Genomic DNA, 288,358 nt, shown 5'->3' on the forward strand with positions numbered 1-288,358 from the left:
CTAACCAAGCTGAGCTTCTCCCAGTGCTAGGACTTTTTTTTTTTTTTTTTTTTTTTTTTTTTGTCTCTCTAGAATATGTCTCCTCAACTTCCAAAGTCCTCTGCTTCTTGCAGTTCAAGTCTCAGTACAGATGCCCACAGAGCCGGGCCTTCTGGTCGCCACCCTTACTACTGTCTTTCTGGACATTTCTCTTCAGCTTTGCACTCTCATGTCCCTCCCCTGTCACTGTTAGTTGTGTTTGTTCCCTCCTTCTAGCTTACATATATGTGTACTCCATGACACTTTTTTTTTTTTTTAAAGATTCAGGGCCTTCCTTTTCTGTCTTGGTTGCTGCTATGTCCCTAACACAATGCGCGGTATACACTGTTGTCACAGTAAAAAATGAATGGGTGAGTTACAATGAATGTTAGGGTCAGAATGGCGAGGTGGAGACACCGAGGAAGGTAAAGAAGAGGGCCTGTGTTAGGTACGAGAGAGCCAAGCTGACCAGTAAGAGGAAGGACAGGGCTCGGACAGTCCTGGTCTTGGCATGCTCCGGCTGGTGCCCCTAAGATCTCCCCAAGGAACCTTTCATGACACCTTGCCCTCTTACACATTCTTGCACCTAATGCAGCTAATGGCAAGAGAGGAAATGGTGAGGAAATCTGGCCTCTAAGAAAGTCTGCACCTACCTGTTCCAGGAAGGAGACCACCCTGAGACGGCCCCACAGACAGGGAATTAGATGATGTAACCAAGGTAACTACAGGTGCACCTCGGTATTGAGTCTCCAGATAGTTGGTTCGATAACTCTTTACAGCTAGATACATTTTCCCACACATGACTAATGTAGAACCTGTGTCCTCTAAGACCTGGCATCATTATACTATTCGTTTTGATACCCCTGCCCTTTTGTGGAGCTCATGAAAGGAACTACCCCAGAGGGAAGATCTGATCCACCATGATTTGGGAGAGAAAATAGGCCATTTTACTTCATGAATATGCTACCTGCCTCATAAATATTCATATACTCTTCTTTAAAATCCACAACTAGAACCCAGCATGCTGCTTACCAAGGTGTTGCAATGGCCTACTGCCTTCTCTTGTGGAGTACTCTGCTTAGCTTTACTAACTAAACTTCTGTTTTGCTAAACAAACTTCTGTTTAATCTACCTGTGATTTAAACTGCCTGAATTCATTTCTTCAAGAAGAGGAGAACCAAGAGACCCTACTGCCATCACATCTGCCATAGGAGGCCCAGTCCACACGAGCAGCAGCCATGAACACAGGATTGGCAACAGCTCTAGCACTGGGGATGGAGTGTTCTGGGCATGCTCTGGCCACTTATCAGAACGTAAATCATGAAGCACTAAGTGTGGGCTGTTTGTAGGCATCAAGGTTTCTGTCATGGTGCCTTAAAGAAGACTGACAGTCAAACTACTGTGGAAAGCTGAGGGGTCAAACACAGAGGTTGCTTATCCAAGCCATCCAGAGCTTTAAACATAACAGGTAGTGGGATGTGCTAGCCGACTAATGAATTAGAGCCTCTTTCCCAACTAGCTATTGGGAGTCCTGCCCTGGTGTGGTGATGCTAACCTGTAATCCCAGCTGCAAAATAAAATCTCCTGGGCAAGACAGCTACTGCAGTCATGAACACACAGCAGCTTCAGATGTCTGCGCTGGGTCTGCACAAAGTGGGCCCAGCAATAGCCAGGCATGGATGGACGAGAGGCTCACAGGACCCACCCTTCACCCCTCAACTCCTGCTACTAAGAGATTCAGGGAAAAATTGGAGGGATTACCTTCGGGTGTGAACGGCTATGGGCAGTCCCAAGCCAATGGTCACACTGATGGCTCTGGTTAAATTAAATGGGTCACAGAACAGAACAAAAAGATGTGACTGGTAGGAGAGAGGGGAGGATGAGAAGCGTGGGAGGGAAAAAAAGGAGGGCAAGAAAAAAACTAAAGTAAGTTTTAAAAATTGAAGCACAGAATGAGCCTTCACCAGCTGACAATCTGCTGATCCTCACTCAATCTTGGGCTTCCTTCCCTCTAGACATGCGCAGTGAATTTTTTCATTGTTTATAAATTGCTCAGCCTGCAGTATTTTGTCATAGCAACCCAACTGGATTAAGACAACTGGCTTGTTCTGTGGCCTTGAGTAAGTCCTGAATCCTCCCGAGTTTCTTCTCCAGCAACAAATGTAGGGATATTTTTTTATTCTATATCTACAGGGGAAAGGAGGAAGATGTATGTAAATTTTAAGGGGTGAAGAGGTATCTTTTCTCTGTGGGCAACGTTTTATTATGCAGCATTCTCTCTTTCTCATTGCCCCACGGGCGTGGCTGTCATTCTACCACCCCCTCTAGACCCAGGGCAGTAGCATTGATGGTGTGGATGGTGGAGATAAGGAGCAGCCCCTTTCCAGCGCCCAACTGAAGGTACCACAGGAAGGCACGCTTTTCTAGAATGATGCTTAGGTGGTTTTGTGGAGGCAGCAGGAGGCGGAACCTGTGCACAGATCTTTGTGACATTTACAAATGTTTCCAGTTGATCCACACATACCCCTAAACAAGAAAGGCTTCCCTCCTGGACCCACACCCGACAACTCCCTCAAACAGCCTGAAATTTCCAATTATCTCAAATCCTCTTGAGTAGCGGAACATGTACTGTATGTGCTGTGCTCACGAATCATCCCCAAACGATTACAAAAATCTCAGCTGGGGCCCAGCAGCTGTTGCACAGATGTTCGGCATAGCAGCTGGGGCATTGTTTGGTATCAATAAACACCATCTCCGAGGCAGAAGACGTAAGAGCCAAGCTGGAGCTGGAAGCAGTAATAACAACAGCCACCGAGACCATTGGCACCGAAGTCGAATAGGACCAGAGACTGAGAGTGGACCCTCCCTCCCAGCAGGCACTGCTCTCACAGCCCTGCTATGACCGAGGTGCTGAATGTTATTAGGTCCCAGGCTCAGGTGTTTGTACCATACGACCTATTGGACCTGCTATTGGAGAAGTATGTTCAGAGGTCTATGCTAAACCCTACCTCCCAGTCTGTGGTTCCCAAGCTCTGTGTGCACCCTTTGGCACATCCTTCAGAGGTCTGAAAAGATTGAACTCTGCGTATGTTGATGAGCATGCTCACGAGGTGCTGTGCGCGGCTTCAGATGTGAGCTGGATGCAGCTGGTTTTAAAAGCAATAGATCCGCCTTTCCAGGACATCCTGTTAGTGTTCTTCTGTTTTCATTTCTGCCAGACAATAAAAATTGTTCCGTTAACCAGCCATTGTTTGGAAGATGGTCAAGCAGTTTATGTTCCCACCAGTAGGGGGCGTTGAAGCCAGTGCTATTGTGTTAGCGCTCCATGGGATGTAAGCCTAGGTGGGAATCCAAGACAAACCTAGTTTAGCTCTCATTTTGCTGGTGTGGAGGCAAGGACCTAAATCGTAACATATTGTGTGATGTCACTTGGCCAGGTAATAGTAGCTAAAACGGGACCCTAAGCCTCCTAATGCCAACATCTACTTCCTTAGTCTGTCCATAGTTATGCCCATAATCTAAATGAAAATCATTGTTTGCTGGTTAGAACATGACTAATTAAAGGACACATTTTTAACCAATATCTGGTATTAAGAATGAATCAGCCCAGCAGTGGTGATGCACCCTTTTAATCTCAGCAGAGGCAGGAGGATCTCTATGAGTTTGAGGCCAGCCTGGTCTACAGAGCAAGTTCCAGGACAGCCAGGGCTGTTACACAAAGAAATCCTGTCTTGAAAAAGAAAAGCAAAAATGGTATGTAAGCCCTGAAGCCTTGAGGGATGTAGGAAGATGTGAGATGTGTGACTACAGACCAAGCTCCAAAGTCGTGTGTCTCTAGGAGGGACAAACCGGCTCAAAAGGCTCAGGTTCCAGGTAGCTCTTGGATCTATTCTAGTGTACACCCAGATAAGCTGAGTCCATGTGTGAGTATGGTTATCATGTGTGTCTCTGAACATTGGGGCTGTCTAAGGACCACCTGCTCCAGAGATGATCTGAGTTAGGGATCAGGGATGGACTCGGGTCACCATGACAGTCTTCCTTGAGCCTGTTCTCAAGGAAAATAAGGAGACACACATGATGTCCCACCTTCTAAACTGGCACACAGATTGTCCCCTTACCTCAGGTACCAGTCACAGAAATGACTACAACCTTAAAATGTGCTTGTCCCAGCCTGTCTCATCTCATGTGGAAGCTTCCTTTCCAAAGGCCATAACCGACATTTCACCTTTGTCAAGCTAGAGGACGTTTTAGGCCCGCACTCAAGGGACCAAGATGGCCTCTTGCAGCCTCTGATGTCTTCCTCTGGGTGAACAGGGACAAACAAATCCTGCCTCTCAAGTTTCCACCCACACCAAGGCAGTTGCAGAGGCTTCATTTTGACACAATTCCATACCACTTTGCATGGAGACTCGATACATCTTTTAATGCATCCTGTTTCCCAAAGTGCTGTTTGTGTAAATGAAGCTACCTTCTGAGTATCACCACAGGAGAGGCAGCATGGTGTCACCCACCTGAGCTCTCTGTTTTTCTTTTTCGTCACTATGATGAAAATACCCAACAGGAACAACTTAAGGAGGCATTTGGCTCCCAGTTTCACAGGGCTTTCAGTTCAACATGGTGGGTAGGTGTGGCAGAATAACTTTGCTCATGGCAGTTGGATGTAGTGGCAGAGACTCTACGTGATGGCAGACTAGGAAACAGATGTTAGACTGAAACCAGGGACAGGTATAACTGTCACCCCCATCCCCCCAGTGGCCCACTTCCACTAGCCAGACCCCTCCTTCTAAATGCTCCTCAGCCTTGAAGTAGTGCCACGAACTGAGAACCCAGAGTTTAAAACGTTAGCCTGACACCAACATTTCAGACCCAGACCATAATAAGCTCTCTCCAAGTTTCCAATTCACAATGTTGGAAAAGAAAGAAAGAAAGAAAGAAAGAAAGAAAGAAAGAAAGAAAGAAAGAAAAAGATCATTTTAGACCACAATGCTCTGGGACTCTTAACACGGTTTTCCTGCAATAGGTGGCCAGAGCAGAAGTCAGTACTTGTTAGTGGTCAGCTGCCATAGCACGTCATACGTTAGCCTTGGCTTTGCACTGGAGCATGGGCAATGCTGAAAGGGCCTTGAGAGACTTCTTAGTAGAAGCTGAAATGATCCTCCAAGATACTGTTGGCAGAAGCTTTGGTGGGGCAGGTGGTACAACTGGGCTGCAGCAACATGTCTGCGGCATTTTCACCGTTTAGCAACTATGAAACTAGAAAGGTGTCTGGTGAACACAGGGATTGGGCTGAGGATGCCCAGGCAGGAGGTAAGGGGCACCATGATCTTCTCTAGCTACATGGAGAGGATCTGTGAGGTCAGAGCAGTGAGGAATGAAGGGACCGGGGCTTTCCGGCAGCAGCAATGGATGCTTCTCATGCCCTCCGCCTGCAAAAGCAACCTTAAGAGATGGCTGACAACAAAGGGCAAATGTCTCATGGGTATGGCTGTAAGACTTTCCCCACCTTTTGAGTACCAAAAGCTTTGGACATGTTGGGGCCTTCTAGAGTCTTAACAGGACATCTCATGGATCTGTTCATCCAGATAGTAGGGCTTTTAATAATTTTTCAGCGAGAGGACTCAGTGAGTTAACGTACTCTTCACTAAGCATGACAACCTGAATTTGATCTCTGAGACTCGTGTGGTAGGTGAAGAGAACTGACTCCAGCAGGCTGTCCTCTGACCTGCACACATGTGTCCTGACATGCATGCCCACACTAGTATGTATGAGTACACACAATAAGTAAATAGAAATGTAATTAAAATATAAAAAATAAGCTGAGTGTTTAATCCCAGGACTCTGGAAGCTGAGGCAGGAGGGGTGTTGTGTTTTTGAGGCTAGCCTGAGCTACATAGTGAGTTCTAGTCAAGATTGAGGTACAACATAAAACCCTGTTGAATAAAACAAGAATTTGAGGGCACTGAGTGTAACTCCTTCACCAGTTGTCTAATTAAGAAAGAAATAAGATCCCAGGCTAATGGACTTGACTATCCATCCATCCATTCATGATTTCATGTATAACCTACAGTGTTTTTATTTTACTTATTTATTTTTAGGTTAAAGTTTTTTGTTTTTTCATATCTTTAATTGAAAATAGATTTTTGTCATACAATATATTTTGGGTTCCATTTTTCTTTCCCCAATTCTTCCCAGATCCTCTCCATTTCCCCACCCACCCCAATCCATACCCTTTCTTTCTTTCTCTGATTAGAAAATAAGCAGGTATCTAAACAAAAAAAAAGTAAAATAAGATAAAATTAAAAAACAAAATAAAATAGGACAAAACAAAGGAGTCGTATCAGTTTTGAACTAGAAAGACAAATATAGTGTAAAATTAAAGAAATGGGATTTCTATATAATGGAATTGATTGTGGGTGGGCTCTCTCTCTCTCTCTCTCTCTCTCTCTCTCTCTCTCTCACACACACACACACACACACACTACTATCATCATCATCACCACCACTACCAGCCTCTAGTGGCAGATTCCTAAAGAAACCTGAAAAGAAGCTAGTAAAGTGACCAGCTAGGAAAAGAGATTCCTGTTGTGACTATAGTAGTTGTTCCTAAGGGAAAAGAGAGCATTGTGTGGAATCCACTGTGACCCTTGGGTAAGGAGGACATGCACGAGCAAGGACATACATGGTGATGGGGCTGCACAATGGTAACAGAAAGCCAGAGATCTTGTGGCTTCCCATTTCTTCCCTGGGTGGTTCCATGGCTCCTGGGACAAGCTCTAGAAGTGGCTTAGAAACAGTGGCAATTCCACCTCTAGTGGGCTTGTCTTGGAAGTCACATATCTATAGGAGGAGGAAGTATCATGTGAAGGTGACCTGGGGGTGAGGAGGCCCTGCCATTGGTCCAGTGGACCAGTCCCATCGTTCTGTAGCATTATGTTGCCTTTCTCTTGTAGCTCTCTGATGGTACCTAGCTAATCTGCTCTTTCTCCAAAGGACAGCTCAAAACTGATGGTTAAACTACGACCTTAAGGCTGACCTAGGCACTCTGCACACATGTTACAGATGTGCAGTTTGATCTTCTTGTGGAACTCCTAACAGTGGGATCAGGGGCTGTCTCTGACTTGGTTCTCTGCTACTGGGGCCCTGTTCCTAATACTGGTTTCACTTGTTGGTGTGTATGTGGGGGGGGTATTCTGTGTTCCTGCTCTCACCCTCTGCCAGTGACTTGGTGTCTCTTCTCCAACTCTCCCTTTAAGTAACTGCATTAAAAGAATTACATGACACTATCATAACTGCTTTGAATTAAACATTGAAAAGTTCTGCTCTTGTGCATTTAAGCTACTGCAAAGAAAGTAAAACGTTGAGGGCCTGAAACTGAGGTTCCCTTTTGGGAGCTATCAAATGCCTTTGTCCCTAGTCATGGCTGTGTGTCTCTATTTTTGGAACCACGACAGCAGAAACCTTCAGGGGCAGACAGTAGAAGACGAATGGGGAGTGGTGTCCTCGTGGGGGCCACAGGCACTAGGAGCTGGCCCACAGTCTCTTTTTTTTTTTTCTTTCTCTTCATAACTTTTTGCTAAGTGAGCAAATGTCTTTCTATAGAAATTTCAAGTTTTTTCCAAGTGATGTTCCAGACAGAGCCAAGCCTGCGTTTCTGAGAACACACTTACCCCAGTCTACAGGGGTAGATAACAGCACTGGGGAGTTTCCTGGTGTTAATAAAGGTGCAGGTGCCAATTAGAATTATAGAGAGGATAGGATAGAATCTGCTACAGCCAGGTGACAATGCTGCATTGTTTTCCTAAAGCAACCATCTTAGCTGATGAAGGAAGCTAGGGAAGAAAGGCTAACATCCAAAATCCAGTAGTTTTGCTTAAAATGAGGAGTGAACTCATATAAAGGGAGGGGCATTGATAAACCTGGGTAACTGTTGCTCAGGACATTCTACACACAGAGCACTCACTGTTCTCACAAACTAGGATGGCATCTTGCTTTTAGGGTCAGACAGTGAGTCTAGCAGTGGCTATCTCCCAGCCCTGGAGCAGAGCAAGATTACACCTGGACCCGTGTGGGCTCTGGACCCATGATTTCATCCAAGGGCTGCAGGGTCCCTGTAACAATGCTTCAGGCAGAAAATGTGTCCTACCTGAAGCAAGGGCAAAGGGCGGGCCTCTAGGGAGAAGATGCCTCTCCTTTATCTGTGGAGCAGAAGCAGGGAATCGGCATCACACATTTTGTTTATCAACATAAAGGGCACAGCTGGTCCTCCCCAGATGCATTTCAGAAAAAGGCTAAAAAAGGCATATTCTGTTACCCCAACACTCAGGACGTGGAGGCAACAGGGACAGGGAGTTCACAGTTATCCTCAACTACACAGAGCTTTCAAGCTAGATTGAGCTACGGGAGATCTTGTCCTAAAAAGAAAAAAAATGGTAATTAAAATAACTATCAAGAATATTCATTTTTGGACTGAAGAGATGGCTCAGAGGTTAAGAGCACTGGCTGCTCTTCCAGAGGTCTTAAGTTCAATTCCCAGCAACCACATGGTGGCTCACAACCATCTGTAATGAGATCTGGTGGCCTCTTCTGGCAGGCCTATGTGCAGGTGGAACATGATACATAATAAATAAATGAATTTTTTTAAAAAAATATTCAGTTTCAAATTAAAGTGAGCTTCCTTTTGGCCACTCTCTCGCATGGAGAGTTTTGATGCCTTCATGAGTTCTTGGATGTTTTCTCAGACTTCTCTGCAACTCTGCCCCATCAGCAGCAGTGTTCCTGTCTGTCTCTCTATGGCTCAGTTGAGAAGATGTCTCCAGGAGACTTCAGCTGCAGTGTGCTTTAACCACAGAGCACACCTGCCTGACAGGCTGCCCTGTCTCTACACTATGCAGAACATCACAAAGGGAGGCCCTCTCTGTCCCTTTTTCCCCACCTAGAGGTGCACCAACAGGGACTGTCTAACTGTACTTCTCTCTTCAGAAGCCAGACGAAACTACAGGGGCAGATTCTGTCATGGGAAGCTCCAGTCTTACCCAGTCCCAGGGTGTCCCTCACCCTGTCCAGGATGCTAACGTTGTCTAGCCTTGTCTTTTCAACTTTGCCTCTGGACCTGACTTTTGAATACATCACATATTCAAGACCAGAGTACTTTAGAATCTTTTAAGGTCTCTCTGGTGGCATATTATGTAATAGGTTTTTCCTGAAAGTGATTTTCCAAGAAGGAATATTTGTAGTTGGAATGTTAGGAAATCTTCAGGTTTCATACTGTGGTGGTTTGCAAGGAAATGGTCCCTGAAGGGAGTGGCACTATTGGGAGGTGTGGCCTTGTTGGACGAAGTGTGTCACTGTGGGGGCAGGCTTTGAGGTCTCTTTTGCTCAAGCTTCCCTCAGTGTGACAGTCAGTCAACTTCCTGTTGCCTCTGAGTGAAGATATAGGACTCTCAGCTCCAGCACCATGTCTGCCTGCACGCCGCCATGCTGTCCACCATTATGACAATGGACTGAACCTCTGAAACTGTAAGTGAGCTACCCCAATTAAGTGTTTCCTTTATAAGAGTTGCCATGGTCATGGTGTCTCTTCACAGAATAAAAACCCAAACTAAGACACATACACATATGCTCAGGCACACACATCATGTACTTTTACAATAATAGATTAAGAAATCTTTTAAAAGTTTTAAGTGATTCCCCTGCCTGTGTTGTCCCTGGCTCATGAGCAATGATCATTAAAGGTGATGGTGGGAGTTGAGTGATGACTTCCTAGGTTATCCTGTATCAGGTGGTCCTGAATAGCCTTGGAATAACTTGCCAAAACCCATAGTCATGTAGGTAACACTGAATAGTGAATCTGAAACTGCCCAATAGGATCTATGTATTTAATGCCAAGATCTTATTTGTGAGAGAGTTCATTCACTGTGGAACAGGCATGGGGAATAAGTGGAGGGGAAAGTGTCCACTAGGCTGGTGACCCCAACTTTGTTCTTAGCTGAGCACACCATGGCTCCCAGAAAATTCTTTGGTCACATCACTGTACATTTTGTGTTTGTATGTATGTATGTGTGCATGTGTATGTATATGTGTATGTAATGTGTGAATATGAGGGTATGTGCCTGTGCTTGTGTGTATGTATATAATATGTGCATGTGTCTGTGTGTATGTATGTTTTCGTGTGTATATAATGTGTTTGTGTGTATGTATATAATGTATGCATGTATCTGTGTGTGTACATGTGTGGATATGTTCTGTTATGCATGCATGTGCAAGTGTTTGCATATATAGATATATGTATGTGTGTTTATGTACATGTGTTTGTGTGTGCATATGTGTGTTCGCGCGTGCCTTGTGTGAATGTGTGCACATGTGTATCAGACAACAGGAGAGTCTGCTTTCACTCAAGCTGGTTTATGTTTCTTTTCCTTAGCAACCGTTAAGAAACAAAGTAAAATTTCCTGCAGGCTTTTTGGACTCCTGGAAAAACCCTTTGCTGAGGCTTGCTGAATCTGAGAAAGGTTTGAATAATCTGGAAACCACATTTCCAGTACTCTTTCTTTCCTAGGATGTGTTCAGGTGCTCACGGCTCCCCAAGATGCCTTGATCTAGCAGGATACCACCCCTGGGTAGTCAGCCAAATAAAACAACCCAGACTGGGTTTGTGTTGGCTGGCAGCTCAATGAAACCCACAGATGGCACAGAAAAAGCTGTGTCACCCTGGGAAGAAATTCTCTTCATCTCTAATTACAAAGAAGGAAATGTCACTGGGAGAAAAATAACGAAACGCTTGAAATGTCTTAATGTGAGGGTCACAAAGAGCCCAAAGCCATGGCCTCACTCTGAAGGCATTTCCAGCTGTAGCCCCATCCTGAGGTTTCACAGGCTCTCCTTGTGTACCATGCTCAGTGTCCTGCAGAGATGGGAGGAGCCTGAATCTCACAGGTAAGGTGCTCTGGAAAACAAGGCAAAGAATCTACAGATGTTGATTTGGTCAGGGCAGAAAAATTCCCAGTGTTCCTGGCTCTGGGTCCATTATTCATAGCAACTACAGAAGTCACACAGCCACCCTTTTGGAGCTCAAATTCCAGTGCCTTGGCTGATGCCTGCAGAGCCACAGGGTCAAGTAGGAGTCTTTCCCTCAGCTCTCTGGCTGTTTTTGGCTTCTGGGCAGCATAAGAAGAGCTGTGACAACAGGACTATCATGGCCTCAAACTCTCCAGATGTTAACTCCATACAGTCCCAGGCACAGAGGAGCTGTGCTCCACACAGTCCTCTGTCTATTATAACCTCTACATTAATGAGGTTACATAATCCTTAGAGGGCAACAGGTAGCTGAACCAAAGTACTCCCATGTCAGCTGTATGCATGACAGGAAGACTTTAGAGTCAACGAGAGTCAACTGTCATCAGCATGGCTCCTTAGGCAGAAGACAATCTTAATTTTGTTTTTGAGACAGGCAAGGGTCACTGACCAGAGAGTTCTAGGACTCCTTCTCTGCCTCTCCAGCACTGGCATTACAAGTTCATACCATTATAGCTGATTTCTTTTTTTTGCTTAACATGGATTCTGGGAACTAAACTCAGGTCTGAAGACTTATATGATGAACACTTCACAAGCAGAGCCACCTCCCAGGCTCAGGTGACCCAAGTGGTCCTTTCTGCATCTTATTGTGTCTATGACATCACACCAATCCTCTCCCCAGCACTGTTCCTTCTGCTGTGTCACTTGTTTATTATCCTGGCCACCTGCCAGCATCTGCCAGGGTTACTTATGTGCAAGGCAATTTATTCCTCACAGTTATGGAACCAGAGAAGTACCGACAAAAGTTCTGGCAGATCTAATGTCCAGCAAAGGCCCATTCCCTGAGTTGTAGAGATGGCTGCCATCTTCTCACCTGGTTCCCTCTCTGAATTCTCTCCTCTTACATTTAGGGAATGAATGTCACCCATGTTAGCTTCTGTCACTAAAATGAATACCAGAGGGAATCATCTTAGAAATGGAAAATGTTGACTTTGCCTTGAAGTTTGGAGGCTCCAGTCTGTGGTGTACTGTAAGGAACACACCATGGCTGGAGCATATGATGAGGTGAAACTGCTCACCTCATGGCCAAGAACAGAAAAAAGAAAGGACTGAACACCCCATTTTTGGAGCCCCACCCCATTATCTAAAAGCCTCTTAGTTCTCAAAGCTCCACCAATAGCACCGCCCTGGGGACCATGAGAGTTGTGTTCAGTCCAAACATTCAAAACCGATCTCCCAAATGTCTCATCTTCCAATTAAATCCTGCTGGGAATTAGGATTTCTACATAAGAATTTGCAGCAGGGGAGTCTAACCATTGCACTCTCTGGGGACAATGTCTTGCCCACACCTGTCATTCTGTTCCCAACTACTCAGAGCTGTGCTGTCTCTGCAGTCTGAGAATAAGTGACAAATACACAATGAATTACACAAACCAGCCTCCAGAAAGTGGTCAAGGAGACTCAAGATATAAAAAAACCTAGCCAGATGAGGTAAATTGTTTTCTGACTAAATGAGTTCTAGTGCCTTAAGATCCAATGACCTAAGTGTTGATATGCCAGCAATCCCTTCCTCATAAAAATCTATACAGAAAGAAACAGTCCTGAGAATTTATCCCCCGGTCTAGAAAACCTACAATCTGGCACCTTGTATTTAGTCACATGGAGACTCATAATTTTCTCCAACTTCCTATGTGCATTTCATTTTATACCTATGTGGCATTTTAGTTTTTTCATTTGAAGTATCTGTCTGTTGGAGGCGGGCATCCCTGGCAGAGTTTTCCTTCACCAGAAGGCATGCATGCAGTGCTAAACCAAGCCCACAGAAAATATGTAATATGGCATTAGCCTGCTCCACACCCAGCCCTGGAGATGGAAGTTACCCATAAAGGCTAGTGAGTGGCATGAGGTCCTTGTGTCTCGTTCCCACAATGGGGACCAGTTGTCACATCCTCCCTTTCAAAGGGATTTTGTAAGTGTTTGTAGTTTATAGTGCTTAATGGTATACCCACTTTCTGTACCATGCAGGGATCAGATTTCAAGCTACCTCTGCACCAGGTGAGCACAGGAGGACTTCGGTGGGAAGATGAGAGGTAGTTCACAGTATCTGTAGGAAGCACTGGGAGCCAGACCCTCAAAATGTGTGGATGCAGGTGATTGGGTAACAGAGTGACCCCGTGGGGACAGTTCCAGGCAATGTTGCTGATGTCCCACCAGCAGGTCCTGATCACAGCCATAGCTACTTTCTCAAGAGTTGAGACCTGGGGTTTCTATCCATGCCTCGAGGGGCCAAGTTAGTGATTTCCTGTAAGCTTTCCTGCTGTATTCTGCAGGGCTCCATGGACTTAGACCTGTCTCTAGTGGTGAGGAAATGAAGGAAAGACAACACAGACAGAGAAGAGCTGTGATCGTGTGGACTGCAGTCTCTGATGGGGAAACCTCAACCTCTTGGAAGCTCAGTTATGTGTGTTACATAGAGTTGAAGAGAGAGGCAGGGTTATTGAAGAGCTGAACATGGAGGAGGGGTTGTTACATAAAGATAAACAGGGTGTCAGGGTGTGTGACAGACATCTGGGCCAAGGAGAAGGGCTTACTAACCTCAGTAGAAGTCTCTGTGGGAGAACATCAAGCCAAATAGCCAAGGGAATAATCCACAATGGACATTTTCTGCACACACTGTCAGTACTCACACTTTGCTATCTCAGCCTGAGGCTTTGGGGTTCTTGGCATGACTGTACCCGTGTCAACTACACACATTCACTCAGCGCTCCATTCACTCAGGGCTTCCTCTACTCCCTGCATGTCTCAGTTCTATTGCAAACAGCCTCCTCACCCCAGATTCCTTGAATACTGCCTTCTGTGGTAGGCCCCACCCAGTCCCCTGCCTGTTCTTCATGGATGCCTCAATTCTGATGACCTCAGTGGCCATCCAGCTGGCTATCTCCCTGCTGGGGCTCTGAGTCCTCCCTCAGTCCAGGGCTCCCTGTGTCCTGAAGTTGCTTGTTGGCAATCCACTCTGTGCCTGCCATGGCTTCCCAGCTAGAGTGTGAACTGTGGAAGACCTTGCATTGATGCAGAGCCACTGGCTGGGTTGTTGTTGGGTAAGCAATCTGCTGAGTATGTTGTATATGAATGAATGATTTCAACAGTGCTTGTTTAGTACAAGACTATACTTGGGATACTTTGCTGGCATTCTAAAATTCTCAAGGCCTAGAGAGACATGGCTCAGTGGGTCGAGGGAATTGCTTTGCCAAGACAGACATTCCAGGTTCAATCCCTAGGACCCACATGGTAGAAGAAGAGATCTGAGTTCCACAAGTTGCCCTCTGACCTTCACATGTGAACTGTGTCATGTGCAGATGCAGGCACAGGCTCTTACTGGCCTGGAACTCCCTGACTTGGCCAGGCTGGCCAGCCTGTGAGGCCTACGGAGGGATCTTCCTGTCTCTACCTCCTAAACTCCTCTTACCATGTTTGGTTTACTTTTATGTGACTGCTAGGAATTGAGCTAGTCCCTCATACTTGCAAGGCAAGCACTTTACCTGCTATCCCTAAGAAGAAAGCAAGACCTGGAGGAAGAACAGTGGCTACCCACTTCTTGGATTTGAAGAGTCTTTATGCTAGTTGTGGCCCAGGGTGCTGAGAAGTTAGCCAGAACCTTCTTCAAGTCTTGGGCCCGAGACATGGCTAAGCGCCTTCTTCTCCTGGGTTCTCTCTTTCTGAGGAGATGCCTTCTCTGGCAATGTCTGCCTTCTGTGATGTGTTAATGCTGCCTCACAGGCTCTATAGACTTGCCTGGGACCCCTGGCCTGAAGTCAGATTTCCACATCTGGCCTGGATCCACCTGTTCTCTGTGCATGTTTCCCAAAAGCCTGGGTGTGCAGAGGAGAGGCGTTCTCCCACAGAGGGCAAGGGACAAACCTAGACCTTAGGCAGCACAGCTGGAATCCATCGAGTGAGAGCCTGGGGCAAGTAGGAGTGGAAAGTTGTTCTCTGTCAAACTCCACCATCTGCCCCACACCTTCTTCACAGGAAGCATTCTCCTTGCTCCTTGGGAAAGTAACTTGATACTAGCCCATCCAACCCAAGGTGAGGAGTTGAAACTTTAGCAGAGGCCCATGGGGGAAGCTGGAACAAAAATTAAACAGCTCAAGATGCTATCCTGCTTGCCACTGCAGCCCCTAGCGTGCAAGCCACAGCTGGAATGCGGTGCACACCCTGCCACAGCTGGGATCTATATAGCGACCTCAGGTTAACCCATTGCCTCCACAAGCTGGGATTTCCTGAGCCCAAAGTGCTGTTTTTTTCTTCACCTCTCCTCTCTGTCTATTAAGGAAAGGAGGATTGGTGTAGACAGAAAGGTCCATTTGGTTAGCAGCCTTCCCAGAGCTCAGAAAAGCAAACACAGAACAGCGCATGTGCTTATTGTTCCTGGCAGGTACGCCAAGGCCTCTGTGTTCCAGTCCAGCACAGTGCCTTGGCCTTCAGCCTCTGGAAAGCAAACCCTGAATAGCACTGACCCTCATCATTCCTCTCTGAATGGATGAAATAAACAAGGCAACCTTGGCCTGCAGAGATGAAGTTCTCCATCTCCCAAGAGAGGTGCCGGCTAGTCCTGGAGAGGGAAGCTTCCTCCGCAGCTGGGCCCAACCAGGCCGAAGCAGAGGGGCAAGAGTCTGTGTGTACAGGCTATGGTGGACCTCACGTGGCAGTGGCCTCTGAAGCTGAACACATCAGCCAAACTTTAACCAGTGGTTGTGTGACTCTTGTCCCCTCTTAGGAGCACGGGGCCACTTCCAGAAGCTAGCTGCTGGGGAGACTAGATAAGTCTATGGGAAAGTTTTGCCATTACAGACCAGCAAGTGAAAGAGCTTGATCTTGAACCCACATTGTGGAACCCACAAGTTGTCCTCTGAACTCCAGATGTGGATACATATGCACATATATGTATGTGTAACTATAATAAAAAATATCTTTGTAAGCTGTGAGTCAGATTTTCACCCTAACCAATTAATCCATTTCTCCATTTGCGAAGTAAGTACAGCATGCATAGCTCATGGGGTCAGAGAGGGTTAAGTGCCAACACAGAGGAAAACTCCTAACTCAGGGTTAGACACACGGTAGCTCCCGCTGCCTGCATGGGCTCTTCTGCACCACCAGAGGAAACTCCCCACTGTCAATTACCGGACGGCGTTTGCGTGCATGAACAGCCCAATTGGTGAGTGAGTGTTTCCAGTATTTTCCAATGAGTTACACATGTTCAGAGCTCAGAGGGCCCAGCCCTTCATGACTTGCCCTGGTTTTACTATGTTGCCTTTTTCTACTGCTTCCTGCAGAGCCTTGCTATATATCCCAGGCTGGCCTCAAACACATGATCCTCCTGCCTCAGTCCCCTGTGCCACTAAACCCAGATTTTCTGCCTGTTTCTTCACCTTTCCAACTCTTCTCTTTCGGAGCTTGGGTGTTATTTTCAATAGGTCGGCTAGTGTGTGTGTGTGGGGGGGGTGCCACTAGAATACTAGGCACATTCCTTCCTTTGTCCAAGAGGATGGGGGTGGGAGGCTGCCAGGACTAGAGAGAAGACAGCAGAGGCCATGACCCTCACCTGTCACACAGGAGTTGGGGATAAATTCTTGTGGGGAGGGGGGTGCTGTAGGCATCGGTGTTCTCTGTGCAAACAGGCATCAGTGAGGAGAGAAGGCTGAGCAGAGCATGCTGGACCAGGGTAAAGGAGGAGGACTTCCAGCCAGGAGAAGCAGAGGAAGAAATTCAAGGGAAGATGTGGACGCTCTCCCAGGTCCAGCGCAGGGAGGCCTCAGACACATTCCAAATGTGTGACTAAAGGTCCCAGGAAATGAACATAGACAGATTTGCCGCCCTGAATTCTAACTAAGACATCTTTGTGCTGAAGCAGGTGGTCTTCCTTTCTGGGAAGGGCAGGCTGTTTCAGTCTGAGACCTTATACAGGCCACTTCCCTCCCGAATAGGAACTAGGGTGTTGATGAGTTAAGGAAGGGGCTCGGGGAGCCTATTGCCATATTATACTTCACTTCAAGGCTCAGCAGAGTAACTGGCAAAGGAGCAGAGACTGTGAGACAGAAATGAAGAGAGAGACTGAGAACAGCAGACATTTTCACTCAGTCTAGCCTTCACTTGTGCTAATGGCCTAGATTTATGGAGAGGCCTTGGGTGGCTCACAAAAAGGGTAAGAGGCAGGTGGGGAGAAGGCAGTCTAGGCAGGCTTATAAATGCTATGGAGAATTCTAGGCCAAGGGCAGCATTAGACCCTGGGGAAGTTGAAGAGTGGACTCTGTGGAGCCTGAGATAACAGAAGAGATGCACACAAGCCAAATGCCAGCCACCCCAATGTCCAAGAGATGCACAGAGACCAAATGCCAGTCTCCCCAATGCTCAAGAGATGCAGAGACCAAATGTCAGCCACCCCAATACCCACATGTCTCAGGTTAGACGCCAGGCTTGCATTTCCTGTACCAGGTGCAGTACTAGGCTGCAGGAAGCCTCTGAACAGAGCTCCCTGACTGCTACAAGGGCTTCTCTGACCCTTAGCAGAAAGAGAGAAGGGGAGAATACTGGATTCCAGATCCAGCCTGTTCTGGGTATTCCTCAGCCCAGCTTTTATCTTTCATGGGCCATAGGTCATGTTATAACTGGTAAATAAATGATTATATTTTTATATAATATTGTTTTAGTCAGAAATGATACAGCCTTAGTAAGCCTTGCCTTATGCCATGGTGGGCAGAAGATGGGAGGAGAGCACAGAAGCCATTTTGTGCTCAGCAATAGCTGAGCTGGGCTGACAAAGTCATAGCTAGGGTGATTGTGAGCCTAGGCAGTCAGGGCCTGGTGGGGAATGGCTTGGGTTTGGCCAAGGGGCAAGTGCTACCCTGGGTGAAGAGGGAGAGGCTCGGCCTGTATTTCCCACGCCTACCAAGGAGGTTGCAAACCCAGCTTATTCTATGGGAGAATGTGCCAGACAAGCTTCTCTGTCTTCAGAAGTTACCTGTTTGTCCTAACGAAGGCAGGCCTCACATCCATGGACTGCCTGCAGGCCCAGGGCCACACTGCACTGTGCTAGAGTGACAGGGCTGTTTTTCTGTGTGGTGGAGGGATGGGCAGGTGCCTTCCTACACGGTGACTATCAGAGTATATTTCTGTCCTTATATCCTTGGAAGCTTTGTCACTAGATCTCAGGGCAGGAGAAGCCACAGGCTGCCTGCTGGGGCCAGACAACACAGGCTCCCTGCCACAGTCAGGGTTAATTGTCTCCAGCTGTCACATCCCCAAGCTCTGGAAGACTCTGAGCCAGTGCTTCTCAACCTTCCTAATACTGAGACCCTTTAATACAATTCCTCATGTTGTGGTGACAGCCACCACCATAAAATTATTTTATTACCACTTCATAACTGTAATTTTGCTATTGTTATGAATCGTAATGTAAATATCTGATATGCGACCCTCAAAGGGGTTGTGACCCATAGGGAAGTCTGAGCCCTGCTGAGAAACCTCAGCCTTGCTCCTGCCTACCCCTTTCAGTGTGGCAAGTAGCTCCTGCTCCTGAAGCCCAGCACAGAACTCCCGAAGAGTCCAGGCCAAAGGTTCTTGCCCCTACTTATTCAATATGTGATTTCATTCTGAATTGTCAAGGGGCAGCCTGATAGAAAAGGGTGGGGGCTCCTGAGGCCCCTTATACACTCTGTCAACCTTGGCAGGCTTAAGCTTGGCTTGGATGTACTTGCCAGCCTGTGCTTGGTTCTTCTGGTTGCTCTCTGTGGACATTGCCAGCATGTTCCATCAGCTGTTAACAGGTGGCTCCTGGGGTTGAGCAGGGCTCAAGGCAAGGGCTTTGTGATCACCCTGGTTCAGAGTGCTGAGGCCTGGCTTTCTCAAGCCGGTATGTCTTTTCCAGCTAGTGGCCTAGCTCCTGGCTGGGCCTGAAGCCCCCTCTGCTGGTAGCCTGCCTCCACTGCATCCTAGAGAGGCCCCAATTGTGGTCACTGAGCACCTGCACCCATAGAAGGTTAAGTACTATAACTTCCAGTTTCTTTGCCTTAGTGCTCTAAAATGATGGCGATAGAAAACAAAAGAAAACTGCAAACAAACAAACAAAAACAGAGAACTTATCAGTATAAGTCTTTCTTATACTAACTATTTAAAAAAAAAAACTTTTTAAGATAGATTGTTTCTAAGCCACCCAGGCTAGGCTCCTTCAATCTCCTGAGCTCCCGGTTATAGACATGGCCCACTTATATGAATTTGAATCAATTTAGCCATCTGGGTTTGGGAGGCATGGTGGGGTGGGGTGGGGTTATACAGTTCAGAAGTCCATTAGCAAGGCAGGACCCCCTGCTGTGTTCTGCTTAGCTTTGCTCCCTCTACTGCTGGGTTGCTGGGTTCGCTTTTTTTTTTTTTTTTTCATTTTTCTGTCTGGGATCCAACAGGAGGAGCCTAATAAGCTTAGACCGAAGCCACTGCCCAGTGTTCCCCGGGGGAAAAATGGGATCACCTCGGCAAGCTCTTGTTCACCACCAAATAAAAGATCTATCTGTTGAACTCTTGGAAAGCAGAAAGGGGTACCCTCTCACAGTCCCTGGGGAGAGTCAGCAGCTTCTTTCTGTATCTGTGTAGCCTTGTTCCTCTTGACAGCCCACCTGCTTCCGTGTGACTCTGCTAACAGCCCATCAGAGTTTCCAGAGTCCTGGCACACCCTCCCCCACACAGGTGCCTTTAACATTCTCACAGGTAGGCTGTGGGGCAGGCATGTGACCACATTGTATCAAACAAGAATAACCAGTGACTTGCACATTGCAGTTTTTGGTTGTCTGTGGAGCCAGGCTTCCTGGGGTGTGGGAGTGTGAAAGCTCTGTGCAATTTTCCACTTGGCTGGGTGAGAACAATGGCCTGTGCTGTAATTAGCCATCTTCAGGAGACATTGTTACCACAGCTTCTAAGTGGAGGACTTAGATCCTAGCCTGGGCTCCCTCCATGTGGGGGCCTGCAGCTGTCCCTGTTCTCTTCATTCCAACTGGCTTTGTGTCCCTAGGACCACTCTTTGTGGACAGGCCTGACCTATTGTGACAGCTTTTTTTTTTTTTTTTTTTTTTTTTCAGACCCAGGTGTCAGAAGTGCCTGTGGGGAATCAGGAGGGCCCTCCTTCCTGTAGGAGACCTCACTGTTTCAGTTGAGTACTGTTTAAGGAGGTTCCTTTCCATCTCTGTGGGCATGGCCCAACCCTGACCAGCCTTCTGAGCCTGACTTTAGTGCCAGGTTCAAATCCTCCTGGGGCTCCTGGGGCTGTGCCTTCTCTCCCAGGTCCTATCCAACCAATGTACAGAGTTCCTCCACTAGGCACAGCCTGTGTCCTATCTTCCCTTTATGCCGTCCCCACCTCTCATACAGCTGCCCGGCTGTCCTGCAATTTCCTGAAGCCCACCACAAACACTGCTTTTCTGTTCTCCTTGGTGTTTGTACATCAGGCAAAAGTTGTAGGATTTTTCTGCCTCTGCATGTCTGTGGTACATCCTTTGAGGAGAAGGGAGATGAGGTAGGCTAGGGCACAAGACTCCCGCAGGTGTGGGGGCAGGGCTCTAATGCTCTGGGCCTGGGCTCCCTGCTCTTAATGCTGGAAACAAGTCATCCCATCTTAGTGACTCTTTGCTGGGCACAGGGATGCTGCTGAATGTCCTGCAGTGACAGAGTGGCCCCATAACAAAGGGCCTCCTGACCCTAAAGTCCCTATGAGAACCCTACTTTTTAAGTTTTTAAATTATCTTCTCATTGAATTTTTATGTGTGTGGGTATTTTGTCTGCATGTATGTCTGTGCACCCCCTGCATGCAGGCTAGATGAGGGCATTGGATCCCTTGGGGCTGAAATTGCAGACTAAATGAACTGTGGTACTGGTGCTGGGAATTGAACTCTGGTCCTGCTGGAGAAAAACCAGTGTTCTTGAACAGTAAGCCATCTCTCCAGTCCTTCTGTCCTATTCCTTAAGCTTGTCTTCTGTTAAAGAATGACCATGAAATACTTGCGTGGGTTGAAAGGTGGGGACCGTGGGCAGAAGCTGCAGACACAGCCCTGACCCGAGCTATTTATGCCATCCTGTGCTCTCTCCACTCTGTTCCCAGTTGCCTGCATCTGCCAGCCGAGTGGGTAACAGAGGGCGGAAGGACTGTTTGCACCTTGGATCCTCAGAAAAACTCAGCTGTGGTAGACTCCTTCCTTCCAGAGGCTATGTCTCATCTAGGAGGAGGGAGCAGGCTGGTCACTGCTCAGAGAGAGAGGCATGAGTCTGGGGGGGTCTGGGGGCTCACCTCACATTTGAGTTGCTGGTCTTTACTTTGTTTGAGACAATGTCCGTAACAGGTTTGAGAATGCTGAAGCACTGTCGGAAGAGATGTAGCTCCTGTACTCCATCTCCGTGGCTTCACCTTACAGTGTGGAGCTGGACATTCCTGTGAGACTCAGTAAATTCCTGCACACTAAACTAAACATGAATCATGAAGTGGCGTCGAGAGGGACTGAAAATTCAAGTGAGACTGTGGGAAAAGATGTCCCCAATGGACATCTTTTGCAAAAGGGCTGTGTCCTCTACAGAGGAGGTTGCTGACCTCCAAGGAGAGGTTACTAAGCTCCCTGCTGGGGCCTGGGTCCACAAGGGTTTGGGCTCCTCTGTTCTTTCTCCTGGTCCATATTCACCATCATCTCTCTGTTTCTCTGTACTCAAGACGAAGTTATTGCAGCTTCTCTCTCTTCTTAAAACAATTTCATTGCTCTCTCTCTCTCTCTCTCTCTCTCTCTCTCTGTGTGTGTGTGTGTGTGTGTGTGTGTGTGTGTGTTTGTGTCTGACCACCCCCCCCCAACAATGTACATGTGCCATAGCTTGCATTGGGGGTCAGAGGGCAGCTGGGATGGGGGAGTTGGTTCTTTCCTTCTATCATGTGGATTCCAGGGATTGAACTCAGGCTGTCAGACTTTCATCTTTACCCTCTGGTTCATCTGGCTGGCTCTGCAGCTGACTTCACTTGACTGAGTTTGCATTCATGAACAAAGTCACCCACAGCCCTGCATCATTTCCAGTTGGGTTTTCCCTGTGGGGTAAAGATTAGATTACACCTGAGAGGAGCTTGATTTTTCAAAGTACCCCTCAAAAATCTTCCTGGACCTGGGACAGGGGATTCCTACCCATGGGACTTAGTTAAAGCCTTTGACACCATAAGCTTTGCACCATTTCCTGAGTGAGGAGTGAGGAGCAACAGACTCCTGGCAGCATGAGACAGGTAGGGAAACCAGCATGCAATAAGAAGGAAACACACTGCAGGTTCCCTGTCATACAGCCCTGTCAATTCCCTTTCTGCCTGTGAATGATGACTAGTTCATCAAGTGCACACTGAATAATGGCTTTGCATGGGACAGCGGCTCTGTGGTAAAGTGCTTTAGCTCTAGCTATGTTATTCTAAACAGCATCTAATTTATGGAATAAAGAAGCAGATGCCTTTGTCAGTAATGCATCACATGATTTAGACAGAACCATATTATAGGTGTTCATGTAGCGCCTGGCTGCAAAAGTTAATTACCATCCCTGGAATGCAGTGCTGCTTGCAGGCCCAAGTTTGAAATTAGTTGTTCAATATGGTGATTAGATTCTGGATCTGGTCCTTGCAGTAGCCAAGTGCTATAAATCCCATGGAGCTTTTCAGATGGAAGGAACCACTGGATGTACTGAGGATTTGGGTGAATTCCAAATGAGACACTTCCCTGGCTCCCTAGAGGTCTATGAACCCCAGGGTTTTTCCTGTATCCACAGCTCAGGTCTTACTTATCTCAGCCTTGTTAATGGGGCAGTAGACACTTGGTAGGGTGACTATATCCCCTTGGTACACCACAGATCCATAGTATTGCTCTCCCCTGCAGGTTTTCCACTGGTACCCTTCTGCCTGTCCATCTTGGGAAACCATACAGAGCAGTAACTCTGAAACCTTAGATGAGAACAAGGAGACAAGAAACTGTGGTAAAGTTTGGAGTACTCCTGAAAACATGACACTGTTAGACCCCCGAAAACTCAAGTATTCGGGGTCCCAGGCCACGTTCGCGGTCACCCCAATCACCAGGCAGATTCGAGAGCTTGCTGCAAACTGCACGAGGCTTTATTGTAATTTAACGAGCTAACCCCATGTTAGCTTTCACCCACCCGCCATGGCGGACAGCTAGAAAAGACGGCTCCTAGGGGCTCCCAAAAGATCTTATAGGGCAGCATAAGGGGAGTGTCTAGGGGTACTCACAGGCTCAGGATTGGTGTGCCTCCAGGGTTGGAGGGCTTGCCCTGTGTTGATTGGTCAACTGGTTGTTATGGCCCATAGGCCCTCCCAGGGTGGTTGCTATGCTCTTACGTCATTGCTGTGCGCTTGTCCGTAAAGCACACCCAGGGTCGTAAAGCATAGCACCACCAGCTAACTTCTGATTGGTTCCTTATCACGAGGCAGGCATCTGACTTTCTAGTGACTAACTTCTGATGGGTTCCTTGTCACGAGACAGGCATCTGACCTCTAAGTGACCAAGGCAGGTTTATGGCAAGCACGTGTTCGGCTGTTATGGCTGCCGAAAAGGGAGCAGGTCCCTTCATTACAAGGCTCCAGACTGTCTTTACTCTCACAGTTAGTTCATTGTGAAGGATCCAGGAGAGAAGTGGCCACCACTCATGGTACTAAGTGTCTCAGGAAATTGACATTAATCCATGATGTTTGTGAAGGACACTTTTGATGAAGCTTTGTCCATTTGCAGAGGCTTTAACCGGTTGTATGATTTGTAAGAAGTCCATTTGGGCACAGTTCTGGAGGTTGAGATGTCCAGGAGCTCAGTGCCAACACCTGGTGAGGCCTCAGTGATGTGGACAACATAGCCCAAGGACAAAACAGCATCAGAAACAGGGAGATAAGGCAGGAGTCAGCCTTCCATTAGGAACTCACTCTGCTGATAACCCCCTTCCTTGGTAATCAACGGACTCTGGCAATGTGGTGATAATGGTACAAGGATCTTGCTGGGACATCCAGGAAATGTAATGAGACACAGGCATCAAATAGCACTGTGGGGCATGTTATAGATGTATGGCTCCACGAGAAAGCTGCTTAGAAAGGAAAATGAATCAGCTGACCTAGAAGGAGCCCCACAGTCCTGGCTGTCACAGGTATCTGACTGCAAACATCAAGCAGTTATTGCTCTTGTAAAGCAGTCATGATCTCAGGGCCAAGTTTAAAATTAGTAGCTCAAGACAACAATTACATTTCAGGACACACACATACACATTCTCTCTCTCTCTCTCTCTCTCTCTCTCTCTCTCTCTCTCTCTCTCTCTCCTTTCTCTCTGTCAAGGTCCAAGCCTCATCAAAACAGCAACACTGACAATCTCCATATGGTGATACAGCAAGTTTCCCTTTTTCCCCTTTATGCTTTTCTAAACATTGTGTAACAAGTTTGTGCATATTGGGTTTGTTATCAGAGGGAAAGAAGCAATGTGATTATTTAAGAATTTACCTAGTAAAGTTACCAGAATTCTTTTTTAAAGTAATTAATTAATTAGTTTAATTTGCTGGGAGGGGAGTCATATAAGTGCCACAGTGTGTATGTGAAGGTCAGAGGACAACTTGCAGGAGTTGGTTCTCTCCCTCTAACATATGGGACACAGGTTCGAACTCAAGTCATTAATTAATTAGACTTGGTAGCAGGTGCCTCTACCTGCTTAGCCATCTCACTAGCCCCTAAATTATTTTTTAAAAAGTACAAAAATGCACATAGCATGTTATACTACTATATCATACTCCACAAGTGTATGATTAGGAGGGGTTGGGTAGAGAGTGGTATTTTGGATATTTGTATTTGCTTTGGGGTTGTGGCAGCCTAGTTCCCCTTGAGCCATATGGCAGAGGAAGTGTGGAGGACCGAATATTTCTGTTATGGAATATTTTGGGGCCCAGTCTCTAGCTCCTGTAAACAGAGGCACCATAAAGCTCTGGCCCACTATTGTATTGTTAATGCCAGTAAGGCTACTATTGTTTACCATGGCCTCAGGGTAATATGCCTCTTATTTGCATCTCTATGTACCTAAGCATCTGAATAGGCCCTCACCTGAGAAGGGAGGGCAGAGGTGTGTGTAACTTGTGAGGACAGAAGGTTAGGAGTTAGGGGCAAGAGACCAGAGAGCAGAGAGAACAAAGAAAGATGGTTCCCTCGTGGTGTTGGCAGGATGGTTAAGAAACACCAGAAAGATGGCTAATAAAGAAATGACTCTAGTTCTACAACATGGAACTGAGAGCTCTCTGAAGATGACAAGATGCCTGTGTTTGGTCTTTATCGCCGTTGGGTTGCTAGGCGCTTCCAGGTCCACACACCCCCACTCAGGCCGAACCTCAAGTACTAAGGCTGAAACATGCTGGGTCATGACAAGGAAGTCTTATTTATAGCTGGGTATAAACAGAAATGAGGAGAAGCAGAGTCCCACAATCCCCTTCAAGGGCATGTTCCCAATGATTAGAAGATCTCCCATTAGGCCCCACCCCTTAACTTGTCCACTATCTCCCAATGGTGCTAGCAGCTAAACCCTGAGTATGAAGACCTCTGGGAGATATTGTCATAGTTAGTGTCAGTTGCCAACTTGATACATCTGGGAAGAGAGAACCTCAATTGAGGAATTGCTTCCATTGGGCTGATCTCTAGGTATGTCTGTGAGGAATTTTCTTAGTTGCTAACTGATATAGAAATGCCCAGCCCACTGTGGGTGGTGCCATCCTCTGACAAGTGGCGCTGGGCTATGTAAGAAAGCTAGCTTACAGTGAGCCTGGAAGCAGACCAGTAAGAAGTGATCCTCCATGGTCCTGGCTTCAGTTCCCACCACCAGGTTCTTCCCTTAATTTTCCTCAATGATTGAATGTAATCTGTAAGCCAAGTAAACCCTTTCTTTCCTCTCCAAGTCGCTTTTTATAGGTATTTAGTCACAATGCTTTAATCTCAGCAACCTAGGACTCTCACTCAAACCATAGCATTCCAGCTAATCCTATACCTCAGATGGAAGCTATGGTAGGAGAATTTGTGTCTAAGTGCACCCATGCATTCTAGGCATGACCACATACACATGCATAAACATGATCCATCCATGTGTGAGATGGGTACAAAGTCATGGTCTATCTGTACCAGTCCATGCTAGTCATTGTCTGTGTGTGTGTGTGTGTGTGTGTGTGTGTGTGTGTGTGTATACATCAGTGCATGCCAGTCATGGTATAGCTATGTGTACACACCTGTATATGGTCTCTGTGTGTACACCATTTATATCAGCCATTGTCTATGTGTCAGTCACATCCAGTCTGTGAGTGACTTGCTATATAGCAGGCTAGACATTCCGAATAGGGCAACAGTTTGTACTATTGTTTTGTCTTGCTCCCTGTCTTTTAAACAGCAACTTCCCCTCTTCATGGTACCGATTCCCCAGTTACTTAGGATCCTGGTGATTGTTTCTGGGCTCTGCAATGCATTGTGCCTTCCTCTCACAAATTCTCACTGGAGGTAAAACTAGCATTAGAGCAGAGACAGTTCTTGTTGCACGATGGTAGGCTTGAATCTTATGCATTTTGCATATGTATGCGTTTTGAATGCTCAGTCCTGGGTGTATTTGGGTGCGCTAAAACCTTTTGGATGTGGGCCCTGGGTGGCCGAAGTGGGTCATTAGGAGTGGTCTTTGAAGGTTATAGCTACCCCTGGTTCTATTTTAGTGTGCTCAGCTTCCTGTCTGTCACTGTAATGCCAACAACCCCGTGTGCTTCTCCTATTACTGTGACCTTTGCCACCCCTCTCCTCCATGATGAATGAAATTGCTGAAACTATGAAGCAGAAAGAAACCTTTCCTCCCCTAAGCTGATTTTGTCACAGTGATAAGAGATATAGTTGAAACAGACTTGATCACCTAACACTGAAGTACTTGGTTTCTTTGAGCCTCCAGGTGAAGGTCAGAAAGAACCTTTTGATCCTGTGATAACCAACTGCCTCTCCCATTCTTCCAAACCACTCCTGGAGCATGAAAATGCCCAACACCCAACAGAACGGGATTGACTCTCTTGGCCTTTGTGCTTGCCCCTCTGACAGTCACAGCATTTCCAGGTGTCCTGCCTGACTCCTTCCTTTGCAGGGACACATTTCCTGTGTGCTCTTTTTACCTTCTCACACTCCAGTCCTCTGACAGTTTATCCTCCTCGATATTTCCAACTTGTGATCTTTACCAAGCCTGTGATGTCATAAATATCAAAAGAAGAATCAAGGCCACAGCATATTAACTTACTCATTTATTCATTTACAAAATCAACATTTGTTAAGAAAGTCCTACTAATTGGGCAGTGTGTTGGATGCTACAGTATAATAATGATCAGAGAAATCAATCAAACAATCTCATTTATATAAAGCATCTTGCAAAGCTGGATGCATGGTCCTGGGAAGGAACAAGTTAAACGTGTATCTTGTAAAGGAGCAGTCTAGACTTCGCTATCAGAAAAGGCTTTTAGTGAGATGACTCTAGAGCTAAGATCCAAGCACTGAACATCCTGGCTAGATAAAGGCATTTGTGGCAGCTTTTGATCATCTAGAAGAAGAAACATCGAAGTCCATTTAGGAGCCTCTAGAGTGTGCAGGACTGAAAGGAGCCAGCGTGGCAAAGTACAGAGAACAAGGGCCATCTTGCCAGGGTCCTTGGAGGCTGGTTGGAGAATTGGTATTTATTTCAGGAAATAAGAAGCCCTTGGAGAGCTTTAAATGGCACTATGGGGATCAGTATGCACTTAGGAATGACCGTCATAGAGAGCATATGAGGATCACATTGGAAGAGAATCCAACCCAGTCTAGGAGGTCACTGCTGTAGGCCATCGAGAGGCAAGGGACAACCTAGGCTAAGATAGCAATAGTGGATGGTGAACGGTGGCTGAATTTATGAGCCTTTTAGGAGCTACGGTAGTTAATGCTTTGGAAATGTTGGTTGGGGTGGTGTGACTAAAAGCAGTGGTAGAGATTACTCAGTTTTCCTACTTGAGTGACCTCAAAAGTCAGGTATTGAACTAGAGACCCAGAGGCAGGTTCATAGGGCTGGTAGTGAGGAATGGGAGAAAAAACACACATTAACTTTTGAATATAGTGGCTTTAAGTTTGGAATTGTCTGGTGGGGACAAGGGTGCAGATGGAGGAGACCAGAGAACACATCGAAATATCAAGCTGGCAAGTCTTTGAGAGCATCTGTGCTCTGTCATGTTTTCTTTTTCGTGATGGCTCTACCAGATGCTGGGGTGGTCTCCCAGTACAACAAGCAGCAAGGGAGACAGAGTCACCCTAGCATGAGTAGAGCAAGAAGCAGGAAAAGCCCCTATTTAAATACAGCTTCAAGGCTGGGGATGGAGGTAAGTTGGTAGAGTGCTTGCCTAGAGTGACCAAAACCAAAGCTGAGCTTGGTGACTTGTGCCTTTAACCCCAGCACTCTGGAAATAGAGGCAGGGGATCAGCAGTTCAACGTTACCCTCTGCTACAAAAATAACTTGAGGCTAGCCTTGGACACATGTGAACCCTGTCTCAAAAATAAACGAATTTAAAAATAAAGATATCTTCAAAATATGGTAAGAGTGTAAGAAATCCCAGACAAGCCAGGCAGTGGTGGCACACGCCTTTAATCTCAGCATTCGGGAGGCAGAGGCAGGTGGATCTCTGTGAATTCGAGACCAGCCTGATCTACAAGAGCTAGTTCCAGGACAGCCTCCAGAGCCACAGGGAAACCCTGTCTCGAAAACAACAACAACAACAAAAAAAGAAATCCTAGACAATACATGTGACCCTATAGCATGAGTTAGTCTAGGGTTGTTTAATGAACTGGTAATATTGGTGAAACCCTATAGCATTAGCTAGTCTAGCATTGTTTAATGAACTGGTAATATTGGTGAACTTGGAATTAAATTCTTAAACCAAATACAGTGATACAAACCTATATTCTCAGCTATTTGAGAGACAGAGGCAGGTGTAGGGTCACTTGGCCCCAGAGTTAGCTTGGCAACATAGTGAGATCTCCTCTCAAAAACAAACAGAAAACGTTTAGAAAAAGGATGAGGTACCACCTACCCTGGCTGTGGAGAAATGGCAAGCCTGGAACCACCTAACAGCAGGAAGAAGGGCTGTGTGGTCTTCAGAAAGGTTCTAAAGAAGCTGTCCCTACAGTTTTCTGTGCCTTGCCTGAGGCCTTTTCGGAGTCAGAATGGAATCTTCCTAGAAGATTGAAAAGTTGTTCTAGGTCTTAGAGGCATGATTTTAATTTATTATGACCCCCCTTATGTTCTTACAGTTCTGGGAAGGAGCTTGGAGCCTGGCTTACGCTGGCCAGTACTCTATTATTGAGCATCAACTCTCCCCTCAAGTCCTCCTTGATGCCTCCATGCCGTCCTCAATAGCATTCACCTCAATGTCTTTGAGACTGCTAAGGGAAGAGGACACAAATGGTCTCATTGGATCAAGCCCCCTCCCCCCTTATTCAAATCCACATGTGCTTCCCCCATTTGCTTAGGAACCATGGCCTCTGCAAGCTGCCCTCAGCTCTCCGCCCCACACCATGCTCCCTCCTGGGAGCCACCTTAAGACTTCCTGGTTGCACCTTTTGCTTTTCTAAACACTTACTGCTGAAGCCACTTGTGCCCACCAGCCTCTCAGCTCCTTTCTGCCTGCCCCCCCCACTGCCTTTCTCTTCACAGATATTTACGCATCTTGGGAAATAACGTGCACTTGCCGCTTTATGATCTCTCTTTAAAGCTTGTATTTCGGAGGATCGCTTCCATGTATGGACATGGGCAGCATGCCTGCCTATTCCAACAGCTCTGCAGTGGTCTGGCACGGGAACAGCTCTGGACTTGCTTAGTCATTACAGGACTGCTGTGTTTGGGTAGCGTCCAGCACCTGGCTATCATAAATAGCGCCGCTGCCGTCTCTTGATGGCTTTTACATTCATCAGCACCCGTTTTGCTGGCCCACTGTTTCCTGGGAATAGTCTCTCTCCAAAGGTAGGGATGGGATGCAGTTGGAGATTTTGTTTCCTTCTCACTTCCCACAGGGGTGCTGAGCCCAATAAAGAGCTTTATAATTAAATCAGTCAGACACTGACAGGGAGAGCTCCTCTGTGAGGCAGGCTCAAGGTAAGCACCCTGTCATCTCATGACTGTCCTGAGACCAGCTGTCCAGTGCCAGAGGGACCACAGTGACTCAAGTAGGGAGGCTGAGACTGGCCAGATTCTTCTGGAATGTAGCATGGTCAGAACTCTCCTGGCTGAGCCTGTAGCAGGTTGTGTGCCTAAATGTTGTTCGGCTGCCTTTACTGCTAATGAAGGCCAGCCTTAGGAGCTCACACCTCTCTCCTTAACTCAGTGTGCCGGAGATAGCCATGACCATACATTTCCCTCCAGGTTCCTGGGGTCCCAGATGGAATATTCAAAATAGGAGACAGGGTCTTCCTCTGACTCATACCCGATGAAGGGAAATGGGAGGCAGGAAGGATGTAGGATTCCACTCATGCAGCACTCTACACTTGAAGTATTTTAGTGGAAGGGGGCTGCAGATGTGGCCCCACTAAAGAAGCTTTGAGGGCTAGCATCAAATGTCTCTGTGGTGACAAGAGCTGGCAGGGTGACAGCCCGAAAGAAGAAAGGACAGAGCTGGGGCTGGCTCTTTCCAATGTTCCCACTGAGAGCTGGCTGGGCAGGCCTGCCTGGGCCCCGGGCAGCTGCAGCAGCTGAATTGGTCCTCTGTCATCACCTGCTCAGTCCCAGAGTAGAAAAGCACACAGCCTCTGTGCCTCCCACTGCCTCATCCAGCCGGGTCCTAATCGCCAATTTCCACACTGGCGGGGGAAGGAGACTGGGAGACGCCAGAGCTGAAAAGGCATTTCATGTGGCACCTGGTTTGACCACCTGGCTCCAGACGGGTGCAAACCAGTGTTCCCATTTCCCAGGTGAGGGCTGCTGAGGCCACAGAAGCCACAAAGCAGCTCAGTGGTGAGCAAAAGGCCACACTTCTCATTGAGTTGCCTGTCGGGCATTCCCAGATACATAACCTGAGCGAGCTCTGCAAGACAACCTACCCATTATCAACTGATTTGTGATACAGTGTTATTTTTCTTTCTGGGAAAACAGCACACTCTCATTTTACACAAGAGTAAAAGGACTATAGAAGAATATAAAGGGAGGAAAATAAGAACATCTGTTATCTCCTGGAAAGAACGTAGAATCAACTCTTTGGTTTATAATGTAATCTTTTTTATGCACATACTTTTTACATAATTATGATCATTTACATAACATTTTTTGCAGCCTACTTTTCTCACTAAACACAGCCAACACTTCCTCTACACATGCAGAGAACTTTATAACTGTGTGTTTACATATAATTACATATATTTTGTTTATACCATACCTAACTTAGAAAAAAACTCATCATTGTTCTGAAGAGATAGTCAGCAGACTCCCAATTGCACAAGTGTAAGAACTCTGGATCCCTAGCAGCCACATAAAAGCTGGGCTCAGTCGTACACATCAGCAACCCCAGCAATGGAGAGGACAGAGACCTAAGGATCACTGTACCACATTGGCCAACCAGTCTAGTCAAATCCATAGAAAAAAGCTCAAAAAATAAGGTGCAGAATGATCAATTGTTGACCTCTGGCCAACACACACATGTGAACACATATGCAAGGGCACCCACATGGGGCATGTGCATACATTCACATGAACATACATCCACAGGGCACATAGACACACAGACACAGATACATGCACGCGTGCGCCTGCTCCCTCTCTCTCTCTCTCTCTCTCTCTCTCTCTCTCTCTCTCTCTCTCTCTCACACACACACACACACACAACACGCACACGCACACACACACACACACACAGAGAGAGAGAGAGAGAGAGAGAGAGAGAGAGAGAGAGAGAGAGAGAGACAGACAGTCCCTCCCCCCACTATCCTTAGCTAGCTAATTCTAGTTTCCTGCTGTCTTAAATAATGTTGGGGCTGACATGGGGAACACAGCTTTTTATGTATGTCTTGAGCTTCTATCATGCAGAAGCATTTCTCTATCCCTGAGAAGTGATTGTTGGGGTTAGGTAAACAGTGTAAGCATTTCCAAGTTCATGGTAAATGCTGCCCAACTGCCTTTAAGAAACAGGATCCTTTTATACAGCTACCAATAGTGCCTTCTCTTGGGACTCTCTCTAGTTTGATTGACAGTTGTCAAGATTTTAACATGCTTAATAAAATGATGAATGTCTTCAGTCATTATTTTCCATATGGCTTCCAATTCCATTAGTCATTTATGACTCGGTTTCCTGTTCGTCAGGCTCTGTGCCAAACACCTCCATGCATACCTTATGTGACCTTCTCAGCATTCTTGGACCAGTCTTATGATCACCTCTGCTTTGCAAATGAAAAATCAGAGACACAGAGACACAGGTTAAATGAGTTTCCCAAAGCACACAGGGAGCAAGCGATGAGGATTCAGAACATTAGAGAGGCTGAGCCTATTCCTATTCCTGGGGCACCTCACCTTAATCCTGGATACTCCCAGGACCTGGACCAGTGTGCTCTTGGCTTGGGTGGGAAACCCACTGGGAATTCCTCTTTCAGTAGTTAGAACTCACTGGTACAATGGTGAAGGTGAGGCTGAAGTTGACCAGGAGATCAACAGAACCAGCCAGAGCTTTTCTGCTCTGCTAGCACACCCATCTCCATGTACGACTGCGGTGGAGCAAGCTCATGGCAGAGGTCAGAAGAACAGGTCAGAAGAACTTTCTTCTCTGGACAACTTTCAGAGTATTTGATGGATTAAGTAAATGCATAGTGGCTGCTTTACAAGGTAGACTACAGAGTGAGAATGAAGACTGAGGGCATCCAGCCTGGGGCCAGCTGCTGGAGGGCTGTGAGCAGGAGGCACGCATCAACCCATTAAAGGCTGAGAATTTCATTATTTTATTTTGAGATAGCATCTCACTCTATAGCCCAGGTTGGCCTGGAACTCTGAGCAGTCCTTCTACCTCCACTTCCTTCCTAAGTGCTGGGTTTAATAGGTGTGGTCACTCTGCTCAGCTCAAATTGAGAATTTTAGTCAGCAAAAAATGGCAGCAGATGGCCCCAGTCAGAAATGCAGGGTAGCCCAGAGTGTGAAAGAACTGAAGGTCTGGCAGGATGAACCATGTGTGGTTGACAGGAGCTTGTCTGAGGGGTAAGGTGATTGTGTTAGCTAGCTTTCCATCACCATTGCAGGTTACCAGAGTCCATCAACTTACAAAGAAAAAAGGGGTCCTGGCTCATGGTTCTGGAGGCAACACACCCGGTGGAGCATATAATAGAGGAAAACCACACATGTCATGGTCAGGAAAACACAAGAGGGTCCTACAGCCCTTTTGAGGGCACATTCCCAGTGACCTAAGGACCTACCACTATATCCCACGCCCAGAAGGGCTCTGCCTCCCCACAGCACCAACCTGTGGGACTGCACTTGTAGCACATGGGCTCTTAGCAGAAAACTGATATCCCAACTAAAACAGTGGCACCTTTGATGTAGGCTGCTAGGTCAGAGGTGTGTCTAGGAAGACAATGATCAAATTCCCAGGGGACAACTATAAGTTCCTGAGCAGGTGGTGATAAATGATCATGAGAGTGGAGAGATGTTGCATTTAGGGGAGGCAGAAAAGACTTGGGCTAGGGAGATGAGCTTGAAGCCAGATGGGTGTAGTGTAGAGCTGAAATCTACAGACTGAAGCTATTGCTAATGGCTATCTCTTGCCTCCTTTCATAGGGATCCAGCTGCAGTCCTGTTCTTTCCATCAGTTCCTACCAATTCCAGGGCTACCACTATTGCTGGGACTCCATAATGGATAGCTGATTTGTTAATTTTCACTTTGGAAGGATTTCCCAGCTCCCCTCTCAATGCCCCACACTTCTTTCTCCTGTGATTAGTTAGGAAAAGTGATCCAAATGAAGAAGATTTTGAAAAGAAAAGCTATTAGAAATAAATACTCAGATAAACTGTATAGATCAGGGAAGTCCAGGGGATATGGACATGCTGGCTTCCAGTCGGAGAAGCCCTTTGTAAAGAAGTTACCTCACAAGGCCCCACCCCACCCACCAGAGACTTCTCTTTGCGGTTCCTTTTTTATTCTGGTCTTCTGAAATAGGTTCTGCTTATATAATAGAGGCTGGCCGGGAGTTTGGGATCCTCCTGCCTCTGCCTCCTGATCACTGGGGTGATAGGCGTGAACCTCAAACCAGGCTTGCCTTTGCAGTTGGTTAAAATCCAGCATGCCTTCACTCCTGGCCCTTTTCCCAACCTTCTCTTCCCTTCACATCTCTTTTCCCTATGCTATGGCTGCATAGGGCTTTTTATCAGTTCCAGGAAAGTGTACACAGTATCTACTGCCTACATACCTCCTTGTCCCGACCTGCAGGCATCAACCTGGGGGCAAGAGAGTCAGGGATAGGGAATGGGGAGAAGAGATGCAGAAAGAACGACCAGAAGATAGGATTCTGATCAAGGTGCAAACTTTACTTTCCTCAGGCTAGCCTATATAGTCAGCAGAGCAGGATATGGGAAGGGGTAGAATGGGTTGTTTGTGCACCAAGTGTTAGTGTAGGCAGGATATTAGGAAGCCACAAAGAGGATGTTTGGCAGGGTAAAGAGTTCATGAGTAAGAGGTCCAGGAAGGGGTTGCCTAGGTGACTGAGCCTGTGGGTGGAGGAGTGGGTTAAGTTGTTTCTTTTCTTGAGCTGAGGTTCTAAGGAGCTTCTATGTAAAGGATAATATACAACTATGTGGCAGGCCAAGAATGGCCTAGGATCTCATGCCCACCCCTGAGATTTGGCTCCCAACACCTCCTCCAGAGCCTCATGAGCTGGCTCATCCCCCATTTACCTACCCACTGTTGTGTATACTCCTTGAGAACCTCTATAGCTCATCTCCAGTCTTGAGGGTGCAGGAAATGTCTGGCATGTAGATGCCCAGCACATATTTACTGAATGAATGCGGGAGTTGAGTTTGCTCTGGTGTCAACTGATTTAGTAACTGCAGATGTGTGTGTGTACCCCGGGGTGTGGGGCTTTGACACCTGCTCTTTCTTCATTGGTCTGAAACTGTGCTTTGTCTAACTAACCTATGAGTCTCCCAATGAGCAGCAGGTAGAAGGCCTTAGTGGAGAAACAGTCAGCCAGGGCATGTGACCTATGGCCTACTAGACTGCTCTGTGGTTACCACACCAGTTTGACCTCCTACCTATATTACAACAGACTCATGATCTTCCTGTTTGACCTAAGCTTGGATTCTTCTAGTTCATCTCTCATCCTTCAGCTAGAGAGGCCTTCACTGGTGTGTGTGTGTGTGTGTGTGTGTGTGTGTGTGTGTGTGTGTGTGTGTCTTGCTTTTCCATTGCTGTGATGAACCATCATGGCCAAAGAAACTTATAGAAGAAAGAGTTTGTTTGAGGTTATGATTCCAGAGGGTTAGAATCCATGATGGCAGAACAAAAGCATGGTGGCAGGAGCAGGAACCTGAGGGCTCACATCTCGAACCATAAGCACAAAGCAGAGTAAGTGATGGTGGGAGGCTCTGAAATCTCAAAGCCCAGTGACATATTTCCTCCAGCAAGGTGTGTCTCTTAGACCTCTTCATCAGTGCCATCAACTGGGGAAAAGTGTTCAAACGCCAGAATCTGTGGGAGACATTCATATTCAAACCACTACAACATATATATATATATATATATATTATATATATATATATATATTCTTTTGGCACAGGATCTATGTTGCCCAGACTGGCCTTGAAATCCCAGACTCACAGGGATGGTGAGGTGGCTCAGCAGGCAAATGCATGTGCTACTAAACCTGATGATCAGAGTTAAATCCCCAGGACCCGCTTGGTAGAAAGAACCAATTATTACAAATTGTATTCTAACCACCGCTCTCAGGCTCCCAGTGGGCCCAGGCAGGCCTCCTCAGCTGATTCTCCCTCAGCTCTGGGCCAGACTCTGCCTTCTGCACCCTCTTGCTGCCTCCCGTGGCTTTCTGGGTTGTCCCCAGTAAACACTCCTCTTAACAGATGTCCTGCAGGCCCCATCCCTGGTGCTGCTTCCCAAATGAGAAAAATGGCACATATCTGTCTGTTGAAGAGCTCACTTTTAACTTCTTGAATATCTTTCTTTGCCAGCATATCAAAGATAATAGTCTGTGCCAGTTTGCCATGTATGTCTACCATAGCATCTGTGTCAGCATGCTCCACGAATATTTCAGAACTGATGGATGATGGTGAACAAGCCCACTTTTTTTGTTTGGAGACCCGTGTGCAGCTGTTACATTGTCCTGCTGGTGTGTGGCAGCTGATGTGACATTTAGTGGTCACACTTGATGACTGGGCTCCAGAACAACTGGAAATACATTCCCCCAACTCTGAGCTGATACAGACTTTGGTTGCAAAGTGCGCATATTTCCTACTTTCTCCATGGAAGTTTCCAGATTTGGGGCTCATGAGGGTGGGGAAACTGCGGTAGCTGGCTACTTGGGTAAGAGATTTATTCAAAGTATTATTAATGTCATGGACAGACAGAAGCAGTGTGGGATCCCTTATAACTTTCCCAGGAACGTGTGTGGGAAGGATACTAGAAGTTGTCTTTTAGGGTCTGTGTTCACTTTTGCTAGGAGTCACCAGACACTGCTCAGTTAAGGAATGCTAGGCAGTGGATAAATATCATTCCTGGTCAGCCATTAACGGGGGTTTCTGGGGCAAAAAGGCAAGAATGTAGAGAAACAAGCCCCTGGAGTTCTGGAGACCAAATTATTGTAGTATAACCAGAATGGAGGAGTTGTGCAAAATGGTGGGGCCCTGGCTAATACCCAGTTCTCCCTCACTATCAGAGCAGAAGGAGCAGGAGTGAAAGCCACAGGAAGTGAGGGGAGCAGCCCAAGCCAGAGAGAGGAGGGGTCTGTGGACTGAGAGGAAGCTTAGGCTGGGAAGCCTCTTCCCAAGATCCCACTTCCTGGAAGCGGCTGCTCTTCCAGGTGATCCCCAGGTCAGGCTGGGAGTTTGGGGTGAGCATCAGAGGTCAGAAGCAACAACAGGCTGGGTAGGGAACCTGTTCAGCAGAAATTTGCTGATAGTGTTGGCAGATACAACATGCTGGAAATCGTGCATTTAAAATAGTTTATCTGATGCTGCCATGTGTCTTTGCTTTGTTATTCTGAGTTGAATAGATGGTTTTGAATCATTCTCACGGAAGGCTAATTAAGTACTGGATAAATAGAACTTGGGGATTTCATGCTTGAAGCTTTTCTGACACTAATTGAGACTGGCAAGAGTATCACCTTCATCCTACCGATGCAAACTCACCAAAGGGAAGGCACGAGTGTACATACATGTGTGCATGTGCCTGTGTGTCCACCAGAGCTATGCTGCTATGATTTTGGAGACGTTCCCCAGAGCCCCAGCAAGGAGGAATCCAGGCAGAGGCTGCAAGATTTGTTTAATCTTTGGCAAAATCCTTGATGAGATTCAAGTTCCCCGTGCTAGAAACAAATCAACTAGAAGCACTGATGACAAGGGTCTTAGGAGGAAGACCTTACCCCACCCTATTACATAAGAGCTGGCATTTCCTTTGGAAATGGTGACTCAGATGTGCTCTGCAGGGACGCCTGGGCTTTTGCCGGCCAGCCACAGCGCCACCTGCTGGTCCCGCAGCCCTTAGCGCCGCAGACCCCAGGCTAAAAAGCCAACATTTTCCTTTGGTCTCTTCAATATTTCTTTTTCCCTTGCTGGTCCCAGCTGGGAATTCTCACTTCTCCAGAACCACAGCTGATAGGGTGTGTGTGTGTGTGTGTGTGTGTGTACAAATCTGTCAGAGGGCTATTTCCACAAAAATTTCACCCTATTCTTCCTACCCCCCCCAGATTAAAATTAGGACTAATGAAATATAAGCCTTGACTGATTGGCCCAGGGAGTGGGAGGTCCACACCAGAATAAGCAGAGTCATTTCTGTCTCAAAGGGCCTGGGTAGCTCTCTTCCTTGGGGAGAGAGGGATGTGTCTGGAAACTGCTTGTACAAGCAGGCATTCAAGGCCCTTTCTTAGAGTCAGTGCTTTTGGGGGGTGGTTGAGGGAAGGAAGGGCTGACAGAGATCTCAGGACAGGTACAGCCACCATGCACATTTGTAGCCCCAGGGCTTCAGTGTTTGTCACCATTGTTGTTTCTGTGACAAAATGCCTGAGAAAGAGGTAGGAAAGAGTCACTTTGGCACATGGTTTCAGGGGTCCATAATCACTTGGCTCTATTGCTTGTGTGCCCATGGGTGGTGAGGAGAAATATCATGCTAGAAAAGCATGGCTGAGAAAGCTCCTCGCCCCACAGTAGCCAGGAAGCAGAAAGAGGAGAGAAGCACAGGCAGGAACAAGACATCAAAAGTTTGCTCCCTGTGACACATTTTCTCCAATCAGACCCCACCTCCTAATGGCCCATTTAATGAGAACGCCACGTTTTAACCCTTTGATCTCAGTGTCTTGGTGATCCAATTACTCTCGAGAATGCCACCAGCCGGGGACAGCCTCAATATATGAGCCTCTTTGGGAGACACTTCATATTTAAGCTGTAGCAGGGGCTATGGGTTCGTATCATCCTTGTACTTTCTCCTGATAATGGAGATGGAAGTATGTCAGATGTTCTCTCAAATGGTAGAACTGAATTCCAAACTACATCACTGCTGACAATTTCCAGCTGGGTCCAGGCAACAGGGCTTAGCTTATCATGTTGTCTGTCTGCTCACTGAGAAGTTAAACAAGTGTCACTGGCAACGGATACTCTAAATAGCCCCTGTACACATGGCCACTGGGATTTTAAAAGCAAGAAGGGAAGAAGCCTTCTGCAACTGGATGTCAGCGGAGTACAGCACGCTAAGGGACTAGCTTCCAGGGAGGGTTGATTCTGCAGTCAGTTAGATGTCTGCAGCCCTGTACAAGGGTCCCCTACCTCCCCCCACCTCACACATGACCCGGGCATCCTCTAGACTCTAGGCGGAGTCCAGCTGTGACAGTGTGTCAGTGAAGTGCAGGGAGTGAGTCCCGGTGAGGCCAGTGGCAGACATCGGTGGAGAAACACACACAATAACAGATCACCAGCTGAGTTCCTACCAGCCAACTACTGCTCGTTTCCTGCTGGTGGGGGTCTACATCCAGCCTGAGGTCTTGGAAAACTGGAACATACGGGGATGCTGAACCATCAGTGGGCTGACTCTTCACCTTCTCTTGTAACCCAAGTCACTAAATGGTCCAGTTTAAGTGGGCAAATTTCTAAGATTGTGTCCTCTGTGTATTACTCAACAGCTACTGTGCCAGCTCAGGCAGGGCTTTGCCATATGTGGTCTTACATCCTTACGTAGTGCAGGGACTAGTTTTTATTGACCCTTGTTGTAGAAGTGAGTGAGACAGAGGAGCAAAGATGAATGCTAGGATGAATATTCAGATGACCGAGCTGGATTTACTGATTCCATGAGATATAGTAGCAGGACAGTTTATGATAATTTTCAGATCATACAAGCCAGTCTATCACAGCCCATCAGGGACTTTCAAAAGCCTGTGGTACACAATTTCAAGAACATTTTCCACAACTCTGATGAGACTGTGAGGGAATACCAAGGCTAGGATGTGTTGGACACTGCCTTCCATGATATTGCATCCATTTTGGATCCCCCCAAATCAGGGTCTTACTATGTAGATCATGCTGGCCTTGAACTCATGATGCTCCTGCCTCCACTTCCTATGTGCTGGCATCACAAGTTGCACTACCAAATCTGGCTTTGGAAATTTCTTTTTAATCCTAGCAGTGTGCAGCTCAAGAGAACACCTAGTTGATTATTAGATGTGAGGATGCTAGTCAGTTAGCCCTCCTTCTCAGTCATCACCCAACAATGAGCCTGTGAGACCAGTGGCTCTTCCAAGTCCAACAGGCACAGCACATCCATGATGTGGTTATAGGAATAGAGCATTTCCAATGTTTTCCATCTCATTCTGACCAAATCCTCAGGCATATCTGTGACATGTAGTCTGACTCAGCTGATAGCCAGGCTCTGATGGAGCAAGAATAAGCATGTGTGTGAAGCTGTGTGTTTACTTTCTACAAGTAGGAGGTTGGTATGGGAAGATACCTCAGTCAGTAAGGTGTTCAGATCCTCAGCACCCATGTAAAAAGAAGTGTTTAGAAGCACATGTCTGTGATCCCAGATCTGGGGAGGCAGACAGAAGGAACCCCAGAGTTCACTAGCCTGTTAGCTGGCCTCCTCAGTGAACTCCTAAGTTGAGAGAGAGACCCTGTCTCAAAAATAAGGTGGAGAGTGACTGAGGAAGACACCTGACATCCACTTCTGGCAGGCGCGCGCACATGCGCGCGCGCATACACACACACACACACACATACACACACACTAAAAATATAAGTAAAAGTAGGACTTCTTTGGGCCAAATGGTACAAATGACCCTTAGTATCCACATTTCAGAAGCACAGGTCAAACAGATTCTGAGATTTGGTTGAGCTCAGCGTGTACAAGCCCCTTAGGAGTTGTTATTCCCTAGATGATACAGGGCAACAGCTATTTACGCAGCCCTTTCGTGCTCTCAGGTATTGTAAGTCATCTTGAGTTGAAATAAAGCTAATGGCGGCTATTAGGGGATCTGAAAGGACACAGAGGCTCTCATTCTGGGGGCAGGAAAGAGGCAAACTGAGCTGGTATCCAGAGTCGAGCCCTTTCAGAGGCCAGCATCAGGCTGACGGTTCATGACTGGGGGACAGCATTGAATACAAGTGCAGATTTAGAGTTTAGAGCCCTTTGGAGAAACTTGGCTTTGAGGGATATTCTGATGACAGAGACCTGTCTTATGAGGTAACCAGATAAAGTGACACTAGCCTGGCTGAGCCTAACTTTGGGTGTGTTCATAATGGTGAGACAGAGGAGAAAAGTGCTTCATGAGCCTAAGCCCTGAATGGGGTGGTCTGGAGGGGAAGCAGTTAAAACAAACAGACAAAGGTGAGTTTCTTCTCCCTTTCCAGCAGTAGGAATACTGTTCGTGTGCTCTGTAGACACCATAACACAGACACAGATGTCTGTGCCCTCTGGGTCTCTAGGACTCGCATGTAGTCCCCAGGATCTCAGGCCTTAGCCTTTAGCTGAGAGGGACATGCACTGGTTTTGCAAGTTTCTCAGGCTTGAACAGCTAAGTACTAGTCTCCCAGGGGCTCCAGGTTGCACATAGCCTGTTGAGGAAGCCTCAGTCTGCCTAGTGACATGGGTCTATTCCCCCAGTTTCCATCCATGCATGCATGCATCATCTAGCTACTCTTGACACATGGGTAGTGGATTCTCTCTGGAGAAGCCCAACCGAAACCCTGTGTTTAAGAGCCCAGTTGACTTCCTGAGTTGGCTGCAGATGGTGGCAAATCTGTCCTTTATGACACTCTTTAGGTTGCTGTACTGGCTGCAGGAACAACTCTCCTTTGCTGTTATTTTAGGGAAGCACTTTGAGCCCCCCCTTTCCATCATTTCCGGGTACATGACTCCATCTTTTCACTTTAACTCTTCTGCTTCTCCCATTTCAGCTCCTGTCACAAGGGCACCAACACAGGAAGTTCCACAGCACTGGACAGGTTTCAAAGCCTGTTTCCTCCATCCCTGCCGAAAGCCCCATAATGCGGAGAAGGTCAGCGAGTGTCTCCTTTCTTGAGAAGAAGAAGGCAGGAACATTTGGTGACTGGATATTATCACACAACCACAAAGCTGTGGGTCCTGGTGGAGTGCCACGGTGGGGCAGGGGAGAAAGCTAGGACCTTTAAGACAGACATGTGATCTAGACTAAGCAGTGGGTAAGGGAAAGAGCTGTAATAACTCACAGCCCATCTGCAGAACATGCTCAAAGTCATGGTTTTGTCTTTTTGTTCAGTTTCTGGCAGTGCTGGGCATTGAACTTAGGGCCTCACACGTGCTAGGCAAGCACTCCACCATATTTTACATCTTAATGCCTTACATATCCATTCATATTTTGAGAAAAGGTGCTGAGATCTTAAAGTGAGTTTAGACGCAGCTGTAGAGTTAAGAACATCAGCAATTCTTAGAGAAAATTTATGGGTTAAATGTCTGCTTCGCCTCTTTAATCTTACACCTTAGTCTAAAATCCTTGCCCTTGGTGAAAGCCTGAGTTAGGGCAGTTGGTTCCTAATGCATCAAGTTTTTTTTTTTTTTTTTTTTTTTTTTTTTTTTCCCTACAAAGGAGCAGGTTTGGAATTCAATGTAAACTGATTAATGAATTGTGATTATTCTGAAGTTTTATTTTGGGGTCCTGTATCACAGAATGACATGTGTAATGTTCACAATGGGTATGAGAAATTGAGATGTTTTTATTTCTACTACTTGAGAGTAAAACTGTAGATAATGTTCCAAACCAGCATCAAAAAAAAAAAAAAAAAAAAAAAAAAGCAGAGCAAACTTTTCTGTATATAAACTGTACATAAAACAAGGCACTATACATTTCTGGGGGAGATATTAAGGTAGAAAGGTTGATTCACATAGATTTCTTCAGATTCCACACTGGGAAGTAAGTCTTTGTTCGCTTTAGCACCGGAAGCAGAACTCCGCACAAGCCAGACCTAAGGCTGAAGGAGGCACTCCTGAGCATGGGGGAGAGGGAAATGGTGATTGGGGTGGGGGATGGGATGGATGACACACCAGGCGACAGACTGGTGGCAGGCCGAACTCAACAGAAGCGACTCTGTCTACCTTGTAATAATGTTTTGACACCAAAGGAAAAAAACTTGAAAGTGAATGAATGCATATTGCTTTGTTAAATACATATTTGATTTATATGGTGTTTATATAAATATATATATATATATTTAGAATCCACAAACTATCAAAATAACACTTTATAAAGAGAATTGCTTTAAAAAAGGTAATGCCGAGCTAGAACAGGAGGGCAGGGTTGCAGTGGCCACTGAGGCAGCACTCGGCTGAGTGAACGGAAGAGATGTGTTTCTCAGTTTACCTGAACCACGGAAAAGAACGATCCCAAGAGTTCTCCTACACATTTACAAAATTCTCAACTCCTGGACAAGCCACAGAGTTAATAAGGTCATGTTTGGAAAAACTCTGATTCGAAAATACTTTCTTCTTCGACAGAAAAAATACCAGTCCAAAAAACAAAATATCCATTTTCTGGTCTAGCGACATCGCAAGTGACCTCTTCTTGGTGGCGCCTGTCATTTTGACCTCAGAACAGGCCCTTTGCTTTCTTCAGGTTCACTTGCTTCCAGGTGGGCAGTGCGTTGAATTCATCTCTGGTCATGTCGAGTGCAAACTGCAGGAAATGGAAGAGATGTCCAGTGAGTGGCTGAGTGAAAGGCCCCTCAAGCCAGTGTGTCATCACCATCCCACCCAAGGGGCCACTCACCTCGAAGTCTTCATCTGTGAGATAAATCTCAAGTTTTAGAGGGTCTACTCCCTCTGGGAGTGGCCTGGCAAGCAGATCTGCCAGTGGATAGATGGTTTTACAGAGCTTGGCTAGGACATCTTCAACTAGGGTGATCTGGTTGGAAACTTCAGTATCCTGGAGAGAGTTTGCAGAGAACATGTGAGCAGACCCTTGCTTTCTATGGAGAGCTTGCAGACCTCTACTCTGTCCCATATGTGCACGGCCTGGTGAGGAGCATGGTGTCACTCCACTGTGGAAAGGAGGCTCTGAATGTCCCGGAATTACCTCTTGACTTTCAGAGCTTTTGTCCTCCTGCCAAGCTTCAAATCAACTCTGTGTTTGAGCTGCTTCTGAATGAATGAATGAATGAATGAATGAATGAATGCATGCATGTTTAGGGACCCAGCTTACCTATGAGTGAATAGTGGAGAAAGATTATTGGATCTGAAATCAAAACATTACATGGTTCCACATAATGGAATTTGTCTTTTAAAATAATTAAGCTAAAAAGAAATCATGCCCTCTCTCCTTCCACACAGGTTCCATTTCCTCATCCACATCGAGACACAAGGAAGGTAAGGGTAAAGTTATAGCTCAGTGGTAGAGTACTGCCTAGAATGCACAAGACCCTGGGTTACACACACACACACACACACACACACACACACACACACACACACACACACACACACACGCACGCGCGCACACACATGGGTGTTCTGGGAAAATCATCTTCATCTCTTATACTTGGGTCTGGGAAGCTTTCCCTCCCTTTGGGCAGTTGCATGGTGAATGAATGAGTTCAAGTTACTAACAACTTTGGCAATCTATGGCGCAGAATCTCAGGAGAGGTGGATGCTACGCTGAGCCCACCGTCCTGTACCTATGGGCCACTCCTCACTTGGTGACTCAGAGATTTGAGGCAAGTGTTTTATGTCTCAGCTCCTACACTGGTAAAGTGGGGACGATAGTAAGATGAACTCTAATATAGTGTCCTGGTAATTAAATGAGACATCAAATGTAACACGCTTAGTGCTGGGCCTCACCAGAGCAGCACACAGAGAGTCTTAATTACAAGCTGGCTCAACATCATACAGCACCCCCATCCCCCAAGCCTGATGAGCTACAGTGAATGCAGAAATACGAGGATAACCCCTGCTTGGGCTTAGACTGCACGGGACAGCTGAAATGCCCATCATCCTTGGAACCCTGAGATCTGAGATTCACACATATTGTGAACTCCACATATTGTCGCTCTGCCTAGGGGTCAGGTTGCTATCACCTCCTTCCCTACATAGATCAAATGCATCTGGCAAAGCCAGGTTAGAGTGGCCGAGGCTGCAGCATGTACGAGGCCCTGGGTTCCATTTCTAGCACTGCAGAAAGGTCAGGTGGGTGGGTTGATTTGTACATTACAAAGCTCTTGATTGAGATGCAACAGCAGATTTTTAAAATTTTGTGTGTTTAAAATTACGTCTAAAATATATTCAGGCCTGCCTATTCAGACTTTCATACAATATATTTTGATCATATTCTTTCTTGATGGTAGCCATTTTGGCCTCCCTATGCTTACACTTGTTTACATACTTGCATGTATACATTATAGATTAGGATCAGCATAAGGGAGGTTATGAATTTCTTTTTCTGAGTTTGGGTTGACCTGATTAATAGTATATGACCAAGTCCATCCATTTTCCTGATTCCAGTTTTCCTTACAGCGGAGTATTATCCCATTGTGTATATGTACCAATCTTCATCATCTATTCATCCATTGATGGACATCGAGGCTGGTCCCATTTCCTAGCTATTGTGAATAGAATAGAGCAGCAATGAACATGGATGTGCAGATATCTCTGTGGTGGGAGATGGAGTTTTTTGGGTAGATGCCCAGGAGTGGTATAGATAGGTAATATAGTAGATCTATTTTTATTTTTTTGAGGAACTTCCTACTGATTTCCATCATGTTATATTAATCTTTGCTCCTCTAATAGCAGTAGGGAACCTCTTCTCCTATATCTTTGACAACATTTGTGGTCAGATCCCTTTCTTTCTTTCTTTCTTTCTTTCTTTCTTTCTTTCTTTCTTTCTTTCTTTTTCTTTCTTTCTTTCTTCCTTTCATTCATTTTTGAAACTAAATAAGGGTTTTATTTATTCACTTAATTTAAAAAATGGTTTTAGTTTTTTCAGACTTTCATACAATATATTTTGATCATATTCTTTCTTGATGGTAGCTATTTTGACTGGGGTGGGATGGTATCTCAAAGTAGATTTAGTTTGCATCTCTCTGATGACTAGGGATGTTGAGCACTTTAAAAAAGTTATTGGTCATCTTCTGAGAGCCATCTGTTCATCCAGTAGTCCCATTTGCTGATTGATAGCTTTGTTTCTTTAATATTTAATTTTCAAAGTTCTTTGTGAATTCTATATATCAGGTCTGTTCCTCCTTGTACCCCCACAAAGGCAGCTTTCTCTTATAGAGTAACAAAATTAAAATGGAAAATTCCTACTTCCCACTAAACTTGTAATTTCTATCACTAGCAAAGTTAAGTCTTAAATTAAGACATTCTACACAGCCACACTAAGCCTCCAGGTGGGGAACAAATGTATGTTTGGTAGGCAGAGGGCTGCCTCCTGTAATGCTAAGTGATACTCTGTACTTGCACGAACACAATGAGAGAACACAATGTGCTCTCTCCCTTAGCTACCTGAGCACATTCCTGTATTGCAGTCTGTGTCTCTCCTACATGCACTTACCAAGAGAGGACTTGGCTATGCATTGCGCACACCTTGAGAAGCAGTGGGTTTGGTGCTAATAGAATGAAGTGATGGCAGCTTTTATTTGTAGCCTTTGCTCATATTTAAAATCCTGAAAATCATGTGTAAAAAATGATCAAACTACTTCAATTGATTTCCCATTAGGCTTCTCCTCCTAAGCCAAGTCCATGCAGCATAGGTAGTATGTTGCAGCAGGAAAAAGTGTGTCCCCACTTTATTTGTAGGATCTTAGCATATAGTGCAGGCTAGCCAAGAGCTTGCTATAAAGCCCAGGCTGGCGGTCAAGGGCTAGGAGTGTATGTGTATGTCATCACACCCCACAGTCTGTTCCCACGGTCAGATTGCAATCCAATGCTTCTCCCTCTGGTGGTGCTTCCCAGTGCAGAGGCCTGGGGTGGGAAGTGTGGGTGGGGAACTCACCATTTCTGTGATCTCAGCAATGTCCTCTCTGTGCTCCCAGCTGGGAAACATGTTGGTGAATGTCAAGGGCTCTAACCCAGCATGAATAAGATAAGACTTGGGGGGTGGCCTTTTGAGATTCTTCCCTGTAGGGACACAGAGCACACATGTCAGTGAACCCAAAGAGCCTGCCCTTCCTGCTTTTCCTCCTGTTCATTCCATTTTCCTTCAGAACTCTTGACTTTCAAGTTTCAAATGTGGATTATGAGTCACTCACAACAATGAGTGAAAGGTGATTCTTATGCTTATCTCTTTAACACAGATGCCACATAGGCCTGACTCCCCCCCACCCCCCACACTTCCTGAAGCTGACAGAATGTTTCTGGACCCCTAGGGGAACAGAAGGCTCTCCTGGGAACTCCCACCAGACATGTCTGCTTCCCTTTCATTTGCCTGTGAAGGTTTTCAATAGCAAGCGACAGCCAATGACAGCATCTTCCAGGTGTGGGTGAGCATTTGGTGCTGTTTGGAAGGCTGTTCACAAAGGGCTTTCCATGGAAAGAATCGACCATACACACTCAGGTGTGTTAAGCGAGCCAGTAAACTGTCAACATGCAGACAGGACATTAGTTACTGGCCTCCTTTACATAAAAGGTGACCGATTTCATGCGGATGCTAGCTAAGAAACCAGGGATTTACTATGGATTTTTTACTTTTGCTTTATTTTTATCATTGGATACAATACCAAAAGAAAGGCCGGCATTGGCTTTTAACCGGTTTGAGCACATTTCTGTTCTCTAATGCAGGTGCTACCTGAAGAGAAAGGCGAGCTGTAGAGGCCGCTCAGTTACCCACTTTCACATAGAGAGGGGATGCCAGGGCAGGCAGCTCCACAATGCAGCCTCATCATATGAAAGAGAAATATAGACTCCACTTTGTACTGGTAGCAGAGACTGTATTGATTTTAATATTGACAGGCCTCTAGTGGTAGAAGGGGGACCACTGGAGCCTTCTCAAGGCTGGGGGCATCTCAGAAGGGACATAGCTGGACCCGTGACAGCTCTCCATCCCCTCCCTCTTGCCCTCACCTCGGCAATACTGCAGGACTGTCTCCATGGCGCTCTTTCGGTCTGAGGCCCAGCGAATGCGGGCAGAGCCAGTTATCTTGTTCTCAGTGGGCCACCAGCCTTGCCAGAGGTACACCTCGTGGTGATTGTCAACAAGGAAGAGTGCTGTGAGGTAAGGACAGAACCAGACCATGAGGTATACTCCTTCACAGACCTTCTGGTGCACACTGCCCCAAGAGAAGCCTTGCTGCTCTACCAGCTGTCCCCACACCCCTCTCCCCAAAGTTCAGAGTGATGAGTCCTTGGGGGCTCCTGCACACTCTGTCCTCCAAAGTTAAACTCTGAAGGACCCTAGCAGGACCAGGACGTGACCCAAGAAAGGTCTCTTTGTGTCTTTCCTTTCCCAGCTCAACCAAAGATTGCTGGTAGCCCTTTCAGATTTGCTCTGGTCTCTAATGAGCTCACATCTGGCTTGCCCTCAACTCCCATGATGCTCTGAGCAGTGATGGTTCTTTTACAGGGAAGTGGATTTTAGACAGAATCCTCTTGTCTCTCCCTCCTTGTCTCAAGCCTCTACCTGATTCTAACTCTATGTGGCAAGTGCTCTCCAACTTGACAGCTCAGCAGCACCGAGGTCATTTTGTGATTGCTTTAAAAGCCAGTGGGTGTTGATGATCCACCCAGAGCCCAGGAATGCAAGGGCAGGAAGTCGCTTTCTCTTTTAGATGTTCATGGCTGCTGCCTATAGTGTGACATATGCCCCTGCCAAGCTCTGAGCTGGTGGAAGGGCAACTACTGTAAAATGAGTTACTGGGCTGCAGCTCTAGGCTATGGACAAACTATGAGCTCAGAGGTTTGATTGGCAGGAAGTGGGAGGGTCTATAGAGCCCATTTCCTTTGCATAGGTTTGGGCATTAGGGCATGCGTTGGAATTGGGAGATCCAGTCTGCAGTCTTAATTCTGCTGAGAGCTTTCCCATGTCCTTTTTCTTAGCCACTTGCTTTCCCAGGTTCCTTGGCAGCTAGAGTGGCCTCATGACATCTTCAGGCCAAAGGGATGGAGCAGAAATATTGGAGTTGGAGGGACATGACGAACTGCCCTTTTCCTGTTTACCCAGTTTCAAATACAAACGTGAAAGCTAGAGCAAGGGACCATGAAGCAGAAAGCTGGAGAGGAAGGCTGGAAGAATGTCGGGGACGCCATGTGGTACTGTCAACTGGCTCTTTGGATGTAGGAAGTAACGGAGTTCACGATACAATGCTACATGGCTGACTTTGTTTTCTTTTGGGGGGGTGGATAAAAGGAGATGTAGCAAGTACATTAGCACTGTACTTGGCAGATAGGAACTACTTAAAAAGAAAGGGAAAGAAAGGCTTCCGGGAGGGGGCTTTGCAAGCCACCATGCCCCTGCAGGCCTCACCTGGCTGCGGCGCGCTGTACAGATCCTCTTGCAGGAAAGGCATGGAGCTGACGGCAGAGGGCGCTCGCGCGGGGTACACGAACTCAGTGGCCGAGAAGTCTCCCGAGGAGCTGCTGAGGATGAACAGGCGGGGCGCGAAGTTAAAACTCCCAGGATCTTCCAAAGAAAAGAGAACAAAGCTAAGGACGCCATTTGAACCAACTTCCAGATGGACTGAAGGCATAACATGAAACAACTCAAAGAACTGGTGGAAAATAAGCAGGATTTGGTATGTATCGGCTTTCTGATGGGGAAATCTGTTTTTTTTTGTGCCCCGCCCCCCACGTTGGAAAATACTTCCTTTTGTTAATTTCTGTTAAGAAAGAAAGTTGGCCCAATGTCTTGGAGGACACTGGTTGATATAGGAGTCACCTGTCTAGCAATTTTCCTTAACTATGGCTAAACTTAAATACTTATTTTTAAGGGCATGCCAACTACATTACACTATTGTACAATACAGAAAATATTGGACGTTACTCCATAGATATGGAGGATGGTTAGGTAGAGTGGAATATATTACAATGCCCTAGCATCACTAAGGTCTCAGTGGCAGCAAGGTGGGTACTGAGATAATAAAGGGAGAAGGTGGTTTATAGACAGTCATCCGGATTGTCTTTTTTTTTTTTTTGGTTTTTCCAGACATGGTTTCTCTGTGGCTTTGAAGCTGTCCTGGAACTAGCTCTTGTAGACCAGGCTGGTCTCAAACTCACAGAGATCCATCTGCCTCTGCCTCCTGAGTGCTGGGATTGAAGGCGTGCGCCACCAATGCCCGGCCCGGATTGTCTGTTTATTGAGAAATGTGTAGGAAGTACAGGAACACATGAATTCTGGTTATCCATGACATGTGAGTTGCTGAACCCTGGCTTCTCAGCAGAGATGATTAATAGAAGGAAGCTTGTTTTATGATTTGTATATTATAATAATGTATATTTTAGGGAAAGTCGGGAAGGCATGTTCACTCCCTTAACTTCACCCTGGTGGACAGGGACAGCTATTCTGAAGCCAGTGCATGAAACAAAGGAATTTTGTGTTTAGACTTGGGTCCCATCCCCAAGATATCTCAATCTTACAAAAATTAGAAAATCTTCCAGCTTCTGGGCTGGGTTTTCTCCCACCTAGCACCTGGCACTCACACACCCTGCCAGCCTCTCTGACCTCTAGTGCATTCTGGGTCTCCCTGTATTTGTCGCCTTCTCCCCTCTTGATCTCTGACAGCCCATTGATCTAGTCCTGTGTCTTGTTTGTTCTTTCTTTGCCTACTGCCTTGTAAATGACAAGAAATGCTTATGAGTTAGTCTTAGGCCATGGACATCAAATCCCCAAATCATGCCTACATTGCACACATACTTTACTCTGTCCTTTGCAAGGGTTCTGTCCCCTTTTTCTCACAGGAATCTATGAATCCCGAAAAGGTTAAGAGCTACTGAATGAAGGACGTGGGTCCCACAACTCTTCCTCCTTCTGCCTGCCTCCTTTGGGTAGACTTAAGGCCATGCCATTCATTGATGGCCTCTCTTGTTCATCCTTAAGTTTCAGGTTCCAAGTTGATAAGCTGCTGGTAACCGTCACATTCTCACATCTTATAAACATCTCCCAGTAGGCACTGGGCATCAGCCATTGCCTGCGAAGCCTCCCCTTCCAGCCATGACTGCTGAGAACTCACTGTCTCTATATGGCCTAGGGCTTGCTGGTCAAGACTCTCCTGATCTGGTGGGGACAACTGTCTCAATGGAATTACCACTGCTTCCTTCAGCATGGATACTGACCAAACCCAACAGCTTGTCATGTTACTGCTCATCTAATTCCTCAGCTTTTCCTTCTCTTCTGGTTGGGTCATACCAGCCTCAGAGGCACTGTGCAAACACCATCTTCCCATGGGCTGTGTACCACTTTTCCTGGTGGAAAAAATCCTCATCTTTTCCATGCTCACACCCTTTCATGACACAGAACTTTATTCGAATGAAAATAAGTCATATACAGTGTGTGGCTTAGCTTCCTTTTTTAGAAGATGCCCTCTGGGAGACCTACCCTTGGTTTTATTTACTGAGTGTTGTTCACAGCATATGCTTAGTAAATTTTTTTTATAGATCTGTGTATGTGGTGTACATGTATATGTGAATGCATGCATGTGGGGCCTAAGCACTATCACATGTCATCCCGAGGAAAGCCATCTACTACCTTTGAGACAGGGCCTGTCACTGGCTTAGAGCTCATTAACTAGGCTGGCTATCAAGGGCCAGGGGCCCTTCTGTTCTTTTCAGTCTGCTCTAGGATATTAAGGGTACATCACTGTACTCTATAATTTTACATGTGTTCTGGTGATAAAACTTGGGTCTTCGTGCTTGCCAGGCAAGTGCTTTGCTGGTGGAGTCATCCCTCTAGACCTCAATAAGTCTCTAGTGAAAAAAAATCAGTGAGTGAATTGAGGAAAAGTAGAAGATGGATGCTATGGACTGTGCCATTACCTTGAAGCATGCAGTCATAGGCCTTCCTGTCCCTCCTCCCCAGAGCATCCCAGAATCCCAGAGGTTCGGATCCTTCGTCACACTCATGTATTGTCACGTTGCTGCTGCTGTGCAATCCTGCTTCTAGGGGACACCTGCATGGAAGACATGCCAGGAGGCTTACATAGGTCTGGGAAGTGTCTGTAGCATACAATTATTCAAGACTAAACTCACAAATTTAACTAATTCTCATTGATGAATGAAAAAATATTCTGTAAAAATTCCATCAGTGTTTGTGCTGGAAGAAGTTTGCTCCGGGAAGAATGTACAGATGTACATAATATATCATGAAGACAATGTAAATGTTTATATCTAACACAACATTTTTCTGTTTATTGTCCTCTCCTGCTAGAACACAAACTTCATTAGGAGAAAGGGGAGTTTATTCACTGCCGACTTCCTGGTCCCTTGTTTGGCACCAAGTAAGTGCTCAGTAAGCATTTGCCAAATGAATAAGTGAATGAATTTGTCATCATTTTGCTTCATTTTTAGTGGCCCAAATGAAAAAGACTCTCGGGGCATGAATGCTATTGGATCCCTCATGCAACATCTTTTAAACTCCCCCACTTCCACCAACCATAGAAGGATGTTCTGAGACTCTGGTTTTGCCTGTCTGCTGGAAGGTTGTCTTCCTTCTCTCTGCCCTTTCTTCCTAGCACTGATCTCCAGAAAAGCCTGGAGGAAGGCAGATAGGTCTCATTGTCCATGTCAGTGCCCACAGAATGGGCTTACGGTATGTAGTGGAACACTCCATTTTTAGGGAAGAACCCAGCTGTTCTCAAGGATTGAGACTGCCCAGGTTGTCAGTTAGAGCAGAGATACAGTGGCAGGTCTCTTCTGGCTCTGTTGCTCCTCCTGAGGACCTTAGCCACCAAGAAAGCCCCAGAAGAGAACCCCAGCAGTGCTATGCCCCAGGGCTGCTGGCCTGGGGGTCTGAGAACTCACTGCCAGCTGGTGCCACACACCTGGGGTCCCCTGCTTTCTAAAGAAGGGCCATGTTACAGTCCCCCCAATTCTTCTTTAGCTTTTTCCATTCTGCTATTCCAGTAAGCACATACTCAGAACCCTACAAGGAACCAGCAGAGGTTGCAAACTGAATTTTCCAGAGGGAGTGGCACCTACGGGAAGAAGCCAAAATGTGACTGTGCTTGCTGGGGACATCTACCTTGCTGTTGTTTGTTTGTTTCTGATGATATCTCACTATATAACCCAGGCTGGCCCTAAACTCTTGGGCTAGCTTGCCCCTCCGGCCCCAGCCTTCGAGGAACACAGTATGTGGCCCATGGTTGCCTTTTATGGAAGTGAGCATGTCCTTAGAAAGCTGGAAAAGCCTGCAAACTGGAGGTTTCTGTGGAGATGTGTGCTCCCTGGACTTAGGTCAGAGCCCTGGCTGTAGTTCCAAAGATCCCTTACTGGAGTCACTTTAAGCATATGGGACATCCCTTAGCCTCCCTGCATTTCTCCAGGAATTCCCTTGGTGCAGATTTGGTCAGACGAACAACACTCACTGTTCCTTGATTTTATTTGCAGCAGTCCTTCCAACCTCCTTTGTGTGGCCCTGAGCTTTGCATCCATGCCACAGGTAAATGAGGGCCTTGTTTATGTTCAGAACAACCATGGAAGTCCTGGACCTCAGGCTGCTGCAGTGACAGGCCACCTCCAGCAAATTCCCTTCCATGGGCACCTCTCCTCGCACACAATACAGTCTCCATTCACCTGCAGGGGACAGCAGTGGCACAGAGTTATGAGGAGTCAGGAGCAGGGAAGAGTGGCCCTTCAGGCTCCCTGTGTGCTGTCAAAGGCATACATTGTAGAGATTCCAGGACCTGTGGCTGAAGACATGCCAAGCAAGGACAGCTGCAGGCCTTCCAGAACTACAGACAGGTTGCCAAAAGTTCACAAAGCAGAAAAAAAAAAATAAAAAACCTTTCCAAGATTTACATAAAATGTTAAAACCCTAAAGACAGAAATATTAAGGATTTAGTGGTGGGGTGCTGGCTAATGAAAAGATTATAATAGAAAATCTACTGGTTTTTAATTTCCATTAAAATGGGGATAGTTACTGAGAATTCAGTTCAAGACAACTCTCCTAGCTTCCTGCGCAAAAAGGCGGATGGAAGGAAGGCCCTACGCAGAGTAGCATACCCACAATGCAGTGCTGGACCAGCATTGGGCATTTTTTCAGTGGGAAAGACACAGCTGTATGAGGTCAGACTTACTTTAAGGTTTTAATTTTTTAAAACTTTTTACGTGTATATATGTATGGGGGTGTGTGGATGGACGCACACATGAGTGCAGAGCTTACGAATGCTAGAAGGGGCATGAGATCCCCCTGGAACTGGAGTTATGAGTGATTGTGAACTACCTGATTACTGTGGGTGCTGGGCCCTGAAGCTGGGTCCTCTGCAAGAGCACTGTGCATTCTCAAGCACTGAGCCATCTCTCCAGCCCCTAGACTTCCCTTAAAGCCCTCCTATCAAAATATCTTCAGGGAGAAGAGACAAAAACTGAGTTCTAACACTAAAAGCAACTTACTTTGCACATTTTCCTCTTCCTCTTCCCTTCGTCCAGAGTGCACCACCATACCTCCCTGGAAACACTGAAGAAAACAGGGGGGCTCCTTTCCCTGCAGAACCTGGACCTGCAAATTTAAACATGGGAAAACAGGTCAGAGGAAGGGGCCATCAAGGTTGTGGAAATAATACTTGCCTCTTTCAGGGAGTCTGGGCAACACCTACAGGACACAAGAAGTCAACATCCCCATGGCCATCTGAAGGTAAGCAGTATTAAAAGTGTAATGCATAGACTTTCTTTCAAAGCATTTTCAAGTATAGTTTTTTTTTTCCTGTAATATGAAAACAGGAATTTAATTCCCTGCTGCCTTATGTACCTTCTTTCATCACTCACTGGTTTTCTGTCCTAGACTATTCTTTACAGACATGATCATTGGCATTTTCATGGTACTTTTATGTAGGGCTGATTTAAATGTGTTTAACAAGGTCTACTTCTCAGTAGTGAGGAGGATGAGCTGCTGACTTAGTGAGTCTGGGGGATGCCCCTCCTGTAGCATCGGTCGTAGTTCAGGTCTTAAATGCTCCTCAGGGTCATGTCTTCAAGGTTCGGCTCCCAGGACATACACTGGGAGGCTGTGGTAACCTAAAAGGTGGGTGAGGTCTAGTTCAAAGTCTTTAGGTCACTGGGGGTATGCCCTTGAAGGGGGATTTGGGACCCTGGCTTCTTCCCCTTCATCTCTTTTGCTTTCTGAAAATGAGCCATGTGGTTTCACGCTGACATACGTTTGTGCCATGCCATGCTGCCTCCCCAAAACCAACATGGCCAACCAACTCCAGCAGTGAAACAAAAGAAACATTTCTCTTTTGAAGTTAATCACCCGGGGAGTTTGTCATAATGACAGAAAGCCCACACTGTATCTTAGTGGTCTCTTCTGGGGTGACATGGCTCTCCCTGACTGTTCTGGTTCTATGAGGAGCTAGTGGAACCACTTGCTGTCACTTTGGCAGACTCCACCCCTTACAGAAGAAGCATTCTTTGAGCCCAGGAATCCTGGGCATCCTGTTAGCCAGAAAGGCCGGTGCATTTTGCACCATAAGTTATCTTATCAAGCTCAGGTCTGCTTGACACAGGCAAGGGCCATTTTGTGGCAGTGTTTTATGTGTCTCCGATGATTTCCCATGTGTTGGATTGAAAAGTGAAATGCTCAGGCTCTAGGTGTGCTCTGAACACAGGGTTAAAACATATCCCTTTCTGGCCTTTTGAAAACAGGCAGCTGAAATCACCTGCTGTTTGGAATAAGTTACAATGCCATTGTCGCTAAGGTCTACTTCTGAAATATGATCTATAGTGGAAAATATTCATTCGGCCTTAAAATTATTTTTAGGGAACGTAATTAGTTCTGAGAACTGCAGAAAGCTGAGTGAGCATGGCTCTATTTCTAGAGAAAATTTCTCTGCTCTCATCCTTCTTGCTCTTGCCAATTAATCACTCATCCAGGATGGTAAAAATACTTGCCTATAGTGTCTGCTTTCCCCAAACTTCAGAGTCTGCTCTCAACTAGTGGCACTAATGGATGCGACATAGAGCACAGATCATTCAAACATTAAAAAGGCACATTTGGGGCCAGGCTAGGGGTGCAGCTCAGTAGGTCTAAAACACCTGCCTAACACACAAAGTGCCCTGAGTTTGATCCCTAGTGCCAATGCCAGAAGAGCTCCCCCTCAAACAGTTTCTAAGTCTTAAAGTCCTTGTATTTGGGTAGTAGCACCTGCCAGGCACCATGTAGGCTCTGAGGTCACACGCCTGACAATTGGGTTCTCTTTCTTGGTCATTGGGAAGAATAATAAGAAGAAAGCAAACAAAATGGCAGTGTGATTTTTTTTTTTAAGCTGTAGAAACACAGAAGGCACAGTGAAGTGGCCGAATGAAGAGAGAAGATAATGGGGCTCGCATAACAGAAGGAGACATTTGAGCAGAAACTTGGTTGCTAAGGTTTTCAGGCCCACACTGTTCCCCAGCAAGGCTGCCCCCCACCACCACCAAGGAAAGCCTAGGAATGCTTGTCAGCCTTGGACCTGCTGCCTTTGGAAAGGTGTGTCTTTGCTTTGTGGGAACTCCTGTTTTAGGTCAGGAGGAGGCCTTTCAGAACAACGGCCCTTACACTTGTGCGGGATCCAGCACCTACATGCTCATTTCATTTCGGACAAGGCTGCAGAGGGGTAGGATGAAGTGCAGGGCAGGGTTTGGAGTCTGCAGAAGAAGCAGGGCACAAGTGCTTTGGAGGATTCTGGTATCATCCCAGGCCTTGAGCAACGCCCTCTCCGAGCTTACCTGGGCCCCCCTTTCTTCATCCAGCTCCACCGTCATCAGAGCCGATGTTCCCTTCTCACTCACAGTTGAGTGCCGGCCTTGCCAGAAGAAATAGACACATTTCTCTTTGCCAGCCACTCTCACTGGGTGTTCTCCCTTTTGTCGGCTTCCCACTGCAGACACAATGGCAGAGGGGGAGGTGAGCTGGGACACCAGAGAGGCAGCAAATAAGCCTGGCCCTCTTTCCCAGAGTCTGTGACACACACACACACACACACACACACACACACACACACACACACACACACACACATATATATATATATATATGTTGAGTCAAAACAGGGTGCCATCTTTTTCTCAGATGGCTGAATGGTCTTTTGGGACCCCAAAGAGAACTGTGTATCATCCCAGGCAGAGGCCAATTCCCTCTGACTCCAGTGTGTGACTGGGGAGTCCTGGTGATGGAGAGCAGGACCAGGTTCACACAGACACTTTCCTACCACCCTTGGTGGAGGGTCAGCTGGTGGAGGAATAATGGCAGCCACAGCTGGAGGAGCTTCAAGAGCAAAGGAAACAACCAGCTGCTAGAATGGAATGGTGAAGCCTGACCTCCCTCTTTCATGTCCCAGTTATGAGGCGTGGGGCTTGGTGAGCAGAGTGCACATCTGTGACTGCAAGACTGGCGTGTGCGGGGGAACGTTCGCCGCCCTCATGTGCCCTGTCTGCTGTCACAGGCTCAGAGCAGCACAGCTGGAGGTCATAAGCTAGCAACCCCTAGAATAAACCTTTTCTCTTTACAAAGTGATTATTCTAGGCATTTTATCACAGTAACAGAAAACTGACTTACAAAGAGCCAACAACAAGAGAATGCAGTTGCAGGTAACACAAAGTATTTAGAAATTACTAAAGCTGGGAGTGGAGTGCGCATCTGTGGAGTGCGCGCTGGCGTGTGGGGAACAGGCAGATCCCTGGGTGCTCCTTGGTCAGTCAGTGCAGCTGAATCTATGAGCTCCAGGGTTAGTCAGGGACCTTGTCTCAAAAACAGGGTGGAGAGTGATCAAGAGTGATTGAGTGATTAATATACTCTCACACAGGGGCAAATATGTATGCCCACCAGCACAGACACACACTTACTGGAACATATACACACATTACCTCCAATGTCTAAAATGCATACGTAATAGTTGAAATAAAAATAAATATTGATAACTAGGAGATTTTGAATGAAGTATGATGGTACATGCCTATAGCCTGGGCTTCCAAAGGCTGAGGAAGAATGACTGTGGGTTGGAGACCAGCCTGAGCTACCTAACAAGACCGTATCTCAAAACAACAAAACCCAAAGAGCTGGGGGTAAGGAGTTCCCATAGGGTCTCATTACCTCATTTTTACTTTACTCCAATCCTGTTGATAAAATTACCAATGAGATCTGAAGGTGCGAAGAAAGCCCCTTTAGTCATTAAGAGGTCAGAACATCATTATCTGATTTTGGGCCCTTTGCTTAGCAAAATACTTCCATGTATTTAAACTATTTGCCTAAGCCTGGACTCCAGTGCCGCCTGTTGTGACTCTGAAATGGTCATGTTTGCATAGTTTGGAGTGGGCAAAGTGTAACTGTGAACCATCCATGAATCATTTATACACACCCATAGTTAATTTGGATAGCACCAAAAACCACAGAATAGTTAGTACTCCTAGCTTCAGAGGGGAGAGAGAGAGAGAGAGAGAGAGAGAGAGAGAGAGAGAGAGAGAGAGAGAATATGTATGCCACGAGGTCAGAGGAGAGTCTGTTGTCTTTCTCTGTCATTCTCTACCTTGCTTAGTTCAGGTCTCTCACTGAACCCAGAGCTCACAGACTGGATGCACTGCGTGACCAGTGAGTTCTGGGGATCTGCCTGTTTCTGCCTCCCCGGGGTGAGGATACAGCCAGCATGCCCAGCTTTATTGTGGATGCTAGGGATCTGAACTCAGATTCTCATACTTGTGTGGTGGGAACTTTACCTGCTGAGCTATCTCTGCAGCCCTAAGAGCTAATTTTTACCGAGGTTAAAACCCAATACCTTGAGTATGCTGAGGAAATGTTCTACCTCTGAGCTCCACCCCAGCACCTCTACTTAAAAACAAATCTTTTGTTGTGCATTTACTACCAAGCGGAAGCACCATGTAGTTTCAGTTTAAACCACTCTCGTGTGCTGTACTCAATGACGTCTTCAAACAGCACACAGGCCGCATGCCAAGACCACGTGGAAGCCAATCATGACTTTCCCAGAAACCTTTTTAAGGGCAATGCAAGAGTGAGGGATAGGTGTACGTCAGCATGTGTTTGTTTCTGAAAGCAAACATCAGTGTCCTGGCCACCCAGGCTGCAGGAATCCACTGTCCTTCATGTCTTTACCTGCTCATGGTTAGATTGTCTCAGGGCTCTGGAGCAGCCCAGGGCACCCTGTTCCAGGGGTTGCATTCCAGCCCTTCTGAACAGAGAAAACATGGGTGCTCACTCACCTGCTGTGCTTGCCATGTACTTCCACTTGACCACATAGGCATCCCCCTCATGGAACTGCCCGATGCTCTGCCTGGGGAGCCGGCTGTAATCGAATTCCAGAATATGCCACACATCTACAGAGACAGTGGCAATCTCAATCTGTCTCCTGTCATCTCCTTCCACCAGGCCATAGCCACGGCCAACGTTCACCCCATCTAGGATGGTGCTGGCTGTCATCTGGGGCGTTGCCACCATCCGTGTCACATCATAGGGTTTGATGTCAGCCCTAGAATAATCCTGCAATGGAACAGAGATGTTCAGCTGCCCCTTTGCTGCAGTTATCTTTTGCTGCAACCCCATGCAATTTGGATTGCTTTTCTCTTTTCTCCTTTTGTGGTTCTGGGGGTGGAACCCGGGGCTTGGTTGCCCAACCAGGCAATTGCTCCACAACAGAACTATATCCCCAGCCCCATTTTAGCTGTTAATGGGACAGGGCAGAAATACAGCTTTCGTGGCATCTCAGGGTGTCTGACTGCACATAGGAGAAGGCTATGTTTAGGGGAAAGAATGGGGGTCCTGCATACCCATTGACACAGGAGTGAAGGTGAGACTAGAATCAGAAATCACTTTGCAGTGTCACTAGTGTACCCCGGAAGGAGTTTTGCCATCACAGCCATTTTCACTGGTCTCTACATTGAGTCTGAACTCAGGGCTTGATCACTGTACCTTCTGCTGGACAGCTTCCCCAGAATTCTTCTCAGTAGGTCTCTTCAGTTCTGTCCAGTCGAGGAATTTCTCTTTGAACAGAATAGTCTCGTTGTGCTCCGTAACTCTCCCAAATATGGCCCAGTCGGGTCGTCCTTGCCCTTTCCTGCAGGGTGGGAGCAGATAAGAAAAGGGTCCAGATGCAGCCATACCAGCTGTTGGAACAGCAACCACAGTATTGCAGGTGGCTGTATCCCAGGCTCACGCCCATCACTAAGCTTCAGAGAATAGCTGAGTGTCTGCTGTAAACCTTCCTCTGCGGGCTCGCTAAGACTACTGTAGAAGCAGACTCGGCCTCAGCTGTGAAAATCTCTTACATGTTGTGAGATGGAGTAGGAGACATGGTAGCGTGTGGTGAAGGGCATGGCCCTGGGAGCAGGGCTTTGGCCTCTTTATCTACTTCCCCTTATGATTAGCATGCTGGTCAGGGCCCAGTCATTTCAATTCAGTGGTGTCAGTTGGTTGTGTGTTAAAAGGGGCTGCATGCACAATCTTGGCTGCACCTTAGAGTCCCCAGGGAGATTTTAAGACAGCTGTTCTCAACCTGTGGGTGGCAACTTTTGGGGGTTGAACAACCCTTTCACGGGAGTCTGCTAAGACCATTGGAAAGCAGATATTTATATTCTGATACATAACAGTTGCAAATTTACAGTTATGAAGTAGCAACAAAACTAGTTTTATGGTGGGAGGGGTCACTATAACTTGAGGAACTGCATTAAAGGGTCACAGCATTAGAAAAGTTGAAAACCACTGTTTTAAGACATGCTGATACATAAGCCATCCTGTAGCAGCTGCAATTCCTGAGACTCGACCTGGTTGGCCCATGTTTTCAAAGCCCTTCCAATGATTCTGTGGCACAGATTGTGAAGGCTGTGGGCCAGGTGCTCCTTCACCCATGCATATCACACTTAAGTATAAATTGGCCATGACATAGCGTCTATGTTCCAGCATTATCCTATTATATTAAATGAGTACTCTAGGCTTTGTTTCAGCCCTTCAAAATCCCAGTTCTTAACAGTACTAATGAGTATTTGCTTGAAGATTTAATTTTTTTTAATACATAGATATAATACTTATTTTTTTTTGTTTTCTTGCTTTTTTTTTTCCACACAGGGTCTTTCTCACTCTGTAACTCAGGTTGGCTTATGACTCATTTAGCCCAGGATGGCCTTAATCTCATGAGTGATCCTTGTGCCTCAGTTTCTCGAGTGTTGGGATTACAGGTCTGGTTTTTTTTTAAGTATATTAACAAAACCATTACTGGATTTTAAATGGAGAAACTATGTAGGACACTCAAAATCTGCACCCTGTCCTATGCTGTTTCATGTCATGCCTGTTTTACTACATGACACACATAGTATTAAAGTATTTTGGAGGGTCTGGTAGTTAGTAATGTAGGAATACTTTTTTTTTAATTCACAATCACAGTTTTTTAGAGTTTATACATGCTCTAATGATTTCCCCAAATAGTTTTTAAAAGTCTAGTATACTGGAGTGAATGTTAAAATCACAACCATTCTTTCAATACAGTGTCCTGCTTCTTTCCATCACAGAAGACATAAGACAGCAGCACAAAGTGTCCAGGGCTCAGGGTAGGACGGTGGAAACCCTGGGAAGTTCTTAATTATATAACAGCACCTGAGATGCCGGGGTGGGGTGGGGGGCCCTTCCTGAAACTACAACTTCCATGTTCTGCTGTTAGATGAGAACTAAGGGAAAGTCTGTTCTGTGACCTCCACGGTCCACAGCATATTAGCATTTACTAAGTGCACTGCCTCTGTGTGAGGAGGAATGGCGGGTGCTGTGGGAAGAGCAGTGCTGCACGAGACCCATGTGGGCAGCAACAGCACCTGGGAATGAGCGGGTTGCACTCTCCAGGGTCCAGTGGGTTGATGTCACAATTCTCGTAGTCAAAGGTTCCGTTCCATAGGTGCTTAGCCAGCTGGAATGCTATTTTCCGTTGTGCTAACGTGACTTCCTTCCCATGCCACACATAAACTTCACTTCCAAAGTCAAACACCAGGACCTGGAAACAGCACAGAAAGGAGGTGTGAGCTTCAAGGGCAGATTCCAGGGCTCAGCCCCTGCTGATGTGTTCACACTTCTGACCACTCACACCACCCAAAGCTTTAAATTAAGAGTTAGTCAGTATCCTCCTGTCTTCCTTGCTTCTCCCTCTCCTTCCCTTCCTCTCTCCCTCTACCCCTCCCTCCCTCTCTCTGTCCCTCGTCCATTCATTCATTCATTCATTCATTCATTCATTCATTCATTCACAGATAGCTTATCACACACATGGCAGGTGCTGAAGAGCCAATGATGTTTCTCCTGAATACACTTCTAAGATTCTAAGACCCCCCTAGGTGCAGAGGTCATATCATTCTTAAAATTACATTTATTTTGTGTATGTGTGTGAAATGTAAATGAATAAGTTCTCTAATCAAAGAACAGAGTGGCTGGAAGGGTCAAGAAAAGAAAATATGGGGTTGGATAGGTGGCTCAGTGGTGAAGAGCACACACGGCTCTTCCAGAGGACCCAGGTTCAAATCCCAGTACTACATAACGGCTCACAGTGGTTGGTGGCTACAATGCCAGAAGATCTGATGCCCTCTCCTGGCCTCTGTGGGCACTGCATACATGTGGTACACAGATATGCATGCAAGCAGCACAACCATACAAATGAAAATAAAATTAAAAAAAGAAAATAATGTGACTTTAAAAAAGAACATTGTTATGTATTTGTTTGTTGTGTGTTCATGTGCACATACAAGGAAGTCAGAGGACAACTCAAGGGAATTGGTTCTCTCTGTCCACCATGTTGGACCTAGGAACTAAACAAGTCTTCAGGCTTGGCAGCAAGTGCCTTTATCCACTGAGCCACTGTGCCGACCCTGAATTCTTTCTATAGTATGCTTCTACCTAGTGGAGTTTAAGGGCCTGTGTGTCTTCCTCTTTCTTATTTAATGACACTGGAAATACATGTAGCTAATAAATATTTACTTCGGTACATGAAAAAATACTTGACAAATCTATAAATTATATTAACTATATGTAAATTATATACAATTATATATACTCACACTAATTATTCTTGAAACTTTAGGACTCATTAAAATTTACTTTAATCTTTATACACCTCAAGACATGGGGATAATATTTATATTTTATGTGAAATATAAAAGCCTTCAGCAATCTGTGGCACTTCTGAACTTTGTTAGTATTGTAGATAGTGGTAAGGGTTTGAAATAGCAATTAAGCATCCTTTAGCAAGTGCCGTGTTTGATAGTCAGTATAGAGCCAGCTAGAACTCTCTGACAAGGTCTGCTCTGAGCACAGTGCTGTGTCCTTGGAGCTGGTACCTCTTTGGACTGCAGAAGGGAGCACTTCGGAATCTTCCCCCAGTAGTCATCATCAGGGACCAGTTTGTCATCTGTCAGGCGGTAGACACAGTTTGTTTCTATGATGGCTGTCTCATATAGTTCATCTTCCTTTGGGTCCCCGGCAGCTTTGGGGGTAAGACAGGACATTAGAAAGTGGTTGGCTTAAAGGACCAGTTAAGGGAGGGGTCCAGGAGACAGGATGCTTAAGCCTCCTCACTCTGAAATATTGCAAGCTCTTACACTGGTAACTGGTCTGGCCACCCAGGAGCTTCCAGAAGTCTTTGGCTGCGTGAGTATGAGTGTTAATTCCTTCCTCAATTGTCTGGATATATGTAGCTCTACAACCAAGCTCCCTCTTTGTCTGAATTAATGTTGCAAGCTCAGATGCCTGGAAAAGAGAGGGATACAATGAGTTAGGAAGCAAAACCAGTGTGGTCTGCACAAAGGGATACACCCGTCCATCAGAGGAAAATGAACACATGGCAAAAGATTTGGGCATTGGGTGGTAGATGTTGGTTGTCTAAGTTGAGAAATTGAAACTGTAGAAGATATATCAAGTCTTTGGACCAATGACGCTCAGAGTATGATATTCAACTGATAATTCATGGGCTTTGGATATTATTCCTAGTCTGAGGCTTCCTCCATGGGATATTCATGAAAGAGCCACACTGGCACTTCACAGATGTGCTGGTCACCCAGGAGTCAGCTCAGACCCAGGGCTTTCAAACTTGAGATGCAGGTCACAGACCTTCACTTCAGTACCCCATAAAAGCTTCTTCAGAAATGTTGGCAGAGGAAACACTACGTGTCCCTTCATGCTTGAATGAAACACAAGGCATCTGAGAAGCTTGGTGTGGACCGGCTAGTAGAATACCTCATTGTTGTATAAGGGACATAGTAATAGAAGCATCTTATCTTTTCAATACCCACCTTGGCCTTCTCGATGACATTTGAGAACTCTCCTACCCACAGGAAGCAGTACTGGGGAGAGAGCAGGAGGAAGCAGTCCCCACTGTTGAGTGACGAGGCTCGAGGCTCCACCAGCCTTGTCTGAACGTGTCTTCTACCTGTGGACAAGCCGAGGGATACTTTTTCCACCATGCAGACATCCATGATGGCACATCTCTGCTACAGACCTCTCATTATAAAGACTATCCATCTGAATTCCCAGGGCCAGCAGGACATGGATGTTAAGATGGCCCACATGACAGCAACATGGGTTTATGTGGCTAGCGAGTGCTTCCCCTAAGGTCTCCATGCTTCTTAGGAGTGGCTTCCAAGCCTTGGATTTTAGCGTGTCTGTGGATGTAGTAGGGTCCTCCAATCTTGGATGAGTGGTAGGGACACCCTGATCCCTCTTTTACATTCATGCTGCCTTTTCTCCACACAGCCTACTTCCTATGCTTCGCACCTAGCTGTGCTGCAGGGTAAGGCATGCCTCTTGGAGGATCTTCTCCCACAGGCACCACTCTGTAGCTCCCAGAGCAAATGGAGAGGATCACTTGGGAGGGAAGCCCTGCTTTGTGCCACTTTCAACCCCCTTCTTAGTGATCCAATGAGTCTGAGCACTCTGTGATTGCATACCTAGTGTAATTTCCACATCAGAGCCCCTCACTTGTCTGTATGTGTTGTGTGTGCAAGTATGTGCAGGTACCTGTATCCTTGCACGGATATATAGGGTTCAGAAAGACTCTAGTCATTTTCTTCCCTTGAGGCTGAACCTGAACTTGCCATTTTACCTAGACTGGCTAGCCATTAAGCTCTGGGGATCTGCCTGTCTATGCCCCACAATGTTCGGGTTATAGACACAAATACACCCATGCTTGTTTTTTATGCGAGCATCAGGGATTCAAACATGGTTTCTCCTGCTTATATAAGAATCAGTCTTACCCACTGAGCCATATGCTCACCCTTCAATCATCTTTTAAATACATTACAAGGAAATGGGTTTATAGAAAATACACCAGAATCCTTGGTAGAGGCAGCTACTACTCTTCATCCTTCTCTTGATCGAGCTACAGAGGCCATCTTCAGGAGTGAAGCTGCCCTCCCTCCTTACAGCCCTAGCTTTCTGCTGCTCTTCCAAGTCTCATGTGTTCTAAACAGAAAGGACAGGAGAGTGGAACCTGGGGATGGGTGATACTCATTCGGTCCTGCATTCCCTTGAGTCCTTCCCCAGGGATGTGCTTCCTTACTCTGGCTGGCATGGATAGTGGCTTATCCTAGTAGGGTGAACCAAGAAGACTGCACAGACCCATGCTGGAGACTTCAGACACATCTGTTAAAGTGCATGGCAGGGTTGGAGTCAGGGCTATTGGGCCAGAAGCAGAAGCAAAAGCTGAGGCTCTGGAAAGGCAAACAACTGAGTCCAACTCTGAGTCTCCCACTCAGCAGCTCTGTGTCCACATTCACAAACTCTCAGGCTCCAGTGGGCGGAATAGTCCTGGCCTCATGGAGTCTTGATGCTACAGTGAGGAAGGCAGCACAGCACCTAGCAAGGGAGACTCAGAGTGCCTGCCCTCTCCTCACAGGCAACACTGGTTGCAGCCAGGAGTCCTACTATGACCAGACAGAAACCACAGGCTGCCACAGTTCCTCTGGACCACTAGGAAGAATACCTTTAATCTGCAACAACATGAGCTTCTTGTAGGGCACGGCGCTGTTGTTGGAGTTCTGCTCCATCAGGTTGACACTCCGAAGGCTGACGCTGCTGAAGTTCTCCCTACTGGCTAGGCCTGCCAGAGTCACTTCTGAGAAGTTGGAATTGGATGCCACTGTGAAGAGAGGTGGGGGAGGATGCTCAGTTGAAAGCCAAGGTCCACAACATAGGTGACTCCTAACCAACAGGACTCAAGTCTGAAGAGCTGTACCATTTGATGCTTAATCACGGTGTACAGCATTGAATGCCGTTATGGAGAGCATCAGCTGCTGTTGTCACAGCACTTGCCACCCTGCAGGAGGCTGAGTCAGTGAGCCAGAACCACATACCCAGCTGAAAACCAGAAGCTAGACTCACTCCATCCAATTCTACCATCAGCACTCAGAATTCCTAACCCCTTAGAGATGCTGGACTGATTCCCCCTGGTAAGCATCTCCCACCAAGTTTTCACAGGCATAGAGTGACAGCCTATGGGGATGGTTTAGTTCATTTTTGTGATCAACGTGATCAGTTACATGGAATCTTGAAGCCCTTTGCCCTCAGAACTAAGGCTGTAGTCACAAGATGCTGGGTTTTCAGTGTGGACCCATAACCAGCACAAGCCCGAGACCCACAGAAGTGGAGGTGGTGGGGGCATATGTGAAGATTGTGCCAATACACATTTATGTCTTCCCAACTCATTGTTTTAAAAATGTCACTACTGGGGCACAAGTCAGTCAGTGATTTCAACTAAGATCAGACTTTCAACACTGAGAACAGAATACTGATGCTATTTGGTACTTCAGATGGCCTTTTGGAAAGCATTTCTTAGTCAACCTGTTGGGATTCAAAGAGAACTATTTCACCTAAATTCTCCCTCTTTCTCCTCCTCTACCCTTCCCTTCCCCTTCCCCTTCTCCTCTTTCCTCCCCTCCCTTCCCTTCAGTCTTTCCCCCTTCCATCTTCCTTATTTTTGGAGCTAGGGCCTAATATGTAGTTCAGACTATACTGATACTTGGGGGTTCCATCTGTGTGCTGGGATTGTAAGCATGCACCACCACTAAATGCTCTTAAAAAAACCACTAAAACTTTGGCAAATTGGTTTTTGAATGCTACAGAAAAACAATGATTATAGCAAAAAATATTTAAGTATCAAGATGATGAATGCTATTACTGCCATGAAAATCACTGTTGGACAATAATGGAACCCACCTGGGCCAGATAAAAGCTGAGATGTGTAGCTCAGGGTCATGTACAGTCAGAGACCAACCTCATTCTCCATTCCAGAGCCCATTCCAAGTCCCCGACCCTAGCCCATCTAGCTCAACTCCAAGCATCCCCAGGACCTCTCTGAGAACCAATCTGAAATTGTTTAATATACTGGGTTTAATATGCTGGGGTAAGGAAAATAAGTGAATTTGGACATCCACATTAGATCTCCTAAGACACCCTCGAATAAGATTAAATGGAGAATTGCTGTGGGTGGGTTTTCCAGAGCTGAAAAGTGGAGGGATTCCAAAATCCAGAAACACACATCTCCTTCCATCTCTAGACCCAATTCAGCAAAACAGCATCATTTAAAAACTACTTTAGTGAGAAGCCTTAAACTCCCAGCAGGTGTACATGTGATGTGTGAATTCACTTTTGCTAATGAATGCTCTCTGAACACCCACTGGCCCTGCAAGGCAGATCAAAAGGAAATAACAGGTAAGCAGTGCTCAGAGCCTGAAGCAGGCAGTAGTTCCTGGCACTCACTCTTTTCCACTTTCATCCGTTTGGACTCCATGAAGGCAACGTTTAGCCTCTGCTCTGTGTATTCCTGAAGGAGATCATCTCTTGCTGCCAGCAATTTGAGAGGGTTCTTGGAAGCCTGGACCCGGCGCTTGGGCCTAACTGAGCGCTTATGCTCTGCCACAGAAGATGTCAATCTGTGGGCAAAGCAGATGTGGTTCAGGTTGCTGTCACCTTACCTTGTAGGTCTTGAATCTGGGACAATACACCTGGGACAATTTTTACCTCCTGATTTCATCCCACTACTCCTGCCACGATATAGTGTCACATCTTGGAGGTAAAGGGGGAGTTGAGCCTACTGAGTTGATGATCCCTCTGGTTCTGGAAGCCCAGTCCACTTGTGCTCTGTCTGGAGCATGTCCAGTGTTATATGACAGTTCATTCCACTGCTGGCTAGGCTTTCTGGTTAGGGAGCCCAAGACTATACACACAGCTACTGCCACTGTCACCAGCAAGTTCTGAGAGCCTTGTTAGATGACCACTGCACCTCCTTGAATCCTCTTTGCCCAAACTAAATGTTTTCTTCACACACAGCTTTTCTGTTCCCTCCACAGCTAGTATTAACTCAACCTTTCAGCTCTCTGCGGAGAGTAACAACATTTGTGAAGAATATACTAGAATAAAACAGGCCTCCAGAGTCATCTCTGGTCCCCGAGACTGTCCCAAGTGTGGGTAGACCAGCTTGGGGAGGTAGCGTGTCAGTGATATGCTCTCCCAGAAGACTCCTGGGGTGACATGCAACTGTCAAATGCTTAGGTCTCTGCCAGGAAGCATTCTTTGCATATAACTACTGGGCATGTGAGCACAGATACACATTTGTTTAGATTATTAAGTATCACAACTATGTATAACAACCTCAGCAATGACCGCTGGATGGGGAGAAGGTGAATTGAACAGACTAAAATATCCAAAGCAGTCCATCACATGAGGAGTAGTTTAGGGAAACTTTTACCATGAGTAAACACACACTTGGAAGACACAATTGCTCTGATAATTGCACAGGGAAGAACAGAGCCATGCAGTGGGTGGCTGGGTGTAACTTGCTTAGCACAAGTGACTCTACTTCTGGTCATGCTGTATGGGGCTTCCTCTGGGGGCCCACCTCACCCATTATCTGTCCCCTTGACTACATGAATGGTTTTAGGGATAGACTTAGGACCCAAGCTGGAACAGTGGAAACCAAACCCAGACTTTCAGGATCTACTGGGAAGTGAATCTGACTGTGCTGTGTTGATGGAGTAGCCTGCTCATTTGGTGCTAGAGGTGGATCCCTCTTTCCCTTTCCCTATGATTGCAGTTTGACCAAGAGAGAAGCCAACATATGGAAAGTCAGCCTTGTGAGACTGTGTTGCTCTTCGTACACTCAGGGCACACCTGAGTTTTAATTAAATTCCTCCTGGATGTTTTTTTTTTCTTTTCTTTTTGCTTGTTCTGTTTTGTTTTTCTGATTTCAGTTCAACACTTATATTTTTCAGGCATCTTCCAAGGATGGAATCCTAACGCATGATCAGTTTTTATAATATTCCACTGGACACCTTTGCATGACTCTGAGAAAAGCTAATTTTATACATCACTAGAAGCAAAGGAACTCTGGCTCCTAATTTTCCAATTAGCTGTGCTAACCTGAGCTCATATCATCCAAATATCCAGTTATAAGTAAGTTCAGTGGTGTCCATTGGAACAGTTGTGGGCATCTGCTAAGTGGTGATAGTATAAAATACCACAATGTTTGAGTGATGTGAAAGCCAGCCACACTTTTTCAAGACTGGACAACCATCCAGGGCATGCACAGTAGACCTCTAAGTACAGTGGAACAACCACATGTGCTTTCCCTGCCCTGGGGAAATGTGCATCTGATTCTAGAGCAAATATTCACAGAAGTTGTTTCTGGTGACAGGAACTGGGAGAGCAAGTGAAGGAAGCCATCCTCAAACTCACTTGGGAGCATAAGGGTCGAAAATGACATCAAAGTCCTCTTCCAGCTCCACGGGACTCCTAGGTATGTTGTGATCCATGCTTCGGTAGAATTTGGCAAAGGTCTCATCATCATCCAACTTCATCACCTCCTTGACAGATTTCCCAGTGACCGTGAGAACCGTCTCCTGCATCCCAGCAACTATCAATACCAGAGCAAAGACAACATGAGCTTTAGAGAAACACTATCAACAACAGAGTGAAGACACCATGAGCTTTAGAGAAACACTATCAACAACAGAGTGAAGACACCATGAGCTTTAGCGAGACAACTATCAACAACAGAGCAAAGACACTGTGAGCTTTAGAGAGACAACTGTCAACAACAGAGCAAAGACAACATGAGCTTTAGAGAAACATTTGCTGTGACCTTTCCTTGCACTGCTTTAAAAATCGTCTCCCTCTAAGTTCCCAGAGTGTGGGAAAGTCCTCCCTCTGCCTTCCCCACCCCTACCCTCCAGCTCCAGGTTCATCCTACTTCTCATATGATGATATCCCACCTGCACAGTGATGGTCAGGACAGGAAGCAGGCTAATCTTGCCTACACAAGCATGTGAACATTTCTGAATCTGACCCATTTCTACTAGCCTTGTTCCATATTCTGCAAACTTTTTCTGCAAAGGTCTAGGAAGCATTTGGGACCTTTTAAGGGAGACTACATAGCTTATGATGCCATTTCTCAATCCTATTGTTACGGTGCAAATGTGGTTATAGACAACAGGGCAATCATAAGACATAGCTGTGTTCCAATAAAACTTTATTTCCAAGAACATGTGGAACGCTGGGGAGTTCCATGGCCACTGGCTGCTGACCATGGGATAGATCACTGCTATTCCATTCTGTTGACTAGTTTTATGTCAACTTTATAGAGGCTACAGTTATTTTGGAGAAGACAGTATCAATTGAGAAAATGTTCCCATTAGACTGGCCTATGGGCAACCTGTGGGACATTGTCTTGATTTTTGATTGACATGGGAGACTCCAGCCCATTATGGTGGTCCTGGGTACTATGAGAAAGCAGGCTGAACAAGCCATGAAGAGCATGACAGTAAACAGCACTTCTCCATGACCTTTACAGTGAGGTTCCAGCCCTACTGGAGTTCTTATTCTGACTTTCCTGAATGATGGACTATAAGCTGTAAGTTAAAAGAAAACCCTTTGGTCATGGTATTTTTCGCAGCCACAAAACTCTAACCATGATAATGGAAATAGATTTCATTGTTAATATATCTTACCTAGTCAGATTAGCTATTGTATTACACCTTTAAAGCTCTGGGTTTCAGTGTTTGTGTAACTTCCAGTCTTTAGGGGTCACTGTCAACAGTAGGAACTCACAGTACCTGGTATTGGTGACTATATACGTTTTATATCAAGAGAGAAAAGACTACTTCTGCATGCTGCCTTTTGTGTCACCAACTATTATATTAAAATGTTCATTATCTTTTTACCATAATTTTCTTTTAGAAATTATTTGGCATTATAAGAAAAAAAATGCCTTCTGCCTTAACAGAAATGATACCTATAATTCAAAGTTTGCCCAGGAGGATGCTGATTTTGTATTCGTACAGTAACTGCTTTACAGTATAAAGGCAAAATCATTGAGTTATGCTTGGACTGGATGACATCCCAAGGGTTTGGAGTCAGTAACAAGTGCACTATTGGATATCCCAAATTCAGGATGTTATCGAGTGTTATCAGAGTTTGAATTTAATTAGTACAGACTATAATTTCATTTTTTGAAGGATAACAACAGACTTGAAGTGTGTGTGTGTGTGTGTGTGTGTGTGTGTAAATACCTAAAAGTATACCAGAAAAGAGAAATTTGGCTGAGGAGAGAAAGAAATCAGAAGTTGGATTTGGAGAGCCAGCTATGGTGGTACATGCCTATACATGCTAGCATCTGGGAGGAGGACCAGGAGTTCAAGGTTATCCTTGGCTATGTTGTAAGTTCAAGGCTAGCCTAGTCTACATGAGACCTTGCTTCAAAAAACAAAACAATAGTAATAACAAAAATAACTGTCAAAAAACAAACAGAAAAACAAACAAACAAAACCCCCAAAAGTTAAGAAGACGAAACTTAGGACTTGGAGGATCTGAGAGAGTGGCATGGTGTCAGGACTTTTTTTGTTTTGTTTTGTTTTTAGGTTTTCTTTGTCATTCACGGAAAGTAGAGACCATGGCGTGCTGTACTTATACAAGCTGAAGCTCCCCTCTGCCTTCTGGCATGTACCTTTGTTGTTCAGCCTCCTTAGGAAGGTCTCCAGCCTGTCTAGCTTCAGGTCCGATTCCAGCTGCATGTCTGGTCTGGCTTCAATATCTAAACAAGTAGAAACCGTCAGTGAGTAAGTACCCCCGGTGGTGTCCCTGTGCCGATACTCACATCGCTGTGTGGATAGGGTGACGTACCTTCCAGGGGTTTGGAAACTGGGGTGGTGCCCCTTGATTTACTGCAAAGAGGGGATGAGACTGGAGTTATGGCTGTGGGTGATGCCAGACCTACAAAACACAGAAGAGGACAGATTAGCATTTTAAAGATTAACTGTGGAAATTCACAGAACCCAGTGAATATGTACATGTACCTACAGTGTGAGCATGTACACAAGTATGCACAATTTAGCTGTCATGGCTGTGCAGGCCAAATGCAGCTATACCTATGATTTTCCTATTCCTATGAACTATGCAGCTGCCAAACTGGTATTCCAGAATGGACAGTGAAGACATGGGGAAACATATCTACAGCATGTAAAAAGAGTGAGAATGTCCATGGCTTCCAGGATATACTGGAACAAGTGAAGTTTTGAAGGCCTTTTTTGGGGTGGGGTATCAGGGGCCATAGAGGAAAAAGCAAATTTGTGTCATCTCCCACAGAGGAAGTTAGGGGTAAGCTGACTTGTCCTAGGTGACAAGTGCATTGAGCACCAGGAGTCTGTGGGGAGGCAGTGACAATATGAGCTTGTGAGCACTGGATGGAAAATAGCCCAGAGGTCTGACCTGTTGGAAGAAAGAGAGGCGAACACACATCAGACCCATTTGGGACTGTGGGAGGGCACACTCGCACGGCTGAGGTGTCCTGGAAATGAACGTATGTTCCCCGAGACACAGGGTGGGAAGTGCTTACTCAGTCAAAGGCTGAGGGGCACATGAAAGGTATGAAGGGGAAGTTTAGCACAGACTGGGCACCCAGGTGAAATATGAAAACACAGACAGAGTTTAGAGACTTGGGGAGGGAAATCAGTGTAGTGTTTGGAAAGAACTAAACGAGCTGCTGCTGTTCTCTGCATCCTTGCAGTGTGTGTGTGTGTGTGTGTGTGTGTGTAAGAGGACACAACCCTGTTCTCCTAGGACAGCCAGAGAACACGGAAGTTACTCTCATCTATAAGGAAAGACAAAGGATTTTCTCTGCTCCTTTCTACAAGCTGGAAAGAGGCAAATAGAGCATAAAATGCAGGAAAAAAGGGCAACAGCTGGTAAGTGGCTTAAGACTTAAGTTCTGAGTGACAGTTTAGAAACTTCTCTGTAGGGGAACATGTAGCCACGCCTGCTTAGGGGCTGGCTACAGGTCTGCCTGACAATTGGTAATTTCCCACTTTACTTCTCAATATTCCTTCGCATATCCATTTGCAGATATGCATGCATACATTCTAAACTCGTTTCTTTTGCCAGGCCTACAGAAATCTCAGTGTCCATGAGACAGTAAGTTTTCATGTTAGGAAATCTAGTGTCACAGAAAAGGACAGACAGCAAGTCATTACCTACTAATGGGGTGCTTGAGAGTTATCAGAAGATTCCATTGGCTCTGAAGCTAATGAACTAGACTGACCCCGCAGGCTGATAGTCCCAAAGCAACTAGAAAAATCTCCCTTCTACATGGACACCAGGCAAATCCCGCTGCTGTAGCGCCCCCTCCTGCCAGTCAGGGCGCGATGCACAAAAGGGTTCTTAAAAGTGGAATATTGCCTTCCCAGCTACGGACAGGGATCCCCTATAATGCAACAGGGGATATAGGTGACGTTTCAAAGCATTAAAATAACCAAAGTCTCCCCACAGCTCTTTCTGTGAATTCTAGAAGCAATAAACAAGGACCTCCTCTCTGGGAATAGTTTCACATCTTTTATCCACGGCATGCTCTGAGTTTTTCCTCCACTCTTAGAATACTAGCGAGATCTTCTTACCCAGGGTGTAAGAATATAAAAAAGAGAGAATGTCCAAAGGAAACCAGGAGAGCTCTGAGCTTCCTGGGGAGAAAGAATGAAACCCTGCACCTGGCTGAATGTGCCATTGGACTGTGAGACGAGAATCTTCGTAGCTGTAGGGTTCCACAGCTTGTGCAGGGAAAATAAGAATGGAAGTGTTCACTGTGGGATAGACTACTCCATATCCAAACCAGCAAATGTGTGTCCCCTGATGTCAGTGTGGGCCGGGGCACAAGGGAGAGTTTACAGTGGGAAGAGCCCAGTTAGGACTCTTTAGATGACATGGCAAAATAAAATAACACAAAACAAATTACCTGATGGTAAGCAAATTACCATCAGGATACAAGTTGGAGCCAGCAGGTGAAGACTTGGGCTCTGGTTCGATTTCAGTTCCAGCTGCTTTTCATCAATTTGAGCCCAGACCCCTGCTTCTTGTTAATGGGGGAGGGAGAGGTGTGTGTGTGTGTGTGTGTGTGTGTGTGTGTGTGTGTGTGTGTGTGTGTGTGTGTGTGTATGTGTAGGTGGCTGGGCTCAAGATTACACCTGACTAAACATTTCCATGCTCCCATGAAGAAAAGCCAGGTCCCACCTCATCCTGTGAGAGTAAATGATTTTCTGCTGTCCTTGGATGATTCCAAGGTCAACACATTTGTTTCAAAGGCTTCTTCTAATAAGATTCAAGGAAATTATCCTCCAAGGTTCCCTGTCCCCACAACCCTTCTGCAAACATCTGTTGAATGCATGCTGTGAATGAGTTAGGCTCTATTCAGAAGGGAAGGTTTGAGGAGAAGAAATGCTAAACTTACAAAGTAGATGGCAGAACCCAAAGACTAAGTGTATGTGAATACTTTTACCATTAGCTAGGAAGTTTACTCTTAGATAATAGCTTGAGGAATAAAGGCACATGCAAATGGATGATGAAGGGACCCTGACATTTAACCATGTCCCACAGAACATGAATTAAAGCCCCCCCCAAGCTCCTCTAGAGACTATTAGTGAAAGTGGCATGTGACTCAGCACTCAGTTTCTTGCATCTTTGGGTCCAGCCTCACACAGTTCTAGCACTCCTGGTGCACTAAGGGATCTCAGGGCATCCCTCTTTCCTGGAATTCAGAGCATCTTTTAGACACAGCTTACAAAGCTAGAGCCAAAGGGACATAAGAAGTGACCTGCAGGGGACAAGAGGGACTCCATCACACTAACACGCCTTTATTACCAAAGGCTTACTTGGTGGTAGGATGGTGGGAGGCAGGCCTAGATGTATGTCAGGCTACAAGAAGATGGAAACAATTTAAAAGCAACCGTGGGAAATAATTGATTAAAATTACTTCTCTCTCTCTCTCTCTCTCTCTCTCTCTCTCTCTCTCTCTCTCTCTCTCTCTCTCTCTCTGAGCTGCAATTGCTTCTGAAAACTACAACTGTACTTAATTTCTAAACAGGTAAGTTCTGAAATAGTGACAGATTGAATGAAACTTCCTTTCCTGAAGAGGGCAGTGGCTGCAAAGGCTGCAGCAGAAAGACTCCACACAACCGTCAAAACCCATTTACTTAAGACGAGTGCAGTGTGAGACGTAAGGACCAGGGCTTTCTCCGCTTTCTACTGAGTTGTCAGGTGCCATTCTACCTCCTTGGTTAAGTGTGCCCAATGTGTGCACACATGTGCATGCAATGACACATTCATTCAATGGGCACTGACCTTTCTTCACCATTCTTCCTGCCACGGTGAACTGGGTGGAGTCGTTGGCAGCACCTCTGCCCTTCGTCTTCCACGCTTCCTCTCGTACAGTGATGAGGTGTTTCCTCTCCTCAATCGTCATCTGGCTCTCTCGACTTTCTGTGACCCGCTGTGTACAAAATGCACAGAAAGGAAACTGAGAGGAGAAATGATGGAGGTATGAACTTCAGCCTGGCAGCATTTCTCAAGTGAAAAAACCAGTAAAGAGAGGGAGCTGCCATGTTTTACCCGTCTCTTGAGGCCTGAATGAGTTCATAAGGAAAGTTTACATGTATGTGCTCACAAAGAACATGGTTAGTCTAGAACATCTCATCTAAGTCAGAGTGATGATGCAGAAAGCTGGTTAGAGGGAATGTGAATTATAGGATTCCCCAGGACTGGGCGGGGCGTCTAGTCCAGCAGTGATGTCACCTGGGAGTTAGGTAGCCAGGGGAGCCGAGGAGAAGGCTCTAGATAATAACAGATCTAACCCCCAGGATTTACTTTGTGGTAGACATAACCTACACAGAGAACAACGGTTCTCAGCACAGGTGATTTCAGTGACAAATGCCAGCTTCCCCATCATCTGATCTATGAATCTTCCTTGAATATGATTCTTCGGCACACCTTCATGGCTGGAAATGATTCTGACACTCTTGGTAATTCAGATGAGGTGGAGATTTGTCCCAATGTATGACAGCTAAAAGCAGTACATGATCCTGCTATGGGTGCAGGGGTGGGCTTAGTAAGGATATTATTGGGGGAAATTGACACAATTCAAACACAGACGTGGGTTCGGTAAACACGATGCCAATGTCAAGTCTCTTGTCTTCATCATAGCATCACTATGTCATGGGAGTGGCATTTAGGAAGTACACATATAAGTACTAAATGGAGCAGGTCTCCATATTAGTCAAACTTGTGCATGGTTTGGGAAGGAAAGATAAAATTAGACACATACAGTCAAATACATCCATATACATAGCCACACCACATATACAGATACATGTCTATATACACATTCATACACAGTCACACACACACACACACACACACACACACACACACACACACACACACAAGTCTTCATGGAAGATGAAAGTTTTGAGCCCTGAGATGAAGTAACTCAACTTAAAGCTTCCAGAAGGAATATTTTTTATTTCCTTCTAAATGCAAGTATTAAATATAGAAGTTTTTCTTTTGCTGGAAATTTCTATATAACTTGGCTAGTTGGCATGTTTGGCCTGGGAAACCCTAGTCATACCCCTTGATCTTACAAGGCTCTAGAAGGAGTAATGAATATGCAGTTATGTATTCCCTGAAAACCCCATAAAATCCACCCTAAGGTGTGAAACCTCTCAAAGTATGGACAAAAAAAAAAAAAAACCAAAAAAACAAAAAAACAAAACGAACAAATAAACAAAAAAACCAACTACCTTTGTCCCCTTCTTTTTTTTTTTCTTTCAGTTTGAAATAGCATTCATTATTGTCTTGCTTTTCTCTCTACAGTTTTCTTTTCTTGTTTGATTCTGTTAAATTCTGTATCCTGTTCTGGGGTTAGCAGACAGATGCTTAGGAGCCTGGAATGGTGTGAGAGAGGCAGAACATAGGCAGAAGGACCAGCCTCATCTATAAGTCATTCTTTCAGATGCCATCAATATGGGAGAGAAGCAGAGGGAGTGAGAAAGAGGATGTGGAAAGAGGGTATAGGAGAAAGTGAAGCAGCTGGGCATCCCACAGACACATCAGGACCATTAGTGAAATGTATCCAGGTTACCAGGATGCTGCAGGTCTGCTTGTTTTTCTCCAAGCTGAAATCACAGCATGTCTCCATATTTCACCCACAGGGATGAGATAAGACTCAGAGCATGGTTCAGGTACCATTAGGGCTAGTAGCAAATTAAAAGGTAAAATCCCCGGCTTTTAAGTTTTTACCTTACATTGAGTAAATGTAAGGTAAAAAGAAGAAATGATAGAATAGTATGCTAAGTATCAGAAATAAGGTCAAACCACAGACTTCTGTGCAATGGTAAAGAATTTAGCTTTGCCTACCCCTGAACAAAGATTTCGACCCATGTTCCCATACAGTGTCAAGTGATTTCAAATTGGAGACAATGATGAAGAAGCCCTGAGCCTAGAATTTAAAGTGATTTCAGTCTGGTCCTATGGCCATCTGAGGGCTTCTGGAAGATAGAACAGCACCTCATTGTCCACAGCCTTGGTGTAGGTGAGGGAGCAGGGGATGCATGATGCCTCAAAGTTGAAAAACACTGTTTCCTTCTCTTAGTCTCTCATATCATGAAACGTGAAGACACTGCCACTGCTAGAGCAAAGTAAGGGACTTACCTGATCGCTGAGACCACTGATAAACCATAACCAAGTTAACACATATTTATCTGGGAAAACTGTTAAGAAGTTAAAATACGTTGTTTTACATGTTCTAAAATTTGAGGTCATAAAACATAAATTGCTTTTGATAAATGTTATTTTTCTTTGAACCTAAAATATTCATAGGGAGATATCCCATGTTCTTGGATAGATGTTCAACCCAGTTCTCTCCAGTTTGATGATCTATAAATCCAATGTAGTCCCAATAAAAATTCCAGTGGGATCTTTTAAAAATAGAACAAACTTATCCTGACCTTGAATGTGTATGGAGAAGCAAAAGCCTTAGGTCAGGCCACAGAAATTGAAGAAGAATGAAGGTGGAAAAGTCCACTTTAAGATGCACAAAGCTACCGGGATCAGGAAACTATGACATGACTACATCAACAGAAGAGTGTAGAAAACCCAGAACCAACCCCACATACCTACCCTGACTGAACTGTGAGGAGGAAAAGAATAAAGGCAATACAATGAAGAAAAGAGTATTTTTAAGAAGTCTTATACTGGAATATTTGCATACTTGCTTATATGCAAAAACAAAAACAAACCTAGATTAGATCATATATAATTCCCCAAAACTAACTACAAGTGATTCATAGAAATATACAATTACAAAACTCCTATAAGATAATAGGAGAAAATCTAGACATAAACTTAATCACACACATAACCCTACCCTGCCATGCCTCACCCCACTACTGAGATCAAACCTATATCCTTATGCATGCTATATTTCCCAGACTGAATATAATTATTTCTTAGGTAGAATGCCAAAGGCATGATTCATGAAATAACTAGCCGGAAGACTGGCTTCACTGAGATTAACAAACTGCTCTGTGAAAGACCCTGTCAGAAGAATGAGAAGACAAACCACAGGGTGGGAGGGAATATTTATAAAACATATGTAACATGGGACTGACATCCAAGATACACAAAGGGCTTTTTAAACTGAGTGATTGGGAAACAAATGGGCCAACCATCTATATAGATACACTACCAAAGAAAATACATGGATAGAAAATAAGCATATGACAATATATTCAATGTGAAAGACTGTGAGAAACTTACATACTAAACTGATAACCTATGATATATTTTTTCGGAATGGCCAAAATCTAAGACACTGACATTAAATTCTGGTATAGACATTGAGCAACAGGACTTTTCACTGGATGTTGGAGGAACATGAAATGATACAGCCACTGTGAAATAGCTGGAAGTTTCCTATGAAAGCAAGCATGCTCTTACTGTAGGATTCAGTAATCGAGTCCTTTAATACCTGAATACTAAAACTTGTGTCTTAACAAAAACTGAGCGTAGACTTTTGTTATAGCTGCTTTACTCACAATTGCCAAAACTTGAAAACAACCAAGATGCCAATGAGAAGGCAAATTCCTAAATAAGCTTAGTCCATTTAGACACATGAATATTGCCCAGCGCTGAAGAGAAATGAGCATCAAGGTACAAGAAGGACCAGGGCCAAGTGAAACCGCCTGTTTCCAGCTCTATAGAAACATTAAGATGAGCAACTGATCAAAATAAGGGGGTTAAGAATGATGGTCAGGGAGGCATAAAGGATGTCCAGGGAAGGACACCATCCTGTAGCCAGTGAGTGGCAGACAATGTGGATCAGACCAATTATTTACCAACAGTGGGCTTGGTAAGAAAGCACTGTACAAGCTCAAACCATAGTTACTCTGGTGTTTTCTGGTCATCTGCCTTAGGAGTGAAAGGTTAGAGACAGAAAAAGTGAACCTTTTCCTTATACCAGTTTCATGACGTCAAGGGGATTCACCCTGCAGAATCCACCTAAAATTTTGGAGTGAAGGATGGACTATGGGTTGACCCACTATGAAAAATATGAAAGGGTTAAACACACACATGATCACACAGAGATACACACAATCCCCACTCTCCTGACACACACACACACACACACACACACACACACACACACACACACACACACACACACATGAAATGCCACAGAAGAATTGCTTCTTTCTCAAATGAAGCCTTCTCTACCACTCAGAAATTGCAATGAGGCTTAACATGTATAGGCTTTTCCTCACCTGGTTAACAGATACAAAAGACAGGTATTTATGGGCAGCAGGCATAGCAGGAGAATAAGTAGAAGCAAATACAGGTTCCTATAGGGCAAAGCAAGAGGATTAGAGGTAAAAGTGGAAGACGGACTGGAGTGTGGGAGCAGGGAGTGAGCTGGGGAGAAGAGATGCAAACAACGAATTGTCTCACAGTTAATTTTCTCATTGGAATTTTGTTCTTTCTAAGAACGCCCTTTCTTTGAGTGTCAGTGCCGAATGGCAAACATCCCACACAGCCCAGCCCATGCACCTGAACCAGGGTTGTACAGTAATTGAATAAGTCAATGGCAGATTACTGCAATATAAGTATATATGTATATTTAGTTAGAGATGAGATCTGGGCCTTTGTCAACAGTTTAAATACATTTATGTATTAACTATTAAAACATTTAATACACAAATGATTCCTTTATGGCATTTTCAAAATATGACTTAAAAATCATTTAAGGACACAGGATCAGCTTCCTCACTGGATGAAAGCTGTATGTGGACTAAGAATACAAAAAACAAAACAAAACAAAAAAAAAACCCAAATCCCTAAACAAACAGAGAAGGCACAGGGCACCATGGGGGCTATGACATTAGAAGACACGTTAGCTGCCACAGGGATAGTCACCTATGCTTGGGTGAGCAGAGCGAGCCTCTGCCCCTCTAAGTGATGTGATGCATTGCTCCTTCAAAGCTGTTTTTTTTTTTTTTTTTCATGTTTCAGATAAGGTTTCCAGAGAATTTCACAAGGAGCCAGACAAAATTATAGTCACCGTGACACTGTTCAGATGACCTGCACTTACCTGAGATGCTCCCATGCTATTAAAAATACAATGCTACATAGGACCACTAAGCATGCCCAGGGTGCTCAGGAATGTATCCGCATCCCTCTCCATGTGATGAGGTTTTTTTCCCCTATACTCTCTATATACACAAATACACATATATAAATGTAAATATTTGAGTTTTCCCAATAAAATTTCCCAGGTTTTTCTTTTCTAAGCCTTGGCTCTGAGGGTGCTCTGTAGTGTTCTTGAGGTAGAACCCCTTCTCTTTGCTCTTCTGTCTCCTAGTTGTATATCCACATTTTGCACCCACCTGGGGAACCCCACTGTGTTTGGTTACAGAAGGACACCACCTGCGTTAGAGTCAGGCTTACCCAAAGCAGATTAGAAATGGCATTATCATCTGTAAATCCTCCTTCTTCCTACAGGTTAAAACAAATGGGAGACATTGTAGAGGACTGGAGGAGCAGCCTGCTGGGGTGTCACCATCACCTTGTGCCTGGGTTCAGTCAGTCAAAGGCATGCATGTGCTCACATTCCAGTGCGATGAACAGCAAGCAATCTCATTCCTCAGAGGCGGATAACAACCCATGAGCAGATAGATACCCAACAGCTTGCTTTCCTACTGCTCTTCCCCTTTGGTGTGCTTTCTACTTAGCTACGGCAGACAAATCCAGCACGAGTGTGGCAGGAGGATCCTTCCTTGAATCTTCAGGACCTTTTTTTGGTACTATCTGAGATCTCAACCCTACCTGACCTCATTAGAGCAGCAGCAGAAAGAGCTCCTTCCCCCCACCCCACCCCCACCTGGGACTCACATACAGATAGATACAGACCGGAAAACAGCTAGATCTACAATGGGCTTTTATTTCATGGAGAGAGTCCCAGACACTGACTGCATGACTGCTTGCAAAGGACATGGGAGTCACTTTAATCCCGAAATGTTGACTAGGCCCTAGTAGAGCTGGGATTTAGTTAGTTGGTGAAAATAAAGAACTATAATTTGCTAGAAAGAAAATACCTGGAAGGCTACTCCTTTAAAACCTTGTTTTGCTTTCCTTTCTCTTGATGGACATGGAAACCAATCCTGCTCAAGTGCACATGTCCCTCGAAGTGTGGACCTAGTCCATGCCACCACCTAGTGGCTTTTAGACCCTTATCACTAGGTACACGTACCACATCCAGAGACCCAAGTGTTTGTCTGCTTGCCCTGACCTGCACTAACTCAAGTCCAGGAGGCGGGCATGGAGGAGAAGGAAGGGACCTGAGTGATTTCCATGGGAAGTGAGGCTAGCCAGGAATAATCAGTGCTCTTAAGAGTCAATTCATTAATCCTGATATTTGGGGAATATAGTTAGAAAACGAACAACTGCTCCCTGGGGCTGAAATCTGAGAACAAAAAGGAAAATTCTTACTTTCTTCAAAGCTATTCATGAACCCAAATAAGAACATATTATTATATAGGACTCCAAATGAGACATGGGTGGGAGCACCCCAATTTCCTCTCTTTGGGGGCAACCCCTTTGACAGAGAAAATGGTTATAGATTTTTAAGATATTTATTTATGTTGTTATTGTTGCTTTGAGATGGGAATCATTCTATAGCCTGGGATGGCCTGAAACTTTCTAAATAGCCTAGGCTGGCCTTGAATACACAGAAATCCCCTTGTCTCAGTCTCCTGAGTGCTAGAATTATAAGTATCTGCCACTATGCCTATCTCATCCCCTAGTGTCTTTTGCTTTGAAAATAATTTCAACTTTTTGTGTGTGTGTGTGTGACTGTTTTGGTTGCATGTATGTCTGTGCACTAAGTATATGCCTGGTACCAACAGAGGTCAGAAGAGGGTGTCAGATCCCCTGGAACTAAGGTTTCAGACAGTTGTGAACCATGGGTGCCGGGAATTGAATCTGAATTTTCTGGAAGAGCAGCCAGTGGTCTGTGTACCAAATACCATGACCTAGAAAATGTTTGAAGGATTCAGAAGCTGGGGTGTGAGTGACATCCAGCTGTTTTGTGCCTGGGTGTAAAAATGGATGGTGGTTGTACCTGCTGTCCTGCAGTCACCCATGGGCAAATCTAATCTAGCCTAGGCAACAGGCTTTTGTCTGCTTGTGCATGTCACTAATGTCTTCTTCCCTTTTCCATGGTGGCATTCAGACAGGCCCTTGGAGTAACTTTTCAAGCATATCTAGGTGGGCATCTCAAGAAACACCAGATCTAAGGCACTGTGCCTATCTCATCTGAGTGCAGTAAAATGGTGTAGTTAAGTAGACTGGCAGCCCTTGGGAAGAAATGAACCCGTGTGCTGTCGGAGGCATCTGAAAATCACTTGACCTTCACAGAACTTGAGATTTCCCCACATGAGGGACAAGAGCCTGAAATAGACTGGCTTATTTTAACTTCAAAGAGCGTATTGTCTGGGCCAAAGTGAACTAGGCCACTAAAGGGCCTGGGAACAGGGAGCTCACCATGGCTGCAGAAGTAGAAGCCGAGTGAGCCCAAGGTGGTCCTGCACATGCAGGTGCTGGCTGTGCCTAGAGCCCTGCTCTTTCCAGCACCGGGTTTTCTATCCCAAAAGTGAATGCAGGGGTAGCCTGAGTCTCTCACCTGTAGGAACATTAGTCAAGTGTCTGGGCAGTCCAGACCCATCCTCTAACCACATGTTCTGGAAATAACACAAGCCTTCACTCTCTTAAGTAGACGATGCACTTCTGCATGGTCCCTGGGAATCCATCAACTTTCCAAATGACTGCGTGGGAAGTGACATCATGTACAGTTAATCACGCTGCTACTCAGGTATATGCTGACGTCATTTTGGACCAATCATTTCAAGGCTCTCTTTTTGTGGTGTCTGGGGTGGGACACACCTCCTGGTACATCCCAGGCCAAGCATTTGACCACAGAGCTACATGTCAGCACTAAGATTCTTTTAAATAAAGTTGTCATCCAGGGAATAAATTATTTGAGGGACTTTGTTTTTTTTTTTTACCTTGAAATCTCAATTTTACATATATATTATTTAATATCTAGGTATAGTTACAGCCATTATTAATGGCTGGTAACGAAATATTTTTTTGGATCGTCTTCAACATCATGTATGACTCAGGCTAAATAATTCAAATATATTTTACACCGGAGTTCTAACACACATGGCTAGGAACTAAATGTCCCCAGTCATTACCTTTAACAACACGGATATCTCAAAAAAGAGAACTCAAATTGCCATTCCAGTACTGTGATGTATGTTCTGGGACCCTTACCTCACCTCATGTAGTCACACTCATTTTCATGTATGTCTTTAATATGTAGAGGTCATATACAGAATTTTTGTCTCTGCTATTATTTTTACTATTATTTTGTATTTGTCAGACAGGCTTTTACTATGTTGCTTGGGCTACTCTTCCTTTTCTGGGGCCCAAGGAGTATCAATCACAGCCTCTGAAATCACTAGACAGGCATGAGCCTGTCCTAGCTTCAGATGGCTCTTTTAGAAGCCTCCGTGATCCACTAGGTGGACCTTAGTGTGTGTGTGTGTGTTTTACCTGAACACTTTAGAAGATTCTAGAAGTTGGATAGTTGGATAGTTGGGTGTGGCTCAGGTGTGTCATTCTGCCTCAGCCAGCAATCGCACTAGTGTTCGCAGAGTCAGTGGGCAAGGACATCATGGCTGAAGCAACGAGTACCTGGCCAAGGCTGAAGACCACTACATGTGTGATTCAAAAAGTCATCTATATGCCCACATGAAATGCTTGCACATGCAACTTAATTTAGCTGAAATTCATACATAGGTCCTCAATAAAAGCCATACCTCATCATCATGAAGAGGCTTAAGATTAGGCAGAAAGTTCCCGTGGACCACAGTTAGGCCCTTAGTTTTGATAAATAGGTCTTAAATCTCTGCACAAGAAATTTAAGTCCATGTTTGACATGTAACTTATAAACTGTGGTGAGTTGCTGTCTCATTTGGAAGACTTTAATCACATTCTAACACCAGACTTCATTTAAGACTTAACTGTGGTGGCTCATGCCTTTAATCCCAGTACTCGGGAGGCAGAGGCAGGCGGATCTCTGTGAGTTCGAGACCAGCCTGGTCTACAAGAGCTAGTTCCAGGACAGCCTCCAAAGCCACAGGGAAACCCTGTCTCGAAAAAAAAAAAAAAAAAAAAAAAAGACTTAACTGTGAACACAATTGGAAACTGAGGCACTTGCTTGCTGAGGTAACCGTGTAGTGCTGGTACCAACCCTCGGCCTCAAGCCTTGACATTGCAGTCAGTTTAGCAGTTTTGTGACACACGTGTCTCCTGTGGGCAAGGAAGCGCCAGTGTTCTACAGAGCGGGGGTCATTAAGCCACATACACTTGCTCCCAAGACACACAAGTGTGGCATTAGTGAGGTGGACTCAGTACCTTCCTCAGGGACTGCTCCATCTCCTGGATGTGCAGGCCGCTGGTGGCTTTGCCATACTCCTGCTTCCGCATCAATCTGTTCTTCCAGTCTTCCTCGCCACTCTTCTTCAACAGTGCCAGCCTGGAAGGAAAATACAACAATGGAGAATTCAGCACCACACTCTTTTTTTTTTTTTTTTTTCTTTGAGACAGGGTTTCTCTGTGTAGCTTTGGAGCCTATCCTGGTACTTGCTCTGTAGACCAGGCTGGCCTCGAACTCACAGAGATCCACCTGCCTCTGCCTCTGCCTCCCGAGTGCTGGGATTAAAGGTGTGCGCCACCAGCGCCAGGCTCAGCACCACACTCTTGGACTCACAAGAACCTGTTTTCTAAGACGTCCCAAAGATGTTTTAGTTGCTTGGAAAGAAAAGCTGAAAGTCGATTTGTCAGATAAAAGATGCTCCATCATCCCAGTAAAGGGGATGCAACTCTTGTTTTCCTTTTGCCCTGATGCTGAGAGATAGAGAAGACAAAAACAAAACAAAACAAAACAAAACAAAACAAAAAAAACACAAACAAACTATCCCCAGTGAAATGTCTTCTAGTGACCCCTTCTGGCCACTGGGTGAGAAAAAATACTTAAAGATGAAAGCAGAAAACACTGAGGAAAAAGGGCTTAAAAACATAAATAGGCATGCATAATAGCAGAGGCAATTCCCAACAAAGTAAATTATATTCATGTATGGAAATTTCATAATGAAACCCTACTTGGTACAATAAATATACACTAATAAAAACAGAAAGATATGGCATCTTGCTATCATACCTCAACTAAAGGTAAACTATGATATCATCACTCTCTTCTATTCTCAGCCCTAGTCTCCACCCCCAGATTAACCCTATCTTTACAGTGTGTCCTTACACACAAAAACTACCTTATAAAACCCATTTAAAAAATTAATAGTTCAACTTTCTCCAAGGGAAAAAATATACCAAAATAAGAATCTCATTAATGGAGACTGTTATGAGCACACTTTAGCTCAGACACTGCAGGACTTTATCTGAAGCTGCTTGAACATTTGGTTCTTTCTAAAAAGCCATTTCCCAGAAAAAGGGGATATTTTAGACAGCTATGCTATCACGAAGGAAAACACCTTAGCCATTTAAGTTCAATAGGGTGGGACAGACAAAAGGGCAAGTAGGGCCTATGAGACTCACTGAGGCTGGTGTTCAAACAATTTAAAGATTGGGGGGAAACAATGAAATGAGGTGATGAGGCCCCATTCCCTTTCTGCCAGACAGGCCTTTGACCACAATACATGACCTACAAGAGTGGCTGTGACAGGCATCCAATCAGCTGAAGTCTGGGTGTGGACATTGTTGTGACTTAGACATGAAATGTCCCCACAGGTTCATGCAGCTTGTACTGCTGTTTGGGGGGCTGTGGAAACTTTTGGGTCTGGGGCTTAGCTGGCAGAAGCAGAGCTGTAGGGGTGGGGCTTGAGGCTTATAGCCTGACCCCAATACTGGCTTAAGCTCCTTGCTTTTAAAGTATGAGAAAGATATGCCCCAAACTCTTGCTGCCATGGATGGTGGCTCCTTCTGCTGTGTCTTCCCCACTACGGTGAACTATATCCCCTGCTCAGCCCAGTTGCTTCTTGTCAGGGGTTTGGTCCGACCTATGAGAACAGTGGTTAGCATAGCCACTTCCACTCAGGCATGCCATTCTCCTTGCCTTGTTTGTCATTCATGAACTGGACATGGTGCTCTCCATGTTGGAGCCAGCCAACAAATGGTTGGAAAGCCATTTAAGAGGATGCTTGAATAAACCATGGACTCCAGTCTCCACTTATATAAGTGCCTAAGTCTAAATTTCCTGATTCTACTCAATATCCGTATTGGAGGCAGGACGCCTTACACTCTGTGCTAAAGAAGCTTATTCACTCATTTGCTGGTGGTTCTTGGATGGAATCCAGGGCCTCAAGCATGCTAGGCAAGTGTTCTACTGCTTGTCGGGGCCCAAAAATATCAATTATGGTATTTCGGATACAGGTCTCAAGCTCTATCCCAGGAGCTCGAATCTCACAGTGTCTTTTAGCTGGTGGCTGGTAACCACCCGAGGGCTAGGCCTCAGTGGAGAATGTCTCCAAGTTTGCATAACAACAGACCTAGGCCCAGGGTGGACCCACACCTATTCTGAGGGCTTATATAAGTGCCTAGGGACTGATGAAAGGCTGGTGAGGATGTGCAGTTCTAGGGGTGCCTCTAGAATTAAAGGAAATATTTGATATCGGCTTTATACATGATAATAGATGTCTTTTGATATCACCCCCATGGTTGGAAAGCCATTTAAGAGGATGCTTGAATAAACCATGGACTCCAGTCTCCAGCATGGACTGAGAGCCCTCCTGAGATGACAAGATGCGGCTGTCTTGTCTTTATTGCCTGGGGGTAGCTAGGAGTTTCCCGATCCACAATCTCCCACTCAGGGATGGACCCAGGGCTGTTCGGCTGGCTCCGATTGCAGCCCCAGAGACATCAATCCGGAATAGATGGCTTCCATAGCGTGGGACTGACACAGGCTGGATCACGGCGACTGCTGAACTAAATATGATAAAAGAGTTTTTGCTAAGCAAATAAGGAACTGAATTCTATATTAAACAGGGATCCATTAGCTTTACAAATGCTTGCATAATCATCTTTCATACTTTCTATCCCTCTATCAAATGATGTAAATAAGCTCTCAAGAACTTCCTAAGGGATACAGAACTTTGAGCTTTGGGTCTAGCCCCTCTTTAGTCTCTCCCTTCTTTTCTAATCTTTCTGTGACAGCAGATAAGACCACAAAAGGGCCCATTCTATAAATTCATATGAGCTGTCTTATCGATCTAATGAAGGCTCACACAGCTCATACAAGGTACCATTCCTTAACTTCTATAGTTTTACAATGCTAACATGGATACTTCATGTACTGGAACACTGAATTCTTTCATATGTTTTCCTTTCAGCTCATATAAAATGATGACTATTATTTATCCTGTCCCAATTACTTTCAATGTGTCCATTTTATTGCAATAAGAAAAAGAATTTTAAAAAATCAAATTATTAAAAAGAAATAATCATGCCAATGAGATCTGATAGCATCAGGAAATAAGACTTCCAGCTAGTGAGCATGCCAGGCCCTCGCTCCAGCACAGAGGGGCATGTCTGAGCCATCATCTGGAGGAGGCATCCACACTGTCACTCACCCTGCAAACCATTTCAGAACCAGCTGCTCTCTTGCTTTCTCTTTGACTCAGAGTACACATGCTTGGCCTTCACCTCAATCAGACTTATAGAGGGCAAATCCTCCACCTCAGAAGCAGAGACTGTTAAAGATGATGTAGCCAGCAAGCAGCCTCTCAACAAAAGCATGGTTCTGCTGGGGCTGCCCTGAGGGGCAGGAGACTAATTCAGAAAAAGCAAACTGTGGAATCTAAAATCACCGTCGCCTTTCTTATGCTCCTCTGACACACACAGATGTCTTCTGCATATTTTATTTTCATCATACAGTGTAGGAATCCAGGTGTAAACAGGTCAAGGTTCCTCTGAGTGAGGGCCTCATGCATGTTGGTGGGAGAGGAGGCATGATTCCAAATCCTGCCTCCCGAGTCCCAGTTATTTCCTTCCATGAGAAGTGGTCTAAGCGGAAACACAGTGCCTATCTCTGGCAGGAAGAGCAGAGCCTTCCAATTTTCTTGTGATGTTCTCCCAGTCCTTTGCAGGACGGTTTCCACAGAGCCATTCCATTCTAAAGCCCTGAAAATTTGCTTTGCAATATTCTGGTTCCTTTAACTTTCAAAGACTCCAAAGTAACCAAAGCAGTATGGGAGAAACTGCTTCAGTTGAGCCCGTGTGGTACTTGGCCCAGCCCTCACTTCCACAGTATAAATGATGAATAACTTCATAATAGCACACAGTGAATCTGAGTGCATTATCCCGTCTCTTCTGATTTCCTATTTGGTGTTCAACAAGCTGTGGAGGGTGGCAGATCTTTCTAGTGTTGTTCTCTACTCTGGCAATCTCATAGCCCTTCATCACCATTGCAGAGGGCTAAGGTCTGGGTCAACACATGACATAAATTCCCCCCCTATGTGCAGTGCCAACAATTGTCAGCGCTTTTAACATCTGCCAAGTCTGAGGGCTATTTGTGGGCTGTGATGTGGAGAGCCGGGGCATCTGCTTAGTCTGAGGCTCCATACCCAGTGAGTGGCATAGTATTAGCCTGCTAACACATTGGCCTGGCCCAGGGCCAACAGGACATGTGCTTACCAGGCCTCTGTGGGAGCGTCTGTGGCTATTGCAACAGCACATGCTCTTCAACAGGAATTCTGTCTGCAGAGCCTGCTGGATGAGGACAAGTTTTTCCAGGCTCACAGCAGGGAAGGGTCAAGCAAGGGGCAGGCAGACCACATGCCCCTCATGTCAACTAAGGTATTTGTATTTCCTCTTTAGACATTTCCCTTATTTTCGGAGAAAAAGAGGCAGCCATGCACTTAAGCTGAACTGATCAGCACTGATGAGTAATTGCATTAGATCCTAGCTTTAGCGAATGAGAAACTCGGAAGAGTTAACTATTTATTAGTAATACGCTTCTTGGCTGCATTTGGCTTTTATCTGGTGCTGAAGACTGAATCCAGGGCCTTGTACATCCAAGCAAGAGCTCCACACCAAGCCCTGGCTCCAACCCCTTGCTATGTTTCCTTTTGCTTTTCTTCATTCATTTCTCTTTCATTTCTTCTGATGTTATGTCGTGTGTGCAGGTGAGCCTGGGGTCTGCCTACCTTGTTTTACCCGTGAGCACCAGGTTCAGAGACATGTGCCCTTGCACTCAGCTCCTACACTCATGCCAGGGATTCAAACTCAGGTTCCTTAGATGTGAGCAACAAGCAGTTCACCTGCTGAGCCATCTACCCAACCACTTGCTTTTTAATTATTTGAATTTTTCTGGTGCTGAAGACTGGGCCTGGAACCTTGTAAATGCTAACTGAGCACTCTACAATGAGCCAGACCTCTAGCCCTTTTCATCTATTAGGTGGAAGATAACCATAGTTTGATTACAGTGTGCCTCTTCTGTCATTATGGCGGTATCCTGAACAGACCTTCAGTGGGTGAAGAGATACTGAAAGGGATTAATGCCTTTTTCCTGGGAGTGAGTTTATGTTCTGGACTCTGGATCAATTACGAATGAGCTACCTGCAAAGCACAGCCACCTCTCTGTTTTGCTACTCTCTGCATTGGTGTTTCCCCTCTGTAAGTAGATAGGAAGTGTCCTTCAGAAGGCTCATTAGTGGCTGGAGTCAATCCTTTTGACTTGGTGGGACCACTAGGGGTCAGCCTCCCTAAGTGGATCAAGTACTCCCCTGGTGGACTCAGGATTTAATGGCATTTTTGGGAGGTGGTAGATATTCCTAGAGGTGGGGCCTCAAGGGGGAGAAAGTAGTCACTGGCAGTGTTCCCGAGGCACTGTTTTGTCTCTAGCCCCTTCCTGCTGGCTCTCTGCCTCAAGCTGCACAGGAGCATCAGGGATAGCCAACAAGGAACTGAAGTCTTCGAGACAGTGACATAAACCTCTTCTCCTTCAAACCAGGCTTCCCAGATAGTTGTCACAGAGAGGAAAGGTCTGACAGACTGGGCCTGACCTTCCTCCGTGTTCTAACATGTCACGAGGCCCTCTACCTGGTGTGGCTGCCAGAGTTAGTCTTTGATTTTCCAGAACTGTGAGCCAAAGTATATTGTTTTGCTTTTCAAATTACTCAACCCCAGATATTCCTTGCAGCATCAGACCTGAGAGGCTGAGTCAGGGACAGATAATTAGAGGCGGGACCTCTCTATCTTACAGCAATCTGAGGGCTCACTGATACCTGAAATCTCCCAGCTCAAAGTCAGAACCCGGAGTTTGCTGGGGAGACATGGATATAGGCTGCATGGGGTGCAGAGGAGCGATGGAGGGGCATGCACACATGCGTAGGGCATTTGGTGGCAGTCAGTGCACAGAACTTGACATGGCCCAGTCTTTAGTATACGAAAGACCTAGGCAATGAGCAGAAGCACACAGCTCATTATGACTCATGACAAAGTCTCTGCTCCTCATTGCAGACTCTGGAATCTGAAGGGGAACGTGTAATTTGAAGCAAACCAAGTAAAGAATGTGTGAGCAGAACTGGGCATAATGGCACAATGACTGCAAGTTCCAGGCTCTCAGAAGATGGAGTCACGAGGGTTGCCTGAGCCCAGGGACTGCGACCTTGCCAAGTGTAGTGAACACACAGTGCTGAAGGTGCTGGAACAACGACCTTCCTGTGGTAAATCAAGGCAGTCAGAACAGATGGACTAAGTAAGGTTTGAAAGACTTAGAATTTTATATGTCACCCCAGGAAAGAAAAGCAATGTCAAAATAAATGTGTGAATAACACCCCTATTCTAAATAGGTCAAGCTTCACATTTAACAAAGAGAAGGATCAGAAAACTCACTCTGGAAACCTTATCATGTGAATGGTCAAGACAGACATGTAGGTATATTCAGAGATGTACACACAAGAGTACCATCAAGGCACAGGTGAGCTATTTCCTATTAATGGGTGATGAGATATATCCTATTGATATAGTTTGTGATGGCAAGCATAATTGCATATGTTAACAATGAAATGGGGAAGCTGAATTTTTAGTAAGCATTCCTGACAGGATTCTGAACAGACTGGATTCAGGAACCTCTCTGAGAGGTTTTGGCTTTGGCTAGGCAACAGGTGCATGCTACCTTTACCCCACACGTGGACTCATTCCAGACAGTCCACAGGAGCTGCACAGGCATCTTTTAACCTACAAAGCCTGGTTAAGAAGCTGCGCTCCATAGTTGTTCAGCTTTAAACAGAACAGTTTCCCCTCAGGGTAAAACTCACAGAAAGAGACAGATGAAGCACAACTTACTGAAAACGAGCAGATGAATCAAGAAACCCCACAGCTACACTAATATAAAGTTTCAGGGCTGGAGTTGCAGCTCAGTGGTACCTGCCTAGCAGGTACAAGACTCTGGGTGAGATAACCAGCATGGGAGGGAGGGAAGGGAGGAGGATGGAGGGAAGGGAGGACTTGGAGGAAGGAAGGGGAAGAGGGGAGGGAGGAGAAAAGGAGGGAGGGGAAAGGGGGAGAGGGAAATAAGAGAAGAAGGGAGAGTGAGAAACTTGGAAAGAAGGAAGGAAGGAAGGAAGGAGGGAGGGAAAAAAGGAAGGAAGGAGGGAAAGAAGGAAGAATGGACCGAACGAAATTTCTAAATGTTTGCCCGGTGGAATGGCTCAGCAAGTAAAGGTGCTGGGCGTCAAGACATACAAACCTGAGTTCAACCCCAGGAGGGAAGAAGCGATTTCTGCAAGTTGTCCACTGACCTCCACATACATTCTGTGGCACACATTTAAGTACACACACACACACACACACACACACACACACACACACACACAAATAAATAAATACAATAAAAATTTAGAAAAAAAGTAATTCATCTTATTTCCTGTAAAACACACCAAATATAGATCAAAGACAAAGATCTCCTATGTGAATCTATCTATTTCATCCCTTATTTAACCTAGACAGTCAGAGGATGATTGGTCTTGCAGTTTGAAACACGTGTAGGAGAAAGAGGCAAGATCTTGGCTCCCAGAGAACTGGATATGAAATAAGAAACAGGGACCACAGACAAATGAGGTATCCCTGTTCATTCTTTCCCCAAGTCTGGACTGGGCATCTCTCAACTTTGCTAAATTAGGTGCCGCTCATATTCATATGCCTTGGCTTCCCAGGGTTGCTCTAGCATTCCGCATCCTGGTGCAGCAAGTCTGCATCGCTCCCCAACACTGCCTGTCAATCACCAGAGGGGCTTACCTTTCTTTGATTGACATGGTTTTGCTGGGTGAATCCAGGAAAGTCTCCCCCACGGGCACTTTGACCTCTCCCTCAGCAAACATGGCACAGGGGTTCTTGAAGAGCTTCTCTGCTAGCTGCTCAGAGGAATCCTGCTGCTTCCAGGACACTGGGGTTGCTGTCTGCATAGATGCTTTCCCAGCGGCTGGCTCTGTCTGCTCAGAAGCAGGTTCTTCAAACTCTGCTGCTGGAGAGGAGAGTGGAGTCAGCATCACTGCTCCAGCAAGAATCAGCTTCACTCCCCCAGCAAGCATCTTTCTAGCAGCTCATGCCCCATAGTGCAGGTCAGCATCACTCCCCCTGCAAGCGTCTTTTGAGATGTTCACGGCCCCACAGTGCAGCACTCAAGTCAGCATCACTCTCCCAGCAGCATCTTTCCAGCTGCTCATGCCCCACCCGAGTCAGCATCACTCCCCAGCAAACCGTCTTTCCAGATGTTCATGGCCCCACAGTGCAGCACCCAAGTCAGGCTGTGGGCGCATGACAGGTTAACCAGACCACTGGGGTTTATGTAGACCTGTAGTGCAACTCACTGAGAGAAACAGCTAGCCTGTGTCAGCTGTGTTGCACAATGGAATTGGCCTCTCTTACACAATGCTCCTCATTTCTAATGTGCTGCACTCACAACCCAAGCCCATCTCAGCACACATGCTATCAGGGTGTGTGAATGGAAGCTGCCTGGTCTGTGCAGACAGCGCACCCATCGATCTGTACAGTCAGAGTGCATGCAGAGTCTGGAAAGCATACTGCTTCAAGTCCTTATTCCCTGTGCTGCCTGGGTGCAGGACTTTTGTGCCATCAACTTAATAAAAGGGGCCAACCCAGCTAAAGGAGCTCAGAAGGCTACTGTGTGAGTTAATGTCACTGAAGTTACCCGAAACCCTTATCAAGGGCTGTTAAGAGTTGCAGCCAATCTGACTGTGTCAGATTCAAGGAGAAGAGAGGTCTGGGGAGAGGAGGATGACTCACTGAACTTCGATCCATTCTAGTGATAAACCCTCTCTAGATGTAGTAAACAGGAACCAACAGGACCACACACAGCAAGTCCATCAGACCGCAGAACCCTTAGAAAGCTGGAAGCCGCAGGGCCTTACCTTTGAGTGAGAACTTTCTCATGCCGTTCTCCACATCTACGTCCTCCTCCGAGGTCTGCTTATCCTTCAGGTCCAGATTCTCTTGCAAACCACTTTTAGCAGTGGAAAATTCCTTCACCTCATCACCAAGGTGGGAGACAGAAGGATTACCTAGCTCTAAGCTTCCCCTCCTTAGAATGGCATGTTTAGGCTCCTTCTGGCCATCGCCTTCTCTGGCTCTGCCAAGGATAGGGTAGGAGGGCTCAGCTTCCTCCTCGAAGGCTCTGTATGATTGAACGCCACTGTCTACTTCAGTCAGAGCGCTCTTGCTTTCCGTCTCTCCAGACTCCCCCAGAATTCCTTTGCTCCCACTGGGCTCTGCCAAAGGCCGCCAGGCTTGTGGTTTCAGAATGCTTCTAACTGGAGAGTCTGAATTTTCCACGGGAGAAGGAAACTTATAGTCAGTGGTACTCGTACCATCGTCAACAGATGGCTTCGTCCGAAGGTCCCCTGCGTATGTGGGAGCAACTGCAGAGGTCATGGTAGAAACAGATGTGTTCACAGTGGGGGAGAAAGAGATGAGCTTCCCACTCTGCACCTGGGAGGACACAGTTTAGGGACATCATCATCTAGGAACTGGCACAGGTGGGCATCAAACACCTGAAGCACAGCTTCCTAGCTCATCTTACTGGAAAACCAGCCTGCATGGTTATACACACAGAATACATCACAAACAAACCTTCCAGGGAAACAGCTTGCCTCTGCTATTATATCCTCCAAAATGGACTCATTCCAAGCAAGTTATAACAACAACAAGAAAAGCAAACTTGGCTATGGTTCTTCTTTAGGGATGAGAAGGTAAAGCCACGTACAAGTCTACCTGTTGTCCCTGTCCTATCACGATCACACAAGCAGTACTGTGTTGCTGTATTCAGAGAACACACACACACACACACACACACACACACACACACACACACACACACCCTTGTGGAATTAGATCACACACACTCACCTGCTCCACTTCTCCAAGTGTGACCGGCTGAGTCTGATACCTTGCGTTCATCCTTCTCTGCCGTACATCTATTCTCTTTCTGGTGGAAATGGTTTTGGAGACTGGCTGGGACAATTTGTTAAACAAGGCCAACTTCTCTGCTAAGCTCAGAGTGGAGGAATCAGGTTCGCCTGGTTCAGCAGACTCTCTGCCCTCATTTGCCTGGCCCCTGGCTAAAGCCTTTTGGTGAGCCTGTAACCTAGAGGGAAGGAAGGAAAAGTCAGTCATCGAGACAACAGCAAACAAACGGCCACTACTAATTCATTTATTAACTGTCTTAAAAATGTCACTTATTTTGGAAAGGGTTGATTTTCCCTACATGGATTTGGGAGAGGGGCAGGCAACTGTTTAACTAGTAAACAAGACGGTGATTAGCAGGGTCAGCTTGGAACACCAGCACCATCAGTTCTAGGACAGGCAGACCTTTAGCTCTGAATCATTTCTATAAAGGAAATTTCCTGTTGAAGGAACCTGTGTCAGCCTGAATCTAGCTTCCTACAGAGAAATCCCAGATGGTTCCTATCACAGGGACTAAAGGTAAAGGCAGAAAGTCATTACCCAGGTCAAACATCCTCTACAGATACAACTCAGGAGATGGTACCCTCATTTTGAATAGTTAGGAACAATATGGTCTCCTGACAATGACATTCTGCAAAGCAGGGTTTTGTTTGCCAAATGTGTGGTTTTTAAATATACTTGTCTCCCAGGTTTCTACCAATTTCAGAAGTTACTTACATCTAATTTCAAGTTTTTAAACATCCCCTACACACTGACTGGGACTACACAGGCAGAGCAGTGGTAGTAGAGCTCCTGCTTAGCTTGTGCAAAGCCCTGGGTTCAGTGCTCAGCCCCACAAAACAGCAACAACAACAATAGTAATAACAGTAGCTTCTACTGCTAGGGAGAGGAGGCTTCCAGCCAAGGAGGTCAGTGTGATTCCCAGAAGGTCTCCAAGACAGTATTGCCTTCACCCCAGCAACACTCCCTTCTACTAAGGATACTCAGCCTTTACTCTCATTAATCACTGACCCTAGGCAGTCCTAGGCCAGAGGTCAGTCTTTGTGTCCAGATATATCATGAGGGCAGTGAGTGAGAGGGTGATCAAGTGAGGCCGCCTGAGGACCAGAACCTTCCAGGGGTTCAAGAGTACAAACTGGAAGGGCCAAAAAGTCTTTCCTAAAACAGCCCTCCTTTTGGATCAGGCCTGTTTATTCTAACTCTGTCACTTTACATCTCTGAGTCTTACTTTTAGCACAAGCTAAAGTAAGCACAACTTTTAGCACAGTTAAGACAGAGGAAATATTAACATGGTTTAAAAACTTTTTTTTTTTTTTTTTTTGAGATAAGGTTTTGCTGTATTGCCTTGGAGCCTGTCCTGGAACTCGCTCTGTAGACTAGGCTGGCCTCAAACTCACAGAGATCCTACTACTGGGATTAAAAGTGTGTGCCACCACCGACCAAAGAGCATCATTTTTTAAAACACCGCAGTTTAAAACTGAATCCTACTACGTCTACAACCAGTTCTAAAATCTAATGGCACTGCCTCTCCTCTGTTCAAATTAGGAAACAGGAGTATTTGGTTTTAGTATGGATTTATGCGTATACATGTTTAAAAATAGCTAGATCTTATCAACATTTCAATATCCAAGTTAATGCTGTTTTTAAATTAGTCTTTACCTGTTAGTATTTTAGAAGAAAAATAAAGTTTTTTTATGTAAAAAAAAAAAGATGTATGAGTGAGTTAGTATGATCCTAGCACCAACACAGGAAGCAGGCAGATGGACTATATGTTTCTCACACAGTCATGAAATTAACGGTACCTCGCACTATGACAGGACAAAACATCAAACATTTCAGGGACACTCACTGCACTGACTTGTTTGTCAAACAAATGAAAGGCATTCAAGGCTTCCAGATGCATCTGCTGCCCAGCACCTTGGCGCTGGGTGTTACATGCAGCTATGTGTGTCCGGTACCTGGCAGGCTGCTCAGTGCTTCTAGCTACAGTGGACCTAGGAAGTCTCGCCATTACAGGGTGGGTGACCCCAGAACACGAAGCAGGGATAGGTTCACTTTAAAAGCAATGGCCAAAGGAGGAGCATTCATGAGGAGAGAGAAGAAAAGAGGCATTAAGGAAGGCATAGCTGCAAATCCAGAAATGCAAAAACCAAATATTTTACCAAAAATATTTGCTAAACACTTTGAGGGGAAACAAGTCACAAAAGAACTTGGGAAAGCAATACAGCGGAGGGGAAAAGAGGCAGAGGCTGTCCAGAGTAAATAGGACAAGCAGAGGCGTAAGCTTGAAAAGGAGTCAACTTAGAACAAACAGCCTCATTTTACGAAGTCATCTCAAAAGCTAGTGTCAACCACGGCCAGTCAGGAGATTCCGGCCGCAGTTTAGAATGGTCTTCTCAGTGTAGCTTTTAGAAGCACGAGTGGCCCTGTCAATCAATACGCTCATCAAAGTAGACCCACTGAGCCATGCCAGCCAGATACTTCCCCCTCCTTTATTGCTTTGCCTCCATGGGTGTCTGCTTCACAGTGTTTACCAGCCAATCCAAGAAATGACTTTTTAAACAAACGGATATGCAAGGAGACTAGTGTAAGTAGACAGATATGCTTGTCTATAACCACACTGAGAAAACAAAGAGCCTAGGCTGGGATGTAGCTCAGTGGTAGAGTACTTGTCCAGCATGCACAGGCTGTGTGGACCCCAGGATTGTTACAATCGAACAAAGTGAAGGCTGGCAACCTCACAGCAGGTTCCAATAGCAAGCCTGCAGTCGGAGGTTCTTTGGGATGTCAACACTTAACAGAAATGTTTTTTTCAAAGCAAATAAGTAGTCTCAAGTTGACTGGAGCTGCTAACTTTGAACCAGTCAAGGTAATCTGAGCACACCTGAGCAGACTGCCCAAACGCGGGCCTCCTGTGGTTTGGAAAGTGTCCAACGGCCAATTAATTTTTAGACACTTTGGTGATGGCTTAAAAAACAAAATAAATGCTTATTGCTTAGAGATATGCACTACAATATTTAAGGATAAAATGTCTGGGGTGTGGCCGAAGATAATGCATGTGGAGACGTACTGCTTTGGAGCTGATAGCTGTGAAGCTGGGGCTCACCATATTTCACCTCCTTTCATGTTTTATATTTTCATTGTGAAAGATCAAGCACAAGGACCCAAGTGCTTCAGAGACAACCCCACACCTACATCCCATTACTGTTTAAACAGCAGAAAACAAAACAAAACAAAACAAAACAAGAATAAGTACGAAATATGTCCCTCTCTACGGCTCCTAGCTAAACTGCCTCATTCTTACAGAAAATTTTTGAATCTCCCTTGAAAGACGACAACACAGGCCAGGCTAAGAACTCCCCCAGAGACGCACGTGGCTGCGATGACCACTTCCTCCGTGGTGATGGGCTGGGTGTGAGAGCGGTCCTGTAGGCGACGCAGCCTTTGCTCCACAGCAGCATTTCTTGACCGTCTCTTTGGGACGTTGTGTTCATCAAATGATTTCTCCATTTCCTGCAGTTAGAAAATATTGTAGAATCCTCAAGAATTCAAAGAAAAAAAAAAAAACTGGGGTAACAAACAAGGTGTCTGTCTGCTGCTCTTCTGAAGAATCCATAGGAGGGGACACCAATGAGAGGACCCTGCCATCAGAAGTGAGCACTTCAGGCCCAAGCAGCTGGGTGATCAAACCAGCCAAACCAGATTCTGAAGCTTGGCTCTAGATGGTCTGCATTAAAGGCTTAGTCCCCAGCTTGGTACTGGTGGAAAAGTGAGAAGTAGGATTGACAGCAAGGCCACCCCTTCCTCAAGATTCCAGAATCCTGTCTCTTCCTCTCTTTTTCATTCCTGGCACCAGTGTTAAGCAGCTTCCTCCACCATCTGAGGCTCCTGTCAGAGAGGACCACCTCATCACAGGATTGAAGCAGATGGGCCAGCTGTCTGAAGTACTGTGCTGAGATAAACTTTTCTTTCTAGAAGAGGTGATAGCCTCAGCTATTCTGTTACAGTAAAGGAACACTGACTAACTTGGCACAGGAAGAGAACAACAGGTACAAAGGGTGAGGAGGACACTGAAGCTCCCAGTGTGTGAAGCTTCCTCAGTAGGGATTACGGTCTCTAGGTAAACCGTTTGGCACACCTTACCCTGAAAAGCAGTCTCTTGGCAGCGACACTCAGCTTGGCCCGTTCATCTACCTTTTCTTCATCTGTAAAAAGCCACGAGAGAAAACCTGAACATCATTTGAAAGCACAGGCTTCCTCTCTGAAATGCTTTTCAAGACTGACCTGGCGAGCCCTCGAATCCAAGAGAAGGTGAACTGACTTCACAAATGGGAAGTCTCCCTTCATGAAGAGCTCATGCGTTCTCATCGCAATTCAAACCAAACTGTGTCCAGAAGGGTGATGTTTATTGTAATAGTCTGACTAAGAGGATATAAGGAGGGACCTTAGGAACAGACTGCCTTGCAGTCACCAGTGAAATCTGCTTCTTTAGTCACAGTGGCTGTTTTGTATTGCTCACTGAAGAAGCCTCTTAACTTCTACCAAAAGCTAAGGGAAGGCTTATCTGAAATTTCACCTAGGGTTCATAGCAAGGCAATTTGGAAGAAAGCAAGAACCTGATAGGCTCCAGTTTTATCTCCCCCAAAGCCCCAAATTTTAGGTCTTAAATCTAATTTGGACATGATGTGGAAGAATAAAAAGAAAAGAGATACTTGCCCTCAACCATTGGCACCTCTGAACCCGAAGGGTACCTAGGAAAAACAGAAACAGATAATGGTGATGGTTAGTGGTGGGCACACAAGCTACACATGAAACATGAAACACAATGCAAGTGAACTATCTTAAAGAGTTGTCTCGGACTACAAACAGTTGTTAGCTGACACTGTGGAGCGTGTACACACAACCCCAGCCTGGTGCACACTTGTGGAGAAAAAGTAGTACTGACAAGAAGTTATTACGTGGGACTAAGTGCACATTTCTGGTGAACCTTATGGTTTCTATACATTAACATATGATGGCATCATACAAAAATGTAAATATAAAAAGTAAGCTGTTTATAAGATGAATACAAAATCCCTTATGCCCAATGGCAGATGCTCAGTTCAAACCCTGGTTTAATGAAAGCACAAAAAATGAGAAGCACTGACTGAAGAAAAGTGTTTCTCCTCACCTGATCTGCGGGCAGTTCACACCTATAGGGGATATCAGGTATAAAAAGCAACATTCTTTGGAAATACAATTCCATAAATAAAAGTATCCTTACAGCTGAGATGGAATAATCCTGGAATCCTATGCAAACAGCATCAGGCCCACCAGGGTATTGAGAACCCCGTGTTTGAATTGCTGGAAGTACACACACGTGCCTACCTATCCGACTCCTTTCGCTCTGCTGAAGTTATAGGTTGAGTTCTAAATCGCTCAGAAGTTTTTCTGCTTTCACCAGGAGAAAGATAGCGTCTTGGTTTCCGAGACCCTCTCTCCCGTTCCGTGGGCAAGCCAATTCCTTCAGCTGATCTCTCAACTCGGGATTGGCTTTTAGGACCACAGGGCAGTGAGTGCAAAACAGGGAGAGGGAGAGAGGGAGAGAGAGAGAGAACAGAGGAAAGGCTTATGCATCTCAGTGGAAGACACAGAGCGCTAGGTTCTACATGCTGCTACCATGCGCATCGCATCTGCAGGTGGAACATTCCAGAGACCCACTCCTCTAGATCCCAATTAGTAGGCAGAAGCAGAATGGTAGTGTGTGAGCCATTTCTTGTACATTCTGCCCTGCACACACTTGTGAGCTAAGCTAACAGGACACACCATGGGTGGAGAAGTGAACCGTCTGCCAAAGACGTGCAAGTGACATATCGGAAGGATGCTGGGAACATCACCTACAGTTCAGGTTTCTTGCTGGCTCTGGCTGACTCCAGAAACACATTTCGGAGCTGGGCAACGGAGACTCTGGTGTCCAGCATGCTGGCTTCTGCACCAGGCCCTTCTGCCCTGGAACTCCGCAGCTCCAGCTCCTGGTTTGGGGCTACATCCTTGTGTCTGGGGGCCTGGAGCTGAGGGGGACCTGTGTAATCCGACAGGGAGCGGGCCAGGACCTTGCGCTTCTTTGGAGAGGCCTCTTTTGTGTGACTGGTCAATGTGGCATCTTGGGACACAGGACCACTCTGAACATACAGAACCATTGCACTCCGGTCAGTTCTCTGAGTGGGCTGCTGTTGAATTCGCCGCTCCCTCTCAGGTTCTACGGCGATGGAGTGAATGGTGGACTCATCTAAATCTTCATTACCAGAGGGATCTTCGTGGCCTCTCACCAGGCTGTCATCTTCCGAGGTCAAGAGTGATTTGGGGCTCCTCTCCGGAGTTTCAGGGGCAAGCACATCTTTTGCTTTTGATTCACAGATACGCAGTCCTGGAGCATTCCTCGACCCACCTTCTAGAATCTTCAAGGTAGTAGATTTTATGACATTTGGGGTGGTTGACTCCACCCAGCTGCATTCAGATGTGCTTTCTGGGGTATCCACGGTCACCAGCTTGATGGCATGAACAGGGTCAGCTGGAAGGACACAGCTCCGGCTTGGCCGTAGTGAGCTCACTACCTTGCTGGTGACCCTATTGAAGGCAGAGCTTTCTGACTGGATAGACAGGAAATGCGCAGGTCCTGGCTGTTGCCTCCTCTGAGTTAAGGACTCTGAGGTGAGTTCAGGGCTGCTTGGAGCACTCTCCTCTTTCACCAATTTTTCTCTAACTTTAACTCTTAAGAAAAAAATAGGATTTATGTTGTGGTGTGTAAATCACCGAAGGGGAAGGGAGCATGCACAGAACACGGATGGCCTTGGAGCCAATGCAGAAAGAGCAACATGTGGAAATGCATTTGGGCACTGAACACAGACACCTAGTGCTTGCCAGTTAAATGAAGTGAAATCTCCAAATCTGCATTCATATTCTAGTGTGGCCCCAAAGTCTCCCTGCCCAGTTAAACTGAGAGTCACATTAGAATAAGCCCATTCACTGAATCGGCTTATTCTAATGAAATACTTAGCCGCCCCGGGAGACTTCATTCATACACATCACTGTAAGCATTAGTGTACAGGAGGCAATGCCTAGTTCAGGACCCTGTACAAGTCCAGACCCAGGTGTGGCTGTTGCGGGTGGCTGGCTGTGCCAAGGAAACATATATTCTTCGGGGAGACAGCCACTTCACTGCCCAGTGGATAGGTGGGCATTTGTGATTACTTACGTTTCCAACTGAGCTTCATTGCTTAGTTACCTCTCGAAGCACTACACACATACTCGTCGCAGACTTTGGAGGCTAAGCTGACTATGTCATCTGAACCCAAGACATGGTCAGTTTGGATGTCATTACTCATGACCACACCACCACAGGAATGTTAGGAAGAAGGCATTTGTTAAGAGAATCATGAGGCCTTAGCTCTCTCCCATTGATGCTGCACCTTAATTAAAAACCAACTTAAGGAGGGTTTGTTTTTCGTTGTTTCTGATTTTTAAATATTTGACAGCAAAACTGAAAATGATGTCAAAAGTTACTGACTGTTCCCATCTCTGCAGAAGCCGGCTAACCCTGGGGGACCTTACCTGCCCTTCCCAGAACTCAGTACTCTCTACCTTTAAAATGTAAACAGTAGGGTGGGTGGGAGGGGAGGGTGCTGCCTAGCATGCATGAGGCCCTGTATTTGGTCTCCACCACAGGGGAAGAAAAGACTCATGCCACAAGGTAAGGAGGCTTTTGCAGAGCACATGCCTTCCTACTTAGCAAAGGTAACACATTCAACAACATAAGCACCCCTTATGTTACATTTTGAAATACCACTTGGTGCAGTGCTAGTGGGGAAACCATTGACCTAAGTGGATTGCTGACCAGACCCAACTCTTAGGAAGTACGCACGGCTTTGGGGATAGGAGAAGAGATTCTTTGGGAAAATGTAAAAGTCTCATTTCACTTAGACGAGTGAGCAAAAGTGACTGTTTATCATATACATATCATAGAATGGCCGCATTTAGGCTCTGTCCAACTCATACAACATGCCAATTTGTTTTCAAAGAGCCATCAGCAGACTTCCTTGAGGAAGCACCAAAGACACACATAAAAGTAGTTACTGTGGGTGTTTGGAAAAAGCACTCAGAGCTGTCACTTCTCTGAGACGAGGCAGCAGTGGAGGAGGCTGCTTGGAAGACTGAGCTGCAGTCAAGCTCCCCTGTGGGATGTGTGCTCCTTATCTGAGGCTGTCTCAGGAGAACAAAGTCTCGGTCAGAAACTCAATATATGGGACCTTTGTCTGGCCAGTGACTTGCTCATTCTTAGTTTTCCCGCCTCTCTCCATCATGAAATGATCAGAGTGTTTGCTGTTGGGCCACATGCCCTACATTTAACTATTGAAAACTAGCTACTGGTTTGGAAACAGGCAAACTGAAGCTGGTGCAGAAAAGGGATGTGAGGGCAGGGTAGGATGGCCTGGAGGAGGTGTTCATTACTGCCCCCTGCTGGCCAGTTCTGAAGTGAGTTGGCAAGAAAGTGAGCAAGCAAGGAAGTGTGTTAAGACAGAGACAAGCGAACCAGGACAGAGAATAAGTGTCAGTGTGGACAGGGCAATCTGGGAACACATACGACTAGGAAGCAGCTTATTTTTGAAAACATGGTTTTCAGAGGCGTTGCAAAGAGGGAGAGGAGCACAAGTGTCAGCTAAGTGTGGCAGAGCAAGGAGAGGTGACAGGAGTAGGAAGACATCCACCATGCATTAGCCACACACTTCCAACCTGGGCTGTACCTGGAAGGCCAGTTGATAAGTGAAGGTGTATCCCCTTCGGCATCTTTTTGCAGAAACCACTCATGGGTGGCCTTCCCTGTACTACCATGCACAAGAAACAAAACTTTAGGACATTACTATTAAAATGCTGATGCCCACACTCATAACATTTCACTATAAGCAAAACCCAAAGGTTGCTTTTAGTTAAGATGCTCAAACTGGATTTTGAAAAGACATAATGTACATGGTACCTTTAGAGTTTACATTTACTTCTTGGAATTTCTGGGTCATTTGGCTAGCCACAAAAAGCAAGAAGTGAAAATAAATAAATCTAAGGCCACTAGAAAAAATGAGTTTTAGTCACCGACATGAGTCTGTTATAGTCATACTCTGGTCACACTTATGAGAAGTTGGGATTAAAACGTAAGGCAACTTAACTTCCATAAGTTTCACTGAGGCACACAGGTAGACAGACAAATGTAAAAAGTGTCCATGCAAATGGATACACACCAAACAAAGGAAGTAAATAAAAAGAAACTTGGTGAGAGTGAATCTCTTATCTGCTGTTACACAGTTCCCTTTTATGTTTTTTTTTTTCTTTATCAGTTACAGATGTCATTTTGTAACCTGGTCAACAATCGGGCAAATGTTTATTAAACTCCTATTAGGTATTAAGTACAGCATTAAATACTCTGAGAGGCAACACAGGCAACAGAGTGAAAAGGGACTCATCCTAATCACGAAAATTCTTGTATCCCATTAAGATGGCATTCAACTTACACATTTATCCCCTAACACTTAGTCAGACACAATGCAAGGCAGAATGTATCAGAGTCATTAAGAACAAGCTGAGATACTTTTGATAAAAAGTATAGGCATGGAGAGCCTGTTAATGTAAAGTAGCTACAGGAAGAATAACCCTACCACAGACTGTGTCTTTTTATGATTTGCAAAGAAAACACAGAAAGCCTCCCCTGAATTAGTGCAGCAGCCATGGATGAACTTGAATGGTTGTTACTCCTGCCTCTACCTTCCCAGTCCTAGGATTACAGGCATGAACCAGCACGGCACAGACCGGTTCATAATGTGCTGGGGATTGAACCTGGGCTTCATGTGCATTAGATAAGCACTCTACCAACTAAGCTACATTCTCCAGACTTAAATTTTATTGGGGAGGGGCGTTGAGGGTGAGCCAAGACCCTGCTGTGCAGAGGCTACCTCCACTGGGAGTCACTGGGGGCAGAACAAGGAAGAAGTAACTCCAGATCAATGGCTTGGCCTTTGATTGGCCTTTGGAAGTGATTGATCAGAGGAGAACAGTATCCCCAGGAAGAACACCCCATCTGTAGCCAGCCAGAGTTACCCAGTGAAACCCTGTTTCGAAAGTAAAAGAAAACAAACAAAACCTTTGCAACAGCAAAGATTCACCAGCTTTGATTACAGAAGGGTGGGATTCTGTCACATCATTCAGTTTAGCCAACTGATGAGTCACGTGTGTGGGAGACTGCTGCTTTGTACACAAGTGTGGGTAAGGCAATGGCCACAGTCCTGGACACAGTTTACACTGGAAGTCTCACTTGCAATCATCAACTGCTATATATTACAGGCTGGCATTTTATTCATTGGAACTGCCACTTGCCAGTAAGGACAGAATTAAGTGAAAACCCAAAAGGAATGAGTTAACCTTTATTAGCAGCCAAAGTTGGCAGGGTAAGGTTGAACAGCAGATATTTGGTGTAGCAGGGAAGTGACCATGATTTCCCTTGTAACAGAATGGATCTGTGAGGAGCAGCAGAAGGGTCCTCTTTGGAGAATGGATCTGAGACCAGCTTCCTAGGCTCTGCCCTGATGTCCACAGGACATGGTAGAGAGCTGCTAGCGGGAGCTGGTAGGAGTCAAGGCAGGATGAATGCCAGGTGCTACACTTTGCTGCAGATATCTCAACAGGGTGTGGACAAATGAGCTGCAACCAGAACCATGAGGCCCGGAGGCTCTAGAGATTGTTTCAGGACTCAACACTCTCGTTGAGGGATGAGCAAACAGCAAAGGAAGAACTCCTGTGTCTATCCTGTGCTTCACCTGCCTAGGCAGTAGACATTGTTGTTTCATTACTGAATAAGTCACCCAGTGGGGGCAGATACAAGCTCACACTTAGGCTAATCTGATATATGTCATTGAGCTCTGGTATGTGCAGAATACACAGGTAGATTAACTCTGAGAAGTAACATAGATGATTCAGGCCATCAAACGCTGGCTCTGTAGCAGGTAAGAAGGATGTGTCTGTAGCCCCAGCACTCCAGAGGCAAAGATGGGCAGGTCTCTGCAAGGTCTCAAGGCCAGCCTGGTCTACGTAGGGAATGTTACCTTGTCTCAGGGCAAGGGGTATGATTTACTTGTCCCCAGGTACCCAAGGCCAGCCCTGTTCAGACTATAACCCACCAAAGGGAAACTCTTCTAAGGTCAAGTTTCAGCTCTGTTCTCCATGACATCTCCACTGTTGGGTTCAAGTCACTAAGGACACAATCTGGGAGACAAAGTGCTGGATAGGGACTGGGGTGCAGTGAATAGGGGTAACCAACAAGGCCTTTCCAGAAAGTCAGCTCTGAGAACAGGTTGTCAAGCTGAATTTCCTTCTCCTCCTTTTAGTTACATAACACACATGAGGTGACAGGTGATGCTCAGGCACATGGCCGCTGGAGACCCCAGGTTGTGAGCTTCTACATTTTCCCTCAGAAAATAACAACTGTGTGCTTTTGTCTGTCTGCCTGTTTCTCAATAAGAAAATAAGAGTTGAATAAGGGATTAAACAAGAGTTCGGGATTCAGGACTTTGTTAGGAGCAGGCGTTCATATTTCCTAAGGCTGAGTAATCCACAGGGTTATCTACCACACTGATAATAACATTGTTGGCTAAAAAGTATTGGCACTTTTGTGTCCACACCCACCCTTGCTGAATTCACAAGCAACAGTTCATCTGGAAAGCAGCCTTTTCAGATGATGCAAAACTTGGAGTTCCAAGGGTTTGGAAGCATCCAAAAAGTGGGGCTGGGCCTGACTTATAGCCCTCCCCCCATTTCCTCACATGTATACTCTTCATTTTCTTCACAATAAAATGTGCATCAATTCCCAAGCATGTGATAGGATGAGCTAAGGACCGTACAGCATCCAGCCCTCTACCCAACATTTAATTTAAAAATCTTCTCGATCATTTTATGGAATACTAAAAACTTCCAAAACAAATATAAATGGCCCCCAAACTGTTATTTCACTAGTAATATTTCACATTGTTCCCATACAAGGAAGCAGTTGTCATAAGAAAATCTGACATTAGATTCTTCATTTTCTTGGATGGACCTTTTTTTTTTATTTCTAAGTCAGCATCTGTTGAGTTTCTTTGTGCTACATGCAAATCATATGAAGAGGGCCAATTGGTAAGGCAGCTAGGGAGGTAATGGTATTTGCCACCAAGCTAGATGACCTGAGTTTGATCACCAGGTCCCTCATGGTGGAAGGAGAGAACAGACTCTTGCAAGCTGTCCTTTGATCTTCACAAGCACAATACATCACACTGAGAATGCACACGTTCACATATATGCACACACACAATAAATAAATAAATAAAATGTAATAATAAAAATATGCACATGATTTCCTTTTATATAAAGCCAAACAGAGCACAGCACTTCTATGAAATGTGCACTTCTAGGCAAGACACCCCTCTTTAAAATACGTGGGAATGGGTCTCTCTGTTTCTCAGTGTCAAGTGCTTTAGTCCCAAGGCTGAACAAATGTCTTCAAAAGACCTCCTTATGCAGTCTAGTTATCTCAGAGGCTGGTATCTAAGCGTCTAAGTCTATATGACTGAGTACATGAGGACAGGCTTGGGGCTTATAAAATGTCAGCACCTAAAATGTTAGCCGCAGATGCATCACTGCTATGTAAGACGGAGTAGATGTTTACCACCGTATCCCGGTGAACACAGCAAAAGATGCTCCCAGCATGTACTTCAATACAATACATATGCATTCATTCTTATATGTGTGTTGTATATATATCTATGTGTCACACACAATTGTTCCCCCAGAATAAATTTTCTTGACTCCAGGTTCCCAGCCCTTCTCAACACCCATAAAGCTGTTGCTTGCTTGAATTGAAGAGGGTGGTCAACTTCTAGCTCTGAGTAGAACTTGTTGGGATACTGTAGAAATTACAAAGTATCTCTACAGTGAATGGGGACTGGTGGAGACCTCTGTGATAGCCGAGGCAGAACAAGCGGTCAGGGCTTACCTGGCTCGGGCCTCCGCAGGCACTGGTGAGTCACTGGGGTGGCTTGGGGAGGTGGGCTGCTGCAGTGGTGAGCTGGACATCTGCTTTGGGGACCTTGGCACTTCAGGGAAGGAGGTGCCTCGCTCAGAAAAGAAAGCAGGGGAACCATCTTCTGTAACCGGGGGCTCTTGGACTCGTCGCTGGTTCTCCAAGTTGAGCAGTAGCTCCTGGTCAGACATGTTGCTCCCCAGGGAGGTGCGGTCCTGAGACTCTATTAAGCTGGTCCTGGGGCCTGGCTCTGCTCTGGAGTGCAAGGAACCGATATCCTTGCTCGGTTCTTCCTGCTTGTCACCTTTTCCTCGTCTCTCACCTGTATCTGGGTCCTTCCGAGACTTGGCATATCGAGACAAGTATTCCGAGTCAGCTTCGGGGTCCAGAGTCAGCCCATACTTTTCTGCCAGCTGCCGCCTCCTCTCTGCTTTGTACCTTGCGATCCTTTCCGCTTTGGACTCCAGACTGTGGGTATCCATGGAGCTGGAACTATGGATGCCTGAGGTTTCTGTGCAGTACTTAGATGGAGTTTGTTTTTCTAAGGAAGACCCAGGAGTGTCTTCCTCTTCATTAGATCGCCCTACAAGAAGACCACAGGTTAAAACATAGCAGGCTAAAGCACATTCCGCCATTTAACACACAGAGCCCACCACACTGCCTAGCACTCACAGAGGGCCCAGCCTGAAGGTCCCAGCTCACCTAGGCTGGCTGATGGAAGGAGTCTGGGATTTGCCAGGAAAAGTGGGAAAGCAGAGAGCCACATGGCGTCTGATCCCCACATTCTCCCAGGGTATTTAAGCATTGTATTTAAGTACATGTTGGGAACATCTTTTGCATTTATTCCCCTTTATTTATTTTTATGTTTTGTTTCTGAGTTTAATATTTCATATGAGGCCAAAGGGCAAGTTCAGATTCTTCTAAAAAAAAAAAGGCAGTAGACACCAGAGCATTTGTTGATTTACAAAGAGATGGGCTGTGGTTTCACGTTGATCAGAGTGGTATCTGCACTTACAGATGTGGTTTTTCCCAATTGCCCACACACATGCAAACACATGTACGCTTCAAAATGTTGGATTATTTATGAGAGCATTTGAGACCTTTCAGTCACTTGCTAGGCTGTGAAATCAACTTCTACATGGCTCTAAGTAATGCTGACTCATTCATTATTTGGAGCTTTCTTTATCTGTTTTTTAAGTCCACTTGAATGAAACACATGCCCACATTTTCAAGTTTCCAATGGCTTCTTTTGAATTAGAACAAGATTAACCAGAATTTACTTTGGGGTTGGTATGAAATGGAAAGAGGAATATGTCTTGGCTAGCTTGATTCCTTACATCTTAATAAATAATTCTTTCTTGGTTGTGCATGCCTATAACACCAGGACATGGCCGAAGCAGGGCAACAGTGAGTTTAAGCCAGTGTGAGCTAGATAACTTATGTCTAAAACAAACCTTAATTTCCTCACTATATTTGATGGCTAAATTAAATGTTATATGGATGAAGACATTATATATATGCAAGGGTTTGTTTCTGGGTATGAATTCTGGGTATAGATTCTTGGCTTTTCATGTAGTACTCTATCAGAAGCCACCAATACCAGCAAACAGTGGCATTATGCTATGAGATCAGGAACTCCCTCTGAAGAGGAAATTGGAAAACAATGGCTAGGAAAAGCAGCACTTCAGAGCCTGGAACCAAGCTGGGAAGCTCAGTCCTGATTGTATGGTTCCCTCTGAGTTCAGGTCAGGTAATTAACATCCAAAACAGTGACTAAGCCAAGTCATGCTCAGCATGTTGCAAATCAATATGCAATACATTTACACACATGAAAATAGAAATGAATTCTGAGAGTAGCAACAGGCATTTACTAATAGGCATTGACAGCAGATTCTGGGCTGAGACATGAGAGTATGGGGAAATGGACACCGTGTGTGCCTCTGATGGGCCCCTCTCTAAAGGAGCCCGATAAACTTAAGAAACCACACACTGTTGGCTGTAATGCTTAATATGCATCGTCAACTTGACTAGATTTGGAGTATTTTTCAGAGGTTTAATTGAAAAGTGAACATCTACCCTGATGTGTGTGGCACCACTAAACTGAATAAAAAAAGGTGAAAAATAAAAAAAATGAGGGGAGCAGCAATAGCATCCATCCCCCAACTCCTGACTATGGGTGTCTGTGACCAGTTGTTTCTGGCTCCACGGGCCTAATGCCTTCCCTGTCATGATGGACACATTATTCCTTCAAACTGTGAATCAAAGTTAACGTTTCCTTCCTTTAGCTGCTTTAGTTGGTATTTTTATTCTGGTGTCAGGCACCTCATTCCCCAGTACCACAGGATCAAGCAGGTGAAGGTGTGATATGACAAGCACCCTGTCTAGCATGGTCAAATACTCACCAGTGTGGGGGCTGGCAGGGTCTGTGGCGCGCATGTATCTGGGTGTATCTTCCTCCAGCAGTCGATGAGTCACTAGCCCTGTGCAGCTCTGCAACAGGATGGGCTGGGGGTCATTTTCTATTCCTTCTAAGCGCCTGGCAATTCTTTCTTTTCTGCACAGTAGACCAAAGAAAACCACAGTGAGTGTGGAAAAAAAATGATGCCAAGGGACCAGTTAATCACTGCTGCGATAAATGTCTCTACCCACCAGGAGTGACACAAGTATGTTACCTTTTCATCTCTAAAAAGTCTTTTCTCTTTGGCTCGAAGATTTTTCTTAACTCCGCAACTACAACAGAGCAGAAAAGAACAAAAACAGTGTGGTGTTTGGTGGTTCTACTCTTGTTTCATTCACTCATGCAACACACTAGAGAAGACTCAAATAGCTGTTCTCAGCTCCCATGCTACACTACCAGCTTCCTGCTCCCTTGGAGTTTGTTTTCCGGTAGGAGGGAGACACTAAACAAGTAAGTGTGTGCGCACAGCCCCCTGCACACACGTCACACGTTAGGCTAACAAGTAAACTCATACAGGCTAAGACTGAGTGGTATCTCACTCAGTCACAGGAGGCTTAACCAACAAGGCCTCTTTAGTAAGTTTGTTTTTGTTTGTTTTGCTTATCAGGAATTTCAGTGTCTATCTATCTTAAATTTGGCTATGTTTACTGATGTATCTGAAATTTTTAGTTTGAAAAACTTTGGCAAAGTATATGCTATCAGCTCCCGTAGGGCCATCTGCAAGCTCCTACCATGCATACACAGCCACTCTTACTGCACCCTGTCATTTAATCTGTAAGCATCTGTCAGTACATGACTATGTTTCCTTTAACCACAGTTGAAATCAGGTCCCAAGACTCTGCTAGAGCTTTGCTGGAAGGAAGTGGTAACATTTGCTCCAAACCTATAATCTAGGAGGATGGTGTGATTCTCCCAGAGTCTGGAGAACCAGGAGACATGCTTTGGTGTGGCTGAAGGTTCTAGCAGGACATTGACTACAGGGCAGACTGAGATGATGAGCAATTGCTTCTTTGGAGAGGTGGCCAAAGTTGGCAGAGAATGGCTCTTAATCTGTCTCTATCTTCACTATGTCAATTCTTAAGAGGGCCTAAAGGCAAGAAGTTAGCAGAAAAAGAGGGAAGGGCCAAAAGACCACCGGGATAGAAGGAGGGGCTATCAGGACATAGTGTGGAGCTAGCAGGAAATGCTGACTCATAGGAGAAATGCACTGAAGGGGCAATTAAGACGTGGTATCTAATTAATCAGTAACTATTGTTGCTCTGCTAGGGATTGAACTCAGGGCTTCCTGAATACTAGTCAAGGTCTCTGTCACTGAGCTAAAACCCACTTCAAGTTCTGTTGTTGCTTTTTAAAAGGCCATTTTAACAACGAGTCAAACTGCATATACGTAAATGTGATTTTCATAATGGTCTTTGTGCTCAGTGACTGAAGTAGGGTATTTATTTTTTAATGACCATTTGCCTTAAAATTTTTGCAGATGGGGATAGAGGTATGGCTCGGCAGTTAAGAGACCCAGGTTCTATTCCTAGCACCCACAAGAAGGCTCACAACCATCAGTAACTGCAGTTCCTGGGGTTCTGATGCCCTCTTCTGACCTCTGCAGGCATAAGGTACACACATGGCACACACACATACATTCAGGAAAAACATTCAAGGCACACATGAAAACAACTAGGCACATACATGATGCATATACATATATGCAGGAAAAAACTAACACTAATCCTGGCCCTAACCCTTTAAACTCTTTAAACAATTTTTATGTGATTTCAGATGTAGAAGCTCTCTAAGACACCCCTTGTGACATGCCAACATTTTACTATGTTATTTTATTCCTTTTCCCTTTCTGTGAATACTTTCATTATACTCTCAAGACACTTAAGAGCAAGCTGCAGTATTTCTTTTTATCCTAAGATCCTTCAATGTGAATTCCCTTAAAACGAGCAATAGAAATACTTCCTAAAGTAAGAGTCAACACCCATAATCAATCCAATTGACTGAATGTTGTTCCATAACTGAAACTTCTAAATAGCACAGGTTCCATATACTAGTCAACATATAGTCCAGCTATTAGCAACCATAGATGGTCTAATTTCCCTGGAAGGAAAATTATTTTCTGTTTTCAAATGCATTGATTTTTGATTAAACTAAATTATCCATTTTACAGCTACAGCCATGGGCTCTTTTGAGTAATTCTGAATGGTCCTTCTGCATCCATGAGTCTTTTGCCGTTTCTGGTAAGAGTTCATGGGTCAGTTTTCAATTAAGGCCTTTAAGGGAACTGGAGAGTAGGGTTCTCACATTCATGCACCTATTTGCCAGACATTCTTTGTAAGAAGAGTATGACCACCAGTATTCAGGATTATTTGGTCTTCCAAGGGTTTGTCTTGGGAAATAGAGTTAGTTCTTCACCCTCTGTGAGAGACTAGGGTGTTTTGGTAAAGACAGCACTTAATTTAGTCTGTCTCAAACTCAAGTATAGCAGAAGCTTGGATAGAAAAGTCAGTGGTAGCATGCTGCCAAGACCATGTTCTTCCCCATCCTGGGACAGCCTGAGAGCACAGGTCTGACTGGAGGTGACTTAAACATTGCCGTGACTTCATAGGAGGGTGCCAGTACGAGGCAGGAAGTAAACACCACCGAACTAGAGGACTCACAGGGAAGGGTAATGGCTCAAAGTTATGAGGTTTCTTTTGGAATAGTGAAGACACCCTAATATTGACTATGGTGATGGACATACAATTGTGTGAGTGTGTCAGGAGCCAATGACGCATGCTGTTTACATGGATGAACTGTGTGGTGCATGAACTATATCTTTTTTTAAAAGAAATGAGATTTTGTGTATTTATTTATTGATTGATTATGTATACAGTGTTCTGCCTACACGTATACCTGCAGGTCAGAGAAGGCACCAGATCTCATTACAGATGGCTGCAAACCACCATGTGGTTGCTGGGAATTGAACTTAGGACCTCTGGAAGAGCAGGCAGTGCTCTTATCCTCTGAGCCATCTCTCCAGCCCACTATATCTTAATAATAACATTAGAGACAAGACGCACCTCTATTTCTTAATTCTAAAATGGAAAATCTATTTAATATTATGTTTACATAGGCAAAAATTTATTTTATCTACATATATATTATATTTATTTGTATGTGTTTGTCTGTGTGTGTTTGTAGGTTCGTGTATGCCACGGCTTCTGTGTATAGGCCCAGAGGACAGCTTTTGGGGGTCAGCTTTCTCCTTCTACCCTGTAGGTTCTGGGTCATCAGATTTGGTGGCAGGGGTTAAGGCATCTCAATGGCCCTTTGGTAGTAAAGATTTCTATTCCCCTCATCAACAGGAATGTTAATGATATGATGAGTCCAAGAGAGAAAAGAAACAGCCATCTTAATGTTCCCTTTTACAGAAGCAGAAACCTTTCACTAAGTGAACAAAGCGGTGTCTACAAACTTAAAAACAAGCATAAAACTCTATGTTGTTGAAATAAAATGGTGCTGGGATACAGCTAGTGCAGTGCTTGTCTGAGAGCCCAAGTACAGGCCAGTGATGAACAAACAACACAAATAACACAGCCCGGGTTTGTAATTCATTAGTTTGTCAGCATTATACTGCTAAGAGCCAACAAGCAGAACACTGACAGATTCTGCTGAGGAGACCAGATCTTCCTATCACACCTGCTCCTAATCAAGGACATCAAAACTAAGGCAGGAAGAAGCCTGGGGCCGAGGTGGGGCTTGGGAACATTTTTTGAGGTGCTGTCGAGTGTCGTGGGATATTTTGATTGCACTGTGACACTTCGAGATTGTTAAATAAAGTTTACTTTGAATCAGGGAGGCAGAGCCAGCAACTAGTTGACTGGAATTAACCATAGAGAGGGCAGCAATTTGGATAGAGAAGACACACAGGAAGGAAAGGGCAGGGACTAGAGCTTGAGCTGTCTTTTGGTTCTGGGACAAGGGAAGAGACTCATCTCTTATAGTGCCTCTTGCCGAAAAAACAGGACCAGCTAATTGCTATAGAACCTCTCTAGGCTAGCAGGTTTTCACTCCAGCCTTTGACTCCTGAGTCTTACTGATAAATAAATAGAATGATAGAGGCTTAGTTTAACCTATGTATTGTGGCTACAGCAAAGCCAGGGAGAAGGACTGGAAGCCCTACCAGGCTGAGTGGCTGGTGAGATGCTGACTGCAGGGCCACAGGGCCACAAACAATAATTAAAATCTCAGTAGATTAATGTGCAGCCAGTAAGCTGACAGCACAACATCAGTAGAAGGCTAAAACCTTATGAGTTTAGAAACACAAATCTATTTAGTACATATGGTTAAACACTTCAATTCGGAAAAACTACTTATTTCATAATCAACTGTATGAACTTTGGAATGAAACGGGTCAATAACCTTCTGTGTTTTCAATGTTGAAATGACAGTATGAGTTTTCAGGAACCAACAGCTCTCCCTGTCTCCTAACCAACCACACTGTTGCTCACTGAAGTAGTTATCCAGAGGAACTGGGGCAGAGAAAACAGAAGAGGGAGGCTTTCACTGGCAGGGAATGAGCTTTGTTTGCCATGTGGATCTGTGCCTGATCAGGCAACACTTGACGGCTACAGCGGAACCAAACTGTTCCCTTTCACACTTAGTTTTGGTCATAACCCTAGATGTTTAACACAGCTTTCTCAGTGGAAGTGGGTGCCTTTGTCCTTTACAAAGACTCTGAACAGTTTGAAGGGATATTTCATCTCATGCCAGAGCACACAGCCACCCAGGGGTGAATTCTCTACAGCATAGTCCTGCCATGAACGTATCTAACCATCTGCCTTCCTGAACACTCAAGGTGAGTGTGAGCTCGAGTATGGGCCACCTCCTACCCTGGGAGCGGTGCCAGTGCTGTGACAGCCAGCCCCGCTTTCCACAGTGTCAGGCTCTTGTTCTCAAACTAAGGGCACAGTCTCCAGTCTTTCAAGAGTTAGGCTACACATTCACCTAACTCTCAGTGTGGTACATTTGTCATCTCTTGCTGTGCCCAACCTATAAATTAAATGTGATCACACATATACAATCACAGGAAGGAAAGTGGCACACTGAGTATTAGCACTGTCCCAGTTTCAGATGTATACTGGGAATCTTGGGGACACATTTCCCCCAGATGGGGGCGGTGGTGCTACAATTTTAGCCACTCTTCATATGAAATCTTACTTATATCCTTGTATCTCTCCACATTATTCCTTGGGTGCAGTACACAATAAAGCATACATTTCACCTGGCAGCTGTATAGATATGGAAAAACTGAAGTATGCTTTGTTAAGTTCTGCTCTCCAGCCAAGCCTTGGAACGTTTTCAAGTGCCCATCCTTAGAAGACTCTGTCTGGGCATATCATCTTCGTCTGCTTAGCTCTTTGGGATGCATTCCAGGTCATCCATGCGCCTTTGAAACTGGATTTGATTTCTATTAAAAAAAATGTCTTCTGATCTAATTTCTTTGAAACCTTTTTTCCCTTTCAGAGCAGAGGGGAGGGGAGAAACCCACAAAAACCTGTTCTTTCTTTAACTTGATTTTTCTAAAGGAAGGGCTCCATTGCTCTGTTTGGATACAGACATTTTGGATCCAAGTGATCATTCCTCATGCTATAGTTATTGTTGGAAAGTAATGAACAGGCCATGTTTAAGTCCTGTCAGAGGCAAAAAGCAGAGGGAGCCAGTTTAGAGCAGGTGCAGATAGCTCAACACATGTGCAGCTGTTGCCAATGGAAAGCATAACCCAGAAAAGGTGACTGTTGAGGCTGCTCAGGTGGCTCAGTGGTCAGAGCTCAATCCCTAGGACCCGCATGGTGGAAAGAAAGAACTAAATTCATCTCCACAGGGGTTGTCCCTTGATTTCTAAATCATTCTCTGGAACATATACACCGATACACACTTACACAAATTAGTAAGTGTAATAAGATATTTTAAAAACTTTAAATGATGACTTAATAGTATCCATCAGCTCTGTTGCCTAAAAGAAGGCCAGATCAGTGATGCCTTTAGTCCTAGCACTTGGGAGGCAAAGGCAGGTAGAACGCTATGAGTTCAAGAACAGCCAGGGCTATATAGTGAGACCCTGTTTCAGAAAAATAAATAAATAAATAAGCTGCAAGCTACTGAGCATAAATCCCATACATTGGGAAGAAGCAGGGAGGGAAAGTGAGCAGCAGTGGGGAGGGGAGAAGGGCAGATGGAGAAGGATGGGAGCCTAGGAGACCAGCTGACCAGTTGCCTTTAGAGAAAGCTGGCTTGAATTTTTTTAAAAAAATCATTCAATTTTATATTTTAATAAAAAATTCATACAATACATTTTTATTATTTCCCCCACCCAACTCTTTCCAGATCCTCTCCACTTCCCTACCCACCCAACTTTATGCTCTCTCTCTCTCTCTCTCTCTCTCTCTCTCTCTCTCTAAGCATATGAATACTTTTCCAGCATATATGTATGTGCACCATGTTGATGCCTGGTGCCTACGTAGGTCAGGAACTGGAGCTACAGTTGTGAGCCAACATATGGGTGTTGGGAACCAAACCCAAGTCCTCTGCCCCCAAAAGTGCTCTCAACCCCTGCTGAGCCATTTCTCTGCTCTCTAACAATTTTTTCCCCTCGAGACAGAGTTTTACCTATCCCCCAGGTGCCATCAAGCCTGGGTTATGTGGTGCTGGATATTAAAGCCAGGTTTCCTGACTGCTGGGCAAACACTCTACCAACTGAGTCACACTCCCAGCCCCCTCAGGAAGGCTAAAGGCCAAAGAAAGACTAGTAGGGTCTCTCTTAGTGGCTCCTCTTCATTCAACCTCCAGCATCAACTGGAGGGAAGAATAAACCCCTGAAAGATGGTGGTGCAAAATTCAGGAAAGGCTCCTAAACCAGAGCTACTGCTTGGAGAGGGGAGGAAGGCACATGGAGGAGACCACAGGCTGGAGGCTAGTGAGAATCCTTCAGTGCAAGTGTCATAGAGAGCTGTGCCCAGGCTCAGTTTAGAGAAGATCTTACCTTTAGGGAGTGCAGCTAAACACTTGGCATCAAGGCCTCTCCTGTGGTTGGCAGGCTCTTCTTTATCGTCTAAGCAAAACTCTTTCTGAAAGCTAAAAGTTATTCCATTAATACAGCATTAAGTCAAGATGTTGAATCAATAGCAAAAACACTAAGCATAAAAACAATGCTGCTGGTGGTGGCACACACCTTTAGTCCCAGCACTCGGGAGGCAGAGGCAGAGGCAGGCGGATCTCTGTGAGTTCAAGGCCAGCCTGGTCTACAAGAGCTAGTTCCAGGACAGACTCCAAAAGCCACAGAGAAAACCTGTCTCAAAAAAACCAAAAACCAACCAACCAAACAAACAAACAAAACCATGCTGTCATTCAAACATAAATGTGTGTTTTATACTGATTACCTTTTCATTTATTTACATTTATGTTAATATGATAATTTGTATATATGTGTTCAGCTATGTAATTGCACTGGTATTAGTGGCTTCTTGTGTGTGGTGGAAAAAAAAAAAACACAAAACATAGCCAAACCTGTGAATTGTATCCCTCTATTCAGACTGGTAACACCCTCTTGATCCCAGAACAGCCGAGTATGTTAGGTTTACACACCCAACCTTCCTGGGCTACAACCTCTGCCTCAGAAGGCCAGTAGCTTATGGAGGAAACCTGGATGCTTTTTCCAGTGATAAATTATATTAACATTACATGTGCTTTCAAACCACTAAATAAAATAGCAGCGTGGGCAAAGGGGAGGAAAGGCCGGTGAAAACTTGTAAGTGAAAGGGGAGACTAGTAAAGGAATGGAGCATGTCCTCATACTTCCCTGTACACTGACCCTAACTCCAGCTACCATCCCCAGTAACTCCACAAGACTCCAGCTCAGCACAACTTGGAGGAGTCTAAATGCCTGGTCAATGGCCTGCCTGCTTTGCAATTTCCTGCTGCAGTTTGAATATTTCTACCAGGGATGGCTTCTTGCTAATTACCAAAAGGTAAATTAGAAGACAGGGGAGGTGAAACCCTGTTGCCTCATAATTTAGGCTTTTTTTTTTTTTTGCCAGTGTCTAGCATACTATATTTCTTGTACACATACAGATCCTTCAGCCACTGGCACGTTTTACATTTGGTGTCCTGCCACTTGTAGTCAGTTCACAAGAAATAATAGCAATGGCTTATTAACTCCAGTGTCCCATTGAGTCAAGGTCACCAAAGTGTTTCCCTTCCAATTTATACTTTTTCTATCCTTGAATAAAAAATGCCTCCCTCCTCTCTCCTTGTCCTTATCTTTCTTTTTCTTATTTATTAGATTTATCACAGTTAAGATAATCTGCTAGGGAAAGGTTAGGGAATAAGCCTAAGGTGCCATTAAACCATGCCATTGACATGAACTATGGGTGACTCAAATAATACATTTGTATTTTTGTTAACTGTTATCCTGAGCCATGGTTCTAATTCATTTTATACTTAGATGAGCATGGCATACAGCACGGAGACTTTCCTGTGTAGTGTGTTTATAGGATCCACTCTGCAATTTCAAATGCAGATTCAAAAAACTCATTACTATGATGTGAAAGACCAAGTCCTTTGTAGCAAAGTGTCAGGGCCACAATGGATTAGGGACAAGAGCATGTGAGGGGAAGTGGGGCTGGCACGGGGGTTGGTCCTCCTACCACAATGATGTACCCGTTGTGAGCCAAGCCTGAGTGTATCAGGGATGTCTGCACCTGCACTTACTATTGTCTGACTGTGTGTGGGCCGTGGCCCACAGGGAAGAACCCAATGCAGCCACCTTGTGTGGCACACCCTTTCACTGTTGCATTATCGTACGTCAGCAATGTGCTACAGGGTCTGAGCTCAGTAGGTAAATCAGATGGACACCCATAATGCCCAGAGGACAAGGAAATTGACAACAAGTACTCACAAGGACAGGTGGGTAGATGCATAGAGGGAAGTAAGAAAGGAGCATGGGTGGGAGGAAAAAAATGACAGGAGGAACAAGGTTAAGATTTTTCTTAAAAAATCAAAAGCTCCCTGATGAACAGATCCAAAAGAGGTAGGTGAGAGGAAAAGAGAGCTAACACCTCCTTAAAATGGCAATTAATTACAAGCGACACAAGCACACATTCTATTCCCCAACTGGTTCCCAGGAACAGCATGGTGTATAGAAGAGTCACTATTGCCTGGGAATACTGTTCAGTCAGCTTGCTTTACACAGACAGACAGACAGATGCACACACATACTCACACACACATTTTGGAATTGAACCTGGTACTTTGCACAGGCTAGGTAGAAGCTATACCACTGAGTCACGCCACCAGCTCTTGATATAACTAAATAATATCCTGGGCAAAAACATACAGCCAAACAAACTCATGGGTTAGAAATGTAAGAGCCCCGGGGGTGCTGGGCATGAAGGTCACTGGGAAGCATTTGCCTAGCATGTGTGAAGCCATGGGTTCTTTCTATTCCCGGCTCTTGAGAAGGAAACAAGGAGGGATTTAAGGGATTATCTTAAAAGCGGCCATGTATCTCCAAAACATAAGAGTTCTTGAACGAAGGCCACATTACCTTTCAGATCTTCTTTGATGTGGGAATCCAATGAAGCCTAGGTTTTTCTTGTTGAAATCTAAGGAAAAAGAAATAACACAAAGTGAAAATAGTTACACAGTCACTTAAGAACATTCAGACGGCGAGATACCTTTCAAATTCCCCTTGAACTTGTAATTTAAGTAAAAATGACATTATTAACCAAATAACAAAACTGACATCTTCTGAGGATCAAACTTGACACAGAAATCTCACGCACAAAGCCCTGGTTTGCTTTCTTCCCTTCTGAAGAAGCCTCTGTACAGCTCACGGGTTAAACAAATATTCTGACATCCTTTAAAGCCATGTCAACTTATTACAGAAAAAAAAAAAAACCCAAACTTGAAACAGTTAAATATCAAGTAACAGTTATATACTGAGGAGGGGGAAAAGAGAAATAATTAAGTGAATTGGGTCAAGATAACCAGAGATAATGAGGTACTGTGCCTGGTAGATTAGAGATTGCATTAGAGAGGGTGGAGAGGTGGGAGGGGTGCTGAAGAGCAACGGGTGCCTCTGTTGTGTCTTTTCTGCCTGTGTTCAGATCTAGACAACACTGTGCATGGTGTGTGGGTATGCGTGTGGAGGTTGGAGGACAACCTGCAGGAGTTGGTTCTCTCTTTCTACCATGCTCATCCTTAGAATTGAACTCAAGTCATTGAATTTGGCCACCAGAGCTGCCTGCGGAGCAATCCCACTGGACAGACTCATTTATTTTTGAAGATAGGATATATGATGTAAAGACAGCTGGTAACAATTCCACACAGGAAAATCACACATCCAGGGTGAACGTGTTAATGAAAACCAGGTGGAGACAGGATTTATGATGGTCTCACAGCCAGCAATCTGGTTTACAGCTTCAGACACAGTGACCAAACACAAACAGACCTGGGACAGAAACTCCTTCCCCCAAGGAAGTATCTTTATGGTCTACTATTTAGAATCAGAGCCCAAGGGGTCGGGTAAAGGTACAAGATATAGCAGATGCCAACACTTCTTTATCCATCAAAACACATCTCAAGTCCTAGAAACTGGAAATTAGGGTCAACAGGGAGGCATAGTGAAATGAAGAGTATAAAGCCAATTAGACATCCAGGTTTTATTCCAAGCACACACATGCATCCTGTCATAAATCTGAAGAAAGACAATTCTGATTTTTTTAAAAAAAGCTAACAAATGTCATAAAAGGAAGTTCCTGAATTGTTCTAATCTAGTCCCAACAGAGCACTTGTGCTATGAAATATTCTGGGTAGATAATGGCTGGATTTCAAATTGGCATTTAAATACCCACAGCATCTCACTTTTGTTCAGCACACATATGTAACAACACTACAGCAACCAGACAGGAAGCACTTCTTTCTCTGGGCTGGAAAAGAAGGCACTGGAAAGACAGTAATTTCTCCAAACTGTCTCACATAAAGAGTTAAAAAAGACTCTCTCACCACTGCCTGCTGGAAGGAAGCTTGCATGCAAGATATGTAGTTTCAGAGAATATTTTAGGTACAGTGCAGCATATCTAGAATTTGATACAAAGTTTCGAATTTAATTAGCAATGTTGCTGTATAAATACTTTTGTGGTTTAGCCGTAGAAAGAGAAAAAAGACATTTTCAGCAATTACAAGCGTAGTTAGGGACTCGGATAGTTAAAGCATCCTTCCTGACAGTCAGCTAGATGACTAGCTGGATGCTGGAGAATGCTGGAGTCCACAGCAAAGACGTTAGAAAATAAACACAGAAATGCATTTTCCATATTTCCCATCTTACCTTGTTTCTCAGAAAATCTGAAGGCTCCCAGGCAGCTAGAAAGCGCTGGGTTTCTGAACATGGTTGCACACAGAACACTGGGACACCACCAGCCTGATTTGACAGCTAATTCCTAACCAGCAATGGCCATGGGCCGGTCTAAGCAAAATTGGGTTGCAAATTTCCAGAGTGCAGGGCTAGAGTGAGCAACCAGGCACGTGTGTCTTGGAGCTTACAGTGAACACAGAGCAAAAGGCTGCAACAAATCAAACCCCTTCGTCAGATTACAAGCAGAAATTAGAGCTGTAGATGCTGCTGCAGACAGGGTTCCAGAGAGAGGGCATTTTGGATTATGCCACAGCAAGGCCTTTGGGGATCACAGAGAATGCTCTGCCCAAAAAGACAAGGCTGAGACTAACTATCGTGCCAGTGCTGAAAAGAACTCGCCCACTTTCCCTAGAACCAAATAGCCCCAAAGAAGAAAACCCCAAAGAGAGACTCAGCGTGTTGGGGCTCGGTGAGGTGCCTAAGTGTTCCCAGGCTGCCCCAAGCTTGGCTTTGGCTGAACTAAATAAAATATTTCACTTAACCAGGAGCCAAAGATTCATACTTAAGAGTTAAGATTTATAAGCAACATATGAGCAAAACTGTGGAAAAAGAAAAGGCAGATATTACCAGGAGGGGCAACCATTTTAATTTGAGACAGAAGCCGTAAAGGCTGCTGCCTGCTCGCTTCAACTGCAGCCTGAAACTGGTGGTCTCAAATCCGGATAACAAATTTGGAAGAACAATTGACAATAATTAGAGATGGATTGTTTCCTCCCTACAGAGGGACATTAAAGAAACCCACAGGAAACAGGCTCCATTACAGTTTAAGGAAACAGGGCTAAGGAGGTAACCTGATTCCAGGAGACTACTAGTAGTAGATATGGAGCCATGGGATCAACTGGGAGGTGGTTCAAGATCATTATCTACCCCAACTCTGTGTAGTGGCAGGGACCCCGAGTTTGTCTGCCTGTGTATCTTCAGTCCTGAACATTTATTTGTATCTAACTGGCATATAGTAGGTCTGCAGTAAATATCTGCAGAATGAAATGGTGGAATAGCCTTTTCGGAAAGCTATAAAGATACTTTGGACCTTAGGGCCTACCATCAAACCAGATCAGCTTAAATGAAGAAGCAATGGATGGACGGACGGACGGATGGATGGATGGATGGATGGATGGATGGATGGATGGATGGATGGACAGATGGATGAATGGACGGACAAGTGTGTTACTTTTTGAAACTAAAAGATACCCTACACTCTTAATATAGGAACACTTGCCCGCTAGCTGGTGGAACTGTTTTGGGAGGCTACGGAATATCTGAGGAAGGAAGCATGGCTAGCAGAGGTGGGTCACTGTCCAAGCTCTCCACAACAGATCCCATTGTGCTTTCCTGCCAAGATGAAACATACGCTTTTAAGCCAAGAGCCAATATAAATCCTTCTCCTTGTTGTTTCTGTCAGGTGACTTGCCATATAGTGCCAAGAGGAACTAAGACAGTGTGAGACTGTAGGACACCAGCAGTCAGGGGCATTTTTGGTGTTTCCTCTACATGCTCAGTTACCTCTTTTAGCCCAGGAAGAATACAGTAAATGCGGTTGTTAAAAATTAAACAAACAAACAAACAAACCATGGAGGAACAATAAGTACTGTGGAACAATACAGTTCACTACTGGGGAAACCGCTGAACACTCATCTTCTGAGCAGGGGATGGATGTCATGTGAACTCTGTAGAGTGTGGGAAACCACGCTTGGGAACCAAAGACAGAAGAAGGGGATTGGAAGAATTACCAGAATTGTTGGCCTAGCCTATTAGCCCTGACACAAGACACAAAGCAGACATCATGGAAGAAAGACAAAGTTCTTTATGAAACAATGGGTATAAAATGTTCTATCTGTGGGGAGCCAAGTGAGATCAAAAAAAGCTATATTTCGTGTCAATAGAAAGCAGCCATGAGGGACTGGAGAGATGGTTCATTAGGTAAGGATACTTGCTGTGGTACATGATGAATGGCAGAGGGGACAGCACAACACAGATCAACGCTCAGACTACAGGGGTCCTTGCAATACAAGTGACAGCTGTCCTTGTAGAGGTCCCTCTTGTAAAGGAGACTATGGAAACCACCAGTTACCAAATGGTAGCCCATTTGTAATGATGTGAACACCTGCGTCCTTCATGTCCTCACTTCTGTGCTTAGTGCCTGCTGGCACTGGACCCACATGTCCTCCCCATACCTGCCAGGGAGAGCCTGTTATGACTCCATTGCAGATGAGAAAGCTGAGATGAATATTTCCTGGGCAGATATAAAGTCTATTCAACACAGCTATCGAGGGCACAGTCAGACCAAAGAAATTTCCTCAAAGTTCACCTTGGTGTGTCAGTGTGTTAACTTGCTCCAGTACAGGGAGCTCCAGTACAGGGAGCACGAGTAAAATGTGAGCCAAAGGACATGGGTGACACCCAGGTAGTTGCAGTACCTCAAAGTTCCCTGGACAATTCATTGGGGAATCTACCAGAGAATCTCCCAGTTAACTGTTCATCTATCACATGACCCAGGGAGGGGCCTTGTGAGGGTCTTTATAAGGGAATATTTATCCACATGGTCTCCAAAGAGTCTCCTGTTGGGGAATCACAGCTGCTCTGATTCAAGATGGCAGTGGTCATGTCCAAACCAGAGGAAATAACTGCCTAACAGATAAAGTGTGTGTGTGCACAGATGGGCTACTTAGAAAACGTCTGTGCTTTAAATTTTACCTCCTTCAGTCCCTGCCACCCTGCCTTCCTTCCTCCTCTCTCAGATTGCATCTCAAGTATCTCAGGCCAGCTTCAGACTCACTCTGCAACCCAAGGTTGAACTTGAACTTCCAAGCCTTCCTTCTCCACCTCCAGAGTGCTGAGATTACAGGCAGGCACCACACAAGGATGTCTAGTTTATGTAATGCTGGGGGTTGAACCCAGGGTTTCATGCATGCTAGACAAACATACTGCCAACTAAGATACACCCCTGGTCCTACAAAATGTATTTCTAAAGGCAAAACAGCATTCTCTGGCTAGTGTGAAGAAAGCCAGAGAAGGGAATGACAGTGAGGTCAGAATTAGATGAGAATATATGTGATCTTACTCTCAATTGCAAACACATAACTGATCCCTACATGGTAACTATATATATTGGGGAGAGTTGGTACACATTTGCTTCTGTGACAGCCTTCTGATGCCACATTGTACCACCCAATGAAGACAAAAGCACTCCCAGTCTTCTTGGAAAACTGAGCTGAATGGCATGGAACAACCATCCAAATATATACTACTGTGAGCTAGTGACAATTTCTAATTTTTTTAATTTTTAATTTTTTTGGTTTTTCCAGACAGGGTTTCTCTGTGGCTTTGGAAGCTGTCCTGGAACTAGCTCTTGTAGACCAGGCTGGTCTCAAACTCACAGAGATCCGCCTGTCTCTGCCTCCTGAGTGCTGGGATTAAAGCAGTGTGCCACCACCGCCCTCATGACAATTTCTAAAATCAAAATGTGCCATAGAAACTGTTTTACCCAAAGCTTGAGTACACGTCTAAAGATAGTGGCCAGCCTGAAATTCCAAGGCTGAAGATATGGTTTTATTGCCTCACAAACGAGTCTGTTGTATGTCAGAACAACCATAAATGGTATTCCCAGGTCTTTGGTGGGTTTTATTTATGTCCTTAATCTGAGGGAGAATGGCTTGACTTGTAGTCCTACCAGTGGGAGGCCATTTAGGCTCTCTCATTTCCCTTTTCTCACATGCAAGTTCTTCATGAATTCCACATTCCTCTTCCCCCACTGTGTGCTTCCTGAAGTGCTCTGTGGATCCTGCTTCATGGTAATATTTTGGATAAGTCTGCAAATAAAATTTTACCTTCCATCATGATGTAAGGTAATTTAAAACAGGCTATGTGTGCAGAGATGAAAAGGGCAGAAAAACTTTCAACAATAAGATATATTACAACTCACAGCTGCCTCTTTATCAGATGTGTTGAAAGAAAACCATGCTTTTTTGTATGACAAAATTCCCTTTTTGAGGCAAAGGCTTACTGAAATCTTCTTAAAGAGTCATTAGTGTCTTTGAATAAAGTTTCAAATGAAAAGTGTCAACAATTGTCATGAAAAAAAAATGACCATAAAGACTTCAAGTTGAATTAGGGTCTCTTGTTAATGATTTTTGGACAGAAAAGTTGAGGTTCCCTAGGCAAATGGGCAAAGGATTCCCAGAGTAACAACAGAAGACTAAAGGGAGGCTCATGTTTATAGAGTGCACTGGGGTGAGGGTGTGGCTCACCAATGCATGGCATGTACTTGCCCAGAATGCACAAGGCCCTAGGTAGGCTTAACTGCCACTATCACAACATGAACAGACAAGTAACAAAGTAAAATGAACAATGAAATAGGCATACAATGGAGCATTATCCAGCCTTCAAAAGGAATGGTGTTCTCACACATGCTACACGAGGGAAACCAAAGCTAGTATACTAGCTGAGATGAACCAGCCAAATATTCCATGGCTCCATTTATCTGAGGTCCCTGCAACAGTCAAATACAGAGTCAGGGATGGAAGAGTTCTAGGAAGAGGAAAAGATGTCTCAGGTGTGTCCAGAGTATCTAGGGAATGGCACTAAGAACATGTGTAACCTGTGTGAAGCATCAACCCACCAACGTTCTGGAACAAGATTTGGGCAACATGGGGGCTGGAGAGATGGCTCAGAGGTTAAGAGCACTGACTGCTCTTCCAGAGGTCCTGAGTTCAATTCCCAGCAACCACATGGTGGCTCACAACCATCCGTTATGAGATCTGGTGCCCACTTCTGGTGTGCAGATATACATGGAAGCAGAATGTTGTATACATAATAAATAAATAAAATCTTAAAAAAAGACTTGGCCAACAAAGTCCCACCATTTACTGAGAACAACATGTATGCAGCACCTCTGGAAATACTGTGGGGGTTGCATGTAGCAGCTTCACTGAGAAAGTACGCTCATGCAGCCGGAGAGCCGACACTATCTCAGTCACCAAGCGAGGCAGAGGAAGGCTTCTCCCAACCCCGTCCCTCCATATCACGGCTCGATGGTTTTTACATAGACAGATGCAAGGAAACACCAATTGCTAGGAGGGTTTTCATGAGTCTTCCAGTGCAGGTGGTGACATGATACCTGATGGCTCACGTGTGTTCTAGAACTATAGAAGAAAGACTGGAAGGAGCTTTGACTATCCCTGGGACCCTTGAAAGGCATCTTAAGAACAACAATGGCAATGATCAACATCCTGCCATCCAGAGGCTGCCAATGTTTTCCACTGGTATCATTAATTGGTACCCAATATGCACTTCGAGCTCTCAGAGGAGACTCCCAGGGCATTTGCTAACTAGTGGAGGAACACCAGTAAGATATGAATGCTTCTAATACCTTTACTCAGGTGTCACTTTCGCCAGGGAGGCAGATTGGGTTCCCAAGGGAAGATTGTGCAGGAAAATGGAATACATAGTCCTTGCTGGGTTGGAATGGCTAGATATGTTTATGCGAACAAGTATGTTCAATGCCTCATATATAAGGCAAATGATGTCAGGTCGGAGTGGCCTTCCAAGCCACATAATGGTTAAGCATAAAAGCCTCCCCAACTTCACGGGATTATAACAGGGTTCAAAGTTGAAACATCAGTGTAAACATCACATAAAAAGCCAGGTGATGTCCAACCAGAAGTCATGGGGTTAGATGGGGAACACTTCTTGGAAAAAGTGCTGGTGAGCGAGCTTATCTAGGAGGGAGGTAATAGCTGTAGTGGGATGAGGAAGAAGAGGTGGGTGGATCAGGCACTCAGCTGGGAGGAGAACTTGGGAGCAAAGGTGTAAATGGAACCTGTGAGACCACTGGGACATGGGAAGGGAGGCTGCGGGCAGTCTCTGTAACCCCGGTGCCACCTCTGAAGTTCAGCAGGAAAAAAAAAACAGTGAAGTGCAAATTCTCATCATATGTTGACACTGAGCTAAAATATATCATGCTGTATTTTCAGACAGGGAGAAAATACCTAGGAAAGGAGATGTTGTAACCTAGCATTTTTTTTTTTTTATATGTGGTTTTGAGGTCCATAGACAGTGGGATGGAAAGGCATATAAAAAGATATATTATCTGTCTGTCCAACCATTTACTCATCTATCATCTATCCTCCCTCTTTCTTCTTTAATTTCTTTCTTTCTTCCCTCATCGATCACATGTTCATATTCTCTCTCCGACTCCCCCTCCCCTTCTCTTTCTCACATACTCTATCTCTCTCTTTGTAACCCTCCACAGATATTCATAATCTGGCCTATGTCTTGGTTTCCATCACCTCACATAACCCAATAACCACCATATCACTGGCTGTCTGAGGCTTGTGCAGCAAAGGGTTGCCCAGGATGTACCGAGGATTCAGTGTTGTGAGTTTATGGTGTGAACTGGAACTGGTGTCCCATTATCTGCACAACTTTTCCAGCTCAGTTAGCACCTCATCCCAGTTGGGATGCAGCTCAGTGGGGGAGAGGATGCTTAGCACACATGAGGTCTGGTCCTAATCTCCAGCACTACTTTATTCTTATCCCAATGACCTTTCCTGACTTCTGCAGTGTACACAGTCCGTTCTCCATGTTCTTGGACCAAATATGTAGTTAAGTCTATGATAGCATCTGTGCTGAATACCTACAGATGTTTTTGTCATTACTACTTGTGCTGGCTAATCTTATGTCACCTTGATACAATTAAAGTTATCTCAAGGGAGGGGACCTCAATTGAAAAAAAATGTGTCCATAAGATTCAGCTGTAAGGCATGTTCTTAATTATTGATTGATGGAGAGGACCCAGCCCATTGTAGGTGGTGCTGTCTCTGAGCTGGCGGTACCAGGTTCTATAAGAAAGCAGGCTGAGCAAGCCAGGGGAAACAAGCCAGTAAACAGCACCCCTCCATGGCCCCTGCATCAGCTCCTGACTCCAGGATCCTGCCCAATTTGAGTGCCTGTCCCCAGTTCCTTCAGTGATGAACAATGTGGAAGTGTAAGACAAATAAACCCTTTCCTCTCCAACTTGCTTGTTGGTCATGGTGTTTCATCATAGCAATAGAAACCGTAACTAAGATACTACCTAAACAGTATAGTGTAACAGCTTCTTATATCTAGAGATGATTTAAAGGAGGGTGTGTTTAAATTACATTTGGATACCATGGAATGCTGTTCAGAGTATTTTAGCATCTTGTGCTAGAGTCTCCTCTGGGAGTCCTAGAAATCAATGTCTGAAGGACATGGAACACTCAGTGACCAAGTGAGTCCCTTCCTTTAGTGAATTTCCAGACTATAGAAAAGACATCACCTATCAAGCTAAGGACACATTTTTAAACAAAGTGCCAAGGCCCTCAAAACCCTGGCTACCCACTGATTCCTTTGAAGTATTTCTCTTGCTTCCTCTGGGCCAATCATGTGCATATGCCCACCGTATCCATAAGCAGTTCTCTCTAGGTAGAAAGAGACACAGGTCCTTGGAACCTTATACCACCCAGAGCCACATTCAAAGAGAAGCTGCCTTTGCTCCAGGGTGACCGTGAGAACCCAAATCCTGACAGAGGAGCAGCTAGGAGCAGCATGTCAGAGTCTGTAAGCTGTGCTGTCCTAGACAGATGCATGTTTAATACTGCTATTACTGTTCCAGTGTAGCTTGTCACTTAACAGTAGTCAAGATGGTTAAACACAGCTGGATGATGCAGCATAATCCACGGAGTCAGTGATTGACTTTCTTCCCTTTGAAAAGGCAAAGCATAGGCTTGAGGATGGAGCTCACTGGAGCCCTGAATTCCATCCCCAGCACCCCAAGCAAAAACAAGACAAAAAGCAAAACAAGTAAATATACTCCAAAGAGTGGTTACTCCTTTAACATCAAACCTTTTCTTTTAAAATGCATGTTAATTTCCCTCTCCCATTAAAAAGTTTATTATTATTACTCGTGTGTGTGTGTGTGTGTGTGTGTGTGTGTGTGTGCACATGCGCACACGCGCATGTGTCTGAGCTCAAGCGTGAAGACAAATTGTGCAGAGGTCAGAGGACAACTTTGTGGAGTCAGTTCTCTCCATCCACCTTTATGGGAGTATCAGGGGTAGAGCTCAGAGCCCCAGGCTGGCACTGTAAGTGACTACCCACTGAGCTCCCTCCTCACCTCATCAATCTGTCTTTCATCCTTAAGACTATGTGTAAATTATGTTGACCTGCCTCTGTCACCTGGCAGAATGCACTCAGGCAGTACCCTAGTCAGCCCAGGGTTCCATGACTACTAACTAGTCTGCACTCAGGTGCAAAGGACCTCATTAAAAGACAGACCTCTGCCCACTTATGCTTTCTTTTCCCTCTTTCCCGCTGTTCCCCTGGGGCAGACAGGACTTTTCCCATCTCCCTCTTCTGTCCTCTCTCTGTCTCTGTGTCTCTTTACCTCTTTTCTTACCTCCCCCCTCAATAAGGCTTTCAATTAGTTTCCTCTACAGGGCTCTGTTTCCCCATCCACCAGCTGTCCATCACCCGCCCTAGGACCACAAGGATCATGGTCGAAGTGTGGGACCACGGTCCTGCCACCTGCCATCCCAACTACATACTTGGAGCATTTGCCTAGCATGCTTGAGGTCCTAGGTTTTTTAGCTACCCTACCCCCATACCAAAAGAGAAACAAACATTTCAGATAAAGTCCATACTTTATAGAGTGATTCAGTACATGCTACACAATAGAAAGATCCCCATGAAAACAAGATAAAACATTTTATCCTATGAGAAGTCATTCCTTACTACAGACTCCTTATTTTCTAACCATATCATAAAGCCTGTCTGCCAAAAAGCCCACATATTCGTAGAGGGCTATAATTAACTGAACGGTACTAGGCCATGCCTCCAGGGTGTGCACTCTCCTGCTCCTCACAGAAGAGTCCACTGCAGCAAGCCTTGCCAGTCTGTCCTCAGACACCAGCCTCCAGGGTCTGCCTAATAAGGTCATCTGCAAGTTGACTGGCTGGCTTGTAGGTCACCCACTGTTTACCCTGTAAACTGGGCTGGCAGGCAAAGCAGGAGCCTACCTTTGGCAGACAAAGGGTTACCCATTGCCAAAACCTCTAAAAGGGCTGTGCTGAGACCATTAACATAATAATAGAAACTCCTCCCAGCAGAGAACAGACTCCTTTGACTCTACTTTTACCTGGTAGAAGTAAGTGTCGCTTCCCAATGGCCTGGAGCTATTAAAAGGGAATTTCTTTTTCTGACTTCTTCCAGGCCTTTGAAGGTTCATCAGGGAACTCTCAAAGGCAGTCCTCAGAGGAGGCATGCACATTTCTCTAGGCAGTTCCCTGACTTCAAAATAGCAACCTATGGTGGCAAATACACCCATGTCCTGGAGGTTAATGAGTGATTCCCTGGATCAGGTGCAGCCACAAATCTATAGCATTCCAGAAAATAAGCAAACACCGATAGAAAATACATTTCCGTATTTTTAGAGAAGGAAGCTGGGTGCTGATCACACCATACTTAGATACAAACATTCATTATTGTGATTCTAGTAAGACTCAGCTCAGAGACTGCCAGGCCCCTTGCACTTCTATATAAGGAGAAGCAGCAGGATGCCCTACACACCACCCCTCCCTGTGCACAAGTCTCCTCTAGCTTCTAGCCATCTGTCCCTTTGTCATTCCACTCCAGAAGGCATACATCCCCAAAGTTTTAAACGGCGGCTTCTAAATTCCAACAGGGTCTCATAGGAGATTCAAAACTGGGGCAAATTTGGGAAGGGCAGATCAAGGAGATAGGAACATATTCAGGGGCAGAATTTATGGGAACCTTAATTCAGAGTCCTGAAGGTCAAATGTATGGCCACACCCCTCCCCCCTACCCCCAAAGCTCCATCGTCCTACTCTTCTTTTCATTACTGTTGTGTCCAGTATGAAGAGTTTGGCACTCACATATCATTTCTCTATAATTTCTTAGTGACTCAATAGTTAGCACGCAGCAGACATTCTTTGTTTCTCTGGGGAATAGAGTTTGTGGAGAACTATGAAAAACAGAGGTCTATCACATGCTAATGTGTTAGGGGTGTAAATGTCAGGTCAACCTCTAGTTTTCCTTAATCTAAGTCAAATAGTTCCCAGGGGATTCTTGGTGGTGGAGATTCCTGTCTAGGGACATCAACAGCATGAGCTCCCTTACTGAGCACAGCACAGTGGTGTCCTATCCCAAAGCATAGATGCTAAAAATTAAAGCATCACTCACAGTCAACACTCCTTTCGCTTACAACCTTGATCTTGGAGGAATCTGCTTTGGCTTTTCTAAATCAGACAAACCAGGCAATAACCTCATCTTCCAACAGATGTGCTTCGGTTTTCTTACAGACACTGTCTGGTTAATGAACCCCTTTGCCCTGGTAAGGCTAGGAAAGTAAACATCAGCTTTGACACCTTTTAGGATTTAAATTCCCATATCAAAAGATGGAGACATCTCAGTTTTGTTCAGAGAAAGCTACTTCCTCCTGGTCAAAAGAGTAGAATCTATATTCTACCTGACATTCTAAACTACCTTTTTGCTTCCTCCCCTCAACAGTAAATCCAGCTGGGCCTGCCAATCACCTAGCCAGGGGACTGCCCCCGACTCCCCACCCCATCCCACCCCAGCACCCAGGAAAACCACTTAAAGCTTGTTAAGGAGATGGGAGGAGTAGTTATCCCTTTACTAAGATATTCTTCACACCGAAGCTTGCAGAGCTTCTACCATGGAGCACTGTGTCCTGCCCACTTTTAGTGGAACTTTTCCTTTTCTTTCAGATACCAGCCAAAGCCTGGGTATGCCTTCTCTGACACTGGGCTTTTTTGTTGGTTCTCTAAAGTTCCCGGCCTGCAGCCTACCTTCCATCATGTGACTGTTGGTTCACCACGAAATTGCATTGCTGAGCCTGCCTGCTTTCTCTGCCTTTTTTACTCAAAAGGCATGGCTTACTCTTTCTCAAGCATCTCCTTCCTCTCAGGAACTATTGGAGTTTATAGCTTGATTATCCAGTTTTTTCCCCTCAAACTCTAATAAAATTCTCCTTGGGCTTCCTTTTGAATCTGTTTATAAATTACTTTATCAGCGGGAACCCAAAAAGGAGACTCTAATATCCCTGGTGACAGTCTGGGGGTGGGGTAACACAGGTGGAGTTATTCAATGGTCCACTGTAACACCCAGAAACTATTGGCTGGCTTCTGCGATTGCTTGAGTTCCAGGAGGTTAATTCTTCAAGGAGGAGCTAGCATAGAAGCATTGAGTGTTCCCTCTTTCTCCAGAGGCCACCTCTGTTAGATTCCTAATCAGTATTTCCACTAGGTGCCAGGGAAACAGAGACGGTTTATTCGTTGGCTTCAGATTTTGTGCCCAAGCTCTGTCAGCCAAGATACCTCAGAGACACCTGGGGCTGCAGTATGGCCAGAGTCTACTCAACCATCCATACGTGGTCCATCATCAGAACTCAGCATATCTAAAGATAAGACCACACCAAAGAATACATGGCTGTCTGGAGGTGGTGCAGTCCTTCCATTGCAGCTCCTCAGGAGGCTGAGGCAGGACTGCAAGGACTGCTCACTTATAGATCGAGTTCAAGGCCAGCCTGGGAAACTCATCTCATAATAAAAAGTTTTTTAAAAAGTGTGTGTGTGTGTGTGTGTGTGTGTGTGTGTGTGTGTGTGTGTGTGTGTGTGTGTGATGTAGCTCAGTAGCAGAGCACTTGCCTATTCCCCTCAAGGCTCTGGGCTCAGTCCCCAGCACCAAATAAAAATAAAATTAAAAGAGAGCTAATGAGCTGGATGGCTCCATGGGTAGGAATGTCTGGGTCCCCAGCACCAATGCCAAATGTCATTCACTGGAACCCAGTGCTGTGGGGAACTGTGGCTGGAGGATCGCTGGGGCTTTTGGGCAGCAGCCTAGCCCCCAAATGGTGAGCTCCGGATTCAGTGAGAAAGCCTGTCTCCACAGAGCAAAGTGCAGTGGGACAGAGCAGGACACCAGATGTCTCTGGCCTCCACATGTGTGTACACCTGTGCCGCACAGACAAATGCACATATGCCATGTACACACAGGCATGTGTCACATACACACTACACATACTAAATAAAACCATCAACAATGTGCACAAAATTATTACTGATTTTATTCTAACTTATTATAACACTGTGAAAGAAAAATCCTTTCTTGAAATCCCTGTGCCTCTGTCCTTAACAATGAAGACACTGTCAGGCAGTTATCCTGCAGACATGAGGCACCCAGATAGGCTGCCAGCCAGCCAGCCATTCACACACCTGGCTGGGCTAGGCTGGCCCTGAGGTTGGAATTAGTCACTGTCTGTTGTCTCTGCAGCAGGATGATACCACCCTGCCCCACACTGAAACCACACCAACCATACAGACAGAACAAGGGGCTTTGCCAGGACCTTCTCCTGGACTTAGGGGGTAAAGGGTGCGTCTCCATGTTAACATGTACATTTCATCTTTTGACTTTAGATCAAATATGCTGTTTAATAAGTGGTAGGAAATGTTCTTTAAAATCATTAAAGATTAAATCAGGTCTCAGTGTATACTTGCCTAGCACATACAGAGTTCTGGCCTTGATCCTCAGCACTATAAAAAAAAAAAAAAGAAAGAAAAAAGCCAACTCATTGTTTGTTGTCTATTTATAAGATGTTATTTTTAAACACATTATCAGGCTATTTTCATGGGTGTATTTTTAACTCAGACACATGCTCACCCTGTGCTAAGTTTAAAATATATTGATGCAGTTCTAAGATTTCTCCTGCAGTACTAAGTTTACTCAGCCCTTCTAGCTATGACCAAGAACCAGCTAAAAGTACTAGGTAGGTTTTGGAAAGAATTCCTTAAAAACTCATCCCTTCACTGCACTATATTGACCCCTAGTGGCGAAATAAATTTAGTGCTTTTTTTTTTCTTTGCATTTTTCTAAAGTCAATTTTACAAGTTATAACAAATCTGGAGGAGAAAACATTTTTGTTTAAAACAGCTTGGATATCTCCAAGATATGTATGAAGTGAAAAGTTAGAAAATCTGCTCAGTTATTTATTCAACAAATATTACCAGTGCACTCTCTTACATGTCTTGGGCTGGGGACACAGGGACCCTGGTTCCAGCAATGGGCTCACATATCAAATGTCTAATGATGCCCAGCATGCCTGTGGGCCTTGTGTTCACATGGACGTGCAATGGATTTTATGTATGAGGAATACAAAACACCCAAGCTGCTGTGATTTCATATCACTGGTTTCTTCCTTCAGCACCCCACCCTCATCTAGTACCCTTTGTGCTGAGGGATCCAACTGTAATCCCCACCAAGAGGTTTTCTCATCAGCCAAATAAAAGGCGTTGCCATTTTAACTGTCCATATTATAAACTAAAATATTTACAGTTATAAAAGTGAGGCAGACCCATAAAAAAGTAATAGGTCTTGCCATAAAAACTGATGTGTGGCAATAAATGTTTTGTATGTAAACATTACAACTGTGAACATTGTATTCACAGTCTCCTGTCTGACAGGAGGGAAGCATGATGCCCAGACTACAGGACATTGACTTTGCCTCATTGCTCAGAACCTTAACATTTTGGGTTTTAATGGAAGTATGAGGATGACACCAAGCTGAAATGTGCATCTTCATGGTGTAGATGCATTAGCTGTTACATGGGGCAGCAGAGAGGACTCTCACACCAGCTTGGAGCCCCAGACAAGGTCATGTGAAAGTCTCCAACATGCTCTGGCTACATGTATGAATCCGCAGGCTCCGGTGATTGTTGATGTCCATTCCGAGTGTCAGAGTGGAATGGGAGCAGCTGGCCTTGGCTGTTCCTGGTCTATGTACTGAACCTAGGAGCTACATGTATGTCCATGGCATGTTAAAAGATGTCTCTGAAAGAACTGTCACCAGTTTTCTACATGCCTATGGGTAATATGTGCATTCCATTTGTCAACATATTACCTTTGATATATGACGAGAGGTCAGGGAAATCAGCCTCGTAAAAGCTGAATATGGTCAGGCATAGTGGCATAGGCCTTTAATCCCAGGCTTTGGAAGGCAGAAGCATATGGATCTCTGCAAGTTCGAGGCCACCTGGGTTCTACATAGTCAAAGTGCTAAGCCAGCACCAGTGAGAGCTACAGAGTAAGACCATGCCAAAGACAAAACAAAAAGCTGATATGTTCAAAATACCATCTCACCTTGTTGCTAAGACCCTTCAGCGGACAGTGGAGGCCCTGTAACAGCTATTCAACTGACAAGGGGTCCACAGTAAAGAATCCTCATGGCCATGGAGGAAAGAGTGAGCATTCTATGATCTATGACCCTCAACAAGAACAAGGAGAAATGGCCAGCATGAACAGCCTGTGTTAAAACATGACAAGTGAACTCTGTTAGCTGAAGTCTTCTGGGAGAGAGAGAAAGAGAGAGAGAGAGAGACAGAGAGAGAGAGAGAGAGAGAGAGAGAGAGAGAGAGAGAGCACCACTCAATGGACTTTCAAGGAAAATCTTACGTCTCAACAAAGTTCAAATTATTCATCTAAATATTCCTTCCCACTGAGGCCTAGTTCACATTCCACTGATTCCATGCTACTTAATTTTTCAGGGCTAAAAAAGAGATTGTGGAGACAGGTTCAAATTTAATTCACTTTCTAAATTTTAGGGAAGGGAATTCTCAGGTTCTAATTTACCAATCTGTGTAACAGTTTTACACAGAAATAAGGCTCAGGCCATTCAAGGTCACACATTGAAAGCTATCAAACATGGTGATCTAGTTGTAGGCATTGCCAAGACCACAGATCTGATTTCAGGACTGCACGTAACACTTTTTGATAGCAGCCACGTTGGTATTTAAACAGTTAGAGGGCACTTGTAAAAGACAGCTTCTATAATTACATATGGAATTATAAAGTTTTTGCACATTTAAAGGAGCCTGCTAGGGCTAGAATTGAGACCCACCAGGACACTCTCAAGACCAGCTTGGCTCTGCTGGGGGAGGATCCTGGCAGGGATAGGAAGGTGAGGAGGGGCACTCATCCAGGATGGTTTCTGGATATCTGCTCCAGACTGTAATAGCAGAAATATATTTAACACAATAGAAAGGCATGAACACACAGGCAATCACTGTCAATACCACTCAGTTCACAACCCAGTTTCATGATGGAGAAAGAACAATGACAAATGCAAAATCAAAGCAAAAATACTTGGAGAATCTTTTAAAAATCCTGAAAATACACATTGCACAGGGCATGACTGCTGTTTTCAGCCCACAGAGGGGCATAGAAGATTCCCTCTGGCATCTGACAGCTCTCTGTCATTGTGCTGTATCTTTAGTGACAGTAATTAAGTGACGGCTTGTAGGGGTGCTCTCTGTACTTCACATTCACCATTCAGTTTCTTCCTTTGCCTTTAACTGAGGTGGGTGTTACTGTGCCCTGGGAGCCTCAGACATCCTGTGGCCTCGGCTATGCTGTAAGAGCTCTTCACTCCAGGAAGCACTGTTCCCAGCAGACACGCTCACAAGCCAGGCCCCAGACTCCCCCTTCTGTAGCATTAACCAGATCATTTTTATGACTGCAGTCACACGGTAAAGGCCAACTGTGTGCAGGCCAGCAGGTGTCACAGGTGAGACAACACAGGGCACATGCCCCTCTCTTTCCATGGATGTTAGTCTTAAGCGAGTGCTCCCTCATGCCCAGTGGCCTCTGCAGCAGAGTGCCCATCTACATTCTGACTTTCTAAAGTTCTTTTCTCTGAATACACAGATTCTGGGGAAGCTACATGTTAGAGCAGTTATGGTTCTGGGAAGATGTAGGAGGAAGGGTGATGCCATCCAGGGGTACCACACGCAGCCCCTGGATAGGAGGCCTGAGGGGGATTCCAACCCCTTCCTTAACCATCCTTGTCCCACCTTCTTGTGATGGAAGTCAAAATTCTCAGTGCCTTCTCTGGGCCTTCTATGGAGTTCTTGCCAGGTAGATAGCAATTAAAACACAGCCACATCCACAGATACAGCACACAACGTGCTTGCAATCGTTCACTGCACATTCACGCTATAAAAACGGACACCTGAAAGTATTTCATGATTTACAAAGTGCTTGGTCAACATGGATGGCTTCCTGCAGGCCAGAAGTTCAGTGCTACCATCTTTATTTCACAAATCAAAAATGCGACCTCCAGAGAGGTTTAAACACTGGCCTGTGACAGGCCAAAAGCAGTGTCCTGAGGAGGAACCTGTGTAGCCCTGTTCATGTCGGTATTCAGTCACATAGTACTCAGCATATGGAAGCAACCCACGTGTTCATCAAAGAAGGAGTAAATAAAGTGCATCCATTCACCAAAATTGTATTCATATTTAAAAAGAGGAAGGCTGCAGGCTTGGGGGTGGTGGGGTGCCTGCTGTGAAAGTATGAGGACCTGAGTTCGGAGGCCTAGAACTACGTGAAGTCAGATGTGGCAGTGTTTGTCTATAATCTCAATGCTGGAGACAATATGGGAAGCACAGACAGGAGATTCTCCCAATGCTCATAGGCCAGCTGGCCTTGCATACACACAAGTGGACAAGAGACTCTGCTTCAAACAGGGTGGAGAACAAGACATGACACCTGATTTTGTCTACTGATCTCCATACCCACAAACCCTGTTAGTCCTGGAATTCACTGTGGAGACCAGGCTTGTTGTGGAATATTACTTTAACTATATAAATGTGTATTGCTTTTGTTTATACTGCATTTATTTAATTATGTAAAGATGTGCTGCTGTTTCATCTTGCCTGCCTAAGGTACCAGATTGGTCCAATAAAAAGCCGAATGACCAATAGCTAGGGATAGAGGGATGGCAGGGCTGGCAGGCAGGGCGAATAAGTAAGAGGAGGAACCTAAGCTCAAGAGAAAAGGGAGAGAAGAGAATGAGGGAGAAAGTGAGGGAGACCCCCGCCCCCAGGGCCAATCATCCAGGCAGCCACCAGCCAACCAGAAATGGAGTAGGACACACAGAATGAAAAGAAAGGTAAAAAGCCCTGAGGCAAAGCATAGATGAAGAGAAACAGTTTAAAATAAGTTATAAGAGCTAGTGGGACAAGCATAAGATAAGGCTGAGCATTCATAACTAATAGTAAATCTCCATGTCATGATTTGAGAGCTGGTTGGTGGCCCAAAAGAAAGCCGGGCTTTGGACTCAGAGATCTGCCCTCCTCTGCCTCCTGTGTGCTAGGATTAAAGGTGTGTGTCACTACCACCTGGCACTGTACACACTTTTTTTCCAAAGAGGGCAATTCTAATGTACATCAAAACATAAAAGTTCAAACATTGAATGGTGACTGTCAGCAAAAATGGAGGAGAGGAATTGAGTTGTTATTGTTTAGTGGGTGCAACAAGAGTTTTGGCTTTTCAAGATGAAAAGAGTCCTACAGATGGGTGGTGGCGATGACAGTACATTACAAATGCACTCAATACCACTGACCTATAGACATTTCATATGTTTAGGATAGTCAATCTCTCAGATATATTTTGTTACAGTATGAAAAACTGGGAATAAAACCCCAGAGGACTGTCGAGAGCTGCAGAAAAGACAAAGAGTTAACAAAGGGTTAATGTGGGACTAAGAAAAGGCTGTGCAGTCTCTGCCAGCTCCAGATGATCTTTGGGCCCCTGAGGGCAAATCCATAGACAGAGGGTGCCCAACATGCAAAGGCAAGCATGCCATCAAAACATGTCTCTGCAGTCCTGGTTTCTGTAGGGAAGTGGGAACACAGGACAGCGTGGCCCTCATGCTCTAGAGCAGTGACAATGACGAGTTCTGGGTCCAGGAGAGGGGTCTGGAAATGTAGGTGGGGACAAGCAAAGCAAGAGCCACCATGCTGTGTGAATAGCCTGGTTTCTTTGATTCTGATTCAAACCTTGGCAATGGAGGGCCACCAAGATGCTAGATTTGGATAGGAGAGAAGGCTGGAGAAATGGCTCGGTGGATAGGAGCACTTGCAGAGAACTGGAGTTCAGATCTGAACACCCATATTGGGTAGCAGCTCACAGCTGTCTGTAACTTCAGCTCTGGGGATCTAACGTCCTCTCGTGATCTCTGTGGGTACCCACTGTCATGTCATGCACATATACACAATAAAATATACTCACACACATAAATAAGGGCAAAATAAATCTTAAAGAAGAAAAAAAATGGGTGGGTAAGAGAAAAAGAAAGGAGATTCTTCCTACATTCTTCTGGTGATAAATTTGGAACACAAGCTCATGCACTCAGGAGCCCAGCCAAAGTTTAACAGAAACAGTGTTATGCACAGCTGCCTGGGGCATCTTTCTCAGCACAGAACAGCCTCTCACCACTGCTTCCCAGCAGCAGCTTCGTAGATTTTTAGTGGAGGTGAGGGTTTGGGTAATCCTTGCCAGCCAGCATGTCATTTTGTTTAGCATTAGAAATATTTGATCGTGATGATTTGGCAAAGGAAAAGGGTTATCTGTCTCAGGAGTGCTTCATCTCTGCAGAAACTTGCCTGAGCAAGTCAGACAGAAGATGGAGAGGATGGGTCTCTGCAGACACTCACACAACACACAAGTCCTACCCCTGACCATGACCTCCCCTGAATGCACAGAAAATAGCCTGGAGCACAAGACCAGCTCTAAAGCACAGCTTTTCCTCCGGGGCACTGGGCCTGGAACCCAGGGCCTCAGACACGCTAGGGTAGGGAATCTACTACTGAGCAACATCCCCACCCAAACCAACTATATTGTCCTCTGTGTGCTCTTCCTTGTTGATTCTTCAGTATTATGTTGTTTCCAAACCTGCTGTGCTCCTCTAGGCAGAAGTAAGAAGAAATCCAATTTCCCAGAAGCTAACAGTCCAGATTTGGGTACCCAGCAGGTGAATGCACTGTAGTTCTGGTAAATGTGGGAAAGCATGTCCATTGCATATTATTGCCATGCAGCTCTGCACCGCAAAGCTTAGTCCTATGAAGTTCCTGCTGCTTCTAACAGGGGGTGGTGAGTGCCGCACATCTAGAAATTAGACCCAACACCAAGTACTGACAGGAGCCTCCTGATGTCTGTCTTTCCAATCTTATTTTATTTGTTATGGTGTATGTGTGTTGGTCAAGAGAGAGACCCTCAGGAGTCACGTCTCTTGTTCCATCATGTAGGGCCTGGGGAGGAACTCAGGTGGTCAGCCTGGCAGCAGGCCGGCTCCTCTGCTGAGGCACCTCATGCCAAGGTGTGCTCTTTCTTTACAATCAGTGTTCCCGGCCCCATTCCTCCCCATCACTGATGCATATAGCTCATGTGCTAGCTTGAAAGGCTCGAGTTTTTTGTTGCGGTTTTCATCCTCTATATCTCAGAAACATGTTACAACAATTGTAGGGACTTTGTCTTCCAAGAAAAACAGCTAACAATAGCAGCATAAACATGTTCTCCCACAAAGGCAGGCCAAACACGCTTCCCACCCGTCACAGTTCATTTGTGCACAGCATTTTCCAAATTGCTATGTGCCAGGTTTCATCAGAACCAACGAGCACATCAGGTTTACCAAACCCAAATCTGGAGCTAAAAGCAAAAACACAAAGATGAAAGTATTGCTGCCGACTGCCAGGAGGACACTGCTAAGCTGCTAGGAAGCTCAGTGCACGGGATGGCGTCATTCTGACCCTGGAAACATGTTTAAGCTGAGCCGTCCCTTCTTTTACTCTATCTGCTTGGGCCCTCAATTCTAGGGGAGCCATATGCTTGGGGTGTAGTTATATTAGGTGGTTCTTGCCCATTGCAAGACAGAATCTGTGACATCCACCCTAATGGAAACATCTAGATACCCTGTAGGTGATATTAATGGAGTGGGTTTCCTGATTGGGGTACAGCTCAGGGAACAACATTATTCCCTGCGTTCCATCCTCAGCAATACAGCAGGGAGAAAAGGCAACAATACACACACACACACACACACACACACACACACACACACACACACACACACACCACAGCATGAGAGAAATCATGGAGTCTTAGGACAGATGTGAGTCCAATCTCAGCTTCAGAGCGTTCCAGCTGTGGCTCTCAGGCCAGCTTGAACTGAAAACATTGACATCAGAGTGCTGAGCTTAACTATGGACTTGGGCCCGGGTGGCCTCAGTCACTGACTGCTCTTTCCCCTATCCCTTCCCCTTCCTGCCATAGTGGTGGGCGCACACACACACAGCCTTTCTAAATTATCAGGGTACATACACACCTGAAAATGCCATCGAGTACCGAGAGTTTAGTTCTCAATACCTTAAAAACAAGGAGAACATTTCTGGATGCCTCATTATGTGTCTTCTGCACAGGGAACAGCTTTCAGCATGCCTGGAAGCCGGGCTCCCCTGCATAGCCAGCCACAGCACTGAGCTTGTCCACGAAGCACTGGTGGACAAAGCAGTCATCACCAGGGTGATTTGGGGGAAGACAGGAGATATGTTTCCAGCCATGGGTATAAGAGCTTGAGAGGTCAGCGTTCCCAAGGAAGACTTTAACTGTGTTTAGAAACGTCAGCTGTCAGGCTGCTTTAAAAACAATGCTTAATATGTTAAATATGCAAATGGTCAGATCTGGAATAAGACTAGACAATTTCTAAAGAATGGAGGTGTCAGAACTGGGGAGATGGCATAGTGAAGAAGGTGCCTGCTCACAAGTATGACTTGAGTTCAGATCCCCAACACACACATACACACACACACACACACACACACACACATATACACACACATGCACAAACACACATACACACATACATTCACATACATGTACACACACACACATATACACATACACACACACACATGTGCACACCAATGAAAAAGGCAATCATTAAAAGCATTTCATTTCTATTGAGATTTGTCATGCAGGACTTCTTAGCCTCCAATTAGAATCTTCGAGTAGTACTTAAGTGGGCTGGCCATACATGGCTTTAGAGACTAGATGAAAACAATGTGCATGTATGTATGTATGTAGGTATATATACATTATATATGTTAGCACTGATAAAAAATAAAATAAAGGCAGCACTGAGCCCCCCAAACTCTGCCTTCTTCCTTTTGCCTCTTAGAATATACATCACATGCAAATATAAGTGTCTCCAATGCCTTCTTCCTTACAAAGAGGGGAAAGAGAGTAGGTGGTAAGAGAAGCTCCTAATTTTGTTCCTTAGAAAACTAAAAAACTTGGTGTTTCCAAACAAGAGTTTGGGGTTGGGGACTCATGTGAAGTAAGAAGGGTGGGAGGGTGTGCAAATACACATTTTTTTAAAAACAAAAATGGAAACGCATTCGGCATGCAACTGCCTGAACTTAAGCCTGAGACAGGGAAACAATGCTAGCTCCAGGCTACAAAACTCTCCTAAGAGCCATGATATAATTTATGGGCAGACAGTTCATCTGATTTCTTCCCCAGTTGGTTAAAGCATGCTTGGTGCTCATATTTAATAGAGCAGCTGGCAGGATCGGGAGCAAGGTGATGAAACATCGCAAGAATGAGCCTGGTGCTTTCTCTCCCAGCAGTCACAATATCTGACTTAATCAAAGGGCCCATCCTGGGCTGGCAGGACACACTCTGCACCAAATACATATTGAGGCAAACATTTTATGGGAGCCTACCACATATGTTTTCTAATGACCTAACTGTTATTTTTGGAATTTTACTCAGCTTCATTAAAAGTTGACCACTAATGGATGTCACATAAAGCCAGGGCTCAACCTGCAAAGATACCTTCATGGACCTGAAGGTTCCCAAGGATTTATTCCAGTCCTTGATTGCTTCTCTTGCATGTATGAGTTTTCTATGTGTCTTTGCATAGTTTCATCACACAAATTACTTAAGACACCCACTTTTCATTTCATACAAAATATTGGAGTGCAAAGTATCATCAGCAGTGTGCTTGGGAGACCTTCTCAAACAGGTACACAGGTGCCTTCCCTTCTTCTCTACACTGTATTCCACCGCACACAGTTTGCTAGGTCACTTCCTTAAAGGAGACAAAGGGTTCCAATCTTGTGCAATGTTTAACAGAGCTGCAATGTGCAAGCCTGACTGTAATCGCATCTGAAAGAACCTTGACAGAAACTGCCAAATTGCTCTTCCTCGGCAGTGTGCCACCTTGCATTCCCATCAGCTGAAGTTTCCCCACAGCCTCACCAATCTTAATGTCTGATCTACAGCTAGAGGTTCCATGGTCTGAGGCAGCCCAGGAACTGCCCATTGTCCCTCACAAATGAGACTGTTTCAGCACACTTGAATGTTTTTCCCTTGGGAGCTGACTTCAGATCCTTTGTATACTTCTAAGGTTTTCTAGATGTTTCTATGTTAGTATATTAGCCAATGATCTCTGCAAACAATCTGATTATTTTTCTCTTTGGTGATTTTTTGCATAAATGAAGAAGCACTGTAAAAATCATGCTTTTAGCCATCTTTTATGGGTTCTTGGATTTGAAAGCAATAGGAAAGTTCTGCCAAATCCATAGCTGTGAGGAATTTCCCCTGTGGACTCATGGTACCTAGTTGTTGTTTTAATTTGAACAAAGGAAAGTATATACAAAGTACAGACAATGCTACAATGTACCCCGGAATACCCAACTGCCCAGCTCACCAATTCCCACCGAATCCTTACTGCCCACCTCCCCAGCTTTTAGGACAAATCTAAGATAGCATGTTGTTTTCAGCAGGCTGTCCTTCAACATGACTTTAAAGATTACAGACATTTCCTTCCAAAGCTATTACTATATGCAACAAACTTTAAAATACTATTAGTATTTTAATAGTATTATTGACTGAATTGACATTCAGTTTTCTTCAGTGTCTTAGTTAGGGCTACTATTGTGATAAAAACACCATGACCAAGAGCAAGTTGGGGAAAAAAGGGTTTATTCGGCTTACACTTGCACACCAATGTTCATCATCAAAGCACCAATTGTCCCAGTAAAACAAAGGTTTTACTTTAGTGGTTCTGGGCTCTTGTTAATCACAGTCGATCTCTCAGGTCCAACTGACCAGACACCACAGATTCTGCCCACAAATGGCCTCGTAGCGTCTTTATTTCCCTCTGAAACTTCACAAGCCAGGCCTCACTCCCTCCTCTGCACTTCCCTCAACATCCTCATCTGTCATCCTCCTAACAGAACAGCCCACTGAGCTCTCAACACTGCTTGGCTTTTCTAAAGCAAAGTTCCAAAGTCCTTCTACAATCCTTCCCAAAATAACATGGTCAGGCCTGTCACAGAAATATCCCATTATTCTGGTAGCAATTTGTCTTTGTTAGGGTTTCTAATGCTTTGATGACACACCAAGACCAAAGCAACTTGGGGAGGAAAGTAGTTTTCTTGGGGGGAAGGTGGTGGTTTGGGACAGGGTTTCCTGGAGGCTGTCCTGGAACTAGCTCTTGTAGACCAGGCTGGTCTCGAACTCACAGAGATCTGCCTGCCTCTGCCTCCCGAGTGCTGAGATTAAAGGCGTGCGCCAACACCACCGGTGGAGTAAAGTATTTATTGGGCTTACACTTCCACATTGTTGTTCATCATCAAAGGATGTCAGAAAAGAAACTCAAACAGGGTAGGAACCTCGAGACAGGAGTTGATGCAGAGACACGCAGGGGTGCTACTTACTGGCTTGCACCCCCATGGCTTGCCTACTTCCTTATAAAACTCAGGACCACCAGCTCAGAGAAGGCCCCACCAACAAGGGTCTGAACCCTCCCTTATCAATTACAAATTAAGAAAATGCCCACAGATTTGCCCACAGCCTGATTTTATGGAGGCATTCTCAACTGAGGTTCCCACCCCTCAAATGACTTTAGTTTGTGTCAAGTTGACATAAAACTATCCAGCATATCCAGAAACCTCAAGAATGCCTTTTCCACTTATTCATACAACCATGCATCCACACTTTCCTTTCTTCTAGCATTTAGCCATTTACATATTTGATCTATCAGAAATGAATTCTGGAAATAAAAACCACTACTACATCACACACAGGGTTCCTGTCCCACCCCCTCCCTTGTAGCAAGTGGACTGTCATTTTGGTTAGTTTATCATCCAACAGTCCCATCTATGGCACTATGAGCATTCTTCACAGAAATTCCTCAGCATCTTCTCACGAGCGCCTTCCCTTTCCTGTACAAGCGCTGTGAAGTATGCCTCTCATCTTCATCACTGGATACACTGGGCACTAGTCCTGGCTCTCCAATTTGCCCCACAGCCATTTCTCACTGGCCAGTACCACACTATTTCAATCCAAGAGACTGTGTAACTTGCTAAAAGCCAGCAGCCCATGCTTATCTGACCATGTGAACATTAGGATCTACTTGTCTTGTTAACTTTTAATGACTGATACTTAATTGTAATGAAATCGATTTAATAAATTAACTCAAGAAACATATTATCTTGAATTTTTCTATACTAGAACATGATTTTTTTTAAAGATTTTTTGTGTTGAACTTATTCTTTTATATAATGTATTGTATAAGGTATACATGCATGCGTGTGTGTACACGTGCATATGGTGGCCAGAGGCTGGTGCCAGGTGTCTTCCTTAGTTGATCTCCACTTTATCCTTTGATACAGAGTCTTTCACTGAACCCAGAGCTCCAGGATAGATAGACTGACTGAGCCAGTGAGCTCTGGGGATGTGCTAATTTCCTCACCTCCAATGCCAGGGTTACAGCCTTGTGTGTAATCAACTCTGTTGATTTTACATTGGTGCTGGGGATCTGAACCCAGGTCCTTACTCTTAGGTAGCAGGTCCTTTATGACTGAGCCACCTCCCCAGCCCTCTTCTGTATTCTTTAGGAATGCCTTGTGGATCATGATTAAGTACTTAGTGTCAAGTTCACCCTTCGTCTACAATCTATTTATTACGAAAGAGCTTTTACTCCCTGAAGCCTGGGACTAGATTGTGGTAGGTGGTTAACTGCTTTCAATAGGGTCAAGTTCCTGCTCTACCTCCAAAAATGTTCAGAGACCCTGCTTACCTGTGCTGAGACAAGCTTGGCACACCCCTGACACTACTAGTAGCAGGTCGAGGCAGGCCCAGGCCTTCCTGATTCCCATCCCATTCATGGTCAGGGCCAGAGGAGCTTGGATTCAGGGGTAAAGAGGAGACTTGGGCCAACTCCAAGAAAAAGCATGTTGTCCACTGTGAGATTCCATCCATATCTTCTCCCAAGCCTCTGAGACAGCTGACCTGCCTCCTCTAATATGCAGCACTTTGCTGTTTGATTAAGTAAACAGCACTGTGAAACATGTATCTACTGGAGAGTTCCTCCGAATAAGGGTTCACGAAGACGATGGTATGGCTGAATGCACAGCGACGCACGTGGCCACCGTTCTGAGCAGTGGACTTCCATCTGCTTCCTTGTACATGATGCTTCTCTCATTCTGTCTCCTGTCAATTGGGACCTCCTGCCAGACTCCAGTCAGGTCAGGAAGATTCTCCTCTGTGACAAGAACACCATGGCAATGCACACAGGCTGGGCCCAACTTTCCTGCCCTTGACCTGCCATCATCAGGCTGGACTGGTGAAAACCAAACAAGCAGATTGATGAGGTTTGGGTAGAGGGATCCCTACTCTTTCTCCATTTCTTTTAAACTATGTTTTAGATTTATTTGTTTATTTGTAATGCGTTTGGGGGTTTTGAATGCACATATATATGTCCACCACATGCCTACTTGGTACATGCAGAGGTCAGAAGACAGTGTCAAAACCTCTGGAACTAGAGTTGTAGATGGTTGTGAATTACCATGTAGGTGCTGGGAACTGAACCTAGGGCCTCTGGGAGAACTGTTTAAACCACCTGAGTTCTCAAAATTCAGTGGTGCACTGATTAATCCATTTCCCCACCAGTTCCCATCTCTTCAGCCCTCTTTCCTCATTTCTGACCTGTGACAATGTAGATGTGTATGGTCTGCCTCACTCTTGTCTCTTCCGTTGTCACAGATCTCTATATCCAGCCCCTTCCTCGGGCCGGGCAGTTCCTTCCTCGGCCTTCTCTTGGTCCGTTTCTACCTTGTCCTGCTACCATCATCCTAGTAAGAGACTTGAACAACCATATGGCATCCCTGCTGCCTCCAGACACCTCTTGATCCATGCTACCCCAAAAGAAGATTTTTCATCATTCCACAAACATGCTGTGGGGATGGGGGCTACTGCACTCCTGTGTATCATGTGTTGCTATCAATTTCCATTTTACAGATGAGGAAATCAAAGCAGAGGCTAAGTTACTAGCTCATGCTCCTACAAGCAGTGCCAGAAAGTGATGCAGTTTGAACAATGCATGCCAGCCTCCAGGTGAGCCTGAAGCCAGACAGAAGGCTAATGGACCTTGTAAAGTAAATGAGAGCATTGGTGGGGAATCAGATGTGACAGTGGCAAAACGGAAAGTCGTGATCCCCATGTAGGGACCGAGCACACATAGTCTGTTTTACCGTCCATCAAATAAACCATTTTCTAGACATTTGCCACACCCTGTCTGTGAACCTGAATATCTGTCACCTGTTTAAATCACTGGAACTTTCCCGGCTAGTTCTTCAGATTCAATATTCAGTCCATTTCCCACCAATTCACTAGCACAGCCCTGGATTCATCAGCAGCTTGATTTCAGCTTCATTAGCAACACCTTCTGTGTTTAATTACTCATTCTGTTAACAGCTGAATGGGCGGGCCATGCTGTGCTTGTCATCTGCAATGTAAGGTTGGAACTCTCTAAAACAAAAACATTTCCTTTCTTTCCTGCTGGAGAGCTTTGAATGAATCAGGAGTGTTACAAAGCTCTTCAGTTACTTAGTTTATGTAGTTTTAGTTGAAAAAAAAAAAACACTTTCGGTAACTTAGTTTATTTAGTTTGAGTTGATACAAAAAAATCAAACAGGCATTTAGCATTTATACTTTCAGCTCACTCACTCATGTCCCATTCTTAATTTCTTCTTTCCACAAGATGTACCAAGCACCAAGAAGCAACAGATACACTCTACACTAGACATATCACTCTACATTAGACATATCAAACACATGTAATCGTAAAACTTTTTTGTAGTGCTGGGAATTGAATTCAGGGCTTCACATGATAGACAAGTGCTCTAGCACTGAGATATATGCCCAGCCCTAAGAACATTAAGCTCTGTGTAGATCTGCTTCGAGATATATGTCCATTTAAATACCCTATTTGCAGAACACCTGCACGTTCACCAGACTTCAAAAAATGTCCATCCTGACCTCCTCACATTATTCACCACCCGGCCAGTTGAAACAGGAATCCTTGCTTTTCCTATGCAACTTGCAACATCATGTGACCACACCCTGTATCTTGACACTGTGCTTCTAAATAGGAGCAAATTCAGTTTCAAGTAAATATTTATCAACATGGTTGTTTCAGAATATAGGAGGTGGCCTAGTCAACAAACCTCTACCAATTTGAGAAAACTGTATTTACGACTTTAAGACAGAACTATTCCATAACATCAGGGTTACTCAGTTAAAAGTTCAAATTGCTCCAAAATCAACTACAGCACAAACTGTACAAAACAAACTGATATATAAGACAGATTCCAGAGAAATGAAACCTCACATGAAAAACTTTATGGCATCAGACTATGATTTGCTATACTGCACTAATTTTTTTTAAATAGGGGAGGTGGTGTGTGTGTGTGTGTGTGTGTGTGTGTGTGTGTGTGTGTGTTACTTGTGTAGTATATGCACTTGCTAGTTGTATGAAAATGCACGTATATGTGTGCTTGTGTGTGTGAAGTACAGAGGTTAACACTAAGTGTCTTTCTTTGGTCATTCTTCACCCTTATTTGCTGACTCAATGTCTTCCCTTGAACCTGAAGCTCATCCATTTAGCTAGACCGACTTGCCAACAAGCTCTCCACACATGCCCTATCATGGTGTCACAATCTATCATCTCATGAAGCCCAAACTCTTCGAGCTTTGCAGCTTTTGTAGGAATCCTGTGTACATAAAATATTAGTAAAATAAATATCCCCTTCTCTTGTTAATATGACTTTTGTCAATTATATCTGCATGTCCCCCTTCACATATCCATGAGGGTAAAGAATTCTTTTTCCCTGGCAAGTACATGGTGGGTCATGTGTCTCTCTTAAAAGCATCAGGTTTTACTTTAAATTTCAAATAATATGTTATTCAAGTCTTTTGCTCAATCCTAAAATGCTAGAATACAGAGTATACCGTAGCAGTCCGCTGCTCTATCTGCCAGGCCCACACAGAAGCCAAGTCACCAGCTGGCTCTAGAATATTCTGTAGTGTCAAGGCCCTCAATGGGAGTGATGCCTGACTGTTTAGACTGAAGTCAACCAGAGACATGGGCGATTCATATTTTAAAAACTCCTGGACAGGTGTGGTGGCACATGCCTTTAATCCCAGCACTTGGGAGGCAGAGGCAGGTGGATCTCTGTGAGTTCACGACAGCCTGGTCTACACCTTGAATTCCAGGACAGCCAGGGCTATATAGAGATCTTGTATGCTCTGTATTTTTTATGAGGGATTAGATTTTTCACACATTGGTTTCTGTGTGGCTCCCTACAGAACTGGCAGGAAAGACTGGACAAGTGGAGTCCAATTTGCCAGCAAATTTTATTTAGAAACTGATGCCTATATGGATAGTTTAAAATATGAACCCTAAAACACTACCTGTCAATATCAAGCCACACAAAAATGTCCTGCTAACCTCAGATCAGTAATAAAATGGTCACAGATGCACAAGGCTGCTTCTGAGGGCTCACTTTAACACAAAGCAGAGAGGAATGTTCTCGTCTTGCTGGCTAATCCAGGCCTCTTCAGGATGGGAGAATGCTTAATGCATTTGCCTCTCCTCAGCACTTTATAAGGAGCCAACAAGCCCAGCAGCTGCACACAGCTCAAATGAGGAATCAAGACCTCGACTCATAATTCCTAGAGAAGGGATTTATGATAGTTTGTCTCATTCAAGTTTGACTTAATGTTACTGCTTTGGGAAGGAAAACAGTCTTCTATGACTACATCAGGCTGTTTGCAGCTCCCTGATAGCTGGAGACCCTACTGAAGAGACAGGCACAGCCTCGGGGCCTTAGGCAGGATTCCCTTTCTTTCTTTCTTTCTTTCTTTCTTTCTTTCTTTCTTTCTTTCTTTCTTTCTTTCTTTCTTTCTTCCTTCCTTCCTTCCTTCCTTCCTTCCTTCCCTCCCTTTTTCCTTCCTTCCTTCCTTCCTTCCTTCCTTCCTTCCTTCCTTCCTTCCTTCCTTCCTTCCTTCCTTCCTTCCTTTCTGGATTAGAGACTGCACAAAGCACAAGTCACAGTGGGGTCAGACTGGAACTTTCCTTAGATCAGCTTCTCACAGAATCACAATGCCTAGCCCAGGCAGGACCCTCTCTAGCAAATCCCAGAGGCTTTCTGGCTATTCATGTGTCACTCATCTGGAGATACAGAACTGTTGGGCCTTTTCACAAACACTAGGCTTCACCCACACACTACATTGTCCCTCTCCTTCTGGCTCTGTGGCCCTTCTCAGTGCTGGGGGTGGAACCTAGGGTTTGGTGGGTGATAAGCAAGAACTCTCTCTACTCTACCACTGAGCTATAGCCCTATCCACCAGTGAGCTCTAATATGCTATAGACACTTGCATGCCAAGAACAAGGATGGTCACATACATGCTTTGAGGTTCCGGAGCACAATAGAGGGGGCTTTACCCTAAAAGTGGCAACTCAGCACCCTGGTGGCTTTGCTACCACCTACAGGGCCCAGAATATGTCCTTATGTTTGAACAGCAAGCATGGTCACCCACAGAGCTATCTCCCAAAGCCCCTTAATCTGGAAACTCTTCAATTAATGACCCTCAGGGGATTGACAGAAGACATTATGCATATTTGCACATGGTTCATGTTTTTTTAGCCATGTTTATATACCTCATTTGTTTAAGAATACATGTTTTAGGGCACTTCCAACACCACAGAAGAAATGTTTCCCATGACTCATAAGTTACAAGCAATGCCTATGTGAGAAAAATGGGGGATGGAAAGTTCAGGATTTTGTGTAATTTGTTGGGTTGTCAAACTTTAACGACTCTCCTGCCAAAATGATTTTGCTCAGTTAAAAGCTAAACTAACCAGATGTATGGCAAATATTTACAGTCTGGGTCAAGAGTGTTTACTCTTTGGCAGTTAGCTTTTAAAACAAAAGAGCTTTGACCAAAGATGAACTGAAGACAGCCGCAGCTGGTATCCAGTGCTCTTGGGAGAGCTGTGAACTCACAGTCTTTGTTTGATAGGCTGACACTTCACCTCTGCAGCAATCGGCCAGGAACAAAGATGATGCAGCTTAGTTCTCTGTGATGAGATCTATTTTTAAAGGCTAGCATGCACACACATACAATATGATATGGCTTCCCTCCGATAGTCCACACTGCCAAACTATTACCATGTCTCTAATTTTAAACTAATGGAAACCAAAGAAGCTGAGGTTTGATTTTAAATTTTCTCTAAAATTAAATTAGAATGTCACATAGTCGTTTCTTCTTAGTGTCAAGAGCAAACTACAGTATTTCAAAAATGTCAGCACATACATTTCTGGTTACTAATCATCGGTATGCACACATACATGTAATACACACACACACACACACACACACACACACACACACACACACACCAGAGTTACCCAATTATGTTAACAGAAAGTAGCCTCTCACCATAAAACAGATGACACCTAGAAATCAGATTCCCTGTTTCAGCACCTAAGAATTCCTAACTGATCATTTTCACAATTAACATTATTATGAAAGCTATCAGACCATCAGGGGTGTCCAACCTTTGACACCACAATGAATGAAATATTGCCATCTATAAAGTCCACACTTGAGAATCACGAAGTCAGGTTAACAACAACCAAAGAGGAAAAAATTCATAATATTCCCTATGTTTATAATTTGGTTGGACCATATTCATAGATATCCTGTGGTCCATGCATGTGCCCCAGGGAAGACGTGGCTGAAAGGTAAACTTTGACATATCTGTGTCTTAAAAAAAATTATCTTGGCATCCATGGAAACCAGAAGGACTTACAGATATCCATGGCTGTGTGGTTATGTCTTGACTTGCTAGCTGCAGAAGAAAAGAAGAGGCAGCAGAAGAAAAGAGAATGAGAACACAAGAAAAACAGAAAGAAATGGAAAGAGAGGAAAAGAAAAGAGAAGGAAAAGAGGAGAGGAAGGAGAAGAGGGAACAGAAGAGGAGGAGAGAGACAAAGAAGAAGGCTCTCCTTACATTGTCCCTAAATATTCACCACCCTTTCGACAAACCAAATAAGGCCAAGCGGCAACTGCGTTGGTTATTTTAAAAACTCCATCAGCTCAACAGCTGGGCTGGAACGTTTGTGATACGCAGTCACTAATCCATTTAAATCCCTGTATTCATCGACTCTGGATGCAAGGGTTAAACTTGAGGAAGCAGGAATTACCTCTACCTTTTCTTTTTTTTTTTTTTTTTTTTTACTTAATAACTTGATAACAGATCACAGCATTCTTTATTCTTAATAAACAGGAAAGTCCTGTATCTGGGGAAACATAGTCTGATCTAGTTAGATTTTAGTAAAAAAAAAAAAAAAATGGCAGCAAAACTTATCTTAGGCCCTATGTTATTCTACATCAAAAGTGTGAGACTGCCCAAAAAACACTGTGGGGGCTGGACTGACTGAGCAGGGGAAGGCTTCAGCCCAAGGGGAATTGCCCATGCCAGGCAACAAGTTAACCCAAAGCTCAGTAGGTTAAGAGGAAGGGGCATTTTAGACTGGGGGGCAGCATAGCTCAATGGCAGGGACCCTGTCTAGCATGGAGGCCCTTTCTTAGAACTGCAAAGCAAAACAAAGGAGTAGAGGGAGGCCATAGTACTCAGACTGGAAGCTGCCATTATGGTTAACGCCCAGTGAAGGATGCAGCTGCTTGCAAGAGAGCACACACAAAGACAGCAGAGAAGAAAAACTTATCAATTCATCAGTTTAGTCTAATAAGAAATAACAGCTGCTTCTCACAAAAATGTCAGGCCTAGAAACTAGATGTTTATTTGGCTTCCAAAGGACATCATGACAGCCCCTGGGTTATATCCTCTGACAGGTTTGACAGTCACAACCTTGTAATTTGGCTACCCTTCTGGATCCTATTCATCCCTCAGCCTGACATTCTTATACTACCCAGGAGTAGTTCTGTCCTTCTCTGCGGTGGGTTCACTTTAATAATGAAGGTCATGAGTAAAAATTAAACGCCCTCCCTCCTTCCCTCCCTCCCTCTCTCCTTTTCTCCCTCCCTCCTTCTCTCCCTCTACTCCCACCCCTCTGCCTCCCCTCTCTTGGAAAGTAGCAATGCAGCTAACAGCTGATGGGGGCCAACGCCTCATTACCAGCTGTGCAAACTCTCTGAGCCACATAGCATCTGTACAGGTCTGCAGTGCAGAGTCAGCTGTTTCCTACCAGGCCTTCTGACTCTGAATACATCTGCCAGGTTTGTGAGCTGCATATATTTGCAGGAAAATATGCACCACCACCTTTTTGGTGGTGAAACCCAGCCACCTCCAGCAAGCCAGGCTTGTACTCCCACCACGGCATTCCATCCACCCCCAGCCTATCACATGACACCTCCAGGGGCCACAACTGTGTAAGAATATGATGCTAGAACCCAGCTGCTGCTCAGGCCACAAAATTTGCAGCAGCTTTCCCTTGACACGGATATCAGCAGGCAACCTACTAGCTAACAGACTTCCAGGTGCCGGCATTCTTACCTGGGGAAGTGAGTTTACATCAAAGAGAATACTGGTGGCCAAATATTCTCTGCCTCCTGTAAGGGAATTGGAGAACATGGACCATAGGATTATACTGTGAGACCACCCCATCCTTTGAAAGGCATAAGAAGAGACCCCACTTCTTGTACATGGGCTTGATTCTTCTCTTCAGAAATCCCACCATGATGCCTGTCTCTGGTGCTGGGGTGTGAACTCTCTTCAGAGCATCCATCACACAGTTTAGCTGTCTGTACATGGTATTACTAACTCTTCTAATGAACATCTTTCCTCCATGAACCCATTTCAGTGTCGCCTTCAACTTGAATCTGAGACTTTTCACGGTCATACTTCCAAATAGCTGGACTGAGTGACTAAGAGATGAATACTTGGCAGGGTTGCCTCAGGCTGCCACCAACACAGAGGAGCACCTCAGCCATTCCTGACACAGCCCAGCTTGCCCTGGACACCCTCAGCTTATAGCCACCCCAGGCTTTAAAAAGTTAGAGGCAAATACACACTAATGTGTATTTCAACCAGTATCCCCCACAACCAAACAAGAAATTACACAAAGCACATGCTGTGAACAACTTAGAGACTGCAGCTTCCCTCGTCCCTGTGTCATTGAAGTGAGCATGCTCCAGCCATGCTGCTCAGTAAGGAGCACAACCCTGTGAAGCTGGCTTGAAGGCTTCAACTCAGATGTCATCAGTAGTGATGAGACTAAAGAGAAGACCTTTGCATGCATAATTCAGAACATGGAAATGAACATTTAATGTGATCAGGGCCTCAAGGAACCTACCAAATGGTCTTCAGTTGCCCATGTTTGATAATGTGTATCTGTGGACTGGTGGGAAGGATGGGGCAATCCTCCCAAACGTGCCTCTGATATAACCTTCAATTTCTTTTGAAATCGCACTATTTTAGATATTTCCTCTATAAACCCAACATCATTAATTACACAGGTCCACAAATGGTACACTGAGGCTCTTTCATTTATAAAGACAGACAGTTAATGCTCAGTGCAACTTTCTCTCACCCCATTGACAGGCCCCGTAGCCAAGGCTGGCCTTGAATACAAATCTTCTTGTCTCCCCCTCAATGGCTGGGATTACACCTGGCTGCAACGGCCACATGTACAAGTACCCGATGATCATCTATGGACAGGAGCCACAGAACAACTACATCAATTAGCTATTACTGTCAACACAGTTCAGCTGAACCAGACCCGTGGGGCCCTAACCTTGACAAGGTTGCTAGGTGTGCCCTGGAAAGAGTTGCGAGGTACAGGTGGAAGGGCCTCACTTCTGTGTAGATAATCAGAAGAATGTGACTTCAGCTGCTCTGAGTCACACACAGTCCCTGCAGGAAAAGTGATAAAAGCAATGGGTACCCCCCCCCCCCCCCGCCGCCTCTGCTACTGGTTACATGAACTTTTGGAAAAAGAAAGACTTTGGACAGTCTTTGGGATATTTTCAGTTTCCACAGTCTGTTCATGGGCCTCACCTGAAAACAGCTACTCAAGAAAACTGCCACTTACAGTGGTCATCTGAGACACAGCTACCCTGCCCCAGGCGACCCGCCAGTCTCTTCCTTTGTTTAAAGGGTTGATCTCATGTATCATAGACACCACCTGTGAGGAGTTCTCCTGCCAGCCAGTTAGATGCTGTGTGCATGGAAATGGGCTCGGAAAACACTCATTAAAATACCAAGGAAATTTTTCTCAGATCTTAGAACATCCATTCATCTGAGTGCCTAAATAAATTGTAATTTACTTTTAATGAAGTAATTATCTGGTGAAGGACAAATGATGAAATGCTTATAACCCCATGATCCATGAGCCAAGCAAGTTCTTTCAAGGAGCACAACATAGGCAGGCAAGGAGGGATGCACACGTTTGTATAAAATGTGGCAGAGGTTACCAGGAGAGTTGTTTTAAAAAGAGTAATGTGAGGAAAACCTGCAGACCCAAAGTTTCAGCTGTAAACTGGATTTGCTGACTCTACCACTTGACACATAGTCATTTATCCCATGTGACTGAGCTCCTAAAATCACCTCAAAATCCTCAGGCAAGCATGGCTTTCAAGCATACCTGTAATCCCAGTTTCTTGAGAAATCTGGGGCAGGAAAATCACAAGCTCAAGGCTTGCCAGAGCTCTAAAGTAAGTTCAAGACCAGCCTTGGCAATCGAGGGAAAAAATTACATTTATTTATTCTGTGGGTGGGGTTAGGGTGGAGTGGAATGGCACAGCACACATGTGGAGATCAGACAACAATTTTGGGAAGTCAGTTCTCTTCTTCCACCATATAGGTCTGAGGGACTGGAACCCAGTCATCAGGCCTGGTGACAAGTACCTTACTCTCTGAGCCATTTCTCCATCCTAAGCCTAGGCAATTTAAAATAAAAAAGCAAAAGAGGGAGCTGGGGGTGTGGCTTCGTGGTAGGACATTAGTCTGCCATACATAAGGAATGAAGTGCAATCCTCAGGATCGCAACAAGTAAATAACAAAAGTAAAATCTTCAAGTACAGCTATTTTCACTTTTAATTTTGGGACATTTAATAAAGCTTTGAAACAAAGTCAGAGAGATATAGATTCAATGACTTATTCCTGTCACACCCTGGTTGTGAGACTGCTATCAACCTTTGCTCAGGAGTGAAGCAGTATTTATGGACAGAACTTTATGGCAGCAGAGAGAACACAGATTAAAATCAAGTCAAAAAAGGGCTGACTGACTTGCTCTTGCCTACACAAAGCGAGTTTTATAAAAGCTAATTGGTCTAAGTTAAAAAACTGAATTACAAGACAGAAGATGCAAGCACATGGACATGCGTGAGGCTGTGTGATGCAATGCTTTTGTGTAATCACAGAAATGGAGCAGAGGAACAGTGGTTTGGTTGGTTGGTAGGGGACATGGGAGATGCAAGTCAGAAGAACAAATTGTAGCTCCAAGATGAGTCAGCTCTACACTGAGCAGACCTAACACCTGCATGGGCTAAGGTAAAGAAGGCCAACAGGTGTGTGAGCACATGCCCTAGGAAACAGCCAGCAGGTGTGTGAGCACACTCCCTAAGAAAAAGCTAGCAGCTGTGTGAACACACCCCCTAAGAAAAAGCTAGCAGGTGTGTGAGCACACCCCCTAGGAAACAGTCAGCTGTGTCCAGCTGTTCTTTCACAACAGTGGACCAGCCCTTACACTCTGAAGTAGGGGTTGGTGGAGAGTGGCCCCAGGCCCTGAGCTACTGAGCCTAAAGGGCAGAGGCAGCAGGGCTGCTATCCATGCTCAGAATAGTTCTGCCTGTCCCTGATGTTCCTGCTGGGCTAGTTATGGCCACAGCAGTATTTCACAGAAGGATAAATAACATAAGTCCTAAGGACAGCAGAGTAAGGCAGGGACTAGAGGAACGGAAATTTGAGTATCTAAATGTACACAAAAGAAGTGGTAAGAGCTTAATCTGAAAAGAGGGACAAGAGTTTCCAATATAAAGACCTGGAGAAGAAGGGGGTGACCACGATAGACAAGGAATGGGGGTGTGCTGAAGCAGACACAGCTCAGGACAGGAAGACCTAGCAAAAGCCTCCTTCCAGCTATGTCTCGCTTCCGCCCACATCCTTTCCTGAACCACTACACTGACTTTTCATCCCAGGAGAGAGCAAATATTTCCAGTCTCTGAAAGTTCTATATTACAGAACACAAATATGTAAAAGGGACCTTAGAAGTCTTTTTGTGTGACCCTCACTCATCACAAAGATGCTACTGAGGCCCAAGTGACAAAGAGCCTACTAAGGTCACATGGCTCCCTCTACTCCACCATGGCTTTAGGCAGTCCTGGAGGTCAAACATCTCCCATTTCAGACAGACTTGACTTTCTCTGCTATGGGCGGGAAGCAACTCACTTCTCTGGGGGTGGTGAAGGAGCCTCTTGGCCTCCACAACACTTGCTCCTCAACCCACCATCTCCTCAGCAAGGTTGGTTTGGAGATTTAAGAGGAGCCAGCTGCCAGAAAGCTCCAGGAAGCCTCTGGGGAAGAAGTGATGAATCCAAATACATCAGCTTTGCCATTGAGAGTCTGCTTAGAAGTAACAAAACATAACAACAATAAAAACATCTCAAGTGAGCGCCTCCTCTGTAGGCAAAATGTCTCACAGCATCTAGTGGTCCTCATCTCCATCACCACATTTCGAATCTAATCAAGGAATTTGTAAACATTCATCAATTCCCATAAAACATGTATGAAACCGTAAAGCCAATGACTGTGTTTTTTGGCTAGAGTGAACATCTGGTAGAAAGGAAGACTACAAGCATGATTAGGAAAACAGTCCTCTCAACAGAACAGCTAAGACTTGCAAATTTTGGATTTTGTTTCTCTTATTTATTTATTTATTTATTTATTTATTTATTTATTTATTTCAACCCTGGAATGAAATCCAGGGTCTTTCTCTTTCTCATTCAGGCTGCAGTGTGGGGCTGCAGTGTGGGGCTGCAGTGTGGGGCTGAAGGAGCTGGCTCAGTCAGTAATTCACTTGCTGTACAACCTAAGATCTGAGTCAGATATAGAAGCCATAACCCCTACACTGGGGAGGTGACCCCTGCACTGGGCAGGTGACCCTGCACTGGGGAGGTGACCCCTACACTGGGGAGGTGACCACTGCACTGGGGAGGTGACCCCTGCATTGGGGAGGTGACCCCTGCACGCGCATACTCTCTCTCTCTCTCTCTCTCTCTCTCTCTCTCTCTCTCTCTCACACACACACACACACACACACACACACACACACACACACACACATATCCAGGGCAGTATGTATACAAGCTGTCTGATGATCATTTAGAATCTGGCTTTTCATGTTTTATGCATAATTCTACAAATATTAGATATGTAGACTACATATATTTACACAACTAATCGTAACACACTGTTTAATCACAAAGTAAAAAGCTAAAAATCACAAATGAACACTTCTCACCTAACGTGGACAGGTCCTGGAGTGGCAAACAATATGTGTACTGTGTCCTAAGTGGACCTTCAGAAAGGACAGCCAGACAAGCGCAGAAACAGAAGAAAAAGCTGAGATTGTGACTACCTGAGGCTGGGAAGCAGCGGAAAGGGGTGGGAAGGGTTGGGGGGGAGGCTGGAGCGACCATCTGTGTGCAAGCATGGAACTAGCGCACAGACGCCCCTAGCATGGCATGAGTTTAAAATTTGAAACACGGAAACACAACAAAATAAGAATGCTAAGGCCCATGGCAGAGGTTAGGAGTACAGAATACAGAGATGGGCCTAAGATGGGCTCCCTACAGAGTGGTGGAGTGGAGAGCTCGGGACACTTGGGGGCCTCACAAGGCTGGACAAGAAGAGGCAGAAGGGCTTGAGTGGGCACTGAGGGTGACTGACAGGGAAAGAAGGGAGTATGGACTGGAGGTCAAGGGAGCTTTATTTAGTCTGGAAGAAACCTGAGTATGTTTTCCACACAAAGAGAGGGAGCCAGGAAGGAGACAGAAGTTCAAAGTCAGAGGAGGAGGGGAAAGCATGACGATAAAGAAGGGGAAGGACAGCGCCAAAGATAAGATGGGAGAGGTCAGTTGAAGTAGGAAGTGAACCACTGGGAAGTCTTCTCCCATGCCAGCCCACCAGAAAGCTTCCATTTCACTGTCCACAGGAAGTCCTCTGGGCCTCACACTGGAAGGCAAAGCAGCCTGTGAAGCCCTTCCTTCCTTCCTTCCTTCCTTCCTTCCTTCCTTCCTTCCTTCCTTCCTTTCCTTCCTTCCTTCCTTCCTTCCTTCCTTCCTTCCCTTCCTCCCTCCTTCTTCCTCCCTCCTCCTTCCCTCCTTCCTCCCTCTCTCCCTCCCTCCCTCCCTCCCTCCCTTGCCTGTCTTTCCTCCCACCTTCTTTCTTCCTTTGTCATAGCAGTGCTTGACTCCAGGGCCATGCACACAATGATTCTACCCCCCAAGCTTCATTTGCTGGAAACAGAATCCTCAAAACACATTTTAATAGCAATTGGAGGTGGGACCATTAGAGGGCAATTGGGTCATACAGGCCCCCTGTGTGGCTGTATTAATGGGATAACCAGGACTGCTCTGTTACAGGATGCCATGCTCTGAGACACACTAGCTCCCTCAGCACAAGAGGCTCCAGAGGCCCCAACAATGGCACTCCTTACCTGATGTAGCCTTCAACTTGGATTGTGAGAAATATCCAATATATATATAACTGACTCCCAGAATGTGGGTCAGATAGCTGGCAATTACTATTACAGTTTGAGCTACACGGGTCTTCAGGAGATAGGAGATCTGAGGTGACATCACATAGGTCTGGGTTCAAACCCAGCTGCCTCCTCCCCAATTTCATGGCTTATGATCCCGAGCAAGGCTGGCTGAGCCTCAGATCTTCCTTTGGTAGAATGGGCACCCTAGGGGTAATATGCCTCAGGAACTCTGGATGCTATGACATAGAGGGAAAGGGCTCTCGTGCAGAGTTCAGTATTCACATTCAGTATTCATAACACTGGATGGCACATGCCTTTGAACATTTATTTTGATTGTGTATTACTTTCAGCATGATGGGCATAGGTACTTCATTACTTTTTGTCCTGAGCCTTTGCAGGGAATGCAGTCATCAAGGACAGGCACACATTATAGCCTTCTGCTTCTTACAGCATTGAACCCAGAGTTCTGCACAAATGAAATACCCAGGAAACTGGAGATAGGAGCAAACCTATGCCAGGGGTGGGAAAATCACTGATCTCCAGGCAAGAGCGGAACTATGCCCTTTACTGTATTTACACAAAAAACCAGCAGGGTTTGTGTTAGAAACCTGTTTGGCATTAGTGGATCAACTTTCAGAAGAGGGTAAGCAGGCTATGAGCAAAATACATGCTTCCTTCAAAACCACCCACCAAAGGGAGTGTCTCTAAGGTGCAGAGAATTTTCTAAACCACATCAAGGCACTGCTGTCCTCAAGGTCAACAGTCCAAGTCCCTAGTCCTTGGGAAAAGTACCCAAGTCAAGTACCCATGTGATTTTTGTGATCCCAGGCAAGGTTCCAATACTGAAGAAGCTGTCTTTGCCAAATGCACCTCAATTTCCTGTGTTGGCAAAAGCATGCATCCAGAAACCCCATCAGACTTGTAACAGGAAGGCATCTTTCTGCATGCATATTTTGATTTGAGAAAAAAAAGGCATCCATATAACAGAGAACAGCAGCTTCCACAGTGGATACACCAGAAAGAAGACCAGAGCTTCAAACAGAACACAGCTAAATTATTACTTGACAAAGCCACACACTGCTACAACTTAATCCAATCCAAACAACTCACATTTGTGGACTGGCCACTGGGTAAGATGAGAGCAAAGATACTGAGACCCAACAATGCCTGTTGGGTGCCCCACCTCCCTTGTAGATGGAGGACACCAGGATGTGTGTCACACCAGTAGCACTACAGTACAGGCCGGAGTCAAGGCCCTGGAGCCAGAGACAGACAGTAAGAGGACACTCTGGCCCATGTCATGTGATATCATCACCCAGCCAGGCAGGTAGGGACACAGAACATTTGAAGAGGATGCCAGCAAAGGCCTGGTGGGAGGAGGGATCCTGAGAGTGAGGCTCAGAGGTATGGGCAATGGGACAGAGCATGAAGGAACATAAAGATTCCACTTGTAAGGAGTGACATGGTTGGAGTTTGTTTACAAAAAACATTCTGACATTAGACTGGGCACAGGAGGACCTGAGAGCCAAGGGACCCACTAAGGGCAAAACAATAGCACAGGCTAGAGACAAGTCTGGCAAGGAGGTAGCAGGTCACATCAGAGACAGTCACAGAGGCCTCCGGAACCAGTATCAAGAGTAATTAAGGGTAGCCAGTCAAGGACAGCATGGTTCCAATTCAGCGACCAGCAAAGATGCCCAGAAATTCCTGGAAATTCTAGACTGGGAGATATTCCTCATCCTGGCAAGATACTCCCTCTCCTCGTACTTTAACACAATTACAAGGATCATCTTAAGAGTTTCAGACAGCCAGACCCTGGGGACATGGCTTCCTGTTCATCAGGCCAGGTTCCAACAATCGAGGTGGTTTCCACAGACTAACTGCCCATGGCCCGTGACTCTGCCTGCTGCAGCTTCTGGGGCATCCTTGCAAAATCCAAAGGCCTGGGCCTGTAAGTGTTCTGTAGTAGAGCATTAAATTCCCCAAGATGTGCATTAGGGACTAGAACCCAAAGTCTTGCAGATTTCTCAGAAGTATAGGCAAAGGTAAACAAGCTTCTGTGAGATGACAGGAGAATGTTCACAGAGGGTCAGGGTCAGAACTTTACCAAACTGTAAAGACTATGCTCTGGACATCAGTCAGCTGATCACTAAAAAGCCACCCTCTGGGGGTTAGCTAACAAGCATCACCCTATCCCAGTAGAGGGAAGCATGTCAGTAACAAGCTGTCTCTCTTTGGCATCTATGTCACAGCTACTCACCTTCAGAGGGTGATACGGGGCTCTATTTCTACAAGGACATTCAACTGCTAGGCTTGTCTGAGAGCTCTCCTGGCTTAGTGAGAAGAGGCAACCCCACCCCCACTCTAGTGTGTTGTGTGTGTGTGTGTGTGTGTGTGTGTGTGTGTGTGTGTGTGTGTGTGTGTGTGTGTGCAATTCATACTACAGTTCTTCTCAGTCACAGATACTACTTTTGGTCACAGTAACACTATATGCATCTACATACGGCACACAACTGATCTTCACACACCAGCAGTGGGTACATGCTGTAGAAATCTATCTTACCAGTGGCATAGCTCCCAGTGGAGAAGCACTTTGGATTGCCCAGTGGTGTTTCTTACTATAAATATTCTATTTACTACCTGATAAAAATAATTACTATACATACTTGTTCATGTGACACATTACTAGAAAAATAATCTCTTTTTTTTTCCTTCAGCGGCACATGTCAAATCCACCTGCTATGTTCTACACCTTGCCACTACTTTCCAGCCCCAAATCACCAAATTAAAGCACACACCGCCGAGCCCTCTCCCCAGAGGTTAAAAAGGCAGGATAACACCCCTCACTGGAGAATTTAAAAATGAACTACAGTTTAAAACTTAGACACTCAGGTGAGAGTTTTCAAGATTCTGGACTAAAGCTGTCTAGGTGTCAAACTTAAAGAGTCTGAGCATCTTTGGCAGAGTCCTGAAAGCAAAGAGTAGGCACAAGGTTTGCAGGCAATTTGCAGTTTCACATGAATTAATAACATGAGCAAGGACTGGAGGATAGCCCAGAGGTAGAACACGTGCTGAGCATGCCTGAGGCCCTGGGGCTTGATACCACAATGAATGACAGAATAGACAGCTAGATGATAGATAGGTAGATGGACGGATATACACATATATATTAATAGATTACTAGATAGATAATAGATAGACAGACAGATTGATAGACAGATGTGAAATAAAGCAATGCTCTGTACTTAGAAAATCCTATAACTTCAAATTTAAATGCTAAATTGTAGACAGGATGCATTTACTAAGTGACATTAAGCAAATTGTCAGCTATAAACTTCTCTGTGTTATAAAGGAAGTCCTTTTGTTTTTACGGAAATCCAATCTTTCCATATGCCTAAACTGCACCCCAGGGTAGCCACAGGGGTAATTGCAGTAACTAGCAAGTACTGGCAGGAAACTGGGAAACTTCATATCAACAGCTCCCCAGGAAGCGTGCTCACAGAGAGGCTCTTCCAGAAACACAGCTGCATTTAGATACATAGAAAGACTTTCCACTTACTTCAATTTCTGTGTAATCCTTGTTCCGTTAAGTGAAAGGGGCCGGGATCACACTGAAATTCCTTATTGGTTGTTTTAGTAAGAAAACAAACAAACAAAACACAACAACAAAACAGCTATATCCCCTAATTCAGCTTTGAATATTCTTGAGTAGAGTCTCTTCAATGAAAACTACCTCTAAAGTCTAAACAAAAAGCTAAATCTCCCAGTGGCGCTGCATAAGATCAGCGGTCAACAAACAAGGCAACTGCCTGCCGCTATCAGTGGGATGATTCACAGAGGGTATATTTAGAACGGTGCTTTCCAGAGGGCGTCGAGATGCCAGATTCGGGAAATAGGTGAGGGCTACATCCCAAAGATCTCTCTGAAGAAAGAACACCAAAATATTAACAAAAAGAGTCTTCTCTTGGAAGTCCCCAAGCCCCTGGTGTCTTCGAGGCTGCGCTTGCCCAGTCTGGTCTTGGCAGAGTCATCCATTACTGGGTAAATCCACGTGAAACCTGAGGACGCTTCAGTGGAGGACACAGTCGGAGGCAATGTGGCAACTCCACATGGGACCAGCCTTTTATGGCCTGAACTAGAGAGGCCTGATAGCAGCTAATGGACCAGAAATAGCTCTTGACACTAAGAGAGCCCATCAGCTGTTGCGACAGGCCTGGCCAGCAGCCACTTTGAATGCAGCTCAATTGGCTACATTCTCTCTAGCTTGTTTTATAGAGAAATTAAGAAGGCAACAACAGGCTGCTGGACAGGTGACAACACAGAATCACACAAGCAAACATGCCTCCATGCTAGAATTTAGAATAAAAGAAAGAACCAAGTGTCATAGATAAAACTTAAACACCACACAAAGAAACAGAAGTACCGCCTGGTACACAAGCGGTACAGCATACATAGTAGCACAGATCTTGACACACTGCTAACGGTGTAGCCCTCTCTACACTGCTTAGTATAGCCCATCAGTAGAAAATGGCATTATCAGAAGGACTTTCTGTAAAGCAACATGAATAGTTTGCTTACAACCCAGGTTTACCCTCCTAGCCAACAAGACCCAGCTATAGTAACAGGTTCCCCTTCGAAACCAGATAGACTTTAACCACTAAAAACAAAGAAAAAAATAAAACCAAAAAACAACTGCAACCACTTCTTACATGGCCACTTGCATTATTTAAACACTGAAACTAAATATTACAACTCCACTTACAAAAGTACTTACGAGGGCAAGCATCCCACTGTTACAAGGATAAGGGTGAGTCTTAATTGTCTGCAATAGCTTCAATGTAAATTGGTGAAACTCGCCAAGTCCAGGGCTGAGCGCAAAGCTGTGTGCTGTGTGGGGCCTCTGACTGGTATGCCTCTGAGTGTCACGTTCCCAGACCACCAGCTGCATCACCCAGGAGTAGGGAGGGCTGACAACAAGGGTCAAAATTCCTGTCACTAATTAACCCTGCAGGACAATATCTGCTTCTAAAAAAGTAACCCATGGCCAGGTGGAAAGATGACAACACTGTGCCGTGTGGTTCAAAACACTGAAAGAATGCTGCAACCACAAAGGGAGAATGTTTGGTGAAGCTAAATTTTGTAACACCATCCATGAATAAAAACACCATAGCCTTACAGATATATATCGTTTTTATATGTTGATTTAAAAAATAGATGGCAGATACCACAGAGAGGTGTGTGACATCTGGCCACTAGTTTCAGACTATTTTGTTCAGGAGTTAGAACAGTTTGTCAAGCCAATTTTTAATCCACTCCCAGATGACAATCATACTAAATTTTCCAGTGCAACTCTGGCATCTAATTTGAGTTGCAATCCCCATCTTACTGTCTCTCTTACAAACTTAGTGTTTCTCTCATCTTTAGGTTTGTTTTATCTTGTCTAAGTGCTTGTTGGTGTTGTGTGTGCGGGGTATGCTTTTGTGTGCATAGGTATGTATATCCATTTGCACACATTTGAGGCCAGTGGAGGACATTGGGTGCCTTCCTGTGTGGCTTTCTACCTTATTGCACGAGGCAGCCAGGCTTTCACTAAACTGGAAGCTTACACCGTTTCAGGTCAGTTGCCTGTCTGTCCAGTGAGGTCCCAGGATCTGCCTGTCTCCACTCTCTCAATATTGGGGTTAGGGGAACACAAGGTTTTTACATGCTGAGGATTCTGAGGTCTTCTTGCTTGCATAGCAAGTGCTCTTCCCACTGAAATACCTCCCAACCCTGCCTTTTGTTCATTTGTTTGTTTGTTTTTTCTTTGGTTTTCTGAGATGGGATTTCTCTGTGTAGCCCTGGCTGTCCCGGAATTCATTATGTAGACCAGGCTGGTGTCAAACTCAGAGATCCGCCTGCCTCTGCCTCCCAAGTGCTAGGAAACGGAGAGCAGGCAGTGATGAGCAGAGGTCAAGGGTGCAGTAAGCAGGCTACAGAGGGAAACATGGAGGGTCCTCATTACAGGACTCTCTATTCATCTACTGACTGTGCCAAAGGCAGTGTCCTGGATGGAATACTGCTCCATAGTTTTTTTTACACCAGGACACTGAGTAAGGAAATATGAAGTCTTTGTATTAATTACTTTTATTTTTATTTACTCTGTGTGTATGTACATACTTGTATACACACACACACACACACACACACACACACACACACCCATGAGCACACACAGAGGTCAGAGAAAGACTTTGGGTGTCCTCCCCTCCCACTCTCTTATTCCCTTGAGACGGGGTTTCTCACCAAACCTAAATCTTACTGTTTTGTTTGTTTTTGTTTTTGTTTTTGTTTTTGTTTTTGTTTTTGTTTTGTCTGGCCTGACAGCAAGCAAACTCCAGTCTCCAATCCTCCTGTCTCCATGCCAAATCCTAGCTTTACAGGTACACATGGCTTGCTTTTTACATAGGTGCTGAGGACTGAACTCGGGTCTTCACACTTGTGCAGCAAGCCCTTTACCCACTGAGCCAGCCTCCCAGGATGTCTCCCAGTAACAGGAAACACAAGACAAATAATGTCACACACATCTGCTCTGATTGACTGCAGAAATTAATACTGTTCTCCTACTGACCACCCTTCACCCCTGCATCTCTGTCCCCCAAAGTGGGAGCCAGGTCCACCCCTAACTGCAGAATCTCTGGAAGCACCAAGTCTTCTTGTCTGTTTCCCTTCAGGGTCAAGGCAGGACTGTGACAAGAGCCCTCCAAGCTCTTCTCTTCCTCATAGCCACTACTCAAACCATCCAGTCTGCTGCTTCCAGACCAGCCTTCAACAGCTTCCCTGCCCTGGCATCCTTCCCAGCTTTGGTTTTCAGTGTGGACCCCTCAGGAGCTTCCTCTACCAGACAGGTGGGTAACAGTTACTCTTCACCTTGCTAGCCAAGCTTTAACACTAAATTGTCTAAAGAAAAGATCTGGTAATAGTCTTTTATAAGTACTTGAGAAACTACATTGAACCTAGAGGTTCAATACAGACCAAGAACTGATTTGCCCTTCGAGCATAGGAGGGATTTCTTCAGGTATCACACACACAGTACTACTGGCAGAAAACAAAAGTGAGAATGGATGTCTACCAGGTCCATTGCAGGAACCTTATACCTCTTTTGTGGCTTGCCACATGATTACTGCCCCATCAAGTCATCTGCACACAACCATGAGAAGCCACACAGGTCACGCTGCTGGAGTAAGGTGCTCCTGTCTCCTATAAAGGCCTTTCCCTCATCCCCACTTAGAAAATCTCTCACCATCCTTAAAATTCCACTAAACTCTCCCTGGTTCTGAAAGGGCAGGGAACCCATGATCCTTAGTACCTGCAGAACGTGAGTCAGTTAGCCACTCCATCCACAAAATAAATGTTTGTGATACGAAACCCTAACACCAGTATTAAAAGCACTGTGGGTAGATTCTTTCTTTCTTTCTTTCTTCCTTCCTTCCTTCCTTCCTTCCTTCCTTCCTTCCTTCCTTCCTTCCTTCCTTCCTTCCTTCCTTTCTCTCCTCTCCCTCACTTGATCGTTTTCCTTGCTTTCTTTTGTTTTATGTGTGTGTGATTGTATGTACGTGTTTGTGTGTGCACATGCATATGGTAGCATGTGTCACATGGATGACAACCTTGGGTGTCATCCCATATGAGGTGTCATCCAGGTTGGCTTTTTTTTCTCCTTGAGCCCCAGAACTGTTAATTAAACACAGCTGACTGTCCAGTGAACTCCAGGGATGCCCTTGGCTCCCCCTTCCTGACACTGAGTTTTTAAGTGTGTGATGCCTCACTCAGCTTCTTTATCTGGGTTCTGAGGACAGCACATTTCCAAGCCTCTAGATGTTTCAATGTAACCACAAGATACTCTGCTTTTTCTCAGGATCATCAGTCAATGCATAATGCAGAAAATGAACTAGGTAGAGCTGTCCAGGTGATTCTAGGTAGCAGCCTTGGTCTATTATGTTCCTTCTTGTTCTAAGTGACATTAGGACAAGGATCAGGACAGGGAAAACAAGACCATAATACTCTAATCCTTGTGCCTTCTGAAGAGACCTGCTTTCTAATGAACTTGAGCAATTGCTGGAAGTCTTTTTAAAGCTGTTCATTTCCAGGAGATGAAAGGCTACATAGCCATACTGCATACTACCCTGATACCTGCTGTGGCAGGACACGACTTGGATTCATTCATTTTTTTCAGAGAGCTTAGGGTTCTGACAGGGACATGCATGACCTCCTAACATGGATCAGTATGGATCTAACACTGTGGCCATCAATACCATAGTCATTTTGCTTGTGAGTAGCTTTATTTAAAAGACAAATGTCTTCTTCAGTAGTGATGGTTTCCAGTCAATCTGCTCTCCCGGTCATTCAATCTGTGAAGTCTGTCTGTGCTCTCAATCTGAAGCCTTCTTGCAAACTTAACTGGCCTCAGATGAAGATCTTTTGAGCTCCAGGGTCATTTGTAAGTCAGTGGGTTGAGCAAATGACGCAGCCCATTCTCCCAAGCGGCAGCTCCAAAGCAATGCTTTGCTGCAAGGCTTGGTCCAGACAGTGCTGACCTCATGATCAAAATGAAACGGGGAGTTTGCCAGGGGTGAGCCTGGCCCAGGCTCCAGGGACACAGCCTCACTTTCAGCTGGACCAACATTGCATTCCTGGACACCAGGGTAAGAGTCTGACGAGTAACCAGAGATGTACGAAGTGTGATATGCTCCAGTTAGGCTGTTAGATATCTAAAAATAGGGACTTTCTGTCTCTCTGAAACATCAGACATGGCATGGCACAACCACAGAGGCTCTTCTCAAGTGAGGCAGAGCTGACGGACATACCCAAATGAGTGAGGATTTCCTGAACTAGCAAAGATCTGTCAGGCCTTCTCCTTTCCACATAGCTACTGACATTACCAGGCACAGCACCATGGTGATTTCCTTTGCTGGGCCTAGACATCAACACAAGTGAAGAGCATGGTGGACCTGTTCTTCCCAAGGACTGCCAGAAAAAGAGAAGCTCTTGTGCTGTGGCCAAGGATACCAGCAGCATTATACACACTGGATACAGGGGGAGTGAGGTAATCTTTGAAGAACATGCTCTCAAAGATGTGCACCACCCAGGGCATATTCTGCATCCCAGGAGGGGTCCAGCCTTACCCTGTCCAGAAACAAGTGATGGATATATCATGGTAATTGAAGAACCCAGTAAACATATAATGAAGGGAACCAACAACATGGTAAGTCCATAGAGCTAGACCCTCAATAGTATAATAATTCCACAGCAATTGACACTCTATGGTACAGTAATCCTACAGCACTGTTCCGACCACAATAGTCATTCTACAGCATTGGACCACACATAGCACAGTCATTCTACATTGCTGGACTTCCCACAGTACAGTCATTCTATAGCACTGGACATTCTACATACTCTTATTCTACAGCACTGGACCCTGCATGAAATACTCATTCTACAACACTAGATTCTGCATGGTAGAGTCATACAACACTGAACATGCATAACACAGGATCATGCATGCTAGAGTTACTCAGCAACACTGGACACTCAATGTGTAATAATTTTACATCAAGGAACCTGCAGAGAAAAGTTACTGGACAACACTGCAATGGTACAGTAATTCTGTATCATAGTAATCATCTACAGTAAGGTAAACCTACAGCTCTGAATCCTCTACAGTACAGTCATTCTACAGCAGTGGACACTCCAAAGTACAGTCATCACAAAGTGATAGACATTCCACATACAAATATTCTAGAGACATATACAGTAAGCCAGTTCTACAGTGCTAGACGCTACATGGTACAGTAAGTCTACAGTGCTGGATCCTGAACAGTAAAGTCATTCTGTAGCACTGAGCTACGCACAGTATAGCCATTCTACACTGCTGAACTTCTGACAGTACAGTCATTCTACAGAGGTGGACACTCCAAGGTACAGTCATTCTATGGCACTGGACACTGCCCAACACACTTATGCTGGAGTATTGGATCCTTCATAGTATAATCATTCTATAGCATAGAGTACAGTCATCCTGCAGCACTGGACCATGTAGAGTATAGTCATTCTATAGTATAGAGTATAATTACTCTTATAGCAGTGGATCCTTCACAGTACAGTCATTCTATAGATAGCATACAGTCATCCTGAAGCACTAGACCATGTATAGAACAGTCATTCTATTGTGTAGAGTATAGTCATCCTGAAGCACTGGATCATGCATAGTACAGTCATTCTATAGTATAGAGTACAGTCATCCTGCAGCACTAGACCATGCATAGTACAGTTATTCTACACTTCTGGACCTTTGACAGTGCAGTCATTCTACAGAACATGGTTCTCCTCAGAACCATCATTCTACAGAGGTGGGCTCACCACAGTACAGTTAATGTACAGAACTGGACCCTCCATGGTACAGTCATTCTACAGCCCTGGACACTAGGCAACACAGTAATGCAGGAACACTGGATCTTGCAAGGTACAACTATTCTATAGCACTGGACACAGCATGGTACAGTCAGTCTACAGCACTGGACCCTACATGGTATAGTTAACAGTGCTGAATACTCCACTGGACAGTCATTTTGAAGTTCTGAACCTTCAGCACTACTGTTGTTATAGACATGTGGACCCTCCACACTACCAGTGTTCTACAGAGTGGAAGTCTCCACAACATAGTCACTCTACAGTCCTGAACTCTTAACTCTACAATCATTCTATAAAGCTGGACCCTGTACAGTATGTTCATTCTCCTGAGTGGATCCTACATGACACATTCATTCTAAATTGCTAGATACTCCATGATACAGTCACTCTACATCCTTAGAACACCTAAGATACAATCATTCTATAATGCTAGACCCTGCATTATATAGCCATCCAACAGTCCTGGACACTCCACAGTACAATCATTCTACAACAATGGACACTCCATAATAAAGTAATTCTCCAGTCTCAATTTTCTATGGTAGTGTAACCTAAAGTGCCCTCTATTGTACAGTAACCCTATAGCACTGGGCACTCTACAGAACAGAAATTCTACATCACTGCACATTCCATAGTACAGTAATCCTATTGTGCTGGACCCCCCCCCCCAGTGCAGTCATTCTACAGAGCTGGACTCCTACAGTAAAGTCATTCTAGAGAGCTGTACCCACCATGGTACAATATTCTACAGCTTAGGGCTTTCCATGGTACAGTCACCCTTCAGTACTGGGCTCTGCACTATACAATCTATACCATAACTGTACTCACCATCGTATTCTGTAGCCCTGGACTCTCCATGGTACGGTCATTCCATAACACTGGACTCTCCACAATACAGTAATCATACAGTGATGAACATTTCATGGCTCAACCATTGTATGGTGCTGGACATGACACAGTATGGTCATTCTATGATGCTCATTCCCTCCACAGCGTAATAATCCTACTTGGCTCTCCACAGTACAGGATGCTACAGGATGCTACAGCACTGAGTTCTCCACTTTACACTCAATTCTATGGCACTGTACTGTCACACCTTGCATGTGTCTGTGGCTTCACCTGGGCATTGTGAACACAGGTCCCCAACAGTACAGCTGAGGAAATATAAGCAATGGGAATATATAGAAGGCAGTTGAGATTTAGTTTCATCAAACATGCACTTCTGTTTCTTAGAGTTCTCATTTCCCTGCCATTAGGGAAGGTTTGGTTTGTGTCCAGGCACTGAAAATCACTGGCCTGGATGAAGTCTCCTTCTGTGGCTGCAGTCAGTTTTACAAGAACCAAGATTCTGTCATTCCCAGGCAAAGCACCATCTCAAATTCCCTAAAGCAGAACCACGATAGCTTCCAGGGGTGGGAGGGAGGGAAGGGAAGGGACCCAGAAAGGAAGCGTGCACAAGAGAGGTGAGGTCCATGAGTCAAGTGAGAAGAAAGGAGACTCAATAGATAGGAAAAAAACAGAAAGAGAAGAACAAGGCACACTTGATCTTCCCTCTTTAAGGACCTGGTGTAGCAGACCAGCCCTTCAAAAATCTGGAGTTACTAGCTGAGTCCTGATGCCAGGTGAATTACCCATGACTGTGCTCAAAAGCACACATGGTCCATGTCACAGTAGGAGAGAAAGCGAGGTTCATTGTGTGGGAAGAAGGGAGGAAATCAATATATTTGCATGACCACAGTTACTACAGGGTTCCTCCCTATGACTCCCTTTCCACCCATGCATCTGTTCATGGCTCCACTGAAACATGGGCTCATGAAACACAACATATGTGAGGACAGACATTTTTGTTCACTTTGTGGCCTGTTGTCTGTCTCCAGAGACTAGAATAGTGCCTACAAGATAGGTTCAATAAATACTTGCTGAAAAACTACAATGGTATAAGTTTTAGGGTTGGGGAGAGGGCATAGTTGGTAAAGTGCTTGCTATACAAGCATGAGGACATGGGTTTGATCCCCAGTACCCACATAAAAGATGGGCACAACTTGTAACTCTAACACTAGACAGGCTGAGACAAGAGGACCACTGGGCCTCACTAGCTGGTGAGCTCACCTAATAGGTGAGCTCAAGGTTCAATGAGGGAGCTTATTTCAAAAACTAAAATGGAGAGTGACTGAGGAAGACACCTTATACCTGTAGCCTACAGACAGACAGACAGACAGACAGACAGACAGACAGACAGACACACACACACACACACACACACACACACACACACAATACAGATATATATCCCATAGGAAAAAAAATTTAAGGGTGTTTTGAAGGCAGATTTGCACCCTTATGGTGCTCTTGCTTCCTGCCTTGTGATCACACCCCAGGTGGTTCTGGGCAGATGGTCCCACATGGCTGAATTAGTCAGCCCCCTTCCAAAGAGCCTCTTTGGGGAAGAGTTCTCTCATTAAACAGTCTGATGTCAGCCTGGAGCTCCCTGGCTCTCTTCATGCATTCTTATCCCACAGACCTGGCATCACTTAAGCAAATCCACCTCACAGGGACCGTACTCACAAGAGGCACAGCAACCTTCATGGACAGCTATCTGATATGGTAAGTCCTCAAGGCAGGATCGATTTTCAGAGAGGCCCTGCCTAATGTGTTCAGATGATGGCCAAGCAGGCAAGTTTACTCCTTTCTCCCCAGAAACATGAGACTGCTTCCTGTACCAATGAGTATTAATTGAAATCCCTAGTGGGCCATCCAGGATATGAAAATTACAGTAATCTAATCTTGTAGAGGAAGAAGTACAAATCATAGTTACACGCTCTGACAAAGAGAGAAGTGATTAATGCCAGGCTGCCACAAGGTTAGGGCCCATGGTGACTGCTCCCTGAGAACCACAGCCGAAATAGAGGGACCCAACCAGGCAAACAACAGAATGGACATCCTGGTTTTCATACATGGGCTGAGGTTATGAGAGGGGAATGCCTTGTTCTCGGGACCACATTTGAAGACTTTTCATACTGGGCAATGAAGCTTCATAGCCACAGGAGCAAAGCGGAACTCTTGTTGTTCTTCTGGCCCAGAGTGGAGGTGGGGGGCTGCTTTTCAGCTCTGAGGTTACTTGACTAGGCCTGCAAGTCCTGTGGAATCATGATGTCTCACAAAATGACCTAGAAATCCCAATCCTCTGTGGGGAAGACCACAGCCTGAGCAGAAGACAATCAAGAAGAGAGCTGCTTGCACCCAGCACAGCTCTCAGGAGGTCCTGGCCCTCCCCTGAAGCAGCACCTTGTCTCCCATCTCCAAGGAACCACAGCCCAAGAGCCCTGGGAAAGTTGGTCAGGATGCCTGTAGCCTGGAACCATCGTTCTGCTTCTTTTTTTTTTTCTTCTGCACAGCTGTATTCAATTTTCTGTCCTTGGGGTTTTAAAGGAACATTTATTCCAGGGCCAGGATTCTCAAGTTTTATGGTTATACAACTCCCTCCCAGGGCCAAAGAATGTTTGAAAAGTCTTAAGCCCAGCGAAAGAGAATTAGTGAAACAATCCAAAGAAATTGAAATGAGAAACACTAAGACCTGTTCCAATTTAGAGTCAACCTCTTATTTTACTGCAGTGCACGTTCTGTTTGCCCTTTGGAGCTCGTGTGACCTATTTTTCATGCAATTATAGGTAGGGTGCAAGGTCCAGTGAGTGTGTGTGAGGGGGAGACTGGGACAGGGAGAGAGTGCATACGCAGGAGTGACATTCAGAAGCACAAAGGTGTAGCACAGCCGTTCACCACTCTTCCTTCCCACCCCATGATTAAGTTTATTATAAATTAGGCCTAGAGATTATTTAGATTTAATGAAAGATTTTAAAAGAGTGATCTCTTTATAAGGGCTATCTTCTGGTTTATTTTGCCTGCTAGAGAGTTGGATACCCTTGATCTTTTTGGTAGCTAACAGCAGAAGGAAGGAGGGATGGAGGGAAAGGAGGAGGAGAGAAGAGAAAGAAGTCGGGAGGGAAGACAGACGTACAATTTCACTTAGCATTTTAGTGGCATGTTTAACTGACTGTCCAGAAGCCAATTACATCATCACCAACTAACCATCTTTGATAGCATAAGAATGGGTGACAACTGAAGGCCTCCCCCAGCCCATGCAGTACCAAGCAGCTGTCCCAACACAACTCCATGGCACTGCTTAGGAAAGCTCCAAGTTCCTTACCTGGCCTTTTCTGATGTCCTTTCATGTCACCAGCTCACCCTACCTCAGCCATCTGTCCACACAAGCAAGAGCACATTCCTTCACTCTACCCTGAAGTCTCCCACAAGCTTCAGGCTGCCTTCACACAAAGGTCTGAGCTGACAGCAAGGCAAGGCTCAGGCTCTGGGGCCTGAGGTTTATGACACAGCACACACCACCCACATTAGAGGCCTGGCTACTGCCCAAGACAAATAAGATGTTTCTGAGAAACAAAGCGATTTGCACAGATCCACCCTAAGCAGATGGAATCGGAACTCCTCCATCAAGGCAGCTGCATGTTAACAGCACCTGCTACCCACAGCAGCTCTGAGAAGAACCGGAAAACAAGCACACTGACCTGGCCCGGCCTGGCCTGGCCTGGCCCTGGCCATGATGAGACCTGCTGCAGCCTGGCTCTAGGGTTTAGTCCCCAGCAGAGACTTCCCAACCCTTTGTCTTTGTAGCACTTTCTCTTACTCTTGAAATATCAAGCAATCGAAAGTATTCTTTAGCACAGCCCTGGAGCAAAGTGAACAGGTTGGGTCAAAGGTCAAACAATCCCTCCTAGATAAGCACTCAATTCTCCTGTGATTGCAAGTTGATAGACACTAAAGTCCTAAACCAACTGAAAACAAAATTAAAAAACAAAGCAAAACACACTCAAGTTTTAAAGTCAGGGCTTCCGTGAAGACAGCATAAAACATCTCATAAAGTAACTCACAAAATTAATATTTTTATAGTTTTTATTACATTTAAAAATTTATTTGCATGGGTACATATATGTGTGGGCACCTGTGTGCGGATTAGAGGGCAGCTTGTGGGAGTCAGTTTCTTCTTCTACCAGAGCCTCTAGGTCCTAGGGATTGAACTCGGTCATCAACCCAGCTTGGCAGTAGGCCCCTTTACCTGCCGAGCTATCTTTTTAACACTCATTTTTTCAAAATAATAAATATTAAAACCCTGTGAACCTGTGTTCTAGATAGTTAAGATTCCTCTTCTGGAATAGCCACATTTAATACTGGAAATTTTTTTCTCAAACCCCCCAAAACATACCTCTTATGTGTATAATAAAATATAACCAAGCAACTCCCAGTTCATGGGTCAAAAATAAACAACACATACACACATACACAACTGCTTACACCAAGAGGTATTAACTGAGGCTAGTGAAAAGAGAGAATTCTCTTGCTCCATGCCAACTCAGTCAGAGAAAACAAGGGGTTTTAAGTTTTCACTGACTGACAGATTGTCTATATTCCAGATTAAAAAAAAAAAAAGTTGAACGTTTTAGCTAGTGACCCTCAACTATAACTTTAAATAATCTGACTCATCATTAGAGGCCAACCTGATCTACAAAATGAATTCCAGGCCAGTCAGGGATACATAGTGAGAAAACAAACAGAAAACTCTGACTCAACAAAGAATGTGTGCACATCCACATACACACATACATGCACACACACAAGTACACAAACAAGTACACACACACACACACACACACACACACACACACACACACACACACACACACACACCTTGTAAGAGGAAAAACAAATACTGCTTAGACTCATCCAAATGAGCCTCTGTGCTTAGGCTCAAACTACGATATTTGCTTAAAACATATCAATAAGACTTTCCAGTCTGAGGAGCAGCCTGTTTCCCCAGGAAGTTTCCCAACAGGAAGGAAGACTGAGTTGTCACTTGAAGGAACATGTGTCTCTAAAAGCAATTTTCAATCATCTTAATTATTAAAGAAGCCTGGGAGTGAGGGGGTAACCTAATGGAGGTGGCAAGAGCCACAGTCAGCGGTTTCCAAAAAGCATACACTATCTTAGTCTCTCTCTGTTTCTGTCTTCTCTATCTTAGTCTTTCTGTCTCTGATTCTCTCTGTCTCTCCCTCTCCCTCCTTCCCTCCGTCCCCCGCCCCTCAGGTTGTTTTTTTTTTTTGGTTTTTTGAGACAGGGTTTCTCTGTGGCTTTGGAGGCTGTCCTGGAACTAGCTCTTGTAGATCAGGCTGGTCTCGAACTCACAGAGATCCACCTGCCTCTGCCTCCTGAGTGCTGGGATTAAAGGCGTGGGCCACCAATGCCCAGTCTCTCTCGGGTTGTTATACACACAAGTATGTGTAGATGCACACACCGAAGAGTGTCCACTATCTTTATCGACTACTCTACAACTTGTTTCTTTTTGGAGGCAGGGTCTCTTGCTGAACTTGGACCTTGAATTTCTCAGCTAGATTGGCAGCCAACATGCCCTGGAGATCCTTCTATCTCTGTCCCCTCTAGAATTACAAACATGTGCAGGACCACACTGGCATTTATTTATTTATTTATTTATTTATTTATTTATTATTTAATTAATTTTTTTTTAAATGTATGGGTGCTGGGTTCCAAGCACTGGTCCTCAGATTGCATGGCAGGAGTGCTTGACCTCTTAGCAGCCAGCCCCTCCAGTCCTTTCACTTTCTTGTTCCTGCACCTTGATAAACAGAGGCTTTTAATCTTAATGAGAATCACTTCATCCATCTCTCTCTTGTCATTTGTGTTTTTGATATTGTATCTTAAAAACCACACCCATCAAAAATCATTAAATGTATGTTTTCTTCTAGTTTCTTGTAAGTTTTCGATCACTTCTAAACTTGTAGCTCTTACATTAAGCTTTGATCCATCTTGAATTCATTCTTGTGACAAGGTGTAAGGTAGGGACTCAGTCTCTTCCCTCTCTGCATGTGGGCAGCCTCTGCTCCTGTCACACACAGGGCCCTGAGACACTGCTCTTCCCCATTGGAAGAGTCCTCTGCTAAAGACACCACTCTTACCCTTGGAATTGTTTTTGCTAAACTGGCAAAAATCAATTCACCACAAATGTATGGATTTATTTCTAGACCCTCAATCATACCCTATGTGCCTTCATTTCTAACCTGATGCCTGGTCGTGACTACTCTAGTAATTTTAAATGAGAAGGCTGAACCTTCTGTTTTGTTCTCTTACAGCCTGTTGTGGCTGTCCTGGCTCCACCGATTTTCCACATAAATGGTAGTATTAACAGCAAAGGATCCAACTGAAGCTTTGTAAAGACTGAATCAAATTTTTGGATAAATTGGACAAGTATTGATTATTTTTTAATTATGAGACAGGGCTTCAATATGTAGTCCAGCCTGACCTCAAACTCACCACTCTTTGTATCTTTACCTTTTGCATGCTGGGTTTACAGGCATGTGCCATTATGCCCTGCTAGAAGTACTGAGTAGGATATTTTCACAATTACTTGTTTCTTTTTTTTTTAAATTTAGTTCAATGATACTCCACAGAGAAGAATATTCTCTTTGACATGTGCTAAATTTATTCCTATTCTTGTTGTGCCACTACTTGGAAGAAACTTCATTTTACATTATTCATTTAAAGTTTAAAAAGTACAACTGATTTTTTTTTTTGGATGGGGCTTGGGGGTGGAGGGTTGGACGGTGGGGGAGTTGAGGTAGGGTTTTTCTGTGGCTTTGAAGGCTGTCCTGGAACTAGCTCTTGTAGACTAGGCTACAAGAGATTTGCCTGCCTCTGCCTCCTGAGTGCTGGGATTAAAGGTGAATCACCAACACCTGGCTACATTTTTTTTTTTTTGGTACAACTATTTTTTTTTTACATTGGTTATATATCCTATAACCTTACAAACTTGCTCATTATCTCTCATACTCTAATGGATTCTTAAGAATTTTTTTATATAAAATAATGCCATCTGCACACAGAGATGGCTCTGTTTTTTCCTTTCTAATCTGAAAGTCTCAGATTTCATCTCCTTGCATAACTGCCCTGGCTATAACCTCTAGCACATACTATACTAGTTTTCTAAACTCATTAGTTTTGCAAAAGAGTCTCTAGGTTTACCGGAGATGGAACCAAGAGATGGACAAACCAAACGATGGACAGATGGACAAAGGGATTGGTGGATGGATGGATAGATGAGAGGATGTATGTGTGGATGGATGGATGGATGGATGGATGTGTGGATGAATGAATGGATGGGTAGATGGATGGATGGATTATAGGTGAATAATTAGGGGTTGTGGATCTTGTGACAATGAGGACTAAGTCCACAATGGGCCACCTATAGGCTGGAGAGACTCAAGGATGCACTACTGATGCATGGCTCAGGCCAAGTACAAAACTCTCAGAACTGAGAATGTAGTGCTAGACCTGCCAGTCCAATTGAGCAGAAAGCCTGAGAATTCTATGGTGTAAGACTGGAGCCCAAAGTCCTTAGAATACTTGTTAATGTCCAATGATTGAAAAAAAAGGGTATCCCATGCCTTTGCTTACTTTTCATACCCTCTGCCTACCTTATGCTTAGCTTGCTATTTCTCACGTATGTGAAGTTTCTACTGTAAGGCCTTTCATCTCTCCTCAGTCAGTCACCATATATATGAACCTTCGACATGAATCACAGTGTTTGGCTACTTTCATTATATGAACAAATCTGATGGCATCTGTATATAGTCTAGTCCTGCAGGCACTCATAATTCCTGTCCTTGTCACAACCATTCCTATGAGGCAGATATGATTGCCACTTCTCTGTAGGTGAGGAACATGAAGGACAGAGGCTACAAACCCTTCTACCATCAGGAAGATACAAAAGTCAGACCCACCCAGTATTAAAGCTGGGCCACCTGGCTCTAGGGGGTCATTCTCTTAAGCCCTTGTGGCTTAGCAATTCCTTTTGTTCACTTGTATTTACATTCTACATATAAACATTGCCAATTTCATTATAACTATATCCTTAGTTTCTGGTATCACTTGTGGCTGATATTCAGAAAATATCAAAATTTACAAGTGGAATGCTAGTCACAAGCCACAATTTGCACAGGACCATGGCAAGCACTGCTGACCACATGTAGCCATGGAGGCTGACAAGGTCCATTAGTCCTGAGACACACCATTTAGTCGATGTAATGTTCCCCAGTCACTTGACAACAACACCAGTGCCCACTGCATAAACAGTCTAGACGCTATGCTCCAGGAAACACTCTGAGAAATAACATTCTGAGGCAAGCCAACAACAGTCCCCAGAAGTATGCCTCTGCCTAGCTTTCTGCACTGGCTCTGTTCCTTTATTAAAATCTAAAGTGAGCTGAGCATGATGGGATGTGTCCGTGATCCCAGCACTCCAGAGACTGAGGCAGACTAGAGTGTATAGGGATCTCTACATATATGCAGTTTCACCGTGAAATTAGCTTATGTGGAAGGGTTAGACTGAATACTTTGTAAAGGCCCATGAAGGCAGTCACTAAAAATGAGTAACAAATCAGGAGTGTGGCAATGACAGCAAAGGCTTAAGTAACAATCCTGTAAAAAAAAAAAAAAAACAAACAAAAAAAACAAAAAAACAAGTGTGTATCCACTCCTTCACAAGAATCCTTAAAGTCCCAGTAAACTTTGAAGAAAATCTAAGCTGGACACATCACTGCACTATGAATTTAGTTTATGCACAAAGAAATTGACCACTTTTCATGAACACACCCTGAGAATGTATAAATGAATGGGAACACACACACATACACACAGAGACAGAGATAAAGAGGAAGGAAGAAAGGAAGGGAGGGAAAGAGGGAGGGAGGGAAGGAGGGAGGGAGTGAGGGAGGGAGGGAGGGAAGAAAGGAAAGGAGAGAAAGGAAAAAGAGACTGAGGCAGGAGGATCATGATTTTGGGATCGGCCTGAACTACATAATTAGAGTTTGTCTATAACCCCAGCAAGTTTACTTTAGAGCCAGTCAGAGCTCTTTCAGGACTACAACTCAGCTCAGAAAAAAATGCTAACATTACCTTTAACCTCACTTTCCTGGCAGTCTCCATTGGAACAACAGGATACAGGACTGCTGAGAACTACCATGTCCCTCTGTAAGTTGGGGACATGTGCTCACCCCAGGCTTACACTTCTCAAAGCTATTTGGTTGGATGTTAGACAGGGCTACCCTTCACCATGTGCGTTTGTCTGTTCTCAGAAACAGACCAGCCCTGTACTGTGCTATTCTCCAAAATGTGTGTGTCCTCCCCCCAAAGACCCACCTTAACGAATAATCATGGCTTCAGATGTGGATGCCCTCATCATCGGCTGTTCAGCTTTCTTGTCTTCCAAGTTATCCACTTGAACTCGCTGGGAAAGAGGGAGAGAATAAAGCTTTTACTTTGAGGTCTAAGAAAGGCAACAGCAAATGATATAAAACACTGTCCAACCCTTGGCTGCTGTCACAAGGTGCAGGCACAGGAGTAAAATCAGCCCACCTCAGTCCACAGACTTTCTCTTAAACACACCAAAACCTGAAAGTAAAAGGGCAGATAGCCTCCTTAGGAATTAGATGTCACATCCAAGAGGCACTGACAATGCTGACTGGATTTCTTGGAGACAGAGAGGTGCTGGGCACACAGAGGTTAGAGCAGGACACCTAAGGCATCCAGAGTGGGTGATTTAGTTAATTGTCTCTGAGCATTGAGTCCAGTGTGGGACAATCTTGAACACATGCTTTCTTCAAAGGTTAGAGAATATGGGAATATCACACCTGCACTAGAAGGTACTAGGGTAGAGTGACTGTCAACATATATGCCTCCATGTATCCTGTATAATACAAAGTGGCTGGACTGGGAGAATCATGGCTCATATTTGAAATGGCAGAGTGACTATGTGGCATTATGATGGCTCAGCTAGGAAGGGAGAGGTGCTGACAAAGCAAGGCTCCTGCCCCAAGATGCAGAGGAAAGCAAAGAGCTGCAGGCCTGAAGTGCTTGTTATAGACTCCCAAGCTATTTCTACCTATTTCATGACAAGTCTCTCCATCACTTCCTTGTACCATTATTTTGAAATCATTAGGAAGGGGTTCACTTGAGCACTGAGTATCCTGTAATGGGTGGAAGGCTGGAAATGCCCCACCACTGTGGAGGCCAGAGCTACTCCAACTCATGGTAGAAATGTTCTGTAGCTGGTCTCCAGAGAATGGGGCTCATTTCCGGAACCAGAGGCAGACACAACATATGAAGGAGCCACCCTGTGCTGGGTGAAGGGGTGGCAGTTAGGTAGCTCATGTGAAGTTTCCACAAGGGAAAATAATTATCACTACCATGTGGTGAAATTCAGACAGGCATTAACTCATTACCTGAAACCACTTAGATGGCTGTCATGTTATGAACTCCAGAGTTAAACAGACTGATTATATATATATATATATATATATATATATATATATATATATATAAAATAAATAAAGTAATAAAGTATATATATATATATATATATTTTAAATCATGTTCTCTCTTTCCCCACAAATCTGTTTATTACTAAAATGTTTTGGAGGTCTTATAACAATTAGGGGCTAGAACAATTAGAGACTGCCTTTCCCCCTTGGGCTCCTCCCCAGTATCCTTAACTATGGAGGAGTGTAGCTGCTTCAGAAGGGGAGTGCCACAGAGGGGCATAAGAATGAAGAGAAAGGGAAGGAGAAGCCACAGGAAGGAGAGAGGGACTGTCATCTCTGCCCAGATGGCACATCTGTGTCTGCCACCTCCCTCCAGAGCCTGGAGAACAAAGGCCTGGAAACTTGGTGTGCACAGATACCTTGGGCTGTGTAAGTGCAGGCTGAGGTAGAAGAAATTCCTCAGTGGAGCCAGAGTACCAGGAAGGAGTCTGAAAGCTGACAAGCCACTCTTTTGTTGAAAGAATGCAGTTTGCTCAAAGACAAAAGACAGACCTGGCCACTGGACAAAGAAACTTCCTTGGCATCTATGGCACCTTCATGGGGGCGGAGCAGTGGGGGGAGGTCCGTTCCCCGCAGTCAGGATAATGTGGGAGAAAAAGAGGAAATCCAAGTCTAGTGACAGATTGAAATTAAAAAATCTACTCAAAGAGATATAAAAATGTGTGTGTGTGGGGGGGTGGTCTGGAGAAAGAAAACAAAAGAAAATGGGGCACTAAATAAATGCCCAGTATGGCTAATACAAAAAGGAAGGGGGGGTGGAGAGCTGGCTCAGAGGTCAAGAGCACTTTCTGTTCTTGAAGACTACTAGTATTCCTTTCCCATCACCTCACCAGGTGGCTCACAAGCACCCATAACTCCAGTTCCAGGGGACCTGACACCCTGGGCTCTGGGGGTACTGGCCACACAATGAGCAGCACATACCTACATGCAGGTACTCATGTAATAAAATAAGAACGAGACGAGACAGAGTTGAAAGTCCAGGGCAGGTGGAAGCTCTTGTCTGCCTCCAGGGCACTCATTCATTCTCACGGTCCCCCACTTTCACTTGGTCTCAGTCTCTGTGCAGAGGCCCTGGCCTGACTTGGAGGCCTATTCTATACCGAGCGCACTTTCTGGGAAGGGTGAGGCCTAGCTCTAGGGCAGGGCTTCTAAAGGCTTCAGCTGATAGAGGCAGTTGCTCATAGCTTATGGATGCTTCCAGTGTGTTTATTCTCATGCTACTGAATTACCCCAGGGGCAGCTACCTCTCATAAACTGAGTCTGGGCCCCTGATGGTCCCTGTTCTAGAGATGAGGAATGTTCCCTGTCATGGGACCTGGCTCTAAACTCTGGGTATTTCTCAATCTCCTCCCAGGATGCCCAGAAGCAAGGAAAGCAGGTTCTTAGTTCCATAGAGCCTTGGACACTTCCTCCAGACTCCCAGACAATTCTCACAATGCCTTTCAGGCTTTTTCTCAGGGAGAACTTCCCAGATTGCCTTGCTTCATCCTCAGGCACCTCTCTACAGAATTCATACATTGAAAAGGATAGTGGCAGTGGGGTCATCCTTCAGAGATTGGTTCCAGGCTCCCCATGGATACCCAAGTGCACAGCCACTTAAGTTCCTTGAGCAGTACAATGGAGTATTTGAAAAACCTAGCCACAACTTCCCCAGAGCTGTCCATCATCCCCAGATGATTTGTAATACCTAACAAGCAAGGCCAATGGAAATCATTGTTATACTGCACTGCTTTTAGAATACCACTAAGGAGAGGCTGTACATGCTCAGTGCAGGGGTTTTCTTGCACTATATGAATATTATTAAAAGCGCAGCCGCTAGAACGTGTGGTTCCTCATACTTGAAGCTCTTGAGAATTAGTTACCTTGGTGAGATGGTATCAAGGAATTGTACTTAAATGATGGGGAAAAATGGTGAAGGTTATCTGGATTCAGACCGGATCCTTCCCCTCCCCACCATACTCTCTGGAGGTATATCGTGCCTTATATTTTCTAAGTCACAATCTGAAGTGAACGTGCATTTGTGGACATTATATATAACCTACAGACAATGTTTAGTACAACAAAAATTCCTTGTTCCCCTTGAGGTAACTCTTAAACCAAGAGTGAAATGAGAGAGAGAGAGAGAGAGAGAGAGAGAGAGAGAGAGAGAGAGAGAGAGAGAGCAGGCTTCATCAGTGATCATGTAGACACGTGAATAGAACCAGGACAGCCCAGTTCTAAGTGGATGGGTGGGCATGGGTGGAGCCCACTTGCTGTTTGTGTGTATGCTCACAGTTCCCTAAAATCAAACTTAAGCTCAAGCCCCATGACACAAACACAAACAAGGTCAAGTCTTTTTGTTGACAAATAGTCACTTACATTAGTTTCTTCTTGACCAAGAACAGTGGGTGTCCAAACTACAGATAGTGACAAATTCTGACAACCCAGATACCTACTAAGCAACTAACAGGAGGGTAACATATATAGCCTGGATACCCTAGGCAAAGGGATGATTCACATTAATATGGCATGTAATATAAAATATCACTTATTTCTGGAAATTCCTTTTTCATATTTCTGGATGACATTAGCCACGGTTCCTTTAACCATGAAAAGTGAAACTGTGGGTGAAAGTGTACTACTTTATGAGGAAATGTCAAAAATAAAGTTGCAAAGCAGTGCTCAAAGAAACAATTTTGGAATGGAAATAGCAATAAAAACAAAAACATTCAAAAAATATTTTTTTGTCAAAACTTCTAAGCAGAGAGTGTAGTAGGGGTCCAGCTTTCAGTGGCAGGGGCAAGAAGATCTTGAGTTCAAGGCCAGCCCAGCTAGTCAGTATGAAAGCTAGTTAAAAGAGCAACATAAAAAAAGAAGGAAAAGGAGGAAGGGAGGGAGAAGGGAACTGGGATTGTCATGTAATTCAATCTTGTTTGTAATTCAAATAAAAAAAGTCAAAAAATATATACGAATTATCACATAAAAAAAAGAAGGAAAAGACTCCCCAAACTTGTAGCTCTAGTATTTCATCAAACTTGTAACTCAACCCTTCTAATGGAGGAAACTGGCTGAGAGAAGAGAGCATCACAGAAACCGCAGCTTCCTCCTGCACCTCCATGAGTCTAAGAACTAAGTATGCTACACCAGAGACACAATGAGCTTTAAAACCATGGGACCTGAGTCAAGGGATGGAAATATAAACACACTCCTCTGAGGGTGCTGGCCATCTGAGGTTAGCCTACCAGTTATCAGAAAGCTGCTGCTTGTCAAATGAACAAGAATCATTCCGGGTTTGAACAGTTCTCTCCCCTTGTTCTTAAAAGGCAGAGAAGGAAGTGAACAGGTGTCCGGCTCCCACACCGGAGTGACAAACATGAGAAACAGGTTTTTGGATGCACTGTTAACAATGACCACAACACCTGCTCTCAACACTATATATGTAGTAACAGCTAGTCATCTCTAGCTCCAATTATCAACCCCCCTCTCTACAGATGAGGAAAGGGAGGCATAGGTTTAAACAGAAAGGAGGACAAGGGCTCTTCAGCAGACAGATACTTGTGTGTGGATTATGTGGTAGTCACACAACTACATACACTTATAACACAGCCGCACACTAAAAAGGAGAGAATTTTTCTACATCTAAATTATGCAGCAATCACTGACATTTAAAAGTGACTCAGCAATCACATCAACAAACTGTCACCTTCAGGATCCAGCACACAGGAAGCTCATTTGCTTAGCAGATTCAAGCTCCCATTTTCTTCACTCTATATTTACTGAAGATTACTGGTGGGGATGCTACGCTTGTAGGAATGAAATCTCCTTTCATCATATGACATGACCTAAAGGACCCCTGGAGTATTAGACAGCCCTGAATATGGGCCTCTCCTATTCTCAGTTCTGCCTTAATTGGATAATTCCAGAACCAGTTTCTTAGGTTGTAAAGTCTTAGATTATAGAGAGTGGTGTAGACAAGTTATATAGTTTTAGATCATACAGAGTGGTGTATATATAGGTTATATAGTCTTAGGTTATACATAGCAGTGTATATAGTTTATACAGTCTTAGGTTATACAGAGTGTGCATATAGGTTATATAGTCTTAGGTTATACAGAGTGTGCATATAGGTTATATAGTCTTGGATTATACAGATGTGTATATAGGTCATGTAGTCTTAGGTTATATAGAATGCTGTAGATAGGTTATATAGTCTTGGATTATACAGAGTGTGTATATATAGGTCATGTAGTCTTAGGCTATATAGAATGCTGTAGATAGGTTATATAGTCTTGGATTATACAGAGTGTGTATATAGGTCATGTAGTCTTAGGCTATATAGAATGCTGTAGATAGGTTATATAGTCTTGGATTATACAGAGTGTGCATATAGGTCATGTAGTCTTAGGTTATATAGAATGCTGTAGATAGGTTATATAGTCTTGGGTTATATGGAATGAGCAGTGTGAGGACACCCAATCTGGCTCAGTCCCTCGTCCAGACTTTCCACATTCTATATAGCACCCACCTGCTGTCAACTTGTAGTCACTTCAGCAGATAAACTATCAAGGTGTCCCCAGTGCTTGTATTCAAGTGACCCTTATTTTGGCCCCAACTACAGTAGTATTGATATTGGTAATGTGGTAAGAAGTGAAATAAAAAGCATAAACACTCAAAGGGACAATCAGATAATGTGAGAACCACATACAAACAAGTCAGAATTTTGTCATAACCAGTCTATTTTATTATTAGTTACTAATGTACAGATTGATAAGTTAAACTTATCATAACTAGGTGTGCATAAGGAAAAAACTATTGTTTGTATAGGGTTTGCTAACAGCCATGGTTTGATGAAAGCCACGGGTTCAGACTCCCTGTAGAACATCATGGAAGCTACACCCACACCTAAGTGGGAACCTCTGTATTACAAATGGATGAGAATATCTCTTTCTTCTTATGCTAAATGTGTGCCTGGTAACCAAGGCTGAAGGAAGGGAAGCCAGTGATAGCACAGGCTATCATTACAGCTTATTGCTGCCTTCCAGTGTTGTCATCTCAATGAAAAGTTACCACTGAAGTCTTTCCACCAGACATCAAACAAGATACATCTTGGGTGTGGAATGGCAAGCCTTGGGTGATACAGAAAATAGTTTTTTTTTTTTTAAAGAAAACTCACAGCACTGTTGAAAAACAACTGCAATATGGTTTGGTTTGGAGACTCGGGCTCAAAACAATGTCACAAATCTGGCTCTTTCCTTGATTCAATACCCAACAGTACTACTGGCCCATGTGAGCCCAGTAACACAGATCAAGTGGTCCACCAAAGCCCTTGTTACCAAGGCTACATATTCTGAAAGTAACTTAACTAAAAAAGAAATATATGGACAAAGGAAATACATGAATGGACAAGTGAAATATATGAATGGACCAATGAATTGACTGATCCATATAAACTGAATGTGTCAGAAAAGCACAATGGAGAATACAGTAGGCATGAGGGCTTCTAGTTTAGATTACATCATGCTCAGGTGTCTCCGAGGAGATTAAACTGGAGTGGAGGCTTGGGGGAGTTCTAGGAAAAGCCTGCACATATCAATAATGAACATGTTCAGGTGAGAGAGGAAGAAGGCCTGATTCCCAGCTCTTGAGATGGGAGTGGGAGACAGATGTTAAAGGAACCAACAGTGTGGCCAGTCTGGCTGGAATAGAGGGTAGGAAGGGAAGAAAACTCAGAGGGCTATGAGGACAGGGTGGCTGGAAACAGCTGAGTGCAGATACCCCTCACAGATTTGTAGCAGTAAGGACAGAAGTTTATTAGTTTTAGAAAGTCAAAATCTAGTCACTCCAAAGAAAATAAAGTTTGGAGAATAGGGAGAGAGGTCAGCAAGAGGAAGCAGGAGTTTGGCAGTAGGACCAAATAGTCATGGCGGGACCCTAAGGGTGGTCCTTTGAATGGATGTGATGATGGTGGTGACGCAGTGGGCAGACTAGGAACCTGGTAAATGAGAGATGCTGGATGGGCTTGTTACATATTCAACAGCAACTATCTGAGTATACTGGTATCAAGAGTTAATGGTCAGGTTTAAGATAAAGAATTGGTAATTTATACTCAAATAGTGCTAAAGACTCTAAGAGTTTTACAATGAAAATAGTTTACTTAGGACCAGTTTAGATATTAATTTGCACTTGCTATGCTATCTCCCCTGACTAGGCTATTATCTATACAAGGTAAGAAAGATATTTTGAGTGCTGCAGAGATGGCTCAGTGGATAAAGTGCTTGCCTCACAAGCTTAAGGACCTGAGTTCAGATCCCAAGGAACACCAAAAAGAACTGAACATGTCAACATCCCCCTGCAAACCCCAGTCCAGGGGTTGCATAGACAGGAGGACCCCTGGACTTGATGGCCAGCAGTTTAGCTGACTCAATAAATCAGCTCTAGACTCAGTGAGAGACCCTTGTCAAAATAAGGTAGAGATTGAAGAAGACACCTGACACTGACCTTTTGGCCTATGTATGCCCACACACCTACATGTACATACACATACATACATAGGAGAGGAGGTGGATAGAGAGAGAATTATAAGAAACTATACACTTCCTGCCATGGTTTGGGCAAGTGTATCCTAAAGGTATTCTAAATATACATACATTAAGGCTTGTTCCCTGCCTGAGGTGACACTAGGAGGTGACTGCACCTATTAAGAGATGGGGCCTAGTGGGTACTGTTCAGGCCATTGACAATGTGCCCTCAAAGGGATTTGGGAACTTCAGTACCTTTTTTTGCTTCTGTCTTGAAGTGCTTGTGTCTCACCACATGCTCCAGCACTAACACTCCACAGACCCAAAGCAATGGGGCCAGCGATTCTTCTGAAACTACGAGCCAAAATTATAAACTCTATCTTTTTAGAAGTTATCTCGGGTATGTGTCATAGTGATGGAAAGTAACACCCTATTAGAAAACTTTCCCCAAACAAAGATTTCTGGCAAAGTTAGGAAAAGCGTCAAAACTTAATGAAACCCAGTCACGATGTTTTTTTGAAGACTTCTTATTTAAGTCTCGGGGGAGCAGAAGAGTACTAACAAGATGATAGAGTATGGCTGTCCCCTTACCATACTCCCTTTATTAGAAAGATTTGTCCAATGGGAAAGAGAACTCAACCCATAACTCACTTGGTTTATGAGTCAAAGAAAGCTCAACCCGCAGCCACATTCACTTGGTTTAAAGGTCTTTTGGGTAAACACCCACACTAAGGATTATTCCTTCAGCAGCTTGACATTTTTACAAGAAGTTTTGAGTTTTTCGAAACTGTAGCTAACCTTAAAGAGGCAAGAATGAATCCACAAGTGTGTGGAGCAGATCCGTTTGATCGCTTCAAGAGTGATATTCAATGATTGGTGGGCCGGTGAGGCTCAGGTTCCACATGACAGGACGTTGAGCCTGTCCCCAAGCCACATGTTCCATCTAAGACAAAGTCCTTATCCAGGATTCGAAACCCAAGACAAGGCTTAAATTATTTTTGCTTAGAATAATTGTAGCCTCCTCCTATGGCTTCTTCCAGGAAGCCATCAACTCTCATCCTTTCCTCCATTCCACCCCTGAAAGCAATAGCCCAGAGCCTGCTGGGAAGCTAGATCAAATAAGCCGCACAGTGCCAGGCCCAGGGTCTCCAGAGACCACAGGCTTCACTTTTCATCTGTTCCTAGAGAAAATGGTTCAGGCCACTCAGAGCCATCTGACACTTCATCTGCTTCTCATTTTTAAAGTTTTACTAAAAAAAAAAAAAGTTTTCCAGAATCATTCACTTCTCCATTATCAGCCAAGAAACAGACAGACACCTTGTGGCCACATAAGGCCAGCAGAGGCGACTCAGATGGCGTCCCCGTGTTTTCCTGGCATGATATTTTTGAAGTCCTTTAACGCCCTACCACACCATAGATTTTAGAATGTGCTCTTGGAAGACCCATCCTTTAAAAACTGTACTGTTTTGCTCTGAGTGATTGCTCAAACCTCTGAGTGTAGTGACTTTTCCCACAGAATGTGCTATTAAAGACAGATTTTCCTGGCTTACTGCTTTAAGATGTCAAGATACATTCTTTTTCCTAATCTGCACTTGGGACTTCCTTTCACACAGCCTTCGTTTTATACTAACCAGCTGTTCCTGGCTTCTTCTTGTGCTCTAGGCTTCCAACAGGTCACCAGTTCAGATATTCACCACACTTCTTCCCAACAGCTCCAAACAAATCACCTCCATTGCTATTTTTCAAATACCTTAGAGTTAAAACACACATACTCACTCAGTGTCAAGCCCTCTGCCGAGACTGGATTAGTGTGGTTTTCTTTTTGGATTCCTGTGCTATAATGACCTAAAGATGGATTAGATCTGGAATCTTAGAGGTCTGTTAAATATTAACCAGGATGTGAAATGCTGGAAAATTGAGTCAATCTGAGTTCCCATTATGAATCCAGACTGCTATCATTTCTTTGTTGGATTCTAGAAGACTCTCAGAAATTCACACAACTCCCAGGTATTAATGGCTCAACCTGAGAAGCTACTGAAACCTATAGGCTCACTCTGGGGAAAACTCCAAACAATGATTCTTCCACTAACTGTTCTAGAACAAGGCTCAGCAAGCTGCAGGGCCACACCCAGTGGCTGCTCTCTTTTGTCAATTAAGTTTTATTGGGACAAAACTATGCTTAATCATTTCCATATTACCTATGCTTTGTCCCCCCCCCCCCACACACACCATGTTACAATGGCATAGCTAGATAAGAATGACAGATAAGACACTTAAAAATGAGACATTCACTCTCTGGTCCTTCATGAAAATGTATGCTATGAACCTTTAAGACCAGTGATATCTAAGCTATTGTATGTACAAGTTCATAAACTAGGATATCTTGGTTATCATGGGAGAAAAATTAATGGAAAAGTTACCAAAAAGTGGCCCACAGAAACAGGATTCCCAACCCCAGTTCTTGGTATCTATTTGCCACCATCCCCCAGTGTCTCAAGGGCCCCTTTTCTATGCAGCATGCTCCCTGGGAAGCTGACAGGGGCTCCTCTCACAATCGAATCATCTCAACTCCACCTTTTCCCTTGCCTGCCTTCCCACCTAGGATGTGGGCTCTCCTGAGGAAGTTCAGCTCTCTTCCTTTCATCTCCCAGGACCAGGTGCAGACAGGTATTTCAGCAAAGATGGGGCCAGAGGATGAGTGGAGAAATAGATCAACACTAGATATAGCCTTGCTTCTAGAAGATGCTATGCCAGTCACTTTAGGAATTTATTAGTAAATGATACCATAATTTCCCAAACAAAGTTTCATTAAAAAGACTATTTTTGTTTATCTTGGATATTAATGAGTCTTAATGAGGCAAGCATAGTGGCTCACACTGTTAATGCTTGTAGGGAAGGCAGAGACAGGTAAATCTCTGTGAGTTCAAAGCCAGCCTGGTCTCAGGAGTTTCAGATGGAGTAAAGACTTATCGTTACAGAATGGTGTCAGTGAGTAGGATGGCCTCATGCCCCGAGGTTCCCAGAGGAAGAGGGAAAGAACCTGCCTCTGCAGCCTGCCCTGTTGAGCTGCTGGGTAGCATCAGAGCAGCTTCCATACGCTCGCTGGTACTGTCCTGCGAGCTCTTGAGAGTTGGACTCTGCATTCCAGAGACGGCCTGCAGCCCTCCAGAGTTCTAGGGTTAGGATACTGTGTTCTCACCCAGAGCTGCCTTCTGCGACTAGTCAAGCAGAGGCAGAACCCAGGCAGCTGGCGGTAGTGTTACGAACTTCCATGTAAACTTCACAAAAGCTTAAAAAGAGATTTTAGAAGCAAAGGAACAGAGACAAGCACTTCTTGGTAGCAGCATTTTCTTGGATGGTCTTTGTTTTGCTAGAGACAAGCAGAGACTCCAGGGATTCCTTTAAGAGAGGTTTCTTGACTCAGCCTAAGGGTTGGGGGGACCACAGGGCCTCTTTTTAAGAGGAGCGGCTAGCTCAGTCGGAGAAGACGTCTGCAGCTGGCGTCCGATAAATGTTTATGGTTGATAATTAAGACTGAGCTAGCAGATGAGAAATCCTAGTCTTTGGCCAAGCAGCATTTGTACCTAATATAAGTCTCTCTGTGTTACCCGGGACCTTAAGGTGGAGGCGGACAGAACTCGGGCGGCCTGGCAGAAAGCACACACGTGGCGGCGGGGCTCGGGAAGATGGAGTAAAGACAGGCTAGTAAGGTTATACAAGAGGAGGAGGAAGAAAAAGAAAAAGTACATCAAAGTTAGGAAGAAAAACTTAGAAATGAGCTTGGGCAGACAGGCCAAGGGCAGGTTAACATGGTGACTCCATGTATCTACTGACAAGTTCCAGTGGCAGGAAGTACAGGAATGGAAGATAAAACTCTGGGGATAGTTCCAAATGCAGGGTATGTTTCAGATTCAGGGATCCCTTTATGTACACATGGAAGTGCCTCGGGATTGCGACGCAGAGCTAAACACAAATCCCATGCCACTTCCCAGGTCTGAAAGGAACTTTGTCATCTTAGCATGCTGCCTATGTTTTGACTGCCACACCATCACATGAGGACAGATGGGCAATTTTCCACCTGTGGCACCGATAGGTGGCAATTCAAAAGCATCAGATTTTGGAGGATCTGCCTGTCTTAAGTTTTCAGATTAGGATTTAAACCATGTATTTTTGTTTCATCTCAACCTAAATTCTAACCAAGACTTTCATTTCCAAATGAAAATGCAGAGTTTGGGTATTCTATGCCATCCAGTAAGGGAGATGCGCTTCCACTTACGATAACTTCCTGGAAAAGCAGCTGATGTTTGTTTTGTTTCCTTATTTTGTTGAGAGATCTAGGTATTGATCTAGACAGTGAGGACTAGATAGTAAAGAAAGACAATCCACTGAGGTGTGGTGGCTCACACTGTAATCCCAGCACTCCTGAGGCTTAGGCCAGAAGATCCAGGCCAACCTAGGCTACTAGAGAGGGAGGGAATAAGTAGGACAAAGAGGAAGGAGGGAGGGGGAGAGAGGGAGGGGCATAGGAGATGGGGGAAGGGAGAGAGAGAGGGAGAAAGAGGAGGGAGAGGGAGAGGGGGAGGAGAGAGAGAAACAGGAAGAGGAGACAACTTGCCTGGTAGGAGGGGGAGAGGGAAAGAAAGGGACAGGGAGGGAACTGAAGGGAGACTCATCCCTGCCCTTCCTCCAGCACAACTGGCTTATAAAAATCCCAGAATTAATTTTGACAAGATTTTTCAAGTTATTTATATTCCACAAATTTCCCATATATATACATATATGTATATGAGAGTTTTATGTTTCCAAAATAAAGACAGGCTTTCACATCACATTTGTTAATTCATGTAACAAATTACTACACAGTTCTCAGTTTAAAACGATACACACTTATTATGTCAGACTTCCAGAAGTTGGCTCTGAAATGGGGCTCTCTGAGCTAAGAGGGAAGGTGTTGGCAAGGTCATTGTCAACAGAAGAGAATCCACTGCCTTGTTTTGCATATCCTGAGGGCCTCCTGTAATCCCTGACCTTCCTGCACCTTCCTGGCCCAGGCAGCAGTGACCATGGGTCTCATCCCAGGAAATCACTTGGACCTCCATGATTCTCATCTTCAGTTCAGGAGCCTTAGGGTTTGTTGGGAGCCAAAGCTCTGGAGCTCCGGTCTACATTATATTGAAGATGCTAGCTGGTTTGCTGTTGAATGGCATAGCCTCAGTGAAGAATATCCCCTAGTTTCGCATCTCTACAGAACTGAGCATTTGAATAGGCCTGCACCAGGGCGGAGGGCAAAGTCTACGTGATATGTGATAACAGATAGTTAGGAGGTTTCTGGCAGAGAGGTCGACTGGAGGAGAGACGGTAGAGAGATCTGCTGATAGGGCTAGGGAGACGGAAGAGAAATGGTCTTGGGGTCAGGAAAGAATGGTTAGATTACAGCCAGGAAGACGCTGAATAAAGAAGAGACTCCAGTTTTGCAGCATGGAACTGAGAGCTCTCTAAAGATGACAAGACGCCTGTGTCTGGTCTTTATCGCTGTTGGGTTGCTAGGAGTTTCCAAGTCCATGCTCCCCCACTCAGGTGGAACCTTGTGGCTTCTATTGTTTGGGGTTGGGGCTGAGACATGCTGGGCCATGACAGGGGTTATACTGGCCCCACCTGGAGAGTCGCTCAAGGACAGCTGACTTGCAGCCTTCATTTCAGTTTCCATGTAATAGCATATTGTAGATTAGGTTATGGGAATGTTTGGGATGGTGGAGTGACATGTAAATGAGGCCAGGCATCCCAAGTGACATGCATGAACCCCAGAGGGAGACTCGGAACCACCACATGACCCCTAAGCCACTGGGAGCTTTCTGCCCACAGCAGCCCACATGCCTCTTCACAGGGGACAGGCCTCTGTTCTCCCTCCTTCCTAGAGCAAGTACTGTTTCTTGCTGTTTCCTCATCCTCAAACTGTTCTAAGTTGAAAGACTATTTCTCCTAGATATCTACCCTCCAAATGGAAAATCCAGTCCCTTTCCTCCATTCTATTCTGATGGATCTCTTACTCAGGGATTATTTATATATTGTTTAAGTGGTATGAAGACGCATACCTTTGTGTGTGTTTCTATGTCTTTGCTACCAAAGCATCCAAGAGGTCATTCAATTCCCTCTTCTTAAGTTCAAGGAATAAGGGTGTGTGTGCACATGACATGAATTCCTTGAGAGTGAACACTGGCTTTTTGTATGTGTGTATGCTTTGTTTTGGTTTTGCCTTCTGGTGTTGAAGAATCAGCCCAGAGATTCACTCATGCTCAGAATGTGCTGTTCCACTGAGCAACACCATCGGCACCAAGAGCAACGTCTGTTTAACTCGCTCCACACCAATTCTTGGTAACTGCAATGCAGAGCACATTCAGAGGTCTTTGGCCATGAAGATAAAGCAAGGCACATTCTGGGGCTGTGCACAGGGAAGAGATTTCCTATGGTCCAAGGTAAGCAGAGACATCTGTGCAAGGCTCTGGCTGTCCTAGCAGGCAGGGCAGTGGAGGTCATTCTGGCCCTGAGATATCACCTCAAGAGGCCCCAACAGCTGGCTCTTTGAGCACTGGTTCGGGGGAATTGGAGCCAGGCCTTCTGTTTTTGACAACGGCTTGTGGCCACACTAGGGCAGCATTTCAGCTGGCACTGGCCTGGGATGCAACTCCTTCCCATTTGGCCATATGGAAAGGATTTTCCAGCTCTCTGTTCCTGCTGGAATGTTTTCATGACCCTCAGGCTTGGAAGCATCTATTGACAACTAGCCCTAGTAACGAGAGTTCCTCTCAGGTCACCAGAACCCATCCAGGCCAGGAGTCACTCATCTTAGAGACACTTCAAAATTAAGGTGAATGAAGCACTATGGTCAACCATTTATTAGTTGAAGAGATGGCTCAGTGAGTAAGAGCACCTGCTAAGCAAGCATGAGGACCCAAGTTCGGATCCCAGCACCCACATATACAGCTGGGCGTGGGTGTGTGCACACATATATAACTCCAGTACTGTAGTGCTGAGTGGTGGAGACAAAGTGCTTACAGGGGTTTGTTAGTGTCAGCCTAGCTCCAGGTTCAGGAGAGAGACCTTGTGTCATGGGAATAAGAAGAGTGATAGAGTAGGACACCTGATCTCTCCCTCTGTGCAAAACTCAACACAGGCTTGCACAAGTGTTACTATCCATACACACTCATGTGCACATATTCACACAGGCACACACATACACAAGAGAGGGGGGGGGACTGTGATCACATTAAAATTAGAACTGGAAAGTGTAAACTTAAGGAAAGAGAAACCTCCAGCCCAGGGTCCTCATCTCAGGGTTCCAGATGCCTGATGCCTTTTCTGTACATTCTCCTGTAGATGGGTCCTCAGCCTTCCCTCCATCCTTTACTCCGGAACTCAAATGTCACAAAGATGAGTCATTTGCTTCCCACTCCAGGTAATGCCTTCAGGCAAGCACTGGGGAAGCTTTCCACTCATCCTGCTTGTTCATCTAGCTGGGCTTTGGGAAGATCCCCAAGCCAAAGAAAAATGTTATCAGGAGCATCAGGTCTGGCCAAGCCCTCAGTGTTTGCCAGGACCATGGTCAGCTGTTTCCTCAGCCTCTCAGTCCTGCAGGGAAAGGGGCAGAGCAGCCCTTTCCCTGGAATACTGTTATTCACCCTGCCAGGCAAACCACAGGAGGCTTCATGATAGATACTGTCTAACCAGTCATCATAGCTTGAGGTCCCACCTTCAGCTCTGAGAGCCCAAGTGCTCAAGCAGGCCATGATGCCCAGGTACCCTCATCTAGAGGAAAGATACTGAGTAATGTGGGTCTTTTTTACCTTCTTCTTAAAATAGACACTGTCCTGGCCAGTTTCATGTCAACTTGACACACATGTCAACTTGAACCTCAACTGAGAAAAACACCCCCCATAAGATCCAGCTGTAGGGCATGTTCTTAATTAGTGATCAGTCACTAATTGGAAGGGCCCAGCCCATTGTGAGTAGTGCTATCCCTGGGATGGCTATCCTGGGTTTTAGAAGAAAGCAGGCTGAGCCAGCCAGAAGGAGCAGGTCTGTAAGCAGCACCCCTCCATGGTCTTTGTATTAGCTCCTGTTCTCAGGAGCCCTATTTGAGTTCCTGTCCTGACTTCCTTTGATAATGGACTAGGATACGGAAGTATAAGCCAATTAAACCCCTTTCTCCCCAACTTTGGTCATGGTGTTTCATCACAGCAATAGAAACTAACTAAGACAGTTGAGCTAGAGTTGAGGCCTACCTAGTCTGGAAAATGGTTGAGCCTAGAATCTCACTAGAAGACATTTGTGAAGAGTGGCTCTGCAAGACAATCCAGAGATCATCACCTGGAGTTGTTCAGGTCATCACAGTCAGAAATGAATCATGAATATTTAGGAGACACATTTTTGGACCACAGCAGAAGCCAGGGCATGCTGGAGGCCCAGGCTCTTCTGGCAGCCTCCTTCATATACTGTAGCATGATCTGGGCTGCATGCCTGGCCATCCTCTGTCATTGACTTTCTTATAGCAGCTTATATATAAAATTTTAAAGACAATGTATATGCAGTGGAGGAATAATTCCCTCCAGTGACTTCAAAAATTCTCAGATATGGTAGGAAATATAATGTTATTGGGGTTCTACAAGTGACAGTTAATGAAGCCACTGAAGCCATGAGCATGGAGTCCACAGATCTCTGGTCTGTAGCCACTGTTCCCTTCTTCAACAGAAAGGACTTTGTGTGTATGTAAATAGCACATATACATATTCCTGTGGATGTGTACATGTCTGCATGTGGGCATGTGTGGTACATAGGTACATGAGTGCCTCTGCATGTGGAGGCCAGAAGTTGTTGGGAATCTTCCCAATAGCTCTCTACTTTATATTTTGAAACAGTTTCTCTCACTGAACTTGAAACTCATCCATTCAGCTGGGCTGCCTGGCCAATGAGCTCCAAGGATCTGCCTGTCTCTGAGTACCCCAGGGCTGGTGGTATGAATGAGTGCCCCCTGCCCCCAGACAGGGTTTCTCTGTGTAGCTTAGGAGCCTGTCCTGGAATTCTCTCTGTAGACCAGGATGGCCTTGAACTCACAGAGATTCACCGCCTTTGCCTCCCTAGTGCTGGGATTAAAGGTGTGTGTCACCACTGCCCTGTGTGTGCTTAGTTTTTTTATGTGAGTGCTGGAGATGTGAACTTAGTTCCTCATCCTTTACTGACTGCAACATCTCCTAGCCCTAGTACTTCTTTATTATATATTTTGTTCACCAAGCAACTGCCTCAAACAGAAAACAGTGCGTATGGATTTGAACATCTAACAATGAAAGGTAAAAATGCCACCATTTACTAAACGCCCATACATTTACATAGAGGCTGTTGGGAGAGATCCAGTCCCATCTTTAGAGAAGTTCTTGGCTGAAGGGAGCCTCTAAAGCATTCCTCATGGGATAGACTTGAAGTTCTGCCCACTCTCCTCATCCCTGCCACGGGGGAACCTGATACAGCTGGCTTCCTGGAAGAGGCAAAGGAATGGCTCCTTTAGTGATCATCAAAATTAGCAAGTTGAGAAGGAAGAGGATAGACATTCTAGCTATAGAAGAGGAATGTGTGAAGCCATACAGTTCTGAGCCTGGTGTGAAGCCATATAGTTGAGACTGAACTTGGTACTTGTAGAGAGCTAGTTTCCCACACACATGTGCCCACAATGAGATACCCAGGCAAGGTTGGAGTCTGGAAGTCTGCATCAGAAAGGCCCATGACACCATACTGAGCCCTGGGCTTAAGGCTTCTAACACTGGAGTTGTCGGACTGGAGGGGAAGGAGAGGCAAGGACGGAAGACAAGGAACTTCACAGCTTTGTTAAAGTAACATCCTCCTGCCTGTCTCGAGATCATTTACCAGTAAACAGGAAGGCAATTAGAAACCTTAAAGTCCTTTTACCCACAATTCCCTTCTGAGCAGATGCCCGGAGCATGGAAGCCATGGTAAAGCTTGCCTCCCTCCTCTCCTCCCAGTCACCTGGGGTTGGAAAAGGATGCTAGAGGCAAAACCAGAAGGGACTACTGGATCCTCAGACCTACCCCGGCCTCCTCCACCAGCTGCATTTCTTAACTGCTGACCATCAGGAGCCTGTGTCATCCCTGCGTTGCAGCCAGGTGCTGCTACTTAGACGCACAGGGAAGAGAAATGGAAGGTCCACCTCAACCCACCACCAGAGACAGACATTTCACCTCCCTGTGACTCACTGCAGGCATCCAATCAGACCCAGCCCAGGCGGGAAGCTCAGTGGTGACAACAAGCCCATGCCCTTGCTGCTTTCCCCTCTCCCAGCCTGCAGCCCACCAGACTTTTTCCTGGAAAGGGCTGGCAAACACAGCCTCTAATGGGGACACCAGTTCTTGCTTCTGCTTCTCTTCCATCCTGATCCATGAATAACCAAGTTGGTTTTTATTTATTATTATTATTATTATTATTATTATTATTATTATTATTATTTTGGTTTTTCAAGACAGGGTTTCTCTGTGGCTTTGGAGGCTGTCCTGGAACTAGCTCTTGTAGACCAGGCTGGTCTTGAACTCACAGAGATCTGTCTGCCTCTGTCTCGGGAATCCTGGGATTAAAGACATACTACCACATGCAATGGTGTCACTTCCCACAGGTGAAAAGGGAAATCACATACCACCATCATGCCCCCAAGACCTGCCAAAGACTTCTGACTTGATCAGCTCGTATAAAAGCTTACAGAGCATATGCTATGGCATGAAATACAAGGGAGAAAGAACCCTTTCCTAGTGGAGTTTGGAATCCAGTGGTCAATAGGAGACACCATGAATAAAGAAAACACAAGGTCAATAGTCTGGAAGCCTGCATCTTAAAGGCCCCTGTTGTGCCAGATATAAGCTCTGAACCATGGACAGATTTACACTGTGAAAGCGCAGAGTGGGTAATGAAAGGTGGAGTTCAGTGCCAATCCAGAGTAGCCAAGAATGTGAGCAAGATGGGGAGTGACAGTAACCAGAGTTTTGGAGTGCTACTAGTAGGGTTGGCCTTGGGGACAAAGAAGGTTACTCAGTCCAAGCAGGGTCTGGGGCAGAAGAGGTGAGAGCATTCAGATAGTTGGGAAACAAAGACTCATGTTCAATGACTAGTCTGCTGTCCCAACAGAATGGGAAACGGTGAGCTTGGTGGTGGGAAGCAAGCAGCTGTAGTTCACTGGCAGACTGGGTAGGTTCAAAGGTCATGGTAAGATCCTCCCAACTGTCACGTTTTTTAATGAAATCCTAGTTATGGTCTCCCAAGCCAGCACACACTCTGCAGAGACACTTCCATCACTTTCTCCTCTTTGGGAAGCTCCTCATGGTCATCTATCTGTACTCATTTGGACCCTAGGAACCAGCACAACATGCCCTCTGCCTGTGCCCAGGCCCCTGCTCCCCAGGGGCTCAGCCCTACTGCCTTGAGGAGAAGTAGAGCAGAACAGAGACTATCCCTAGGAGGGCTCTGAGCAGCTAGCTCTCCACCAGGGATGAACTGCAGGGGCACAAGGCCATCCTCCACCTTCCTGACAGCTGACAAGACACCCAAGGAGGAAGGTTTAGAGAATACTACCTCAAAGCACCACGCAGGCCCTACACATCACAACCACAGTATCGGGCCAGCATTTTATGAGTGATTTATAATGTGTATGAAAACCCCCCCCCCAAAAGTTTGCTTTCTTTAAGCATCAACCAACAATTGGTAGACTTCCTTTCTAGTTGGAATGGACAGAAAAATCATTTGGTTTGACTATCTCCCATTTCAACCAGGTCCATCTGCTGCAGCATCCCCATCAGAGCCACAGAGGTATTTCCATCAGTGTGTAGTCTCCATTGGGCCAAGCAGCCTTGTCAGCAAACTGCCTGGAATCTCAGGAATTCTAACACCCAGGAGGCTACGGCAGGAGGATCACAGCCTGAGATCAGTCAGGTCTATATAGCATCTCAAAACAAAACAAAAATCTCCTTGGGATAAATTCAAATGTTTTTTGTTTTGTTGTTTGTTTGTTTGTTTTTGTGTGTGTGCACCCATGGGAGTGTATGTTATTGTGGGTGTCCTTGGAGTCCAGAGACTGTATATAGGCAGCTCAGACATCCAGCGTGAGTGCTAAGAATTAACTCAAGTCCCCTGGAAAGGCAATACATGATCTTAACCACTGATCTATCCAGCTCCACTTTTGTTTGTTGCTTTTTACATATTCTATCCATTGACCTTCGGACCAGTGTGCTAAATAAATAGATGAATATGAATTTAAATGAGTTCCCTTGGCTATATATCAGCCATTAGGCAGAGCAATTGGAAGTGGGGCACAGATTGACACAGAAGTGGGGCAGGAACTGGGATTGTCCTGAATAATAAAATAATGTGCACATATAGAAAGACATTCTTTTCGCGGTGTGGTAAGTGATCTAATTGCAAACTTGAGCTTCAGGTGCAAACTCTGGGAAACATGGGACCTGCAGGGTCCAGGAAGAAATTCCAGCCTGAAAAACACAACCAGTTTTCTGGGAAGATGGCAGGAAGTGGGAGTGGCACAGAGACAGGAGGACCAGTCATGTTGAGCTCACACCATCAGCTATCTAGGCACTTACAAGAGCTAGGACTGGAGGTGAGTAGAGGGTGGGTAATTATTAAGTTTTATGAAACATATGTGATGAATGTCTCAGTGTGCAGGGCTTGTCTAGCACACAGAATCTAGAGTTTGATTCCCTAACACTGAAAAAAAAATTAGTTCTGTGAGATTACGATGAGTCCCTGTGCTTTGCCAGGCTATAATGTAGAAATTCTCCCAGGCTCTCTAAATGTAAGGGGACACACAGAACAGAGCAGGCCTAGGGATGGGCCTAAGATGAGTCAGGAGCTGGAAGTATAAATCAATGGGCAATGGAACCCTAGGTTCTGTCCCCCAGCCTGGAAGGGTGAGAGATGCGAGAGAGAGAGAGAGAGAGAGAGAGAGAGAGAGAGAGAGAGAGAGAGAGAGAGAGATGCTTAGGCAGGTAGTACTTTAATCCCCAGGTACAATTTTTTTTTTTTCCAGACAGGGTTTCTCTGTGTAGCTTTGGAGCCTATCCTGGCACTCACTCTGGGCCTCGAACTCACAGAGATCCACCTGCCTCTGCCTCTTGAGTGCTGGGATTAAAGGTGTGCACCACCAATGCCTGATCCCCCAGGTACATTTTTGAGACATATTTGAGAAGAGTATGTAGGTTGTGAAGAAACCCAATAATCCCTCCACACTCCCCCTACTCTCCCCACCCCCACCTCACATAACTAAATTATGATGGTGCTGGTTGACAGCATAGTTAACAGAGCAGTTTTCTGTGCGAGAAAATAGCTCCAGTGCTCAGAGTTCTATTTGTCACTGTTGCAGTAGCACAGCAGACTGATGAACAGTGCCCTACATGGGCACAGATTGGCAACCACTGTGAAGCCATCAGTCAGTCAAGACTCAAAGAGATCTCAGCATCTTCCCATGTTTTTCCTTTTGTTTTAGGAAGCAACCATCTCCAGTGTTTCGACTCTAAGAGAAAAAGATTGGGTAGGGGTGGTAGGGGATTCAAAGTCTAAAGCTGTGAGATGAGGCAAGGGGGTCTGGACTTCAGTTGCAATTTCAGAGGATCTCCTGCTTTAACGATGCCCCTTCGGGCCCTTTGACCTACCACAGGAGAACTGACACAGGATTTATATAATTATCTAGGGCTTTTCCTCCCATGTGGTTGTTTTGCTTGTTTTTTATGGTGCTTGGGATTGAACCTAGGGCCTTCAGCATGCTGAGCTTTGGGATCTGTACTCTCCTACTGCACTAAGCCTCTGCCCCAGCAGATAATTTCTATCCTGACTGAACTTGCCTCAGTTGGCATGCTGTAAGCCAGCCTCATTTAAAACATTTGGGAAGCTGCTACTGCAAACAACTAAGCTGCCCCAATTTCTGCAATTAAGAGTTTCCTTTCTTGCTGTGGCAGGCTATGTGCAATCCGTATTGGCAATAACTTACCCACACCTGCCAAGAAAGCAAGGACACCCAGAGACCTCAGTAGATGTCACTCAGTAAGAAGGGAAAGTGTCAACTAGCCTTTCTTCATTTGGATAATAGGGAGCAGATGAACAATTCCCCCATGGGCGCTGGAAATGCTCAAGATATGGAAAAAAAGCAAAAGTGCAAGGTGTCAAGATGGCTCAGTGGGTAAAGGTGCTTGCCACCAAGCCTGGCCATAATTCAAGTTCAATCCCTGGAACCCACATGGTGACAGGAGAGAACAACTTCTCAAAGCCTAACCTCTGATCACCACAGCAGTCAAGATAAAGGTGCACTGTCTGGAGCATGCACATGTGTACATGTGTACACACACACACACACACACACACACAGGCACACACATACATACACACATTTAAAACGTAAATATACAAATTCCACTGTGAGCCCACCTGATCTAAGGATAATTGATTGCTTTGTTCTTGGGAAAGGAATGTGGCTCTGACATGCAGCAGCAGAAGCCAAAGGTTACAACCAAAGATGATCAAACTCCTAAAGTGGAGCTCGAGGTGTGCCCAGGATGCCATCCAGTCTTTCTTGGGTTTCTGTCTTGTTCCTCAACCTTCTGGACAGCCCACAATCTCCATCTCCATTGCCTTAACCAGTAGCAACACTGATAATCTTCCTACTGTTGACTTTTGTTCTTTCTGTTGCTTCCTGTCACTGGGAGCGTGCCTTCGCTTGTTTTCCCATTTACAGAAACAACAAATGGCACTGATGGACTGATGTGAGCATAGAACTGTAATACAAGTCTGCGATGCTCTTTGGAAAACATTGCTTCCTTATGGCAGAACAGAGGAGAGTCAGCTCTGTCCACTCATAGGCCTCTGGTTTCCTAACACTCTGCAAGTGACTCACACAAAATTCAGGGCTCTTTGTTAGGAAGTTATAATCCGAATCCTTATAGTAGGAGCTGCTGGGAGACACACACCTTCCAAACATTCAGCTGTCTCCTAATGACCAATCATCTCATGAGTAATGCTCTATTCAAAAATCTGTCCATCTGCACCTGCTCCTGTCTGGTAGTTAGACGCCTGTGCCTCTACTGCAAACAATACCGCAACCCTTGCTGCCAATGCAGAATTGCATGAGGTTAACAGAAAGACACTATCAAATCTTGCCAGCAGGTACAACAGTGACTCATGAAGACTGAGCAGTGTGGAAGGGAAGTAGTCATGGAAGATAACAGCATAAAGCAGGGGCAAAATGAGGCATTTCTGAATGATTTTAACACTAAAGAATCTAAAAGATTCCAAAGAAAACTGACAGAGGCCTTTACCAACTATCTTTATGACATGATGGTCATGTCAGATGTGATGGGGAAAGGACTGGAAAGCCAAGTGTGATGGTGCACACCTGTCATCTCAACACTTGGGAACTCAATCCAAGAAAATAGCCCAGGTTAGAAACCAGCCTGAGTTACATGCCTCAACAAACAAACATGCAACAACAGCCACACAAAAAGGAAACAGACAAACAAACAAAAAGCATTACAATGTAATGGCTGTATTGAGAGTTAACGAAAACTGTACTTAAGTTCATACTAATTTAATATTTTAGCAAAATTGATCCTAAGGCCAATAGGTAGAAGATTTTCTTTTCCAAATGAGACTGGACAGATGGCTCAGCAAGTAAAGTATTTGTTGTGCAAGCTCGAGTATCAGGGTTCAGTTCCCCAGAAGCCATGTAAATAAACGCCCACAGGCATGGCGGTCTGCCTGTAATCCTGGCAGGGAAAGAGGAGCTCTGGAGCAGGCTGGCTTGTTAGATTAGTCAAATGAGAGACCTTCAGGTTCAAGTGAGATAGATACCTGTCTCAACACATAAGGTAACAAGGGAGACCCCCAATGTCAACTTCTGTCCTCCATAAACACCCACACATGCGAATAGACATGCACATACTCAAATGCTTGCACACACACATAACACAGAAGAAAAGCACATTTGAATTTAGCATGTTAGGTCTAGAACATGGAATAGTTGAGGTGCATCCCTCAGTCCCTACCTGTTACTGGGTATGGCTGGCGTATGCTGCCCCCTACCCTAAACTTCCCCAGCCCAGGAATTGGGTTGCTCCCAGCTGCCCTTCGCTAAATAATCCAACCACTTTGCTTATCTGGCCTTTGTTCATCTACTCTATACCCTCCCAGCCTCTCGGTCAGGCTCGCCCCTCCCCACCTCTCCTCAGATGGCTCAAGGTCACGCCCACCCTGGACTCTCTCTTTTGTCTACAGTAAAAGCTCTCCTCTACCATACCTGGGAGCAGTCATGCCCTTTCCTCTTTTATTTCTTTTTTTTCCCGTTCAAATCATAGGGAAGTTTTGGGGGGTTTTCTGGGGAGGGGTGTTTGTTTTTGTTTTATTTTGTTTTGTTTTCAAGACAGGGTTTCACAGTTCCCTGGCTGTTCTGGAACTCACCCTGTAGAACAGGCTGACCTCAGATTCAGAGATCTACCTGCCTCTGCCTTCCAAGTGATGGGATTAAAGGTGTGTGCCGCCACCACCATCCAGCAGGAAGTTTTAAAACTGTCCAAACATTTACTCCCATGGAAAAAAAAATATGCCTGCACTGATCACCCTGTGGTTTCCTTCCACTGCCCACTCTCCAGACTCAGATCTGCAAATGTAATAATGATTGTCTAAATTGTGTTAAATATAAACTAAAAGGTAATTATTTTCAAAATTTTCAGTTTAGTTTTTCAAGACAACACCTAAAGTGTTTTTCCTCCTCCAACATATTTGTGAAATCACGGTCCCAGTTTAAGTGGGTCACCAGTGGCCCCTTTCTGGCTTTAATTATCCTCAGATAACAAGGACATGCTGTAGAGGCCCTAGGAAGAATTTTTTTAAGTATAAATCAGTACTTTGGACTGTACTTATGTCATTTTGAGCCAAGTACACATTTTAGAAACAGGAGCATGGCCTAAGTACAAGGAACACCATGTTTTACTTTGTCCCTGACATCAGAAATAATGTGTTTGAATTGATACAAAATATAAATAAAAAATAACAATACAAATGACTATTTGTCTCAATTCTTCTACTAGGGGTCAAAGTATGGAGTGTTTACACAATTTTGAGTTCTCAGCTCTGATATCCAATTGTATCTGAATCAAGTTCTGATACCTCCCTTGTTTGTTAATAGTTTCTGGTTTAAGCTCTGGAACCTTCCCTGTGTGTTAATAGCTTCTCATTTAAGCTCTGGGACCTTCTCTGCGTGTTAATAGTTCCTGATTTAAGCTCTACTACCTTCCCTGTGTGTTAATAGTCTCTCGTTTAAGTTCTGGGACCTTCCCAGTGTGTTAATAATAACTAATAATAATAGCCCCTGCTTTAAGCTCTGGGACCTCCTTATTTGTTAGTAGTTGCTGACTTAAGCACTGAGCCGTCTCTTATGTGTAATAGCCTCTAGTTCAAGCTCTGAGACCTTCCTTGGTAGTTAATAGTCCCTGGTGTAAGGTTGAGACCTTCATGTTTGTTAACACTCTCAGGTTTGCATACCATCCTTAGCTCCATCACCTGAGTCTGTGTGATTTCTGGTCTAAACTTCACTGGGGAATAATATAATTCACTGAGTTTTCTTACGTACAAAATGTTTATTATATAGAAATAGTTAATATCCAGGGCTATGCAGAAGTCATTTGGATAATGAAAGCTATTCTCAAATCATAAATGCCAAGGCTTCATTTTAGAAGCATCAGTTACTCAGGGGACATTTTCTTCCAGAAAGGAAGGAGTCAGAGAATAGTTTTCCCATTAAATAAAACTGCAGCATTCCACAGCAAAGAGGTAACTTGTACATTTCAATATGCACCAGAATTAGGAGTCTAAGTCACTAACCATGAACACTTTACCTTGAAGAGGACAGCAAATAATTTCTAAAGATTCATCTGGCATGGATTCTCCAGTGCTTCTGTAACCAAAATAATAAATAAGTTTTGACTTAACTGTTGATATGCCCATCTCGGGAGATCAAGACCAAAGTAATTTAGTGTTCCTGTCAAATCTACTCTCTCAAGGAGTGTAAATTCAAGGGAGCTGGGGAGCAAGACATGGCTGATACCTCCTTCTAGATTTCCTAGGACAGGCAAGCTCCCCACACCCCAAGGCCAAGAATAGCAATACTGAGATTTCTGCCATGTTCTACTAGGCATCCACTTGCACTATCCCCACACCATGTCCATGAGCAGGAAGATAAACAAGTTCTAGACCCCCTTTGCACAGACTGGAGACTTTATAGGTGAGCCATCCTGCTCAGCTTCCCTCCCCAGGGATGCCAGCTGCAGACAGGATGTGAACCAGCAACTCAGGGACCAGGGGTCCCTGCTCAGCTCACTCTCTGGCTGCATCCCCCACCAACCTGAGCTAGGAAGCTGAGCAGTAGGAATGTCAGCACACGTCCACAATCAGTTCCTGAGAGACAGAGGCAGGAGAATCACAAATTAGCAATAGCTTGGGCTACATAAAAGACATGTCCAAGTCAGGTAACTTCAGAAACCACAGGAAACATTCCTCATTTGGTCAAAGTGATGTCCAAGCGGTCACAGTGAAACCACCTCTAAATAGTGATACATCCCTCAAGTTATCATACCACCACAGTTGTGTCATAGTGGGCTGCTAATTCCCCTGGCTGGGCAGTGGTCATGTGCCACAGAGGAGGCATGATATACCACAGACTGTGCGCTGTCACTTCCTCCCTGGGATAAATTTCAAACCCTCTCCAAACCCCTTTTCTCTTCAATAAAATAGGTATAGAAGCAAATTCACAGACTCTTTTCTGTGTTATCAGTATATATTAATTATACACAATAATTAGTTTCATTGTGACATTTTCATGCATGTATATGACATATTTCAAGTGAACTCACCTCCATTACCCTCTCTTATCCCCTCCTACTCCACTGATCCCTTCCTCTTCCTAATCAGCTGTTCTTCTCTTCCCATGGCCTTTTGTGTGGGTGAGACCCAGTGAATTTCATTAGGGTTGCTTATGGAAGCACAGGTTAGAGGCTATTCACAGGAGCACGGGGACCTTACCAACAGCCACACCATTGAAGATACTGTCTCCCCACCCCTTAACCCCTAAGAACCATGAACTGCTTATAAATCCTCAAGGAGATGAAGGGCCACCAGAAGCTACCATCCCTCCACCCCTAAAGCCACAGTAGTGTGGTGACACACACACAACGGAGCTAAGCGTGGAGAGACATCCCTGTAATTCCAGTACCTGGAGGCTGAAGGAATTTTGCAAGTTCAAGGCCAGCCTGGGCTGCAAAGCCAGATCATGTCTCAAAGGCAACAAATGTGACCGTCCACTCACTAAAGTATGAATTTGAAATTCTGGAAGCTGAATGACTTCCGTAGCTCCTAAGAGGAAACTTCTGATTAAATGATTTCACTGGGATGGAGAAGAGTGAGGTTTGAAAGAAAACAGGTCAGTTATTTCTCATCTGTGAGGCGTAAGTGGTGAGCTGCCCCAACACGACGGGAAAGGACATACACACCAACCGGTCTTCGGAACTTCTCAGTCGTGTCTCTGAAAGCACTCACTCCACACCAGTCAGTGAGGCAGCGAGATAAAGTTAAGACAGCCCTGCTGCAGGCAAATGCACTCAACAGATGACATAAAGCAAGCAAACAAAACGCCTCTAGATTTTACTGTGCTGTAGACACTCTGAATGAACACAGGATGGGCTGCACCTGGCCAAACCTCTTCTTTCTCTAAAAGCTGAATAAAAGAATAAATTTTAATATTTGAACAATTGCTGTTGGGTCATTTTAATTTTATAGCCAGCTCACGACACACTGAAGTCAGCTGACTGATTTGGTTAATGTGCTAATCATCTGATGACAGGGTGTTGGCCAAGAACCAGATAGGCTGAAATTCCAGGCAAAAAAGCACTAACTGGACTGGGTCCATCCGGGTCTCAGCCACCCAAAGGCCTCAGCCTCCCTGCACAGCCCTGGGTAGTTTTTGTTCAGCTTTCTAGGGCCGTGGAGATGGTTAACTACAATGAAATCCAGCATAGGAGAGAATGGCTTGCATTCTCTACTTCCCCTTCTGATGACATCATGAAGGCCGAAGATGATTTTAAAAGCTCTGATGGGTCTGACCTTCCAGACTCAGGCTGCATTTTTTTGTAAGGAAGTGAAAGGGAAGATGGTGCCATAGTGAAACCACAGGTCAAAGATGCAGCAGCCTCCTGCAGCAGATACAGCCAAGACTGAGCATGCTTGGTGGATCTACAGCCAAACCTCACCCATTGCACAATTAAGAACCTCAGTTGGGTGAATGTGCTCATGGGAAAGTAGAGTCTGTGGCCACAATTAAACATGGTGTGATTTCATAAAGAATATCACCAGCCACACACTTCACTGGGCAAGTCATGTCTTACTTATTGATGGGATGCTCCCTTTCAAATCCAACCTCAGTCCATAGTTGTCATTTCAGGAACATCAGAGAGCATATTTATGCTCGCTAAGAGGGCCACAATGTCACTAGGCGATACCCTATTATGGACCACCATCATACTTGGGGTATGTTCTTGTGTGTTATTGTGTAGCACAAGATGCATTGCCACACACATGCTCTAAACTACCCAGTGATCCAGGAGCACAGTACCCTCTCACCACAAAGACACAATTACAGAATCCTTCTGCCCAGTGTCCTTCCAGGAGCCAGACACTGTCACAGGAGAGTCTGGGCGACTTCAGTGAATCCCTTCCCATGGCTTACGAAGCTCTGAAGAAATGCTTTTAGGTCCTACTCTTCATGTGAGACAGCATTGGGCTACCTGTCCCCACGTACAAATCAAAAGTTCATTCTGCCACCTTATCTGAGTACTTAGCTTGGTTGCGTTTGAGAAGCATAGTATTTGAGCCTGGAAGTTCAAGGCTCCCCCGACTGACTGGAAGGAGGGAGGACACAAGTTGCAGACACTGCTGACTCTGGCTCTTCTTCTTTGTAGTCTAGTCCTGTAGCCATTTTCACTGAGGTAGGGCTGCAGTAAGCATGGATTCATGGATCACCTATGCCTCCAGGGGACACATGCCTCGTCTGTTGTTGGCTTTATGCCTCTTTTCATTCAGGGATTCTTCCTCTCTCCACTGGCCTTCCCTACCTAACCCTCTTCCCCCATCCACAGCAATGAGTATGTGAGCCGTACTGAAGAAAGCCGTTCCTCAAGACTTAACTTCTGAGCAGAAACGAGTTCTTCCTTCCTTCCTTCCTTCCTTCCTACCTTCCTTCCTTCCTTCCTTCTGCCAAGAGAAGCATAAATAACCCCCCCTAGTTCCAACCACTCTTACTTATTTGCTTTTCATTGCCTCTAAGTCTCTAATTTGGGGTCAGGAAGCTGAGCACATAATTATCAGTCACCCACCAGCAGTGCTCTGGCTCACACTCCTGACAAGTGCATCCCTTGTGATAATGGTTGCCTAGGTTACTTTTCAGACACTTGAAGGCCTCTTTTGTTAAAACCACTGATTCTTCATTTAGCCCTCTGCAGGTGCCGAAATGAGTGACCTCCTGACACCAGAGAGCCAAAACTTTACCCTTCCCTCATGAACACCACAGTCCACATGTCCTTTGAGAAAAGACCTGAAGTAGAGAAGTCAGATTACCCCAACCACTGACCACTGCATCTCCAACTACCTTTCCCCAGGCCTTAGCCACCCAGTTTTTTTTGTCCCACAAACATGGCTAACCCCTACCCTCAGAGACACAAGATTGAACCTATTATCCCTCTGCCTAGTGTGCAGCTTCCTACTGGATGAGCTCTTGCCCTTCAGGAAAGTCATCATTCCCTGTGGCATGCATGCTGGAAGGAGGCAAACTTGCCCTGGCTCCCCAACAAAAGCTGGCACAGACCTGCAATCCCAGCAACTTGGGACACCAAGGTAGGATTATGGACCATTTAAAGCCAACATGGGCTAAGGAGTGAGTTCAAGGTCAGCCTTGACAACTTAGTGAGATCTTTTCACAAGTAAAAAGGTTGGGAAAGACAGAGCTTGGGAATAGAGTGTTTGTCTAGTGTATGAAGTCCTAGGTTCAACCTCTGGTGAAGGAGGAGGAAGAAAAAGAAGGCCCTAAGTTGAAACTCAGGGGGCACCTGATTCCCAACTAAAGCTGGCCTCATCCTTTGGCTTTCCTCTCAGATATGTCAACCAACTCCATGCTTTCCTTAAGGTAGTATGACTCTGGGAGGTGAGAGAGAGATGTGCAGAGTTCAAGCTTCCCCAACAATGTGAAACACATTAAAGAAAAGACCAGTCTCTCCCTCTCTCTCTTCTCTCTCTCTCTCTCTCTCTCTCTCTCTCTCTCTCTCTCTCTCTCTCTCACACACACACACACACACACACTCTACTGATAAACCAAAAAAAGTATCTAATAATATATTTCCTATCAAAAACAACCTCCTCACTTATACAGGAATTAATTCAGCAAAAGTACATTTATAAAACAGTTATGTTTCCTGGAAATCATCCTAACTTTATATTGAATATAAGTATTGTTATTGCTATTATTGTCATGTTATTAGCAAATATCTTAATTACAAGTCTCCATGCAACCTGCTAAGGCTGACATTCTAAAACAAAACAAAAAAAAGTAGAAGATGAACTAAAAATTTTTCTTTGTTTGAGACAGAGTCTTGCTATGTGGCTTAGACTAGCCATGATCCCTCTGCTTTGGCCTCCTGAATGACAGGATTAAAGGCGTGTGCCTGCACATCTGGAAAGTCAAGTATCTTTTTAATGAGTGGTCTGACATCAGGCAAGATACAGTAATCCGTTGAAAAAGACAGAGCAAAGAACAGCTTCATGCTAATACCTCACAAAGATTTTTGCAGAGCATAACATGTTTTTGAATAAATGTTCCATCAAAATAAGAAAAACTGCTGGGGACATCGCTTAGTGATAGAACACTTGCCTGGCATATGTGCATAGTCCTAGGTTACAATCCCCGATACTACAAATAAAACAAAATAAAATGAAGAGGGGAAAAAACTCCATACCCCAGAGAACAACCAGAAGTTATTTTCCTGCCCACGGAATCCAAAGGAACCCTGAAGCTGACCTAACTGCTAATGAAACTAGCAGGTTCAGTGCACAGCCATGCAGTCCAGTTCCACCTCCTGAATTCAGTCGTTGGGTACTGACAAGACTGCCCTATGATGGGAACATCAGCTCAGAGCATGGTTGATGGGGCTTTTCAGATGGGGCAGAAATTCTCAGTAAAGTCATCCCGTGTCAGAACTCAGGCAAAGCTCTGTGTCTGGTCTGTCTTTGCATCTACCACATCAAAACTTACCATGGGATGGGAGATGGCTAGTACAAGGACCTGTGTTTGGATCCCAGCACCCAGGATCAGTAATGCAGGCAGCTTAGTCATTAGTGACCCCCTAGGTTCAGTGAGAGACCCTGTCTCAAGAACTAATGTGGGGAGTGACAGAGGAAGATACCCACCATCAATCCCAGGCTGGACGTGTACACACAGACCACACAGAGAGAAAGAAAAGCTTATTACAGTGGCACTGAAATGAGCTATGAGCCCACAGCCTTTGCCCTTGGATAGCTTTGGACTATCTGCTCCCAGACAGGCTGCCCTCCCTCACAGTTGTTCTCTGAGTTACAGATGGCAACACTAGCCCATGGATGAGTGGTACTTGTATTGATTTCCACATGTCTGCTGTCTGTGATAGACTGTAAATCTCAGAAGGGGGTGTAGTCCCAGGTCCCCTACCAGGTCTAAGCTCAAATGTAATGGGGCAGGCTGTTTAGCAAGTATATGTTCATTAAAGGAATGAACAAAAAGTCCACTTGTATCTCAGTAAACTATAGCAGCACTTCTGATGGTACTGAAAGCCTAAAGTAGGTTTAGGCCTATAAAACAACCCAGGCACTTACTTCCAATAAATGAAAAACAGAAACATTAGTTTTTGTAGAAGTAAATAAAAAAAAAGTGCAAAGTTTGAGACAGGCTCAAGGTTGTTCCCTCAGGTGTGGCATGCACAGTGGCTGTGCACACCTGTGATCCCAGCATTGCAGATGTAAGAACAGGAAGAGTTCGAGTTAGAGGTCAACTAAGTGCTGCAAAGCACGTTCCCAGATCCTTAGCAAGACTGCCACAAACAGTATTTTTTAAAGACTATTTCCTCTTTGTCATAGTTGTCCACTAATCTTTACAATTTCTCTTAATGCAGTCATCCCCTCTTCGCACTGCCTTGGAGGGCAGCTTGATCGGCTTTGGGTCAATGCCAAGGCTGGAGTGTGCATCAGCTGGGACTCTTGTATCAGCCCACCATCGCCTCTGCCTAAGGCCAGAAGACTGTGCCCTAAAGATTGTATCTTCACCCCCAATGCCCCTCCCCTCCCCGCCAGGGCCCTGTTCATTCACCAAAACTGAAGCAGGGAGAACAGAGGCAAGAACACAGGCCCCTCTGTCAGCCAGTAATGCACTTAGACAGCCTCGGGGGCTCCCTGTCCTGAACAAAGGGCTCACATGGAGCCAGTGGGACAGAGACACGAAATTAGCCAGTGACCTCTGCTAAGGGTCTAGACACCAGTGGCCTCAAAGAGGTGGGGGGCAGGGTAGTAGGGAACATTATCAGAAAATCCTGGCTCTGACTGTAGAAGTAGTACCCCTAAGCTTGGGGCATTTCTCTGCCTATGTAAAATTCTTAGGTGACCAAGAATCTGCCCGAGGTATATTTGTGGTAATAGCAAAGACTTTGATCTGAAGAAGCTGTCTGGTGGGTTCTGAACTGCCCATGCATGACTGCTTAGGTGCACTAATAATTCCTGTACCTCTATGAGAGGCTCCCTGCCTAGCAAGCTCACAATTGTTCCTCAAAAGTCAGATCTGTGACTTCCAAGTCTGAAGCGGTGAACAGGCCTCTCGATGGGATCAAGAGGAGGTGGAGTTTACTAGTAAGTAAGCTCACAAGAAATCACAACACACAATGCTATTCTCACAAAGAAACAATAAATGCCCAAGGTGGTGAGTGTCAATTAGACTGATTTGATCATTATGCCTTTTGGATGCATGCAAATATCACCCTGTACCTCCAGAAGGATGCTTGATTACACATGTCAATTAAAAATGTAAAGACGTTTATGCGGTTTTACAGTAATTCTGAAATGTTTATTCTGTCTCCCACCACCAAGGCTTCTTTCTCTCTTCTCTCTCCGCTCCCCTTTCCTAAAGAGAACATCTAACCTAAACACAGACTTAAAGTCTTGTCTCAAGTAAATCATTTACTGCTCAAACTGAAACTTAAATTCTCCTCCTAACTGTTTGAGAAAAGATGGGAAGGGTTTTTTATGGAACACAAACTCTTAAAATAAGGATTATCATGATTAAAAATATGCAAACACTTACTAATATTCCTCTGGGGATTTAAGGATTCACCACAAAACATATTTCAGCCCTGAAGAGCCTCCAGCAACAGGCATGGTACACTCAAGTCAGCTCCAGGGCAGTGAAGGCAAGCATGTGCTCTTATGTAAGTGGTTGGTGCCATCCGCCAGGGGTGCTCTCTTAATTCCAACTGTCAGGGAATGCCTTCTAAGAAGCCTGCCCCCAGGCACCAGGCTAGAGGCTCTTCACCACCCCTACTCCCATCAATGCTCCCAGCATGCCACATGAATGTAATTGTGTTTCCTGGCTTATCATCCATGCCTGCTCCCTTTCTAGACCAGAACTCCCTGAAGACAAGGCCAGGCTGGCTCTCTGCATCCCTTGCACCTCACACATGCTAGGTTGTGCGTGTGAGCAAATAAACACCCTGATTGTATAAATGCTTGACATGGCCAATCCCATCACTGTAATGAAAGGAGAAGGACATCCAAGGAGCTGCCCTAGGAGGTACTAGGGCAGAGGAACTTCATGGGACAAATGATCATCCATAGGGACAGAGAAATAGATCTGAGGGGTTCACCTTTCTGTTCTGCTCCTATTTATTCAAAGTGGGTGTAGCTGCTCCTCCCCCACAGCACTGCTGTCAAAACATCTCTTATAGCACCCAGTGTGAAGTGTGCTAGAGAAATTCTGTCCATTCTCCCAGGACTTGTGAATATGCATGCATGCAGAGAGGAGAGAGAGAGAGAGAGAGAGAGAGAGAGAGAGAGAGAGAGAGAGAGAGAGAGAGAGAGATATAAAATCCTCTATAACACAATTTATAGGAGCCATGCCCCAATAGGGATTGGACCTGAACAGGGTGCAGGAAGGTAAAGATGAAGGAGGTGATATGAGCTGAAACTAGGAGCTCTCGGAGGGCGGCCTGACTGGGAACCACTACCTTGTATCCATGTTGAACCCTGTACTAGCTTAGGTACCTACATCATTTCACTGTTCTCTCTATCTTCCCTTCACCAACAAGGATAACCCCAAAAATCCCAGGACCTAACCTCCCACACCAGAAGACATGGGCAGACAGTTCTCAAAAGTCCTGGGCTGGAGAGGAACACTGGCTTTTAATACAGTTAAACTATTTCACAAGATCCCCTTTGCTTACGCACTAGATCGAAATACTCCTGAAAGAACTGCTTAAACTATGTAAAGTGTGTGTCAGCCTTAAGTGGATTATTGGTAACAGGTCAGACGAAGTAGGAATGAGAGCCTCATAATGATTTATTGATGAACATATGCGTTGTAAGTCGTAAGTTGGAAGTTCTCCAGTTTTGAATAACTGGTGAATAAACGAAATTTTAAGGTTCCCTATCTGCACCTTTCTTAAGGTAGGTGTGTGTGTGTGTGTGTGTGTGTGTGTGTGTGTGTGTGTGTGTGTTGCTAGGGATTGAACCAAGGCATGCACATGCTAGGCAAAGGCAATATCACTGAGCTAAAACTTCAGCCCCTCTAGGAATCTTTTCATACAGCCAAAATTAAGGTAAGATACGTAAATATTCATAGTCTGAAAGAAAGAATCTTTGTGGCTTGCTGGGTAATGGAGCAGTCTGTGCAAGCCTTGACTGGCAGCTCTGTGGCAAAGAACTGCAGGCTGCAGGTATTTATGGGTTTGAGCTGGAAGATAATCCTAGATTATGACAATGGACCCCACATAACCCCCAGTGTCCTCCCCAGGGTATGCCTATACACTGTTATCCCCACTTTCCTATGAGTTTACACATTTCAAACTCTCTGAAATTTCCAGAAAAATTCCAAAGGAAGAAATAATAAATGTCTCTAAATCATATGCCATTAATTTTGCCTTAAACGATCTGCTTGTTTGAAGCTCCCTAGGGAAAAGCTAGCAACAATGATGACAGCAACAGCAGAAGTGAAAACCCTCAACACACTACTTGGCAAATTAGAAGGGCTGTCAAAGTAATAACCAAATGAGAAGGTGTGCTATTGCCTGGAACTCTAACCCTCAAGATGCTGAGGCTATGAAGGAGAATGGTGAGTTCCAGCCCAGACTGGGCCACATAGATACTATTTCAAAAAGAAGCAAAGAAATAAGTAAATGCATCATCATGAATTTTTAAGATTGTGTGTGTGTGGGGGGGCACATGTGTATCTACACTCCACATATTGCAACAGTCAAAAAGAAAACACAAAACAGTGTCATCAGAACCCAATGTTCTACCTCTGAGATGAGACCACTGCTTTCAGATGGGTGAATCTTTTTGCAACTATCTTCATGAATTTCTTTGAGGATGATAATCAGGGGTCAGTCCACTTTTACAATTACCCAAATGGTGAGTATTTTAGGCATTGTGAGCCATATGGGGCGACTGCAGTTTTCCAACTCTGCCACTGTAGCTTGAACAGATACATGAATGGGTGAGGCCATGTGCTAACAAAACTTTATTTACATAAACTGATATGCCAGATTTGGCAGGCAAGCTAGTCCAGAACACTCCCAATTGCAAAGGACAGAATATTCCAACACATTAAAGGGTTTTCTTCAGAATTTAGGTGTCTTCATCTTCAAATCGTTTAGGAAAGGCTAGGCTTAACAATGCCAAGCTGAATTCTTTACTTCATGGCCCCTTTAGACACTTAATGTGCTTATGAGCTCCTATGGTCAAAATGACCAAGGTATATGATGCACAGACAGCCTGAATGCATGGGAGGCAGGGACTTAACTAGTAATATTTTAATTTTGGGAGGTCTATTGGGCAGCAATGTAACAAGGGAATTCCTACAGTGTGGAGTAGGTAAAGGCCATAGACAGCGAAGTTACACACCCAAGGCTTACTCAGCAGGTGGTATCAGAAGGACCAGGACAGTAGGAGCTAGAAGGTCCAATACCTCCCAGCATTGCAGCATTGTGCTCCCTCCCCTTAGCCATCCCTTCTTGAGGGCTTTCGGGGACACACTTGGACATAATGTGAAACAATAAACAGACTAAAACAGACCTTTTCTTCAGAAAACAGGTGAAATTTGATTGACTAGATATCACCTCTGTGTGTCTATTCCAAATTCCTGAAGCAGGAATAGGGGGTGGTGGAAAAAATGATCTTTCCAAGTCTCTAGGACTACTGAAGGGACTAAGCAGACTTTTATTCTGTGAAAGTTTAGTTCTTCCTGAGCAAACAGCACCACACAGAGCATGGGGCAATCATGAAACAAGAGCATGGATGGGAAACAAGAGCATGGATGGAGAAGACTCTGCGGGTAAAGGGCTTGCTGCACCAGCATGAGGACCAGAGTTCAGATCCCACCACTCACATAAAAGCTGGATGTGGTGACCTCTGCCCATAACCCAAGCACTTGGGGTGGAGTGATGCAGCAACAGGAGGATCCCAGGGTTCACTAGCCAGAGTCTAGATGAATGAGTGAGCTCCCGGCAAGCAAAAAAGAGTGAAGAGCAACTAAGGAAGACACTTGTCCTTGGCTTCTGCCCGCCCCCACATACGCACACACACAAATACATACATGTACACACACATACCACCACACACTGAAGAGGATAGTGGACAAAATAAGAGCTAAGTGAGCATCCCCCACTTCAAGCAAAATTCATACCTTAAAATATGAAGCAAAGTAATGTATTTCCAAATAAATAAATTTTCTAATATAAAGTGAATTTTGAGCTGAGAAAGAGAGGAGATTCAGTGGGGGAAGGTCCAAAAAAGATGAAATGAGACAGAATCCATTTACCCATGCGAATACAGCAACCTGGTTCATAAGGCGGTTTGGGAATTTTAGAATAGCCCACTACATCATTTTCTTTTCATCACACTTAATGGACTTCCATTTTCCCCCACTTACATGTGTATTTCATAGCCTGTAATTATTAATAGAATTGAAGATCTAAAAACTCCCATAGTCAGTGTTCTGCCTCTGAGTAGATAGGAATAGACAGGAAAGAAACAGCTACAGGACCAGAGAAGTGAGAGCCTGTCTGGATATTGGCAGAGGTCCCAGAGGTTGAGATGCAAAGGCCCTGGGCTTGATCTGCCCTAGGATACCCAGTTTTCACACTTGGCTACTGGAAATGTGGTTAGCAAGTCAGAGAGACTAAACACTATCCTTTAGTCAATGTGAATTTACTTTATTTAAAAACTGAGGCATCATGGGATATTTCTCCTTTAAGCATCAACTTGCTATTCTGGGAGGGGTCAGCTTCAAAGCTACCCTCATAAAGTAGGTGACCAGTGAGGGCAGTATGTCGGCCGGTCAGTTCAGGAGCACACTTCTGATCTGCTCCACACTGGCAAAGGGCAGGTCGGCTGGAGGCAACTTTGTTCTCTGCACTGTACAGCACTCTATGTATCCACCTGAACATTTTGTACAGTTACAGTGATAATTATGTAAAACATGATTGATAATTACGTAGAAAAACCTGCTATACTAAGAATAGTAATAACTACATCATTTCTAAAGTTGATGAGAAAAAATGGCTACATTTTCACACTGAAAGCAGTATTGACATAAAACTGAATGAAGACGTGGGTATTAATACTGTGGTCAGAAGACCAAAGGTAAAAAGAGAGTTTAAAAAGAAAAACACCACAGCCAATGACACTGGTGATTACTGTGGCAAAGCAAGTGGACAAGCTGTGTACTACATTATAAATTCAAAGACTGGTTAAATGGCTCAGTGGGTAAAGGTGCTTGCCACTAAGTCTAATGAGTAGAGTTTAGTCTTTTGAGATCCACATGATGGAAAAAGGCAACTGAGTCCTCAAGCTGTGCTCTGACCACCACACATGCAACATGACACATGCATGTAACACACACACACACACACACACCATCATCACCATCATCATCATCTAGGACTGGAGACATGGCTCACTGGTTAAGAGCGTGTACTGCTCTTGAGCACTGCTCTTGCAGAGGACCAGAGTTCAGTTCCCAGTACCCACGTCAGGCAACATATAACTACATATAACTCCAGCTCCAGGGCACCTGATACCTTCTTTTGGCCTCTAAGTATATATGGACACACATACAAGTAAAAATAAATGTTTTTTTCTTCTTAAGGAAAAAAGAAAGATTTTTCTCATTCAAAGAAAAAGAAAAAAAAACATGCTTAGAAATTAAATCATAGAAAATGGAGATGGCAAAGTTGATTAAAAGACCTGGTTCATTCACTTACTGACCTGGAAATAACACCAACCCTCCATCTAGATTAAAAGTCCTCACTACTTTTAGGGTGTGGCGGTGCACTCCTTTAATCCCAGCACTCAGGAGCAGAGACAGGCAGATCTCTGTGAGTTTGAGGCCAGCTTGGTCTACAGAGAGTTCCAGGACAGCCAGAGCTATGTAAAGGTAGAAAAGAAAACAAAAAGCAAGACCAACTCCTCGTGATTTCGCACACTACTTCTCCATGGAATGCACTGAGAGCTAGCTTGTACAAAGCCTGGCTTTGGTGTAGCACATCCTCAATAGATACTGGTCTGGGCACACGATATGCACTACCACCATGAGCAGAGGTCAGATCTCCACCACATCTGCCTGAATAATCAATCCCTGCAAAGACTACACCAATCCAGCAGCAGCAATGCTCTCCCTCTCCATGGCCTCCTGATCCCGGGCTTCTCAAAGAGCACAAGACTGTGTGTGCTCTGTTTAGGGTGAGAACTAACTAGCTTCCAGCAGCTGTTGCCCTGGGGCTCAAGGTGGATTAGCACAGAAAAGAAGATAGACAGCTTTGTCGTCAATTTTTGTTTGTTTGTTGAGACAGGATTTCTCTGTATAGCCCTAGCTATCCTGGAACTCACTCTGGAGACCAGTCTGGCCTTGAACTCACAGAGATCCTTCTGCCTCAGCCTCCAGAGTGCTGGGATTAAAGGCGTGTGCCATCAATGCCCAGCTTTATAGTCAACTTTTAAGTGAGGAAAACATAAGATCAGAAATAACCATAAATACTTTATTTTTTTCTTTTTTTAAAGTAAACTAGGAAAAACCTACAACTTTCTACAGGCACAATCAAAACAGAAGAGAACAAAGCAGGGCCCACAGTCAGGAGTCCTTGTCCCAGGCTGGATCCTGACACTTACTTGGTAATTTTGCATGTATCACTTTTGTTCTTGGGCCATACTTTCCTTGTATTTTAAGGAAAAACAACAACACAAAAACTACATTAGACAAGCTATATGGGACACCACAAAGCATACCAAAGTGTAACAGGGCATCCTTCTGAATGATTAAGACCAGTGCTTCTGTTAACAGACTGTCAGGAGGTATTGGGGGTATAATAAACTGTCAGGAGGTATTGGGAGTATTAAACTATCAACCAAGCACTTTGTACATTTATGTTTTTCATACTGTGTCAGCAAGTATGAAAGACTTATAAAATGATATTTCCCAAAGTACTGCTAAATATTTTTGTCAATATAATGATGATGATGATAAAGTATAATAGCAAGAAAAAGTTGAAATAATTTATACAAGACCATCACACAGAGTCTTGGAAGTTAAAAAAAAAAATGAATTAACATTTGACCCAAACTTTCTGCACAGAAATCTGTCCAGAGCTTAGAAGGTTAAGAAGACGACAACAACACACTTCAATGCAATAAGGAAGCTTAAAGGAAAAACAGAAGGAAGAGAGGGAGGGAGAGAAGTGGGAGAGCGTACACAGTGAAGAAGTCATTTCCCACCACACTTCCTGCTACCCACAGGCCATTCTGACCAGACATTTTACCACTGTTCATCTGTGAAAGGAGGATATCTGTCTCGGTTACTTTGCTGTGGTTGTGATAAAACACCACAGAACCTTACAGAAGGAGGGGTTTTTTTAGTGCTTATGGTTCCAGAGGGTTAGTGTCCACAACAGTCAAGTGGAGGCAGTGGGTGGCAGACCTGGACGATGGAGCTGGAAGCTGAGAGCTGAGGGCTCACATCTCAAATCATGAACAGGAAGCAAAGAGAACTCACTAGAAATGGCACAAGTCTTTAAACTCTCAAAGCCAGCCTCCAGTGAAGTACCTCCAAGGCCACGTCTCATGAGCCTCAAACAGTGCCACCGAATGGGGACCAAGTCTTCAAATGCCAGAGACTATGGGGGACAGTTATCATTCAAACCACTACCACACCACCGCTAAATATATCACAAGAGGATTATGAAAAATGTCCCAGAGTTCCTTGAACATAAAAAATTTAAAAGTATTTTTACATACAGAAAAATACATAAGATACACCGGGCGTTGGTGGCGCACGCCTTTAATCCCAGTACTCGGGAAGCAGAGGCAGGCAGGATCTCTGTGAGTTCAGGCCAGCCTGGTCTCCAGAGCGAGTGCCAGGACAGGCTCCAAAGCTACACAGAGAAACCCTGTCTCGTCTCGAAAAACCAAAAAAAAAAAAAAAAAAAAAAAAAGAACAAAACCAAAAAACAAAAAACAAAAAACAACAACAACAAAAAACATAAGCTACATAAAAGTATTCAGTCACTAAAAGTAAATTTCAAAAAGCATCTCAGATTTAAACTTGATTATTTCAAAAAAGCAGGAGGGGAACAAAGTCTCTACACACAAAACCTGTTCTGATCATCTTTTGTGTTGTCTTTTTACCTATGCCAAAATTTTACAAAACACTGAGTCTATAGCCATGCTCATTCTCACATATACTTGGTGATGGTAACTGACTCACCCAGCCTAAATGCAATGGGTGGACAGTGCCTGCTGCCATATCTCATTAATGTGTTCATTTGTCCCCAGAATCCAAAACAATGAGAAGATCATTCTGAAAAGATAAAACAGAGCAGCCACTGTTGGGTAAACTATAAGCAATCCATGTGAATTTGGCAACCAAGAAGGAAAAAAAAAAAAAAAAAACTGGGAGGAGAGCCAGTGGGTAAAGACACTTGCCTCTAGGCCTGACAACCTGAGTTCAATCTCTGGGGCACACGTGGTAAAAGGCGAGAGCCAATTCCCACCAGCTGCCCTCTGACGTCTACACAGGCTCTTTGGCACTTGTGTAACTCCCTACCCAACAAATAAACGAACTGTAAAAAACAATCCCCTTTTAAGGGAAGAGAGATTGAGTAAAGATTATGCAAACACAGCACTACTCTTGGTCAAGTCTTCATCTAGCTCAGTGGTCCTGGACTTTCCTAATGCCGTAGTTCCTCATGTTGAGGTGACCCCCAATCATAAAATTATTTCATTACTACTGCATGACTATAATTTTGCTACTGCTATGAATCATAATGTAATTTAGCTACTGTTATGAATCATAATGTAAATGTATGGGATATCTGATATGTGATCCCCAATGGGGCTGAGACCCACAGTTTGAGAACCACACTATTCTAGCTGAACTTGAAAGTGAAGAAGAAATTGCATTTGGAGCGCATGGGTCTGGAGCAAACAAAATCTGGGAGTGCTCCTGTCTGGCTTGACACTGGTGTCTATACTCAAAAGTCAAAGTGAGTTTTCCTAAGTAAGTTTACAGAATTTTTTTCAAAGTGTTTGTGTGGCGGGGGCCGCACACACGTACACATGCGTGCACACATTTTCCGCAAGCACTTACATGCAAAGTGGGGGCGGGGGTTGGGGTGATTACTTTTCTGTTGCTGTGATAAAATACCATGACCAAAAGAGACTTTTAGAAAAAAAAAAAAAAGAGTGTATTTTGGCTTATGGTTCTAGAGAATAAGAGTCCGCAATGGCAGGGAGGCATGGCAGCAAGCTCCAGGCATGCTGGTAGGAAACTGAGGAGATGTTATATCTTCAACTCTAAACACACAGCAAAGAACTGACTGGAAGAGGGGCAAGGCAGTGAGTTCTAAAAGCCCACCTTCAATGATGAACTTCCTCCAGCAAGGCCCCATCTCCTAAGCCTCTCCAAACAGCACCACCAAGTGGGGACCAACTGTACAAACTCATGAGCCTGTGGAGGACATCTGTCATTTAAACCACACCAGATGAGGGGGTTGTTTTTAGAGGCCTACTTAAGATGGAACCAGTTTTCACATGGAAGAAAATAAAGTGCTTCCTCCAGTACTCTAAGAAGCAAGAGCATGAAAAACACCATGCGATGAAAGCATTTCGTTTTAAAAAAAATGATGAGGAAGTTTTGCTAGGTTTTTTAACACAGAGATGTGAGGTTTACACAAATAATCAGCCGAAACATTTACAACCGTGCAATTTTCTTGTCAAGCATATGTTTTTCTTTTTCCTGGAAACTCAATGTCACAAGTATATTGTGATGACTGGTTTTCAAACGATGATTAAATAATTCTGGGTCCAGTATGAAGCCTGTGGGCGAGAGGTGGGGGTTGAGTTCAGTTTAAAAGTCTCCCACCAATTTCCTTTTCAGGAACAGAATGGAAACAGTCTACCACTGCTTGGAGGATGCTCCTCTAAACTTGTTCTTTGCTCTCCTGGTCAGGTCACTCACTTTTTTTTTTTTTTTTCAGGAATGTTAAGTCCTTAGTTCTGTATGCAGAACTCTCAGACTTGAAATCCATGAAGTTTGAGATCTGTAGTCTTTGAAGAAAAAAAAAGGAACATTAACTTCCAAACTTTTACCTGTAGCTTTTCCTCATGTAGGTGCTCCTACATGAGGAAATTTACAACCAGAACCCACCCCTACCTACACCCTGACAAGAGCTAACAGCACAGGGCAGGGCAGCCTATACTGTTCTGGAAGCAAGGTCCAGACGTCTACATACTTTCGTCAGTGTTTGCATCCTATACTTGTGTGCAATGTGGTCTGCACAGGTGTGCATGCATGCACGCATTGTACTGGTGTGCACATGTGCCTGCACTTTTAAGCACATGTGTCATATATTGGTGTGCACTTGGGCATCCTGTACTGGGATGTACACATGTGTCCTGTGTTGGCATGCACACATTTGTCCTGATAATTATGTTCTGGTCAGCAAAGGGCCAATTTGGACAGCAGAGACCCTAAATGTGCAAGCCACCTACGCAGAAACTAGAGACAACTTGTTGTAATGCACAACACCAAGAAAAGAGGCAAAGAGGTGTGAGCTGCCCTTTGTCCTAGAAGGCAGGAAAGTTGGCAGTCTGTTACTGCAACACTCAGCAAAGGGAGAAGCAGGTCTCTTTACAAACACAGTTGGCAGAAAACTAAATACAGAGAACATTCTGAGGACATGTGTAATTACACTCGGTCAGACAGATTCCCATGATGTGTCCCTTACACAGCAGGGAGGGGTTCTTTAAGTCACCACTGGATAGCCTTTATGTAAACGGCTCCAGACTTGGATTATCCTTCATTACAAATGGCTGTGAGGAAAGGGGGTCAAAGTGGGACAAGCACACACAAGAGTATACTGATACAGCCCATAATTTATTACAAAAGGTTCATGACCTTGGATCAGGGTTCAAACCAAAATTGTCTTCTTATTTCATCTCTTCACAGGAACTGACTGGGCCATAGAGGCTTTTGATCAGAGATAGAGCATGCAAGCCCTCCACCAGGCCTCAGGTGGCTACAGCACCCCACCTACTATCCCCTGGAATAGATCGGAACCTACCTCTGTACAGGAACCCTGCCCAAAAGCTCTGTGAGGGCAGGATTCACAAGGAGTGTGGTACACTGTACATTAAAACATGGTCTCTTATTCCAGCATTGTCAACAGAATCCTGTATCTACATGTAAGAAAACCGTACTCTGTTTTAATTAAAATGTTAAGGAATCAAACGCAACTTGGACTTGAACAAAGTAAAGCAAAGAGGGATTTCAATTAACAGTGCACACATACAACACACACACACACACACACACACACACACACACACACACACACACACACACTAGCCCAGAATTTCAGAAAGAGTAGTTTCTGGTCCATGGCAAAGCATCAGTGGGAGCCTCCATAGCACATAACCACAGAGCAGGGAAAGGACATCCAATAGCCAGGGGCTCCGTTCCCAAGACACAGCTTCAGTAGGATCAGTCTGATAAGGATTTCCTAATGATCCTCTCTTCAGCATAGGATCCTGGCCTCTCCCCATCAGAACTCAGAAAAACTGGAGAAGCCTGAACAAAAGGCCCCAGGACAGCCATATAAGACCAACTTTCTGAGGCGTACACACACACAGCCCAGACAGGCAACAAAGCGCAAACTGCTTCCGAAAGATTCTCCAGCAATATAATTTGAAAGGGGTGGGAGTGGGGTATGAAGAGAAAATAAATTCTGCTCTGCATGTACAATTTCCATTTGCAAAAAGTAAGGGTTATCATATCCAAAACAAGCGGACATTCAATTACTCTCAGGTGCGGCCACATGGGAGGAAAGCCAAAATAAATTGCAAACTATCTTCCCCAAAGTTCAAGCCTTTAGATGGCCTGACCTGACCAGTTTCATAACTGGCATTTCCATACTTCAATTCCAAAGAACCTTTTCTAAAAGGCAAAAGTTGCCTGGAAACAAAAACTTCGATGGTAGTCAAAGTAACCACTAGGCTACAAGAAGGGACAGCCAAATGGAGGTAACTCAGGACAAAGGGATAAGTTTGTAGAGTGTTGAATAGACAACGAAAAAAGAATTAAGAGGCACCGTCCAAAAGGGATAAGGAAGAAAGAAGGTAAAAGCAAAGCTGCCTGGAAGACTTGAAGCCCTGTTCTTGGAAACCCAGGAAAGCTGGAGACAAAGGGCCAGAGAAACCCAGGGACGCTGCTGGGGTCAGAGTGATGGGGACTTACCCCAAGTCAGAGCAGCCCAGATAGTGGGGGAAATGCAATTAAACACCAATGACAGGTGGCGGAAGGGCATCCAAGGCAAGGCTTCCCTAAGACACTTGAAACCCTGAGCTGCCAGGAGGTGGCCAGTCGGGCAACAGCAGCAGACCAGAACAGGATGGGCAGAATGACAGTGAGAAAACGGAGGTCCATCCAGAAATGAGGGCAAGCTACTCCAGTTTGAGGGTGAGAAGGGAAGGTGTTAGGGTGTGTAGGAAGAGCAAGACCCAGGCTGCAGGGAAGTATTGAGCCAAGGGGGGGGGACCCTCTGTGGCTGCACCTCAAGGTGTACATTCTACCTTTTAAAGGGGGTCACCTTCTACCTACAGATAAAGAAGTGGGTGCTGTTTCCAACCCCCCGAGCAGCATGAGGTAGAAGGCAGCATGTCACTCCCAGGGAGAAACAGGTTACCTACCAAGGGTCCTTCTGTGAGAAGGACTGGCCAGATTACTTCTGTTGCTGTTGTTGATTTTGTTTTGTAAGATTTATTTTTATTGTTTTTAATTATGTGTGTGTGTGTGTGTGTGTGTGTGTGTGTGTGTGTGTGTGTGTGTGTGTATGTGGATATGTGCATGTGAGTATAAGTTCCCTCAGAAGCCAGGGCACTGAATTCTCAAGAGCTGGAGTTAAAGACAGTTGTGAGCTGAGCTGCCATGTGGGTGCTGAAACCAAACACAGGTCCTGCAGGAAAGCAGCAAGTGCTCTTAACCAATGAGCCATCTATCTAGCACAGACCAAGTTAATTTTGGCCTCTCACTTATAGCTAACATCACCAGAAAATCTGCAGCATGCAAACCATTGATCAGAAATAAACCACTTTATGCTATAAATGTGGAGTCCTCTCTGAAAGTTGTCGGGCTGGCTGAGAAAGGAAAATGGGTCCAGTAACCATAATGGGTCTCTGTGAGCACACAGGGGTGTGTGCTCATGCATGCACATGTAATAGAAAGGAGGGCTGTGTGAATTAGAAAATAATATTTTGGATTTTTTTTTCAAGAGACAAAACTTAGAAACATAAGACACTAAGAGAACAACAGCAATAAAATGAAAGGATCTATCCCAAGGAAGGTGTTCAGGGGTAGAACTGAGCAGGGCCATTGTGGTCAGGACCAGCACAAGAAGACTTAGAAGCAGATACCAGATTAAAACTCTTCTGTGACATTGACTGTGGAAGTTGTGTAGTCCTGACCCAGCTGGTTTTCAGATGCAGATGCCTCAGTTCCTTCTGTGACAAGAGACCCATGCTCATCAGCCCTAAGGACCAGGATGGGCATCCTTGATAGCCCCAAGTGAAAATAACAAGGAAACCAACCAAAAATGGAAGTAGTGTTAAAAGAAAAAAAACCCATAAATTCTGTTCAAGCAGATGAAGTAAAAGTGTGTGTGAATAAGTTAAGGAGACCATGGAAAGATGGATAGAAGAGGAAGAATAGATGGATAGACGAGTTAAGGATAGAGGGATGGATGGAAGAGCTGAGAACTGCCGTGTCTAACTCAGTGACAATAGACAAGAGCCCCTAGGGGACTCTTGTCAGAGGCCTTGAGGTGTGTCCAGTTTATAACTTCTCACAGAGCAAAGGAGATGGAGGTCAACCAAAGCCCAAGAGAGGAAGAGCTGTTATCACTCTGTGACTGTCGAAGGCCCATTAACTCACAGTTCACATTAATGAAGATGGATGCTTCAGATCCTGGGCAAGAGCTGGCAGGAAGAAGCTCAGGTGGTGACAGTAACTGTCTCCCCATCAACAAGCATTCCATTCTTAGTACAGGTTTTTTTTTTTAATCAAATATAATAGTTCTATTAATTCTTTAAGAACTACATACAGTGTGTGTTAATCATTTCCCCCTCTCTCACTCCTGTGGTAATGAACCCTTTGAGGGTCAAATGATGAATTCGCAGGGGTCACATATCAGATAGCCTGCATATCAGTTATGTACATTACAATTCAGAACAGTAGCAAAATTAGTTATGAAGTAGCAACTAAACAATTTTATGGTGGGGGGGTCACCACACCATGAGGAACTGTATTAAAGGGTTGAAGCGTTAGCACCGCACTAAAACAATGTATATAGTTATGCCAGATTCATATGTCAATGGTTTTTTGTTTTGTTTTGTTTTTTCAAGACAGGGTTTCTCTGTATTGCTTTGGAGGCTGTCCTAGAACTAGCTCTTGTAGACCAGGCTGGCTTCAAACTCACAGAGATCCGCCTGCCTCTGCCTCCCGAGTGCTGTGATTAAAGGCATGCACCACCAATGCCCGGCTATATGCCAAGGTTTTTAAAAACATGTAATTGAACCACTAGATCTAACATTTTATTAGTCAATGAAATATAAAGCAGACTATGTTTTAAGTATGAAAAAACTATACCTACTGGTCATCCTTTAAAAATAACTTCAGGGGATGGAGGGATGGTCCAGCAGATAAGAGTGTATACTGTTTTGAGAGGACACAACTTCGGTTCCCAGCACCCATGTTGGGAGATCACAATCACCCTTAACTGTAACTCTAGCTCCTGGGAATCTGATTACCTCTTTTGACCTCTGGGAGCACCTACATGACCATATACAGATATATACATATGTACATAATTGAAAAAATAAAATAATATAATCTTTCAAAAAGTTACTTAGAAAAAAAAAGTTGTGACATTTGCTTTTAAGACTTATCTTGACAAACTCCAGGGGATCTAACACCCCCTTCTGGCTTCCTTGGGCTCCTGCACTCAAGTGCATATCAATACAACATGTACACACACACACACACACACACACACACACACACACACACACACACGCATGCACACAATTAAAAAATAAAATCTTTACCTTGAAGAAAAAAGGTATGACATTTGCTTTTAAGTCTTGTCCTGACAAACTCTAATTCTATCTGGAATACCACTGACTTCACAGAAACAAGTGAGGCTATTTAAAAGGCTGCATGTTAACACGGGTTCCTGGATTTTAACCTCCCCATTACTGGACAAAGGCAGTAAATGGAACTTCAGTGGCCTAGCAGCTGGCAAGTTCTCTCCCTTATGCAAAGACGTGGTGGAACAGCTGGGGAATGCAAGGCTTTTGAACAGGCTGCTATGTGATCCAAAATAACACTGCCTGTTCATCATCCCCACAAAGGAAGCAACAGCCCAGTATGGGCCTGGCGCATGCCCTGCAGCTGCTTCAGGCTTCCCACTGAGGCATAACAAGTGGCTACAAATGGAGCTAGAGGCACAAAGCTAGAGGGAGGGAGTACAGTGTTCGGAACCTGTACATCTGTCAACCAGTTACAGGGCCAGCTCATTTCCCAGTGGGGGAGAGAACTCCATTTCATGTCCAAATGTGGAACCTGCACAATGACAGACTCTCTCTGTCTCCCATCTATTGCACAGACAGAAGATACCACTTATCAGAACCACACCATGACTGTGAATGGCTTGACAGAGTCTCCAAGGTTTTAACCTGTAAATTTTTGAAAGCCATAGGTATGAAATCCGGAACAGAAGGGAGGATAGGGGAGAGCGGGGCAAAATATGTCTCCATCTAGGCTTATGAAGCTGAGAACTTTCCCAGTGTTTTCTCATGTGAAACGAACGCCCTGGCTGATCCGTGTTTGTTCAGCTTTACCCCTACATGCTTCCTTCCAGCAGCTTCTAAAAGCACAGCAATTTTCAGGTCATACAGTCTACCACACTTGAGAAAACATGTCTGAAGGGAGAGTTCAGGCTTCCCTTCCTCCCCATCAACAAGATTCAGAAAACAGTCCCATTTTCCAAATAAAATGACTCCTCTTTCCAAGGTTGGGATGGCACAATTTTCACGGAAGCAGATTCTTTTTTCTTTAGTATTGTAGATGGCTCACTAATTGGACAGAAAAAAAAATACTTACTTCCTTTTCTCAGTTCAGTTTTAAGTTGTTTTTTTTTTTTAAAGTCTTGTCTTAGTTGTAATTTGCATACTGGCTTTAAATCTAAAGGAAAGGGAAATGACTGGAAAGCTAGCCACAAAATTACACAGTGCTGCGGCCAGGAGGAAAGCCTCATAGTTCTGGAGGCCCTTGCAAATTCCTCCTGCAAGTAGACAAAGTTTCCATCACCAACAACTTTCCCCCCTCAGCTTGCTGACAAAGAAGAGAAATCCCTCAGTGCACAATACTGAAGAATTGACAAAAGGGGGTGGAGTGAGGTTGAGCAAGCTATAGGCTATCACCTTCCCTACCTGTCTACATGTCACATGGAAGGGAAGAAAGTAGAATGCTGTTCTTAGACCTCATTGGTTGGTTGAGCAGCTACTATGTGCTGGGCACCATGCCAAGTATCTTATATACATTATCTAATTTTATCCTTATACCTGGAAATCAGGCTAGACTACTATTATCCCAATCTTAAAAGAGGAAAATGAAGCTCAGAGAGACTGAGCAATTGGATAAGGCAGCATTAGTGGTAGCTGCAGTCCGAGGCCAGTCACTTTGACTCCACAGGTTTGGTCTTCACTTATTAATCCCAGGTGTCCCCATGGCTGGCACAACACTAAGACATTCTGAGCCTCAGAGTGTCATTCTAGAGTCATGCACCTCTCTCTTTAAAGCCACACATTTTAAGGAGCATTCAGGGTCATACCAAAGTCCCATATCTTAAACATGAGTTTAGTGTTATTAGAACAATGTGACAGTATGTTCTTAGGGTCTGTAAAAGAAACTTTGGGGTGGGGGAGGGTTGTTAACAAAGGAACTTCCAAAGAAGCTCTCTATTTAACATACACTTTCAGCCCTGTGGCCATGCCACATAGGGCGGGGCATGATGGTCCTGTGCTGGGGAGAATTCCTGGCCCCAGGTCTACCTGTCAAGGCAGCACATAAAACAGTGACTCCTTTCATAGGACTGTCCTGTAGTTCTACAGGTTGCTTTTTTATTTTTTAAGATTTAATTTTTCCACATTCTTTAAACTTCACAGAAAGTTGGTGTCACTGAAATTGTGGCATTAATGGAAGACATCTAATGTCCAACAAGATCAAATGTGTCCAGGATTGCAGCAGGGACTCAACAATCGAAAAAAACAAAAAACAAAAAACAAACAAACAAACAAACAAACAAAAACCCGGCATGCCTGAAACCCCAGCATTCAGGAGGCTGAGACAGAGGTATGCCATGAGTTCCACCAGCCTGAGCTACAGTCTGAAACCCTGTCTCAACATAACAAAACAAGAACAAGCATAACCTCTTCAGAAACAGGCAGCCTTTTCTGCAACAGCAAACACTCAGCGCCCATTCTAGAGCAGGACTGACTCGAGGACCTTTTAGGCCTCTTTAACCTTTAGTTTCCAGAGCCTACCTACCCTCTGAAGGAAGCGGTGAAGTGCAAGGCAGAATCTGAGGGATTTTACTAAGTACCAAGCACGTCATCAAAGCCAGTCAGCCCCGCCCTTAAAGCAGCAGGCTGTTGTAAGACTGGGCTGAGAGATGTGAAAAAGTGACTTATGTCCCGACCCTGGGGCTGAGGGCACCTGCCAGCAGAGTGTGCCTGTATGACTTTCTTTTAAGCAACACTTCCTCCCTTCAGGTCCTGGTCCTGAGACACACAGGGAAGCTCCCCTGACATCCATCAGCACGACAATAATTATGCCTGTGCTAGCGTCTGTAGAGTGACAACTTGAGATGGAGTTGGAGTGGTAGAAACCAAGTGGCCTCTTCCCTTCCACGGTACCGCAACTGCAATAAACTAACTTAAACAGGTCTGCAAGTCCTACACAGCAGGTCCTTAACCCTGCACCAGACCCAGACTGTGGCCCGGGGACTGACTCTCTCCTCCTGCTGCTCACAATAATGCAATTAACACTTTTTGGGGCTCCACTTTCTAGATGCGGGGGCTGCTGGCTGTCACCCACGCTAAACCCCGCCCTTGTGGAGCAGGCACACGCGCAGACACCACGGGGAGGGGCATGGGCAGGCGGTGTCAGGGCGCGCCCAGCGCCCAGTTCAAACCCAGGCAAGTCCTGCTGAGGCGCGGCCCAGGGCTCAAAAGCCAAAGCAATCCCCGGCGGCTGGGGAAAGGGAGGAGACCGCGAAATTGGAATTGTGTTCGCTCGTGTACCCTGGCCTGGGAGTCCTCTTCTCCGCCCCTCTTCTCAACTAACTTCTCCAAAACTAAATCCAAACACTGCCCGAGCTCCCCGCAGTGGCAGGGGGACGGGAAGTGGGTGGAAGCGGCAGCAGCACAGTGCCTTTGTTACCGCCTGGGACCCCGCTAGCTAAAACAGCACCGGGTGGTAGCGGCCTGTGGACCCGCGGCCCATCCCAGCTAGTGCCTTCCGGGTTCCAGCCTCGCCCCCGCAGGACAGCCAACAGCCGTGAAACGGACCCCATACCCCACCTTTGGGAGGTGCAAATGGCATCCCCAGGACCGCCGAGCACCCGACCACTCCTCACCTTGCCTAGTCTCTCCCCGGGACTCCTAGACAGGATCACAGCCTCCTGGCAACAGCAGCCCCACAGTCCAGACCGGCGGCTCCCCGGCTACTGCCGCCTCTTTGCAACTGTGCCCAGATCACCCACCCCACCCCCGCCGCTGGATGATTCACTACGCTCCTTACCTGGAGGCTCACAAATCCCCTCCTCTCCACTGGCCCGGGCGGCGACCAGGAGCTGGCGCCCTCTGTCGGGCCACCAGGAGGAGCCGGGCAGAGGAGGGGACAGTGTAGGGCGCGACTCAGAGTAGGGACACCCCTTCCTGAGCAGGAGCCAGAGTGCAGGGACCGTCTGGTCCAGATCCTAAAAGCTGTGCCTGCGCCCAAAACAGGCACGAAAGACCAGAGTTGCCCACCCCTCCTTGCGGGCCAATCGGCCCAATCCTGCCATCAACCACCGCTCCCGCCCACCGTGCCCCGAAAAAAAAAACACAATGCATCCACAATACGCACGTGCAATTTTAAAGCATTGGAGGAGCAGCGTTTACAGTGTTCAAACTAAGTTTGTGCCCTGAGTCTCAGTGCCTCTTCTCTGCCTGGATTGAAGAGACAGAAGGAAAGGGTGGGAGTCTGTCACACACAGGACCTCCCTGTAGGAAGAGGCTCCCGGGGCTCCAGGTGTGGTGGCAACCGCCTGGCTGGGGCTGCTGGGTCGGGTCGCCACTAACACAGGCTGGGGGAGTGGCTAGGAGCCGCTTTGCTCTCTCGGTGGGGTAAACACACTTTTGCAGCTTAGCTCTCAGCCGGGATCCCGCAGGTACACAGTGAAACATAAGGGCCCGGTGGAAAGAACATCTCGGCGCGAGGGCCTGTTATAGATCAAGAGAACGTCCTCCGGGACCCCCACTTCCTGACCCTACTCACCTTCTCCGCGCTTCTGCGCAGCTACCTTCGCCCACCTGCCGCCCCGGCGCTTGCAACAAGGTTCCCGTGACCCGGAGGACACACAATCGTGCTGGACCTCAGGGTCCGCAGCACAGTCCTCAGCCCGGGCTCGCTCTCCAGGAGTGCGCGGGTTGAGTCTGCACCGCTCCGGATGGTTGCAGCGTCTGGAATAGAGCGATCTGCGGGCTCAGAACTGACCTAGCGCCTTCTTCCCGGACAGCCGCGCGGCGGGCGGGAGCCGGGTATTAATTGTGGGGCCCCCGGGTGTCCGCCGCCTGGCGCTCTGAGTGGCTCGGATGGCGCGCCAGGCCAGCGGAGCCGGTGCGACCCACCCCCTCGGCGCGCTCCCGCCCAGGCCAGGACCGGGAACGCGCCCCGCGCACGCGCCCCGCGGCTCCTAGGCTCGTCGGCCCTGGGCTCTATTTACCCGAAGCTTCCGGGAACCAGAGACACCGAGTGGCTGGCGTGAACTTCCAGCGGTTCTAGGGATAAGACCTGGCAACCCTAGTGAACATTGCTGCCAGTAGCGCTCCGGGCTGGTTGCCAAGGAGACCGACCTTGCTAGGACACTCACATCTGTGCAAAGTCCAGTCACACCACTGCCACCACCACCACCACCACCACCACCACCGACTCCAGGGGAACTTACCAACCTAATTGGTGGAGCTCTCCAACCCGTTGCTGGTTCGCCTCGTCTTCAGGTGGGACCAGCCAATTTGCATTTCTCACAAGCTCCTAGGTGATGCTGAGTTAAAGTTTGTGAAAACACTGTGTGAAGAGCAGAGCGATAGATAAATTTATATGTGGAAAATTCGTTACATTTCTGTCTGAGCAGAGAGTGTTAGAATTGAACTTCCTTCCAGTCCCTGTTCGCTTCCTCTGGGTGTTAAGTTCTTATCCCCCCCCCTCCGGAGTTTGCTCCTAGGTCACATCGAACAGGCCCCATAAGGAGAAAGGAAAGTAACTGTATTTGTTTGCTTAGTGCTGACTATCTAGAAATCACAAACTCGGGGCTTCACAGAGTGTTTATTTCCCTGCAGTACTGGATTTCGGGTGTCTAAGGTGTTGGCCAGCTTGGCGTTTCTTCTGATGTCCCTTTTCCTTGTGCCTTCTCATGGTCTTCCCTGATTCTGTCGGCATCCAAATCTCTTATGGGAACATACGACCTAGTTGCAAATTAATTATCCCACTTAAAGACATTGTTGCAAATGCACTAACATTCTGGGGAACCTAGAGTTAGGATCGCCGCTAACCAAATGGATAGGGCATAATCCATAGCTGTGAACATCAATGCTAATATACTAGAGAAGAAATTGAGGGTTTCCCTTTCAAATCCCCCACTCCACCCCCCTTCCTTCCACCTTCGACGACCTGTGGACTTGGCACACACCACACACACACACACACACACCAAAGTGATGAGAAGGCTAAAAATCTAGTAAAGAAATAGCCTGTTTAGGTACATGGGCTTGGCAGAGTACTCTGAAAAGAACCTGAGAGTCCATCAGGGATGGGGACACCTTACCCAATAAACAGTTCAGAATGGGCCCTTTCAACCCTTCCTTGCATACACATAGATACTACATATATGCAGAGAGAAAGAGAGAGAGAGAGAGAGAGAGAGAGAGAGAGAGAGAGAGAGAGAGTCCAGAGCCAGAGCCACCCTTCCCTTTGCCTTAGCTTCATACAATTGTGTCCTCTGCCTGGAACCTGTGTCACCCACAGCAGGCCCTGGCTGTGTTGATTTAAGCACAGGGAAGCTTCTGCCTGCTTCGATCTGAGAGTGCCTGTGAATCTGCAGCTGGTGTAAGCAGGAGGGGCAGGGGGTGTTTGTGCCCAGGCCAAACTAAGGAGAGAGAGACTCATCTTCAGCAGATGACTTTACTCCTTTCAGTGTGAGACCTTCTCAAGGCCTCGGCCCCTATACTCCACTGCACCACTGCATACCTTTCTTTGTGGGTTCATGTAGCCCTTTCTTCTTCAAGCCGGGATCCTCCTCGTATTTCAGGCCTGTGCTGGCTAGCTTTGTGTCAACTTGACACAAGCTGAAGTCTTGTCCTCAACTGAGAAAATGCCTCCATGTGTTCAGACTGCAGGCAAGCCCATTGGGCATTTTCTTAATCAGTAATTGATGTGGGTGAACCCATCCCATTGTGGATGGTACCACACCTGGCCTGGTGGTCCTGGGTTCTACAAGAAAGTAGCTGAGGGAATGAGGAGGAGCTAATCATTAAGTAACACTCCTCCAAGGTCTCTGTATTAACTCCTGCCTCCAGGATCTCTGTTTCAGTTCCTGTCCTGACTTCCTTCAATGATAGACTAAGATGTGGAAGTGTAAGAAAAAAAAGAAAAAAAAAAAAAAAAGGTCCTTTCCTCCCTAACTTATTTTGTCATTGGGTTTCATCATAGCAGTAGTAACCATAACTAAGACAAGGTTGGAGGAGTCTCAGATCACACTGCCACTTGAAACTCAGTAATCAATGTCCATCCCCACCTGAGTGGGTTCCAAACCCACTGACTCTGACATTGCCTGCTGGGAATAGGAGAGTAATCCCAGGCATAAACTTTGCATTTTGCTGACTTCAAGCTACCGGCTACTCAATCCTTGACAGCTTCATAAGCCCCTTTTCTGTCCTCCCTCCACCGTGGCTGTCATCCATGTCATTCACACTATTTCTCCTCTACACAGTCTCCTGGCAAGACCCCTGCCCTCACCAGGCTTTGCAGCCAATGTTCTCCCACTCTGCCTTAAATGATGTTGGGAACAGACCCCACTGTCCTGCTTTAAGTCCCTTCATGGTTTCCCCCTGGGGCCCCAGGAGGGTCATCAGCACCTTAACCTATTCTGTCTGCCTTGGCCTCCTTTCTTGGAGACCATACACAAGTGATTCCTTGCATGCCCAAGGGTACCATGTTCCCAAGATCCAGAACAACCACGCTGTACCTAACTAGACTGTGAAAGAAGACATCTTTCCCCTTCCTGTTACCTCCTGGAGTCACCATGTGTAGGAGACATTCCCACTAGCTTCTACAGTTCTGTACATGAGCCCTAGTCATAACCCTTAGGACATTGGCCTGTGTCCAGCCATCATTATTCCATGTATTCCACTAATTTTACTGCGAACACCCAGAGAACAAGGACCTCATCTACTTTGGGAAGTCTGAAGCCTAAACTGGACTTAATGCTCCAAAATTATTTTAAAATGCCTATATACAAGGATATGCATATATTGTAAATTTATGCATGTGACATATACACACATCAAGGAATGAATTCAGTCTTAGAAATCAAATTGCCTATTTGGAACACTTCCCATTTTTGTGATAATATTTTATTATTATCACAATAATAATATTCTCTAAGTCACCTTCTACTTGCAGGCTGTCTTTTGTCCCTCTTTTGCTTCTGTGGCCTTGAGACCAAGTTTTCAATCTACTGGTCCCAAAGTCTGTTCTACGTCCAAATACCACCTTCTTTTTGTCTTTTAGCTTTTTTTCTTTTATATTTTTATTACATTTATTTATTTATCTATAGATATATGTGTGGAAAGACACATGCGCCCCAGTGCACTTGTGGGTCAGAGAACAACCCTCCAAATCTGTTCTCTCCCTCCACCAAGTGGGTCCTGGAGGTGGAACTCAGGTTGTCAGGTTTGACAGTGGATGATTTTTACCTTCTGCTAAACCACCCTGAACTCCCATTTATAGTTATTTGAGAAAGGATTTTTTTCCGTTAGAGTCTTTCATATTTTTTTCATTTTTTTATTTTATTCTTTTATTAGTTCAAATTAGGAATAAGCTTGCTTCACATGTCAATCCCTTCTCCCTCTCCCTCCCCTCCCCCCAACATCCCACCTGCCCCTAGCCATCCCCCCTACACTCCCCAGACAGGGCAAGGCCCTCAAAAGGGGCTCAAAGTCTACCACATCATCCTGGGTCAGGTCTAGCCCTTCCCCATGTGTCCAGGTCAAGAGAGCATCCCTTCATATGGGATGGGCTCTCAAAATCCCTTCTTTCTTTTTTAAGACCTTACATATTTAATACAGTGTGTTACCCCTGTACAAATGGAAAAGAATTAAGTTCAACATTTCTAGACCAATATGGCTGTTAATTTTGTACAATGCCAACTCCACATGGTAAACTGGGATACTTTTTTCCAAAGTTGACAGCACAGCTAAAGTTTCCAAAAATTCAAATTATATATATATATATATATATATATATATATATATATATCAATAATAGCAGTATGTTATGCATCAATAGCAGCAACGAGAAAGGATTTTTGTTTTTTGGTTTTTTGAGACAGGGTTTCTCTGTGTAGCTTTGGAGCCTATCCTGGCACTCACTCTGGAGACCAGGCTGGCCTCGAACTCACAGAGATCCACTTGCCTCTGCCTCCCGAGTGCTGGGATTAAAGGTGTGTGCCACATGCCGGCGAGAAAGGATTTCATGTAACTCAGGCTGGCCTAAAGTTCACTACATAGCTGAATATAACCTTGACCTGACTTGACCTCCTGAGTGCTTGGATTACAGGCATGTGACCCTGACCTATCTTATTTCTTATGAAGAAAAATTAGAAATAAAAGATTAAAGTGCATCCAGAATAGAACATTTGAGTTTACTGTATTTTCAAGGGGTGTCAGTGACAGTATATGTATATATGTGTGTGTGGGTGTTTGTAGGCCTGTGTCATCAAATGTACTTCCTGTGGGTCATGATTAAAAAGTCTGATCATCTCTGCCTTAGGCAGCTAGAGAGTATGCATCAAACAACAGCTGGATCAGAGAAGGGGTAAGGTCAAGCAGAGAACATTCTCTGGAAAGAGATGGTCTGGGGCCAACTTTTAATCAAGGAATGGCAGAACAGACACTAAAACACAGTGTTCCCTCTACAAACAGTAGGTTGCTTTATGATGCTTCTGTAGACTGAAGACAGATGCAAATGTATGAGATGGGAGTGAGCTTTTTGAGAAGTGAGAAGATACAAGACCAATGATTCAGAAAAGCAGAGAGAGGCCCAGTTCACTGCCAGAAGGAGCTAGTGCTTAGCTGAGGTTCTCAAAACAGGTGAGTTGGGGTTTCCTAACCCAGTTGGTATCAAGAAGAGTCCAAGGCTGTGAGAGTGTTATTGAGCTATGCTTTGTGGAAATAAAAGTAGTTCTTGTTCTGTTTAAGCAGGTGTAAAAGCCCAGAGCCATCTGCAATGTTCAGGATGATGTGTTCAGTGTCTGAGCTCTGATAAAACCTAGGCTGGAAGGCCAGGAACAGGGGCAGAATGAGATAGGATTATGTAACGAGGGAACATAACAAGTAGGCCTTGGAATCTACAACCTTGATACTTATGCCAAGTATTTCCAACATCTTAGATGCCTTTAAATGGGGAAGCAAGACCCAGCCTACAAGCGTTCAGAAGGCAATGTTCTCCCTCCCCAGCCTGAAGTTCAGTCTGTTGAAGAACGTTGCCATGTAAATAAAGGTTACATATTATTGCTATAATAGTTTTTCATTGCATTGGTTATTCTGGTCTGGACAGATTAGAAGAATTGCAACTTGGACCCCAGGATGAATGTAGATGAAAAATTGTAAAAGGAAGACAAATAAGGTGAACTGAAAACAGCCAAAATTATAAAAGAAAGATCTTTATAAGACAGCTCTGATAGTCCTGCTTCTCAATAAAAACGAATGTGGTGGTCATGAATGTCATTATGCCATTATGTTTTGTTTTTGTGAGAGAGGCAGAATCTGAAAGAAATCAGGCTTGGACAAGCATGAGTTTTAACAAAACTTAAAAATCGATTCCAGACTCTTTTTCTTCTTCAGATTTGGGGGCGGGATCAGGATGAGTTGGGGAAAATAAAATGTGGTTGTGAAAACTTCCTGTAGTCTGCACTGCTCTTTGATGTTTTTCTTCACACTGGGCCTGTCTCAGTCATGGAAACTAAGCTAGGTAGTGTCAGATGGATTTTTTTTTTAAATCCCAAGATGCAAAGAAGACTCCTCAGCTCTATTAATTTTCTGCTCTCTGTTGTAACTTTATCATTAACAGTACTCAGAAAATAAGCAGGGACATACGTGTGTGTTAACTTGAAGAGAAAGGGTGTCACTGTGCAACCCATGATGTCCTGGAACTCCTGGCCTCCAGTGACCTTCCCACCTGAGCCTCTGTAGTAGCTGGGATATAGGTGCATACAGCACTATGTTTGCCTTTAATCAAAGGTTATTATGGTTGATAATAGACTCTCACCCTCTGAGCTCTGTCCACAGGAGCATGCCAGGTTTGGTCACAGTGGTTGTAAAAAGCGTATGACCAGTTATTTTATACTCTTTAGGCATTTGAAGTAGCCAAACAGCCCACAATGCGGGGTTTAGCTGCTCAACTCAACAATGTATAGGCTACACCAGGGAGTGACATGTTTAACTACTGTCTCCCCATCACTTCCTCTTTCCAGCTTCATGTTGCCTGACATCTCTTTTCTAATTTGGCCTTATAGTTTGCCATCTTTTGAAAGTGACAGAGCCAGGTGGCATGTGTTCTGAGCTATATTACTCTTGATAAGTGATATAACTGTTCTGTTGGTCGGTCTCCACATCTGAAACCTGGGGACGGTAATACCCACTTCTCAGGGCAGTTGTGGAGAACTAAGGAAACAGACTCAACTTAGAGTACTACCTCAAGCATAGTAACTAGATAAAAATATTGCTGAAGTTCTTAAAAATGATCAGTTAAACTTCAGCCCTCGGTCTCTCAGGAAATCATCTGTTTGATGGCAGCCATATTTGGGTTGCATTCAATGTTGTCATCCATATGTGGAAACTGGGATAGGACCTTCAATTTTCATCAAACACATTTCAGTTCTGTGCTATGACAGGTTCTTTCTGAGTTCTTTAGGACTTATGCACAACGCTGGGGAGAAGGACTTGGCTCAGCTGTTCTGTATTGGAGCTAACAGGGCAAATAGGCATTCCTCACATTCACTGGCAAGTGAAGTTTGGGGATGTCCTGTTTTGTGTTTGGTGATCCGAAACAGAGTCTCATTATGTGACCCAGGCTGGCTTGGAACTCAATGCTTCCCCTTCCTCTTCCTACTGAGTGCTGGGGCCACAGGTATGGGCTATGGTGCTTTGGCCAGGCTTTTCCCAACATATTGTGTGGCCCCTTGGCAGCTGCTCTGACTGAAAGTCACTCTCTGTACCTGGGGTTTCCTTCTTAAAAATGCCCTATATCTCCAAGTGTGTTATCTGGCATCCTGCCACTGGCTGTTTGTGAAGCTCTCTAAGGATACCCTCAAAGTGATTGCTACAGCATGTGCGGGGACAAGGGGCTCAGCTGTGACAAAGGGGTAGAAGTGTTTCTGTGATGAGGGATGGTGGAAAGAAAGCTCCCAGGAAAAGATGCTTCTGTGTTCTGAAAGCACATTTGTTATTTCCTTCAGATAGGCAGGGTGTGTGTGTGTGTGTGTGTGTGTGTGTGTGTGTGTGTGTGTGTGTGTGTATGTGATCTGTGTGGGGTATATGTGTGGTGTATGTGTGTAGCATATGTGCACGTGAGGGATACACACCAATGGAGTGAGTGTGTCAGAAGAGGACACAGAGTATCTTTTCCTGTCACCGTGTATCCTATTTTTTAAATTCTCCTTTCCCGCTAGTCTGACCACCAGCAAGCTCCAAAGACACCAGTCTCCACGCTACCCTCCTGAATGCTGGGGTTACATGCACATGTGGCCGACTTTGCTTCTATTTGGTGCTAGGGATCCTCTTACAGCACACTCTTAGTACTGAACCATCTCCCCACTTCATATTATTTTTCACTGGTATCTGCATAGAAGTGTCTGAGTAAAAGTGACAACTGAGTGACTGTGACAATGCTACACCACCTGCTGTAGCATTGATCTAAAAAGCAAAACAAAACAAAACTGTTTCCACTTGTCCAACACAGAAGAAAGCTAATCTACAGCTTCCTGGTGACTCCACACTGGCACCCCTGCAACAGATCCAGACACTGTGATTGACAAGGGCCAATGTGAACTTAAAGTTTCCTGAACATCTCAGAGTTTGCCTTAGATTTGCGTTAGCCTTCTAAGGCAAAGCCCATGGTAATAATGAAACTGTTTCCACCTGAGCTCTCCCTGCAAGAAAGCAGACAGCTGGTATCCAGGGTAACAATGTTTCTTGTGACTGAGGACCTTCTTGCCTTTGTCTATCACGGAGCTATTGCAGATAAGAGAGTTCTTATCAGTTCACCCTACTTATCAAAAGCAGCCCTTTCATCCTCCTTGGAAAACAACCTAACTATAAGCCAGGATTTTAGTCAATGTGCCCCCCCCAAAAAAAAAATGTCCCTTTAGGTGTTACAAGAAAAACCCAGAAGTTTTTTCTTCTGGATGCTGATTAAGGGGACCTCTCTTCCCCTAACTTGATAGTCCTCAGATGATGGAGGCTTGTTTAGCTGCCACATCAAGAGTATGTATGAGAATCCATCCCAGGGGATCGTCTAGCCTGATGGTACAGCAAAGGCTCTCTGGTTCTGCCTGGACATGGTCTTTGGGCAGTAGCTGTGTTGGTGCAACCAGAAGGAGGCTTGTGGTAAAGTTGTAGAAATATACCAAGACATTGTCCTTAAAGCCTATAGTTGAACCCCATAGGAGCATCCCTCTAGAATGCTTAAAGGGAATCAGCAGGAAATCTGTGCTGGAGATCAAAATCTGTAGCTAATCACCACTGCCAGCAACAGGGTTCTTTCAGACAGTGTAAAGATCCTTCCTGAGAGACAGGGCTTCCACCAGCGAAGAGTCCATGTTCCAGGGCTCAAGGCTCAAGGTTTCTGTGTTGGGTGGGAGGTGAATAAGTTTACTGGTGTGCCTTAGGGCACCATGAGGACTTCCTGATTGTTGTTCCTGCCGGGTTCTGACAACATGTGAGACAATTGTCCCCAACTCTGCCTTTCCCTCACCTTATACTGCCAGTCTTTGCCAAGGTCATCAGAAAAAGTGATCAGTATTAGTTAGGCCACTTTCAGCTAATGTAACAAAATCTTTTTCATCTTGGCTTTAAGAGTGAAGGTTAGTGATGGGAAATCTAGGGGGTTGTATGACTCAAGTTCTCTAGAGGATTATAAAAATGAACTCCCCACAAATCTCCTATATGTGTGTGTGCATATATATATGATGTATATATATATATATATATATATATATACATATATATATGATGTACACATATATGTGTATATATAGTAGATTATTAAAATGACTTACAGGCTGTGGTTCAGCTAGTCCAACAATGGCTGTCTATCAATGGAAGTTCTAAGAATCCAGTAGTTGTTCAGTACATAAGGTTGGATGTCTTCAATATAGGCTGGAATCCCAAAGATGTAGGCTCCAATGCAAGTGAAGGAATGGGCTTGCTAGCAAAAGGCAGAGCAGGCAGGCAAAGAGAGCAAGCTTCCTTTTGCATCCCTTATATAGGCTGCCAGCAGAAGGTGACCCAGATTAAAGGTGGATCTTCCCATCTCAAAGATCAAGATTAAAAGAGGGTTTTGCCACTTCAAAGGCGGTACACACCTTTAATCCCAGAATTTAGGAGGCAAAAACAGGCAGATCTTTGTGAGTTTGAAACCAGCCTGGTCTACAGAGCAAGTTCCAGGACAGCCAAGGCTACACAGAGAAGCCCTGTCTTGGAAAAAGAAAAAAGAAAAAAAGAAAGAAAGAGAGAAAGAAACAAAAGAATTCCTTACAGGTGTGCCTAGTCATTTGGGTTTTAGTTAATTCCAGATGTAGTCAAGTTGACAACCAAGAATAGCCATCACGGGGTAGTGGTTAACATTGCCTTGTTCTGGTGGCTCTGTTTCTCAGTGGGCTCCTCAGTGTCATGCTCAGGCCACTGGCAGGAATGCTGCATCTGGTTCCAGGCTTTGTGTCTGCACTGGACAGTGTCCACAAGAAGAAAGAAAAGTCATCTTTGCCAGTTCTTTGGGGAGATAGTCATAAATTATTGTTAAGCCCCCAGGAGCTTCAAGAGCCTTCTGTGCATGCCACAGTCCTGTAATGCATGTGTTTATCTCTGAGCCAGACCTTCAGGGAGATGGCAGGGCCCCTGACCACTCAGGCCTAGGCAAGACCACACAAAGGATGCTGATCACGCTTCTCTGGGGTGGGCAACTATGTGTGGGGTAAACCCTCAACAAAACTGAGGTTTCATTACCAGGAAAAGAAGAGGAAGGAGGAGGGAGATGAGGAGGAAAGATTGCTGAAGAAGCAGGGTGAAGTCAGTGGAAGAAGACAGAGGACATGTTCATCATCATTTTAACAATTGCAATTCAAGCTGTGGCCATCATGCTGATCCCCAAATGTTCCATCTCTTTGCCTTTGGGACACATGGGACCACTGTACTCTTGGCTCCTTGAAGGGGGAAAGACAAGTGACAGCATCTGCTCATGATTTTTAGGGGAGATGAGGTATTTGTGACTGCTGGCTGGAGTGTTTATGTCCAGGGTTAGTTTCTACAAAGTGTTTTTTGCCTTAATCATGAAGACCACCAATTCTTCAACAATGCCCACCTATCAGCCTCATCCCTGATCCTCCAGGCCACCAACAAAGACAAATAGTGATGTAAAGGAGGGGGAAAAATCACACTTGTATGTAGAGACAATTTGGGACTTCCAGGAAAGCCTGTTTATTTTGACTGGCACAATAGTTCACATCTACTGAATGTCTGCTTTGTTCTAGGCGTGTGGTGACACATTATAACTAGTCACTACAAGAGTGAGAAATCAAAAGTGGCACAGACTCCTCCCATCAGCCCACAGATACCCCCAAATGACTTCAACCTAGGTACTTGTTCTAGTCTGCTTTCTTTCCTGTGATAAAAAAAACCACTAACCAAAAGCAACTTGGGAAGGAACAGGTTTATTACATCTCACAGTTTACAGTCCATCACCAAGGAAGCTTGCTCAAGCAGGAACCACGGAAGAATGCAGCTTACCAGCTTATTTTCCTTGGCCTGCTCTGCTACCGTCTTATGCAAAGCGGGACCCTCCCATATCAATCATTAACTAAGAAAATGTCCCACAGATATGCCCACAGACAGTCTGATGGAGGCAATTCATCAGTGAGGTTCCCTCTTTTCAGGGCGACTCTCCTGTGTGTGTATATCAAGTAGACAAAAACTAATCTGTGTAGGATGTGTCCCAATAGGCTGATCAAGGGTGTGTTTGTGTAGGTGCCTGGCTAAGAAGCAGAGGCCAAGTGAGTTTTGTGCCCTTGAGTCTTCAGAAACAGGGCATTTGTATGGGAGTCGTCAAAAGAGAAATTGTGAGGTAAGCACAGAATGGCCTTGATATGAAAGGAGGGGAGAACATCATGGAGATAGCACCCCCTTCCCTTCTGTTTCTGCATGCCTGTGGCCAGCTGCCTTTTATTCTACACTGTCTTTTCCAAGACACTTGTACAGTGGAGAGCCTTTGAAGATAGAATGTGATTCCACTAAACTTTAAAGTCCAAAGAGGAACAGGTTTGCCTCCACTTTGGAAAGAGATGAATCCCTCTCAGAACAAAAGCAGGACACATTTCCTGACCAGTATGACAAAGGTAAAGTCTCTTGCAGAGCACAGCAGACAGCTTGGTGCCCATTACAAAAGCTTTGAGTTCCTCATTGAGCCCAAGTTTCCCCTCTCACAGGTCACTGGGTGTGTATTGGCCATCTCTGTGGGAACAGATGCTTATGATGCAAACATTCAGAAACTCTGCTACTGCTGTAACTACAGGATTCTGTGGCTCCTGCCCACACTCATGAAGCTGAGAGCTCCCTAGCAGGAAAGTAGAGCAAATGCTCATCCCTGACTTAACTGATGTTTCTTGGGCAGGTGGCATTCCAGATAAAGATGAGAGGAAACTTGCTTATCTCTCAAGTTTTTACAGAGAGATCTATCTTTTAAAATCAACATTCCTATATTTGTTTCTTACCTCTGGCCAACTCAGATGAGTCTAAGTCTCCCAGGCTGCACATGGCCGCAGCTGTTCTTACCTCATGGAGAATGATCCTCTGGAATAGTGACATCCACCTGAGAACTGGAACAAGTAGTCTGAAAAGACAATCTGAGCACGTCACATACGATGCAGTTTTCCAGCTGCCCCGTTGCAAGTCTGTCTCCCATAAGAGTCTTTGCTTTCTGTCCTCCATGGTAGAAAAACTTGGTGCTTAGTTTCCAAATAAAAATAAAATGTGTCCAGTGAAAATCCCATTCGAACAGAGTATGGAATTAATTCTGGGGGTTGAATATATAAGCTTTAACATCTCACCTCTAAATTAGCCAAAGCCACATTCTGAGTGAGATCATGGCAGTGATTCGGGGCTCAAGAAAATGGAGTTTGCAGTCCTTGACAACATGTGTTTCCCCTCTCAGTTCAGTATCAGAAGTTTAAATTACCTGTTATAAGACACTGTGGAGTTATGAAAGATCACACATTAGATGTAGATGGAAATATATTGAATAAATATATATGAAACAAAGACAAAATGTTAGGTATACTGCATGGAATTGAGGTTATCTGGCAAAGGACTGTTAGGGCAATCTAAGTCACTCAGTGGGAACTCAATGAATTTAAATTGAATCTTTAGCATGTGAAACTGCCCTCACCTGAGTCTATGAGATGCCGGGGAAGACTTTTCCCACAGTGAAAATGAACTAATGCCATTGCTCTTCAAAGATCTCAATGATGTCAGGTGTTAAATACATTCATTCAATTGCTCTAAATAATTTACTAAAGCTTCATGAATATGCTAGTCTAAATCAGGTAGAACCTCTTCCCTCAAAAATGTTCAGGAAGATTCATTTCAAAATGTGGTGGGTGTGATGATGAAGAAACATGAACAGTAGTCACCTTGGGGATATAACCACTTTGTGGAGGTTGGCTGAAAACCTTCCCTGAGATTTGATACTGAGGCCGAACTTTTCAGTGCTGCAAAGGGATTTTCCACTCAGTGAAACCAGTATGGAAGAAGAGAGCTGGGGGAAACTAAAAGACTATTCCAGGAAGAGGAAGGCTGGGAGAAACTCAAAGTCTATTCCTGGAAGAAGAGGGCTTGGGAAGACTAAAAGACTGTTCCAGGTTCTCAAAGGACAGCATGTTCAAAGGCCCTGTGGCAGATTAATTTTAAGGGTGATGAAAAGAAGCAAGACCAAAATGTGTAGACAACATACGTAATGACAGAAATAGATAACTTAGAGACTTCAATAGCACCAGCGCTATCAGAAGGGCAACTAAATATGAAGGAAACAGAACAGTGTCAATTGAATTTGAACGAATAACTGGAGACTGAGTGATAGAAATAGAAAACCAACATTTGGCAAGTACCACAGTTATGATTATTGCATGTGAGGATTATTAATTGTTGTTAAAATTAGTTCCATGTATAATGAGAAAAAAAAGAATGATTATAAAGACTCAAAATATCTCTCCCACCAAAAGAGGGGGAAGTGCTGGCAGGGAAGTCTCAAGCAAGGGCTCAATGTGAACATCACCAGTGGTGGCACAAGTTGCTAGCTGCTCCTTCTGATACAATGTTCTTGAGCACATTCCTTCAGAGATGTCCTTGCTAAAATATAGAACCTGGATTCCAACGTAAGAATATATAAGATTAAACTCAAGCTGAAAACTGTGCTGTTAGATAATTCCCTGCATTCATCCAGGCTGCTATGGTCGTGGACAGTGAAAAGTTCAAAGGCGTTCTAGGCTGGAGAAGACTGGGGTGGGTCCTAAAACAACAAATAGAATCCAAGGATGTCGCCGGGCATTGGTGGTGCATGCCTTTAATCCCAGCACTCGGGAGGCAGAGGCAGGCAGATCTCTGTGAGTTTGAGGCCAGCCTGGTCTCCAGAGCGAGTGCCAGGATAGGCTCCAAAGCTACACAGAGAAACCCTGTCCTCGAAAAACAAAAACAAAAACAAAAACAAAAACAAAAACAAAAACAAAAACAAAAACAAAACAAAACAAAAAAAGAATCCAAGGATGTCTGCAGATGAGTGAGTCTTGGTGCACCTTAGTGTTAACTTCCTGGTTTCGATGGTTGCGCCATGCTTATGTAAGATGCTCACACTTGGGGAAGTTGGGCAAAGGGCATACAGGAAACTTTTGTACCATTTTTGCAACTTTTTATATGTCTGAAATTATTTCAAAATAATTTTTTTATGAAGAAAAAGAAAGGGGGCCAGTATGGCTGGAATGTAGAAAGTAAAGAGAAGAGGCCAGTGTGACAGGCCAGTGGAGACCACACCAGGGGTATGTCAGATGTTAGGGATTGGGATCTTTATTCCAAAAGTAAAGGAAGATTGTGTGTGTGTGTGTGTGTGTGTGTGTGTGTGTGTGTGTGTGTGTGTGTGTAGGCAGGCCATGGCCCCTGCTGGTTACAGAGGTTAAGAGAATGTGAGGGTGGGAAGGTAGGTCCCGAAACAACAAATAGAGTACAGGTGGGGGAGGTGAGTGAGAGTTGCCATAAGCATGCCCTGGGGAATGACAGCCAGAATAGATGAACACTGGGAACTTCTGGAAACAGAGGAAGTACAATCGTTGAGTGACATGGGCGTGGAGAATGGCAGTGATGTGGGTGTAAGGATGACTGTGCACCTCCGGCTTTTTGCAAATCCAGCAACAGGGAATGGATTCATCAGGATAAAGTAGATACTGAAAAAGCATGAAAGGTTATGAGCTCATCCTGGGGGAACTTTGAGGCTGAGGTTCTTTTGAGAGACCCGAATAATGATGGCAGAAAAGACAGCTTGATTTTAGAAGCTCAGACACAAAGTCAGACAGGAAATTGGAAATTAATAAGTGAAGCGAATTGCCCTCAGAATAGCAGGAGAAGGAGACATGGGACACGTTATGGTTTACCATAAAAAGTACAAATATTAAGCTACAAACAAAGTTCTGTATACACAGGGAAGGGGAGGAGCTACCAGCACAGGTGAGGATGGATCTCACAGAGGAAACACTACTGGAGATGAGTAGACGCTCATGGGTGAGCATTTGGTGGACTAACCTGGATGTGCATGGAGGTTACCATTTATGTTGGCCAGTTTTTGTCAACTTAACATGAACTTAGACCTATCTAGGAAGAAGAAATCTCAACTGGGGAATTGCCTCCATCACATTGGCCTGTAGGCAAGTCTGTGAGGCATTTTCTTGGTTAATGATTGATGGGAAAATGTCTAGCTCACATAGGGTGGGGTTCTCTCTGGGCAGGTGGTCCTAGGTTGTATGAGAAAGCAGGCTGAGCAAGCCATAAGGAACAAATCAGTAAGCAGTGTTCCCCCAGTGGTTTCTACTTCAGTTCTTGCCTCTCTTTTCCTGCCTTGACTTCTTTTCATGATGGGCTATAAGCCCAAAGATGAAATAAACTCTTTCCTCATTAAGTTGCTTTTGGCCATGGTGTTTATCACAGCAGCAAAAAGCAAAGCAGATAGAACACCGTGTGTGGTTAGCTGGACGGCAGGTCCAGCCTCAGGTCCAGCTGAGATGTGGTAGTGGCTCTTAGTCATTTGTCTGGACTCTGAGTCACCTAGATCAGTGCCGGTACCAGTGAGTGGAGAGGAAGCAGCAAGTTGCACTTGGTGGTTATGTTTTTGTCCTTGTCCTTATCAGGTATATTCTGAACTTTACCAGAGGTGCAGGTTACTCCGGAGCCTGTCCCATCCTCCCTGTTCTTGTCAGCCTCTTCCATCAAAAGCCTCCAAGTGACAGCCAGAGGCTGTAGACTGTTCTTATGGTTCTTCTGAACATTTCTTGTTGGCTCATGTTAACCATTTCATAGTCACTTTGCACCAGTTCTGGGCATTTTAGTTTTGATGAGAGACTGACCTATTCCCATGGAAGCATTTTAAAATTATAGGGCATTCTCTTTGTGATAGCAACTCCAGCTTCACAGTGACTTCTCTTCAGGGCTCTATGCTATGGTCCTAACCAATGTCCCATCTTCTAAGTGATCCAAAGTAATTCAGAGCCATTTTCTATCCCCCACACTGGAATATCCACTGTCCTCTCAATCATAAGGGACACTTGTTACTGAAGCAGGAATGGGGAATGAGAAATGCTCCACTATTGCAATCATGCATTATTGTAAATGTGTGTGTGTGTATGTGTGGGGTGACTTCTCTGTCCTGGCCAAGCTCAATTTGAGGACTTCCTATAAAGTAAATCATTTCTTACATACTGTTTTCCTCCATGAATTTCTTCAGGAAGTTTAAAGACAACTTTTGGATAATACATGTTCTTTGCCCAATGCTATTGTGAATTACTAAAAAAAGGGGGGAGAAGAAAAATGGGACAATTAATAAATCATGAAAACTAGAAATTATAATAAGCTACCATATATAAATAAACAAAATATTATTGACACATTTAACAAGGTATATATGGTACCTGAAAATGAAGATCATAAAATGATGTAGAGAGACAATTTTAAGCTAGAAAAGTCACAGAGCTATACTAAAACCAAATATCAAGCCTGACTCTAAAATAAATAAGACATGTGGTGCTGGCATAGAAATATACAGATCAAAGAAACAAAAAGCCCAGAAAGAGACCACACATATATAGATAACTGACTTTTGACAAGGACATTGAGAAAATCAGGGACATGATGGTCGCTTTGTGATGCCCTTACAGCAGAGATTCAATGGACTTGTGTCCAGAATACTTGAGATACTTAGTATTAACCTTGGATGTTAATAATGAGAAATAATCCAGTAAAAGTTGATCAAAGTATCTGAGTAGACTCTCTATATAAAATGTCAGATGAATGACCAATTAACATGGAAAATACTTCATATTATTTGTTATTAAGCAGCTGTAAACTAGACATGCAAAGAAAACTACTACAGACCCATTAGAATGTTAGAAATTAGGACAAATAAACTCCAATGCCAGCTCTGGCAAGGATGTAAAACAATGGGAATATTATAGGTTGCTTGTGGGAAACAAAATTGTGCAACTGCTATGGAAAATGGCTTGACAGTGTCTAATAAACCTGAAGCTACACATTAAAGGATGCCCAGGCATCCCCCTCCTATTATTTACCCAGGAGAAATGGAACCATATGTTCACAGATTTGTGGGCATGTGTTCACAGAAACTTAACTCACCATAGGCCAATGTGGGGTGGACCCTAATCCCATTAAAGGGTGAATAAATAAACTGAGGTATGTTCATACAACAAACCGCTAGCCAGCCATGAATACAAGATGTAGTAGTCCCAGTAATATACACAATGGACGGGTAGACCTCAAAAATGTGATACTGAATAAAAGAAGCCTAGCACATCAAAGACTACATCCTGTGTCACTTCATGTATGTGGAATTCCAGAAAAGACACAGCTAATCTGTACTGACAGAAAGCAGCTTAAGAGGCTGCCCGGAGCAGGAGGGGGTGGAGGACTGAGTGGGAGGCAGCCCAAGGGAATCTATCACAGTGGGGGCCTAATTGGGTGCGTGAACCTGTCAAAACTCATCAGAACACACATTTGAAATAAGCAGATTTTATTACATTAAAATTATACCTCAACCAAGCTGATTTTTTTTTTTAAAAAACTGAACAAGTAGAAAATACTATGCTATAAAAACATCAAATTATGAGTAGACTACATAAAGAAACCTCTGTGTTTAGGGCACCAGGCTTGAGTCCTTGAAGTTGTCCCATAGACTTGAATTTGACTGGACTTTGGTTGGGAGCTGTCTCTCCACCATCTTTGAGACCCCATTGTTTGTGCTGACTCATGGGATATGGAGCCAGGAATTCTGTGTACCTCAGTGAAGGGAGCCTTGCATGCCAACATTTCTCAAGGTGAGGCGATTTTTCACAGTTCCCAGGGGGGGAAAAAAAAAAGACCTTAACAACTGGCCCTCCTTTGCGCTCTTCTCAGCACTATTTTTCCTGCTGGAACCCTAAATGGCATCTTGTGACTGTCACAAACTCCTAGAACCTTTCTGCTTACTGGGTTCTTTGTTCCTGTCTTCAGAATCTGTGCCCCAACATTGACCTTCATGAAACAGAGTCTGAGAAGATTCAAGAGATCTCGGAGTAACTGCTAAGGCAGCCAGTAGCCATTGGGGATCAATGTCTCTGCAATGAGCCTTTTCAGTAAAACCTCCTTTTGAGAAACAGCAAGTGGCCATGTGCCCCGGAATAATCAATTGGATAGAATTTATAATGAATTTAGTTTCCTTTTATTTCTACAGGATATAATTCAAATAACTTTAGTACTGTGTCTCACCATGTAGTTCAGTTTGGCCTTCAAATTCAAGAACCTCCTGCCTCAGCCTCCCTCCCAAGTGTTGGGTACAATCTGGTCTTGGCCTGTGACTGGAAACTGCTTTCACTTACAAGTCTGGGAACTTGGCTCAGTTGTATTTCAAGCCTTCCCGGGACAAGTCTGCCCGAGTTCCCACAGGAGAGAGCCTGCTTTCCTCCTCCAGCTCCGTACCTGTCAGGCCCACAGTGGTGATTCACCTGCCATCTCCTGTCTTCTCAGGATGCTCAGTTTATGCAGGACAGAGGACATGGCTATCAAAGTTTATAGCCCCTATGACAGCAATTGCTCCTGGCCTCTAGTAAGCACTCAAATATTTATTGGTGGATGTGACAGTGGCAGTTTAGGGCTGCCATGGTTGCAGGTGCTTTCTGACTTAAGAGACCCAAGTGAGAGAGGAGCTGTAATGTAGAAAAAGATGGGGTGGGTGTAGGTCCTACCAGATTCAATGTTGGGCAGGATGAGGACAGCCAGGGAGAAGGGTCACATTAGAGGAATTGGCACAGACGTTTGGCTTTACATTGATTCTTGGTATCATGGCTCTGTGTTAAGAACCAGCAGGGTGATTATGTGCTGGGTGTATTTTCTGGTTTGCTGTAACAAACTCTACAAATTATTGGTCTAAAACATCAGAAAATGTTTTTCATTGTTCTGGAGGTCAGATGTCCAAATCGAGGGATTGCCAGGTCCCAGTTCACTCTCAAGGTACTAGAAAAGAACCCTGGCCTACCCCAGCTTCTAGGGTCACTGGTTATCTCTGGCATCCTTTAGCTTCTGGATCATCACTCTAAAGTTAACTTCCTTCACCACCCACCCTTCTGCCTTGGGTGTCTATTTGTTTCTGTATACTCCCCCACCCTGTAAAATTAATTTTTTGAAAATTTCATACATGGGTATTATATTTTCACCATTCCCATCCCTACCCATCCACCCTCCCAACTCCTTCTGTGTCTGCTTGCCTACCCCTTTTCAAATTAATGACCTTTTTTTCAATTATGATTGCTATGCAAACACATGTACAACCTGCTGAGTCCACATAGTATTGCTCATATGCACAGGTGTCTATGGCTAACCACTTGGGACTGGATAACCTAGGAGCGCTCATCACTGGAGAAAACGACTCTCTCTCCTTCCACCACCATTTATTGGATGAAGCTCTTCATCTAGAATGGGGCCTTGTGAGAGTTCCCCATCCACAGTGACCTGCCAGCTGGTTGTCACTGTGCTGGGCTTCTTAAGGTGATAGTAGTTGGGAGATTTCATGGGTACAGCTTCCTTTCCCCCTACTCTTGCCCCATTTGCCTATCCTTTTTTTTTTTTTTTTTTTTTGGCTACTGGGATGTCTCCTTTAAAAATTGATGCCTCAAGTCTTTTAAAAATATTGCTATATAAGTTTCATGACAGCTATTTTCATATCAGTCTAGAATTCTATCAAAGACAAGTATTATATTGCTTGTTACTAACCTTTAATCTAAAATTCACATTATAAATCATTAGGATGCTGTTTTCTCCATGTCAGATTTTCACTTGAGGCTTTTATAAAATAGAGTAGAAACAGCTCATCAGTGAACATTTTAATGATACATTTGTTATATTGCCTTTAAAAGGGAGTTTATTACTATGCTAATTACAGATAATGGGTTTATTAGGACAGCTTCATACACGAATATAATGTATTTTGATCCTATTCACCCGACATTATCCTCTTTTGTTTCCCACTCACTGACCCCCTTCTTCCCAGCTAGTCTCCTTCACTTTTTAAGAGTGACTTTCATTAGGAGTGCTTCCAGTAGAATGGTGAGTGGTCATGTCTACGAGCCAGGGCACCGATATCACTGAAGAGAACGTCTTCTCATCTTTTTCCTTTCCCAGTATTCTACCATCTTAGGGGGACACTAGTGACTGGATTTAGATTACACCCTAATTTGATATGACCACATCTTGGCTGATTTCATCTGCTAAGACTAGATTTCAAATAAGGAGGCACCAAGGAGATGGCTCAGTCTGTAGAGCACTTGTTGCACAAGCATGAGGACCTGAGTTCAGATCCCAGCACCTGTAGCTGGGCATGGCCATACATGCCCATAACTCCAGCACAGGATGAGGGTGATAGGAGGGTCACTAAGGTTTGTGGCTACAGCCTAGCTCTAGCTTTAGGGAGAGACCCTGTGTTACAGAAATAGGTCAGGTAGTAATAGAGGACTTCTGGCATCCTACCCTGGCCTCCACTTACTTATGCCTAGGGCCATGTAGCGTCCCCCACACGCGTGGATCCACCACACATACACACACACAAAAGACATACATTGATAAAATAAAAGGTAAATATCCCGAGGCTCTAGGTGAACACAATATTGGGGAGACACTAAACCACCAAACATGTATGATGTCATTTAATTCTCACTGCTACTGTGGGAAGTGGTGTTAATATAATCCCCATTTTATACATGAAGAAATGAAGTATGGAAGACTTATATGGTTGTCCAAGGTAACATACCAGGAAGTGCCAGGGCGTTTTAACAGGTAATTCGCTGTGCTCTACCCATTTCCCCTTAAAACTTAAAAAAAAAAAAAATGGCAAGCTCCATCATTCATTTAGAAAAGTTTTGGAAATTGACTATATGCTTATAGACTATTAACAACTAGGACACCTTTGCTTGTCACCCTCCTTAAGCAGTGCCCCATTGCTATCTCAGACCTGAAATCCTGATTCATTCTCTTCCTGCGCAGCTGGGAAGACTGTGTTGCAACTTCTTCCTTATTGCATTGGAAGCAAAAGGCGAGGGCGGTAAGGGATTGATTCATTCACAAAAATCCACTTCTCATCGATGGCACAGTGCAGAGAACTAGGTAGGTAACTCTTCCCACCCCCACACAATGCTGGTCTTCTCTAGAGGACAGGGCAACGAGGCTCCGTCTTGGAAGCAGGGATGCTGGACCCTCACCTGACACTACATATGCTGGTGCCTTCACCTTGTACTTCTCAGCTTACAGAAGAGTGAAGACATCAATTTCTGTTACTTATAAGTAACCGAGACTTGTGTTTTGTTACAGTAGCGCAAACTGACCAATATACTCATCCCTAAGCTTTAAGGCTGTTTGTTTCCATAACAGAGTTTGCTTCTAGGAGAAGCTGGAAGTCAATGAATTCCAGAAATCGCCTAGATAGACTTTTAAAGTGATATTTTGGAGATACGATGCCCACCAGTTGGTTGCAAATGTCCAGAGACACTGGACATTGCTGGAAGATAAATCCCAGAAGCCCCCCCAATAGCATGTTGATGGCTGTGGGCCTGGGGGAAGCTAGAAAAGTTCAGGATGCACTTACTGTGTATAGGGTACACTGCTGTGTTAAAGCAACTTGGAGAAGGAAAGGGTTTATTTCATCTTACGCTTCCAGGCCACACTCCATCCCTGAGGGAACCGAGAGTAGGAACTCAGGGTAGGAACCTGAAGTGGAAACCATGGAGGAATGCTCCCTCTGGCTTGCTCCGGCTCATGTTTAGCTAGATTTCTTATAGAGCCTAGGACTACCTGCCTAGGGATGGTGCCACTGTCAGTGGACTTGGTCCTGCATCAAGACAACCCCCACAGACATGCCCAGAGTCTGTTCTGAGCTAGGCACTTCTTCAGCTGAAGCTTCCTTTCTCTGATGACTCTAGGCTATGTCAAGTTGACAATTAAAGCTAACTACGGCACAGGAATTGCTATTTAATTAGAAATTAGGATGACTAATGCTGAGCTCACATACAGTAATGAGTCCACAAGGCTCAGCTGCTGAGTGTAGCATAAGATTACTTCCACCTTGTTTTGTATTCCCATGTTCTTGGCAGGTGGCAAGTGGCAGGTGGAGGGGTTTTCTACTCCATACAGTCACTCAGGGGCCCAGGTAGATGGCTCCCCCTCTCTTTGTGGTTGGACACACTGTCTGCAGCTTCTCTGAAGCTGGGTGTTAGTCATTCTGTGATGATTCTGCCATATCACACGGCCCCTCAAGAATATACAATATATTCACTGAAACACAGACCATTATCGCTTATTTGGAAATGAATCTATGTTTTGGGCTTGTTGTGTTACATTATTCCTAGAGAGGCATGAATAAATGTCTACTCATCCTAGATAGGGAACCAATGACAAACCAAAGTCCAGGTTGGTGAACCAATGAGTTTTATTGGGCTACTTAAGTATAGTAAGGGAGTTGCTTACAGGAGCGGAGGTGACTCAGACAGCCGAATCATCAACACCCTTGTCCCTTCTCTCCCCCCTCCCCAAGGGTGACAGCTCTCAAAAGCTGGACACATGAACACACTGTGCAACTCACAGGCAGTTTGACAGGTCTGAGAGTGGCTCTCAGAAGTCCTTACTGTTCTTAGAATCTTGGGGAGGGGAAAACCCTAGTACATCTAGGTCAGTTTCAGGGCATTCTTAGACCTCCTGAGTGGGTTACTTCCTGAGTCTTGAGGACCCTTCCTTTGGAGCATCCTGAGTCTTGATGAGCTTGCCTGCAGGATGGAAAGCTTTGTCTTGTAGAAATCACTACACAGCAGGAATTGAGTAGGAAAAAGGATGGTGGGGGTGCTTACTGCATGATGAACAGTCTCCTTTGTGGTCACAGTGGTGTGTGTGTGGGGGGGGGGCATATTGAATGGAAGTTCTCTGAGGAAGCCACACTGATGATGACGTTTCACAGACTGATTGGAACTTCACCATTGTGGAGGGTGGGGATTCTGCAGATAGAGAGCCAAAATTATTCTGGGTTATCTTTATCCCCTCAACAGCCACTGACTACCGACATCTGCATCTGACCTCACGTCTTTGTGACTATTAAGCAAAGCTTTTGGAATGTTTAAGAATTCTACTCATGGACCCCAGTCTGACAATTGGGGAGTGAGCACAAGACCGAACCAGGCCCCCTGAACATGGGTGTCAGTTGGGAGTCCTGGGTAGTCTATGGGGCCTCTGGCAGTAGAACTAGTATGTACCCCTAGTGCATGAATGGACTTTGGGAGCCTATTCTCCATGGAGGGATGCTCTCTCAGCCTAGATACACAGGGGAGGGCCTAGGCCCTGCCTCAAATGATGTGACAGAATTTGATGATCCCCCATAGAAGGCCTAACCCTCCCTGGGGAGTGGATGGGGGTAAGATGGGGGGAGGTTGGTATCGGGCATGGAAGAATGGGAAGGAAAGGGAACTGGGATGCATATGGAAAATAAGATTGTTTCTAATTTAAATAAAATTTATTTTAAAAAAGAATTCTACTAGCTTCCACTAACCTTAAGACCAAGAATAGTACTGGCTAGTCTGAAACCTAGAGAAGATTACTGCCACCACCACTCTGCTGCACCACCTACTTCCCTGCCATTCATAGAAACCTGAATCCATATCCTTGGGCTATGGCCACTCATACCATACTTTTCTTCCTTTTGGAACAAGACTGTGCTTTTGTGCTGACATGGGCATGCGGGTGTGTGTTAAATGTGGAATTTCCACATGGCACACAGGGTGCAGAGTTGCCAATAGGAGTCTGGGTTTCCAAGGTAAGGACGGGCTAGGAATATGGGTCAGAGAGTACTAAGTAGTTTAGAGCATGCTGTAAACAAAGAAAATAAAGGAGGAGAGCAAGCTGGAGGATTAGGTACCCTTACACTCCCCTGGCCCTTCTAAACAGGTGATTTGACAGTCAGTTTTCTTCTGTGTCCCTCTCCTAGGTGACAGCTTCCACTTACGTTACCCCAAACTCTATCCATGATCAGCATTTCCCAGGACTGTCAGGACAGGGTCTTTAGGGTTTGGGAATGGCCATTTTCAAGCACTGCACAAGAGCGTTATTTTATTTCACATAGTAGGCTCCAAATTTATTTTCCTTGACTTTCTCGCCACAGAGGTTAAGGAATTACAAGTGTTCTGATTTCTCCTTCAATCATTTATTTTTCTTGCATTAACTAACTCGCCATCCCCATTGCCAATGTGGAAGTGCCTCCTTCACACCAGGCTGGTGTTTGTTTCCTTTCCACTAGGCTGGTGTTTATTTCTACAAGTGTGGTTGGATTCCTCTGGAAAATGAAGAGGGACCTGGTGAATTTGGTCTAAACTGTGAGCTTGTGGGGCCTTCCCAGCATGCACCAAGGCAGCCTCTCTGAGAAGAGTGTTGGGGAATTTGTATTTTTAATGAGGGTACCTGTGAGTCTCATGACTTTTAAGTCTGAGCACATATGCTTTGTTACCAGGCTTCTCTGTCAGCTCTGGGAATCTTGCAGGTGTAGACAGCGCTCTTTGAGTCTCAGGAAAGGATGTTTGATGAGAAAGAAACACCAGGCCCCAAAGGAGGTCATTATGTGAGTGCATTTCCCCTGAAGGAGGTGGGCTCTGTGGGGATTGGGAGACAGGAATAGACAGGATTGGATAAGGACCTAAGAAGCTTTAAAAGCTCATCCTCACTACTCCATCTCAGTTCTGACCCTTTCCTCAATTCACAACACTGGGGGTGAGTGGCAGGTAAGTAGGACCTTACTGCACCTGGAATCAAACTACACTGGGTCCTACTTCCCTGACTGAGGACCACTGGCCTCCTTTGCTGCCTTCATACAAGTGACTTGGAATGTTACCAAGCAGCTTACTAACCACATTAATACTACCTAGAACTTTGTAGCCAGAACCTGGTGGTTTCAATGCTATGAAAAGGCAAGCAGTAAACATCAGAAATAGAATAAAAAGTTTGCTAGCTAGAGAACATTTTTGAAATGAGGAATTGCCATAGTAACATTTTCTCCTGCTAGAGTTAATTTTGAAGAGGGCTCAGGAACAAACTATTCCAGACATAATCCCCCAGTCACGTAGTAATGTGAAACCATGGGCATCCAGGTCATCCATCCAAGCAATGACCAACTCTCAAATAGAAAATCAAGAGAGCTGCTCAGTCTGCCACACCATTCTCTGCTAGACTTCTCATAAGCTCATCTTTGAACTTGACTTTGTTCTTCTCCACTGCACACAGACCTTCAAGGAGCACAGTGCACCACTGCTGGACTAGCAACTCTGAATTTCAGGGATCTTTGCCCTTCAGAAGGCAAAGTGCCAGAAGGGAGACTCATAGCCTTACCTTCTACCAGCAGCCTGGAGCTGAGCCAAGGTCACTGGTCACACTGCAGGTCAGATGCACTTGGCACATGAAGAATTCTGTGGAAAACCAGGAATGACAAATTCATAACAAAGTTTCCTGCAAGCAATGCAAAGGCTGGCAGGGCCTTTAAGGACAGTCAGAAGCAGGCCCTTGTGGATACTGTGGCCAATGTCCCAACCCCTCTCAGCTTTTCAGCAGGTTTCTCCAGACTTGGGAGGCCTTGGTGGTTTGTATGCTCTGTAGAAGGGGAGTATGAAAGATTTTCAGTGTTGGCATCTCTCTTCTCCCTCAGTGTGTGTGTGTGTGTGTGTGTGTGTGTGTACATGTATGTGCAGGTACATGGGTATGGAGCCAGAGGTTGACATAGGATATCTTCCTTAGTCACTCTCCATCTTAACTAAGCCAGGGACTTCCACTGAAGTGGGCAGGGGCTCACTGACTCGAATAGACTATCTAGCTAGAGAGCTCCAAGGGTCCTCTTGTCTATGCCTCCCTAGGACTGGAATTATATGGGCATATGACATGTCTAGCTTTTTACATGCATGCTAGGGACCAAACTCGGATTCTCGTGCTTGTACATATGCAGCCAGTATTCTATCCATGGAGGCATCTCCCCAGCCCTTCAGTGATAATATTTCTAAAGAAATGGATGCTAGCTTTAAAAATTATCAATGTGGAGGCTGAAGAGATGATGCAGCAGTTAGCAGTACTTGCTCTTCTTGCAGACGACATATGTGGTTCACTGCACACATATAGAGTGGCTCACAGCTGCTTATAATTCCAGCTCCAGGGGGATTTGATGCCTTCCTGTCCTTGCCAGACAACTGCACCTGCATGTACATAGTCATACAAAGACACACATATGATTGAAAAATAATAAAAGCAAATCTTTAAAAAGTTACAAATATCAGACAGAAGTCATTACACATACTTTTAATCCCAGCACTTGGAAAGTTGAAACAGGAAGAACCTGAGTTTAAGGCTAGCCTGGGCTCCAGAAGGCAACTCTATCTCAAAAAAATTACTAGTGTAATATATGAGTTTTTAAAACCTTTAAATAAAAGAGAAGATAATAAGTAAAAATTCATTTGCCTTATGCCTCCTGTGATGGCTTAGTTTAATGGCCAAATTGGTTTAATGGCCAAATTGATATGACCTTTCAATTAAGAATTGCCTATATCAGGTTGGCCTGTAAGAGTATATTTGTGGGGATTATCTTGATTGTTACTTGATGTAGGAGGACCCACCACATGTGGACATTACCATTACTAGGTAAGGGGTCCTGAACTGTGCGAAGCACAGGAAATCTAGATGAGAAGAAGCAAACAGGATTCATTGGTTTTTCTCTGCTTTTGACTGTCCATGTAACAGGAATAGTTGTCCAAATTCCTGCCTTGATTCCCCAAATGTGGGCTGTATCTTAAATTAGTAACCAAAAATCTTTTCTTCTCTAAATTGCATTTCATCAGGGTATTTGTCATTGTAACAGAAAAAAAAAAAGAGTTGAACACCACCTGTCTTAACTAGGTTTCTATTGCTGTGATGAAACACCATGACCAAAAGCAACTCAGGGAGGAAATAGCGTATTTCAGCTTACAGATCACAGTCTGTTATGGAAGAAAGCCTGAGTAGAAACTCAATGCAGGAACCCAGAGTCAGGAACTGAATAGAGACCATAGAATGGAACACTGCTTACTGGCTTGCTCCTCGTGACTTTCTCAGTCTACTTTCTTAACTAACCCAGGGCCACTTGCCCCAGCACGGCACCACTCACATCAGTCATCAATTAAGAAAATGCCTTACTGTTTAATGGAGGCAATTCCTCAGTTGGGATTTCCTCTTTCCAGATATGTCTAGGTTTGTGTCAAGCTGATAAGTACCCACCAGTGCACCCAACAACCAAAAGATAACCATTATAGGTAATTTCTTACACATCCTTCCAGATTTTTCCACACATACAAACATATGAAAATACATGTTTCCATACATATTAAACACTATTGTATGAACATTAAATTTTCTCTAATACACATTTATTATATATTTAGTAACAATTTATATTGTATTTTATTTTAGCACACATGTTTACTTTATTCTTTTTAATATCTTCATGGTATCCTTTTCAGCACCATACTTTATATTCTATTCCTTTATTGATGGACATTCAATTTATATCTTGGTTTTTAAAAAAAATTACAATGCTGTGTCTCTTGTGTATGATTGTACACTTGTACAAGTACATCTGTAGGATCGATTCCTGGAAGTAAGGTTGCCAAATAAAGGATGTGCATCATAATTTTGTAGATATTACCAATTGTTCTCCATAGAAATATTTGGAATATCTGTCTACCAACCCATGAAAGGGACTATTTCTCTACATCTTTATATGATCTACATTTTGCTAAATTTTTCAATCTTTCAAGTTGGCATGTAGAGGAACAAAAAGGCTTTTTGTTCAAATTTGCCTTCCTTCCATAAATGTTCTAGCTTCAACCCCTTAGGAAAAATGCAAAACACATTATGCTGATTTATCCAAGTTAACCAAAGAACAGACACTCGGGTTTGGTCACATTTTGTACAAAGCATCTCTTAACTTTAGTCCTGTCATGATCCAAGTGGCTTTGGAACAGATCCGATGCTGTAACACGAGGAATGACATGCCTGTGAGTGTGGTGCCTCCTGCTCTGGCTCAGGCATCCAGGGTGCTACTGAAGGCAGCCTGTGGTTCCCACACGGACCTGATGCTAGGTCCTGAGCAAAGTCAGGCTCTGGTGTCACAGAATGCCAGCAGCAGGGCAGCTTTCTCCTTGCGGTCTATGGAGAGAGCCTGAGGACCCACTGTTCTGAGACTCACAGATAACAGATGGGCTCATCTTCAGCTCTTCTTTCTTATCTCTAGCCTGTCCCTTCAGTGAACTATTGAGTGTCACAGCAGTGTGGAGTTGTCAGATCCAGGGATAGGATGCCAGGCTGTCAATCTAGGTACAATTTTCATGCTGCTCCTCATCCTTCACTTCTTGTTGGTGGCTTTATTTACTTCTGCCAACATAACAAAGATACAAGTAGGGACTTGTTCATCTCATGCATCTGGCTGTACTATACAGAATTTATTTATTTACTTGTTTATTTTGCAGTGCTAGAGGTAAGACCAGGACCTTATACATGCTAGGCAAGCACTCCCTGAACAGCTTAAATGAAGCCTATCAGGGGATCCCAGAGTGATAGGCCGGGCCACCAAACAGCAAGCATACTGGATGCAGGAGGAGCTCGATAGCATCCCCTTCCTTTCTCTACTTCCACTGGGCTTTATGGAGTGGTCTCTGTGTCAGTAGTCAGTGTTCAGACTCACAGTTCTGATATACTGGGGGCTGAATCTCAACTCACATAATTAATTACACAAACCCTCTGTGCTTCAAATGTCACTGTCATGATTGCTGCAGATATGGGTAAGCCTCCATCTATCCCACTGCAGAAAATCCACACTTCATTTTCAGCTCACAGTGTCTGTGAACTAGAAGCTCTAGGATTCTTGAAGCTCCAGAAGTCAGTTGTTGTCCCATGTTGGTGCCCATTTGTCCAGCTTGCTGTCTCTCAGACTCACTCTTCAGTAGAGGGACTCGAAGGGTTAGGTTGGTACAACACATTGAGTGCAGTGCCTACTCGAGGCCAGGGCTACTGTAGAGGTGCCCAGACTGCACACTGGTGTGATTTCTTTAGATTGCCACCAGACGTGGCTAGGGAGGCAGGATGGCCACACTCATGAAACAACCTGAAGTCAGTGATAGCTAGCTGTGAGAACACAGTATGGGGAAAACCTGATGCCCACCAGAAAAGACCAGATTGGAGGAGAGAGCCAGGGGACTCTTCTCTGGGTTCTAATATTCCAGCTTAGCCAAGCTTTAAGCATTCATTGTGTAATGGAGGAGACAGGAAGGATAAACACTGCGTTCCAGTGATTCCTGTGGTGCTTCTCTGGGCAAGATGGTTTATATCTAACAGAGGCCTTCCTTCTGGGCCATTAATCTGCTCCAGAGGCAGGTAAGGACAAAGACAACGTGTATACTGAGCACATAACAAGCCATAAATCCATAAGGGCCACAGAATCCAAGAGTGTGATCACAGGATTCTCAACTGAAGAGAGAACAAAGTTCAAGACCATTGAAAGGTAAAGAGTGTGTGTTTCACAGATTTAGTTTACAGGAAGCACAGTGGATGGAGAAGTTGAATGACACCAAGATAAATATACTCAGACATTCCTCTATATGGAATGTTCTGCAAGAAAGTAAGACTGGCTCTACAAAAAGGAGAATATGGGACTCAAAGCATTGTGCAAGCTTGGACTAGGCCTGTGTTCAAAGGGCAAAGATATATAGCCACAAAATACACACGAAGTATCTAGAGAGACTCAAAGTGGGCTGGTCACTGGGTGACACTGGGCATCATCATCACTAGCCTTTCTAGACATGATTGTGCCACTGTGGTCATTGGGAGAAAGTTCTGTCTCTCAGGGGACATCTGCTAAAGTAATTAGGAATAAAGCACTATGTTGTACATGGCTGGCTTAGAACTTTCAGAGGAGAAATTTGTTATAGATTGTAGAATTTTAATGGAGCTGGTAGTTCTGGGTTGAATCTAGGTAGAAAATATGTAAGAGTTTTGTTTGTTGATCTTGTGTCTTAGACTTCATTGACCAGTATAATTAAATCCAAAGATAGAGTTTTGTAGTGGGTCCTCTAGGTAGGTTGTAGAGGGATATTTTAAGTAAGAAGATCTTTCAGTAGAATGAATGAAATCATTCTGAACACAAGGGCAGATTCCTTGAGCAGAGACATGGGAGTATTCCTTGTGTCAGGAATTCACATTGTTTCACTTACCTGCAGAGAACACCCTTAAACCAGCTGCCGGCAGCTCAGTTACAGCAAAGTCAGCACAGCTCAATGCAGATAGCCTAGTGGGTGGACCACAGTGGAAACTGACACTGAAGCCCTGTTGGAAGAAGAGAAGAACTGTGACTTTCAGTCTTTAATAGCCCATAAAATATTGATTAGAAAGAGGGAATGCCAAGAAAGGGTAACCCTTGCAGATTGTTGGTGAGTGTATTAGTCACTTTTCTTACTGCCAAGACACAATAGCTGACAAAAGCAACTTAAGGAAGAAAGGGTGTGTTCTGGCTCATAGTTTGAGGGTGCAGCCCATTGTGTGGGATAGCCAGTGTCTTTAGTCTTCCAGCTACCTCACTGGCGCCAAGTGAGCATTTATTGAGTTACACTATTCAGTGTGGTGAGTACAGTTAATACTTGACTATTTTGTGTTTCATTTTCTCTCAAGGGTGGATCTTGAATGTTTTTGTTTTTTTATATCATAGTTGATGTCAAATGTTTTAGGCAATAGATTGGTTGTCTTGGATTGGTCATTCCACATCACATGAAGAAACAACACATTTTTTTGGATTCCATAAATGTGTATAGCTAGAATTTGTCAATGTGTAATTCTTAAATGGAGAGGTGGAATATTAGTTGCTTTTCTGTTGCTGCAACACAGACACATTTCAAAGAAGGAAGGGTTTATTCTGACTTAGAGTTCAAGGGTACAGCCTATCACCACAGAGAAGTCATGGTGTCAGGAGCTTGAGGTAGCTGGCCACTGTGCATCCATAGTCAGGAAGGAGAGAGAGATGAATGCTATTTTTCAGTTCACTGTCTCCTTTACATGCAGTTCATGACCCCAGCCCACGGGGTGGTATTTGCACATCTACAGTAGCATTTTATACTTCAATAACTATAATCTAGACAATTCATTCTAGATATGCCCAGAGAATTGTCTCTTTGGTGATCGTAAATCTTGTCAAGTTCTCAATCAATATTAACTATCCCAGGGAGGAAGACAGAATAGTGGTACTTTTCACTAAGGAAAGAAACAACGTCACCAGCTGCTGTTACTGTGAGCCCATGAAGTAAGATACTCTTAAATTCCAAACATGCAGCATGAGCATAAAAACCACTGTGCCAATGCACAGAGAGGGTAGCAGCCCAGCAAAGAGACGTCTAAGAGGTCAAGGAGAGAATGTCAAAGCCTGGATGCTAATCTCTCTGGCATCTTCTTAGTCTGTTAAGACTTCATGGCAAAGTGTTCAAGATTTACTCTACAATAGGAAAGAATTATATTTGTGACACCCATCACAACCCAGGATGTTGCTTTCTACTGTTTATGTTGCTGTTTAGTCCCTTGCTCTAGCTAAGCCTCACTATAACATCAGGAGGCTGTCACAGTAAATCTGTTCCTCCAGTTTCTCTTTCTACACCTGAACCGGAGCTTCCCCAATGAACTCATGTTGAATCAGCAAAATTATTTGTCAATAGATTCATCTTGTAAATCATCACCTGAGCCTTCCAGGTAACACCTGATTGAGCAAGTCCAGACTTTTTAAACCAGACTCACCTCCAGACACCTTCATATTCCAAAGGTTCCTTCAAAGCAACTGCATATAAATTCCAAACAAAATGCTCTAGAAGCAATAGTGAGGATGGTGAAAGTTAATTCCAGGGAAGACCATTCATAAACCAATGTGAAAAATCCTTGTACAGTGACCAGATGGTCACCTCAGTCTTTGAATTCTTAGAAAGTTGAATGGATCAAAGTTAAAACACCCACACATTCCCAGAGAGGACAAAAAAAGACAGGAAAGATCAAAGCAAAGGGACCCACAGCTCAGTGCTCGACTTAACTACTGCCCAAGATCCAGCAGCTGTCTGGGGTCCGATGGCCTCCAGTACAGAGTTCTCATGAGCAGTTCACCCATAGCAGGACTTCAGGGGAGGGGCTCTGCAGAGGTAACAGCTCCTGGTGGTCCACAGAGGAGCAGCAGTGAGAGGCAGCTCCATACATTGGGCACAATGGCATCTACCAAGGAGCTTAAGCCCTACATTGTCTGGTAGCTACTCCAGAAGCCAGGCACCAGGCTATATCAACACCTGAAAGTAGATTTGAAAGACTTAAGGTTAAGCATGACTCACTAGGAGCCTTCACCTTGCCTCTGTTTGGGTTCTCTGGAAGCTGGCCAGAAAACATGGCTTGAGAATATGTATTTTATTAAAGAAAGGAAGAAGAGACCAGTGGAGAATGGGCAATAAAAAGAAGGAATGACTGTGTGCCTGGCAAAGCAACACTCATGAGCTATGGATTGGGCACAGCACTGTGAGGACGCTGGGAAACAGTGTGGGACACAGACCCGAGTAACTGCAGGCAAGGGTGTGGGGTTGGCTGAGTCCACCCATGGGCTGGTGCTGGTGGTCAGTTGACAGCTGGCTTTAGTGGGTGTTAAGCACCCCTCCAACATTCAACCTGGTTGTCCACATCAAGGAAGCAGAGATGGGGCTGGAAGTGGGGCTGTGCAGTGTGAGGGAGGGGTAGGTGAGGGGGCCTGTCAAGCAGGCCACCTGTCCTGTCACTCTCAAGAACATGACTCAGTAGACTCCCTCAGAAACTATGGCAGCTCGACATTTTTTCTATAAATTGATACTCAAAGTGAGAATTCCTGTCCGTACATACATCATTTTACCCCCCCCCATGCTCTCTAATAGCTCTTTGCAAAACTAAACTTGAAATATAGATGGCTATAAAGGAACTAAACTCAGAAACCTTTGATACTATCAAATTAGTGACTTTTAAAAAATCCTATAACAAGAACATCACTTAAAATGCAATAATTCCAGGAGTCAACTAAATCTTGCCAGTTATTGAATTGTGGAGGTGGGCAATTATTCCATCAGCCTGGCTAAATTTATCTGGGGGAGGAAGCAAACTTAACAGACACATCAGAAATAGATGTAGCAGAAGGCCCTCAGCTTCAGTCCCAGTGACACCTCAACATTCAAGGCATCTTGGTCTAGGATGTGTGTCTGTGTGTATGTGTGTGTGTGTGTGTGGGGGGGGAATCTGAGCCATGTTGCTTTAGTACAGGACACTTGGACAGGTGTAACTAAAGTGCCGATGTCCCTTGTTCATGATCACTTACCTTATTGCCTCATAAACAATTATGTTTTTCTAAATACAATGCTGAGAGAATGTGGAGACCATAAGCAAGGCCTTCTGTGAAAGCTGATGGCAAGCTGAGTCGCTGGCATGCAGCAGGGGTCAGATGGCTTCAAGCACAGAGTTCCCATGAACTTTCTCCAGCAGGGGATAGGAGAAATCCTCCATCTCAAAGGTTTGCATCCTTCTCTGTTGTGAATTCAAGTCTTGTTCCTAACAGTTGCTCTGTGTGGTCACACCAATTCCTAGTTCTTTACGTAGGCAAGGGTGTTCTTGACTGATTTTTGCTTATGGGTTGTTGTGGCCTGACCTCAGTGTGCCACTTTTCTGCTCTGTGATCCTGTCTGCTAGCTTGGGTCTTGACTTTATCCTCTTCTGTGATTTTGTGAGACTGTCTCACTCCTCAGACTTGTACCATTTAAATCATGTTTACATTAAAAAATCTTTTAAACATTTAGGCAAACAAATACTCAAGAACTGTTTAAAGGTTGCCAATTAAGTAAGTGAGTGCTCAGAAACAAGTAGGACTCTTATAAACACTTTTGTGAACCAAATTGGGTTGGAAATAGATATAGAAACTCAAACTCCATTTTAAAGAGAAAAGGCAAACAAATGATTTGAGCATACACAATTCCTCTGAAGGGTGGTTACCTGTATGCTATGGCCTGTGAGTCAGTGGGCCCTGCAGCCCTTCAAGGGAGTCAGTAGTGGGAATAACAACATTAAATCCTGGCTGGGCCTTGGTGTGCTTTTCATACACAAAATGAAAGCATTTCTAGTTTCTTCTCCACATGTTTTTTCAAGACTCTGGAGGTACAATGTTGGGGGCTCCATTGCCATAGGCTATTTAGCTATCATTTAATCAGTTATTTAGTTAAATAGTGGTTATTATGTAGCTGTGTTTACTCTGCTAGGAGAATCAAGGTCAAAGAGCTCAAGCATACAGACCAAAAGCCAAGACTGAGACACAACCAAGCCTCTATTGGCTCTGAAGGGGCTGCCGTGACAGATGACAAGTCAGTTCTGGTGATGACAAAAAACAAAACAAAAACCCAGAGGACCCAGAGACTTTGTGGAGCCACGTATCTCTTTTGCTGTTGAGTTAGTCCTGTCCACCCTCAAAAGGGTTGAGGAAATAGTATACAGCCCCTGGACTAGCTAGCACAAGCTGTCTTGGTTTGGGTGTATCCCCTGTGCTCCTGCCCTAAGATGGTTGATTGAGATACTTAGGAACTGTATGAGACTTTGACTGTGCTAACAAATACCAGAGGAAAGGAGGAAGGATTTATCTGGCTCCGTTTCTGTCATTGGCTGGATGGCTCAGCTCTTTCTATGCTGTGAGGCAGAGCATCAGAGTGGAAGAGTAAAGCTATTACCTCATGGTATCAGGGAAACCGAGTGATAGGAAGGGACTAGACAATGGTGTGTCTTTCTAAGGCATGGCCCCCATGGCCTCCTTCTTTCTGCTGTTTCCCACTCTCTACAGTGATACTTTGAATCCACGTTATGATTAGATCCAATCTCTTATGATCACCAGGTGGAGAGCAAACCTTCAATACACGAATCATTTTGAGGGATACTTCACATCCACACTATAAGAGGGACCAAGAGAAATGACCCATGCAGGCAGGCCTTCACTTTGAAAATACCTTACACTTTATATAGAGAGTTTATAATCCAACATTTGTCACTGCTTGTTGCAGAGAAGCACAGTGGGCTACTCAGTGTATTCCTACCCAAGTTCGTGTTCACCTGAAGGCTCAGGATGTGGTCTTGTTTGGAAAGAAGATATTTGAAAGTTTTTAGGATTCCATGATAAAACCGCCCTAGACTTGGGGCCATCCATCAATCCAAGGCCTCAGAGCCCTGTAGAAGGGGAGAGGCCACAGTGAAACATGAAGGAAAGAAAGTGCTATGAAGATTGAGGTCACATGTTAAAAAAAAAAAAAAAGGTCACTTGCATCTACCAGAAGATGGAAGCAGCCACAGGAAAATCCCCATAGAGCCTTCAGAGAGAGAAAGGGCCTGCTGATATCTTAATTTTTACATTTCTGGGTTCTAGAACCATGAGAGAAGAAATTTCTGCTTCTTCAGATCACCCATTCCCCCACCCCTTTTCTTTTCCATGGCAACCACAGAAAACTGTCATGAACCTGAGGAATGTGCCTATTCCCCTTACATTTTCCAAAGAGGAGGTGTAATGAAAATGTTTTGCTTCCTCCATTGGGCATTTGCTTGTGTCTGCTTTGTGTTTGCACAGAGCATGAAAAACAACCGCCATTGTGCACGTCTCTTGCTCATCTTCCGTCACTAGAGTGTGCACACCTGGTGCTATGCCTGGTGTGTAGGAGAAGCCACTAAATATTCTTACGAGGAAATGAAGAACGTAAGACAGGATGAAGTCCTGGGGATTGTCTAATACAACTTTCCATATAAGGGACAAAAGCGAAAAGGATTCACACATTCCAGGGAAAGGAACACTGAAGGCGTACACAAGCAAAACTCATAAAGCTCACAGCTGAGCGCTTGGATAACTGCCAGCCTAGACTTCAGTTTTAGTCAATGCCTGGGGTGATGTGATAGTGTCCCTTGTAAGCCCAGAGTTTAGGTTTAGCCAGTGCCTGGGGTGATGTGATGATAGCATTCATTGTCTGTTTGACAAGGTCCGGAATCTCCTAGGAGACAAGCCTCCCAGCACACCTGTGAGGAATCATTGAGGTTAGACTAGCTTCTGGGCACACCTGTAAAGGATTATCTTCATTCACTAACTTCAGCGAGGTAGGAGCCCTACCCACTGTGGGTGGCACCATTCTTTAGCGGGGATCCTGGCATGTATAAAATGGAGAAAGTGAGCTGAGCACTAGTGATCATCAATCTCTGTTTTCCAGCTGTGACCGCAGTTCCTAGTAGGACCAGTGGCTTCAAGCTTCTACCACCCAATTCCCCTGCCGTAACAGACCATACCCTTGAACCATTACCCTCTCTCGTCTAAGCTGCTGCTGTGTTTCATCGTAACAATGGAAAAGAGACTGAGACAGTGGGAAGAAGAGTTTGGGAAGGCGGATTGGGCGCTATCGAGAAGATACCCATTGGTTGACAGATCGTGTGCAGGAAGAAGCACATGGGTTTAGTCAAGGCAACAAAAATGAGTTTTAAAAGACAGCAGAAGAAGCAGTGGCAGGGATTGATTCGAGAGGCAAAGGGGCGAGTGACAGAAAGGGCAAGTGAGAGACAGGAGGGCCCAAGAGAAAGCCACTGAATTCTGAAGCACCTGGATGACATGTGCATAAGAAGGCCAAAGCATGGCAGGCTTACTCCCCAGCTTGTGGCACTGTGTGTAGGGAACCTTCAGGAGGTCACGGGGGGGGGGTGTCTTTGAAGGGTGTATTGGGATCACACTCATACATTTCTAGAAGCTTCCTCCATTTTCTGTCATGATGTATCACCCCACTACAGGCCCAGAGTAGCAGGGCCAAGAGAACATGGACTGAAAGCATGAACCCAAATCAAGCTTTTCCTCCTTTTCAGTGGCTTCAGCCCAGGTACTAATATTTATTGCAGTGGCAGAAGGAGGCTACCTGGAGTAGCCTCCAGGTAGGAGGCTACTGAGGAGTGGCATGGTGTAGCACATCAGTGTCTGGAACAGAGCATGAGTACCTGGTACTGCACAGTATAAGGGTGGTGTGGTGGTTTGAGATGCCTCCTGAAGTCTTGGGCATTTGCATATTCTGTCCTCAGTGGTGGCTATTTCAGGAGGATTAGGTGTGGCCTTGAAGGAGGAAGTATGTCACTGGGGTTGGGCTTTGAGGTTTCAAAAGACTATCGTCATTTTAAATGTCAGCTTCCTGTTTGTGGAGGATATGAGCCCTGTGATGCTGATCCAGCCACCTGCCACCAACTACCTCTATTCGGCATCATGATGACTATTATTTTTCAGGATCCATAAACCAAATAAACCCTTTCTTCTATAAAGTTGTCTTGGTCATGGTGTTTTATCACATAAATAGGAAAGTAACTAAGATAGCTGGAGTGAGTTGCAGGCAGAAGATGCAAATTGGAACATTTGGGTGGAGGCACTTATCAGTTGGTCCAATAGGTCAGAAAAGAGGTAAAAACTCTGGTGCCATCTGGATAGAAATGAACAAATCCAAGGGCAGATCTGTGGGAGCAGATTATGAGCGCACTAGACCCCACTGTGCAATCGAAAGTAAGTTCACAATGCTCAGATCCCCTAGGGGAGGGCTGCCTTGCATATTAAACCTTAACACTTCTAATGAGTTTGGTCTTTTATGAAGTACATATACAATAAACCCAAACTACTAATATGACAGAATGGACTCCAGGACACAGGGCAGAGCACTCATCGGGAGGAGAAGCACTCAGTGCTCCAAAATAAACACAGGAAACAGGGTGACAGGCTCCAGATTGGACCTAGGAAACAAACAGGGCTTCCTGTTAGTGAAAGAACAGAAAAAAAAGAGCCCCTGGATGTTTGAAAATATCCTCCATCCTGTAAGAACCCCACGGGTATGGTGGTAGGGTTAGGCTGCTCTTTTCTGATTACTGTTAGGGAAAAATATCATTTTTCTTTCTTGTAAATCTGCTTGGGTCCTTTTGTGGTTCTGAGGCCAGGGGATAAGGTAGCAACTTGACTGTCTGAAAAGTGATGTACAGGTTGCTTTTTCAGGACACTGGAGCAGAATCCCTAGACCTTGCTTCAGTAGAAGCAAGATCTTCAACACAAGTGAAACGTGAAGACTAGGAACAGAGAGAGCCTCAATGGTCCTAGATCAGACAAGAAGGTGTCATCAACCATTGTAGGATGAATCGGAATAACAGTGGCACTTCCCAATGGCAGTGTGTCCACAAGTTCCTTGTGGACCCGGGTAACAGCTTGGATTCTCATTAGAACTTCCAGTTCAGCCCTGTGCCAAGGCCCTTGAATCCCTTCATTACTTAAACCCCTTCGTTATCAGCCTTGAGGTACAAAAACTTGACTATCGAATGCCTACTTGCTGTTGTCCCACAATAAAGTCTTTCTTTTTGCAAAAAATCTGTGCCAGTGGCATCTGAACATGCTAGACAGTAAATTCTTGCTTTGTATCAGTAGTAGAATTAATTTTCTGTTGTTAATGACCTTGGGTAAACCTCCCTTAGAAGGGGACTAGTTGAAAAGAGAAAGGGGGGTGGGTGGGAAAGGAGACAGAGAAGAATCAGGGGAAGGGTGAGGCTGATCAAAGCAAGTTAAGTGCAGGTATGAGTCTGTCACAATAAAGCCACTGCTTTTTACAGTTAATAGAAGTTGATTTAAAAATAGTCTGATTGGAGAGAGTCCTCTTTCTAAGTGGGGACTCTTGAAATGATTGAAGTAAGATACCAGTTGTTTAGGACAGACGACCAGTTCATATCTATTTTCAGATCCAGCACTCAGCATGTGCTACCCTACAACTTATGGACAGTGACATTCACACACCTTCCACCTGTCCATTCCAGCCAAGGGGACTTCACCTTGCAGATGAATGACCTTGACCTTAGCCCTTGGTCTCACTCAGCCATCTGTGCCCTCCAGTTCTGTCTCAGCCACCCTGTACTCTCTGTTTCTTTTGAATATGGCAAGGAGAATCCAAGAGAGAGAAAAAACTTAGCACATCTTCAGGGAGGGGAGGCAGGAGAACTAAGGGGAAATAGAGAAGCTGTGAACTTGTGGCAGAGAACCATCTACACCAGAAAAAGAGGTGCAGACCTGGGGCTATCATTCCACCCCAGCTTTCTGTATCATGAAATGCTCTTGATGGTTCTTCCATCTGGAGATGATGGGTGGTGACAGGGAGTCCACAGGAGTTTGCTGGTAGAACCATCGTAGCCTTGACAACCAAATTCATCCAGGAAGAGAGATGCAACCAATGGCACATGGATCCAGAAATGTCCTCTTCAAAAGAAAGACACTGCTTGCCAAGGGCACATCTATCTATTGTAATGTTGATGCTATGGGGATGCAAGATGGACATTACTCCTTCATCTATTTTTGTGTTGTTGGGATTCGAACTCAGGGTCTTGTTGCATGCTGGGTGAGTGATCCTCCACTAAGAGACATTCCTAGCCCTTCTTTTCGTTTTTAATCGTCGAAAATTTCAGACATAGAAACAAAACACATGAGTAAGGAATGGCCTGTAGTATTTGCCCAGGCCCAGCATCTGGAAGCACCATTTCAAGCCCTACTTTCTTTGTCCTCTCTCACTCCCACTGTCTTCCTCTTCCCATTCTCCTCTGTAATATTCTAAAGCAAGTCTCAGGTAGGATATTATTTCCATGATCTCATTGCCCCACCCAACATCATTATATTAAAGAAGTTTTTATCTCATTGAATAAACAGTTAAGTTGTAGAGCAAGATCACAAACACCAGGTTTTAAAGTCATAAGAACACCGAGGCCCAGAGGCTCTGAGAACAGGATTCCTCCTCACAAAGGCCAGCATATTTCTCACCAAACTACAGAAGAAGTGGGGTTTAAAGTCACAACCCCTCCAAGGCAAGATCCAGCTGTTGTTGCTCAGCAGGTAGGCTATTGCAGCTGCAGCCCTTTGTTCTTTGTTAGGTTGGCTTCCATTTTGACCAGAATTAATTCAAGTTGTGTATTGTAGATGGAACCCATGGCCCTGCTGCTTACCTCTGCTCAGCCAGATTGCATGCTGGGGCAGTTTGAGATCCTCACAAGGAATCAATCAGGTTGGCGAAGCCTGTGGGACAGGGAATGACTCTGTGTGGTGTCCTTTGGATCGCAGGGTCTCTCATCTGAAGTCTGGACCTCATACCCTCTCATTTCCCAGAAGCCTGTTGGAAGGCTGCCAGAGGAAAGAGGGCATGAGGAGAAAATTCGAAGGAAGATTTACAAACTTCCACATGCTCCCCCCTGGGGAGCATGGAGACCCAGGGCTGACCTGGTGACATCCCAGTTACTGCTTAAATGGTTTATCAGATCCTGTTGCCTGGTCAAAGTCCCCTTCTCTCTCTCTCTCTCTCTCTCTCTCTCTCTCTCTCTCTCTCTCTCTGTGTGTGTGTGTGTGTGTGTGTGTGTGTGCTCCACTCTGTGTGTATCTGCTGCAATTTCTTTTTGGACAAGACAGCTGCAGGGATGCTTCCTCCAGACAACTCACGATCGTTTGTTAAAATAGCAGAAAATTAAGTGGTGACTAGATCACACTGCACGAGAGAGAGAGAGAGAGAGAGAGAGAGAGAGAGAGAGAGAGAGAGAGAGAGAGCTTCTGGGAGAGGAACAAAAGACAGGCACAGGATGAGGGGCCACTGGGCCAGAGCACTGTGACTGTGGAAGCCCCAGCTTGGAAGGGTGTTTATTTTAGTTTCCTGAGTCATCAACTTCCCAGGCTTGCTGCTGCAAGGCTGAGCCTCTCCTGATGGTGACATGTGGCAGTTAAGCAGGAAACATCACAGCAGAGGGAAGGTGATTTTCAAGTAACAAAACTACCAGCTGGGTTAGCTAGCTCACAGGATCAAGATTTAGTTGGGCATAGATTGGAGAACAAAAGACACTATAGAGTCCTATAAGGCTGAACTCAGATCATCAGTGGAAGAAATGTTTGACAGGGAAGACAACACACGGTTGCCTTTTATTTTAAGTTAAATCTGTCTTTAAATTATTTTTTTCATTTATTTATTTTATGTGAGGACACACACATACCACGGCATGAGTGTGGTGGTCAGATGACAATTTGAAGAGTCAGTTCTCTCTTTCTGTCATGTGGGTCCTGGAGATTGAACTCAAGTCTTCAGGCTTCGCATCTGATGCCTTTAACCACTGAGCCAATCTGCTGGCCCTAATCTTAAGTCTTTTAAAATAATATGTAAAACACAACCATTTTATAAATGCCCACATTGTATAGATGTCCATCTCCTCAACTCCTTTGTCTCTGTTTTTTTCAAGACAGAATCTCACTATGTGGCCCTAGCTGGCCTGGAACTCACTATGGAGATTAGCCTGGCCTTGAATTCACAGAGATCCACCTGCCTCCCCTGGGATTAAAGGCCTGTGCCACTGAACCCAGTATCTTTAGCCCTTCTTTATGGCAGAAATAGTCCCATTTTCTTCTAATGTTTTGAATACATGGAAATAACTGTCAATAGTCACCCAACTACATAATAGCATATCAGAACCTGTTACCTTTATCTAACTGTAACTTAGTGCCTGTGGATAGGAAAATGCCAATTCACTACTGAATTTTGACCATTTTACAAGATCTGGGCTGTAGCTCAGCAGTAGAATGCTTGTCTAGGACATACAAGGCTCTGGGCTTTATCTTAAACACAATATCATCTATATAAGATAATAATAATGATAAAAGACTAAGCAGTAAGAAATGTTCTTAGTAATAAATCAAAATGTACATATACATGTATTTATCTTTATTATTTTACTTGTATAAAATACCATATAAAATATTTTGGACTGGAGAGATGATTCACAGTTAAGAGCACTTGTTGCTTTTCCAGAGGACCCAGGTTCAGTTACATCTGTGTATAATTCCAGTTCCAGAGGATCTGATGATCTCTTCCTGCCTCCACTGGCACCAGGGTTGTGCATGGTACACAGACATACACGTAGGCAAAAAGCTATACACACCAAACTAATTAATGCAATGCTTAAAAATGTTATGTAGTACTCAAAAACATATTTTCCCCCATTTCTCCCACACGCCCAGTTGAAAACTGGTGGTTTGAATGAGAATGGCCCCATGTAGATTTATATGCCTGGTCCTCAGTTGATGGAACTGTTTGGGAAGGATTAGGAGATATGGCCTTGTTGAAATGTGTGCGTCCTTGTTGGAGGAGGTATGTCACAGGGTTTGAGGTTTCAAAAGCCTATGCCAGGCCCAGTCTCTCTCTGCCTGCTGCCTGCTGATCAGGATGTAAAGTTCTCAGCTTCTGCTCCAGGGTCTGTCTGCCTCTTGCCATGATGGTAATGAACAACCTCTAAAACTATAATCAAGCAAGTGTCAATTAAATGTTCCCTTTTATAAGTTGCATTGGTCATGGTGTCTCTTCACAACAATAGAACAGTGACTAAGCCAAACACCTGGGATGCTACTTACATAACAAACAAAAGAACCTGGGAAGGGTAGGCTGGGGGCTTCAGTTTACATGTAAGAGCACAGGTATGAACTCTCTCTGTGTCAAATATCCCAGACTGGAGCTTGAAGATGCTGGTAAGCAGAGAGAGACAAGCAAAGCCTAGCCAGAGACCACTCTCCAGCACTGGCTAGAGAACCAAGAAGGGCTAGCCTTATACAGCAACAGCTTTGTGCTCCAAATACCTCAGAAAAAAAAAAATCCGTGATCCAATTCCATCCATGTCAACCAGATGGAGAGCCTAGATTTTCACCCCATCCTCCCCTGACAGTAATGAGGGGCCCTCCCCTGCCCTGCTGGGGTGGCCTGAGGGGAGATCTAAAGAAAAGCAGACACATCCTCCTGCTCAGAGGTGACAATGCCACTAAGCTGCAGTATCAGTGCAGGTCACATGGAGAGAAGCAATGAGGGGTCCAGCTCTCAGCAAGGGGAGCATCCTTGCAGGGCTGGTGGCGAATTATAACCCCACTATACTTGCTAAGACTAAGAAGCCAGCTCTCCTGTTGGACATCAAAAAAATAATGCTGAAAGGGTCTTCTAGCTTCATTTCTATTGCCTTGATGAGATACACTGAGAACTCAAGAGAGGAAAGGGTTATTTTAGTACAGGATTCTAGGTTACATTTCCTTGTAGGAGGAAAGTCAAAGTGGCAGGAAGTGAAACAACTAATCATATATTCACAGTCAAGAACAGAGAGAGACAAACCCCAGTGGGGAGCCCCAGTCAGGAGTGAGGCAGTGTCCCCAGCCCCAAGGCTGTCACAGAGAGTCAGCTGACACAGACAGGCATCACTCCATAAACCCACATTCAGAAGGAGACAGACCATAAACTGAATGAAGAATAAATCAATAGATAAAAGCATGAAAATGGCAGGGATGCTAGAATCACCCGGCAGAGGTTTTAAAGCAGTCATGTAAGGTAACTAAGTGTGCAGGTTGGTGGCAGAGCCCTTGCCTAGTAGTCATGAGGCCTTAGTTTTGGTCTCCAGCGCTGGAAGGAAAACAAAAAGGACCTAGTAGCCCAGAAGTAATTATAGACATGCTAGAATTAAGCAAACCGTGAAAGAAAATAAAACAAGGGAACCAGCAAGGTTACATCGATCTTTCAGCAAACAAATAGAAGACATAAAGAAAGAAAAAAAACTGGAAAACTTATAATTGAAGCATGTAATAACCAAAAATTTTAAAAATAGTGGGTAGGGAACTGGAGAGATGGCTCAGTGGTTAAGAGTACTGGCTACTCTAACAGAGGTCCTTAGTTCAATTCCCAGTGACTATGTGATAGCTCACAACCATCTGTAATGAGATCTGGTACCCTCTTCTGCCCTGTAGGTATATATGCAGACAGAACACTGTAATCATAAAAAATAAATAGATCTTAAAAAAATAGTGGGTAGGTTCAGTGGTAGAATGGAAGGAAATGAAGGAAGAACCAGTAGACTTGAAGATGGAACAGTAGAAACTATGCAAAATGAACAACAGAGAGAAAAGGACTCCAAAAACTGTTGCCGGAACCCTAGAGATGTGGGGTTAAAACAAATACCTAACATATCACAAGAAGGGTTGAGGAATGATGGCTAAAAATGCTCCAAATTTGACCGTAGACATAAAACTACAGAATACAGTGGCTGGGTGGAACACTGAGACACCCTCCCAGGAAAGATCCAGCAGACCTGTCTTAATTAAACCTCTAAAACTGGAAAGTTCTTGACAGCGATAACAAGGAAACAACAGCTTGTATTTGGAAGACAATGCTAATGACAGTGGCTTCTTAGACTGCTGGGACCAGAAGAAAATGGCTCACTCGTGAAATGCCAAAGTCAAAAACCAAACAGGGGCTTCAGAACATTTGCTGCTCTTCCAGAGGGCCCAGGTTAGGTTCTCAGCACCCATGACAGGGGGCTCACAACTTCCTGTCACTCCAGTTCTAGGGCATCTTCTGGTCTCCAAGTGCACCAGACACTCACATGATAGAAATAGAGACATATATGTAGTCCAACATTTACACACATGAGATAAAATTAAATAAATATTAAAAATACCCCAAATTAGCCCAGCAGTGGTAGCTTGCATCTTTAATCCCAGCACTCAGGAGGCAGAGGCAGGTGGATCTCTGAGTTTGAGGACAGCCTGGTCTACAGAGCAAGTTCCAGGACAGCCAGAGTTGCACAGAGAAACCCTGTCTCAAAAAATAAAACTAACAAACAATATTTCCTAGAATTATCCAAGCAGAATCCTCATATCCAGCAGAAATATGCTTCAGAAACGAGGAAAAGTAAGAAACCTTCAGATGAAGGAAAGCTAAGAAAAATTGTCCCCATTAGGGGTACCCAGGCAGAGTGGCTAAAGGAGATCGTGGGACAGAAAGAAAGCCACAAGAACAGGAAGAAAAAAAACCATGAGATTGAGGAAGGGACAAAACGAGTGATAAGAAAGTATGAGGAAAGAGAGAGAGAGGGAGGGAGGGAAGAGAGAGTAGGGAGAGAGGAGCATACGTGAGGAAAAATTACTTTTTCCTTCTGGTAAGTTTTCTAAATTATGTTCAGTGATTGAATGAAAAATGCATTTGTTTTTGCTGATGTGACTATAAATACACATCTAGGAAATGATTCAGACAGTTATAAATGAGGAGAGTAAAGGGCATAAAGGAAGATGAGATTCTTTGTGTCATTCCAACTGGCAACATGAGAAGAATATGCTAGTTATTTTATAAAATTATAATAATATTTTTAATGTGTTATTTAGTGCAGCTACTAACACACACACACACACACACACACACACACACACACGAAGAGATCACTCCAAAACATTAAACAGAAATCACACCTAAATGGGATCCTAAAAATGTTAAAGTAACTCATAGGATGAAAGGAAAATAGAAAGATCAATAAAATAAAATTGCTGACTTATTTTTAATGTGTCAATATTATATATGAGTGCTAGTGAGCTACATACAGTAATTTAATGGCAGAGATTGTCAGGGTGGTGGATTTAAACACAAAGTGGTCCAACTATATTCTGTTTATAAGAAGGTCATTTTAGGGGCTGGGAAGATGGCTGGGTCAATAAAATGCAAGCATGAGGACCTGAGTTCGGATCCCCAGCAACCATAGAAAAAGCTGGATGTATCAGTGTGAGTCTCTCACCTCAGTTCTAGGGAGGTAGGAACAGGTGCACCCTGGGGATCACTAACAGTTGGACAATGGGACAGACTCTTAGAACTTGAGATCTAAGCAGTTCAGTTCTAAACAATGCAGGAGCTGAAGAAGAAATTTAGGGAATTTTTAAGAAGGCATCAAACAGAATGAAATGAAAGCTCCGCATTTGTGAATTATAACTTATTAAAGCAGCATGGAAAGGGAGTGCTTTAAAGCTAAAGTTTACCTTTAAAAGAGGGAACGCCTCTGATCACTCATGCTAAGAGTCTAGAAACAGAGTATGGGGTCAACACAAGTTCAAGAGTTAAATGGCTAAGCAAACTCGTGGATCCATATTGTGGAATATTATGTGGTAATTAAAAAGTGTCAAGTTTTTGGCACTTACGATAATCTGGAAGGGTTTACAGAGAACTTTGTGGAATGAAGAAAAGCAATTTCAAAGGTTTCATGCTTTATAATTACAGTTATATAAACTTTACTATAAAAGACAAAATTACAGGGGTGAAGAAACAAATCAGTGATTGCTGGAGCTTAGTAGGTAGCAGAGAGGGGAAGTAGGTGTGGCTAGAAAAGGGCAACAAGAGGTTTTCATGTGATTATAAACAGTTCTGCCTCGTCTTTAGCACACATTTATTTGATTATTATTATTATTATTTTTAAAATTAAAGTGTATGTGGGGTGGGCCAGTCAGTGCCTGTGGAGGCTAGAAGAGGATATCAGATCCTTGCAGCTGGAGTTACAGGTGGTTGTGGGGTACCAGATGTGGATACTGGGGACTGAACTCAGGTCCTCTGGAAGCTGCAAACACTCAAGAGCTGAACCATCTCTCCAGGTCCTGTGTTCTACACTTTAACTATATCTCTGTTAACATCCTGGTGAGGACACCTAGTGCTGTGGCAAGAAGTTAACCACTGGGCCATGCTTATAGGTAATCTCTCTGCAATAGTTCCTACAAGCATATGTAGACCCAAAAGTGTATCAAAATAACAGATTTAATTAAAATATATATGTATGTGCAAGAAGAAAGATTCACTGGGATTCTGAGGGTTCAAAAAGAGATGCCCCCTTCTCTAGCAACCCTTATAAATACCCAGGGAAAGGATATGGACATCATGCTCTCCATTGACTAATTATCTTATAGAATGATAACCCCAACAACCCAGCAGACCACAGTTCTAGATGCAGAATTAGAATCCTCTGGGACTTGACAGCATCTACATGAGGGCTCCATTGTCCCTCCATCCTCTAGGACACTGTTCATCACTATGGTGCTCAAGCAACGATATCTCCAGATCACTTCAAAACCACATAAATGTATAGAGAAACAAACCATGAAACACCCGTGGCTGTGCCCAGGGAAATTGAGCACCCCTTTTGGTGTCCTTAGTTTCATTTGGAAAAGAATTTAAACACAGACCCAGAAAGAAGCTCCAGGACAATTTTCTTAGACAAAAACAACAGTACAGGCAAGCAGAAAACACTGCCAACTCCCAGGAGGAGGTAGCTGGAGGAGTCTTGTAAGTTGGGCACAGAAGTCCAAGAAAGAGAGAGGAAGCCCACAGTGTTGAAGAAAGCAATTTAGGAATACAGGGTGGAGGATCTAAGTTCAGAGGCATTAGACCTCAGGCTTTGTGTTTCAAGACTGCACCAGACACACAGTTAGGAACAGAAACAGAGATGGCTTACTAAGAAAGGAAAGTGAACTTGTGGGTTGCAGAATGAGTTCCTAAAAGCATATGGACACAGCCATACAGCTGCATGGCCCTTTATTGTCCCCCACTGTTTGGGTTTTTATTTTCTTGGCTCCCCCACCTCCCACACAAGGTCTAGAAGCCTGGGTAGGGAAGAGCACAGGCTTCCTCTGCAAACTGGATTCTTTCATATGTTAATCTCTCCCCACTCACATTATTTATTCTCTGAGCCTTATACAACATCAAGATTGGAACAAGCACTCTGGCAGCCTGCCCTCAGGGACTCAGCACACCAGCAGCTAGTTACATCATCACAAATTGCCAACCCTTTAAAAGGTCCCTCCACCAGCTCTCTTACTCTCTTTTGTTCTGTCTGTCTTCCAATTATGGTCTGTCTGTCTGTCTGTCTGTCTGTCTGTCTGTCTGTCTGTCTGTCTGTCATCTGTCTGTCTCAGGTACCCACTCAAAGACAGCTTTTCTCTCTCCCCTGCTCCAATAAACCTCTTACATGGGATCTATTGTGCAGTGTGATCTATGCAGCATACCTTGGCTTGGGCCTGACAAGGTACTCTGCTGCTAAATTCTAAAATTGGTTCAGCCTAACATAACAAGAACATTTTTGATCATTGTCAAGAATTGCTCTAGGATTCCCAACTTTCTTATAGCTTTATTTTAAGCAAATAAAGCAAATCTATTCTATTTCTTAAATTCTTTTTATATATTTTTGAGAATTTTATACATGAATTCATCATTTCTACTCCATTTTCTGCCCTCCAGCTCTTCCTAAGTCTTGCCCACCCATTCTGAATTCCATGACTCCTTCTTTAATTATAATTATCATTTTATCATTGACACACACACACACACACACACACACACACACACACACACACACTGTTAGTATGTATATGTATTTAGGGTTGACATTTTGGGACTGGTTAGCCCAAAGGAGGTCTCATCCCTGGAGATGATTTCTTGTCTCTTGGCAGCCAGTAACAACCTGTAGCTTTTCATCTAGGAGTGAGGTCTTGTGAAATTTTCCCCATCCACACTGGGATGTTAGCTGAGGCCACTGTATGGTCTTGTTTAGGCAACCATATTGTTGAGATCTCATGATCCAGCTCCTTTCACCCATTAATCTTAATGTTTCAGTCTCTAGTCCCCACTGTCATGCCGCATGGCCGCTATTCACTCTCAACCATCACCATTCCTCAAGCGTGTTATCTCTCTTTCTACCATGTGTTTTGTTTTTTGGTGGCCAAGAATATTTTTTTTGCAGATTTTTTTATTTGAATTAGAAACAAGATTGTTTTACATGACAATCCCAGTTCCCTCTCCCTCCCGTCCTCCCACAACACCACCCACCCCACTAAAACCCTACCTATCACATATCCTTTCTGCTCCCCCTGGGTGGTGAGGCCTTCCATAGGGTGTCATCAGAGTCTATCGTATCCTTTGGGATAGGGCCTAGGCCCACCCCCGTGTGTCTTGGCTCAGGGAGTATTCCTCTATATGGAATGGGTTCCCAAAGTCCACACCTGTGCTAGGGATAAGTACTGAACAACTACAGGAGGTCCCGTAAATTTCTGAGGTTTCCTCACTGTAACCCATATTCCTGGGGTCTGGATCAGTCCCATGCTGGTATCCCAGCTATCAGTCTGGGGAACAAGAGTTCCCTGATGTTCAGGTCAGCTGTTTCTGTGGGTTTCACTAGCCTGGTCTGGACCCCTTTGCTCTTCACTCATCCTTCTCTCCATCTGGATTCTAGTTCAGTTCAGTGATTAGTTGTGGGTGTCTGCTTCTACTTCCACCAGCTGCTGGATGAGGGCTATCGGTTTGGCCAAGAATATTTTAAAACAAGCCTCCCTAAGCATGATATCATTTTGGCTCCAATGTTTTAGTGTATCTCCAACAGAGAAGAGCTCTGTTTAAGTGTGTGTACCTGTGCATGCTCACACACACTGCTAAGAGGTAATCCTACCATTGAATATATTAACTGCATCTGCCCAGCAACAGGCTTAAAAATGTCTTTTAAAATTTGGGTTGAAGGGATTTATAAGAAGGAGGGAGGGCTGACAGGGAGGAGGGAAGTAAGAGCTGGTGGAAGGTGAGAGTAATCAGAATGCACTATATAGACTGTCTTAGGGTTTCTATTGCTGAAAAGAGACATCATGACCACAACAACACTTACAAAGGAAAACATTTAACTGGGACTGGCTTACAGTTCAGCGGTTCAGTCTGTTATCATTACGGCAAGAAGCATGGCAACAAGCAGGCAGACATAATGCTGGAGAAGGAGCTGAGTGTTCTACATCTGGATCCGCAGGCAGAAGGAGTAAAAATGACACTAGGCTTAGCTTGAGCACCTGAGACCTCAAAGCCCACCCCACTTCTTCCAACAAGGCCACACCTACTCCAACAAGGCCACACCTCCTAACAGTGCCACTCTCTATGGGCCAAGCATTCAAACACATGAGTCTATGGGGGTTGTTCCTATTCAAACCACCACATTCCACTCCCTGACCCCCATAGGGTTGTAGACATAGCATAATGCAGAAATGCATTCACTCCAACTTCAAAAGTTCCCATAGTCTATCACAATCTTATCCTGTTTAAAAGTCCAAAGTCTCTTCTGAGATTCACCAAATCTCTTAGCTGTAATCCCCTGTAAAGTCAATATGAAAAAGCAGTCACTCATTTCCAATATACAATGGCACAGTATATACATTACTATTTCAAAAGGCAGGTAAAAGAGAATAGTGAGGAAATACTGGACCAAAGGAAGACCGAAAACCAGCTGGGCAAACTCCAAACTGTGCATCTCATCTCCATGTCTGATGTCAAAATGATCTTCAGATCTCCAACTCCTTTCAGCTTCATTGACTGCAACATACTTCTCTCTCTTGGGCTGGTTCCATTCCCTATTAGCAGGTGTACCATGACTCTGGCATATCCAACATCTTGGGATCTTCAAGGCAATCCAGGCTTCACTTTCACAGCTTCATTCAATGGACTTTCTAGGCCTCCATGCAGGGACACCCCTGACACACACCTGACCTCAGTGGCTTTCCTTAGTGTGGAGCGAGATTCCGTAACTTCTTTCCTCTATCCTTGACTCTAAAGCCATAACCACATGGCAGAAGTTACCAAGTTCTACTGCTTGCTGGGTCTTTAACATGGTCCCCTCATTCAATTACACCTTTCATCAGCTTTCTATTTTCTTTTTCTGCCTCAAAAATAACTTTATGGTTGGGGTCACCACGACATAAGGAACTGTATTAAAGGGTCATAACATTAGAAGGGTTGAGGACCACCGTTCTAAAGTGATATGATTTATATACTTTTTATTTAAATTCTTTAATTACCACTCATATCCATCTCCCCCATTCCATCTCCTTCCCATCCTCTCATGTTCCCCATCAACCCCCGCAACCCATCCCCAAACTCCTCCCCAGAGATAGTGAGGCCCTCCACCAGGGACCTTCAAAGTCTGACATATTGTTTGGGGGAGGGCCTACACCCTCCTTGCTGTATCTGGGCTGCAATAGTATCCCTCCATACGGAATGGGCTCCCAAAGTCCATTTGTGCTCTAGGGTTAAAGACTGGCTCCACTGTGGGAGGGAAAAGAGAACCCCTGAACAAAGTGGAATCATGGGCCATGGGTGGAGAGGAAGGAGGTGAGAAGGGAAGAAGGGGACGGGGGAGGAGAACAAGAGGCTTGAGAGAGGGAAGGAATAGAGGAGGGCAAGAAAGGAGATGCCTTTATAGAGGGAGACAATACAGTTATGGAGAGAGGTCTGGCACAGGGGAAATTTTAGGGGATCCACAAGGATGACCCCAACTAAGAATCCAAGCAGTGGTGGAGAAAATGTCATTGATGACCTTCCCCTATAATGAGATTGGTGTCTACCTTGGCTACCACTCCTAGAGCCTTCATCCAGGAGCTGTTCGAAGCAGAAACATGCACACAAAACTAAGCACTGAACCATACCACTGGAATCCATTTGTGGAGAGGGAGGAGGGATGAATGAGCAAAGGAGCCAAGACGGTGCTGCAGAAACCCGCAGAAACAGTTGACCTGACCCAGTGAAAGCATGGAGACCCTAGTCATAAAGCTGGGGAACCAGCACTGGACCAAACCAAGCCCTCTGAATGTGGGTGCCAGCTAGGAGACCAAGACAGCTTTCTATTTTCCATGGATTCCTTCACTGCCTAAGTTTGGCTGTCCTTGAACTCTCTCTGGCCTGCATTGAGCTTGGATATCCACCAGTCTCTGCCTTCCGATTACTGAGATTAATGGTAGGCACCACCATACCTGTACCTAAACTGTTATTTAATTCCTTTTCACAATTTGGAATCCTAGCTGGGTGGGGCCTTGCTCTGAGGCCACCACTCCCTTTAGTTCATTAAATACCAGGCTTTTCTTTAATCTTTTTATCCCCTTGAATACAGGATTTAACTCTATTCTACTTCCCAATACCCCTTTCTTCTCAATCTGTACATTTTGTTATTTTTCCTCTCTCAGCTTGCTCCTTTTCATTATAAATCTTCATAAGAGTGAATACTAATAACCATACGGCAGAGTCAATGCTAGGCTATTTTGAGATTTCCTCTGCCAATACAATTAATCCAAAACTCTTCACTTTAGCCTCAGGCAGACTTTCTGGACAAGGGTAAAAAGCAGCCACATTCTTCACCAAAATATCACAAGAGCAGTCTTTAGGTCACATACTAAAATTCTTCTCCTCTGAACCCTCTTGAGCCAGGCTCCCACAGGTCAAATCACCCTCAGCACCACTGTCCTCCATGTTTCTACTAGTCTGGCCCATTAAGCCCCTTCTTAAGGTGTTCAACTGCTTTTCTAATGCAAAGTCGACATTTCTCCAAACCATGATCAGGCCTATCTGTGGTACCACACAAACATATCACATTATCAAAAACAAACTTAAGTAGGGAGAAGAATAGAGGATGAGAGATACCATAACAGAGGGAGCCATTATAGGTCTGAGGAGAGAGCTGGCACTAGGGAGATTTCCAGAGATCTACAAGGATGGCACCAACTGACAATCTAGGCAATGGTGGAGAGGCTAACCCTAAATGCCCTTTCCCTATAATGAGACTGATGACTACTTTATATGCCATCCTAGAGCCCTCATCCAGTGGCTGATGGAACCAGAGGCAGACACCCACAGCTACACACTGAACTGAACTCTGGAACCCAGTTGCAGAGAGGGAGAAATGAGGATCAAGGGGGTCAGGACCAGGCTGGTGAATACCACAGAAACAGCTGACCTGAACAAGGGAGAGCACATGGCCCCCAGTCTGCTGTCTGGGAGGCCAGCACAGGACTGATCCAGACCCCTGAATGTGGATGTCAATGAGGAGGCCTCGGCACTCTATCGGGCCCCTGATAGTGCATCAGTATTTTCCCCTGGTGAAAGGAGGGATTTTGAGAGCCCATCCCACATGAAGGGATGCTTTCTCAGACCAGACACATGGGGAAGGTCCCAGGCCCGGCCCAGGATGATGTGGTGGACTTTGGGGAGCCCCCATGGAGGGCCCTACCCTCCCTGGGGAGAGGATGGGGGATGGGGGGGGGGGCTGTGGGGGTGGGAGGGAGAGGGAGAGGGAGAAGGAATTGACATGTGAAGCAAGCTTGTTCCTAATTTGAACTATTAATAATAAAAAAAACTTAATAGCAAATTAAAAAATGGATTGTGGAGAACTCACCTCAGCTGTGATCCCTGGCACAAGACTCAAACAAGATTGGTTTCATCAATATTCTGTCGTAGAATGAGGACTGGCTGTCTCTGAGAATCTATAGGCTGTTAATGATTACCAGGAGAGGGAGACACACTTTCTTCAGGGGTGTAGCCACTGAGGAGGTGCCCATGCTCCCCTAAATAACCCTTGGCTCAAATTTTTCTAAGAAACTCTAACAAAACTCACTGGTTAATATATGCAAAGATATGAGAGTAGAAGAGACTACTTGGGAAAAGAAAGGTGACCAGTAGGAGTGGTAGGAGGACAAGCGATGGTAATGACAAGTGAAAATGATCAAAATACATTCTGTGTATGTATGAAAATGCTATCAGGAGACTCATTATTATGTGTAGTTAGTATATGCTAATGAAAACATAAAATTTAAAACATGAGTTGGTTAACTGATTCTGAATCACGATCCACAGGAGATCCATGCATTATGTTTGACAAGCACCTTCTTGTCTGAAGGGTCCCTTCCTCTTTGCTTCCCATTCATTTCTGGAAGAAATTCTGCCACAGCTTTACAGCCTCTCCCATCTTCTGAGTTTCTCTGCTGCTTTCATGTGAATGGTTAACATACTCCCCAGGAGTGCCATTTTCAAAACTTCCCAGGTTATCCTAATATGCAGCCATCACTGAGATCTGGTGGTCTAATATCCACTCTTCATCTTAAGGCCCGGGAAAGAGGTAGTCTTCCCCCTGTTTCAGAGTGCCTTACTGGTTGGATCCAATAAGGTCTCCTAGTTCACAAACCAAGGGTTTTTCCCCCCACTGAGCTTGCTGTTAAAAGAGGGATGTGGCTCATTCATCCATTCATTCATTCAGCAGTTGGCTAACTCACTCATTCAGTAAAAATGTATCAGAAATTAGGACTGCCGCAGGGAAGAGATGGTGTGGCTCCTCCAGTTGATCCTGATTTTCCAACACAAATTCTCAGCACCATTCCTCACATACAAATTAT

The 288,358-nt window shown here is 44.8% G+C and overlaps 1 protein-coding gene across 8 annotated transcripts; it reads right to left on the reverse strand.

Moving 5' to 3' along the window:
* Positions 1–42,583: 42,583 nt before the first annotated feature.
* Svil (supervillin) lies at positions 42,584–233,545 on the reverse strand. 8 transcript variants are annotated; one of them, XM_035442780.1, is made up of 38 exons: positions 233,432–233,545; positions 181,971–182,058; positions 120,406–120,463; positions 117,844–117,935; positions 111,037–111,094; positions 110,767–110,918; positions 108,338–108,947; positions 104,073–104,153; positions 101,173–102,042; positions 100,660–100,824; positions 100,009–100,043; positions 99,436–99,497; positions 98,666–98,805; positions 95,236–95,473; positions 94,242–94,818; positions 93,109–93,334; positions 85,213–85,333; positions 75,526–75,673; positions 72,043–72,132; positions 71,867–71,953; positions 69,601–69,778; positions 67,627–67,799; positions 65,852–66,007; positions 64,164–64,300; positions 63,474–63,621; positions 63,213–63,358; positions 61,707–61,882; positions 59,818–59,962; positions 59,112–59,388; positions 56,628–56,779; positions 54,318–54,423; positions 53,291–53,498; positions 51,744–51,877; positions 49,240–49,395; positions 47,841–47,984; positions 46,774–46,898; positions 43,558–43,713; positions 42,584–43,464 (listed from the first exon to the last, which is right to left on the reverse strand). In XM_035442780.1, exons 5-38 carry the CDS (start codon positions 111,042–111,044, stop codon positions 43,378–43,380), a joined length of 6,414 nt encoding a protein of 2,137 aa, XP_035298671.1. In that variant the 5' UTR covers positions 111,045–111,094; positions 117,844–117,935; positions 120,406–120,463; positions 181,971–182,058; positions 233,432–233,545; the 3' UTR covers positions 42,584–43,377. The 8 variants fall into 8 exon arrangements, with proteins under 8 accessions (XP_035298671.1, XP_035298670.1, XP_035298668.1 ...); XM_035442779.1 differs by lacking the exon at positions 233,432–233,545 and adding an exon at positions 233,268–233,382; XM_035442777.1 differs by lacking the exons at positions 181,971–182,058; positions 233,432–233,545 and adding an exon at positions 175,897–176,032.
* Between the last annotated feature and the right edge of the window lie 54,813 nt (positions 233,546–288,358).

This window comes from Cricetulus griseus, chromosome 3 (genome assembly GCF_003668045.3).
Source record: "Cricetulus griseus strain 17A/GY chromosome 3, alternate assembly CriGri-PICRH-1.0, whole genome shotgun sequence".
Classification (NCBI taxonomy): domain Eukaryota; kingdom Metazoa; phylum Chordata; class Mammalia; order Rodentia; family Cricetidae; genus Cricetulus; species Cricetulus griseus.

Excerpts from the sequence above, each read along its gene's own strand:
- Svil (XM_035442777.1), bottom strand. The coding sequence starts at position 175,921 with ATGAAAGGACATCAGAAAAGGCCAG. Across the intron at positions 71,954-72,042 it reads AGTTTCCAAACCCCTGGAAG|ATATTGAAGCCAGACCAGAC; the intron begins GTACGTCACCCT and ends CTACTTGTTTAG. Across the intron at positions 59,963-61,706 it reads TGCAACCCGCTCATTCCCAG|GAAAGGGCAAGGACGACCCG; the intron begins GTGCTGTTGCTG and ends CCCACCCTGCAG.